This window comes from Bubalus bubalis, chromosome 2 (genome assembly GCF_019923935.1).
Source record: "Bubalus bubalis isolate 160015118507 breed Murrah chromosome 2, NDDB_SH_1, whole genome shotgun sequence".
Lineage (NCBI taxonomy): Eukaryota > Metazoa > Chordata > Mammalia > Artiodactyla > Bovidae > Bubalus > Bubalus bubalis.
Genome location: NC_059158.1, coordinates 103,975,809 through 104,264,166, shown reverse-complemented (window position 1 = coordinate 104,264,166; position 288,358 = coordinate 103,975,809). Strand labels below are relative to the sequence as shown.

General features: G+C 37.7%; 2 long non-coding RNA genes across 2 annotated transcripts; both read left to right on the top strand.

Moving 5' to 3' along the window:
- The first annotated feature begins 24,699 nt into the window (after window positions 1-24,699).
- LOC123331525 lies at window positions 24,700-26,098 on the top strand. Its single transcript, XR_006548205.1, has 2 exons — window positions 24,700-25,325; window positions 25,449-26,098. It is a non-coding gene; the product is annotated as an uncharacterized LOC123331525 (long non-coding RNA).
- Window positions 26,099-66,961: 40,863 nt separating this feature from the next.
- On the top strand, window positions 66,962-223,362 carry LOC112582252. The gene is made up of 2 exons (XR_006548204.1): window positions 66,962-67,080; window positions 223,260-223,362. It is a non-coding gene; the product is annotated as an uncharacterized LOC112582252 (long non-coding RNA).
- Window positions 223,363-288,358: the final 64,996 nt, after the last annotated feature.

Here is a 288,358-nt window from a genome sequence, read left to right as displayed (position 1 = left end):
TGGATGACTACAGTTCTCTGCTAGCACCTACACCAGAGTTAATATGGTGAGGGTACTGTGATCAGAACCATCATCTACAACTTGGCAACATTAAATGATATGGAAAGGGTCCAGGGATAAAAGTAGAAGTGGCACCAGATTAGAACCTTAGAGGCCTACCTTGTGAATAGGTTTAAGGAAACAATAGTAGTAACTTTATTAATATTTACAATACTTACCAATAATTGAATGTTTTCCATGTGCCGTATGCTGTGTACATCATTTTGTTTAACCTTTACAAAACTTTGTAAGGTAAATCTTCTGACAAATCCCATTTGGAGATTAAAAAAACCTCCAGCGATTTGGAGAAGTTAAATCATGTTTCTCAAGCTGGTGCAAGTGGTAAAAGATCTGGGATTCACCCAAAGATTGCCTGACCCAAACACAAATATGTCAGTTTTCCTGCTAGTGTGGCTATGGTAGTGGTTGGGGAGGTGGGGGGGGCGGGGATTTGAGACTCAATTGCTGTTCTTTGGGTGACCATTTTGCCTAGTTATTGCCCATCAGTTAAACTTGAAGTCCTTTACAAAGTTCTCCTTTGTTCTGCTTCCTTCCTCTTTTTTACGTCTGGTTATTTTCTTCCCTCTTCTCATATCACTCTCAGATTGGATGCAAAGGTCATGGTTCCTGCTCATTCTCTTCCCTCACTGCAAAACCTGGATTAATTAGGACAGAGGAGCCAGAAATATGGTGACCAGTCAGTTTCTCTTTCTATGCACTTTAGCCCAACTCTCAGAATGAATTTAGATTAGGCATACTCAAGGATATCCATGAGTAATAACTGTAAGCTTTGTCATAGATAACTGTATTGGGTGTGTTTAAATGTACAACTCTGTTTTTCTATTATGATGTGATATTTCATGTTGACTTGTCAAACTGAAAAATACCCATATTGATTTTGCAGAAAGCTTCACATGTGAGATAAATGCACTCAGAGACTCCTCACAAGTAGCTCTTTGGAGCTTCAGATGTGAAATGGATCATTCCTCAATCTGTAATAGACCCTTCTGTGAAGCTCTTCAATCAAACCTGAGAATTCAAGGGGAAATTGAGGGGAGGATGAGAAACCCCTACAGGGGGATTTGAGTGAAGTAGTTGAGAGAAAACCTGGAGTATTTGGTGTGTCTTTTTTTCAGTTCTTTTCTTGGGCATGTAGGAAGACCATCAATCACTGTGCAACCTTACGTGCTGTATATGTGTCATACCTGGGTACAGTGAGACAAGCTATAGAGGACTCCCGCTACACAGGCACCTTTGATTCTTTTCCATTTGTCGTTTTTCCTGACAGCCTTCAGGTTATTTTTAAAGTGGCTCTTTTAATATAGACTTATTATATTATTAGATTTTCTCTTTCCATGAAATTATTTATATTATTAGTTGATAGGATGAATTTTTAAAAAATCTTTTGAGAAAAGCATAAATAATCTTTTTAGAAAGTTAGTGAAGAATGATAACTAGTTGGAAGAATTGTCATATTTTGTTAAGTGATGATCCTGGTACGTACATCTTATTTAGAACTCATGTTTGTAGATCATGTAATGACTTTTAATTAGTTTGTTTTCAGTAAAGCAATAAGACAGATTTACCCCTACTAAGGGAAACAGCATTGCTCTAAAATTAGTTCTTATGTCACAATTTTTATTTATTTGGGGGCACATTTTCAGTTGGATATTTCTAGGTGAATGAAAAGAAACTCTAGAATTTTCAATGGGCTATTTAGTTTGGGGGAACAGTTAATCCTGACACCAAACTGAGTAATAAAACCTATGCTTTGGAATTTATGCTCAAATATAGAATATGTTTGATAATAGTTTTTGGTGCTGAAGCTGCTGTGAAATGATTGCTATCCCCTATCTGTGTCATAATTTCTCTAAGCCATGGAGCTAGTGTTGTTTGTAAAGCTTGAATATTAGTATAATCTTAAGAGCATATTAATTGCCCGGGAGGCTTACATATTTGTTCTTCGCATGTGATTAAAGATCACGGCAGCTCATACAGCATAATTTTAGAGATGGAGAAAATGACTATTGTAATACTTGGTACTCTCAGTTTCCTCTACAGCAATGCCCTTACACCTTTCTTTTTCAGGCGTTTTGTAGCATCCTAAACAGAAGGATATTGAAGGGAGCTGATTCTGCTTTGATCCTTGTGCTTGTTGTCAAAGCGCTTGGGATTGAAGAGACTGTTGGCTACAATTGACTGTGACAATTAGGAGATGATCAGAGCCCTAGAGTGGAGCACTTAAAGGGTAATTTACATGTCAGTTTGTCGAATAAAAAAAAAGAAGATATTCAGCTAAGATTTTTTTCCCCTCAGAGCCTTGTAAACTGCAATTTGTGCTCTGGTAAGAAAAACCTGGCAGAGGACTTAGGATAGCCATTACCATTTGAAAAGAAGCAATCATAAGGCCTCCGCTGAGCCCTTTGTCCACTAAAAATGCTGATTTGCAGGCAGTGAGTGAAAAAGTGGAACCGTCACTAAATAAAACCTAGAGCTAGGTAACTACCCCCCCACCCCCATGCCTGGTGGTTTTTTTAATGCTAGTTAAAGGTGCTTTTTAAAAAACATATCTTAAATCCTACAGTTACTATCATTATAACATTGTTATTGGTCTGGAATGTTCTTTCCTAAAAAAATAATAAAAGGATGCATTGAGAAAGTGGTAGGTGGAACACACGCCAACAGTCAATTGAAAGGCTAAAACTGGCTATCAGTGGTATCTTATTCTTTTCCCTTTTGTACCTCATCACAGTTTTCCTCTAGTCATTCTTTGCGCTAGGCCAATTTCCCCTTACTGTATCAATGTGCTCCTAGATTTTCCCATTGTTTATTTATACTCCAGTTTTAAAGTGGGAACTGTATTTCTAACCTCCACATATTTAGCCTATTTAGGTGTACTTGGCTAAAAAGTAATGTAGTTTCAATCTATGATTTGCTATCCTTATATGGTCATCTCTACTTTTTTATTAGGTAATCCATATAAACAAGTAAACAAAAATAGCTAAAAAAAAAAAAAAGATAATTGCCCGTAAATATATGGTGATCCATTTAATCGTCAAATAGAATTTTAACAATTAGTAATTTCAAAAGCTCTTTTGTCCCCCCACTGGAAATCATTAATAATGAAAGAATAATACTAACTATAGTTTCAAGATTTTCATTTGGATAATTGTCTGAAGAAAAAAGTCAATCAATATAACCATCCTATCCAGACATTTAAATTTGGTCTGTGTATTTATTTCAGATACATATTAACTTTCGATGGCAGATACATTTTATATTCCATTTTTTTGATACTTGGCTATAGTGAAGGGCATTTGCGGAAAATCAAACACAGTTAGAAATGAATTTGTCTTTATCCTAAAACACTAGCCTTTAGTGATGAGAGCTAAGAGTATGCCCTTAAAAAGTCAGAGTTTCCAGCATCTAATTGCTGTTCTGGACACTACATGTTGAGTTGTAAGACTGCCCTTACTTTAAAGACATTCACTACTTTCAAACAAGAGGGCTTTATTTCTCTTCATTTAGAGTAATATCTTAACAACAACAAACAGGTTTTTTTCAAGAGATACCTTATGAAAGGAGTCACATTATACTCTTTGGAGTTTCTAAAAATCACAGTAGTCAATGGTGGAGAGAAAGTGTAATTCATAGGTGGATGTCGGTGCCTCCTGACTGCTTTGCAAGTGCCCCTTTGCTTCTTTGAAAAGTTTGTCAACTCTAGTTTTCCTGTATGCATGGTCCCCCTTGCAAAGAACACAGTAGCAAGAGAAAATAAAAATGACTAAGTGCATAGGTTATTAAGTGCAAAAAGGATAATGAGACAGGGAGTCAGGCTGGGCTTCCTTAGCATGTGTCTGGAGAAGGCAAGCAATGGTAAATCTGTATCAAAAATCTGGCACAGCAGGAGGTGTTCGTCTCCCAGGTAATGGGTAAATGATGAGCAGATGAGCCATCCTCTTATTGATTTAAGCATTTTGTTGAGCCAGTCACCATTAACTTTGATTTGGTTTTACTTTCCTCATAGGTTTGCATTAAAAACACTCTTGAAGCACTAATTGTATAAAATTCTGGTAACTGCACACTCTCTTTTTAGAGGTAATGAGTGAATGAATGAAAAGGCAGGGGTGATTTACCAATCTAAGCCAGGATTGTCAGAACATTTCTATTTGACTGAAATTGTTTTGGAAGGTGAGCTGGAATAAGAGTCTTACAACTAAAATGAAGTGACTCTGCATGTGGTTCTTGGATGTTTCCCTTCATCGAAGAAGTCCGTAGAACTGTTCTGAGGCTTACTCATTGATTTAAATTTTATTTATGAGAGAATATTTAGGTGAATCCAAAGAAAACATTTTAAAGTATGCATATTTGACTCTTAACAAGTAAATAGGAGTCTTTGAGAGCTCATTTGGAATTACTTGAAATGAGTTTTCCTATCACCATCATGGTGTTTTTTTCAACATACAAATTGCCATGTTGTGACAAAATAAATTATTGAAATGCTTTGGAAAGTTTTTGGAAATGTACCCAAGAAAGCAGTATGTAAATTGTCTGAGTTAATACACATGTCAATTTATCAAAATGCTGCTACTGAAAACTCCTAAAACCTTTAGCACAACATTCCAGAACATTTACTGTCTTGTTTCAGGGAGCAGCTCTTTCTTTGTACTTCTTTGAAGGTGGCACCACAGTTACTTAGGTTAAGCACATAACATTAACGAATTCCTAAGTTTGAATTTCTGGTGAACACTGATGAATTTTTTATTTGTGTCCCATCACTGTTTGCATTTTATCTGGCAACCCTAGGTGGCACTCTGATTAGACAGACATTGCAATCATGCATTGAATGGACAATTTAATTATTTATAAAATAGAAATTGTCATTTATGAATCATTTTACCTTTCACTGTCAGAACAGGCCAACAAACTTGCTTCTTCAAATAGAAACCAAAGGACTTTTGAACTCATCAAGGGTGAGTTTGTAATATCCCCTGTCATTTTTCCTAGGGAGCTGTGCAACTCATCATTTCAAGAGTATAGTCATTTCTGTCTAATATAATGGAGACTTCAGAGAAGGTGGCTCAGGAGGCTGGCTTACCTACATTGATCAGGCTCTAACAGAATGATGCCACGAGGACATACTTTTGTGAAGCTGCATCTTTTCTTTTGTGGTAGCATTGTGACTACGTACACATGCACACATGTTACGTATCCTCTGGGTTGGTCCTCATCAAGGATCCTTCTGCCCAGTGTCAGTTGAGCCAATAGATTGAGACTGAGTTTTTCCTTGGATGAGAGAATGGAAAGATGCAGCTGTCACTCTAGGGCGCACGCTTTCCCTTTCTGGTCTCGGGCAGGTGCGGTTCTTTCAGCTGGAGGGGCTGGGGTGGAGTTCTCGCGGGACTGGCACACCTGCGCTGCTCACGCCCCCTAATGGCGTGCTGAGCGCAGTGTCTCTGCACACGGTACTGGGTCACCATCTTGAACTGATGTCTTGTGCAGCTCCTGCAAACAGTCCTGAAGTGAGGTGTCTGGTGTAGCTGGTTCACTCTGTGAACTCCGGTCTGAAGGGCCCTCTGTTCAAGGCTTCTGCACTCAGCCCCCTGTGAGTAAGTGAAACTAGACTATGGACAAAGGAAAGAAAAAGGTTAGACTTTATTACTCTAAATTTTTATTTCTTGGTGACACATATGTATGTAAATATGTTGTTGTTTAGTCACTAAGTTGTGTCTGACTCTTTGCAACCCCATGGACTGTAGCACGCCAGGCTCCTCTGTCCTTCATTATCTCCCAGAGTTTGCTCAAACTCATGTCCATTGAGTTGGTGATGTTATCTAACCGTCTCATTCCCTGTCGCCCACTTCTCTTGCCCTCCATCTTTCCCAGCATCGGGGTCTTTTTCAGTGAGTTGGCTCTTCCCATCAAAGTCCTGCTTCCTAATATCCTCACATTAGGGATTAGTATTTTAACATAAGAGTTTTGGGAGGGACAGAAACATTCAGTGCATAACAATTTTTCACTGTCTTAATGCTTTTTATGGTCTGTCAGAAGGACTGTTTGTACAAGTTAAGTTTGGAGCCCTGTTTCCGCTACCCCTGAAGATCCTTCTGAATTCAACTGTTGCTTCAGTGGTTAAGTCCTCACAAGCCCAGGTCTCCAGAACTTTGAGTCTTCCCAATTTCTGCCTCAGAGCCTTCTCCAGAACTGCAGAAGCCCACTCAATGCTTCCTCCAGCTTACTGTGGAAATGTGAGGGAGTTCACACCCTCAAGGGCAGCCCTAAACCAGTGGGAGACAGAAGTCTGTGGAAGAATGTTGCAGCCACCTATTTTTTAAGTAGGCAATTCTGAGAGGCACTCAGCTTTTCAGAAGTTCTGTCTTCAACAGCAGGGATCTTTTATATTCCCTCATGGCACATTTTTTCTGGTTTTCCCTCAACTCTGCTTCATTCTCTCCATTTCCTCATCATTTCTAGAGATAAACAACATACATCCAGTTTCTGTCTCAAGGTCTGACTTCAGGAAAACTCTAAGACACTCCTGATGCTTCTTTCCTCCAAGCACCCCAGTTCTCCCCTTGCTCTGGGTTCAGATACTTTGCTTCTTTTGGTTCCATCAAGGCTTCCTTTCCTTATTTTCAGAGGAAGACAATTCTGCCACTGTACCTACTAAACTGAGTCATACTGGTTACCAAACATACATGCACATTTAACTCACTGGAATGAACTCTCCTTTACAATAAAAATGACTTTTTATAAAAAAAAAAAAACTCTTTGCATGTGAGGATGCATGCTAACAGACCCATGAATACTGTTTCATTTAGTCCTCATCATGCCACCAAGAAGGAACTGGCATTTCTATCTTACAAATGAAGAAACTGAGGCTAAGAAAAATTAATGGATTTCTTTCAAGACCACAAAGAAGCTAGTAAGTGGTAGAATAAGCATTTGGTTGTGGTCTGACTACAAAGCCCATTTCTTTTCTTCTTCTAATTGAGGTATCATTGACATACAACATTTTGCTGGTTTCAGGAGTACAACATAGCAGCTTGACATCTGAGTACACTGTGAGATGACAGCACTGACTAGTCCCTCTCAGTCACCCTAAAAACTCACAGAAGTTGTTTTCTTATGATGAGAACTTGCAAGTTATGCTGTCTCAGCAACCTTTGAATATGCACTAAAACACTGTTGACTGTGGTCACCATGGTCACCACCACATCTCTGTGAGTTGTTCATTTCACAGCTGGAAGTCTGTACCTCTGAACGTCCATTACCCATATTTCCCACCTCTAACATCCCTCCCATCTGTCAGTCACTACTCTGTTCTCCATATCTGTGGGCTTTGTTTTGTTTGTCCATTTGCTTTGTATTTTATATTCCACATAAAAGTGAGATCATTCAGTATTTGTCTTTCTCTGACGTATTTCACTTAGCATAGTACCCTCAAGGTCTATCCACATTCTTGCAGTTCAAGAGTTCATTCTTTTTTATGGCCGAGTAGTATTCCATTCTGTATGTATATGTACATACATGTACATGCACATCTTTAACCAGTCATCCTTTGATGGATTCTTAGGTTGTTTCTTGTATCTTGGCTATTGTAAATAAAGCTGCAGTGAATGGATATATCTTTTCTAAGTAATGATGCAGCAACTATAGTGGTCTGTATATCTTTTTCAATTAGTGTTTTTGTCTTCCTTGGGCAAACACTCAGAAGTGAAATTGTTGTATTGTGTTGTAGTTCTATTTTTAATTTCTTGAGAAGCCTTCATACTGTTTTCATAATGGCTGTACCAATTTACATTGCCACAACAAGGTACAAGGTATCCCTTTTCACCACATGCTTGCCAACACTTGTTATTCCTTTTCTTTCTTTGAAAATAGTCATTCTAATCAGTGGGATGTGATATTTCATTGTAGTTTTAAATTGTGTTTTCTATTGATTAGTGATATTAAACATCTTTTCATGTGTCTTCTGGCCATCTGAATGTTTTTGGAAAAATTTCTACTCAGATTTTCTGCCTAGTTTTTTAACTGGATTATTTTTTGCTGTTGAGTTATTGAGTTCTTTATACATTTTTATATTAAACCCCTTATCAGATATGTTATTTACAAATATTTTCTCTCATTTCATTCAAATATTCTCTCAAATTTTGTTTTGTTGATAGTTTTCTTTGCTGTGCAAAATCTTTTTAGTTTGATATGTTCCACCTGTTTATTTTTGCTTTTATTTCTTTTACTTTTGGAGTCATATCCTAAAAACACTGCTAAGACCTATGTTAAGGAGCTTACCATCTATGTTTTCTTCAAGAGATTTTGTGGTTTAAGTTGCTTGCATTCAAGTTTTTAATTCATTTTGGGAGTTAATTTTTTGATGTAAGATAGTATTGTTCATATGGCTGTCCAGTTTTCCTAACACTATTGATTAAAGGATTGTCCTTTCCCCATTGTATGTTACTGCCTCCTTTGCCTAAAATTCATTGACTATATATTTATAGATTTATTTCTGTGCTCACTATTCTGTTCCAATGGTTTTTGTGCCTGTTTTTAATGCCAACACTATACCATTTTGATTACCGTAGCTTTGAAATATAGTTTGAAATCAGGGCCTATGACATTTGCAGTTTTGTTCTTTCTTGAGAATGCTTTGATTATATTCAGGATCTTTTGTGGTTCCATACAAATTTTAGGATTGCTTGTTCCATTTCTGTGAAAATTGCCATTGGGATTTTGACAAGGATTCTACTGAATCTGTAGATTGCTATGGGTAATATGGATATTTTCACAATATTAATTCTTTTAATTCATAAGCACAAAATATATTTTCATTAATATGTATCTTTTTCAGTTTCTTTCATCAGTGTATTATAGATTTCAGTTATAGGTCTTTTACCACCTTGGTTAAATTTGTTCCTAGGTATTTAATTCTTTTTGATGCAATTATAAATGGAATTGTTTTCTTAATTTCTCATTTTGATAGTTTCTTGCTAGTGTATAGAAATGCACCAGAGTTTTATATGTTGATTTTGTACCCTAAAAATTTACTGAATTTGTTTATTTGCTCTAACAATTTTTATTTATTTTTTTTGGTGAAATCTTTAGGATTTTCTACATACAAAATCATATCTTGTACAAATAGTGACAGTTTTACTTCTTCCTTTCCAGTATAGGTGGATTTAAATTCTTTTTTTGCCTAATTACTCTGGCGGGGACTTCCGATACTATGTTGAATGAAAGTGGCATGAGTGGGTATCCTTGTCTTGTTCCTGATCTTAGAGGAAAAGCTTTCAGCTTTTAACTCTTGAGTATGATGTTACTGGTGGGCCTGTCATATATGACCTTTATAATGTTGAGGTACATTTCCTTTATGCCCAATTTATTGAGAGTTTTTATATAAAGGATGTTGAATATTACCAAATGCTTTTTCCTGCATCTATTGAGATGATCACATGATTTTTATTGTTCGTTTTGTTAATGTGGAGTATCACTTTGATTGATTTGCTAATATTGAACCACCCTTGCATCCTGGGATTAATCCCACTTGGTCGTGGTGTATGATCAATTTAATGTACTATTGAATTTGGTTTACTAATATTTTGTTGAGAATTTTTGCATCTATGTTCATCAGGGATATTGGCCTTTAATTTTCTTTCTTCTTCTTTTTTAATGTGGTGTTTTTGTTTGGTTTTTGAATCAGGGTGAAAATAACCTCATAAAATGAGTTTGGAAGTGTTTTAGTTTTTTGGAAGGGTTTGAGAAAGACAAGTATTAAATCTTAAAGTATTTGATAGAATTCACCACTGAAGCCATTTGGTCCTGGACTTTTGCTTGTTGGGAGGTTTTAAATTACTGATTCCTTACTAGAAATTGGACTACTCAGATTTTCTATTTCTTTCTTATTCAGTCTTGGAAGATTCTAGGTATTTACTCATCTTCTTATGTTGCCCAATTTATTGGTGTGTAATTGTTCATAGTAGTCTCTTGTGATCCTTTGTATTTCTGTGATATTGGTTGTAATTTCTCCTCTCTCTTTTCTAATTTTGTTTATTTGAGCCCTCTTTCTTTTTTCTTGGTGACTCTAGCTAGAGTTTTGTCAATTTTGTTTACCTTTTCAAAGAACCAGCTCTTAACTTCATTGATCTTCTCTGTCATCTTTTAAAACTCTATTTGTGCTCTGATCTTTGTTTTTCTTTGCTTCTACTAAATTTGTGCTTTGTTTCTTCTTTTTCTAGTTCCTTTAGGTGGAAAGTTAGATTATCTATTTGAGATTTTTATTTTTTCTTGGGGTAGGCCTGTGTTGCTATGAACTTTCTATTAAAGCTACTTTTAATTCATCCCATAAAATTTTGGTAAGTTGTATTTCCATTATTTGTTTCAAGTATTTAAAAAAATTTAATTTCTTCATTGACCTATTGGTTGTTCAGTAGCTTGTTGTTTAATATCCACATATTTTTTATTTTTCCAGTAATTGATGTAATTGATTTCTAGTTTCATATCATTGCGGTCAGAAAAGATGCTTGATGTGATTTTAATCTTCTTAAATTTATTGAAATTTATATGTTAGGCTATTTTGTGGCCTAACATATGATCTACCTTGGAGAATGTTTCATGTACATATGAGAAGAATGTAATTTCTGCTGCTTTTGGAATGTTCTTCATATATGTATTTCTGTATATATCTATAAAGTCTGTCTCGTCTAATACATTGTTTAAGGCTGATATTTCCTTATTGCTTTTCTATTTGGGTTATTTGCTCATTGACTTAAATGGGATATTAAAGTCTTCTGCTATTATTGTATTTCTGTTAATTTCTCCTTTAGGTCTGTTAATATTTAGTTTATAAATTTAGGTGCTCCTGTGGATACATATCGGAGAAGGCAATGGCACCCCACTCCAGTACTCTTGCCTGGAAAATCCCATGGATGAAGGAGCCTGGTAGGCTGCAGTCCATGGGGTCGCTAGGAGTCAAACGTGACTGAGCGACTTCACTTTCACTTTTCACTTTCATGCATTGGAGAAGGAAATGGCAACCCACTCCAGTGTTCTTGCCTGGAGAATCCCAGGGTCGGGGGAGCGTGGTGGGCTGCCGTCTCTGGGGTCGCACAGAGTCGGACACGACTGAAGCGACTTAGCAGCAGTAGCAGTGGATACATATGCTCCTAGGATGCATAAACATTTTCAGTTGTTATATCCTCTTGCTGGTATCATTATGGGTATCATATACCCTTCTTTATCTTTTATTACAGACTTTGTTTTAAGATCTATTTTGTGTGATACAGTATAGCTGCTGAAGCTTTCTTTTGGTTTCCATTTGTGTGGAAAATCTTTGTCCATTTCTTCACTTTCAGTCTCTTTGTGTTCTTCTATCTGAAGTGAGTCTTTTATAGGCAGCATACATAAGGTCCTATTTTTTTAAATCCATTCAGCCACTCTATGTCTTTTGATTGGCGAACTTAGTCCATTTACATTTAAAGTGATTATTGATAGTACATACTGATTGCCGTTTTGTTAATTGTGTTCTTGCTGTTTGGTATTTCCTGTCATTTCATTTTTCTTCTCTTACTATTCTCCCTTGTGTTTTGATGACTTTCTTTAGTGTTATGCTTAGGTATTTTTCTTAATATCTATTGTGTATCGACTTTAGTTTTCTGTTTTGTGGTTACCATGAGGTTCACATATAGCAGCCTATATATATAAATAACAATCTATTTTAAGTTGGTAGCAATGTCAGAATGAATTCTGTAACTCTACACTTTTACCAACCTCTTCCATGTTTTGTTTTTGATGTTACATTTTACATAACTTTATTTTGTATATCCATTAACTGATTATTGCAGTTATAGTGATTTTTATAGTCATAGTGATTTTTATTCCTTTTGTATTTTAACCTTCATACTAGCTTTCAGTTCAGTTCAGTCGCTCAGTTGTGTCCGACTCTTTGTGACCCCATGAACTGCAGCACGCCCGGCTTCCCTGTCCATCACCGACTCCCAGAGTTTACCCAAACTCATGTCCGTTGAGTCAGTGATGCCACCCAACCATCTCATCTTCTGTGTCCCCTTCTCCTCCTGACCTCAATCTTTCCCAGCATCAGGGTCTTTTCAAATGAGTCAGTTCTTTGTATCAGGTGGCCAAAGTATTGGAGTTTCAGTTTCAACATCAGTCCCTCCGATGAACATCCAGGATTGATCTCCTTTAGGATGGACTGGTTGGATCTCCTTGCAGTCCAAGGGACTCTCAAGAGTCTTCTCCAACACCACAGTTCAAAAGCATCAATTCTTTGCACCCAGTCCAACTCTCACATCCATACATGACTACTGGAAAAACCATAGCCTTGACTAGACAGACCTTTGTGGGCAAAGTAATGTCTCTGCTTTTTAATATGCTGTCTAGGTTGGTCATAACTTTCCTTGCAAGGAGTAAGCATCTTTTAATTTCATGGCTGCAATCACCATCTGCAATGATTTTGGAGCCCCCCAAAATAAGGTCAGCCACTGTTTCCACTGTTTCCCTATCTATTTGTCATGAAGTGATGGGACCAGATGCTATGATCTTAGTTTTCTGAATATTCAGCTTTAAGCCAACTTTTTCACTCTCCTCTTTCACTTTCATCAAGAGGCTCTTTAGTTCTTCTTCACTTTCTGCCATAAGGGTGGTATCATCTGCGTATCTGAGGTTATTGATATTTCTTCCAGCAATCTTGATTCTAGGTTGTGCTTCTTTCAGCCCAGCATTTCTCATGATGTACTCTGCATATAAGTTAAATAAGCAAGGTGACAATATACAGCCTTGACATACTCCTTTTTGTATTTGGAACCAGTCTGTTTTTCCATGTCCAGTTCTAACTGTTGTTTCCTGACTTGCATACAGATTTCTCAGGAGGGATGTCAGGTGGTCTGGTATTCCCATCTCTTTCAGAATTTTCCACAGTTTATTGTGATCCACATAGTCAAGGGCCTTGGCATAGTCAATAAAGCAGAAGTAGATGTTTTTCTGGAACTCCCTTGCTTTTTTGATGATCCCGCAGATGTTGGCAATTTGATCTCTGGTTCCTCTGCTTTTTCTAAATCCAGCTTGAACATTTGAAAGTTCACGGTTCACGTATTGCTGAAGCCTGGCTTGGAGAATTTTGAGCATTACTTTACTAGTGTGTGAGTGAGTGCAATTGTGCGATAGTTTGAGCATTCTTGGGCATTGCTTTTCTTTGGGATTGGAATGAAAACTGACCTTTTCCAGTCCTTTGGCCACTGCTGAGGTTTCCAAATTTGCTGGCATATTGAGTGCAGCACTTTCACAGCATCATCTTTTAGGATTTGAAATAGCTCAACTGGAATTCCATCACCTCCACTCGCTTTGTTTGTAGTGATGCTTCCTAAGGCCCACTTGACTTTGTATTCCAGGATGTCTGACTCTAGGTGAGTGATCACACCATTGTGATCATCTGGGTCGTAAAGATCTTTTTTGTATAGTTCTTCTGTGTATTCTTGCCACCTCTTCTTAATATCTTCTGCTTCTGTTAGGTCCATACCATTTCTGTCTTGAGCCCATCTTTGCATGAAATGCTCCCTTGGTATCTCTAATTTTGTTGAAGAGATCTCTAGTCTTTCCCATTCTATTGTTTTCCTCTATTTCTTTGCACTGATCACTGAGGAAGTCTTTCTTATCTCTCCTTGCTATTCTTTGGAACTCTGCATTCAAATGGGTATATCTTTCCTTTTCTCCTTTGCCTTTGGCTTCTCTTCTTTTCACAGCTATTTGTAAGGTCTCCTCAGACAGCCATTTTGCTTTTTTGCATACTAGCTTTATAAGTGCTTAATCCACTACCTGTATGATGTATTTACCTTTACTAGTGATATTTACACTTTCATATGTTTTCTTGTTAATAATTAATGCCCTTTATTTTTAGCTTAAAGAAGTCTCTTGTTAGGCTAGTTTAATGGCAATGAACTCCTTTAGCTTTTGCTTGTCTGGAAAACTCTTTATTTCTTCTTCAATTCTGCATGATAATCCGGCCCATGTAGAGTATTCTTGGTTGGAGTTTATTCTGTTTCGGGATTTTGAATATATCATGTCACTCCCTTCTGGCCTGCAGAATTTCTGCTGAAAAATCTTCTGTTAATCTTCTGAGGATTCCCTTATATGTAACATTTCTTTCTCCTGTTGCTTTTAAGATTCTCTTTTTATCTTTAACTTTTGGCATTGTAATGTGTGGCATGGATCATTTTAGGTTCATCTTTTTAAAGAATTCTGTGTGTTTCTTGGCTCTAGATGTCCATTTTCTTATCAAAATTAGGAATGTTTTCAACCATTATTTCTTCAAACAAGTTTTCTGTCTGTTTTCCTCTGTTCTCTTTCTGGAACTCCTATAATGAATTGTTATTTCATTTGATTTTGTCCTATAGGTCCTTTAAGATATCTTCATTTTGTAAAATTCTTGTTATCTTTTTACTGCTTTGTTGGGTGAAGTCCACTGCCTTGTCTTCTATGTCACCGATCCTTTCTGTTACTTTGTCTAGTCTGCTGTTGAAGCTCACTAGTGTATTGTTCAGTTTAGTTATTGTACTCTTCAGCTCTGGGACTTCTATTTGGTACTTTCTTATACTTTCTATGTCTTTGTTGAAGTTCCTACTGTGTTCGTTTATTCTTCCAAGTTTCATGAGTCTTTTTATGACTGTTACTGTAAACTCTTTATCACATAAATTACTTATCTCCATTTTATTAAGGTTTTCTCCTTAGATTTCTTTGAAAAAATTTTTATTTATTTATTTCTGGCTGTGCTGGGTCTTCATTGTTGCATAGGCTTTTCTCTAGCTGTGGTGAGCAGGGCTGCTCTCTCTGTGCAGTGCGCGGGCTTCTCACTGCGGTGGCTTCTCTTGCTGCAGAGCACTGGCTCTAGAGCATGTGTACTTCAGTAATTGTGACATGTGGGCTCAGCGGTTGCGGCTCCCAGGCTCTGGAGCACAGGCTCAGTAGTTGTGGTGCACAGGTTTAGTTACTCCACAGCATGTGGGATCTTTCCAGATCAGGGATAGAATACGTGTCTCCTGCATTGACAGATGGATTCTTTACTACTGAGTCACTGAGCCTTTTCCTTAGGTTTACTTTTGTTCTTTCATTTGGAGCATATACCTGTTTCCTCATGTTGCTGGACTCTGATTTGTTTCTATGCATTAGGTAAATCTCTCCCTGTCTTGAAGGAGTGGCTTTGTGGAGGAGATGAACCTTATCTTTCAACCATGTCCTTATTCTTGGCTGTCTATTGAACCTTTGTTATTATCCAAGCAGTCTGATTTGTTTTGGATAGGTCCCAGTTATAGAAGGTGTGTCAAAATCTGTTAGTGTTCCAAAAAGAGGACTCTCAGTCAGCACCTAGTTTCAGGCTGACTGGAAGCCAGACTGTCAGGTGGCAGTTTTTAAAGTACACTAAATATGCACTCCACTCCTCAGGGACCACAGTTGTAAATCCTGCTGGCCTCTGTGATCTGGTGATCACAGCAGTCCATGTGATCAGGTTTCCCCTGGGCAACACTTGCCAACATCAGGGTTTCAGATGTATGTAACCTCCTTTCTGGGAGGTACCAGAAAGCTGTAGTGAGGCTGAGGGAAAGCACAAAGATGGTGTTCCCCAGCCTACATTTCCTGGGAACACTTCTGTAACCTCTAGATGCATGGCAAACCTGAAGCCTGGTCCCCAGGCTGACGTTCCAGGACAGGTAAGTTAAGTCTTTTTCACAGAAAGGAGGGGGGTGTGTTTCAGGCTGCTATCTGTGCAGTGCCCTGGATGTGGTAGCCTGCCAAGAACTGTCTTCTTTGATTGTTACAATGAATGCCCTGGAACCCAGGAATGCAACCCCCCTGGCCCCCAAAGCTAAGCAACCAAGGAACATCCCTTGTGTGAACTATGTATGCCCACAGGTTTAGCAAGTTGGTGGGAGATCACAGGACCAGGGCTTACCTGCCAGCTTTTGCAGGGTCACTGGAGAGCACACGGTCAGGGCGTGTCTGCTCTCCCTTTCAAGAAAGAGGGAGAGCACAAAACTGGTACCCACCAGTTCCTCTATCTCCAGACAGAGTTCCAACAGGCCCCTGCTTCATTGATAGAAGCTTTAGGATTGTTAAATGCATCTCCATCACATCAGATCAGATCAGATCAGTCGCTCAGTCTTGTCCAACTCTTTGCGACCCCATGAATCGCAGCATGCCAGGCCTCCCTGTCCATCACCAACTCCTGGAGTTCACTGAGACTCACTTCCATTGAGTCAGTGATGCCATCGAGCCATCTCATCCTCTGTCGTCCCCTTCTCCTCTTGCCCCCAATCCCTCCCAGCATCAGAGTCTTTTCCAATGAGTCAACTCTTCGCATGAGGTGGCCGAAGGACTGGAGTTTCAGCTTTAGCATCATTCCTTTCAAAGAAATCCCAGGGCTGATCTCCTTCAGAATGGACTGGTTGGATCTCCTTGCGGTCCAAGGGACTCTCAAGTGTCTTCTCCAACACCACAGTTCAAAAGCATCAATTCTTCAGCGCTCAGCCTTCTTCACAGTCCAACTCTCACATCCATACATGACCACAGGAAAAACCATAGCCTTGACTAGACGAACCTTTGTTGGCAAAGTAATGTCTCTGCTTTTGAATATGCTATCTAGGTTATAGGCACTTTTTAAACTATTGCTTTTGTGCCACTCCTGGAGAAATATCTCTGTTACAGCTTTGGTTTTCAGTGCTAGGCATTTGGGAAGAAGACCCACTTCTCCATTGCAGGTCCCAGTGGTGGGGAAATTGGGGTGGGTCTTGAACCCCTTGCTCCTCAGAGAGAAGCTCCAGATTTGTGAGATCCCTTCTGATTGTGAGTTGTCAGGCTGGGCATGGGGTTTTGGGTGAAACTGAATCTCTGCCTCTCCTACCTGTCTCCATGTGGCCCTTTTATTGTTTATTGAAGGAACTGTTTAGCTAGTTTTCAGGTCTTTTTCAGGGAGTATTTTTTCGTATGTAGTTGTAGATTTAGCGTGTCTATGGGAAGAGATGAGTTTAGGATCTTTCTCTACTGCCGTCTTCAAAGCCCATTATTTTAACCACTACATTAGCTGCTGCTGCTGTTGCTAAGTTGCTTCAGTTGTGTCCGACTCTGTGCGACTACATAGACGGCAGCCCACCAGGCTCCCCCATCCCAGGGATTCTCCAGGCAAGAACACAGGAATGGGTTGCCATTTCCTTCTCCAAGGCATGAAAGTGAAAAGTGAAAGTGAAGTCGCTCAGTCGTGTCCAACTCTTAGCGACCCCATGGACTGCAGCCTACCAGGCTCCTCCATCCATGGGATTTTCCAGGCAAGAGCACTACACTAGAGAGCTCACCATGTAAGGCTCTTAGAAATTGAAATTTCTCTATCAAATACTAATATGAGTGGCTAAAGAGATAATGGGATAGGAAGTAAAGTTGAGAGAGTTGGTCTATAGAAAACAAGGCAAAATCTTTTTAAAAGCTTCTGCTCTTTTGTTCAGGCCTTTTGTACTGGCAGGATGAATAAGTGTTGTGGTCTTTATACTTTCAAGAAGCTCTAGGGCCACCGATGAGATCAGAAATTACATGATAAACAGTACAAAAATGCCCATTTGGGTACAACCCTGAAGTCCAACACTTTGGAGGTGCTTTTCATACAAAGGAAATTGTTCTACTAAATTCTACAATATTCCAATTAATTCATTTAATCCATATTTACCAAGCCCTGACATGTGCAAAACACATAAATCGAAATAGACGAAGGTTTATGGAGGCTCAGGTCTCATCATGGAACCAATACTTCAAAATTTTTGTTCAATTATAAAAGTTGATATAGAAAGCTTTGCGGGGGTGGGGGTCGTGGCATATGAAAACTTATTACTTCCACATTTGCACCATCAAAACTTATAATCTTAGTTTTTCCTTTTTACCTTCATGGAGGGCCAAAACAGAGAAATTGGCAACTTTAACAATGTGAATATGCATTAAATGAATTGATTGGAATATGTAGAATATAGTTTAAATTGACCTCAATGAACTCAAATTCTTAGTGATCCACTTTATTAAACAATTTACTTTAGAATCTTTTAAGATGATTTGTTACTTGAGAAAAATTAAAATTCTAGTAGTATCATATAATTTAAGAAAAAGTATTTAGAACAATGTTATAACATGGTTCTCAATGAAATATGGTGACTTAAAACTTCAGTTAACTTAAAACTCTTGGAGGCAAAAGGAAGTAAAAAGATTCCATCTGATGTTACAATAGACACATAATTAGAGGTCTGGGAATGTTAGAGTACAAAGGTCACATGCTGTAAGCATGACTTTCTGTGGAGACAGGGGAGGCTAACCAGAAAAGTCATAGAACATCTACTCTCCCCTTAGATAATGGTGGGGAGAGTTAGTAGCCCTTTTTTAAAGCTTAGCTGGAGGGAATTGAGGACCCATGGCAGGTCTTCTCTGTCTGACTACCTATCTTGACAAAATAATGTATTTAATAAATATGAGAATTTTGAACTCCATAGGAACTGGCTACATTTTGGGATCAATTCTATAAACCCAGCATCTTTATCCTGTTGCATCCTTTGATGTAGAGGTAGGAGTTTACTTATGCAAACTTCCCTTGCCATTTTATTGATAGAACTTCAAGTTCTTTTCAGATTACCATACAGTTAGGGACTCAATTATATGATAGTTTCTAAAACCTTCATGAGGTTGTTAGTTTTGAATAATGAAAAAATGAGCCTATGCAAAAGATTGTGCTTTGCTGGTTACTCGTTCTTATGGCAACTATACAAACTGGCAGCCCCTCAAGAATGAAAGTAGAAACTACTGCACTTTTAGTGCCATCACCACTGGCAGAATTAGCTACACCAGTGAAAAATAACAGCATTGGATGTAACTCAATCTTTCCTTGGTCAGCAATGGGAGCTAGGTAACAACAGTAAAGATTTTTCTATTGGATTTTAAGACTATAAAAAGAAGTCTAATATTTTGCCATTTAACATGTTGGATGGGAATACTTTAATACAAATTCAGTACAAACTGGAAGAACTTCAACATGTGTGTGTGTGCTCAGTCACTTCAGTAGCATCTGACTCTTTGCAACCCTATAGACTGTTGTCCTTCCAGACCACCCTGTCCATGGGATCCTGAAGCGGGTTGCCATTTCCTCATCCAAAGGATCTTCCTGACCCAGAGAGCAAACCTACATCTCCTGCAGCTCCTGTGTTTCAGGGAGATTCTTTACTGCTGAGCCACTGGGGAAGCCCTCAACGTGGGTATAAATGTCTGAAATTCTACCTGAAGGATATTTTTAAAGTTCTTTTTACGTGAGAACCGAACCTCTCCTTGCCTGCTGCTGCTGCTGCTAAGTCGCTTCAGTCGTGTCCGACTCTGTGCGACCCCATAGATGGCAGCCCACCAGGCTCCCCCGTCCCTGGGATTCTCCAGGCAAGAACACTGGAGTGGGTTGCCATTTCCTTCTCCAATGCATGAAAGTGAAAAGTTAAAGTGAAGTCGCTCAGTCGTGTCCGACTTTTAGCAACCCCATGGACTGCAGCCTTCCAGGCTCCTCCGTCCATGGGACCTGCCAGACAAGAGTACTGGAGTGGGGTTCTCCTTGCCTACAGATTATATTATTTTGATTGGCTGAATTTTAATGGATAATTTTAAACAGCAAATAATAGAAAAGACATGATTATTATGTATTTAGTTATATATGAATTACTATGTCTGAATCCTAATTAGGATTAGGATATATGAATCAGTACAGCTAGTATATGGATGAACATAAACTATCCAACTGACCCACTTAGAAAAATTAGACTTAAGTACACTTTTACATTACTAATTCTAACAGTGGGAACAGACTTCATTCAGAACATTTCTTAGACCAAATTTCGGCAAGTCTACGGCATCTTTCCTCAAAATGCCTAAAGCCATATCTAATAGTTAATGTCCCTACATTTAGTTTGTTCTAGTCGGCCAACTTGGAGGTGTTGGATAAGTATCTTAAGCTGTAAAGATATATCTGAACTAAGAAATATTCAGTATCATCATTAGGCAAACATCTGTGACAAAGTTAAAAGACAAAGTTCTTTTAACTTTCATTGGTAAAAGCATTTCCTTTGCTGTGCTAATGCCAAACACTATTTGAATCAGAAGTCTTGGGGTCCAGAAGGACAGTGTGATGAATCCATACCCTTTCATAGCACAGAAACATTTTCTTTTTACATATTTATTAGCTATAATTGGAGGCAGAATTGTGACTACTGCAAGAAATTAGGGATAGAGGTGACAAGCCATAGATTCCCACCAGTTACTCTTCAGATACCCGTGATTCCTTTGGGAATTAGCCCAACACGCTTGTGAGATAGCCATGCTTCTCACATTTAAATCTAGGGCTCAGGCAAATTGCTCCAACTCTGTGAAGTAAAGATGGCTTTACTTGGGAATATTCACTGTTCTCCCCATTTAGAAGCAAGTCTGGAAGTAGTGGTAGATAATAAATTACAAATTTTCAAAGTTTGTCCTTTAGACTACCTTGCAAGTCAATGTTAACCTTGATGTAGAAAAGCTGTCTGTTGTCGTTTAGTCCCTAAGTCGTGTCTGACTCTTTTGTGACCCCATGGACTGTAATGTAGTTCACCAGGCCCCTCTGGCCAGGGGATTTCACAGGCAAGATGCTGGAGTGAGTTGCCATTTCCTTCTCCAGGGGATCTTCTTGACCCAGGGATTGAACTCAATTCTCCTGCATTGGCAGGCAGATTCTTTACCACTGAGCCACCAGGGAAGGCCAGAAAAGCTCTCGAGTTCTTCCTTATATGAATGTTAAATGGCATAATCAGATTTACAGTGTGAATGTTCTGTCCCTGGGTTTCTCTTCTAGAGAGAGAGGCAGGGGCAAGAGTAACATAGCCCCCCCCCCCCTATATTTAAGCTGTTCTTTGGTAAATAACACCCTTACATAAATTTTGTCAGTGGGGAGCTGATTGAGTTATCACATAATTAATTTATTGACTAACAGTTTAGTGATCTTAAACAGGTGCTGACTTTACATTTAGGCAACAATTTGACACTGGTAGAATCTATTTTATTTTATTATTCACATATTCTCTAAGTATGATGTTCTCTAAACACTGTATCATTGTATAATATGCTACTTAATATAATACTGAGTGAATAAATGATTAACATAAAATTAGTCCTCTATAATTAAATATTACAAATCTTCAAACAGAATGGTTTGGTAAAATAAAGAAGCCTCAGAAAATAAGATTTCCAGGTATACTCTAGTTATGTGAACTTAAATAGTTATAGTGCTTCTCAGATTTCCTTTTCCTAATATTTTAAATAAAGAAATTAAATGATTTTAATTGTTGATAGATCCTTATATTCCTTGGCCTTATTGAATGATGATTAAGAACATAACTACATAATAAATGCTAAAATTGGGGGAGTATACTTTTCTTGACTGTCCCAAAGCTCAAAAATTTAATTTAGGTAGAGTACTAAAATCCTTTAAGAAACTCTAGGTAAAATTTTTGGGTTGTTCTTTTTTTTTTTGATGGATAGGCAAAAAATAATTAAGAATTTACCAAATGTTTTGGCCTTATTCACATGTGTCAAAAATCCAGCAATAAAAATGAAGACTTGCTTTATTTAGAGAAGAGTACACAGGCTTTTGTTAGTTTCAGGATGATAACAAGGTGTTAGAATCATAGAATGTAGAACTGAAGATTTGTGTTTGGTACACTGCCAGAAACTACAGGGTTGAAAGAACATGTCGATTTATGTATATTCTCAAGATTTTATTATCCAGTCTCAGGATGTTTGACCATTTTCTGGGATTCATATCCTATTTCTAATTCTAAACCTCAGATTAATTCTTAGAATAAAAATATGATTGACTAAAGGTTAGCTGTGGAATTCAATAGATTCTGAATACAGATGGTAAGAAAGGTAAAACATCCAGAAAAGTTAATTTGTCTGAGCAAAACTAAGAAAAAATTAATTCTAATATGTCATAAATTACTTGGAACACTTAAAAAATAGTCATTCAAATCTGAAAATGTGCTCAGAATTTATTTTTAACTATGTAACTGTTAGCTTTTATATTTCATATCATAGTTACTTTATTGTTTTACAGCCTCTTCGTCTTTGAGGTGAGTCAATTTTATCAATATTTCACACCTGAAATGGCAAGTTAATATTATGGATGGTGGCAATAAGTTGATTTATCCTGATATCTCCTATTGAGCAGATTTACAATGCTATCAATAATGTCCTTTGGTAGCTAAATGTTTTAGATTATCTTCTTATGACTACTTACCCTATGCATATTGTACATTTCCATGTTATCATAATCTATAACTATAAACTATTTATCACTCTGTGTGCTTAGTCGCTCAGTCATGTCCGACTCTTTGTGACCCCATGAACTGTAGCCCACCAGGCTCCTCTGTCCATGGGGATTCTCCTGGCAAGAATAGTGGAGTTGGTTGCCATGTCCTCCTCCAGGGGATCTTCCCGACCCAGGGATCGAACCCAGGTCTCCTGCATTGCAGATGGATTCTCTACTGTCTGAGACAACAGGGAAGCCCATTTATCACACTATAGTGTATCAGTAATAAGGCAACAACTAGCATTTATACTATGCTAAGTGTTAGCATTTTCCAGAGGTTCAAATACCTAGGGGACTCAAGGTGGAAGCAAGAGAAGGAATAAAGGAGACATTCTAGACTCCAAATAGAAAACATTCAAAAATTACTTTGATATCAGATTTAAGAAGAAAATATGCCAATAAAAATACATTTTTTCAGGATTAAATCAGCATTTGTTACTTAATACCATTTGTCATTTTCCAATTTTTCATATGTAGCAAATTAATTTCAAATCATTTTGGTCTTCCAAATGCCTTTGTGTATTGTGTGTGTGTTTTTTTTTTTCATATTCTTTTGGATAACATTTGAGGGAAAAATAAGACTACAACAGTCATTGATTACAGTCAGAATGGAAGACAGTTTTAAGACCAAGGAACAGGTGGAGTATGTATGATGGGAATATTCACTTTTTGTGCCACCATTTTGTAGCTGTTTAAAAAAAAAATTTAGCAAATGGTGGATATTGTTTCTTTACAAAAAAATGGTTCTGTACTGGATCCATCTGCGAAGTATAAACATGTCATCAGCACTCATTTTCCATCTCCAAAAAACATTCCCCATGTCCATATTTGATTTTCAAGTGCATCTGTGCACTGATGGAAACCCTCCCAACATGCTGCCACACAATTGCAAAACCCACACATTTCTGTCTTTGAATCAAGCTTTCATGAAAGCCTGGCCTCCCCTGGGTATAAGCTTGTTTCGAAGTTGCAAAGGTGCCCTGGGTGACCCCAATAAAAAAACTTCGATGTCCATGGTAAGGTTAAGTTATTCCTTTTAGGAAGATAATCATGTTCGTGAATCTTTTTTTCTACTTTGTTCCAACATTTTTTTATTTTTTTTTTGGTATCTTAGAATCTCTCGTTTTGTGCCCAACTATACTAACCTAATGATTAACACTGGCACGATTGGGTTTCTCAATGACTAAATTCACATCGAAGAAAGAAAGTGAAGATCTCAATATTAGTTTGACTATTCAGAAACTTTAAGCAGAACAAGCAGGGAGTTCATTTCAGAAAGTTGAAAGACAAACATCCTGAATTCTAAGAGTCCCCAACATTATTGATAATCACATAACCTGAAAGACTTTATTTAAAACATCACTAGACAACTTTAATCTCTTCATAATTACACATTCAAAAGTGAACTCCTTGATAAAGAAGGAAATTTTATTTTACCTCGTTATTTTTTCCAACACAGGACCAGAGTTACCTTCACTACAGAGCAATGAAGTAAGCCTTGCCTGTCATTTTTCATCAGGTTGTTTTAGGTAATTTTTGTTATGCCCCTCATTACTGAATTGTTTATCAATAGGTGCAGCAAGTGTCACTAGCTTTTCTCATCAAACCAGGTCTGACAAAGCAGCACAGTGCATGGGAAAGAGGCAGCTAGGTGAAACTAATGCCATAGATGTTTGATTCATTAGGAGCTTATTGTTAACGGGGATGTCTGATTGTAAAGGCTCAGTCAAGCAAAAGAGTGCAGAGTAATCAGTCGGATTTATAGTTTGCAGGGCTCAGAAAAAAATCAACATAAACCTTTGGATATAGCAGAAACAGAAAAATCCCCTTTGGGCAGCCCTAACCTGGAACCAGCCAAATAAGGTCATGCTACATGAAGGTTTCCTGTTAGGTGATGGGAGATAGAGGCGGATTAGAGCCACATGGCACGGCCTATCATACCTTCTGACTTAAGATAACAAAGCCAAGCTTTGTGCTTAGCTGTTTTTGACTGACATCATCAATTTTATTTTATGTTGGTCACCTCCGGTAACAGGAAAAAATGGCCTAGGGTTGATAACACATGGTTTTTTTTTTTTTTTTTTAGTAATAAGATGCCTAGAAGCTAGTTTTGTGCTGTTAAAAATTTCAAAGAATTAGTAGCTTACTCTTCTATCACCCATCCTCCAGCAACTGTTAGCACCCCTCCCCCTTGTTTTCAGTTTGTACCTTGCAAATGAGAGGCAGCCTTATTCAGAACCAGATGTAAGGCTCCTAGAGAATGAGCATAAGCTGGTGTACTTTAAGCCTAATGGGAAGTTTTATATGCAAGGGCCTTGAACTGATTAGTATAATTCCCTCTTTAATACAGCTGTCCCTCCAGATTAAGGTAAACCAAATGTTGCAATCAGAGATTAGTGTACCTTGCCAGTTATTAACATCCCCGGTGCTCAGCAAGCACGTCAGACGCTAATGCTGTGTATTTATTTGCCACTTCCCCACTGTAACTTGAACTTCGGCACCTGTCAAAGCATTCCAGTGAAGAGACGGGCATTATTGGAAAGCAAAAGTTTTATACCTGTACACCTGTTTTGTTTTGTCACAGCTTAGATTTTCTTCTGGCGTGCCAAGACTGCCAGGTGCTTTAATCTGCTACTTTTCTGGTTTTGTAAAGAAAGACTTTGTGTGCTAAATCGCATTTGTTACTTGCATATGCCTGCGTTTATGCCATGGAAGAGCTGCTCACCTAAACTGGGAGCATGCGTGTGTCTGTGCATGTGCCTGTGTGTGTATGTATGTTTTCTTTTACAAAAGAGTAAATGGATGAGGTTTTCTTTCCCCCAGAAAACACATACCTATGTCTTCTGTGCGTCTCAGCTTCTGCAGAGTCTTAAGTCACAAGGTGGGTCTCACAGCTGTAATATACTTGGCAGGATATCCTGCTTTCTTGCAACGCAGATGTCAAGAAAGACAAAGTCCTGGCTATCTCAGAAAGATCTGGCTATGTTTTTTTTTCCCTCTTCAGCTCCCACCGGGGCTTGCTTGGACTCCAGGGCAATAATATGCAGTAAACACACTGGAGAAGATTGGACCTTACCCGGCTTGTGTTTTGGATAATGTTAGTCCAGGCACAGTGCTCCCTGAGCCTTTTTACATCAGTGTGGCAGATGGGCCAGCAACTAAGAGAAAATAATGAAAAATTTGAGGAAGAGCCCCCACACTTGTCAAATAAATGTGATTTTTATCAGCATCACTTATTATTACTCAGAGATTGAGAATCAAAAGTGCTTTCTGTGAAAAAGGGATAGTTTGCTAAAGAACCACTAGGGTCATCTTGGGGTCTGAATTTTTTTTCATATGTGAGTTTAAAGTATGTAGCTATATGCTCTTACAGAGCAGTCACCTTACGCCAGAAGCCACAGGGCAACCCCAGTCACTCCCTTGTCCCCCAAAACTTTGTCACAGACTGGAAAGAGCCACAGTTCTCTAGCCAACCTGTGACACTGGAAGCAGTTACTGGTTCAGGGTGTTATCAGCACTGGGGGAACATTTCTCTTGCTTGCCCTCCTCTCTCCCAACTCCATCTTGGTGTTTGCACATTGATTGCCAGGTGCAGAGTTTCTACATATTATAGCTTAATTGCAGATTTTTAAAAAAGACAAAAATATGTTCATATCTTAGGAATTATGTCTTGCAGCCTACTAAATATGCTAATGCAGCACTAAGCAGGGATAAAGTTCTTGCCATACCCCCCAACAGTTGTGTGGAGCCCGCTGCCAAGTGATTGTTAATTGTGAAGCACAAGCAGGCTTTGCAATCCATCTTAATTGTCATACTTACTTCAGGTTTCGTGATAAGGCTCGATGTTCTGTTTAAAGTGACAATGTTGACAAGGGGAAAGGGTGTGGGCCTGAGCCTGTGGTTCTGAAGGGGTTGCGTGCTCTGACCTGCCAAAGGTTGATATGGACGGTCTGCGAGGGGATTTTAGTTGTCATGGGGTCCCCAGGCGGTTGAATGGAGAGACTGTCTGTCCTGCTTTTTCCTGTTAGGATCCTGACACGTGGAGCATTGATGAACTCAGCACAACGTTGAATGGGAGCTTTTTGGCAGCTGAGACACTGGGGCTAAGCTGCAGGTCAGAGATAACACCAGTGCGGATCTCCTTCTGCACACAGTTACTGCGCGCTTTCTTCCCTCCTGAGTGCAGGAAATGGCTCATGTTAAATATGCTCACTTTTCAGTTTTCCTTTCTTTTAAAATGGAGCTTGACAGATTGGACTTTTCAGCTCCCCCTTTTTTCACCACCTCTGCTTTCTACCTCAGAAATACTCTTCAGGAAACAGGAGTTAATCTTGGTGAGGAAACGATAAGGTGATGCTTGATTTTCAGGGGAAAGCAGAAGGATATGGCTGCCTTGTTGCCTCACGTAAACTTGTAACTCCCCACCTTTGAGGCTCTTCCCTTCACATCTCTTCAGTACAGAGCAGAAGAGGAATAGCGTGAAGAGCCTACTATCCAGACAGATGTAAAAGAGCCCTACATGGCTTTCAGCAGCATTAGAGAACAGGAAGGACACACTGGGAAGGGAATGCTGACTCTTAAAGAGTGCCCATGTGGCCCTCTGCCTGAAGGGTGCATCGCTGCTGACCAAAATGCTTCTGCATCATTTTACATGCAGCTGAGTTGTGCAGGTTTCTGAGATGTGGAGAACAAAGGGAAACTGGTAACGAGCTACTTTAATAATCTTTTGCCAGCATGCAGTATTCACAAAAATGATGTAAAAAAGTGCTATCTAGTTTTAGTGTCACCCCTAAACTAGGACTGTCAAAGCTCTGTTTCGAGAAAGGGTATTTGAAATTGATTCTTGTGTGGTATTGATTAGTGACTGTGAAACTAATAAAACTAATACATTGAAACCACCCCCAAACCAAGTCAGAATTTGACTTGGGGCACATGTGTATGGCCAATGAAGTCTGAATGTTTCCTTTTCTCTCGGATGAGTACTCAATGCCTTTAAAGCAAAGGGGAAGTGTGTGAGAATGTGTGTCTATGTGTGTATGCATACATATAGGTAGAGGAAATAGGATGGGGAAAGGGAGATGGGATAGAGAGCTGGGCATGGGAATGGAGAAAGATTTCTGGTCGATGTTCATTATGCATCAGAGAAAAAAGGGCTGTGGGTGGAAGTGAGAGTAACAGTAGAGTCCTAGGGCTAACAGCTTGGAGCAAGCAGGGTGATGCTGCCCTTTGATCTTTGTCACTTCTCACCAACCCTGTGCACCCTTTTTGTCTCATGCGGACATCGAGCAAAACTGAGAGAGAGAAAGAAAATGAGTGAGTGAGATATATAAGAGCCAAATATGGTGAGTTATAAACCCTGAGGAGAATAATTTAGGTTTGGAACTCCTTCAGAATTTGCTCTGATGCAAGGTGGTGGCACTAAGCCTCCCATAATAAGACAATTTTCCACTCCTTTCCATCCAATTGTACTATGTTGCCTTTTTTGAATGACTGGGACTAGATTATTCTTGGACTTACTCTAAACACTTTCCTGGCTACTGTTGTCAGGGGCCTTCCAAGGACCCTTGAATTTCCCCAAATTTAACTTTAGAGAGAGTAGAAGAACTGGACAGTCTCAGGAACCCAAAGAAATAGTGGATGTGAAACGTTCAGTACAGTTGGCAACACCTAGTAGGTGCTGGGTAAATCCTCACTATTCCTCTTTGAAGAATGAAGCGAGTTGAATTTCATGTCAAATGCTTCCTTTTGCTGTGTCTTCAATTGTAGCAATGCATGAGGAATGGGAGAGCCTGGAAGGGGCTCCTCTTCTGAATGGAAAGTTTAGGTCTGGTTCTGTTTTCTGTCTGCTTGGTCCAGATGCAGTGTGAAAATTTGAATTAATCCAAACCATTTTAATCCTGGGCTTCCCAGGTGGCACAGTGGTGGAATCTGCCTAAAATGCAGGGGTACAAGAGATGCAGGTTCGAGCCCTCGGTTGTGAGGATCCCTGGAGTAGGAAATGGCAACCCACTCCACTATTCTTGTCTGGAAAATCCCATGGACAGAGGAGCCTGGCAGGCTACAGTCCATGGGGCTACAAAGAGTCGGCTGCGACTGAGCACAAACACATTTTAATCCTAGTTTTACCTAGTTGATTGACATTGTTGTGAGGTCAAAGGGAAACAGATACCTATGTAATGTGATTTCAAGAGCCTGAAAAACCCCATGTCCTCCAAGTGTCTCTCTGATTAACCATGGCACATGTTAACATTCCAGATATTTCTGCTGGTAGAGCAATTTCTTTGAGTGAGAGCATGTTTTCTTGATATTCCTCTTATGGTACAATTATGGTACTTGAGAGCGGTCACCTTTTGTTATGTGGATACTGTTCCTTCTTATTAACTATCTCTATGACAACTAGGTACTTCCCAAGTAGCTCAGTTGGTAAAGAATCTGCCTGCAAGGCAGGAGACCTGGGTTCGATCTCTGGGTTGGAAAGTACCCTGGAGAAGGAAATGACAACTAGAAAGAGAAACTGGTTACAAATGACAGCCTTGTTAAGAGTAATACAACTCCTTGACCACAGGTAAAGAATCCACCTGCAATGTGGGAGACCTGGGTTTGATCCCTGGGTTGAGAAGATCCCCTGGAGAAGGGAAAGGCTACTCACTCCAGTATTCTGGCCTGGAGAATTCCGTGGACTATATAGTCCAGGGGGTGGCAAAGAGTCGGACACGACTGAGCAACTTTCACTTTCACTTTGACCATAGAATGGGTCAAGGAAGTTACTAGATTGGGGTTGTATTCCACCAGATAATTTTGGATCAAGATGTATAGATACTAGGAAAGCTTCTAGTCAGCTGTGTGCAACAAACAGAGCTTAATTTTGGGTCCTTTCTTTCTTTTTGGCAAGACCTTTCATTTCCAATGACCCTGCAAGTGAAACTCCCTGTTTCCATGTTGTCATGGACTGCCTGAAATCCTTCACCTTATGGATGGTAGGTTAGGAATTCTCAAACATTTTTCTACTCCAGAATGTATGTTCACACATTGTACACTTGCATGGGTATGCCTTGATTGTGGTACAATAGGCATTTTATTTCAACATTTACTTTAAATATGTCTCCTCTTCCTGATATTCTTCAGTGTCCCCTTGGGAAGGCATACTCCTTAACCTTTGTTCATGTTCCCCATCTTCACATCTCATCACTGTGTAAGAGCTGTTGCTTAAATGATATTCTAAGTATATAGATGCTTTCTTTTTTTTTTCACATTGTGTGCTTTTGCTCTTTCTCTAAGAATGTTACTCCCTTGTAAGTATGTGTAGTATGTATGTATGTGTATATGTTGTATGCATATGTGTATTTATGCATACATCCCATATATATATATACACACACACACATATATATATATATATACACACTTTTTAAAAAGAAATAAGTCCATCCTAGTACTTTGCAGTAGGTTTAGTTGAATGGATGCTTTAAACAATGAAGATTGTTAAAGTCACCAATATCCCTTCTCTTATTTGGCTATATAGAATTGTCCCTTGGGAACTGCAAGGGATTGGTTCCAGGACCCCCCTACCCCCCCAAAAAAAAAATAAAAAACTCCAAGGATACTCTTGTCTCTTATACAAAACATGCAGTACAATGAATACAGTTGGCCCTCCTAATCCATGGATGTAAAACCCACAAATATGGAGGGCTAACTGTAATCTTAATCATTTATTTTTTCTTTATGTCTCACATGATTTTACCCTGGGCTTCTTTCTTGGTTTAAGAAATATGCATATTATTTTCTTTCTGACTATACTAGTCTTACATACTTACTGTGGAATGTTTGGAAATACTGAAAACTGTGGGTGAGAATAAACTCAACCAAAGTCCCACCACCTAGAGTAAACCATTATTACAATTTGGTTGTGTTTTTCTACCTCTTGGCTTGTTGTTTTAGGTATTGAGAATGTCACTCTATAATTAAGTTATTATTCTTCTTTCCTTTTCAGACTTTCAACTCTTTAAGTTCTCTTCATGCCTTTTATGTTGATGGGTCCCAAGTGGGACCAATATAACACTTTAGTATCTAAAGCTAGATCTGACTTGTATTCTGGGAAGGTTAGCTCACAGCCTCCACATACTATATTTTGAGTTTCTTAATATGCATTTTCCTGCTCTGAATCAGTGATTTATTTTTTGATCTTTGTTAATACTTCTTTTCAAGCTTGAAACAAAAGAAATTATCTAAAAATAACCAAAGACTATTATCCAGGACTTTAAAGGAGCGTGAGCCAATAGGTTGACACCTTTGATCCTTAGGTAAAAAGTTACAGTTCTTTTGTTGGCTTTCTGGAAAAGGAGGAAGTAGGGGCAAATTACACAGTTGATGCTATTTTATGCATGAAGGAACATACTTTTGACAGCTAGTAAACAAGTTTCCAGCATTTCTTTTTGGTATAGTAGCTCATTTACTTAACATTTATTTATTGAGCTAACCCCTACCATGTGGCAGGCACTGTTCTAAACATGAGGATTCGGTAGTAAATAAAAAGAGCAAAACTCATCCATGTGGGAGCTTACTACTTAAAAATAAAGTAGCTAAACTTTTAAACTTCCTTCTTAAATTCCCACTTAACGAAGTAATTGCATTTCATTTCCTAAATTCTGAGTCAGTTTTGAAGCATGTGGGGAAAGAGCTCTATTATTGCGATGTTATTATATCAAATAATGTCTTTCCTTCCAGAGCCTTTTCTCACTCACTACTCTCCAAGCCCCAATTTTTCAGTGGCAGAAAGGCAAACAATGCAGTGGCAAAGACCAATTTTGATGAATTAAAATAAATGTCCTCAGTTTTAACATTGGTTGTTTCATTGAGGCTGGAGATTGAAAGCAAACAGGAAAGGTAGTAGTGTTCTTTTTTTTTTTTAAACAACTATTTTGAAGAGTAAATATGGGATACAAAATTAGGAGATGTCCTTTACTTTCAGATGCATGCGTGTGTGCTCAGTCACTTCAGTTGTGTCCAACTCTTTGTGATCGTATGGACTGTAGCCCACCAGGCTCCTCTGTCAGGGATTCTCCAGGCAAGAATACTGGAGTGGCTGCCATTTCCTTCTCCAGGGGATCTTCCCAACCCAGGGACTGAATCTGTGTCTCCTGTATAACTTGCATTGCAGGCAGATTCTTTACCTGCTAAGCTACCGCGGAAACTAGCTGAACAACTTTCAGATAGAGCTGAACAATTTTGCATTTGAGGCTATGGATTTTGCCACTAAGTTAAAATTGAATGCTAGTGGAAAATAACTTTCAGTAGCTAAGCAGAGAAATAATGTATGAGGCAGAAAGACATAGGCTAAAATTTTATTTAGTTCAAATATGTAATCCAGGGAGGCTCTACAGAATGTGAATAAAGTACGTAGAAATTATGAAACCAAGTTATCTCGGTGGTTTTATTACCCACTTGTTTCAGTTTGAGTGTATTTTAGGTAGTTTGTCAATCAAACATCAAGAGAGATGTATTTTACAGATAGAATTGGAGAAGTTTTTTTTTTTTTATCAGAATTCAGGATATGCCTTAGGCAGTTAGATTGTAACATGGAAATATTGAGAGTCTAAATGGATGCTACATGAGAAATTATCCTGGATTCTTGAGTTTGTGTGTAAGAATGGAGTCTTTGTTACTTTTTTTAGAGGTTGATGAAAAAAGTATGTGTTATAACTCAACCGAGAAAAGAAGAGTGTATATTGGAGACAATCTATGGGGCAGAATATAGCCTCTGACTAGTGGCTGAAGACACAAATTGTTAGCTGGAAGCATTGATCAAATTATTCACAAATGCTGGAAAGCTCAAAAGAAGAAAGGAAAGAAAAGAAAAGAGTAATGAAGGACAAAAAGGTGAAGAAAGGGAAAGAAAAGCAAATAAACCAGAGAAAACTACAATGGATTATATTACAGTCTATTCTGGGTTTTGAAACTAGCTTGTCACTGAAGAAAAATGACATTCTTTAGGCCAGGTTGTATACTTTACAACTATGATTATTTGGTTATAGCATAATCTAGGAATAAAGAATATAATAACATTATGTTTACTAGAAAATATAGGAAATCCTTTCTAGCTTAAGTGGTACTTTGTGAAGAAAGATGCAAAGACTCCAAGTTTATCTTTTAATCTGGTTTTCATCCCTTTTTTAGCATGTTATGCTTAGTTAAAAAGAAAGTAAACTACAACTGGCCATTGATTGAGTTTCAAGTCCACATTTTTTCCTTTTATTTCTCCACTAGATCTGTCCTCGTCATTTCTCAAAGCCTTTCAAGATCTACCTGTTTATTGAAAGTTTTCCTTCTATGAGAGGAGATACCTATAGAGATATGTATTATTATGGTCATGAGCTTTGTCTTTCTTGACATGTAAGGAGCAGAGATAGTGTCTTCATATTTGGAAAATATGTACAGAACACACAGCATGGTATGCTGCATCCACACTTTGTCCAATAAATATTAATTGATTTTTGGTGAAAAGGCATGTCACTAATAAGAACCTCCTGCTAATGCTGGGCTTTCAGAGGCCTGAAAAGTTCTGTGAGCCAGAATGATGCCCCAGTGGGATAAGTGAAGAGATAGTATTTCTTTTTAAAAGCAGTATCACTGGTGGATCATTTATGTATTGATTATTTTGGAGTTTCTTAATTCAGAAAATTCAAAACAAGTGAAAATATAGATTGTATACTATATATACACAGCATATATAGTGTGTATATATACATAAATATGGGGGCTTCCCTGGTGGCTCAGCAGTAAAGAATCTGCCTGCACTGTGGGAGATACAGGAGACACAGGTTCAGTTCCTGAATTGGGGAGATCCCCTGCAAAAGGGCATGGCAACCGACTCCAGTACTTGCCAGCAAAATCCCATGGACAGAGGAGTCTGGCGGGATATAGTCCATGGGGTTGCAAAGAGTGGGTCATAACTGAAGTGACTGAGCATATACATACATAAATATACACACAGAATATGTGCATACTGGGCAATATAAAATTTTAAATAAATGAAAAGATAGCGTTTCTCCTTTAAGAAGAATAAATCTATTTGGGCAAAAGGAATGAAAAATTTTAAAATTGTTTATGTTCAGCCTTCATTAATCACTAAATATTCATAAAATATCTACTAAATACAAAGATGGCACCAATATATTCATTATACTCAGCTTTTAATCCTATGGGTTAAAGATAACCACACACAAAGTAGATTGTTATTTTTACAAGGGAGTCAAAGAATACTGAAATAAGAATAGCCAAAGTGTCTAACATTGAAGAATCTTTATTATGTATCAGGATTTATAATATATTTTAGGGCTTCCCTGATGTCTCAGATGGTCAAGAATGTGCCTGCAATGCTGGAGACCTGGGTTTGATCCTTGAGTCTGGAAGATCCATTGGAGAATGAAATTGCTACCTATCTTCAGTGTTCTTGCCAGGAGAATTCCATGGACAGAGGAGTCGGTCAGGTTAGAGTCCATGGGGTCACAAAGAGTTGGACACGACTGAGCCAATACACTTTCACTTTAGGTATGTCATCTCAATCCTTAGGCCAACTTTATGAGTTATAGGGGCTCTTACTTCCTCCTGCCCCTCATTAACTTTCCAGATGAAGCGGTACAAAACTATACTTGTTATTAAGTTACCCAAAGGCACACAGCTAAGACGAGGCAGAGGGAGGTAGGCCTGTGAGCTGAGGGTCTGACCCTAGAGCTGAGATGTCAGCCTTTTTACTCCATTACCTCCTAAGGAGTGGGGAAAGAGGAGTCACCTCTGACTGGGGAGGGGTCAAAAATGGTTTTTTGAAAAGAGGCCTTTTGATCTGAGTCTTAAAGGATTGGTTGGATTGTGAGGCAAGAGGAAGTATAAAGAGGGAATGCCAGTTAGGGAACAGTCATGGAGAGGGCAGAGCTCAGGTTTAGGTAGCACAGAGTTCAATGGGGCATCAGGATATGCAAAGGATGCAGTTGGGAAGTGGGGCATTTGGAGGCTGAAAAGGAGAGGAAGGCCAAGGAATCGGGGCTAAATCCAAGAGCAAAAATAGAGTAACAGATTCATAATAAAAACTGAAAGAATGGTTAATAATAAGGAGTAATCATTATGTAGAGAGTTTCAATCAGCAAAACTTTCTTAGAGGAATTGGATTTTAAGCTAGGATTTGAAGTTGATGGGAGTGGAGTAGAAAAGCATGTTGCTGCTGCTGCTGCTAAGTCACTTCAGTCGTATCCGACTCTGTGCGACCCCATAGACAGCAGCCCAACAGGCTCCTCCGTCCCTGGGATTCTCCAGGCAAGAACACTGGAGTGGGTTGCCATTTCCTTCTCCAATGCATGAAAGTGAAAAGTGAAAGTGAAGTCGCTCAGTCGTGTCCGACTCTTAGAGACCCCATGGACTGCAACCCACCAGGCTCCTCCGCCCATGGGATTTTCCAGGCTAGCCACTTAGAATATTGTGACTTAAATATAATTCTAGAGCATAAGAAAAATGAAGAAATCCAATACAAGTCCATTTTTCATGGTTTCAAGGACTGCTGATGGACAAAGCTGAATAGGTGAATTTCCAACTCTCACAACTAAGAGAGAAGGAATAGAACTATTCCTCCCAATCAGCTCCATCTCAGTTAATTAATGGCTTACCATATACTCAGCTGTTCAAGTAAAGAACATGATGGTAATCTTTGATCCCTTTTCTTCATTTGACTCTAAAATATATTCTAAGTCTTTCCTGCTTTGATTCTTCATTAGACTGTCCAGAAAACTGACACTCTGCTGTTTGAAAGCCTCAATCAGATCAAGTCACTTCCTTGTTTAATATCCTCCAAAGGCTGCCTATTGCATTTTAGAAAAAAATTCCAATATCCAAGTCCCTTAAATTTCCATATTTGCCTTATTTTGCTATTCATTATGCTTCAGCCTTCTCACCTCCTTTCTATCTGTTGACTCACGGAACTCATTCTCACCAAAGGACATTTTTACTTCTTTTCTTTTTCTTTTTTGACTGGCATTCTCTTCCAGCAGAAAATCAGCTCAAGTATCCTAGCCTCAGAGAGCACTTCTCTGGATGACCAACATGAAATATTACATCCCTGACTATTTTTTCCCATCATTTGTTAAGAAGCAGGCCAGTATCTCCAGGAGGATTTTGGCTACAGAGAACAGGACTTGCTTTGTCTTATCCAGTACTGCAAACTCTGTGCCCAGCAAAGTGCTTTGACTGTAGTTGCTCAATGAATATTTGTTAAATGGATGAAGAATAAAAAGAATGGGAGTGAGGATGGCTTGAGTAATGGGTAGAACTTATGTTTTATCCAATAAATGAATTAAGTTGTGTAATCAATGATGTGGATTAAAAAAAAAAGTGTATTCTATTTCAGCAGTTAACCAAATTGTCTTCTTCTATGCATACCAGCTTATTGATGGTGGGAAGGTGGACTGAAAGCCTTTTGTGTTGCAGGGGGAAAACAAGCTTGAGATTTAAAGGGGGAAAAAAGGTCTGAATTAATCCATAGGGTGGGTGAGAACTCAGCCAGAACACTGTCTGGAATCCAGACAATTCAGTGACAGAAACACTCACAGTATAAGTGTTGGGGAGGTCAGATGAGATGGGTCTGTGACATGTGCAGTCGCTCCTGATGTGTTTGATTTTTTGACACCATTTCATAGTGACATTTAAATTTGAATGGGAAATGATCTCCTTGTTCCCAGTTCCTTTCCTAGCCAGTGTAGGGTTGCTCCTTCAACACATACTGGTATGTTTTGTCCAGTATAGTTCTCCAGTATCTCTACAGACCACATTTATGAACGTATTTTCTAGTAGAAATAGTGATTTCAAGACAGATAAAAGGTTGTTGGAGCTATTTATTTTTCACTTTTAAAAGAAGGAATACCTTCCTGGCAAATAAACAAGTAAAAGAGCAAGCAGTCTCCACAGCTTTCTTGGAAGGAGTCAGCCACTGCAGGTATGGGTGAATTCTTTTGGCCAGCGTTAGGTTCCCTGGGCTTTTCTCACACTTGTGTTGGCACAGGTGGTGGAGTTTATTATTAGTGGTGTGTCCTGCAAGCCATTCATTCATGGAATATGGCCCTGGGAGAGGAATCTTCATGTCAAAATAAAATTGTCATTGTTTTTCATTGGCTGAGGAGGCATCTCCCATAATGAAATAATATCCCTAAATATAGAAAGACCTCAATTTAGGAGAAAAGAAAAAAAGGTGAGTAAAAAGAGAGAGAGAGAGGAGAGATGTCCTCTGTGGAATCAGTGTGGCACTGAGGAATTCAGATTTTGTTTTGTGCAATGCTAGTTGCCTTGCCAGTCTCAAGCTGGCACTGTGGGCTTGCTGTAGCTGCTGAGCCTGAGCTTAGGAGAGGAGACAGTGTGCTTCGGTTTTACTGCTCAGCCTCACCATGCATCTCAATATGTTTTTGATTTTTGTATTTTAAAAATAAGGTGAATGATTTCAAAAGGAAATCATTACGGGTGATTTTATTCTTTGCTTTTTCTAATGGACAATTAAAAAGCAATCCTGGTCCTATTCCAGAGATTTTCTCATTTCTCAGTTCAACTGTAATTTAGGCACATAGAGTAATGCAATGGTATTATTAGATATTATCATGTTTATTTTATTCATGAAAATGTGTGACACACCTTATTTGTATTCTTTTGGAGGAAATGTCCTGGAATGGGTTTTGTCCTAGTTCCTTTCTGTGCCTCTCATAAGGTGTGTGTTGGAATTCAAGTTCTTAAGAATAACATTTCTTTTTTTCCTGGGAAAGCATAATGATTTTGAGCTTTGAGGTGTTTCAATGGGCTATTGTTTCTTATTTTTTTTTTTTTTCAAACAATGTTCCAGCCCACTAAGTTCAACTGTGACACACTCTCTACCTCCAATGGCAGATATTTATATTTCAACTTAAATAAAACTATAATTAATTTTCTTTTGAAAAACATTTTGGAATTTTGCTTTTTCAAGATCTATGAGGTAATTGGAGATACCCCAGGCTATCACAAAACCAGGGCTGGGAATCACTGCTTTAATGATTAGCAGTTTGTAAGCCTTCAAAAAATATTAAAACCAGGATACATTGTCTAATTTCTGGTGGGTGGATTTTTAGTGTAATTTAATGTGTTAACAAATGCTTAGAGAAGAGGTTGTGGATCCAGAAAGATGGCTTTTGCAGAAGGCTTTTATACAAATTAATTCAAAGAATAACAGGAACGGTTGTGTACTGGGGCAGAAGGAATAAGGTGCCTCAATTAAATGATAGGGAAATCTTGAGGAAAAAATTTGTCTTACATCAATCCTATATTAATAAAATTCTCATGGAAATCAATAATCCTGTAATAAATGCATAACTTTGAAAGATTCTTTTATTAATATTTTTATATATTTTTATAAATATTTTATATTTTTATATGATTGGCTGTGCACCAGATATTGAAACCAAATACTGTTTTTCTTTACTTTAAGAATGACAAAGTTCTATCCTATGTCTGTAAAGTGTTAGTCACTCAGTTGTGTCCGGCTCTTTGCAGCCTCATGGACTGTAGCCCACCAGGAATTCTCTCAGGCAAGGATACTGGAGTGGGTAGTAATTCTCTTTTCCAGGGGATCTTTCTGACCCAGGGATCTTACACATAGATTCTTTGCTGTCTGAGCCACCAGGGAAGCTCCTTATGTCTCTAAAGAGAATCTTAAATTAGAAGGATCGAAAGAATAATTTGCAAATAAATTCACCTGCTGAATTTGTGCCTGAACTTACTGTATTTACCTAACTCATTTTTGGCTTTTGCTTAACTCGAGCCATGGTGACACACTGAGAAATTAGTGCCAAGTTCTCCCCGGTTGCTGGAACATTTGTACAAGGCAGTGGTGAATAAGTAAGGGTAGTGTAAGCCCTGGGGTTTGGGTTCCACTCGGTAGGGGGTCTTAGGCAATGCCTGAAGAACCATTGTGTGGTCTGGCTAATTGGTACTGCTAGCCTATTGTTATTTCATGGATCCAGGAAAGCGGTTTTGGTCCCTTTCCACATACAGAGTTGAGCCCAACATACCAATAGTCCTGTACTGAGAGAGTTCAGGATCTATCAATTTTATGCTAAAACTTAGATAGGCTTTGTGGTTTTTAGAGATGGATTAAGGATGTTTTTGTAGTGTTCATAGACATATGATTCACAGACCTACAGTGGTATAGGCAGTTTGAAAAAGATTTGAGTAAGGAAACAGGTAGACTGAGAAAGGATGTGTCTCTGAAAAGACTTCTGTTTTGTCTTTTGGCACAGACGTCTGCTTTAGGCTTCCTTTTACCTGGTGTTACTGCAGGAAATTTGCATTCCAAAGGGTAGGTGAGGCTGCCTTCCTGCTTCTGAAACCTCTAGAAGGTGTTCTGACCTAAGAGGTGTTTTTGCAACTTTTTTCCAGGAGATACCTCTATCACCTGATGAATACAGTTCTATCTGGTTAACACTTCAGTAGTCTTGCATACTTTTCCTTCTAACTTTTTCTGAAGAATAAGGGTCACTATTTGCTTCTTTTGCCACTTTATTTATTTATTTTTTAACTGAAGGACCTACTTATTTTTTAAACAGGATATCCGTTGTTGTTTAGTTGTTAAGTCGTGTCTGACTTCTTGGGACCTGTGGATTGTAGCCCACCAGGCTCCTCTGTCCATGAGATTTTCCAGGCAAGGATACTGGAGTAGGTTGCCATTTCCCTTTTACAGGGAATCTTCCCTACCCAGGGATTGAACCCATGTCTATTGCTTGGCAGGAGAATTCTTTACTCCTGAGCCACTTGGGAAGCCCAAAGAGGGGATATCTATGATATCTAAATGGGCTTCTCTTGTGGCTCTGCTGGTAAACAATCTGCCTGCAATGCAGGACACCTGGGTTTGATTCCTGGGTTGGGAAGATCCCCTGAAGAAGGGAAAGGATACCCACTCCAGTATTCTGACCTGGAATTCCAAGGACTGTATAGTTGCAAAGGGTCGCAAAGAGTCTGAGTTCCTGAAGGTCCCAGCCTCTGTATACTTTTCCCTTATTCAGTTTTTCTTACTGTATTTAAATTTTCATTCATGTAGTTTGCCTCTTAGCTGTCTCTTATTTATTTATTTTTATTTCTATCTCACATTTTAGGACTTGCTTGGAGTGTAAAATGTTTTTCAAACTTGGGAGAACAAAATGAGATAAGTTCATGGAAACTAGCCCCTTCTTTCTTATTCCAGAATTCCTTAGAAGGGAGCAATGGAACCTTTGGGGTCTGTCCCATTCTTCTTTGGACTACTTAGGCTTTCAGTCCGTGGCTCAATTCCTCGGCACCAGATGCCAGTAGTACGAAGGTCAAAGGTTTGATCCTCACTTGGGCTTGTTTGCTGTGTATTTGTCCATTAGGCTATATGGAGATTCAGTATAGTCACTATAGAATTCTTGGTCTTAAAGGAGATCGGTGAGCACATAAGTGACTAGATGAAAATCCAGTTCCATTCCTGGAAAAATAAAGCCTGTGCCCTACTATCATGTTTGCATTTGGACAGAATGTGCCACTTAAAATGTGAGCTTGTTATTCAACCTCCCTGCATCTCTGTTTCCTCATCTGTAGAATGGAGATAAGATTTGCTCCCTTTCTACCTCACCAGGATCTGTGGAGATCAGATAATGGCTGTATAGTTTTTATACAAAGGTATAAACTTTATTTTAAACAAGGAGATTGGCAAACAAATACAAACATATTTTAAGGATTTCTCCCCCCCCCCCAAAAAAAGTGTATTGCCTAATAATATTTGAATTGGGATCAGTAGTTTGCAGTTTAATCCATTCTGAACTTGGTTTAGCTGCAAAAAGTTAGGTGTGAATGTTTGACCTTCCTACTTTTTTATAAGGTAAAAAAAAGTGAACATTTATATTAATAAAAACAAAGCAGGCTTTGAATCTGAAACAGGTTTTATTTGAAAAAGAAGGTGAAGGCGAAGGTCTCTAGGAACATATGTGCCACTGAGGAATATTTGCATATATTTGATCTGCAAGCATGCTTCAGTGGTTTTCTCAGTATACCTTGGAGTTTAAGTTGCAGCAAAGAACCGGTGCCATTGCTTAGCACCATAGTTGGCTCTCTCCAGCTTTATTATGGCACACAGCGACAACTTCATTTTTAGCATTAAAAAAAAAAAAAAAATCCTCTTCACTTAATTCAGACAGTGACCTGCAGGCCTCATTCTGACTGAAGGAGCCATTCAGAATACTTCCAGACAAAAGCAGGGCTTTTTCCTAGCAACCAGATCAAAGCCAAATCTCCCAGAATAGTTCCCTCCCAGGTTTCCTTTGGCGCATAGGTTCACAAGGATTCTAAGGCTCGTGGTATCCAGTTCAAACTACTCTTTCAAACTGAAATGGAAAGGAAAACTCCTGAGGAATTTTCACAGACTCTGAGAACTGGCGGGCCTTAGAAGAGCACTTAATCTCGGGAGCACACGGTGGTCATTTGGAGCATCCCTAACTTTGTTATCGCCTGCATCTGCATGTGCATTCTGCCGGACTCCCACAGAATGAAGTCTCTGTTTCCTTTCTGCCAGTACCTAATATCAGCTATGCCCAGGAGCCGGCTGATGAAGACTTCCTGTTTGTTTTGAGTCACTGCTAGAGTGATAAATATACTTTAGCTTTCTGCTTAGAGAGGAAAGAAACCAGCTGCCCTGAACTAAAGAGAAAAATGCAGAAATTCCACTGAATGCCCCTGTTATCATGCAGTTTCAAGGGCAGCATCAAAATGAAAACTATAAGCCTGGGCAAAGTAAATAATTTCCATATTAAAGCGTTTTGCCGCATGCATAGACCTAAGTTGTTTGTCTTTAATCATTTAGGCGAACGATGAATTTTTCACTCTTCTAAGACTAACTCAGCAATGTTTAGAAATTTTTTAAAAATGTAAACTTACACTACAGAGTAATGGTGAGCTATATAAATAAACAATTGCAGTTGTGGTTTTTTGATCTGACCACAAACTTTTAATGCCACTTTTGCATGAACATATAATGCTTCTGGATAAACAATAATGTTTACATTGTCGGTGGCATCCACTGTTGTATTGAGTCATTTACATACATGCATGATTATTTGGATATAGAGTAACCCGAGAACAAAAAGAATACTATAAAATTATTTAAAACAAGAACAACAGGAAATCCTTTATAGCTTAAATAGCACTTAAATAAAGCTGTGGCATTTTTATGTTTTGATCTCATTTTTTGTCCTTTTATTTTGAACAGACTCTGGATTTGGTGATTAGAGTATCTTTTGAATGGAATTTATTTTTTAACAGTGAATTTAGGAAGCCTTACTGATCTGAATGTCTTGACCACAGCATTCTGACTTTTGTCTTTTTTTTTTTTTTGAAGCTCAGTTTAGACTTGACTTCCAGTAGTTACGAATTGGAAAAGACAACTTGTGTGTACTTGGAGGGTACATGAATTGCTTATTTCCTCCCAATAGCTATGGTCTCTTACAAGTTTCTAGTTGTAAAAGAAGAATTTACTAATAATCTACAGTTAGTCTCTTTGTCTAAAGAAAATGTTTAATACATTCAAAGTAAAGTTAGCATTAACACTTTTATGCTGTCAAATTAGTGATACTGGATGGTATGCATTGGTTTTTTCACAATGTCTCTGGTCGTATTTGTAATCTGAGTCTTGAAAATGCACCAAAATATTGTATATAAAGAAGGTTCCCCAGCATGTTGGAGTCAATGATGGGAACATCAACACAGTAGCTTCTTGGATGAGAGAATTATAGTGCTAAAGGTTTGATGGAGACTGTGTCCTTATCATTTAAAGGCTCATATTAAAAAATGCATGTGATGTTGGCAGTTTATAAAGGAAGAGAGGCATTTAGAAATGTTCAGCATATTAGTTAAAACTAAGTAAAATATACTAAATATGTTTTTATGTGTGTTTTTATAAAAACATTCTTACTTTACTGATCCAAGGAGGTTGAGAAGAAAGCATTTTTAAATATGATGAATGAAGAAAGCCTTAAAATACTGAATCTTACATTTTCTGTGATAACAGAGACCTGTATGTATGTGAACTTAGAATCAGAGAGTGGATAGTATTAGGAGGACAGGGAAAAATAGTGAAGCCAGGATTTCATGTGAGTAGGAAAGAAGGGTATAAAATAAATTTATCAAATAAATGAGTTTGCAAATTTAAGTTTGCTAGGGGATAGTTTCAACTTCTGTACTTAAAAAAAGAGGTTACAATTCAATAGAAATACATGAGGCAGTGGTTTAGGTGAGATTTTTTTGGTGAAATCTATTATTTAAAATAAATTAGAGCTCTAATGGGTGGGACCTATCACTTACCAAGTATAAAAAGGCGTGAAAAAAACCACCCTTTACCTTTTCCAGTGCTACTGAATATCAAATATCTAGTGCTGAAGTGAAACTTTTATGGTCAAATTGGTGCTGCCCATGTCAAGTCACCATTCTTCTCAGCAATAGCTTCGGTTGTGACCACATTTGTGATCCAGCCTTAAGGAATGATAACTCTATAGGGATTCCACTCACTGATAACCAGCATTATTTCCTCAAGATTGAATAAGAAGATAAGAATCGCATCTTATCTTTTCATATTACACTACAATTTACAAAGTGCTGTCTTTTGCAGCACCTCTCATGACCCTTGGCTGTATCTCGTTCTGGTTGAACAATGACAGTGAGTCATCTGTCCTGGGCCACTGGTGATGACTGCAACACCCTGGTTCCTTTAAGGGGGCAGAAATATTCCTTATGGTGCCTGACAACATTTTAGGAGTGTCTTCTTATGAAAGATATTCTTCAAATGTATTTTCAAGTATAGTAACTTATGGCAAAGTGAAATGAAAGTGTATTCCATAGTTAACCTTGTATTTCTCTGAATTTAACATGATACCACTTTCTGATTCCAAGAATTTGGGACAATTCTATTGAAGAAAGTGAAGCGTAGCCTTGGGAAATAGGGGCTATGGGAATACTTTGTTATCTGAAAAAAGAATTTTTTTTTTTTTAAAGAATGCGCTTATTAGAAGAAATGGGTATGGGAAGGGGGTATGTTTTTCACACCTGTTTTTCTCACCTCTGAGGTGATAAGTCCAGCCCTCACAAAATAAAATGGCAGGTTTCACACTAAACCCACCCAGGCATATTCCTATAGTCTCCTAGCCCGTGTATTGTTTGAGAATAGAGAGGAAACATGAATTCTTGCATAAGCCAGTGGCTGAGAGAGGTCTCCGCCGTCGTTGCTTTGCTTGCCTGTCTTTCAGATGTGTGTCATCTTCCGTATGATATGCATCGATCTCCACGGCTTGATTTCTAATATACTACATCTCTAATAACTTTGGTTCTAGATCAACATCTTCTCTTTGTCCTATACTTGATCTTAATACTCTGTGAATTAAATGCTTAAGTTCATGATTTTACCAGCTGGGCTCTCACACAGTTTGTATATATGTCTTAGATTCTTTGGCCACCATTTCTTTTCTATCTTATTCACTGACACGAAGATATCTCTCGTCTCTCAAAATGGCGTATCTGATGAATTTTATAACTGGTATTAACCTCGGAGATCATGTAGGACAATGTCTAATAGCCAATTAATGGAATTCTTTATTTACCAACCCTCAGACCTGATCTTCACCGTTTTTCTCCAGCTCCGTAAATGCTGACCTCACTGATGTTGGTCTTGAAAAGAAAAACTACGAGAACTTATCTTTGATTCCTTATTACCTTTACTACCCCATATACAATCCATTAGTAGATCATTTTTGCTATCCTGACTATATACAATATTTCTCCAAAGGCCACCATCGCCTCTTCCTCTGATATAGTAAGAATCTGAAATTTACCTCCTTGTTGCATATTCTCTCACATTTCCCTGAATTTTTTATTATTACTTTCTGAGACCTTGTTTACTGATTTGCTTTTTTTGTGTGATTTTTTTTTTTTTTTCTTTTTTTGGTCTGCTATCCCTTACTAGGATGTAAATTCCAGGAGTAGAGACTTTGGGTATAGAATGTAGCATATATAATTGTAACTCTGTAGCACATATAATTGTTCCTGCTACATCAAGCTCTTTAAATGAATGTTTGTTGAAAAAATTAATCCCCTCCGACACAGACTGGGAATATGGGCCACAATCAAGTTAAGGAAATTTATTAGGCTCAGAAGATTAGCTAGTAAGTCTACAACTAGAACTAAGCTCTCTTGACTCAATCTAAAGCTCATCATTGGACTATATTGTGGTTACTATAATTCTTACTATGTAAGACTGTATAACATAGATTTAAGGAGTGCAGTCTTCCTTGCTTGTGGCTTGTAATGTGGGGCCATCTGGAAAGTTAATGAAACTAATTATAAGATTAATAGCTAGGTGGCCTGGCTAATGTCCAACGCATACCTGTTGCACCAAAATCTACTCTTCAACAAAGTTTTAGCCATACCATCTAGTGCAGGTATTTAGTTTTAAAGCCCCACACAAACTAACTTTCTGGATGATCATTCAATACTACTTTATTGTAATGTCACCTTAAAATAATAGAACCATTTAATTTTTAATGTATTTTTTTATTTTGTCTATGAGAAGTAAGTATGTTTCCACCTTCCAAGGGATACTTTTTCTCCTATACTTCTCTTCTGAATCCAATTTTTCTAGCTACTCTTGAAGTTTGTTTATTCAAACAATTGCAAGCTCTTTTCCTGTACCGCTAACCTTTCCCTCTTCACTGCTTTCGTTTTTGTAGTAGTGTACAAACTTTAGAGTCTGTAGACCTCAGTTTGAACAAGACTCTCTCTTTCACTAGCTATTTGACAGTGTAGAAATTACTTAATTTCTCTGACCCTTGATTTCCTCATCCCAAAAAAGGGAGATAAGGAAGGGCAGTTTATAGGTTAAATTAGAAAAATGTGTGGAGAGAACTCCATGACAGAGTATTCACTAAATGGTAGCTACCAACATTATAGAAATAATCAGATCTCCTTTATCTGAAAAAGTATTCATATAAATGAAACCACACCCTCCCCCCCATTCTCTTAGCTCTACTCACCCTATTTGGAGAAGGCAATGGCACCCCACTCCAGTACTCTTGCCTGGAAAATCCCACGGATGGAGGAGCCTGGTGGGCCGCAGTCCATGGGGTCACTAAGAGTTGGACAAGACTCAGCGACTTCACTTTCACTTTTCACTTTCCTGCATTGGAGAAGGCAGTGGCAACCCACTCCAGTGTTCTTGCCTGGAGAATCCCCAGGGATGGGGGAGCCTTGTGGGCTGCTGTCTATGGGGTTGCACAGAGTCGGACACGACTGAAGCGACTTAGCAGCAGCACCCTATTTAACCCTTCTTTGCTTATTGTTTATATTCAGGGCCAAATTCTTGCAAAATAAACTCTATACTTATTCCTTTTCCTTTTTCATAATATTCTTGTATCTGAACAGACTAAGAAATGTGAGTTATGCAGTGTCAAATGTTACACTTTTGATTTTTCTATGTGCAAACCATGTTGTTATTAGAGATTTTCTGTTTCTCATGTATCTGTGTTCTTTCATTGTGTCAGGAGTGCCAGTCTTCATGAGAATGAGCTAAAGTTCACTAAGCTAGGCTTAGTGGGCCCAGAGAACTGGGATTTTCTCCTAAGTGTCTCACAATTTTCCAAATATTGTTGGAAGAACCATGGAGGTAATGAGAAGCACTGAGTACCCTAACTGGGAGATGGGTTAGTGGACCCAGTTCTAAGATCTACATAGTTAAGAATAAAGGCGGGGGAGGGGTGCAATTACTTGAAGTAGACCCAATAGCAATTTAGAAAGAGCTAAATTGCTGATATAGGATATGTATCTCAAGAGGAGATACTTTCAAGGGTACGTGCCATTTTCTGGAGAAAATTATAGTACTGGATGGTGAATATGAAGGGGGAGCTTCATAGGAAGTTATTGGACAATAGAGAGCTAGGCACCATGACAAAGTTACATCTAGGAAAAGTGAGGAATGAACAGTCCTCTCCACAGCACCAGAAAACCTTATCATAGATTGGGCAGATCTGTCTATGGAAAAAGACTTTTTACAAGGACCATGAAGAATACTGGGCAGCTGAATCAGGGAGATAGTAAGTAGAGATAACTTGTAAGTCTTTTTTTCTTTTTTGGGGGGCATGTCTTGTGACATAAGGGATCTTATTTCCCTGGCCAGGGATTGAACCTGCACTTCTAGCAGTGGAATTTTGGAGTCCTAACCACTGGGAAACCAGGGAAGTCCCTATTTTCTTTCTTTTAACTAAAATAACAAAGTTTAGCCCAATTTCTTGCAACTGCAGTTTCCAAGTCCTACTATGGGGCTCAGAACCAAAGACATGAAAATATTTTACCAAGTCACCTGGGTCCTCAGTGCCAAAAATGTCTTGGGAAATGGGAGACTACTTAAAAATAAACTCAGGCAACATCCCATGCTGTGCTCCAACCTACTCCCTTACCTCCAAATGCATAATACTCTACCTGGTCAAGCAAAACCCACCAGCTCCATATTTATGTAACTGATACTTAGTGAATAACATATCTACCGCATCTTTTCTCCTAACAACAAATACATTTTTTTTTAAAGAAAATAGATTTAAATATTTTTAGTTGGAATACTATAAAAGGCCATTTATTAAAAATTAATTGTGTCAGTCTTTTAACAATTTACTTGTTTGTTTATCGCTGCACTGGGTCTTCATTGCTGTGCATGGGCTTTAGCTGTGACGAGTAGGGGCTACTCTCTAGTTGCATTGTATTGGCTTCTCATTGCAAAGGCTTCTCTTGTTACAGAGCACAGGCTCTAGGGCATGCAGCCTGGACAGTTGTGGCCCATAGTCTCAGTTGCCCCTTGGCATATGGTATCTTAGTTCCCTGACCAGGGAATCCGTGTCATCTGCATTGGCAGGTGGATTCTTAACCAGTGGACCACCAGGGAAGTCTCTTGGGTCAGTATTAATCTGACTAAGTTATATCCAGGAGAAGGCAATGGCACCCCACTCCCTGGCAGGCTGCAGTCCATGGAGTCGCGAAGAGTCGGACATGACTGAGCGCCTTCACTTTCACTTTTCACTTTCATGCATTGGAGAAGGAAATGGCAACCCACTCCAGTGTTCTTGCCTGGAGAATCCCAGGGACGGGGGAGCCTGGTGGGCTGCCGTCTATGGGGACACGACTGAAGTGACTTAGCAGCAGCAGCAGCAGGTTATATCCAAGACTTATATGAAATACCAGAGACATTTTGAGGCCTCTGAGGTGCCTTGGTATGTGGTGCCTCAAGGGTTTCACTTGCAACTAGGATGAGTTTGCCTGAACAGAGACTCTATCTCCTTTTATTGTTTTGTGTTATATTTATCATCTTATCTTCACTATGTGCCAAACAGTTTTCCATGGAATGATTTATTCTAATAATTAAAAGAAGGCAATATTCTTTTGGTGGATGACGGTTTTGTCTGAGTTATAAAATATAATTTGCCTTTTTCTTTGAACCATTACTCCAGTAGAGGTTTATATTTAATTAGTTTGAGATGTATGGTGGCATACCTTTGTCTCTAAGTAAAATATTTTTTTTCCCCCAAATCAGATGGGTTTTGAATCGACAAGGTAGAATATCTGCAGTAAGATTAAAAATGCAAAGATTTTTCCATTAAGAAGTTGTTTCTAAGTTGTTATAATTTAGCACTTCAGATACTGAATACCTATTAAGAAATACTTGTTTGCATTATGTTAGATGTAAATTAGGTGACTCACTTTCTCCATCTCTTTCTCTATATTTGTTTTTAATTCTGTTCTAAAGCAGGAACTAGGACCAAATGAAATTAAAGCATCTTTTTGGTTTGATTGGGCTAATATTCTTCAATGAGCTGAGTATGACTCACAGCCTGTCCCTTTTTTATTAGTAATTAAACTGAGACACTGAAAGATTATGTAAATTCATAACAGCAGATTAAATATCAAGGCTGTAGTCCACTGAACAACACTGCTATGTTTAAACTGATACTTCAATATTGTCCTCAGATAATTTGAATATTTGACCTTATAGGATGGTCCCTAAGAAGTAGGGTAATTAAAAATAACCAATGTAGTTTATTTTCATTTTTTGCTGGAAGTGAGTTTTCACTTTGAATGGAAAATAACTTAAATAATGTGTCTATAACATTTTTTGTTTTTGCTTAATTGACAAATACTTCTGTAGCATGGTGGTAGCTATTTCTTTTTTGTTTAAAAAAATGTTTTGATTTTCTCTTAACCAAAGTAATTGATGTACATTATAAAAAATGGACATCATTACCCCACTCCAGTACTCTTGCCTGGGAAATTCATGGACGGAGGAGCCTGGTAGGCTGCAGTCCGTGGGGTCATGAAGAGTCAGACACGACTGAACGACTTCACTTTCACTTTTCTCTTTCATGCATTGGAGAAGGAAATGGCAACCCATTCCAGTATTCTTGCCTGGAGAATCCCAGGGATGGGGGAGCCTCGTGGGCTGCCATCTATGGGGTCACACAGAGTCGAACACGACTGAAGCAATTTAGCAGCAGCAGCAACAGTATATACAAAATATATCTGTATATTTTGTGTATCTGTATATAAAAAATGTATATCTGTATATGTAAAATATATACAGATTTAGGCTTTTATTTCATGTTAGTGCCCCTTTTTTCAGAAAGATCACACTAATTTATGTGCTAATTTGGAAGTATAGAAAACATAAAATGAGGAAAATTAGAAACTGCCCACAATTCCACAATTTAAAAATAGCCATTGTTAATAGTGCACATTCTTTCAAGCATTTCTTGTATGTATATTATGTTAAATACACATTAAAAATGTAAATCCTATTGTAATTTTTTAAAAAATATCTTTTGAGGTAAGAATGCATATTTAATATATTTCAGTGTTATTAAATATTCTTTCATAACACTTTTTATCTTGGCTGCACCATTATTTATTTAATTAATCCCCTTTTATTGAGCATTTAGATTGTTTTTCATCTTTTAAAGACTATACGTATGGTTGGGACAAATATTCCATGTAGCTAAATATTTGTTCATACTCTTCGTACTCTTGATTATTCTCTTAAAACGTATTTCCAGAAGTGGAATTGCCAGTCAAAATCTATACAGATTTTAGGCTTTTATTTCATGTTAGTGCCCTTTTCTTCAGAAAGATTGCACTAATTTGGTTGTAGCTTATCACTTTGATATTTTAAAATCTTATGGCTATTTGTCTTATGGCAACCAAACATACTAACTGTGTGATGTTCCAAATTGGTAATAAGAGGGTCAAAATAACTGACTAAATTCTACCATTCCTGATTATTTCAGTTATGTTAAATTTGGCATAATCCTTTCCCCTATCTGTTCTTGGCTAGTTTTTGCATCTGGATCCGTGTTATGTTTTACTATTCTGCAAGAAACCTCAAATAAATTGAAGAAAGGGAGCCTGTCATTTGCAGTCTAATATAGTATATTAACTCTCAACTCAAATTCAGGCAAATGTTGTCCATTAATCATTGGCCAATATAAAAAGAAAGAATTGTGATGATATTAACTAGGAAAATGTTCCAGAATAATTCTGAAGCAGACCATGTAACCTGTCCCCAAGAAGCTAACACACAAATAAATCAATGTGCTCACCTTTAAAACTGACAAAGCCTCCAAAGCTCAACCAAGTTTGCTGCTCAGATAACACTGGTAGGAAGAAGGACCAGACATAATTTCATCTTTTAATTTTCTTGTTTCTTCCAAACTTTTTGCTTTTTAATCTGCAAATTTTACTAGGTAAAACATGGTAGAAATTATGAATTGTTTACATGTCTTAGATTCCAGATTTGTCAAAAAACAAAAATTGACAGTGATATCTTCTTTAATGTCTATTAATCTCTCTGTAAGGCAAGAAGTCTACTCATGAGTCATGCACCAGCAGAGAGAAACAATTAAAATATCAGCTCTTCCCCCACTTCCACCCCTAAAAATGTTTCTAGCCTCAAAAGGGAACTTAGTTCTTGGCAGTTTTAGCCTAAAATGCTTCTTCAGCTTTTCTTAGTCTTTGGCCATCTCAAAATGCAAGTGAAGAGAAAATTGTCCCATAAGATTAATTTTTGGTGATTGAACTTATATCTTAAAAACTAAGCTGTTTCACTTCCTTAAGAAAAAACAAATTTCTTGAAGATAGGTTTCCATTCCATGTTCGTAATCCCCGAAGTGTCTAATCTTTTCAGTGAAGTTTTTGTTTTGGCTGGGCCGCATGGCTTGTGGGATCTTAGTTCCCTGACCAAGGATGAAACCTGTGCCTCCTACAGTGGAAGCTTGGAGCCCTAACCACTGGACTGCCAGGAAATTCCTATAAAGTGCCTAAACTTTGATATGTATTTGTGTGGCATGAGAATGTCCTATGTTCGCACAAAAGCAAGACGTTATAACTACTGGTAACACATTGCAGTGGAGAGAATATTTAGCTATGCAGAGGTCAAAATACCCAGCTTCGTCTTCAGCCTGTATCAACCTACAAGCTGTGTCAGCTTTGGCAAGTTGATAAATCTCTCTGAACTTCAGTTTTCATAGTTCTAACATGATGATACAAATAAAATTTCTCCTTATAGAACAGGTTGCTTTAAAGATCAAGGGAAATGAGAAGTAGACTATGGTGTAACCTGACTAGAACATTTCAGGTGAAAATTATTATTAATATTATTTTGAAGACATATGTTAGTGTTTACCTTATTAGAATTCTTATTTCCCATTATTTAGGTTGAAATGATAGTCTAATGTAAGTCAGCCCTCTTTATATGTAGTTTTTATTTTATCTTAAAATTTTGTATTTAGAGATTTTTTTAAAATTGAAAATGACATATGTATTTTTTAACTGTATTTAATTATTTTTCTTTCTTTTAAAATTGAAGGATACTTGCAGAAAAGTGCCCACATCATATGGGAAGGAGCACATGTAAATAGCATCTTAATTTAGGGTCCCCTCACATCCTTTTCAATCTGCTATGCAGCATTACCTGCCCTAAGGGGACCAGGACCCTAGCTTCAACACTGTTATCCATGATGTTGTGCTGAAATGGAGTAGAATCAGAGTACCTACTAAGCTGTGTGACATAGCAAATTGCTCTGTCTCTTGGCTTCAGTTCTTACTTTTAAAGATAGAGGTTGAGCTTTGAAGGTTTTTTTTTTTTTTTTTTTTTTTTTTTTTCCCATCTTAACATTTAATGATTCTTTTAGAGGACACTCTAGGTTAGTACTATTTTTTGTACGACATCTTCTGTGGTTTGTTAGCTTCACAGAAGCCATGTTCTAAATGAGAGGTGGTCAGTTAACTTTTTCCTCTACCGTGAATGTAAGCAAAGCCCTGGCCTTAACGCCATATTACAAACATGGTCCCAGAGGAGCAGGTGAGAGGGAATAATGAACCAAAGAAACCTAGGCAATTCCAACTCTCCTACAACACTGGAAGAATTACCTCAAAGCACTCTCCTCTGCTTGGTGCTTTGGGCATCATCACATCTCATGAAGAGCAGAAAATTCTCTATAATTTGATTGCTTGGGACCCACCATTAGTTGTGGGATGATTATGGACTTCTGCAGCTTAGCAATGAAAATACTGTTTGGGTAGCAATATTTACTACTTAAGTAAATAGGATTAATTTTTTTTCCCCTTTAGTAATGTGTCTAGAAGGAACTATATTTCCATGATTTCTGTCCTCAGAAACTGTGTGAGATGAGGAAGAATGAATTAAAATTACTTCCTTCAAAAGTCAAGACAGTAAGCATTACCACCTTCCTCCACAGTCTTGTGACATGTCCTGTCCCATGGGTTGAATCTTCTGTAGCTCTAAGAGTCTCCTAGCATGAGGGATCTATTTCTTTGCTTTTATTTTATAATCTTTTCTGAATGAATTCTTCAAAGGGAAAGATTCATTTTTACAGTAACCAAACAGTTGACTAAATGAGAAGCTACTTTCCAACAGGCTCAGAATCTCACAACGCTATGTCCTTGATGGAAAGTGCACAGGTCTCCAGGGTTGCAAAGAGTCAGACATGACTGAGCATGCATGCATATGCATATGGTACCTACAAACACATTTGCAGTTCATGGTCATGACTGCCCAGGATTGGGGGCACAGGTTCACTATGTATTTTGTGCCACAACTTGATCCAACTTTAGAAAAAGTAGGAGACACATTTCCTCCTATGGAACTGTTGCCAGCTGTGACTTTCATCCCCTCCTGCAGGGGATGCACATACTGAAGTGAGGATGGGCATTGTCTTCTCTGCAGCCCTGAAGGGTGGGAAGAATACTTTCTGCTTACCTTTGTGAAAATTGCTTAAATAAAATTACACCCCCAACATGCATTTCCCCTGCCTCCTCCAGTGTCAAACAAGAAACCCAACCCCCCAAATCTAAACACCAGACAAGTAGCTTGAAAAATGAAAATAAATTTTCAAATCCAAAAGCTGTGTGCTTCTGTGATTGAAAATCTTTTTCTTAGTGAGTGGGAGTTGCTTTCATCATTGCTGGTCATATGTTTTTGTTTTTCATTTCTGGTAGAGAAGTTTTCTAGGGTATTTTTCAAACTTTCCAGCTTAGCAAAGCGTTGGCTAAAATTGAAAAGAGAACTAGGCATTGGGTCGGAGGCAGCATTAGATTTGTTCTTGGTGGCGGCGGAGGTGGAGGGGGGGCAGGTTGCTGACACAGCGAAAATAAGACAAAACATTTGAAACTTCTGGCTTTGTACTTCTCAAATGCCTCTTTTAGAAATCGCTTAAGTCGTTATTAACATCCACCACCCACCTTCCCTTTTTGGTCCTGACATTGGGTAATAATAGATAATGTTGACATATGTTCCCTGCTGGTCAGAAATACTATACTTCTGTGAAAGGTAACATTTTCAAGCTATGACAAAATGTATTTTACTTGGACAGAACATTAGTTATTGGACTAATCTCAGAATGTGGGCTGTGGGGTAAAAGTTTTAACATTTTAGTTGTGGGAGAAAGTTTGTTGGGAGAGTAAAAGCATCAGTATGGGGTGTGTTTAGCTTTCACCATTTCTAGAGGTATTGGCTTGATGTCAAGCTCTTATGTCCTTAGGAATGTAAAGGAAACATTCCCAGTATGTATGAAGAACAGCTGTCCATGGACACAGCGACTTTTAAAAATGATTAGACCCAACTTTACTGCAGTATGGATTATGGAATCAAAAAATATTTTTCACTGTGTACCAAAGAATTCTGTTTTACGGGCCAGTTTTAAAGCTTTTAACTGCATGAGACATATGTTGCAGTTCTGTTGTTTGTTCTCCATGTGATGTACTCTGAAATATGTAAAAAGAAAAAAGGAAGAGAGAAAAAAAGCATGCAAATTCTTCTGATCAAATGTGGTCCTCAAAAGTACTTTTGAAACTAATTTAGGGGATGAGTAAGGAAATGCCCCAGCTGGCTTCCATGCTACTGAAGTCTGAACAGCCCTTTGCAAAATTGGAAAAATTGATTTTGTTTTGAAGGCTCACACAGACTTTAGTGTTGTGGAAGTTGGAGAGAGTTTTTATTGAATCTGGTCCTTTGTGTTTTATGACAGTCTGAATGGGTGTTAAGATCCATGAATAAATCTCTTGCCATTTCTGAAATTTCTGATATAAACATGGGCTCCGTCAATTTGTTCTTTGCACAAATGTCTTTCAGAATGTTAACAAACATGGTGCATTGATGGGTGGGCTGGCCAATGGGAAAGCAGTCTGCTTTACTTGATAGGACACATTGGTATAATTTTTCAATTGTTTCTCAATGCTATGGCCATTGAGAAGTAGGGGCTGCTGCGGGGTGAGGTGGTGGTGGCTGAGAATGAGGACTTCATGACAAAGAAGACTCTGTTAAGTCTGTTGGGAAAGTAGTGTTAATGACCTTCAATTGAAAATCTGGCCAAGACACCTTATCAAGGGGATTGTGAGATGGCCCTCAGGAAATAATTTAGTTATCTTCTATAGTGTCTCAGGTGAATTACTGGGAGGAACATAGGTGGCAAAGACAGGAAGATATTTTTAAAATATTGTTTTCCCATATTCTGTATCAGTTTGTGATTTTTGATTGTCCTTTAAATTCAAATGTTAAGTTGCTAATTCCCTAAAATTAGTTTCCAAATAAATACTGTAATTTAAAACAAGCAAGTTAAAGAAAAGTCTCCATTTTTATGATAAAAATTAGGCCATGCACTATATATAAACACTTTTGAAGAAAGAATCAGGATTGAGTTTCAGGAAATGTTATGTTCCACAATTAATGGTAGTGAAAAATTGCATATGATATATAAACTTTTCTAATATATAACTATCATTATAGCTATTATTCTGAGCCTAGTATTGGGTTTTCATTTTGAAACGCAAGTCCAAATTTTAGGCCTAAATCTTATTCTTCAGATATTTAATGCCCAGACTAGTGCTGTGATGGCTCCTATTTCTTGCATCAACAAGAATTTATTATGTGGTTACACTGCCAAACAGCATCTAGCTTTACTTAGTTTTTACATAATTGGCCTTCTAGGGTGGTTATCGGGTATGTGGAGCCGTTCTCTAGCCATAGTCTCTCCTACACACTGGCCTTCATGGAGACTTGGTGAAAGATCTGAGTAGTCATTTTGGTTGAATTTACATTTATGATGAAATCAACGAACTAATGGGGATGCTTCATGGGAGATTTTAATATACTCTGTTATTGGCATTATAAATTGGGCCAGTTACTTGATGTGCTTCTCCTTGTGGGCCACATTCTGCCCTCTGGTTCTTACTTGAGATTCCCACTGAAGTAGTAACTACCAAGTGGAAGAATACTAAAAATGTTTGGCCAAATTCTGTTCTAAGTTGCTATCATGTAACTCCCAATGAAGTTAATTACGACTTAGCAAGAACTAGTGCTACAGAGTCTTAAGAGCTTTGGAGCTCTGTGATCTGCTATCCAAGACACCAAGCCAAGAGTCTGCCTTTAAATATCTAATTTTAAGAGGCAAATTGACTCTGTTGAAGGTAAGAAATGGCTATGCCAGTAACTACATATGTAATGGGTTTTAAATAGTAGAATTTAACATCTTTGAACTTCAAGAAGCTTGATCTCCTTTCAGTTTCCCTCTTTGAGAGAAAATCTGTTTTATAGAACCTTTAATTCTCTCTTGCTTTAGAGTCCATTGGTATGAGTTACCTCCTATCCCGTTCACTCAGCATCCCTTAACTGTAATAATATGTAATTTTTATTCCCATTAATTGTAAAACATTTGCTTAACTTATCACTGCTTAGCTATTATTTCCTGGAGCTAAATCATTATCTTCCTTAAATACAGATGTTTATATTATGCATTATTATGCATAATATAATTCTTGTCATAAGAATTCATTAAAACTTTTCAAAATACTTTGGCTCTCATTTAGCATATGTCTCAGTTTAGCATTTTGTTATTTTTTTAATGGAAAAAAGGGTCCTGTGACCTATTGGGTTTGTAGGCTTTTGTTATTGTGCAGATAGGGTAGGAGGGGAGGCCATTGTCCATGGTTTGGTGTGAGCAGAACACACCACACTTTGGACCATCTACTGGATTGTCAAACGTTAAGGTTTGTCAGAAAGTTGACATGTAGAGATGCCTAGCCTTTGGGATCCTCTAGTTTGTACCTGACACCTTGGTAGCCCAGAGGGTATCTTGAGGTAGTATTAGGAATGAGGCAGATCAGGGAACATGCTGGATAGTGACTAGTCCTGTGTCCTGTGGAAGCTTAAATTTGAGATTGGATTTACATTAAAAGCCTTTTTAGATTGGAGCCAGGGAACAATTGTCTCATCCTTAGAGTAGTGTGGGTTTGATAATGACTGATTTTAGCCTTCTTTCAAAATTGTCCATGTTCAAAGTTGTGTTTCTGTATGTTGCTATCAATGCTCTCTGGGCAAAAGGAACATTGAGAGTTCAGTTTCAAAATTAGACGCACAAAATATTAGGGCTAGAAGGAACTTCCTTCTTTCCTCCCACTTTATTCTTTCTCTCCATTCTTCTCTTCCATCCTCCCTTAGTTCCTCTGTTTTTCCTTCTCTTTATAAGAATTATTGAACTCCTAGTATTTGGCAGGCATCATAATGACCACTAGGTATAAACAAGGCAAGCCACAGTTCCTGTTCAAGAGAAAGTCACATTCCAGTTGGAGTGATGTTCAAGGAAAGCAACAATTATAGAGGGTATCTTACATATGGGAGCAGTAAGGTAGGATACTCACTGATACCTGCTGAGTAGATTATGATGTATAGCTTTGTAATTAGCATAAAAATAATGTTAAACTATAAAACCAGTACAGTGAAGACCAGCAAAGCTTTTATTTTGCTCCATGTGGTATTTTATTGTTTTCAAAAAAATCAGATGATTTCAAATCAGTTTTTTTTCAACTTTTTGGTGCCTGTCCTAGTTGGTACCATTAGCACAAGATGGACCCATTAGATCTTCTAGCAATGGAGACTCCTGATCTAGGTTGGGCTTTCATGAAAAGACTTCCAATTGTAGATGAAAGTTAAGTTGAACCTTGAGGAACATGGAGTTCCATTGTGATAGATTTGGTGAGGTGCATTGACTGGAGTAAGAGAGAGTTTAGGCTTTTGGGGATGATATGTGTTATGGGAAGTAGCTTCTCTATGAAAATGCATTGAGGAAAAAAATTGGTGCCCATGGTTTGGTGTAGGTAGAGAATAGAGTAGAGATTTGTGGAAATTGTTGTTCAGTTGCTCAGTTGCTCAGTCATGTTTGACTCTTTGCAACCCCATGAACTGCAGCATGCAGGCTTCCCTGTCCTTCACCATCTCCCAGATGCTCAAACTCATGTCCATTGAGTTGGTGATGCCATCCAACCATCTCATCCTCTGTCATCCTCTTTTCCTCCTGCCTTCAATCTTTCCCAGCATCAGGATTTTTTCTAATGAGTTAGCTCTGCCCCGGGTGGCCAAAGTATTGGAGCTTCAGCTTTAGCATCAGACCTTCCAATGGATATTCAGGATTAATTTCCTTTAGGACTGACTGGCTTGATCTCCTTGCAGTCCAAGGGACTCTCAAGAGTCTTCTCCAACACCACAGTTCAAAAGCATCAATTCTTCAATGCTCAGCCTTCTTTGTGATCCAATTCTCACATCCATACATGACTACTAGAAAGACCATAGCTTTGACTATATGGACTTTTATCAGCAAAGTAATGTCTCTGCTTTTTAATATGCTGTCTAGGTTTGTCATAGCTTTTATTCCAAGGAGCAAGTGTCTTTTAATTTAGTGGCTGCAGTCTCCATCTGCAGTTATTTTGGAGCCCAAGAAAATAAAGTCTGTCACTGTTTCCATTGTTTCCCCATCTATTTGCCAGGAAGTGATAGGATCAGATGCCATGAGCTTCATTTTTTGAATGTTGAGTTTTAAGCCAGCTTTTTCACTCTTCTCTTTCACTTTCAATAAGAGGCTCTTTAGTTCCTCTTTGCTTGCTGCCATAAGGGTGGTGTCATCTGCGTATATGAGGTTATTGATATTTTTCCCGGCAATCTTGATACCAGCTTCTGCTTCATCCAGCCTGGCATTTTGCATGATGTACTCTGCATATAAGTTAAATAAGCAGGGTGACAATATACAGCCTTGATGTACTCCTTTCCCAATTTGGAACCAGTCTGTTGTTCCATGTCCATTTCTAACTGTTGCTTCTTGACCTGCATATAGATTTCTCAGGAGGCAGGTAAGGTGGTCTGGTATTCCCATCTCTTTAAGAATTTTCCACAGTTTGTTTTGATCTACAGTCAAAGGATTTGGCAGAAGTAGATGTTTTTCTGGAACTCTCTTGCTTTTTCGATGATCTGGAAGTTCACTGTTCACATACTGTTGAAGCCTGGCTTGGAGAATTTTGAGCATTACTTTGCTAGCATGTGAGATGAGTGCAATTGTGCAGAAGTTGGAACATTCTTTGGCATTGTCTTTCTTTGGGATTGGAATGAAAACTGACCTTTTCCAGTCCTGTGGCCACTGCTAAGTTTTCCAAATTTGCTGGCATATTGAGTGCAGCACTTTCACAGCATTATCTTTTAGGATTTGAAATAGCTCAGCTAGAATTCCATCACCTCCACTAGCTTTGTTTGTAGTGATGCTTCCTAAGGCCCACTTGACTTTGCATTCCAGGACGTCTGACTCTAGGTGAGTGATCACACCATCATGGTTATCTGGGTCACGAAGATCTTTTTTGTATAGTTCTTCTGTGTATTCTTGCCACCTCTTCTTAATATCTTCTGATTCTGTTAGGGCCATACCATTTCTGTCCTTTATTGTGCCCATTTGTGCATGAAATTTTCCTTTGGTATCTCTAATTTCTTGATGAGATCTCTAGTTTTTCCCATTCTATTGTTTTCCTGTATTTCTTTGCATTGATCATGGAGGAAGGCTTTCTTATCTCTCCTTACTATTCTTTGGAACTCTGCATTCCGATGGGTATATCTTTCCTTTTCTCCTTTGCCTTTCACCTCTCTTCTTTCCTCAGCTATTTGTAAGACCTCCTCAGACAACCATTTTGTCTTTTTTCATTTCTTTTTCTTGTGGATGGTCTTGATCCCTGCCTCCTGTATGATGTCACGAACCTCTACCCATAGTTCTTCAGGTACAGGGAACTATATAAATATCTTGCCATAACCTATAATGGAAAAGAATCTGTGTGTGTGTGTGTGTGTGTGTGTGTGTATATAAATGTGGCTATCTGTCTATCTGTAGGTATATATATCTGTGTGTGTGTGTGTGTGTGTGTATATATATAAAAATGTGGCTATCTATCTGTAGGTATATATATGTCTGTGGTGTGTGTGTGTGTGTATATATATATATATATATATATTATATATGTAGCTGAGGCACTTTGCTATGCACATTAAACTAACACAACTTTAAGTCAAATATACTTCAATTTTCTGTTCTCTGCCTATTCATCTTCCTTTCTCCTCTGACCCTGGCAATCACTGATCATGTTACTGTTTCCTTAGTTTTGTCCACACTGTTTCTATAGTTTTGCCTTTTCCAGAGTGTCATATGCCTGGAATCACATAATATGTAGCCTCTTCACATTGACTTATTTCAGTCATATGTATTTAAGGTTCCTCCACGGGGTCGCTAAGAGTCGGACATGACTGAGTGACTTCACTTTCATGCATTGGAGAAGGAAATGGCAACCCACTCCAGTGTTCTTGCCTGGAGAATCCCAGGGACGGGGAAGCCCAGTGGGCTGCCATCTATGGGGTTGCACAGAGTCGGACATGACTGAAGCGACTTAGCAGCAGCAGCAGCCATGTCTTTCAGGATTTAGTAACTTGTTTCATTTTGGCATTAAGTAACACTGTATTTGGGCTTCCCAGGTGGTGCTAGTGGTTAAGAACCTGCTTGGCAATGCAGGAGGTGTTAGAGACTCTGGCTTGATTCCTGAGTTGGAAAGATCTGCTGAAGGAGGAAGGGCACAGCAACCCCTCCCCTGTTCTTACCTGGAGAATCCCATGGACAGAGGAGCCTGGCGGGCTAAGATCCAGAGGGTCACAAAGAGTTGTATAGGACTGAAGCGACTTAGCACAGCAAAGCACAATACTTTATTATCCAGATGTACCACAGTTTATTTATCTATTTACCTACTGAAGGACATCTTGGATGCTTCCAAATTTGGCTTTCATGACATCAGATGCTCTAAATATCTTTGTGTGGATTTTTGTGTGGATATAACTTTTCAACTCATTTGGGTAAATAGCAAGGAGTGCAGCTGCTGGAACAGTTTTTTTCCCCTTGTGTTTTATAATCCTTTGCAACCATCTTCTCCGCAAACATCCCTGATACCGCCCATCTTGATCAGGGAGGTCTATTTTATTCTATCATTCTTTCATCTTTTCCCTCCTCATCCAGGGCCTTACTCCTATCCAAGGCAGTTAATGGTCTCTACTAGCTTCCAGTCTACCTACGAAGGATTCCACACTGAATACTTTTTTTATCCTTTATTCTCCATCCACTTTTTACCCTGGGTCCTATTCTCTGTCGTTCCAGATCTTTGTTCAGAAACAGACAAATAAATTCCTCTTAATGAGCTGATGGCTGGTATTGTTATTCCCACAAATTATGATATTTACATTTTTTGAAAGTATATCAAATGTATTTGAATGTATATTGAATGTACATTTTTTTGAATGTATGTTGAATATATATTTGAATGTCATAATTTTTGAAACAATTCTAGATAGGGTGGGAAGGTTGGAGTGGATATTCAGACCGTCTGGCCTATCAGCAGTAAAGATGTTTTGGGGTTTGGAGGTCTTTACAGACTGCTGAAATCCCATTTTATGATTGATTGTTTCCTCTGTCTTGAATAAGAACTACACCTGTGAATTTTCATCCTTCTGCCACTACTAAGACTTTGCTCAGCCTCAGGAAAATAATACACTTACTTTACCTCAGTTATTCTTTTGGCAAAATGGGAATGGCTGTAGACTTGCTGCCTAGGAATTGAATGTAGTTTGATTCTTTTATTTTCCTTTTTATTTGGCACATGGAAGATGGAAAGTGCTAAGTACTCTGAATTGAAGTATGAGATTTAAAGTACAAAATATGACTGCATAATAATAGATCAGATTTTTCAAGAAATCCCTGTGGGGAAGTTAAACTTCCATTTATACAGTGAAAGTAATATTTATCTTGCCCCTTAATGTTATTTTGTAAAATCTACCTTAAAAGAATACAAATCAGCAGAGCTTTCCTCCTTAGGAAGAACTTTTTAAAGGGAGTGAAAACATAGTTTTAACATTACTTTTTGTGTGGCATGTGAAAAGAAAATCCTGGAAACACATGTTTATTTTTTTCAGTTCCTGACCACTGTGTTTGGAAAAACTGCCAAGTGTGACTTAAAACTTGCAAATACAGTAACTTGCTTTGAAATTTGGACCCATAATGTCTTGGGTTATGTTTTGTAGAAGAGAATTGTTATGTTAACTTTGACTTCTTCTGATCACATAGCTTCCCTGAAATCAGTCACATGCAGATTAACAGAACAGATTCCAGTGAATGAAAACACAGACTATAACTGACAGTACTCAATATACAAATACCGAGCGTGGGACATTATCAGTTCTCCAAAGAAGTGCTCTTTATGCTTTTATACAAGCGCTTAAGAACAGACTTTTAAAAAGGCCATTGAAAACTTGCCAAACTTTCTTTGTATTTTGAAAGCCCACGTCAAGAAGGGGTCGTAAATAGTTGTTGAATATAGGAAAAAGGAAACTATTAGCATTGTTTTCTTTTAAAGATAAAAAGACAGTCAAGGAAAAGCTTCATAATCTTTGAAATATGAATATGTTGTTTAATCAGTTTGAAACAAATGACAACTTGAAATTTATGCATCTGTATAAATAGACAAAATAGCTCATTACCTGATAATTAAAAAAGAAATTGGCTGTTTTATTCAGGGCATACTTCAGGATAACCAGTTCTACTTTATGTCATTTGACAAGTCTCGGACAGAGTGAAATAGACATTAGTTTTGAATTTTCAAAGCTAAAAAATTATGTATATTTTATAATCTAGCTTTGAAAAAAGTATAGTCAAAATACATATAAATACATCTGTCTTTGTTTTTTAAAATACAGTAGCTGAATTTTCTTTTGCAGAGATGCAATATACAAATATATTTATTTGTATGCATGTAATAATATTTAAGAAGTATCTAGAGCTTTGGAAGTAATATTTTTAAAGTATAATGTGACATACAATATTATGTTAGTTTCAGGTATACAACAGAGTGATTTACATACATTAGAAAATGATCACCAAAATGTCTATTTACCATTTGTCATGATACAAGGTTAATACAATGTTATTGACTGTATTTCCCATGCTGTACATTGCAACTCAATGAGATATTTATTTTATAACTGGAAAATTGCACCTCTTGATGTCTCTCACCTATCTTGCCCAATCCCTAACCTCTTCCTCCCCTCTGGCAACTACTACTCTGTTCACTGTATCTATGAGTCTAGTTTTGGTTTGTTTGTCTGTTTTGTCTTTTAGATTATATGTATAAATGAAATCATATGGTATTTGACTTTGTCTGACTAATTTAATTGGACATAATGCCCTCAGTATCTGCTCATGTTGTCACAAATGGCATGAGCTCATACTTTTCTATGGCTAATATTCCATATTATATACATATATACATGTATACATATACCATAGTTTCTTTATCCATCATCCTTCTGTGGATACTTAGGTTGTTTCCGTATCTTGGCTAGTGTAAATAATACTGCCAATGTATCTTTTCAAATTAATGTTTTTGTTTTCTTTGGATGAATAAATATATAAAAGTGGAATTTCTGGATTGTATGATTGTTCTAGTTTTAATTTCTTGAGGAATTCCCCTACTGTTTTCCATAATGACTGCACCAATTTACATTCCCAACAGTGCACAAGTGTTTGTTTTCTTTACATCATGTCAACACTTGTTATTTCTTGTCTTTTTGATAATAGCCATTCTGACAGGTATGAATTGATATCTCTTTCTCATTTTGATTTACATTTCTCTGATTAGTAATAATGAACACCTTTTCATGTGTCTGTTGATCATCTTTATGTCTTCTTTGGAAAAATGTCTATTCACATCCTCTGCTGTTGCTGCTGCTGCTAAGCTGCTTCAGTTGTGTCCGACTCTGTGCGACCCCATAGATGGCAGCCCACCAGGCTCTTCTGTCCCTGGGATTCTCCAGGAAAGAACACTGGAGTGGGGTGCCACTTTCTTCTCCAATGCATGAAAGTGAAAAGTGAAAGTGAAGTCGCTCAGTTGTGTCCGACTCTTAGTGACCCCATGGACTGCAGACTACCAGGCTCCTCCATCCATGGGATTTTCCAGGCAAGAATACTGGAGTGGGGTGCCATTGCCTTCTCTGATTCAGATCCTCTACCCATTTTTAAATTGGATTAGTAATATTTTTTGCTATTGATTTTAGTGAGTATTTATACATTTTGGCGGAGAAGGCAATGGCACCCCACTCCAGTACTCTTGCCTGGAAAATCCCATGGATGGAGGAGCCTGGTGGGCTGCAGTCCATGGGGTCGCTAAGGGTCGGACACGACTGAGCGACTTCCCTTTCACTTTTCACTTTCATGCATTGGAGAAGGAAATGGCAACCCACTCCAGTGTTCTTGCCTGGAGAATCCTAGGGACGGGGGAGCCTGGTGGGCTTCCGTCTATGGAGTCGCACAGAGTTGGATACGACTGAAGCAACTTAGCAGCATACATTTTGGATATTAACCTCTTATTGAATATATGATTTGCAAATATTTTCTCTCAGTCAGTAGGTTGCCTTTTGATTTTGTTGATGGTTTGCTGTACAGAATCTTTTTAGTTTGATATAGTCCCACTTGCTCATTTTTGTTTTGTTGATTTTGCTTTTGGAGTCAAACCCAAAAAATCATCACCAACACCTATGTCAAGGAGCTTACCACCTATGTTTTTTCCTAGAAATCTTGATTTCAGTTCTTGTATTTTACTCTTTAACCTATTTTAAGTTAATTTTTGTATCTGGTATAACGTAGTGATCCACTTTGACTTTTTTGCATGTAACTGTGCAGTTCTCCCAACACTACTGAAGAAACTGTCTTTGTCCATTGTATATTCCTGTCTTCTCTGTCATAAATTAATTAACCATATAGTCATAAATTTATTTCTGGGCTCTCTATTCTGTTCCATTAATCTATATGTCTCTTTTTGTGCCAGTGTCATACTGTTTTGATTACTGTAGCTTTGTAGTATAATCACAGAAGATATTATTGTTTCATTTTTACAGAAGAGGGAAGAAGAGAGTTTAGGGTGGAGGTGGATATTCATTTTCTCTCATTTTTCTTCCTCCCCAAGTTCCTGCTACCTTTAACAAGCAACAAATAAACATAAATTCATATTTAAAATTACAGCTTCTGTCCTCTCTTGAAAGAAATTAGAATGAGGAGGCTGAACTGTCTCTTTGTATTATTGGCATCTATGATGGAAGGAGGGATTTGCTGATTGTTAATATGGCAAGTCCAAAATCCAGTAGTCTGCATATTTCTGGTGGGGTGGATATGTTGAGCTTAACTTCACACATGCTATTGAAAGTTTTAAATGCATATGGATTATCTGCTGCTGCTGCTAAGTCGCTTCAGTCATGTCCGACTCTGTGCAACCCCATAGACGGCAGCCCACCAGGCTCCCCTGTCCCTGGGATTCTCCAGGCAAGAACACTGGAGTGGGTTGCCATTTCCTTCTCCAATGCATGAAAGGGAAAAGTGAAAGTGTCATAAAAATACTGATCCCAGCTCAGTAGGTCTAGGGTGGGGCCAGTTTTTGCATTTCTAAGAAGCTTCCAGAAGCTTATGCTGCTGGTCCATAGATCAGATTTAGTAGCAAGTTGCTTAAACTGTCTTGCCTTCTTTCCCTAGAGCTGCTCCCTGCTGGTATATCATGTTCACCTCCTTTTCCTCTGCATGGGAAAGATTGATGATTTCTCAGGCGTTCTGCCTGTCATAAGCAAATTAGCTTAATTCAAGGATTGGTAGTAGGGAAGATTAAAAGTTCCCACCTTTCCTTGGAAAGAAGCAACATTTTGCAAGCATTTTACTAGGAATAAAGTGCAAATATTAGAGCTCTTCTGTCCTCCTATCCCATTTTTCCCATGGTTCAGAACTGGAAGGGAAGAGGATTTTCTCATGATCAAACTAGTAGTATATTTTTCAAGAATTGTTTTATGTGTCCTCAGTAGTTATATTCTAGAGGGGAGAAACAAATAGTAAACAAATAAATAAATATATACAATAAATTATATGGGGGTTTCAATTTTTTTGGTAGGGTGGTCAGGCAAAAGTCTAACTGAACAGAGGCAGCTGAAGATTAAGTAAAATGATGAGACTGAAAGTGTCTAGTTTAGTGCCTGATGAACGCCAGGTGCTGAAAAATGTTCCTTTCCCTTCACTTTGCACACCTGAAGATGTTTGTTTCTTGTGTCCAAGGGTAGGAAGAATGTTTCCCTGTTGATAGGAGGCCATGTGTGCCATAGCTCCTAAGTTGTATCCTGGAAGTCTGATGACAGTCGGAAAACCTTTAACTGGGATTTTACTAGGTTCTTTGGCCTTTTACCTCCTGTATGACATAGGGCTTTTCCACTGTGCACTGTCTGCTTAGTCGAGTGTCCTACTCTTTGTGACACCATGGACTGTAGCCTGCCTGTCCATATGATTCTCCAGGCAAGAATACTGGAGTGGGTTGCCATGCCCTCCTTTAAGGGATCTTCCCAACCCAGGGATCAAACCCAGATCTCCCACATTCCAGGCAGATTCTTTACCGTCAGAGCCACTAGGGAAGCCCAAGAATACTGGAGTGGGTAGCCTATCTCTTCTCCAGGGGATCTTCCCAACCAAGGAATCAGACCAGTGTCTCCCGCATTGCAGGTGGATTCTTTACCAGCTGAGCTACTGTAATCAGTGACTGATGACCATCCCTCTAAGGAAACTCAAATCATTAAACCAAATAATTAAAGGGGAGACACATGAAGGCATACTGTTAAATCAGATAAACACTTCCAGTTCCTTTATTAATCGCCATTCTCCTGAGCTCCTTAGGCTCTCCACATTGACAGAATAAGTTCTAGAAGTTGATGGATGAATAATTTGATGAAGTGCACAGCATAGTGCCTGGCACATAGGATATTTTTTTTCAGTAAATAAAAGTGGATGATTGCATGCTAAATGCACATTAACTAATGAACAAGGCACAAAAACTTTTTTTCTTATCCTGGGCTAGTCTATCTAAGAACACTCTTGGCGGTAGTGGACAGTGTGCTTCTCATTTAAATGAGTGACATGTGGATGTTGTTATGATCATCACTTATCAGTATCCGTTTACTATTAGTATGTATAACTTGGTCTTCAGGGCAGACTCTATTCCAGTTTTCTGTAATTGTACAGTAAATTAGACTTGCCACCCTTAACATGGGAGTTTCACAGAAGTCATCAACTAGTCACCAAAGAACTTATTCTGAAATCCACTGTAATAGCTATTTGTTTTAGGATTGACTCTTAGCTATTTGAATATGTGTTTCACTTTGTTTTCATTATAAATGTATTACACATATTGCTAGGTCAACATTAAAATCATCTACAACAAACCAAGATAATTTAGCACTCTGACACACAATGGTTTAAAATGGATGTGCTCTGAATTTCTAGTTCCAGATTTAAGATGGTCAACTGAAATTCTGTTGACTCCCTCTTTGTAAACCAGGCATAGTGTTTTATTCCTGCAGAGGAGGCTGTGACCATCAATTAGGTATTTGTTGTAAAGGGCTTTGATAGCTTGAAAGAATGACCTTTCATAAAACAGGATACATTGTATTTATCCTTACAGTATTTTCTTGATTCTAATTATAACTCTTTTTTGTCCAACCATAGAAAGAGAATGGAAAAGGGAAAATGTGAGCACAGAGAAATTGGCACTGATTTCCATCACAAAAAGAGACTCTACAAAGCTCTGGAGGAAAGTTATACCACCGCATAGGCTGATGTTGGGTGAGTCTCCTGTTAAATTTAAATATTGCCTTGAAGTAAGACAGCAGGGACTATTTCAGAGCACCTACTTCAGACTAAAAAAAAAAAAAAAATCAATAGTTGGTATGTGTTATTTTATATTTGTAAACTTAAAAATTCATAGGGTGTGACAATTAGAGGAGGCTTTATAGAGCTACTTTAACCTAATCTTTTCATAGATAAGGAAATAGAGATTCAAAAAGTGTTTATAAACTTTCCCTAAACTCACAGTGAACTGTTCACCTGATCTCAGTTCCATGGTTTTTAATTTACCTGTGCCTGGGTTGTAGGATACTATAAGCATTATTTTCTTTCTTTCTTTTTTTTACAGTTAAATAAAAAGTTTAATAGGGTAAACACTATACTAGACACTGTAAAAGAACATTTTAGGAATTAAATAATCTTAAAAATATTACATTTCCCCTCTTCATCTGATGGTCTTATATGTGAATGCTCTTTATTTATTTTTTTTCATTAAAAAAAATTATTGGACTATAGTTGGTATACAATTTTGTGTTATTTTCTGCTGTACAGCAAACCAAATCAGTTATACATGTACACATGCCCACTCTTTTTTAGGTTCTTCTCCCATATAGGTCATCATTGTAATTAGCCTCCAATTAAAATATAAGCATTATTTTAAAAAAACTTCATAATATCAAGAGAAATCCAAGTAAACCAAACTGAGACTCTGCAGTCTATTTCACCGTGGCCTGTGAACATGACTTGTTTGATCAAAGCTTCTCCAAGTGAATTTCGTTCTGTGTTATCAGTTCCTTGGGACCCTGTCTCTGTTAGTGTTCTGGGGTTTCAAAATGAACTTGGTTAACTTAAAAACAAATAAAGAAAATAAATAGATATGTAAATAAGGTAAGGATGTTATTGGAAAGGTATGATGTAGCCCATAGGAGAAAAGAAGAGGCTGAAGAACTATGGTTCAGAAAGCTCTAGACCAGCATAGCTGCAGATTTCTAGTAGCAGCACCTCATGGAGAGTCTGCTTACTCCCCAGGCATAGGCAGAGAAGCTTCCAGTTGTCCTACATCTTGTCATGCCAAGAAAACTTCATATCTCAGGGCCAGAGGATCTGCCTAGACTAGCTTGGGTAAAGAGCCTGCATCGTGTCTGGGCATGCTGTGGTGGGGTAGGGACTAGTGAGACATTCTGATGGAAAGATTAGTAAGACCAAATGCATAGGCAAAGGAAAGCTCCTAAAGGGGAAAAAAAGAAAATGAACTGTTGTTACCAAAAGAGGGAGGCATGGGTTCAGGGCCACAGAAACATGCATATGTCCTGGAATCCATTTCATTACCATAGATAGGAAAGAATGCTCTGTGTACAAATTTTTACTTTGTAAAATGATAAAAATATTTCAGATGTTGTTGTTCAGGCTTAGTTGATACTTTTCATTTGTTCATTTCTCTGATTCCAATTATATTTAGACTGGTATCCCATTCAAGTCAACTAGAGAAAATATAATTATAGTAAGAGTTTTATTCAGCTTGGTTATAAGTATTCACTTGTTCAATTCATTTATTCAATGTATATTTATAACAGACTTTGAAAATATAAGATTTAATTTCTGTTGCTGAGTTGGCAAGAGGGAGAAGCAGAGATTTTCTTTTTATTAAAATAAATTGCATAACAGACTGAACTAGTGGCTTTTAAGTAGTGCTCTACAGTGGCTCTGAGTCTCTGGTGGCCTTTGTCTGGTGGTGGGTAGAGAGCCAACTGTTTGGGCTTCAGTTCCTCAATGCCTTCACCTCTCCCCATCTGCTGTTCCCTATTTCTCACCCAGTCCTCTCCACTTACTTCAACCAGAAGAGTTTCAATGTTTGTTGGCTATCTGAGCAAGATTTCTTTTAATGAAAAAAATGTTTGAAAATTACTAAACTATGTTACCATATTAATTGTTAGCATAGTTATTAGATTTATTAAACAAGTAACTTCCTAGTCCTATCTAGGTATGGAAAGCTCATCCTCATAAATAAAAAGCAAGCAAAACATTTTTAACCTATCTGTGAATGAGGCTTTATACTATACCCTTTGAAGGAATAATAAAATTAAAAAAGCCAGCTTATTAGCTTAATTTAGTTGGGAAGACTAGGCAAACATAAAATAATGAAAGTTCAACAGAAATGTTTCAGCAGATAGGTTCAATAATCATAAACTGGATCACATCATCTCCATCCAGAGGGAATTACAAGGGAGAGAAGGACTTCTCGATGATGTCATATTCTGTTCAGGTTTAAAGTTTTTTGAGTCTAAAGGATTTAAAATGTATCAGAATATACTTTTGTTATGGATTATTTCTGCATGTCCAGGTTATCTAAATTCCTAAATATCATTTGGATTTTGGGACAAATATAAAAACAATATTTAAACTAATCTCATATTCTCTTTCTTTGGTCTGAGTTTTCTAGGTCTGAAAAGCAAAATCACAGTTTTATTTTGTATATGGAGGTGAAATGTTTTTATTTGGACTGTTAATAAGAAACAATGTTAAATTAACAAAATTTCATAGAAAATTAGAGTTCTTGTAGCTACTGATTTTACTGAGTTTGATCTCTGTCTCTGACGCCGGGTGAAGTCTGACTCTGTGGTTTTCCATTATGTCTGTGTTTAAAAGCTTTGTTCTGTCCATCCTTCATTTAATATATTCCTAAAGCCATTTTCCAGTGAAATCCCACCCAGTGAATTGACTCACATCAGAAGAATTCCAGAAATAAGAACAATCATGCCCTTTCTGTCCTTGATGTAATGGTGTTTTTCAGCATACTTTAATAGTCATGAGCCATATTTTGGCAGGCAACTGAAATAACCCTAGTTATCTGATTGCATTACTGACCACTACCTTCCAAGGGGCACCTCAGGGGAAGAGACCTTATTTTAGGAACATTCTTTATTTTTTAACTTGAGGATGTTATCTGTTAACAAAATACTAGATTAAAAGTCATGAGAACTTTTTTTAGAGTATATCTAAGGAATACAACAACACATATTTAACACACCAAGTTCTAAACATATGGATCCCTTAAAACAGACTGGTATAAACATTTTGATAACTCCTGGAGCTTGTCCTTTTAAGATAGTTTTAAATCGTGGGATTATTAAAATGTTTACCATCTAAAGTGGCAGCATTGTCTTTAAGATTTAAGTTTATAATTTTACACCTTACTTTTATGTGAATATTTTTTCTAGAAATTATTCTTTCCTAAAAATTGAGCTAAAATTCTTAATTTTGTTTTCTTTGTTTCATACTACATATAGTTTGGTAACGCTCTCATTTTCTTTATTTTGCATATTTTGGGGTTCTCTCTAGGAGCTCTTTTTTAAATCTAGAATTTCCTTCTAGGCAATATGAAACAGTGACTATCTTAGGTTTTAAGGCAGCTCTGTACAGTCGGCTTAGTTTTTCTTCTCAGGTAAAAACCGTCTTTCTCTTGATCTGGCAGTTTGATAAGCTTCACATTTGGTTGGGCCTGAGGTGGGTTTGTACAGAAGCAGACTATTTTAGTTAAAATAATCAGTGTACCCTGTTCTACCTGGCTGTCTGGGAGAAGTGCCAAGAGAATTCCCAGTATTTCGTTCAGAGGCAGAATCTATGGAACTGCCAGGTGTTCTGAAGGCCAATTTGTGCCATGTTTCCAGTGCTTTCTTCATTTATCAGGAAATCAACTCTAGCCTTCTGACTTCATATTTTGCACTAGTTTTACTTTAAAAAGTATCTTTTCTAGAAGGATTTTTTCCTCAAGGGAAAGAAGCCTTTATATTATACTGGTGGTTTAATTACAATTGATTAAAACTGTAAATATCCTCACTTTTTTTGTCAGAATCTAAGCCAAAGTCACGTATATATTTTATTAGCAATAAGAAAATGAAATATTTGTCTTAGAGGGAGGCAGTGAGGATCTGACCAAGAATTAAAAAATAGTAATCATCTGAATAATAATTGCCATCAAGAATGCTAAATTACCTGAAAATAATCCTTTGTCTCAACCAAAAGTAAACTATAAGCTTATTCATGGTGGATCATATTCAACTGTTTTGAATGGAGCCTGAGTGTAGAAAATTCTGAGTCAAATCTCACACTGTCCCTGTCATGCCCTAAGATACTGAAATAGTTATTTCATCTTTTAAAAACTTCAGTTTCTTCATCTATAACATATTATAATGATATGTACTTCATAGATTAAAGTGCTCAGCACAATACCTGATTTAAATCAGAGTTCATTAAATGCCAGCTCTTACTATGACGACATTCAATTTATTTTACATTATCATCTAAATGTACTTCACTGTCACAAAATCCTCTGTCATAATAATGTTCTGTCTATCAACATCAGTTACGAACATGGTGGTAAGTGCAAACTGAATGTTTTGATATATTATAAGTTACCTATAAAATCACTTCTAATTCCACAATCAGAAGTTTCTATGATCCAAATGTTTGTGTTGCCTCTCAATTTGTGTTAAAATTTTAAGGCCCAGGGTGAGGGTTTCAAGGAGGTGGGGCCTTTGGGAGGTGATTAGATCACGAGAGTGGAACTCACAGGAATGGGATTAGTGCTCTCATAAAAAAGGCCCGTGGAGCTCATCAGTCCCTTCTGCTCTGGGACTATACAAAGAGAAGTCTGGTTTCCGCAGTGTAGTGGTTATCACATTCTCCTCACAAAGAGAAGTCTGTGACCTGGAAGAGGTCCTTCAACCTCCCATCATGTCGCCCTGATCTGAGACTTCTAGCCTCCAGAACTCAGTTGTTTATAAGCCAACTAGTCTATGACATTTTTGTGGCAGCAGCTCAAATGCACTAAGACAGAAGTATCACCATTAACATACTTGCAAATTTCATTTCCATTTTTTTTCTGGCTATATTATGTGTTTATTTTATGAAAAGTGGGCCTTATAGTGTGTACCAGCTTTTAGTTTTCAGTGTTGTGTTGTGTGAATGGTTTCTATAGAGAATCTTCAAAGATCAAAATTTAAAGTGACTATATAGTATGGCAACCCACTCCAGTACTCTTACCTGGAATACCCCATGGATGGAGGAGCCTGGTAGGCTACAGTCTGTGGGGTTGCAAAGAGTTGGAGACAACTGAGTGACTTCACTTTCTTGCTGCACTCAATATGCCAGCAAATTTGGAAAACTCAGCAGTGGCCACAGGACTGCAAAAGGTCAGTTTTCATTCCAATCCCAAAGAAAGGCAATGCCAAAGAATGCTCAAACTACCGCACAATTGCACTCATCTCACACGCTAGTCAAGTAATGCTCAAAATTCTCCAAGCCAGGCTTCAGCAATATGTGAACCGTGAACTTCCTGATGTTCAAGCTGGTTTTAGAAAAGGCAGAGGAACCAGAGATCAAATTGCCAACATCCGCTGGATCATGGAAAAAGCAAGAGAGTTCCAGAAAAACATCTATTTCTACTTTATTGACTATGCCAAAGCCTTTGACTGTGTGGATCACAATAAACTGTGGAAAATTCTGAAAGAGATGGGAATACCAGACCACCTGACCTGCCTCTTGAGAAATCTGTATGCAGGTCAGGAAGCAACAGTTAGAACTGGACATGGAACAACAGACTGGTTCCAAATAGGAAAAGGAGTACGTCAAGGCTGTATATTGTCACCCTGTTTATTTAACTTCTATGCAGAGTACATCATGAGAAACGCTGGACTGGAAGAAACACAAGCTGGAATCAAGATAGCCGGGAGACATATCAATAAGCTCAGATATGCAGATGACACCACCCTTATGGCAGAAAGTAAAGAGGAGCTAAAAACCCTCTTGATGAAAGTGAAAGTGGAGAGTGAAAAAGTTGGCTTAAAGCTCAACATTCAGAAAACGAAGATCATGGCATCTGGTCCCACCACTTCATGGGAAATAGATGGGGAAACAGTGGAAACAGTGTCAGACTTTACTTTTTTGGGCTCCAAAATCACTACAGATGGTGACTGCAGCCATGAAATTAAAAGACACTTACTCCTTGGAAGGAAAGTTATGACCAACCTAGATAGCATATTAAAAAGCAGAGACATTACTTTGTCAACAAAGTTTTGTCTAGTTAAGGCAATGGTTTTTCCTGTGGTCATGTATGGATGTGAGAGTTGGACTGTGAAGAAGGCTGAGCACCGAAGAACTGATGCTTTTGAACTGTGGTGTTGGAGAAGACTCTTGAGAGTCCCTTGGACTGCAAGGAGATCCAACCAGTCCATTCTGAAGGAGATCAGCCCTGAGATTTCTTTGGAAGGAATGATGCTGAAGCTGAAACTCCAGTACTTTGGCCACCTCATGCGAAGAGTTGACTCATTGGAAAAGACTGTGATGCTGGGAGGGATTGTGGGCAGGAGGAGAAGGGGACGACAGAGGATGAGATGGCTGGATGGTATCACTGACTCGATGGACATGAGTCTGAGTGAACTCCGGAAGTTGGTGATGGACAGGGAGGCCTGGAGTGCTGCGGTTCATGGGGTCGCAAAGAGTTGGACACGACTGAGTGACTGATCTGATCTTATCTGATCTGATTATACTATACAGGATAATAAGAATGTAACTTATTTAAATATTCCCCCATGGTTGAATATTTAGGTTGTTTGCAGTTTTTAATTCATTATAAGTAACATTTCCATAAATATCCTTTTACCTATATATTCAAAAGTATAATAAATGCATTCAAATATATGAATATTTTAAAGGAATTTCATAAATTATAAATGCTTTCCTGAAAATTTGTAGCAATTTACCTGCCTGTCAGTATTGCCTCATAGATTTGTGATCCCCAAATCAAGAGTTCTTTTTTCATTTTGACTTGTTACTCCTACATAATAAATAGTCAATTCTCACTAATTTTCCTCATAGTTAACACACATACATAATCTGTCTTAGCTTATTATGACATTTAACTACATATTTTGAATCACATTAAAGTTTCAGTAGTTATAATTCATTTCTGAAGGACTTTTAAGTGGCAACAGAAAAAGAAAGGGATTAAAGAGAATTATACTGTTGGACATAAGAACTATATGGATTTAAAAATGGCTAATCATTGCAAAGAATAGAGAAGCCAGGCTAAAGTTATTTGTATTTTCTGCCCTCATTTCAAAGGTGAAAGACAACCAGAAGGAGAGACTGGATCATTGGTATTTATCCAACTACTTGATCCTTCATGTGGGTTATATCTTCTCTGCATCATTATTCACAATTATCTTTTCAGCCAAAGAATGTTTACTGGATGTCAGGTTTAATGCACATGTGGCCAGTGGAATTTATGTGAGAGGCGCACATTACACATGTGGCCTGAGTCTAGGGTTCATTCACTCATTCTTTAAATATTTATTGAGGACCAACTGGGTGCTGGGCCCCATTCTAAGCACATCAGTTAGAATAGATGAAAACCCTTACCCTCTGGGAACTTGTATTTTGGTAGGGAAAGACAATAATATTCAATAACACAAGAAATCCATTTTATAACACATTTGGAAGTAATTAGTGCAACAGAAAAAAAAGGCAGCAAAGGGGAAAAGCTGGGATGGCAATGGAGGTTTTTTTAATGGGTAGTTAGGAAAGGCTTCCCTGACAAGATGACTTTTGAGCCAAACTTGAAGGGGGTGTAGATGCCTGGGGCAAATATTTTCCAGTGTGTCTGCCCCTGGGAATTCAGGCATGTCTGGTCTGTTGGGAGACTGGCTCCACAGAAGTCTTTGTGAAGAGAGTTCAAGAAATCTGAGAGAGAACAGAACAGAGCTTAAGTGAAGAACTCTCTATTCATCCATCAATGAGCAACTGAAGATGAGAAGAACAACTGTACATGGTGGTTCATGTTGAAATCTGGTCTGGATGTGTCTTGAAAGAACTTTGCCGCCCAAGCAATGTTGAGTTAGCATGGAGTACGACACAATAGGAGAGGCCCTGCCTCCTCTTCTCCATGGACAGAGCAGAAAGGATTATGCTGCTTAGTGGGCAAGGTGAGAAGCAGCAGTGGCCATCATGCTATCAGACCCCCTCAGGGAACTTGGCCCCTAGTACCTGTTCTGTGAATATTAGTGGGGCTTGTTGTGTCTCTTGGGCTAAAGATCACCACTAGTAAAGAACTATGGTTCTTCTCCAAGAGAGTTGGTAGAGCTAAATGGTTGGGGTGTCAAGAATCTTAAATTAGAGACAGAGCATGGCTGAAACATGATAGATCTTGAAGGAATAGAGCACATGGGAGACATCCCTTGGGGATTCCCAGAAATAACATGTGTGTTCCTGTGGTGTTGGTACTTTATAGGAGGTCTGTCAGAGTAGATTATTTATGCAATTTATTTTAATCTAATTGTCTGTACAGGCAAACATCAGATAATTTCTTGGCATTGTTTCAGTACTGAACTAAAGTTTTGGCATAAATAATTTCTATTAATTTTTTCACTCTTTAGCCCAATAATACTGAAGACCAGCTCATCAAGCAAGCAACAGGAAAGATAAACTGTAAAAGCCAGTACTAATTTCTAGCAGAGAAGTGTGACCAATACCACCAATCTGAATTTAGCAAATTTACCCAGAAAAACTGAGTGTGAATTACCACAATTCTTACATACTGTTATTTTTACCTGGTCATTTCAAGGTGAGGTCAGCATCAGAGACTTAGGTCTGAGATGAAGGATTTTATTATTCACAGCTTAGCAAAGCATAAGTATCAGCATATTTGGTGCCCTAAAGCCCCCATTCTTACTGAGTGACCTAAGAGAGCCAGGTGATAGTTGCTTACTTAGTTAAATTGTAACAGGACAGAAATCTTTAAGGAGTTGTTAGGGATCCTGAGCACTTAGGGAACCTGAAAGTTTCACACTGGGCAACCAGCTTGCTGGCCCACTGCTCAAAGAGGGATGATATTGTTTCTAGCTCCCTTGTTCACTGTACAAATATCCTTGCACAGATAGTCTGAAACAAAAGAAGTCAGCGCTTCTGCTGACTAAAAGAAATGCATAAAATGAGACCTATGGAAAACTGTCTCCAACAACATTCACCATTGGTTTTAAGGAAATAACCCAAGAAGTGAACAACAAACCTAACACCTACTTTTTGAGATTATGTCTTGCCTAGAAGAAACTCTGCCACAAGTAATAAATTCGCAAACTGCCATGACCTTTGGACTGCTAGCCACATCTTCTGGAGCAGTGTGGCCTTTTCTTTTGTGCTGTTAAGGGAAAGCACCCGTGGAACCTGTGGACTGTGTCTCCAGTGTTCTGCCACTGTTACTGTATGTGAATACCTTGTCAAGAGTGTTCCCTTGCTTGTTATTTTCTTTCATATATTTCATCTCCTGTTCTGCAGGACCGATTGTACTTGGTCACAAATGGGTAGGTCTAGCCATTTGGTTACCTAATGTCCTGGGGTAGAATCTGAGATGAGGAAGAGATTGTTGGAAAGGAAGTCTGACACAGTGGCCAAATCATAAACCGTAACTTAACTCCATTAAGTCCTATTTTCTTATTGAATAGGCAATGAAATTGTATTACCTGTCTCTACAATGGAAAGGAAAATCAATATGTGCTGTTTCTCCATATAATAAATGTCCTTCTCTCTCCTCCCTGCTTTTGCCACCCACAACATTTTATATTAGCATGAAAAGAAACATTGCAAAGTATGGGATGGGCCTGGATCTTCAGAAGGTGATTTCTCATGCCAGTTAGTGAATATAGTTTTTAAAACAGCATTTGTCATTATGGCTAAAAAGAGTATATAATCAGGATAGAGTAAAGCAGCAAAAAAAGAACAAAAATTCTTCTACTACCTCCTAAGATTTCTGAGAATTGCAATCAAGTGTATATTGTATAATATAAAAAGTGCTAGGCTTGGAATTCACTTAATCTTGAAAATTAGCTTTGTGATCTTGATTAAGATCAGTTAACATTATCTGACTCTCATATATTGAGTTTTCAAATGGGGAGAATAATCTTTGTTCTGTTCTCCTCACAGATTCATAGTGTTTATTAAAATCAACAAATATATATTCTATATAGTATTATGTACTATATGAAAGTGCTTTGGTAATCAATCCTTATATAATTATAAAATAGTATGGCAATATTTAAAGTAAAGTAGAATTTTTTTCATAATATTGACATTGAGGAACAGGATTAATATTTCCTTAAGTTTCAGTTTTTTGCAACACAGGGGCCATAATACAACTGATAAAAAAACAAAATCTCTGCAAGAATCAGTGAATTTCTAAAATTAATCAAGGCAATCTAAGCAACAACTTTCTAACATTGTTCTCACTTTTCAGTAACACATTTTTCTTAGTTTCACAATCCCCAAATATAACTAAGTGGTAACCAAATAGTTTATTCAAATTTCCTGGAGTGTCCTCTACACTCTTCATCTCAACCTTCTGTGATATCACTCTCTCAATTTACGACTCTAATAACATAATGTCACATCATAATCCTAATGTTTTCTGTTTTTGACAATTGGGAAGTTTTAATAGGAACCAAAAACATACTTGGGGTAAGTAGTAGAAAAGAATTTTGTCTTTACATGTGATTGGAGCAATTCATGGAAACAGACCTACAAAGAAACCTACAATCTGCTTTTGTTATAAATTTCAATTGCTTCCCAAGCGGTGCTAATGGTAAAGAATCCGCCTGCCAATGCAGGAGATGCAAGAGATGTGGGTTCAATCCCTAGGTCAGGAAGATCCCCTGGAGTCGAAAATAGCAACCCACTCCAGTATTCTTGCCTGGAAAATTCCATGGGCAGAGGAGCCTGGAGGACTACAGTCTATGGGGTTGCAGAGAGTCAGACACAAGCACTGAGCATACATACATGAATATCAGAATAAACGTGGGTCCACAATGATTCCAGAGATTTTAGCCACCAATTCTGGGAACTGATTCACTTACCACTACTCATTCACCACTAACTTCTGTAAGTTCTCATCTTGAAACTAGTCATAGTTGAGACAGAAATATTTCTAGGATCAAAACTGAAAGCAGGTAGATGCTGTGGTTGTGTAGCTAAGAATATCAAATTTTTCTGAACTGGATACATGCTGAGGTTACTGAGATTTGGTTCATTGAACAACTGGGTGACTATACATATACATATATATGTATAGAACATATCATAGTTCAGACATGACTGCACACTTGGGATTTCTTTTAGCAACTGAAAAGGTGTTATGTATGATATATGTATGTGTATATATGTGTTTGTGTTTGTAGGAGAGCTACTCAGCATGGTTAATATAAGACTCAGGTGTCAGTTCTTTCCTTGAATACCAAGAACCAGTGGTCTCACTGGAATGGTATTAGGCAAATTGGTGTCAACAAAAGAGAATGATATAGAAGGTACACGAAAGCTAAGTGGAGGATTAGGTTGAATCCTATTTCCTGGATAAACTTATGTTAGTCAAAAGCATTCTGACATATCTGCTTGCTAGTACCCAACTTGGACAGATCTGAATCATTCTTTTAAACATTATTTAATGTCAAGACTTAGTATTCTTGAGGTCACCAACTTTCTTGAACAATGGAAACTCATGGTGGTGTATGAGAATGATGTAAATTGGTGGTTCTTAAATTCTACCATGCATCAGAGTCATCTGGAGAATCTTTAAAGGGCAAGTTCCAAGATTTTCTGTTCAGGACTTCAGGGGCAGAGCCTGAGAATTTGCAATTTTAACAAATTCCCAGGTAATGTAACTATTGTTGGCTGGGGTGAACACACTGCGTGATCCACTGGAGCCACCCTATTTCCATGCATGTGCTTTATAATTGTCCAATCAAATGATGTATTCAAATCACCATGTATGAGTTTCCTCCTCACCACCCTCCACCTCCAGAATAATGAATGGGTGTGCCGTGAAGTAAAGCTCTTGTCAGTGATCAGTGGAGAATCATGGAAATTAAGTCCATGCCCAGAGGAGCTACTCTTTATTAGAGGAATTAGCTGGCTTATTTTAAAACAAGCCACATTCTACGGCCTGTGATAGAGACTGTGAACCACAACATCCTTTAATGACAAAAATGATAATAACTCACCAGCTTATCTTCACTTTTAAGTATATTGTATGACATGAGATGGACTCAGAAAAGGAATTAAGAAGCATCAGAAGGGAAGGCCCTGAGGGGAAGGCCACACAACTGGAGCATATTGCTTCTTTTTCTGCAATACACCCTAGAAGTTTTCATTCAATCATTTACTTATCCACCTACATATCAAGCAGTTATTGGGTGCTTGCCACATACCAGGAATTGACCCAGATGCAGGGATTACAATTGGTGAAATATAGACATAGTTTCTGCTTTTGTGGGGCTAACATCTTAGTGTGGGTGGGAGGAAGTTGAAGAGAGAGAGTGAAAGAGACAGAGAGGGTGAAAGAGAGGAGAGGGGAGGCAGAAAGACAGAGCACGGACAAATAAAAAGTAATCCAGAAAAAAAATCACAGAGCAATGAGTAAAATGGAGAGAAGTAAAACATTGACTTGAGATCAAGTGGCAGGTTACAGAGTATCTATTTTGGATTGGATGGTCAGGAAGGTCATTCTGAGATGACATTTAAGCTGTGACTTGAATGACAAGCTATGTGAAAGATCAAGGGCTAAGAGCCTTCCAAGCAAGGAGCAACTAGTGCAAAAATCTCAAGGTGGGAGTGAGCTTGGCAAGTTTACAGAAAGGAAGATCAGCATGGCTGGAGCATCATGGACCAGAAAGTGAGAGATACCAAATGAGGTTAAAGAACAGGCTATTTGAGAGTTACTGATGTCATTTGATTTTAGGTGTGATGGAAAAAGCCTTGACTGGTATTATTCTGGTGTGATTGGTATAAGGATGCAGTGGACAGAATATCCTCCAGAACTGGGGACAAAGTAGAAAACTGGAGACTAGTTGGGAATCCATAGTATTATGGGGAAATAATAGTATTATGGTGGGAAAGATGATGGTGGCAGTGGCCAGGTAGCATGTCAGATTCTGAGAAAATCTGATCAATTAAGTGTTGCTGACTTTTTTAATATGAGTATGGGGATGTGCATTAGGGAACAAGATCTATATACAAGATCCTTGTTATTCAACAATGTGATCCGAGGACTAGTAGCATCACATCATTTGAAACCTGTTATAAATGCAGAATCATAGGCTATAACTCAGACCTGCTGAATTAGAAGACCCCTCAGGTGACTCATATACACATTAAAGCTTAAGAAGCCTTGTGCTAGATTACTATCTTGATCTCCAGGGAGAATAGTGCTATTTATGGAGACAGAGAACCCTGAGGCAGGAGTCAGTTGGGGTGAGGGGATGGAATCAAAATTTCTTTTTCATATGTGTGAATTTTGAAACATTTATATGACATACAAGTGGAGGCCTCAAGTAACAGTTGGTTACATGTGTCTGGATTTCTTTGGAATGGTCAGGGCTAGAGATAAAGATGTGGGGTATGTTCGTATCTGCATGGTGCTCACTATCCAGTGGATGAATGGATGAGCTCGCTAGTGAGAGAGTACAGACAGAGGACAAGGCTGAGAAAGAGCTGGACGCTCTAAAGTTTAGAAGTCCACAAAGAGGAAGAGGTAACAAAGGAGACTGGACAGAAGAAAGCCATGAGATCATGATGCCATGGAAGCCAGGAGAAGAAGATGTTTCAAGAAAAAGAGGGCAGTCAACCATGCTGAACGGTGCTGAGACGCTAAGTCAGAGAACAGGGAAAAGAACGCTGGGTTTGGTGACATGGGTGTCAATGGTGACTTTGGCCCAAACAGTGTTAAAATGGTGGGAATGGATGTTTTTGTAAACAGATGAGAGGATCTGAGATAAGTGAGTACAGACAGTGCTTACAGATGACTTTTTAGACTGTCTGGGAAATAATACAATTTTATTTCATTGGTGTCCGGAAACCAGCAGCACTCTCGGTTTCTCTTGCTGTAGCCGAATTTCTAATGTGTCCTTCCAGATATGTAGAGTGGAAACTATAAAAGGTCCTAATCCTTGTCTTCAAGAAACTCATATTCTGGGACTTCCCTGATGGTCTGTTGGTTAAGATTCCACAGTTCCACTGCAGGGGGTGTGGGTTCAATCCCTGGTCAAGGAAATAAGATCCTGCAAGCCATGCAGCGAGGCCAAGAAATTAAAAGATAAAAGCAACAACAACAAAAAACCTCATAATCTAGTGAGAAATAGAAGCACATAAGTAATTCAGTGCTCTGATAACTCAGAATTACTAGGATTTATGGGCTGTGTTGGTAGCTCAGATGGCCAAGAATCTGCCTGCAATGCAGAAGACTTGGGGTTGATTCCTGGGCTGGGAAGATCCCCTGGAGAAGGAAATGTCAACCCACTCCAGTATTCTTGCCTGGGAAATCCCATGGACAGAGGAGCCTGGCAGGCTAAATTTCATGGGGTTGCAAAGAGTTGGACATGACTGAGCAACTAACATACAATAAACTGGGAAGAGAGTTATTATTTTTGCTTGCATTCTGCTAGACATATTGCAGATATTATCTTATTTAATCCTCACTATATTCCTTTGAGGTTATCCTAATTTTATCATTGGGGAAATGAAAATTCAAAAGTACTCAGGACTTATTTTTGTGTAACTAGTCAGTGGTGAGGCTAAAATTTGAACTCAGGTCTGCTGACCCCAGGGCTATATTCTTTACAACAACATGTTCAACTTTTCACTGTGGATAAGAGAAGAAGTAAAAATTATGCTTAGCAAAACTGTGAGTGACCTTTTATAAATTGGAACACAAGGATTCCTTCCTGTATTAATACAGTAGAGTTATATCTTACACAGTGTTTAGAGGTCAAATTTCAAATGATGAAAATTATCCTAAAAATTTTTTTTTTATTACATCATTCACATGTGCCTGGGAAATGCTCACATGAGAGCCATTTAGGAATTGACATCAGCTGAAGAAATGTCAGACTTATGTCTTCCTTCTCACTCAGAGAAATACAATCATTGAAGAGACTCACCTGTAATACTATTATTATTGGGCATGTACATATGGCTTCATTAACATCAGTTAAATTCATATATTAGGCAAATCTAATAAGAGTTAATATTAACTGAAAACTTACTATGTATGACCAGTGGACCAAGAACATTTCATGCATTTTCCAATTCAAATTTTAATCTACCCCATGAGCTTTTCATCTTTTCTGACTATGGAAAGACTGACTTTCCTAAGGTCACAGAGCTAGCAAGTTGGAGAATTGCTTTCCCAACTGCAAATGACTCCAATGTGTATGTGCCTTCCACTCTGCACATGGTCTTCCTGGCTTGCAGTCTTCTCACCAGCCAAACAGATCCCTACTGTTAACTTACTGGGCTCTGTAACCATGTGGCCTACTCATTCCTCACTAGTTGTAGCTTCCCCCTTTATCTCCACCTCATACTTTCACTCTTTTCTTTACTAAGACTCCCTTTCCTTCTTATGTCCCTGCTGTAGCTCATTAGTATCTGTGGGTCAGCTAGGAAGTGTATAACAGAATCTGTAAGGAGGAAACAAACTCCTGGAGTCAACAACCATTTAGGACCATGTGACCTGACTTAATATAAACACAATAGCTACATTCTTGTTAAAGTAAATATTAGCTTTTTGTCTTTCAAAGTTGTCAGAGCAACTGTGTTAAAAGTTTAGATGTCTGCAAGTACCATCTAAAAGACAATAAAAATACTTAGTGTAATTCAGTTATAATTTAATATTTTTATTAACATAAGCCCTCCTTTTGGAGAAGGCACTGGCAACCCACTCCAGTACTCTTGCCTGGAAAATCCCATGGACGGAGGAGCCTGGTGGGCTGCAGTCCATGGGGTCGCTAAGAGTCGCACACGACTGAGCGACTTCACTTTCCCTTTTCCCTTTCATGCATTGGAGAAGGAAATGGCGACCCACTCTGGTGTTCTTGCCTGGAGAATCCCAGGGACGGGGGAGTCCCCCCTTTAAGGATTATTTACAATTTTTGTTCTTGCCATCCTCTTTGCTTGACTCTCTGGATAGTGTCCAATTTCTGTAGCTAGCTAATGGGCATTGCTACCACCCCCTTGCCTGATTGGATAAGGAAAACCTGAATTTTAGGGGTTTACCTAAGGGGGTTTTTTTCCCCAGTCCTCTTTGATTCTCCCCAGGCTTTGAATGTTAATTCTCTGTCTCTGGAAATTGCCCTGCATATTGTGAACAACTGTTGCCTTCCAAGTTCTTTTCTTGATGGTAAAGAGATATCTGTGATGTGACAATTCACTTAAGTTCAAAGCTTAAGATACAAGGGAATCAAAGGTTAGGAGTGATATCAGAACTTGGTAGACTGTCTAGTGTGGCTTTCCCATCCTCATTTGTCATCTCTGTTGTATTTAAAGCTGGAAGAAGGCAGTGATAACAAGTATATTTGTTTACCTGGTGACGCTTGGCTTGAAAATCACTTCTGAGACATAATTTTAGACCAGATAGGCTAGATAATGTTGTAGTGACAAACAGCACCAAAATCCTAACCAAAATAGTATTATTTTCAGTCATTTACACTTTCTGCTGGTCCAGGTAACTCTCCCGGGGTTCTCCATGTGGAGACCAAGTGTTCCAGGCTGCTCCCAACTCATGGCACTTTTCTACTACACTGCTTTTCTACTACACTACTACACTTTGTATAGTTTAAGTCTTTAGGTAAGACTTAAAGGTAAGTCTTACCTAGACTTACCTTGTCTAGGTAAGTCCTAGACAAACCCTAGGACTTCAGGGTTTGTCTAAGCAGAGAAAGGGAGCATTGGGAATTGTACATTGGCTCTTGAGTACTTCCTCCCCAAAGTGACTTCCATGTCTCAATCTATTGGACAGAATGCAAAAGGGACCAAGAAGCATAGCCTTTTATGTGACTAAGAAGGGTTGGAAAAACAGGGTGGGCACTAGCAATGTCCATTACAGACACCTTTGGAAGATTTTTTCCCAGCCTCATGTTCTTGGACTTTAAATGCTGGGCTACATGAGATAAGGCCTAAGGTGAAGAGTTTGTAGGCTAGAGGGAAAATGGTTTTTCTTGAAGATATCACCAATGTCTTTATCCACAAGCCTGCATGATGAACTTCCAAACATTTTCTTGTATGCCATCTTGGCACAAAGACCATTAAAGAAAAACAGACTAATCCCCTTATAGTCATGAGTAAATAAATATAGTTTTACAAGATATTTTACAAGGTAGCCAAGGACTTTGAATTGAAGGCCTAGATCTGGATCCTCTATATAAAATAGGCAAGTGTGGATTTATATATTCTTAATTCTGTTTTTTCCAAGGTTTGTTGTAGTAATTAAAAATTAAAATCAAGTTTTAGGCAGCAATGATGAATGAGAGAGGGAATGTAGAAAGCTCAGGTACAGACTCCAAGGATAAACTATAAAGCTGTGAGCCTTCTCTGAGGGGCAGGAATGGAATCTTTCACTTAACACATCTTCTTAGTTTGTTATCCTGGGATCTAGTTTGATACCAGTTTCTAATTATAAGAATAGTGATCAGGCCCCAGTGCCTTACAAGCATCATATATATGTGTATACAGTCTCACCTCTAAAATTTCAAGGTAATAGAAAGTAATCTAATTATGTGGATAATTAAAAAAACCAAAGTGCAAGTTTAAAACTTGTACTTTTATGACTGCAAAGCAGGCTATCAAAATGACAGGGCGTCTGGATGTGATCGCTGCACGCACTCAGATTAAATGAGTGCATTAGTTGATTGTTTCTGGTATGAAGATAAGCAGAGAAAAGTATAATAATGTTGGCGTTTAAGTGGACCTAATTAGGCTTCAAGTTTAACACTCCATTAAGATGAATGGGAAAGGGTCATCCCCTGTTCAAGCTGTGGCATTGTCTTAGTGTGTCTGGATTTTGCCTCTGAAGACAACAGTCTGTCAGCATACGTTCTCACAGTCACCCCTGTAAAGCAGACGGGAAATTTAATTCTTTTAAAATTAAATCTCAGGTTCTGGAGGCTGCAGTAAAATCCACAGGGAGATCTTAAATCTTCAACTTCTGCAGCTGTATTAGTCATAAACAACAACAATAACAATGATAATTCTTTCAGTTATCTATTGGAACACTCAAGTGCAGACTTCAGTGTTTCCTGAACATAAACGGCTGAAACTAACAACCTCCAGTTTGCCACTGAAGGACCCTGTCCATGGGAAGGGTGAGTGACTTGGATAAAGTTACAGAGCATGTCACTGGTAAAGCCAGAAATAACATGGAGAGACTGCTCAGTTTTTGTTGCAATAGTCTGTCATCCATCAGGGAAAGGGAGTAAGGAATAATGATCTCATCTACTAAACTGAGTGCACATGCATTTGAAAGAAAACCTAAGAATCAAAGGGCAGCACAGCCCAGTAGGCATGTTTATAGGGAGATGACTGGGGGAATTCTCCCACTTCGCCACATGGAAATGGTGTGTAAGTAGGAGAAAAGTTTAGTCATGCCAGTGGCCAAGGTGTATGGATGTGATTTGAGAACTATGACACCGAACCACATTCACAGTCATCACCCAAAGGAGCCGCAGGGTCATTGTCTGACTTTTAGTGACTGGAGTGGAAAACTAGGTGTCTGGAGATGGCATAAGGAGAAACCAAATATAGCTTGAATTCAGTGGTTAGGTAAATGGTTGTCATAGTTTTCTGATTCTTTGGGAAATAGTATGACTACGTCTCCAAACCAGTCTCAGGACTGGTAACTTGTAATTCTGGTTATGCTATAGACTTGCTACATGTCATTGGGCAAATACTTTTCTCTTGCTAAGTTTCAGTTGTTTCTTTTTTAAAATTAGTAAGATGAAATTTTGTCTGCTTATCCAAATTCTAGGTTTTGCGGCTGTGTTATTCAATAAGATTTTATTTTATTTATTTTTTTTTTTTAAAATTAATTCTTACTTTTATTTATTTATTTTTTTTAATTTTATTTTATTTTTAAACTTTACATAACTGTATTAGATTTGCCAAATATCAAAATGAATCCGCCACAGGTATACATGTGTTCCCCATCCTGAACCCTCCTCCCTCCTCCCTCCCCATTCCATCCCTCTGGGTCGTCCCAGTGCACCCGCCCCAAGCCTCCAGTATCGTGCATCGAACCTGGCGAGACAGCAAAAGAGACACTGATGTATAGAACAGTCTTATGGACTCTGTGGGAGAGGGAGAGGGTGGGAAGATTTGGGAGAATGGCATTGAAACTTGTAAAATATCCTGTATGAAATGAGTTGCCAGTCCAGGTTCAATAAGATTTTAGAAAGGACGTTTTGGGGTACAGCTGATGTCTAGATAGACCCATTCCTATGTCCAACTCTTTGCTAAATGTGAAATTATTATAAATTTTGGAACTATTTAAATGAGTCCAGTTATAATAAAACAATAGAAAATTTTTAATTAAACCAGCTGTAGAATCATTGATCTTAGCAGATAGGAGTTAGATGGAAAGAAATGTAGTTCTCCGAGTCAACTTCTTTCCAAATGCTGTTATTCATTATTTCAGATCCCTGACTCATGATATGCCATTGCTTAAACATTTCTAATAATGGAGAGTTGAGAATGGGCCATCCTTTCCCAGGGCTGGTCATGTTGGCTTATTAGTTCTTCTCATTCTGTCTTGAAATGCTTTATATCAAATGATACTAATCTTGACTCGGAGATTACAAGGTCTATTCCTTCTGCTATTTTTATAGTTTTTAGCTATCTGAAGCAAGCAAATATGTTAATTCTCTGGTTTTCTCTTTTTCATTCATTATGAGGTTTACAGAAATTTTCATAAACTTTGTTGCTTTAAAAATGTCCCTCAAGCTTTAATATTTCATGAAGACTCAGCTTATAAATTTTTATATTATTATATTTGATTATTCTTACTCATTGAAAACAAACAAATTGGTATTTGGAATATATTCTTTTTCACAATATATTTCATTAATTTATTTTGTTTGTTCTTGGGAAATCTAATTAATTTGGATTTATCCTAATTAATTTAAACAATGATTTACGTGTAGCTTGCTTTGCTCCAGAATTAGTCATTTGATGTTATTTATAGTAATGCATTCATAAGATAAAAAACATAGAAATGGCAGTAAAATAAAAGGTAAAAAAGTAAGAGAGAACTGGGTAAAGTTTACTATATAAAATACATTTATGAGGTTATTGTATATTTGTGGTGAGTCCAAATTTGATTTTGAAATTGCTAGCAGCCAATGCAAAGAGAGAAATAAGACAAGTTATGGGACTAGTAACATCTAAAATCCTCAAAAAGACAGAAAGAAACTCAACAATTTCTTATCAGTATGAGAACTAATGTCCTGAGAACATTTTCTCCTGAGTTCTTATGTGAAAGACTCTCTTTATTGAAGTAAGAATATCTCTAACAACATTTTTATAGCGAATTCCACTTCAGATTTTGTAGGGTTGTTCCGTGATATAGTAATACAATTTCCAAGTGCAAGTGCCTGGTACTTAGTAAGAGCTTGTAATGGGTAAGTTGTGTCTCCCCAAAATATGGTAAAGTCCTAACCCACCATACCTCTGAGGGTTACTTTATTTGGAAATAGGGTCTTTACAGATGTAATCAGGATACAATGACGTCATACTGAACTAGGGTGGGCCCTAATCCAATATGACTGGTGTTTATAGAAAGAGGAGAAGAGACACAGAGGGAAGATGGCCATGTGAAGACAGAAGAAGAAATTGTAGCTATGCTGCCACATGCTAAGGAATGCCTGTGGCTATCAGGAGCTGGAAGAGACAGGAAAGATCCTGCTCTAGAGGTTTCAGGGGGAATGTGGCCCTGCCAACACGTTGATTTTGGATTTCTAGCCTCCAGAACTGTGAAAGAATGAGTTTCTGTTTTAAGCAATTCAATTTGTACTACTTTGTTAAGTAGGTAGCTCTAGGAAACTAATATGGTGCTCAATAAATATTTATTAATTGGATAAATATGTATGGATAAGTTTTATGAGTCAATTGACTAGGGCTACTCAGAAATTTAGAATACTGTTATGATTGGGGCTTCCCAGGTAGCACAGTGGTAAAGAATCCACTTGACAATGCAGGAGATGCAAGAGATGCAGGTTTGATCCCTGAGTCTGGAAGATCCCCTGGAGAAGGAAATGGCAACCTACTCCAGTATTCTTGCCTGAAAACTTCCATGGATAGAGGAGCCTGGAAGGCTACTGGCCATGGGGCCACAAAGAGTTGGACACAACTGAGCGACTAAGCATCCATACACAATACTATGACCAACTATGAAAAAAATTGACAATCCCACCAGATATATTCATATCCTTTTCTGTTTTGACTAAAGTCAGAATTTCTGCATAGAAGATGTGTTTATTATAGGGTCTATAATTAATAATCCATGATCAGGAGTTTTAATGTGTAGATTCATTTTATTTCCAGTGACGTACAACTCTTTTTAGAGCTTTGTGCAGTATCCAGCGTATAATAGGTATTTAATAAATGCTTATAGGAATAAGATAAATTCTATTATTACTGGATAAATAATGAGGATAGGGAAAGGTCCTGTCCCCAAATGCCATTATTTTAAAGGGGACATGCTACGCTTATATATTTTAATTAACCATGCCACAGGAATCCTGTTATCTCCTCTTGTGATTTTTACTAAGTAGGGGTGTTCCTGCTTCCTTTTCATTAGTCCTTTTCTCAAAACATATATCCACCCACGACTTCAATCCTTATCATCTCCAACTATCTTCAAGAAATCAAATAAATCAAGGACTCCATAAACACTGAGAAGAAAATAAAATGAAAAATGATCCAAGAAGAAAAACAATGGCCTGATTCTGGCTGTAACACAGTCTTCCAAAGTTGTTGCAAGACCAGTTTCCATCTCTTGAGTACCGGCTTCACCTCCTACTCTCTTCTCAAGGCAGTCAAATGTTGTGATAAGATAAAGGTAGAGACTAATAGACCATAAGCCCACTGCAACTTATGAAAGCTTACCAAACACGATGAACAGCATGCATGATGAGCTAGTTTAGAAAACAAGGAATCCATGATTTTTTTTTCAAAAACCTAATAGTTTATTTGAAATGAAAAAACTTTAGGGAATCATTGAACACCTATGAATTAGTATACCTTCAACTTACACAGCAGAGGTGAACTCACTTAAGTTTTCAGCACAAGACACATCATTCTGGGCCTAAGAAGAAGAAGAAAAAAGCCCAAACAAACAAAACAAAACAGAAAAGAAACCTCAAAACGTGGTGGACAATCTCTCGCAGACCTGTGGAAATATGGAGCAATTGAATGGTCACGTGCTTGCAAAAAGTTCTGTTCTATTCATTCTTCCTAGATTCATTCCACTGGCAGTTCCACCCCTGTCAGGAATATAATGGAGCATAATCTCGAAGCTGCCCTGCCTTGTAACATTCACAGGTTCTCTCTGCCCCCAAATTTGAGCTGAGGCACTTCCCTTTCTAAAGAGCAGCATCTGGCCTCTTCGTGCGCTCATTTGCATGCCAATACTGGATTGCTCTCCCAGCGCACAGCTATTTAATAGTGGTGCTGGTGTCCGAGCTCTGGGAACAAACCAAATGGTTTGGGTGTGCTTTTGTGTGCAGTGCGGGTCGTTGCTACAGTGTGCTTATTAAGAATAGTACACATTCATTATAACAAGATTGCTCTTTTGCTCAGGGGCCATCACGGCGCATTCTGTAAATGAATTAACAGTAGCATGCATTTGTGTATTATGGGCCCTGAAGATGCATTTGTTTATTAAATAAATCTGCAACACAGAAAGTATAGTTGAAAAAAAATCTAGAAAATAATCAGAGTGCGCATGTACACTAGCTATTTGTTTGTGTGTGTTTTTTTTTTAAACCTCAACATCTTGGCGAGTTTTCCTCCTTTGTTTCTTTAAAATAACCAGATCACAGGCCACATTATAGACTAACAGCCTACAAATATTGATGTAAAAAAGGAAACCAAATTCAAGTTACAGAAGCACAAAATATTTTCAAAAGTGTTATTGTAAACAATCATGTACCTTAAAGAATTTAATATTATGCTTCTTTTGCTTTTCTTTAAAATCTTTTGTTATTCTTAAAATTGTCTCTAAAAATTACTATTTTTATATTTGGTTAAAATTTAGCATGCATCATGTATATAATTTTCCCCATAGAACTTTGATTTCTTTTGAAATACAAACTCTGCTTTTGCGGCATTTAGTTAATATCGATCCATTTGTTTCCAACCTTTCGGCCCAGGTATAGCTAGTATGAGTATATTAATAAACATGAGTCATCTGTTGGATTTTATTCCTGTTAACTAATGATTTTTTTAAAGCTCAATGGCAGTTCACAATTATACTGAGAACTCAGAATATGTTTTAGATGTGTCTCTTCTATATTTCTCTCTACTTATATTATGTAACTTGCTGTTTTTAATATGTAATCTGATATATTGTGCACTTGTATAATGGAAAGAAAATGGAAATATTTAAAAGTATAAAGTGCTAAAAGTATCTAAAGCCACAGCATGGATAGTATGAAATCTATTAAAACAACTTGAGGAAAAAAGGGAAGAAGAAATAGTAATATACTCAAAATTTTGAAATTCTTAATATTATTGAAAACATGAATGTCTTTTAAAAAGGAATTTTTTTCATATTTGATTTCTTGAAACCTTTCTATAAAATCCAGGGGTACTACATGAAATTTGCCAAAATAGTTTAAAAGGGAAAACCTGGTATAATGACTGGATTACGACTTCATAGATTTTGGGCTTAGCTCAATATCTATGACTATTAAATATACCTAGCTGATTGCTACATCTGCAAATAAAAAAATGTGTTTTGTATGAAACATAGTAGAACTTGCTTCGTATGGAATAAAAGATATTCCATATGCAGAAAAATACACAGCTGTTTGTAGGAAGATTACACTTTTCTCCTACGTAGAATCTTAATTACTTAGCATTTTGTCCTTAAGGACGTACTATTGAGCTCTGCTGTATATTCAGGTGGGGGCAGAAACTCTACCATTGTAACAATTAATTTGATAATTATTTAAGGGAGAAGAAAATATTTGAAACCTAGTTTCTTTTCTTTCATCTTTTTTTTTTTTTTTTTTTTTTGTAAAAAGCTGTATTTTCCAGAGCATTTTATTTATTCCACTGCAGCTTTTAGAGAGGCCAGCCAATCAGAAGGTCTGTAAAGGCCCAGGCCCAGACTCAGTGCTGAGCTCCAAATGCGATTCCAGTCCTGACAGGGGGATTATAGGAAACAGATGACTTACGCTTCTAATTTGTGGCCTTAAATTGCAAACAGAATTTCAGGAGTCGAGCAGAGTAATAAATGGCAATAGAAAAAGCCACACACAGCCAAATCAGTATGTGGTGGTTGTAGGTTAAACTAAATGGGAAGAGACAGGTTATGATGGTTCAGTGTATTACAGAGAAGAAAGTCTTAAATTACCAGTGCTGAGAGGTATTGCTCCACGGCAGATAGCATTGCATTGTGCAGTCCACAGATATCCCAAGCAGAACAATAAAAAAGCAGGTTTAACATAGAACCTGTTGCTGGAGGAATCATTTTTTTCCCCCCTCTTTTAGAAATGGAAGCGGTGTTTTATGTTTGTTTTGACCTCTGCTGTATACTTGGCCCCGTAACATCTGTTTTCTACTGTTGCCGTTTTTCACACCAAATTAAATGTCGAGGAGTCAGATAAAATAAGTTCAAAATATGTCCAAATTATTTTTGTTGACTTCCAACAAATGTCTCAGTAACTCTTTTCACACGGAATGATACCATTTAAATGCCAATGTAGAAATTATTTTCCTTTCAACATTTTAAGAGCTAAAGAAAGGGATTTTGAGGTGTACTTAAACTTGAGAAATATTGCATTGGCCTTTTTGGTAACTTGTATGACCATTTCAGATTAGCTTTAAGGCTATTTCATCATATAAAGTTATGTACATTTGTTGGATAAAAATTCCAAGAAAACTGTTTAACAACAGCATATAATGAAACTATCATTCGGAGCTGCTTTACCATAAATACCAGTTAGAATCAAAAGAGACCCACTGTTTATCACATGGAAACCAAAATGTATTTGCTTTCCTTTATAATCTCTACATGTGTATTTGTGTGTACATGTACATAGAGTCAAGATGAGACTGACACAAATTTCTACTGTCATTAGAAGTCTGGCTGTCGTTAGTCTGTGATATGAAAATTCTAACATGGCATTGCATTTTCAATCTCTAATCCAATAAACATATTGATAGAAGTAAAATTTCTTTCTTTGAAAAGAATACCACCTTCTTTTAAGATCCAACACATCTGCATGTTAGAGTTTGGCAACTAATTCATGATAAAGATTGATTAAAAATTTATCTTCCTGTCTTATTTATTGATATTATTTATTGCCAATATATCAAAATAACAAGTTTTTCTAGTGAATGATAGAATCAGGGCTTACTTTAGTTCACAATGCTGTGCTTGAAGGGAACTCAAGTAAAATCTATAGTTTTTCTTCCACTTTCCTTATGAACGAAAACCCTGTCTGTCTAAAATTCATATATTTTAACTGTTATATTAACTTTAAACTTGAACTTTTTGCTTTATATGATGAATGAAAACTGTTTTCTTGTGGGTAACCTGGGGAAAAGCAATTTTTGTTGTACTCTTAAGCAAGTCTGTTGATAATCACTGAAGACTGACTAAATAGATTTTGATTAATCACTTGCAGAAATTGTGCTTTATATTCTGTGTTATAGTAATATCAATGTAGGTTATAGCAATTTCTTTGTAGATGATGTATTTTTTGTTTTTAAATCACCTGGCAAAACGAGAAAACAAACCTTAGTTGAAAGCTTTTGTCTCTAAGAGAAAACTCTTTTCATGCCTGTCTTTTTTTGAGAAAGGCTCAATTATTATTTGTGTCATAGTGGGAAGACTGGGTCTCTATAGGGCCTGAACCTTTTCAAACAAGAGATTGCTTTTGTTTTTGTACCCTATCAACACTGATCACCTAATTAAATCTGATATCTCTGGCTAAAGTAGAATGATTTGTAGTATTTCTTTGGAGCTTACTTAATTAGTTTAAATGTCTTTTGTTTGGTAGACGTGGTGATATTTTATAAAATGGAGCTGAAAAAGGAGGATGCAAAATGCAATTTTGCAAAGGATGGAAAAGACGGGAGGTGAGAGGGAGGGCAGACCGGTATGACCAAACCATGAAAGCAAGGTGTAGTTCCAATGCAAAAGCTTGCAAGCTGGAGTCATTCATTAGTTGAGACCATCAAGCAGATCTGACCTGGAAAAAGGCTTCCTGTCAAATGTAGGCCTGGGCATCTGTCAGGGCCTCAGATTCTACACCTTGATCAGCCCAAGACACTGACACCATTTTCTTTAACAAACACCAACAGCCTTTTTTCTCCTTCATTTTAACATCTCTCAGGGGTTGAATTCCCTTTCTTCTCTGGCTCTGTAGAGAGTAAAGGGAGCTTGTTAACTTGCTTAGATATTTTGACTGCCGATGCTCTTTGGCCACTTGCCTGTGGTAACAGTGTCAAAGCATAACTTGGTATAATTGCTATATTTGCAGTCAGAAGAGTATTCTCTCTTTATGTTCAAGCTGCTGAATAAAAAGGAAGTGTCATTTTGGAAAATCCTGTAAATTATCCTCAAAGTTCAGGCAAAATACAATGTGTGACATACCTGGTATGTCTTGTTTTCATTTGCCAAGGTACAAAAGGGGAAAGTAAGGGAGGTTTAACTATGTCAGTTAAAACTGATACTCTCCTGTGTTTCTTATGCTGTGAAACAAAATAAAATTAAACTTAAAAATGAAAGCAGCAGAACTGGTCTCTTTATAATTTAAAAAGCAACTGGAAAGCATTATAATTTTTAATTATCTATTGTGTCACAATTTATACACAGTATGGATTAGAAATGAGAATTTGTGATGGACCTTCATTTAATAGAGACGCGCATAATTTATAGACATTAGTACTTCCCATTTGCAAGTGGAAATTAGGATTGTAATGGAACTTTATCTTATTGATAGGTAATGATAGATCTGAAACCATATTTATTATAAAATGAACTTTTAAAGTTGATAAAGTTGTATTCATTCTATATTTTGTATGTTTTCAAAGAGTTGTTATAGTAGGAAAAACCGCAAAATGAGATTTGTTTTTTTTTCCCTTAATACATAGCAATGTGAAATTTGAGGCAAATAGTGATGAATGATAGAAAACTATGGATATCCTTCTGGCCTTTTCCACACAAGATCTGGGTGTATACATCTTCAAGGATGATCCTTCCAAAATGAGTGCCGGCTGAACATTATGTAACACTGGGAGGCCAAGGGCTGCCAGTGCTGGCATTCCGTAGTCTGAGAAAAATCATCCTTCTAGTTAAGTAGACCCTCCCTGTGTCTCACTAACTGTACAGAACTGCATGCTGCTGGCAAGTAATGGCTTGTAATTAGTGTGGCAAGCAGGTAATGACTTGAAGTCACCTGCCAATTGTTTCCGAGTATTTGCTGTGTTTCAAAACCCTGAGCAAGTGGGAAAGTCATGGGGGGCTATCATGATGCAAACAGAGAAAAAGGGGAGGAACACAATCAGGGAACCTCTTTCTGAATTGGATTTCTCCCCAGTTGTTGCTTATTTTACCCCTAGGTCCTCCCTGAATGGCCCTAGAAAGGCATTAAGGATTGGCAGGTTACTTTACCTGCCTGCTGCTCCTGCTGGGAGAAATGGTGCTTGTTGAGAGATTTCGTTGCTGTTTTGGAATCAAACCAGCCATCTTAGTTGCAGCCTCTGCACTAGAAAACTGGGATGTAGAGAGTAATAGCAGCTCAGCTTTTTTAGAAAAGAAGCATGAATTACTGAAACCCAGATTTTACTTCCCTATTACAAGAAAACTTTCTTTCATGAGCTTTCCCGAACTTCATGGAGAGCTTTGGTGTTGAAGCAAGAAAAGCTGAGCCTGTGCAAAATCAAGACTCTCAGGATCCCCCACAGGGTTTAGACCAGTGCTTAAGGCACAAAAATGCATATAAGGTCCCAGGGAGTAACATAATTGAATATTTTGAGAGGGGGGTGGGGAGGGAGGAAGTTAACCGTGAGCTGGACAGTATGTGGCCTTTCTAAACTTGAACCACAGCCATGTCACTACAGTCAGTTGCTAGAATGTGGGTCCAGGGCAGCCAAATTTCCTAAATTCTTGAGAGGAGCCAGAAATCTGGAATTTTATGGAAAAATATCCCAGTTTTAAAACATTGAACCTCATTTAAAAAATTTAAACCTTTGAGTGAAACAAAATCAGTGGCCTGATTTCAGGCCACACAATGCCAGTTGATGATTTCTGTTTTCCATTAATTCTTCTTGGTATCTTTTCTTTTCGTCATCTTGTTAGATTAGTAAAAAGGAAAAAACAAAACAAAACACAAAAAGGAGACTCAAATATGCAACAAGTGCTACTTGGCTTTTACAATTTTCTTGTGATTGTTACGTCTAAATGCCTGGAAGAGACCTTCTTAGGAAATGATCCCACACAATGTCTGCCTGACTTTGAGCTTTCCCTGTGCTTTGAAGGCTTCCTTTGGGCCAAATGTGTGGGGCCCTTTCAAACTTGAGAGGCTTTTAGAAGAGCCTCTCTGAGCCCTGACTGACTGGTTCTAAGTCATTCTTGAGGAGAGTCCATGACTCCTCTCAGACCAGCAGTCCCAAATCTGCAAAGAAAACAGTTTAGACGTTGGGAAGGCCTGGATTTTATTTGATCTGGTCGCTGCCTACAGACTAACGCCTTGGCCCTAAGTAAGCCATCTGTCAGTTTAGCAGTCTCCATTTCTTAGCTAGTGTGGTCCGGATTAGACCAGAAACGCTTAAATCATTCCTTTTGTTAATCTTACAGGTGACTAGACTGTTGTCAGGAGACTTAATAACCAGGTAAGCACTTTACACTGGTTAAAATCCAAATCATAAATATGCTTTATATTTACTTGAATTCAAACCCTTTATGCCCTTTCAGAATATTTAAAGAAAACTAGTAAATGTTCTTGATAAAGTTCATTTTCAGTTTAAATAGTATCATAAAAAATCATGTTCTGACATCTAGAACATATATGCAATTACATGAACCAATTTTGAAAATTGAAAAGCTGATTAGAGTAAAATAGACCTAGTTTTTAATGTATTTAATAATATCCGAAGGGAGAACTTGCTTTGCTTTGGGGGCTTGGCCTACTGGACAAAATGATAAGTGATTTTTTTAAAGGCCAAGTTATTGTTCATTTACATATGAGTGAGACTCATCTAGCAGATCAAGGTTAATAGAGATTAATCATACAAAGGGAAAATTTATTAGGTTTGTTTGGGAGTGACTCCAGCAGTAGTCTGGTCACTCTGAACATGCCAGTGACCTGAAGAAAAAGAACTTGTATAGGTGTCTTTAGTCCAAGAAGCAGGCTTTAGAGGTGGCCTCAATATAGTCTTAAAAATCATCATGTCTCTATTTCAGATTTCTTTTCTATATGCCCTTACTGTACTTTTGGAAGAAATATTTCTAGTTACATACTGTTAAACTGCAAAATTACTTGCTTATTCATTAGGTGGTTTTGGAGGGACAGAAAGGTAATAGAAGTACTAGAAATTTTGTTCTCAAACTGAAAAAGAAAAATTGAATCTATATGAAAGCAAAAGTGTCATCAGCCTGATTTGTCCTTTTCCAAAATTATTTTTTCAATGTAGTTGACTAGACAATTTGTGGACACCTTTATCCTCTTTCTACCTGCAATCAGTTTGTATCTAGGTTCTCTTTAAAATAAAGATGTTAACATCAATCTCACATTTAGCTGTTTGGTTCCAGTTTTTAGATTCTGAAGGTTCAGCTGCACAGTAATTAAGATAAACGTAATTTCTTTGAAGTTCTTTGAAGTTTGTTTTTTTAAGGTAAAAAATAATTCAGCACCTAAGTTGTTTGAAGATCCAGTTTAGTTTAGAAAGGACAAAAACAGAACATAGTATAGAGAACTATAATATATCCGAATGTGTAAGTTAAATTACATGGGCTATTTAAAGATTAGAGAAGTTGTGTTTTTTAATTGTTTAATCATTGTTTTTTTCTGAAACATCTGACTATAACTGAAAGGGCTTAATAATATACTATGATTTTTGCATAGTCTGATGCCTAAAGATATTAAAATATTACTCATCTTCCTCATCTGTTTGCTCTTCTATGTGTTTCTCTCAGTATTAGAGAATTAAGTGATAGATTTAGTTTTCTACAAATCTATTTGCAGGAATAGAGTAGGACTCTAGTAGAATTTAACCAGGGAAATCCAAACACATATTATGAACAATTACATTAAAAAAATTGTGATACTTAGGTGCTTTATCAGCATGAAAATGAAAAAAACTAGCTCATCATAACTATGTATAACCATCAGGTCTGTGTTACATTAGGAAAAAAGTCCCCTTGAGGTCAGATAAATTATTCTGCTAAATAACTAGAATTTTGTATTTTAATTTGCAAAAACTTAAAAACTAGAATTGATATCAGGCTTTTGAAACAAAAATTTAAATCATTTACACCCAGGTTTTTATGAATCTTTATCAGAGTTTGTGCATTTTATCCAATTAAACTATTTTCTTTTAAAAAGCTAGCTTCAGTGGGGGTTGGGTGGGAGGAAGTGGATGGAGGGAGAGGGTACCTCAAGAGGCATGAACATAAATTGTCTTAATTTCTGAGAAATGTGGGTCTGACAATCACTTAAGACAATATAGTTGATATGGCTGTCAGGACGAACTCTTCTCAAAAGAATGTTTTTATAGAATATCATTGTGACACTTTGCTCAGATGAATGTCTTTAGCAGTATTTGATTAATGTAACGTAATAAAAGAGATGCACACCAAAGTGTCTGTACATGTCTTGTTAAGTGTGTTTGATTCATTATATGTGGTTCTCAGTTCTTTCCTCTTTCTGCAGTTCATTTTTTATCATTTCAATAATATATCTATAAATATGAAAAAGTTGGCACTTTCAAAGTCTTTGACATATATGGCTATTAATTCATAACTCTAAAAAATTGTATCTTTCAACCTGTCATTTTTAAGCTTGTAGAGTTTATTACAGTAAGTAACCTGTGTTAGAAATTAGATTTTGAACTTTAGCAAGAAGATAAATAAGCTCATGAACCTAAAAGTTATAGAAAAGACACCTAGAAATAGTTCTGAGATAGAATCACATGAAACGATCAGTGATTAAAGATATAATTTTAAACTCCCTGAAGATATCATTGAGATTTATATTGGTTGCTATTTTTCAGGTTATTTTGTTTTCCAAATCCAAAAATCAAATATTGAACAAGTGTGTAATGAAGAAAGCTATTTGAATTCAGTTTCATGATCATCTTTGTTGCAGTGGGTTAATGGGTTAAACTTCATGGTTTATATATCAATGACACAGATGGCTTAAAGTGAAGATATTTTGAAGACAAAATAAAAATGGTACTTATTTATATCTGCATTCTCAGAATTACTGTTTTAGTGAGAGTAAGCCCTATAAGGTAAACACTGTTTTACCTCCTGATGAGGTGGGGGTAACATGCCCAAGATACACATACTTTAAGGGGCAGAGTTGGGCTTGGGACTTGGAAATAGGAACTCCAGAGCCTTTGATGTCCTCTGTTGTTGTTTAGTCTCTAAGTCATATCCGACTCTTCTGTGACCCCATGGATTGTAGCCACGAGGCTTCTCTGTCCGTGGAATTTCCCAGGCAAGAATACTGGAATGGGTTGTCATTTTCTTCCCCAGGGAATCTTCCCGACCCAGGGATGGAACCCGCTCCTCCTGCATCTCCTGCATTGCAGGTGGATTCCTTACTACTGAGCCACCAGGGAAGCCCTTGGCACCCTAGAGGGCAAGCTAAACATGAAATATTTTCTTCTAGGTACCTTTGGTTCCACTTCACATCCTCTACTGCCTAAGTAACAGCTTGCCCCCCACCTGCCATGTTCCCTTCATGAGTTCAATTAAGAAAATAATGGCCAAACATTAGGATAGTAAGTCTGAAGTGTTCCGTGTAATGAGCTCTGACTCACAGGATGCTTGGGGAGTTTTGGGTGCCAGGCTAGCACATCATGTGTGAATAAGCTCATGGCGGGGACCGAGGGTGAGGTCTGAGGCCATGGTTTATGTTGGAGCCTCACCGTGTTCTGGTGACTCATGTACACTAAACAGCAGAGTCATGAACATTTACACACACCCAATATCAAGTTTACTCTGAGTCTGTTCTCTTGCAGCCGTTTTACAGCCCTCTCTACAAAGCAAAGAACTCATTTTGGCTCTTTCACTGGAGAATGAGGAGAAGTTAAAGAACAGACCGCCCAGAGGTCCTGGTGGTCCCTTCCTGGGGAGGTAGTTCCTCCTCTGAGCTCCGAGACACCCGCATGTTACTTCTGCTGCATGCACTGCATGAGTTTGGGGTCAGTTAAGTAGAGACCTAGTTCTTGGCAATGTCTTCACTGCATCTGAGACCTCAGGCAATTTCACTTATTATTCTTGGGTATGATTTTCTTGGAAATCTATAAAACTTATAGAATGGGATAGGGAGCATTTTTATGCATTTGTAGGAAATTAGCACAGAAGAAATTTTAACATTATTTTCAGCTGTCACTTAGGCAATTGCTTCAGCTCAGGGATGACCAATGCCAGAGCACTGATTAAGGATGTTAATTTTATTCATCTTTGTATCTGTTTAGTGTCAAGTGAGAGGAAGAGAGGGTTTCAAATGTGCCCTGGTAATTTTTTTTTTTTTAACACAGGGCTTTTTGAAACTAGAAAAAAGTCAGAAAAATATGCAAGGACTAAAGGCGAGTCAAGAGAAAAGAAACATTCACTGTTGTAGGTTTGAAGCACACAGGGCATCTTCCAGGCCAGGAGAAGGCCTGGTCCACGGTGTACTGATCAGAGAGCAATCTGTTTGGGGCTCAGCAGCACCTTCAGGCCTCTGAGCTCTTCTGCTCTAGCAGGGATCTACTGCTGTTTATTATCAGTGCCATCACTCCAGGATGGGAAGAGGGGGTGGTCTTAGGGAGCCAATTGTGTTGTCAAGAATTGTGTGTTTTGGGGACACAGTGGCTAAAATGAATCATAAAATCATAGTTCCAAGTGTTCCTCTGTTCTTGGGTATACAGAATTGAAGAGGAAAACTGTGTCTGACATTTTAGGGTGTTCAGATTTGGCACTTCTCTTCACTATGTGTTTAAGGCAGGTCCCATCACTGTGCGGAGTCTAACTTACTGACCCCTGGAAATGAGGGGGATGGATCCAAAGATCTCTAAGAACTCGTTTGAGCTTACATGCCATTGACTCTGGACTTCTCTATATAAATATTAAGTAAGTTTACAGTAACCATGGAGAAAGGCTGTGTCCTTGCTGACAATTGTAAATGTCCATGATGTCAAAATGCAGGATGGTAAAAAGTGAAGTTGAAAATGAGGAAGAGGTGTGACAGGGTTTAATCTAAGTAGTTTTGAAGGGTGTGCACTTTTTAGGCTGCCTAAGGTCTGGACTGAAAAATGTCTTCTCCTAGCATATTTCAGAGTTGGCTAAATTACGTTTAAGAACTATTTTGTCCAAAAAGAAAGAGGATGATAATTAAAGCAAAAGTAGCCCCACAGCTCAGATGACCCCTTTCTCTGATGGAGGAAATCTTTGGATGGTTATTTTTCTACTGAGCCTTTAAAAGAGAACTCTAGTCTTAACAGGGGCTAAGAGCTCTTGTAGAAGTAGGCAGAGGGAAACAAGGGAAGGAAAAATGGCTTTTCTTTAAGCTTTTAAGCTTATTATTAAATTCATAAATTAGATCAAATTTATTGTTGAATTTTAAGTCTCAAACATATATAAAAATATATGTTTTTTTTCCATGTTCCCATCAAGATTTCCATGTTCCCATCAAGATTCAACAATGAATTCATGGCCAATCTTGTTTCATCTGAGACTTCCCCAGCTGTATATTGACTCCTCGCTTCCAATGCAGAGGGGGTAGATTTGATTCCTCGTGGGGGAACTAAGATCCCACATGATGTGCAGCACAGCCAAAAAAAAAAAAAATCTTGTTTCATCTATGTCATCACTTAATTTTGTTTAAATAAGATTCTTTTGAAGCAAACACATAGTTTCATCTGTAAAAATTTCCAAATACTGTGTATCTCTCAAAGTTAAGGACTCTTTATTTAAAAAACAATTGCAATATTATTAACACAACTAAAATTTTAACCAAAAATTCCTGAACATGATTAAGTATCAAGTCAGGGTTCAGATATCTCCAATTGTCTCATATTTTTAAAAACAATCTATTTGAATTTGGATCCTAACAAGGTCCACAGAACATGTGGACACAGAATTGATGAATATGTCTCTTAAATGTCTTTTAATCTACAGGTTTCCTTTGTCCTTTCCTTCCACCCTCCCCCACCCCTTATCATCTATTTGGTGAAGAAACTGGGTTATTTTTTCTGTGCATTTTCTGATTTTAATATTTACATTTGTGTGTTATATTTTTCCAGGTTTCTGTTTTCTTTTCTGTTTCCTATAAATTGGTACTTAAAGACACGATTGAATTTTTTTTCTTTGCAATCTTAATTCACAGATGTGTTGTTGTTTAGTCGCTGAATTGTGTCTGACACTTTGGCAAACCCATATGCTGTAGCCCATCAAGCTCCTCCGTCCGTGGGATTCTCCAGGCAAGAATACTGGAGTGAGTTGCCATTTCCTTTTCCAGGAGATCTTCCCAACCCAGGGATTGAACCTGTGTCTCCTGCATTGGCAGGTGGGTTCTTTACCATTGAACTACCAGGGAAGCTGTCATAGATGTGTAGTGTATTCTTATTAGGAGGCAAAAGTGTCTTATTGCCTCCCTTTCTGTGATATTAGCAGCCATTATTGATTATTGCCTGCATGTCTTAATTTATCACAGGCAACAATATTTTAATTCTATTAGTATAATTCCTTTAAACCTAGTAGCTAAAATATTTCTATTAAAATAAGCTTCCCCTATTTGATTACTCTGAGGAATTATATGTTCATAATTATTTGTATGTGAGACTCAGGGTAAAATAATAGCTTCAACCCTTTATAAAACTATATTTCAGCTCATTTTCTAGCATTCTTCAAAGGTGCCACTGAGAGTTCTGTGTGTTTTAAAAGTGGTGTTACTTTGAATCCATAGGCTTAAAATACTTGAATCAGAAAGTTTTAAATCATATGGATATAGGTTCAAATCCTGACTCTGTCCTATTATACCAGAAAAAACCCTTTCTTCTCTTCTTCCATGGTTAAATGTTTGTCACCTTTGGTTCTCTTCTGCAGTTAGATTTTAACTTACCCAGCAAGGTTAAAATCTCCCCAAAGCACAGTTACATGCTCATTTGTGTGAATGTTTGTTTAGTGCTAGATTTCTTAATAGACTCTAAGCTTCATGTGGTTAGGGAACATGCTTTATTTTAACTAAGTATCATATCCGCTTTATATGCACAAGGCCTTGCAAATTGAGTGTGCCTGTAAATATCTGTTCATTGAATGTTGAAAAACATGGGCAAATTGATCTTCCTGAGCATCAGTTTTCTCATCCATAAAATCGGGGTAATAACTCTGATGCTATGAAGTTATTATGATGATTAAATGAGGCAGGGAGTCCTAGACACCTGATCCATGGTAGGCATTCTCAACAGGTAACCAGTTGTATTTCATATCTAATGACCTTGGACACTTCAACTCGAGCTATAAATTTCTTTGCTGTTATCTCTGCTTTAAGGCTTCCCATGTAGCGCTAGTGGTAAAGAATCTGCCTGACAATGCAGGAGATGCAGGAGATGCGAGTTCAATTCTGGGTCAGGAAGATCCTCTGGAGGAGGGCTGGCAACCCACTCCAGTGTTCTTGCCTGGAGAATCCCATGGACAGAGGAGCCTGGTGGGCTACAGTCCATGGGGTTGCAAAGAGTCCAACACAACTGAAGCGATTTAGTAAGCATGAATGCATCTCTGTTGGAAAGTATTTTTTGAGAAACAGGTATATAAAAATATTTTTCTGCTTTTGTTTGGGAATGTTAAACCAGATGACAAATTAACAGAATCTATAGAGCTCAAAAATGCTCTGAAAGGGAGAAAAGAAAGAAACACCATTCAAATCTCCTGCCTCCAGAGTGTAGTGGAGGAGATGAGGTAATAATTGAGAAGAATATCAGAATAGCCATAAAGAATTCTATGAACGAGAAAGATCTGATGCATAGATGAGAAAAAGCCTCCAAGTATGTTGGATTATAAAGAAGATGAAGAACATACTTTGGAGGAGTCTTTGAGAGTGGAAAAGAAATTCTGAAGTTAGGACTGGTCTCATTCTCAAAAAAGGAAGTTGCTTCTTTAGGAAGGCTGACTAAATGTTCTCACAATATTCAGTTGACTAAAAATATTTCTTCCATTGGCTTGAAATCATTCAAATCAGACTTTATCCTTATGTAAATGCTAGAACTTGAGATTTTTCATGCTCACACCACACTTTGTCCCAACTCCATAATTTTGCTCAGGCTGACCTTCTCTGAAATGCCCTTCCCGCATTCTTCCTCACTTCCTATTTGTACACCAGGGTGGGAGCCACTTCTGTAGGATGTCTTTCTCAGGCCCTTACCCCAAACCACCAGGTAGCTATGGATTTGCATTTTAGCAAGCTCAATTTGATGATAACATGGAGGCCAGGAGACTAATTTGAAAGAAAACACCCTGATGCTGGGAAAGATTGAAGGCATGAGGATAAGGGGACGACAGAGGACGAGATGGTTGGATGGCATCACTGACTCAATGGACACGAGTTGGAGCAAACTCCGGGAGATGGTGAAGGACAGGGAAGCCTGGCGTGCTGCAGTCCATGGGGTCACAAAGAGTTGGACATGACGAGTGACTGAACAACAGCACCACCATGCAGAAGATCAGGGCCTTAACTAGGGCAGTGGGTTTGGAGACAAGAGGACAGGTGAGAAGCAGATTTTGTAGGTAGAACTGATAGTGCTTGAGAACAGTGTTTTGCTTGAGATGGATCCTGAGCATTCATCATACAAGTAAATAAAAATGTTAGCCCATTAGCACAGTGCAGGCCTCAGGATTCTGCATGTCCTGAGGTGTTTACAATTGCCTTTACTTCTGTTGCCTTCCAGAAAGCTATGTGACCTTGTTTTCCTCTATGTTTGCCCAGTACCTTCTGTGTTAGTGCTAGTCACTCAGTCATGTTCAACTTTTTTGCAACTCTATGGACTGTATCCCGCCAAGCTTCTCTGTCCATGGAATTGTCCAGGCAAGAATACTGGAGTGGGCAGCCATTCCCTTCTCCAGGGGAATCTTCGTGACTCAGGGAGAAGACCCTGGTCTCCTACTTTGGCAGGCAGATTCTTTACCCATCTGAGCCACCAGGGCAGCCCATTCTGTACATATCTGTATGACCACATTTACCAACGGGTTTATGTTTGCTAACTATATCAAACTATGAGCACCCAGAAGTAAGAGCTCTCATATATTTTCATGATCTCAGCAGAATGCCCAGCATATACTTAGTGCTTAAAAATAACAGCTGGATGATTGAGGTCTTATTGGACGATTTGTACATTTCTATTTTGAAAAGATAGTTACCTGGAGGGATAGAGATCAGTAATGTGTTGACACATGAACCTAAGTTAGTATATCCGATTGACCTCTTTTCAGGGGCAGGAAAAGAGTGGTGGGGAGTTGGCACAGACAGCAAGTTTGATTTTTGGGTAGGTCAGCAGTGAAAGCTAACTGTCAGCCCTGGGAGAGAGGAAAGGTAGACTACCTAGTTTGTACTCTTCTGTTTTAGCATGTTCCCAGTGTGAAAGGAGGGAGAAAGCCAGAAGTGTTTTGGAGACTAGAGATCTGACTTTTAGTCTTTCTTGACTAGATGGTAGAAACTGAACAGAAGCAAACCATATGGAGATTAGGTGGGGTGGGCAGTTGGAGAGCTTTAGAACATGGACATGTGATAGGGGTGTATGTAGAAATGCACAAGAGTCTTTTCAGAAAGAAACCCCTCTTATCTACAGAATGTTTTGTATATTTGCACAGACAACTTGTTCCTTTATCTGAGTTCTTAAAACACTCAGTTATCTGCCTAAGAGCGATGCTTTTTGATATAAACAACTATCTACCTGGTGTCAGAATTTCTTAACAGATAAGACACACTTGTGCTCAGGAAGGAACTTCTGCAGTCAGATAGCACACTAAACTTTTATTGTTAATATGGGAAGAAAGGCATGCATCAGAATAACAGGAAGACCCGCTCCGGTGTATCTGAACCTGACATGGGGGAGGGGTTGTCATTTTTATCAGGCAGCAGTTCTTGAAACATGGTCTGTCCTAGATTTTACTGCTTTCTGAATTTTTAGTACCATGGCAGAGATTAAATGAAATCCAGGATTATTTTAGACAGTGTTAGAAATGAACAATAAAATGTTTCACATTAAGAATCTGACTGATCTTGTTGTATTTCATAGGATTCAGCACTTGTCTGTGTTTGTCCAATTAAATGTCTTCATCCATAACGTGTTTCTTTCCTCAGTGGAGGGATAGGTAGGAGTGGATCTTTTCCTATGAAAAACAATTTTGCTATCATGTTTAAACACACAAAATTTCACAGTTATTTTCTAATAACTCTGTGTGTGCCAAACAAAGTTGTTAAATATAAAGATTTATAAATGACATTTTGACTTCTGAATTATATGGATTATTGAGAAACCATACTAAATATACTTTCAAGTCATACTGATTAGGAAGTTGGATATTTTCAGAAAGAAAATAAAGATTTTAATTTCTTTTTAGACATATGTTTCTGTCTTATCCCTCAGTCTTATCGCAGTGAAGAGATAAAATGGCAGTTTAAGGTAACTTTTTATATTTTTTATTTCTATATTCTAACAATACAGAGATGATTCCTAGGAAACTTCATTTCCCTGACAAGTCAAAAGTTTACCTTTGTGCTTCTTGTTATTTGCTTTTAAAAGTGTCAGACACTTTAATTCTTTTTTCCCCCTTTCATCTCCAAAGTCAATTTAACTGCTTAACCAAATACATCTTAATAGTGTTGATAAAGTCTCATTATTATTCTCAGTAATAATTATTTCTTTAGGACCAGCAGGAAGTCTGGTATTCAACATGGTTTATAAACTCAGTGAGATGGACGAGTCACAGAAATGCCAACTGCTGTTGAGACAGAACAGTGTTCCTCTGGCCTCCTTTGCCTTATTATACAGTTTTGTTTGTTTCCTTATTCCTGCCAAGTAGACTTCCCTTGAGAAGTTTATATGGAGACTCTAAGGAAGGTGTGTTTTCAGGAAAACTTAGTGGCCACATAGGAAAGAAGTCTTAGTGAGATACAGCAAAGGTCTTTATAACATGGCCTGGAGTGTTTTAATTCTGGAGGAAGTAGGTATGAGGTGGTGGCAGAAAGGGAAAGATACTGAGGTGTTTCTAACATGGGCACAGGAATATGTGGCAATAATAGAACATTACTAAAGTTTTCCTCTAGAATGAGCCATTGCCAAATATAATTTTAAGCTTTATGCAGCCCCAAGAAAATACCAATTTCTATGATTTTTATGAACTGGCACTTTGGCAAATTGATTGATAATGAATAAATGTATTCACAATTGACAGTTGAAGCTCATATTGTGAATTGAATTTAGCTAGGTGTGATACATATGGTGGGTACACATGGATGTCTTTCCAAAGGTCTGATTTCTTATAAAACAATACTCAAATAATTTAACATATAACTATAAGGATTCTGAAGGGCTTCCCTGGTGCCTCAGATGGTAAAGCGTCTGCCTGCAATGCAGGAGACCTGGGTTCCATCCCTGGGTCAGGAAGATCCCCTGGAGAAGGAAATGGTAATCCACTCCAGTACTCTTGCCTGGAAAATTCTATGGACAGAGGAGCCTGGTAGGCTACAGTCCATGGGGTTGCAAAGAGTCAGACACGGCTGAGCAACTTCAATTTCTTTTCACTTTTCATAAGTATTCTAGGCCTAACTAGTAGGCAAATTTTGCATTACCATTCAATACTAGTTAGTAGTTTTTAAACCCAAGTCAAGTATCTAACCACCCTAAAGAAATGTTTTGTTGTGAAGCTGAAAATATTGCATATTATATTCTTTAATTTAATTAGAGGCAGATGTACCTCAGGTCTAATAAGCTCCATATTGTTAAGTGGCAATGCTTGCCATACCCCTTCATCAAAATTATCCAAAATTTAATCTTAATTATTTTTTCACTGAATCTATGGTGAAACTTCTTATTTTTTCTTTTTGTTTTGTTTTGGATGGTAGCTGGGTTGTGTGGGGGAGAGGATGTTCAGAATATTGGTGACTGGTTTGTAAGAATCTCCAAAGGGTAGCATTGAAATAGTTGATGGAGTTGTAAACAGAGTTTTATGTCCTTAGCTTTTCATATGCAGGACGCTTTGTGACTTTAAACAAAATCAGAATAGGCAGACTGATACCTGTTTCAGTATGAATTATTTTCCTATCAGTACAAAGTATGCTAAAGTGTGAAAGAAAGCAAAATTTGGGATATTTTTGTGAGAATATTACACTATAGGTGAACATATGTAAGATATTATACCGCTGCTGCTGCTGCTGCTAAGTCGCTTCAGTCGTGTCCGACTCTGTGCGACCCCATAGACGGCAGCCCACCAGGCTCCCCCGTCCATGGGATTCTCCAGGCAAGAACACTGGAGTGGGTTGCCATTTCCTTCTCCAAGATATTATACTAATTTAGTCTAAATACTCTAACAGTATAAAATGATAGGTAGATAGGCTATCTTCTCTAAAGAGATCATAGTTTAAATAATACTTGGAAATGGTCAAATATTAACTTTTCACCTTAGAGATACCTTATAATACAGATAAATTCAGTAATGGTTTGTATTTTGCTTCTAAGAATTTGATGACCAAAGAATTTGATGACCAATTTACCTTTGCCCTCATGTTCTGATAATATTTCATTTCTGTGAATATTTTACATTTCTCAATCCTCTGAACCCATGAAAAGTTCTCCTCCCTTACATCTCAACTCCCCTGAGATAATGCTCAAAAGGAGAAGTCCAGTTCCTTCCATGGGTGCTGCTATAACCATGTGGTAACCTTTACCTCTCCCCAGGGGTTCCTGTTGGATGAGTTTGCAGGAGTCCACTCCACCATGTTCAGTGGTTATTTAGTAAAATTGAAATGCTACTTGTCCACGGCCCATTTCAACTTTCCCATGATTCTTAGGAAGGCCCCGGCCTCCATTTTGAAAACAGAAAATAAAACCATAGATTTGTGAAGGTCAAATAGGAAGTGAAGAAAGCTGTAGCAGTTGTTAAGACATGGCAACTCTTGTTTAAACTTCATTAGCCACACTTTATATTGACTCTCAGGTAGACACTCTAATGACTTATAATTTTGTTGGGTACTTTATGAAGCAAAAGAAAATGGCGGACCTTACAATATGCATGAATAGAGAGAAAGCTTCAGTATTTGTAATCAGCTCAATAGAATAAAAAAATGGGAGCTGGGCTATTTGCTGAAGGTTTGAGTGCAAATCTGACAAGTCCATAAAAATGGATTGCACTCCAGTGAGAATTAACTCAATACTTGAATTCAGAAAACTCTATGTTTCTTCCTTGTTGAGTCCTGCAAATACAGAAGAGCCTAAGAAAGGGAAGTAATTCAGAAGTAGGGGTTTGGAGAGTAAACTGATGATTTCCATGGAAATAAGCTGTTTTTTTTTTTTTTTTTTATGATTTGTGTGTGTGTGTGTGTGTGTGTGTGTGCCACTTTTAAGCTATTGCTTTCAGTTTACTTCAATGCAGTCACTGAAGTAGCTTAGAAAGAAATCTTTGATATGCCAGATCAACCAAAAGTTTTAAAATATCCTTTTGTACCTCCATTTATAATGCAAATAGTAAGTTGGCATTTTGGGTTCATTTCACCATCGTCTCTGAAGTGGGTTAACATACACAGAGTTAGGAAGTGAAGGGAGTCCCACAAGAGAGCACATCTTTGATAGTTCAATAATAGTAAAAAAAAATGTATTTAGGTCTTTTCTAAATACCTTTTACTTCCTAAGATGTAAAAAATGAGAGGAAGAGATCTAAGAAGAATAAATTGTGGTTGCCCTCTATGTTAGCTGAATGACTAAAGATATTGTTCTATGAATTACCCACTACTTAAATATTCCTAAGTCTCGCCTTTATGAGCTCATAAAAAAGACTTTGCTTATGTGTCTAGGAAAGCCAGTATCTTTATATACTGTCAGAATAGAACTAACATACTGTTTCAATATAAGTTTGAAAACCAGCAAATATTTTGTTATATAAAGCAAGCTGGGCAATCACCTTAAACCCATGTTTACATTTTAGTTTTATCATATATAAACATTCCCTCGCTGAAATAGTTTAAAAAAGTAGTAACCAATATTTGAGAATGATGGAAAGAGACTGAATTCTGGTTGAAATAGTATTACCACTGTCGTGTTTTATTCAGGAGAATCTCCATTCTTTTTTCAGATATACTAAAAAAGCCAAAATTAATTAACATCAGAAATGAAAATGAAGGTTGGCAATGATCATACATCCATGATAGCAGAGGGAAGGCTGGAAATCCTGTGTAGTATAAACCTCAGATTCCACTTTTCGATGTGAGTTCCCCTGTAAAACCTCTCATGCATTCTGAAGTTTCAGAATTTCTTCTAGGTAACTGATGTCAAAATACATTTTCCGACAAATACCCCCCAAAACTGCAACCAAAAGCAATAGTATTTCAGGGAGCTTCAGCTGAAGTGTGAGTAATAACCTCTGGATAAACAGAAGTTTTACCATCTTCTGTTTCATGATTGAGCTTTTCAAATGTAAACAATTTACAAGGACAAAAGTGGGCCATGTCAGATTCGAGAAACAGAGAAAAGCTTGACAGGAAAACCAGATTTGTGCTTTGTCCAGGAGAGGTAGTTAGGACACGCCTATGATTCTAAACTGTTTAGAGATATCCTCATCTTTGAAATCATCATTTCTGCTCTTCACTCCACCCTCACTCTCTTCCCTTCTCCTCTTGGGCACTAGCTAGGACTTCTTTTCCTTTGCTTCTCTCAGGGACCTGAGTTCTCAATTCCTTCCCAGTCTCCTCTCATTCATCTTTCTTTAGCCTTCTCCCATTCAGGCATGTTGAGGAACCATTTCTTCTTAGTTGCTTTCCTTGCCTCAGCCTTACTTAAGTACCTCTCATACATATTTTATAATGCTTATATTTTAGGAGAAAAAAAGTCTCCCAATGACCCACTTTCTTTTTGCTATCTGACTTGAACTATGTTTTATAACTCTGATTTGGACAAATATTTATTTTCCTACGCTGACACTCTCTTTGCTATCTCATTTAACACAGCTGGTATACAAGTGATCTAATGCTGAAACTGTTTAGCATGTCAAGACCCATCTGCAGAAATGATGATAAAATACCAGGAGAAAGCAAGGTATATACATGTTGTAGTGGATGCTGTTGGTACCCTGCCTAGATCCCCTTCAGTGACTGTGTTTGCTCCCCACAGCTGCTTTGAGTGTGGCTAGTAAACTTATACCTGCCTCCTCTGGAAAATTGCCCTCTGGCCAGTGACTGTCAGGTATGAGGGAAGCTTGCAAAGGCCAGCCTCATGGCCTCAAGTTGCACCTAATGCTGTTTTGTGATTTGTGCTCCAGACTTTCTCTGAAGATCAACTGAAGCTGGTCTCCCGCTGAGCCCAGATTCTTGCCTGGTGTCCTGGCCTTCTTTTTTCCCCTCTCCTTCTGCTTCAAATGCACCTCAAAAAAGTCATTTGGACAAGAATTCCTATCCCAGTCTTTGCTTCTAGGGAAACTCACCTAAGACATACACTTTTAAAATGAAGAAAAATCTTAGAAGTATTTGAGCAAGATCTCCAATATATGAGAAACAACAAATTTCAAGATGGACATTGATAGAATAAAGCCTTAGATTTGGAAAAACAGAATGAAAACTTAAGATATTTTCAGTTGTGGCAAAACTTAAGTATAGAGACATTATTTTTTAACCTCTTAAAAAAAGAGGATATACATTTTAAGGAATTGTAAACATTTAAGATGTTATTAGCATAGAGAAATCCCCATGCGTGGGGCTGCAGCAGTCTCCTGAGTACTTACAGGATGACCAGTACTTCATAATTTCCAAAGTATTTTTTATTACATGACCTTAAGTCAGTCTCATGACAAGCATGAAAGGCGTGCATGCTAGTTGCTTCAGTCTGTCCAACTCTTTGCAACCCTATGGACTGTAGCCTGCCAGACTCCTCTGTCCATGGGGTTCTCCAGGCAAGAATACTGGAGTGGGTTGCCATGCCCTCCTCCAGGGAATCTTCCTGGCCCAGGGATCAAACCTGTGTCTTCTGAGTCTCCTGCATTGCAGATGGATTCTTTACCCACTGCGTCAGCTGGGAAGCAGGGATAATGATTAGCTCCATTTCCAACATGTAAATCATCTTAAAGAGGTTGAATGTCTTAAAGAGGTTAAATGACTTGGCTGTTATCTCACAGTTAGGAAATACCTGGTCCCTAGCCAGTATTCAAACCCAGGTGTCTGTGTGAAATATGATAAGACTTGCTGATTAACTTAAGCCACATTCTTAGGCTTATCACAGGTTAGATCTTCATAATTCTGTTATAAAGTCTATTTGGGTTGTCTTAGTGATCCACCTACTAATCTAGAATTAATCTTGGACACAGTGGTCAAATTAATATTAAATGTATTTTAGCTATCAATTGATATGTAACAAATTATTCTAAAAAATATAGCAACTTAAAACAAATTTATTACTCATAATTTCTGTGGGTCAGGAATCTGAGGATTACTTAAGTAATTCTTCTTAAAGACTTCTCAGAGCTACAGTCAAGGTGTTGGCCAGGATTGTGGTCTCATCTAAAGGTTTTGTTGAGGGAGTATTAGCTTCTAAGCTTACTTGTGCAGTTGTTGGCAGGATTCAGTTCCTGGGGAACCATTGGTCTGGGGGCTTGATTTCCTCACTAGCTGTTGGCTGGAGACACCCCTCAGTTCCTTATCACACAGCCTTTTCCACTGGGCACACAATATGGCAGGTGACTGTTCTCAAGGTGAGCAGGGGAGAGAAAGTAAGAGAGTACAAGCAAGGTGGAAGCCTGAGCTCTACCTTGAAAGTGATATCCCATCACTTTGACTGTGTTTTGTATTTTAGAAGTGAATGACTATGTCCAGTCCACTCTCAGTGAGAGAGTATTACACAGGGATATGAACATCAGGCGGCAGGAATCGTTTGAGAAGCTGTCTTCCTCAGCGGGTCCCTTGACTTTCTTGTGTATAAGGCCCTGCAGCTTGATCCAACCCCTTCTTCTCTCTACAGGGAGGCACTGGATGATTTTCAATATGTTAATTTCATGGGTATGAGCATATGTGCTCTAGTTTAACGCTCTTCTCACTTGTTCTTCCACCTACCCACTCTGATTTCTCTTCTTGTTTTGCTCTTCCTTTCTTGCTTCCTCTGTCCCCCTGCTAGGGGGACACTTCTCTTTCAGACTCCCTGTTTTTGTCTGTCTTTCCTTCTCATCCTGTCAACAGTCACTCTCCTTCCAAGAATCTACGTCCTTTACATCTTTCATGCTATAGTGGCCTTTATTGCTTCTTTATCTGCTCATGGGGCAATGGATAACCAGCAGTTTTAGAGGCTAGCTTTTAAAATTCTAAATAAAGTGATTTAATTGGACTACTGGGTCCGATCTTTCTTCCCAATTCCTCTAGGAAGATGACACCATCATGATCACTTCAGTAAAGGGCAGTGCGATGGTGGATTTCTTTTCTATTTTTCCATGCACAATGTCAGGGCTCAGTTATATCTAATGTCCAGTCTTGGCTGCTTTATGTTAAATTCATTAAAAACATAAGATGATAGTAATTGATGGTAATGATGACAATCACAATAATGATGATGATAATGATGTAGGCCAAAGTACACTATTACATCACGTACCTAAAATGACCTGTTTAACTCTTGATGGCAGGATCAGCAAACTTTATCACTATTTCCAGTATCTAGCATTATTTGAATGAATAAATAAATGTAGTACTATAGCAGAACTACAGTCAATTGGATAGGCTGGCTATTTCAGTTACTAAAGATAGGGTAGAAAATGGTTTTTCTAAATCGTATGTGAAACTCAGAAAAAATGTTAATGATATCTTTCTATTTTCAGCAATAGGAATTGCCCTCAATGAAAAGGAACTCTTTGACCTAGCAGAGCACATATTTCACATGTGGTCATGATGTGTAGTAATTAGCCTGTTTTGGTTTAGGATGACTGATAGTGATTCCATGGACTGTATTATGATATTAGGCAAAGATTCTTGGGGCAAAACATGATTAGAATATGTTAAACTTGAGGGTGTGTGTGTTAAGCCTATTGGCACACACTAACCAATTTCATTGCATGATCTACCAGCTAGAAATATCACCAGTAGGACTCAAATTATTTGGAGAATAGTTGTTTGGTGCGTTAGAATGAATGAAGTCTTTAGTGAGCACAGGCATTAAATTCTGTCCTGGTTTGCTGCTAGTCATGCCCTATTCTCCATCCGGAATGCCCAAGGCACTCTTTTTCAGGACACTTCACCTCCTGGTTATATTTCAGAAACTACTGATTTGGTTCTTGCTGATGGAGTTTAGACTCTTAGGAGTCCAGCTGCTGGATTACATACAGACTAATGACCCATCAGATGCTAAAGGCAAAATGCTTAAAGTGCACTAGTGAATTAAACCATAGTATTTTAGGAAAGGAAGAATTTATTGTGTCATTAAACTTAATTCAATAAGTTTTGCTTCCTTAGATGCAGTGCACTGAGGGAAAAGTCAGAAATTAATTTTAAACAAGTGCTATCATTTTTCTTCCACTTTCTCAGGTAAAGGATATTAATGTGAAATTAAGGGACAGTGTATTTCATTGGGACTAAAAGAAAGGCATTAAAAGGAGTGATAAATTGTGAAAACTGGGCATGACTGCCTAGCCAGGCATGTACTTCTAAAATCAGAGACCATGTGCTTCAGTTAGTAAACACAGAGGAAAACCAGCCTTGCCTAATTTTATGATACCCTGGATAAAGTCTTCAGGGCTTTGCATAAAGTCTTAGAAGCTTACTGATACAAGAATGTCAGCAATAATCATGGTTAATGCCTAGAATTTAATCTGAATGTTAGAATGGGCACAAAATCAAAATAAAAATGGAGTGTTTTTGTTTCAAATCTAGGAATTATTATGATATAAGGAAAATTCTCTTAAAGACTACTGTAAAACATAAAGATGTAAATATTTGATATTGAATCTTTCTACATATACACTTCATGGTTGCTTTATAGGAATAGATAAAGTATTTATAAATAGTAACTTGAAGATTGCTGAGGAAATTGCTGAGTGTTTGTACCTTTTGTCGTTTATAAATCAAAGTAATCTGACTATCCTCCCAGGGGTTCTAAAACAAACTCCAGCATTATAGAGGTAAATAGTTTCAAAAAATAGATTTCTTGTCATATCTATAATGCCAGCTCTAATAATAGACTTTTAGTATTTGTATTCTAGGTAATAAAATATATTTTCTATGAGTAATTTTTATTTAGTGTTTATTAAAGAGTTCAATTCTCAAAGAACAAATTCTGGTCACTGTTTTAACTGAATAAATTCCATAGCAGATGGCTCATGTCAAAGAAACGAAAAAAATACTATGAGGTAGGTCTGTGTCCAATGGACTAAACATTGTAATTTCATTAGAAATCTATCCTACCTCAGGATATGCAATATGCTGTTCTCAAGATGAGCATAGACATAGTGACCAATGTAGCACTTTTTCTTTTGTTCACCCGTTACTAAAGGTGACACTTAAAAAAGTTTGTTTTCTTTTTTAAAAGCAGGGTTTTAAACTCAATCTGATTTGGAATTTTTGTTTTTCTTTCTTCCTTCCCTACCTCCTTCCCTCTTTCCCTTCTTTTTCTCTCTCTCTTTCTTTTTCACACTGGAATCACAGCATATTTTTGATTTTATTCCTGAAATTATTTTAATCTTGGACTATTACCAACAGTAACAAATAAGAAATTCCACCTTCTAGTTATTCAATATGCTTAGTAATGCAAATAATTATTTTTAAGAATGGCTTTCCCTTATGGTGGTCCTGAATTTCAAGGTAAGGCACACCTTGGGAGGAAAGAAAAGCTGAGATGGAAAATTCATCTACCTTTTGTAGAGCTTTCAGTTTTGCCAAAAGTGTCTTACTCCATAATTCTGGGATGAGTAACTGGCCTGGCTTTTCTGTCAGTTGCTTCTTAGCCAAGAGTGGAAGGTTATAAAGAAAGGAATCTTAGGCCAGGGTAACTATGCTGTCCACAGAACTTTCCTAAAGAACTGTTGTGTGACCATTAGTGGAGTATGAGAAAGTAAACCAGTTTCTACTTAAATGTGCTAGCTTAAACATCTATCATGGGGCTTCCCTGGTGGCTTAGAGGTTAAAGCATCTGCCTCCAATGCGGGAGACCTGGGTTTGATCCCTGGGTCGGGAAGATCCCCTGGAGAAGGAAATGGTAACTCACTCCAGTATTCCTGCCTGGAGAATCTCATGGACAGAGCCTGGTAGGCTCCAGTCCACGGGGTTGCAAAGAGCTGGACACGACTGAGCGACTTTACTTTCTTTTCTTTCTTAAACATCTATCATAGATTAGTGAAACTAGGTTTTATTGCCTGTATCTAAAAACCATGGTATTTATACCTACAATGTGAGTTTATTGCATGAGTTGGGTAAAGGTTTATAAGCTCCTAGATCAGTACATGAAATATATTCTATTTTCCATATTATTTGTTAGCTTAGTGGTTCTCAAAGTTTAATGTTCATAATAGCCATCTGGGGATCATATTGAAATGTAGAAACTGACTCAGTAGGTCTGCAATGGGGCCTGAGATTCGGTATTTCTTATAGGCAGATGGGTGATATTCATGCATTCTGAGTATCAAAGATGTAGGTAGTGATTTATCTAGTCTTGAGGTGAGTAGAGTCTATGAGGTCTTAGCCATGATTATCTTTTACTAATATCTAGGAGCTTATAAGAGAGGAGCTGTACAGAATCATTTTATATATATTTCTTGCCTATAAACTCTCTTGAGGTCTGAAGGAATATATGATGCATCATAGGAATAACTGATATGTAATCCATAGTCTGAAGTCTAATCCATAATCCCACTAATCTTTTGGGTGATTTTCATTTACACTTTGGCAACCATTAAGGCAATTGGGAGAAATGGGAATTTTGGGGAAATAAAAATTTGTTTTGTAAATTCAAAAAAGTTTTCCTATTTAAACTCAAAAGTGCTTTAATAATGAAGCCAATCTGGTATGTCTCTGGGAAACCACTTCAGGAGTCATTTCAGAGAAGGTATTTACTGCTTACTATGAGTCTCCTGGTGGCTCAGAGAGTAAAGAATCCACCTGCAATGCAGGAGACCTAGGTTCGATGCCTGGTTTGGGAAGATCCCCTGGAGAAGGAAATGGGAATCCACTCCAGTATTCTTGCCTGGAGAATTCCATGAACAGAGAAGCCTGGTGGGCTACAGTCCATGGGGTCAAAAAGAATTGGACACGACTGAGTGACTAACTCAGAATTGATGCTTTTGAACTGTGGTGTTGGAGAAGACTCTTGGGAGTCCCTTGGACTGCAAGGAGATCCAACCAGTCCATCCTAAAGGAGAATCAGTCATGGGTGTTCATTGGAAGGACTGATGTTGAAGCTGAAACTCCAATACTTTGGCCACCTGATGCGAAGAGCTGACTCATTGGAAAAGACCCTGATGCTGGGAAAGATTGAGGGCAGGCGGAGAAGGGGACAACAGAGGATGAGATGGTTGGATGGCATCACCGACTCAATGGACATGGGTTTGGGTGGACTCCGGGAAATGGTGATGGACAGGGAGGCCTGGCGTGCTGCAGTTCATGGGGTCCCAAAGAGTCAGACACGACTGAGCGACCGAACTGAACTGAGCTGAGTGACTAACACACTAACACTAGTGTTTGCCATGCTCAGCAATAAAGTTGCTGCAGAAACATTGGTTGCATTTATTCATCCTGTTACAAAGTTTAACCTACTGAGCACCGTTGCCTGTACCATTATTGCAGGTACATGATTGTGAACATTATGCATGAACCTTTTCTTTCTCTCTAGGATTTTCACCTATTTTTTTTTTTTTTTTTCTGATGTTACATATGTCCTCACATATCAGTGGGATCTTGTCTACTTGATTTAGTATTTTTTCTGGAAGTGTGTTTTCTGTCTCATTCAATTTTCTTCAACCCCAGGCTGATTGTACTGGTTGCTAATATAGGGACAACCTAATCTGGAAAAGCAAACCAAAGAAAACTTGTGAAACAATATTTATTGCTCTGATCCTGAGTCTCTAATGATCAATGAATGTAAAGAAACTCCACTTGGGAATTAAGATTTTGGAAGAGTCACTTTGTAGAAACAAAAATTGTCATGGCAAAAAACAATGACATCATTGCAAATCAAAGGGGAAAACCCCCCAGCAGCTCTACTACTTCGTCTCTTGACTAACCTTAAATTTACTTTAAGTATGTTATTCTATGACCAGCCCGTCCTACTGGTTAACTAGTTCAGATTGCCATGGTAGAGTTGTAGACACTTCCCTGTATATTTTGCACATGGTAATAGCTCACCTATTCAGGGATGTGACTGATGTTCAAAAGAATGTCATGAATAAAGAAGTACTATAATGTATATATGTCATGAATGTGGTACACTCATATATACCCCCGGAGAAGGCAATGGCACCCCACTCCAGTACTCTTGCCTAGAAAATCCCATGGACGGAGGAGCCTGGTAGGCTGCAGTCCATGGGGTCGCTAAGAGTCGGACACGACTGAGTGACTTCACTTACACTTTCCACTTTCATGCATTGGAGAAGGAAATGGCAACCCACTCCAGTGTTCTTGCCTGGAGAATCCCAGGGATTGGGGAAGCCTGGTGGGCTGCCATCTATGGGGTTGCACAGAGTCAGACATGACTGAAGCGACTTAGCAGCAGCAGCATATATACCCCATTCATTGACAACAGCCATAGGCTCTCACTCATGACCAGTTTAGTCTTCTAGCTCAAGTGTCTGGTCTCCTGACTAGCATTATACTAGAAATAACAAGGTAGAAGGGAGTAGAGATTGTTATAAGTAGCTTGGAAGCTTATGGAAAAGGAGAATTTTAAGTCCACAAAATGAGATACAAAAATGGAAAAAGAATTTTTAGTCTGAAATATTTACTCTGGTAGCCAATAGCCCTCTATATGTCAGATCTATATTACAAGATAGTTCAGTTGTGAATGGTCGTAGTCGTGGCCTGGAGTAATCAGGAAAGGCAAAATTTTTTTTGGTTTACTCTGTCTTAGCAAGACCCACGGAGAAGGCAATGGCACCCCACTCCAGTACTCTTGCCTGGAAAATCCCATGGATGGAGGAGCCTGGTAGGCTGCTGTCCATGGGGTCGCTAAGAGTCGGACACGACTGAGCGACTTCACTTTCACTTTTCACTTATGCATTGGAGAGGAAATGGCAACCCACTCCAGTGTTCTTGCCTGGAGAATCCCAGGGATGGGGGAGCTTGGTGGGCTGCCGTCTCTGGGGTCGCACAGAGTCGGACACGACTGAAGTGACTTAGCAGCAGCAGCAGCAAGACCCAACATTTATGATAAAATTTTAAAGGCATTCGTTCAATGAAGATTACTTCAACCTCATCATTGATAATGAGGCTTTATTTCTTAAAGCAATACACCTTTTTTCTTGTTTATGCCAGATAAATCAAGTATTAATTTAATCTAAAAAAGAGAATGAATTCTGAATGCGAAAGGGGAGGTTTAGAAATTCGAGTTTCAGGGGTATAATAACTTTTGATTTATATTCAAACTTTGTGTGGAAATGTAAAATTTATCCTTGTCCTGGGAAATGAAGTAAAGTGCAGTTTGGGAGTAATTCTGACTAAAAGTCTGAGTTTATAAACTCCAAGTGCTGCAAAACTGACAGAATCTGCGAGTTAATATTTATCCTGTACCTTGCTACCTTCTGATGACAAGTACCACAGAAATATCAAGCACAATGAACTCTGTGGAATTTTCAGTTCTTACAGTTTGCTAACAGCAAAGTGCTCAGTAGCTTATTATAAAAAGTGTTCCTTTTGTAGTAACAATAGCACTGGTTTATGCTGATGTTTGAAGTCATTAGTAAAATCACTTTTCTTACCTGTCCTCTTTCTCAGAGTCTTCCTGAGTTTTAATATGATCAATGAAATGGACTATTGTTCGGTCTAAAGTATTCTGGCAGAAACTTATGTCTGAGTAACCAGAGTGAAAAATATACCTGAAATCCTATCAGGTGAATTCTTTACAGAGAGTATATACCATCTAATATTGTTACACAAGCTTGAGGTTTTGCCTTGACAGTGGGGCCTGACTCCAGTGGCTCCTGCCCCTTGGAGGTGGGTCTCTAAAGCATGCAGTCTACCTTTATCTGTCTTCCGTGTGCAGGGAAAGCCAGCTCTAAATGGTCTTCCCTTGCTGAGGCTATTGGGAGTATGGTGTTATCTACTTTTTTTTGGTTTGTTTTGTTTAACTGGAAGATAATCCACTGTTTTGAAGGCAAGATACTACACAGAAAAGCTTTCTTACTTCGGGAACTTCTGGAACCCTTGCATTAGTTATGTTCTATTATATATATTTAGAAATCTAACACTTTAATGATCACAAGTCTACAGTGTAGGAAGTAGCCCATCCAACACTAAGTCAATGAATTTTGATAGCAGTCTTATAAAAATAAGATGTAGAATTATCTAGTGAAGTCAGTAAGCAGAATAAACTAATAACATCCTCTCTCATACCCACACTCATTTACACACAGGCACAGGCATATACGTATATTCACACATACTTGCAATCACAGACACACTGATTTTTGCCCCAAAATTCACATAGAAAGCAGGAAGTTTAAACTTCTCATGAGAAATGACTAGTTTTTAAGAAAAGTTAGTTTAGGAACATAAGAAACTAATAAATAATTGACAAGTTGAAAGTGCTTATATAAACAAGTTTAAAGATTAGACCAAAATGTATTGCTAAATTAGTAAGTATAACTAATTGCTAAATTAGTAAGTATAACAATTAACTTAATGTGTATGGTAACTACTGCCTCGTTCTCCACTTCTGAACTCCCTTGTCTTTTACCCCACCCCCGTGGTATCATGTAGAGCAATTCAGATAATTTTTGTTATCTTTACTTTGGAGAAATCCCCAGATCATGATCCTTTCTGACTACAACTTTTGAAATTTTCAGTTTTTTCTGTCTTCCTGAAGACTTTTCAACAGCAATATTTGAACACAGAGCTGTTGGTCTTCCAAGCTGTACTCTATTTTTTTTTTTTTTGTCTCTGAATCTTTCCAACATTGTCATGCTAGTTCTTGAAGCTTGGAGTTACCCAGGTGGTAGTTATTAACTGACGTGTCATGGTTCATTGTGAACAAGCTAGGTCAACAAACTTGTTTTTCATCATGACTGGTTTTAATTTGAAAGGGAGCTTGTTACGTATTTGATAATGCTTCACTGAGGTTCACCTATTTCAGGTAGATTAATAGCTTGTTCAGGGATGAGGAGCCCAGGGGCCCCGTTGTAACTGTGTGCTGTTGGGCTCAAGGTTCAAACTTCAGAAAGTATAAAAATCCTTGTTTTTCTTCTACCTGTTTGGCAGTACATGCCTTAGTGAGCTTTTATACTTGGTAACACTTGAACAATCCCAGGTTTGAGATCTTACAGTAATATTAGGAACTGGTTATATAATTAAGTACTACTCTGGTAAGTACTTTCCAGGTTAGAAGACTTTCAATTTTGAAAATATTCATACAGAGTTTCCTGATCATTCACCAGGAAAAAATATATAAAAATCTCTTTAAAATGAAATATTAAATTTCTTTCAAATCCTGATACCACAGGTAGGTATTAGATTGGAGTAAATAGATGAAAAAAGTCTGTTCATGTTGGACCAATTCATGAGGTGATGGCATATCAGTAATTCCTTAAATGAATGTCTACATAAATACATTTATAATACATTTTAAAATTTGTAGTAAATTATTAACTGAAAAACTTTTTTAAATAAATGAGAGGTTCACCACATTTGTTTTCTTTTAGCCATTCATAAAATAGATCCTTTGGACACAAGAAATATATCAGATAGCTCTGTCCATATGAGAAGAAAAAATTTAAGAGGCAGTTCCTTCATAACATGGTCCTAATGAATCTCAATGTAGCTGAAGCTCCTACTCAGATTTTGCTCCTGAAGCATTTAAATTCAACACTACTATTTAAAGTTTAAACCACAATGGAAATATTAATGATGTCTCTGTGCTGAAAACAGCTTGGCAGTCTCTTAAATTGATAGGTTTCTAAAGAAACTCTCCATTTCAAATAAGGATCTGATGTTCAGATTTCCCAACCTGTCTGAAATGTAGTTTACCTACATAGATTGGCTATCTAGGAGCTTGTAAACAAATTCATAAATTTGTCATGCTGATTATAGTGTTGGCAAACACAATGGCTGATCATGTTATAAATGTTTATCAACACTCACACTCACCCACCTGCTAAGAGGTGCTACGCTTTAATGAAATTGTTTGAATATCAAGGCCGGTTGCTAAGATACAATGTTCTTGTTACTAGGGATGTGACGCTTGCAGATTTCTGTTATCAAATAATGATTAGAGATGTGCTAACCTCAAGGTGCTCAGTGCAGTGAAAGGTTTACCGAGCTACAAATTAGTAAACTGCTTGAGCAGGCAGTGGCAGAAGGAACATGTGCTTCACCCATACACGACTGGCATTTTAAAAGACGACGAGAGAGGACAGGGAGCGTGGCCATGAATGACGGGGCCTTGAAAGTTTGCCAGGGAAGGTTTACCTACTCTGTTGCCCAGCATGATAAATCTTTAGCCAGCTGGGGAATTTGTTGAAATCCATTGCAGTAACTCCCTTTCTCATGCAAGGTCTGTTCTTTACATTTCCTTTTAATTGGTTGTTATGGAATTATTAACATTAAACACATCGTATCTTTTTTATGAGAAATAAAAGTAAATAAAAGGGTAATCCTGCAGAATGAAGATTTGAACATGAACACATTTTTAAAACAATGCCAGGTTTAAGAGGCTTGTTGGTATAAATGTCATAGTATAATAAATTCTGCAAATAATAATGTAGATTTTTTTCTGTTGAGAATTCAATCTGCCAGAATATCAAATATAATATGAAATACCATCATGTAAGTATTGAAATGCTTCTCTTTATTTTTACATTCCTTCCAAGGATACAATGGAGATAGTCAAAGCCGTGTTGTCTACATTAGTCTAATTGCTTATCTTGCTGAAGTAGAATCTGAGTTACACTGGTACTGGGGATACTTTGAGCACAACACTTTCAAGCTGAAAAAATGTCTGTGATTTTATGATGGTTTCTGAAATTCCCAAGTGCTCTGCTTATGACTGGTAATACTTCAGAAATGTGGGCAACTGTACTTCTGGAAAGAAAGAAAGTGAAGTCGCTCAGTCATGTCCGACTCTTTGAGACCGCATGGACTGTAGCCTACCAGCTCCTCCATCCTGGGGATTTTCCAGGCAAGAGTACTGGAGTGGGTTGCCATTTCCTTCTCCAGGGGATCTTCCCTGACCCAGGGATTGAACCTGGGTCTTCCTCACTGTAGGCATTGTACTTCTAGTGTCATGTGTCATTTTTACTCTTGTTACTTTATAAGAAATTTCAATTATTAGGATCACAGATCTGATGGATATTAAATTGACTCATAAAAGTTCCCTTAATAAAAATTGAAATAGAATTTTAATAATGGAAGTGTTAAAATGATATTCAGATATAACATCTGGCCTTCCATTAGATCATGAATACCATGAGAGCAGAGGTTGAGTCTGCTTTTCCTTACCATTGTATAACCATCCTCCAGAAGAGTACCTGCATAAAATAAACAGGTTATGAATGAATGATACATAAATCCAGAAAATTTTGCTAATATCCATAGCAGATACTTAAAAGTTTATAAGTTAAATCTTGCTGCCTTTTGTGTAGAGCACAAAAAGATTCAAAGAAAAATCTGATAATATCTTACCTTTGTGAAATAGACGTTTTAAAATATTTTTGGCCATGCTGGGTGTTTGTTGCTTTGTACAGACTTTCTCTAGCTGTGGCGAGTGCGGGCTACTCTTTGTTGCAGCGCAGAAGCTTCTCATTGTGGTGGCTTCTCTTGTTGCGGAGCACAGGTTCTAGTCGTGGCTCCTGGACTCTAGAGCATGGGCTCAGTAAATGTGGCACACGGGTTTAGTTGCTCTGAGGAATGTGGAATCTTCCCAGACCAGAGATTGAACCTGTGCCCCCTGCAGGTGGATTCTTATCCATTGCTCACCAGGGAAGTCGCATGAAATAGATTATACACATCCCAATTTTACAGATGATGGAAGCAAAGTTCAGAGGAAGACAATAATGAATGAATTTTACACTGTGATACAACTAATGTGAAGCTCAGGTCTTTTGTAAGTCTAGTCGATTTCCAGAACATCAACTCCTTCTCTTGTGGTGTCAGAACTGATCAGGGAAGATGGGTTAACAGTTGCATTGACGTGGATGAGAACACATTTAAATTCAGCACACATTAAATGCCTACATTGTATCTAACTTATAGGTAGTCATGTGAAGGATAAAGAGAAATAATTTGTAAAGTCCTTGGCCAAAAGAAGTTTTCAGTTTATTTGTTAAAATATTATGTGCTCACTTTAAGAACTTGAGGACCAAATATGAGTGCCAAGAAAAACATCTTTAGCCTGAGCACAGAGAGAAAATTCTCATTGTAGATGAAGTTAGGAGAGGACATTAAAAGGATAGGTATTTAATTAGGTGATGTGGCTCTGACACTGGCAAGATCTGGGCTTTAATTCTTGTTCTGCCATATACTAATTTTATGAATTTGAACAAATTTTTTCTTTCTTTCTTTCATTTTTGGCTGTACTGGGTCTATGCTACTGCACTGCTTTTCTCTAGTTGCAACGAGTGGGGACTACTTACTTTCTGGTTGCAGTGCATGGGCTTCTCACTGTGGTAGCCTCTCTCGTTGTGGAACACAGGCTCTAGGGCATGTGGGCTTCAGCAGTTGCAGCTCCCAGGCTCCAGAGCACAGGCTCAATAGTTATGATTCCGGGACCTAGTTGCTCCATGGCATGTGGGATCATTCCAGATCAGGGATTGAACCCCATGTCTCCTACATTGGCAGGTGAATTCTTTACCACTGAACCACCAAGAAAGCCCAAATTTGGACAAATTTTAACCTAAATATTCTTTTGCTATTGTTACTATTATTTTCTTATGTGGATTAAATTAGTGCGTAAGGCAATGTGCTCAGCACATACTAAACAGTCCATAAAAGTTATTTCTGAGACAGTCATTGATTGTGTTCTACAGAACAGAGCTGTACTATACTTGTTCTAGCCCCCAAATTGTTTCTGAAGCTGAAGTTTCACCTTTTTAATGAGGTATCTGACTTGTTTTTATACCGTCCAAAGGTTGGTTCAATGAAACTGATTCATATTTGTTGCTGCTGCTGCTAAGTCACTTGTCATGTCCCGCTCTGTGCGACCCCATAGATGGCAGCCCACCAGGCTCCCCCATCCCTGGGACTCTTCAGGCAAGAACACTGGAGTGGGTTGCCATTTCCTTCTCCAATGCATGAAAGTGAAAAGTGAAAGTGAAGTCACTCAGTCGTGTCCGACTCTTAGCGACCCTATGGACTGCAGCCTACCAGGCTCCTCCATCCATGGGATTTTCCAGGCAAGAGAACTGGAGTGTGGTGCCATTGCCTTCTCCGTCATATTTGTTGAGTAATCCAAAATAGATGTTGCAAAAACCTCCCCATATTTTTAAGAGTTTTGGGCTTCAAATAGATTTACAAGCTAGCACATGGTTAATGATAGTTGTACAGGGATGTGAGGCATTTCTTGGGCAGCAGAGTGCAGGCATGGTGGGAGTGACCAGTGCTGGGGGGTTTCTCTGGAAGAGATTTGTTCTTTCCCACTCAAAGTGTTCTTATGAGGCTTAAGTGAGAATCTAAGCCTGAATGCTAAAAGTGTTATCCAAATTTAAGGTAATTCAAATTATAATGTTACACCCTACCCAAGGAGGTAGAAGTAGACAAATATAAAACAAACCTCTTAATATTCTCCGGACTATAATACTTGCCAATGCTATTTACATACTGGCTTTTCTTGGAAATTAACTGTTGTGCTATTCAGCAATACATCTCTCCACTTTCTCCTACTTCTAGTTTTATCATAATTCAATGCTGCTTTCTTTTTTCTGAGCTTTCTTAATGTCTGCAGTTGCAGAGTATTTTATCTTTAGTCTAAATAAGAATACTAAATATTTGCCCTACTGGTTCAGAAGCCAGCTTGTCTAGGCCAAAAATTGTCCCTACTGTCTAGTTTTTAAGGCTGTATTTTAAAATGCTTCTTATTCACTGGGAGAAAATTACACAATTGGTTATTAAAAAAACATGAGGTTCATGCCACTTAGAGAATGTATTCTATTCACCCAAACACCTATTGTTCATATTTAGAGATGCCCCTAAATATAGATGTACTAAACTACCTACATATAATTCAGATCATGTCAAAGCATAAACCCCTCTCAGTGTGGGGTAGCATGAGCACTTTGTTATCTACAGCAGCTGTTACCTCATTTTGAGAAAAAAAAAAAAAAAAAACCTACTCCTGTTTAAATTTATGTTGCACTGAGCAAGTTGTATTGCTTGCGATTATATGTGGCTCAGCTGTGTCACGTGGCGTGACCTGCTCTAACCTGACTTAATGTAGTCCACATGTTGTTCTGAATGACACACATTAAAACATTCCACTTCTCCATGGAACTGTGTGAGCAGGTGATTTCTCTAAATGGCAGACACTCCCATGCTTGTATTTTAAACCTCTACCACTTTAGCTAAAAATATCTTCAAAAACCCACCCCAAACATTTCCCTGGGCTATTTTTGCAAATTGTTGGGTGACTTACAAATAGTGGGGAAGGATGCACAAGGGGAAGTTTTGAATTATTTACATAATTTGATAGGATGGTGCCTCATTTAAAAAATGCACTTGGTGGAAGTCACAAGTTTATTTACTTCACATAATCAGAGTCCGAGAGAGGAGACCTAGTCATGCGATTATTAACTTGCTGTTTCTCAGATTTCAGCAAGTTGACAGTTATATTTCTTGTCAAACTAAATTTAAAAAAAAAGTAAATGAAAATGACTATGTGCAGCAAACAGCCTTCATAGGAATGCGAACTATTTTTACCAATTCATCCTAAATTCAACTTGAAGTGTTTGGTCATCAGTGATAAAACTTTATATTGAACCATTCAGACATTCTCACCTGGTTCCCTGAATGACCAGTGGAACACATTGGTAGCATATCTGGAGCAGAGTTCTCTGTTATTAAGCAACCTGACCAAATAGGGATTAACATATAGTCCTGGGTTTTTCAGAATTTTTATTCTAAATAAAGTGAGGCAGCTAAATAGGTGTGTAGTTCAGTAAAAGAGATCCTCAAAATACAGGTCTGGGAGTTGGACTTGCTGCTCAAATCCCAGTTCTAGCACATACTAGCTGGGTAACCTAGTGAAAGTTACCTAACCTATCTGAGCCTTTCCCTTTTTTTTTGACAAAATGAGATGATACTATGTATATAATAGAGAGTGCTTTTCAAGGAGAAATCAGCTAAATGCTGTGAAGTGCCCTGTAAAATGCTTGATTAAGAGGCATTCAAAACAACTGTGCTGTGATTAGCTTTGTTAAGTTCAGTTAAAAGATGGAACCAACAACAACCCACAAGTAAATGGAATAAAATAAATCGACATATGTACAAGATACTCCAAAGTCCTTTTTTGCTTTTTTTCCCCCTAGAAATGTTGGGGTCCCAGTGTCTTTTGAATACTAATTTTCTGAGACATTTTGTTAAGGGCTTTAGAGTTTTTGCTTCCTTTTCCTTTAACTGATTAAAAAGACTGCTTATCTGAAGTATTTAAAAATCTGAAAGCCCAGAAGGCTAAATGCTATAACAAAGGCAAGAAAGAAAACATTTGCTTGCCTAAGACACTAATTTTCATGGTGTAATATATAAAATTTTAACATGTCAGTTTCTCCAACACTGACTCGATGAAAGCAAAATGTCAGGTTATTTGATTCTATTAAGAAAGGTAATGATTTCCCAGGAGAGTATCTATAATGATCGAATAACTTGTCAGCTGTAAAGTTATAAGATATAACTAACTCAACAGCTATGGTTACTTCTTTTGAATAGCATACACAAGTCAAGGTGATATAGAATGTTTTCCAGTCATTCCTGAGGACATGACTTTAATTAATTTATCAACCATGATTTCTCTTTCTGTGTAGATAAAGTTAACATCTTTTATGTTCTTAGAAGTCTTCCTTCTTTTTTTTTTTTTTTCTGACTTTTTGGAGACTTTTCCCCTTTAAGTTAAATATGTGCTTTCTGCCTTCATTCCATTGTTAAGTTTTAAGTTGCTTATTTTTTACATTTATATAACATGTTCCAGAAACAAAATAATTCTTGCACTTCATCTAATATGACAAAATTGAAACTGAGCATCTGGATTGGTTACTAATGCATAGTAGATGCTCAGTAAGTTCATATTGGATACATGAATGAGTGAGTAAATGAAACAATGAATTAAAGAAAGCAAGTATGAAGGGAAAAATGGTTTGTAATGAATGCTGTACATCATTATTATATCTTTTTGTAATTCTCACAGTTATTTGTTGTGCTGCCTTAATTTTAAGGTTCACCCATGACACATGAGCTTAAATATAGGTATTTCCTAGATTAATAATATACTTTATGTAATCTCCATGCAGAATTTTTGAATCCATCTCCCGCTCCAGTGCATGTGGGTAACTTAAGTAAAAGCTACAATGTAAGGCAAGACAGGATGGTTGGCAAGATGGACTGATTTTGACTCAAGTCTTATATGTGAACTTTTTATTGTACTCCTAAGCCATCATACAGAGGTGGAAGTTTGAGTTTTAGTCTAGGGACCACTGTGATTTTCACTAACAAACCATATTATTTATGAAACACATGTGTTAAATATATCTGGGTGGATTGGTGGGGGTTTGCTTTGGGAAACTGGCTATAATTTGAAAAGAGCTTCTGTTAATGTCTGTATTTTCCACATTGCATCTGCTGGACCTTATCAGTGAAGTGGAAGACACTGAAGGGAGAATTGTGTCCCTGTGGGGAAAAACTTGAGTAAGCCTGGCTGCAAAAGTACATGGCCACAAACATCATCTTTCTTTTTAGAAACACAATTTAAAATAATATAAAGATAAGCATTATATTTAGGTAACATCTAGTCTAAATCCTTTCTTTTACAGATGAAGAAACTGAAATGTAAAATGAAGTTGTATTACTTGACTAAAATGGTGCAACTAGTTTACCGTGTAGACTGTCAAATGAGATCTTTTGACTTTCAGTCCAGTGCAATTTTTGTGCATTACATCAACTTCTAATTTATTATAAAAGAATCAAATGATACAGTTTGAGAAGATGGAAATGTAATTAGCATGAGAACATTTTCAACAGCAGTGAAGCAGTTGCACTATATTTATGACATATCAACACAGAGGAGAAGAAAGGTGGGGAATGAAAGGAAAACTGAAATACAAGAAGTTATAATGTGTTTGGTATTGAAATAATAGTCTACTTAGAAAATGGTTCCAGAAAGGACATACCCCAAACTAACTTATGCTCACAGAAGCCAAGTTGTGCAACTCACATTGAGAGAGGAATGGGCTGGTACGGAAGTGAGACTTCATATAGAAAATGGCTTTTGACGGAAGAGTAATGTTCGCATAGTTAGGGAGGAAGAAGGGCGTCTAATTGGAGGGAAAACCTGATGTGAAAGTGTGTAGTGTAAATGGGGCTGATGCAATGAGATTCATTGTTGGTGGACAGCAATCAAAGGCTTGGAAAAGGGAAAACAAGTTTTGATGTTTAGGGATAGGCAAGATTTAACTATGTGGTATGTTGGGAAGGGCGTAGGCTTCTAAATCAGAGATACCAGAGTTGGAAATAACATCTGTCACTCAATAATTTGACAGCTCTGCACAAGTTACTAAACTGTCTGAGCCTTGGTCTCCTCATCTGTATAATGGACAGAATATCCCCTCCCCAACGCAAACATAATAATTGTGTGCTTATTTTCTTACTCCTTTGGTTCCTCTAAAATGCATGACATACAGTTCTAAGGAAACTGACTCATTCATTTAACAAATACATATTGATTGTAAATGATGAGTCAGTCTCTATGTTGGTGCTGAGAATATTGCTGAAACAATGCAAACCACTGTTCAAAATCAGGAGGATGTTCTGTGGCAATGCTATCAACAGTGAAATAACTAGATCCCGTAGCTAGAGAATACACAACCCTCATCAAACTAATATCCTGTCCAAATGAACTAAATTAGGTGTTGACTTGAGTCTATGGAGAGAAATATTTGGTTGATCTTCTAGTCAAGGATTATGTGCAGAATATGAGATAAGAACTTATCTGATAATTATCTGAAGAACATAAGTACTATATTATACATCCAGAGGTGATATTTAACAGTTCCAAGTACATGGATTACTTTTACAAAATAGTCAGCTTTATGGAAACTTAAAGGCTTCCCAGGTGGCTTAGTGATAAAGAATCCATCTGCCAATGCAGGAGCTATAGGAGATGCGGGTTCAATACCTGGGTCAGGAAGATCCCCTGGAGGAGGAAATGACAACCTGCTCCAGTGTTCTTGCCTGGAAAATTCCATGGACAGAGGAGCCTGGCGGGCTACAGTCCATGGGTTGCAAAGAGTCAGACATGACTGAAAGACCAAGCATGCACGCATGCATGGACACTTAAAGTCTATGAGGTATATCTTTGAGTTTCCTTTGGTTGATACAGTTCCACTAAGTCCTGCTTCTTGTTAATTGGAAGAGAGTATATTAGGAGATATGACTTTTGTGAAGAGTCCTACTTTTGAATTTTTCTCTAAGGAACTTGGATAGAAAAACAGCAGTTCAAATGGCTTATGATAATGAGAATGAATTTGGTTGAATTTTAAGATTTCCTAATTACACAAATCAGCCCAGTCTCTCTTTAGGATAATTCATATCAGGCTATATTCTATTGTTGATGCTGTCTGGTCAATGGGGGCACTCACTGTAAGTATACATTGCCTACATCATTTTGGGATGACAGTTTAAGGGTTTTGAGGATGCTGTAATTTCCCTGGTGGCTCAGATGGTAAAGAATCTGCCTGCAATGCAGGAGACCAGGTTCGATCCCTGGGTCAGAAAGATCCCCTGCAGAAGGGAATGGCTACTCACTCTAGTATTCTTGCCTGGGGAATTCCATGGACAGAGGAGCCAGATATGCTACAGTCCATGGAGTCACAAACGGACTAAAAATTTTTTTATAGCTTGTTGATACACATGGACAGTTTCCTACAAGTTTGGAAATAGCAGCTTATAGGCACTTTCAGTTATTCTCATCTATGGCTGTGAACCTCGGTTTTCATAAGTCAAAGTTTATTATATAATCTTCCTCTTTTTTATTTAGAGTAGTGAAAATGTTTGGATTCACTACCCTGAAATAGATATTAATGCAATCCTGCCAGAAACTGTTTTTTTTTATATCAATAGGGCTAAAACGTAACAAGTTGTAAATACAACTTACTTTTAAAAAATATGAGAACTAAGAATTGCAAAAAAGATAAATTTAAAAAATTATAAAAATTCTAATAATTAGGGAAACCTTAATAAGACATGTTTCTTTTGTCCATATTATTCAATTTCCGCTATTTTAGTGATGTAATACCTGAGTTACTCAAGGTGAGGCATACCTGTGTGGAGGTCTTTTGGCTCTTATTTGTGTATATTTTCTGTATTTTTTCAGAAGTTGCAGTATGATTCTGTGTTTGATAATCTGGTACAATAGGCATTGTTGTGGTGAGAATCTTGCCCATGATGGAAAGTAATGAGACCACATTTGTTCCTTTTTCACTTTTCATTTGGAAGATGTAAATGCAGGTGGTGTCTTGCTTCTTGGGTATTTTTCTCTCTGGCTCTGTTTCTTGAAGTAGTTATATAAGATTTGCATGTCAAATTTTCAATTTTATTCAAAGATTCTTCAGGCACATGACAGGCACATATCTTGTCTTCCTAGAGTTTATTTTTGTTTAGGGAAGGGCCCAACTGATAAGAAATGTATTTTAAAATACATTAATGGATTAAATACTCAAATTTCTTATTTTTTTTTTAATCTTAGATTATGCATGGTGCTAACTCCTTGTTTGAGGAGAGATAAACATCTCTCCATTTTCTGATTGCATACATTTTTCCTTGCTTACTAGTGTTTTTAATATATATTTTTCTTGTAATTTTTTTCTTTTCCTCAAAATTTGCTGTACATATTTTCTCTTTACTTTTTAATATCTTCTCTGACAGATATCATATAGTTACTTCCTGAACTATGGGCTCCTCACTTTTATTCAATACAGCTTTGTATCTACACATCATTGTAATTAAGGGAAAGAGATTTACGAATTCCAAATAGGGAAAGGAGTACATCAAGGCTATATATTGTCACCCTGCTTATTTAACTTATATGCAGAGTACATCATGAGAAATGCTGGGCTGGATGAAGCACAAGCTCAAGTCAAGATTGTGAGGAGAAATATCAATAACCTCAGATATGCACAGGACACTACTCTTATGGCAGAAAGCGAAGAAGAACTAAAGAGCCTCTTGATGAAAGTGAAAGAGGAGAGTGAAAAAGTTGGCTTAAAGCTCAACATTCAGAAAACTAAGATCATGGCATCCAGTCCCATCACTTCATGGCAAATAAATGGGAAAACAGTGGAAATGGTGAGAGACTTTATTGTTTTGGGCTCCAAAATCACTGCAGATGGTGACTGCAGCCATGAAATTAAAAGACGCTTACTCCTTGGAAGGAAAGTTATGACCAACCTAGACTGCATATTAAAAAGCAGAGACATTACTTTACCAAAAAAGGTCCGTCTCGTCAAGGCTATGGTTTTTCCAGTAGTCATGTATGGATGTGAAAGCTGGACTCGAAAGAAAGCTTAGTGCCGAAGAATTGATGCTTTTGAACTGTGGTGTTGGAGAAGACTCTTGAGAGTCCCTTGGACAGCAAAGAGATCCAACCAGTCCATCCTAAAGGAGATCAGACCTGAGTGTTCATTGGAAGGACTGATGCTGAAGCTGAAACTGCAATACTTTGGCCACCTGATGCGAAGAGCTGACTCATTGGAAAAGACCCTGATGCTGGGAAAGATTGAGGGCAGGAGGAGAAGGGGATGACACAGGATGAGATGGTTGGATGACATCACTGACTTGATGGACAGGAGTTTGAGTAAGCTGTGGGAGTTGGTGATGAACAGGGGGGCCTGGTGTGCTGCAGTCTATGGGGTCACAAAGAGTCGGACACGACTGAGTGACTGAATTGAACTGAACTATGTCATGGTAGGGCTTTTCAGGTGGCACAGTGGTAAAGAATCCACCTGCCAGTTCAGGAGACACAAGAGACATGAGTTAAATTCCTGGGTTTGGAGAATTCCCTGGAGAAGGAAATTGCAACCCACTCCAGTATACTTGCCTTGGAAGTCTCATGGACAGAAGAGCCTGTCAAGCTACAGACCATGGAGACACAGAGTTGTACACAGCTGAGCACGCATGTACTATGTCATGGCAAAACAAGGATCAGTTAGATTGGGCTGTATAACAAAAGTCTTTGAACTCTTAGTGGCTTAAATATCAGTTTTATTCTCACTCACCATGTAGTCCACCACAGATACACAGAGGGGGCTCTGGTCATTGTAGTTACTCAGGAACCCACATTGATGGAGCCACTGCCATCTTGAACATTTCTAGGCTAAACACAAGAAGAAGGAGAGGGCTCTCACAGGTAGAGAAGTAGAAATTAAGCATTACATCCTATAAGTGAGACATCACATATTCATAACATATCGGGCAGAACTAGAACTAGTCATATGTTTCTCTATATATAACCAATGGGGAGGAAGAAGTATAATCCTATCTTATGCCTGGAAGAGGTTGGATTGGAACTACAAGTACTGTAGCAGGAAGCTTACCGGGCTACCTTTGACCTTAGGTTAAGTTATGAATAACAGAGGGAGGGACAGGGAGGTTTGGCTTTGTTCAGCAGTTGTGAGGATGACTGGCATCTGACAATCTCGACACATAGCCAGTTAAGTTACATGGTACCATGGACTGTTTAATTTGGACTTCAAATTCTTGGCCCCATTCTAGCTCAGTTTCAAGAGCAAAACAGGATGATGTAATGATGATAAGGCTTTGGAGCTAGAATCACGGATTTCAATCCTCAAATCTGTCTTATACTGTTAGTATCTTCTTTGGAGAGTTATTTAACTCTCTGAATATTAGTTACTTCATCTTCAAAGTAAGGATGACCACAACAATAGTACACAGGTTTATTATTCACACCTTTACCAACCTGGCTGAGATGTAAGCTCTTTTATTGATTTTAAGCTAAAAGTCATTTCCATCCCAATGAACGTCCAATATCTGAAACATTTTTATAACTAGCATTGTTTTCAACTGTATGGTATAATTTTGTAACTTTTCCTGGGATTAAGACAACCATCACAGACTTGTATCTGTTGGTACTTCTCTGAGGGTCGTGAGGTTGGCATCTGTAGTGTCAGTTTTCATAATTCTCTCTACAATCATCCATCCATCCAATTAGTAAATATTTATTGAGTACTACTAATTCATGCCAAGGAATGAAACTTTCCTTTAAAGTTTCCTCTTATTTTATTTTGTAACAGCAGAGGTTTTAACTTCAGCATTGATACTGATAATTGAAGACATATAGTTCAATTACAGTAGGACCTTTCTGATAACCAGTGTCATATTATATGATAGCACATTCTTGTTCACAGAATAATAATGTATTTGGAACAGTTTCTTAGGTGAACTAAACTGAGCCAGCAGAGTACATCATGAGAAATGCCAGGCAGGATGAAACACAAGCTGGAATCAAGATTGCTGGGAGAAATATCAATAACCTCAGATATGCAGATGCCATGACCCGGTCCCATCACTTCATGGCAAATAGATAGGGAAACACTGGCTGACTTTATTTTTGGGGGCTCCAAAATCACTGCAGATGGTGACTGCAGCTATGAAATTAAAAGACGCTTACTCCTTGGAAGGAAAGTTATGACCAACCTAGACTGCATATTAAAAAGCAGAGACATTACTTTACCAAAAAAGGTCCATCTCGTCAAGGCTATGGTTTTTCCAGCAGTCATATATGGATGTGAGAGCTGGACTCTAAAGAAAGCTGAGCACCGAAGAATTGATGTCTTTGAACTGTGGTGTTGGAGAAGACTCTTGAGAGTCCCTTGGACAGCAAGGAGATCCAACCAGTCCATCCTAAAGGAGATCAGACCTGAGTGTTCATTGGAAGGACTGATGCTGAAGCTGAAACTCCAATACTTTGGCCACCTGATGCGAAGAGCTGACTCATTGGAAAAGACTCTGATGCTGGGAGGGATTGTGGGCAGGAGGAGAAGGGGACGACAGAGGATGAGCTGGTTGGATGGCATCACTGACTCAATGGAGATGAGTTTGAGTAGACTCCAGGAGTTGGTGATGGACAGGGAGGCCTGGCGTGCTGCAGTCCATGGGGTCGTGAAGAGTCGGATACGGCTGACTGACTGAACTGAACTGAAACTGAACAGAAAGCTAGCAAACATTCTAGCAAAGATGAAGTACTTATGATGCTAGTACTCCAGCTGACATCACCTGTAGACAGAGGGCCTGAGCTGATTAGCCCCATCACTAAATTTTTGGTGCTAAGTGTAGCTAAATGCCATTTCAAGAGATTAAACTTGAGGAATTTTAGAGTGTATGTTTCCTTTTATTCTAAATATTTGTGGATGGTTTGGTACAAATACAAAAAAAATTCTCTGCTATATTTATTTATGATACTTCTCTGTTGGGAAACAATAATCTTTCTGCTTCTTAATCTAAATCGAACTGCAGTATACCAATAAAACAAGTCAGAACATACAAAGTAAATTTTCTCTGTATAAATAATTAACTCTTTAAGATTTATTGGCCTTTCTCTATTTCCCCCTTTCTCTGAGTGGTGTAATCCAAATAAAATGTTGCATTTATTCTCATCTGATAAAATATTCATAACAGAAACCACTACCTTTGAATTTGGATTAAGAAACTATGAAGAAAACATGGTTATGAATACTTTGAGTACTACCTAAAGCCTATTAGCTGAAACCAACCATCTGCAGGAAATCATCTTTTATTTTACCTTAATTTTTGATCCTTGGTTCTTGTTAAAACTTTCATTAACTTTGAACTACTACATAGTGATTTTGAAACAAAGAAAAGTGAATTATCAGTTGTATTTTCATCATGTATATGCTATGATTAGTGAACTAGGTCTTGGCTAGAAAATATTCTTGGATGACATGTGTGCTTTGGAAACAAAGAGGGCAATCAGGGAAGGATTCCCTCTGTCCCAGATGAGCAGTTTTTGCTGCTGTAGAAGTGAGATTTAGAATTGTGATTTTGATCTTTTATGGTAACTTGTTGCTCTGTGCCATGCGGAAAGGAAATGTATCTGTATCAGTCCTCAGGGTAAACTTGCTGTCATGTCCCTTAGTTTTTCATGTGTCCTAGACAGTAGCTATAGCTTGGTTTTGTCTTTCATTTAGGCTAGAGGATTTCAGCAAGACTAAAGGAATTCTGGCACTCAGCTAGGACGCTGAGTTTACTGTAAGATGGGTTCTAGCATGAATATTCTAAAAACCCCAAATCCACAATGATGCACAGTATTGTCCTTAGAAGAGGTAGATCTGTGGTGCTCCTTTTACCTTAAGAAAATATTTAATCTGGATTATCAAATAAGCAATTTCTTGATGCTTTCTGGAATGTCACTTGAGAGTAGACAAATAAATCTCTGTGCCTTGGCTCATTTTATAATAAATTCATCAGTTCAACCATGAAAACACCTTAGCCTCTGAGGAAAAGCCTCAGAGAAATCAGCCAACATCATCTGGTTTAGGAGTATCCAAATACCAGTGAAGGATCACTTACTTCCGTTTGGTGATAACATTTTCACTGGGTTGTGTCACACATAGGTTTTAGTGTAAGGCCGACAAATTATTTTTCTTGAGAATTTCATTTCCTTGAGATCATGCCCTTATTTTTTTAATGTAAAAATGTGTTTTCTTTCATAAAAGAATGATGAGAATTAAAGGTAGAAAAATAAAGATTTAGCAGTGTAGGTTCCTTAATTTTTGCTTAAAATAGGGTAGTTTTTAAAATTTAAAAGTCTGGGAACCAGTGGACTGGACAACTTGAGACCTACAAGGGGCCTCTTTGTTCTAAATACAGTCAGACTACTCTCTTCTGATATTGGGGGTCGGTTGTCTTGTTGAGGTTTCATGTCATCACCTATCCTAACCTAGCCTAGCCAAATGGTACTAGATGGGCTAGAGTTCATATTTAGTGTTTTTAAAAAGCCAAGTTAAATTTGACTAGAACAGCAAGCCCAAAGAGGATCTGAACGGACAGGAACTGACATGGCCTTTGCAGTTGAAGTGTCAGCATTTGACTGCCTTGTTACGGAGTTAGACACATTTTAGTGTTAGTGTCAGGGTTTTGTGTAATTCTTATTTTATGACTGGATGAGTCTGAGGTTTTCAAGATAATTTTCCTCCTGATATTAAAAAGTGACTGAGTATTATTGGATGTTGTTTCACTCTACTTAAATGATTGCACTCAGTGGTTAGACTTACTAAACCAACTCTAGAGAAAGATGTAAAACTCTATACATATGTATTTATTTTACATTTTTAATCATATGTCTAATGGGCTTCCCTGGTGGCTCAGATGGCAAAGAATCTTCAGGAGACCAGGTTTAATCCCTGGGTAGGGAAGGTCCCTGGGAGAAGGGAATAGCTACCCACTGGAATAGCTACTCCATGGACAGAGAAGCCTGGCAGGCTATAGTCCATGGGGTCACAAGGAGCTGGACATGACTGAACAGCTAACAAATTCAGTGAGGGAATTTTAGGAAATTTAGAGACAAGTGAGTAAGAAAATGAAAAAGCATTTACACTCTCATTCCCCAGAAATGACAGCTGTTAACATTTTGTTGTGCACCCTTTTGGTCTTTGTTCATATATTTATTAACTCAGGATCATATAGTATGTAACATTTTGCAATCTGTTTGATGGCAATGGCACCCCACTCCAGTACTCTTACCTGGAAAATCCCATGGACGGAGGAGCCTGATAGGCTGCAGTCCATGGGGTCACAAAGAGTCGGACACGACTGAGCGACTTCACTTTCATTTTTCACTTTCATGCATTGGAGAAGGAAATGGCAACCCACTCCAATGTTCTTGCCTGGAGAATCCCAGGGATGGGGGAGCCTGGTGGGAGGCCATCTATGGGGTCACACAGAGTCGGACATGACTGAAGTGACTTAGCAGCAGCAGCAGCAGCAGTTCCAATATACAGAAACTATTTCATTTATAATTTACCAATCTTCAGCAACTTGACTTTTAATGGCTATATAATATTCTCTTTTATAATCTCATCTTGTTGGATATTTAGTTTGTTTCCAATGTTTCTGACTCAGAGATAGTGGAACTTCCTGTATTGATATTGATTTTTTTGTTTTTTAGAATGACTTCCAAGAAGTAGAATTACAGAGTTAAACACTATAAATATTTTTAAGATCTGAATAGAGATTTAAAATTTTTATGAGAGGGGATAATAAAAATCAGGTTCTGTTTTGAGACATGTAAGTCAATACAGGGTTAAATGTCTAGCTAGCGAACATTTACATTGTCTACAGGAGATTCCAGGAGTCTGAGAAAGGCATAATGTAAGAAGGAATATGGAACTGAGTTGTAATATCAGGGTGACCAAATAGGAATGTGGGAGACCAGAAAAATATTGACTAGCTGGTCTGGCGATCAGGTTGGAGAATGTTGATATAGTTGGTCACACTTGGTAGTAATATATATTTTAATGGGATTGAGAACTACACCAGAATAAATACTCCAACAAAGTGGACACAGGATTACTAGTTAGTTATTGATTACCTAACATTAAGCTTATATATACCTAAGAATTTTTTTTTTTTAATCTGTCAAGTTTGGTATTTCATACAAAATATAAACTACAGGTTTGTGGTGTTGATGGTGGGGGCAGACAGTAACTCTGAGTTTAGTTGGTAAAGAAGATTTTATTCAAAAGTTAACTGAAGATAAAAATGGATGTCAGATGTGAAGTTTCATGTAATTTATATCTAATTCTGTTGTGTGATTTTAACGTGTAGGTTTTCTACCTACACCTTAACGGGTGAGACGTGGTTAGAGTACACCATGCTGACTACATATTACTCCATCCACTGCTCAGGGTGCAATCTGATCACACCTCGGGCTTTCTGAGCTGTAACCATGGCTTACAATTAAATTACTAGACTTCCATAAATCTGATTTGGGGCTGAATTTTATGTGCTAAAATACTAAACCACTAGTTACCAATCCCTAATGAAAATTCATCAAATAATCAAAGGGCAGTGCAAATACTTATATTTAACTAAAAGTAGAGAGAAATTAAGTAGAAATATATCTTTATGAGAGAATATGTAGAAACATAGCTCAAAAATTCACTCTGTTGTATTCAATCAACAAAGGGTAAAAATTATCATGTGTTTATTTTAAACACCTTTATTTGGGATGTGTTTAAACTTCACAACTAAATATATAGCTTAACTGACTCACATTCCCATCAAATAGCATCTCCTCTTAAAGGTTTCCTGGACCAAAAGAAATAAATAGCCACTCATTTCTCTATTCAGCCACAAGACCTCATGCATAATACTATCAGCTTTTCTCTTCTGGTTACTTGTTTCCAGGTGTTGCCTTCCAATTAGGCTGTGGACTTGGTGAGATCTGCTCTAAGTCTGTTATCTCTGACTTTCAAGGTCCTGGTACATATAGATACTAGGAACTTGCTTATTGAATCCATGTTACATATAGAGTTTGACAATTTAGTAAACTACAAAAATTCAAATGCAGTTGAATTACAAAAATATCCTGTGGTTAGCTATTCTTTCATTTCTTATCCATTTGCAAAGATGGCAGGTATAATACTCCTCAAAATTTCAATAGCGTTCACTATAGTTTGCAGGTCCGTGTCTAGGAATGAGGGAAGGAAAATGAACAGTACCATTAATAAACATTTATTGGAACCTTTCCATGGTACAGTACACTTCACTGTTCCCCTAAGATACAAAAGTAAGAGGGATGTCCTTCAGGAATGAAACATGTAAAAGAAAAAAGTGTAGCATTTCTCAAATTGTGTTAAGGGCTTGCCCTGTTTTATCTAACAGCCACAATAGTACCATCATATTTCTTCCAGGGTTTTGGGGGCACAAAAAGACAGAGCCTGGGGATATCAAAGTCTTACTACCTTGTTCCAGAAGTGATACATGTCATAGTCACTAACAGCTCATTGGCCAAAAGTAGTCACATGGCTTCAACCAGACTGCAAAGAGAATAGTACATCTATGCATGTGACAAAGAAGGACAAGTCTTGAAACTGGTTCAAAGACTAAAACTGAAAAAAATATTTTTTAATAAATTGAAAGTTAATTATAAAAGTAATAAATACTCATGTTAGAAAATTAAAACAGTATGAAGGAATATAAAGTGATCAACAAAATCCTTCCCCTAATTCAAGTGTCCTAGATGTAGCCACTTTTAACAGTTTTGTGCACCATTTTGGAAATTTTAAGCTTATACATATATATTTTACTTTTTTTTGTATGTTTATAAGCCATACTATGGGCTTCCCTGGTGGCTCAGCAGTGAAGAATCCATCTGCCAATGCAGGAGACACAAGCTCGATCCCTAGGTCGGGAAGATCTCCTGGCAAAGGAAATGGCAACCCGCTCCAGTATTCTTGCCTGGAAAACTCCATGGAGAGAGGAGCCTGGTGGGCTACAGTCAATGGGACTGCAATGAGTCAGATATAACTTAGCAACTAAACAACAACAAAGCCATACTATAGATGATACCAAAAATAGGATTATACCATAGATCATTGATAATTTGTGTGGAGAATTTTTTACTGAGATATTCTATTATGAGCACTTTTCCCTTTGAGCATATATGATTCTCTTTTTTTCTTTTTTTACATCTAATGGTAGGATTTTCCATTTTTAAACCTTAAGTCATATGGAATATTTGTTTTCATGTTGACGGTAAGATGAGCTGTAATTAGAGGAGAAGATAGATGATGATATTTGATATTGGTCAAGTTTATTCTATGACCCAGGCTCTGTGATAAGCACTTGACAGATGACACGACCCTTATGGCAGAAAGCGAAGAAGAACTAAAGAGCCTCTTGATGAAAGTGAAAGAGGAGAGTGAAAAAGTTGGCTTAAAGCTCAACATTCAGAAAACTAAGATCATGGCATCCAGTCCCATCACTTCATGGCAAATAGATGGGGAAACAGTAAAAACAGTGAAAGACTTTATTTTTTTGGGGGGGCTCCAAAATCACTGCAGATGGTTACTGCAGCCTTGAAATTAAAAGATGCTTGCTCCTTGGGAGAAAGTTATAACCAACCTAGACAGCTTATTAAAAAGCAGAGACATTACTTTGCCAACAAAGGTCCGTCTAGTCGTGGTTATGGTTTTTCCAGTGGTCATGTATGGATGTGAGAATTAGACTGTGAAGAAAGCTGAGCACCAAAGAATTGATGCTTTTGAACTGTGGTGTTGGAGAAGATTCTTGAGAGTCCCTTGGACTGCAAGGAGATCCAACCAGTCCATCCTAAAGGAAATCAGTCCTGAATATTCATTGGAAGGACTGATGCTAAAGCTGAAACTCAACATCAATTTGGCCACCTGATGTGAAGAGCTGACTCATTTGAAAAGACCCTGATGCTGGGAAAGATTGAAGGCAGGAGGAGAAGGGGACAACAGAGGATGAGATGGTTGGATGGCATCACCAACTCAATGAACACGAGTTTGAGTCAACTCGGGGAGTTGGTGATGGACAGGGAGGCCTGATGTGCTGCAGTCCATGAGGTTGCAAAGAGTTGGACACAACTGAGTGACTGAACTGAACTGATTCCTTTTAATCCTCACAACTTTAGGAGGGATGAAGTAGGTGCTATTATAAGCATTTCACAGTGAAGGAAACTGAGGCATAGTGAGGTTAAGAGACTTGTTCCAAAACACATAGCAAGGCAGTGACAGAACCACACTATGACTCAATTCTTCCTGGATCCAGAGCTTGTATCGTAACCCTGGGATAGAGTATCTCTCCAGGATATGAGACTTTAAATCTTGATGTATATTTCAAAATTACTTTCTGAAATTTTGACACCATATTAAAGTCCCAGCAATAGTGAAGAGTGCCTCTTTCCCACCCCTTCATCAACCCTGAGTTGGTTTAAACTTTGCCATTTTGACATGTAACTACTCAGTTGGTTTGTGAGGACCTCCAGGACTGTGAGTCGAAACATAGAAACAAGAAAGATGCTAGACACTTCTTGGAAATGATACTTTTTTTGTAAGAATCTTTTGCATTTATACTGTCTGAAAGGATGGATTTGACAAGATGATTAACTGTGCATTTGCTACTCATTTGAATCAAAGTTCATTTCCAATGTCAGCATCAACCCAACCCTCAACATTCACAGTTATGTTTTTGTTTGGAGGATTTAGGGCATGGAAGGAGAGGAAGCATTTTCTTGGTTTCTAAAGGCTATTGATTATGAGAGCAGATATTAAAAGGTAGTGGGTTGCACTGTGCTATGACTTGGTGTTGAAAGTCATGTTATAGAGGTATCACCATGTTCTTTAGCTCTGTGTGTGTGTGTGTGGTGGGGGGGAGGGTTATAGAGGAAGATTGTAGAGAAGACCATGGAAAAAGTCCAAATCTGAGCACAATGTTTTATACAGAAATTATTTATTAAGCACCTACTACTATATGCCAGATCCTATGCTAAGCATGAGAAATACAATGAGAACCAAAAGAGCGACTGTTCTTAGCCTCATAGAGTGTATAGTTTTCAGAAGAGATAAAAAAATCAAATTATACAACCAAATATCAGCTGAGTCAAGGGACCAGTTAGTATATAATACCATAAGAACTTATGAATAGTAAGGAAGGTTCTCCATGAAGAACTGATGTTTGAGTTAAAATCTGAATGATGATGAGTCATTAAACATTTTTCTTTTGAGAAAAGTTGATAGCAGATCAGATAGTGCTGGTAGCCTTATTATCATTGTCTGGCAAGAGACAATGGTGGCTGAGGTAGAGATGTTGTTTATTTGTGAGGATGGGAAGGAGACATGTTCAAGAAATATTGAATAGAGAAAGTCAGTATATCAATAGCTTATTGATAACTTTGAAATGAACAGTAGGGGAAAGAGCATTGTCAAAAATGAATCCAGCTTCTTGGCTTGAATGCTTGGTGTATCTTTCTTAGCTATGGGAGTCACTGGAATAGGACTAAGTTTGGGGCCGGTGGTTTTGGACAGATGAGTTTAGTTTTGGACAGATGGAATTCTCAGTGCCTTTAAGACATCTTAAAGACAGGAATCTTATATTTCTTATTCACTGTTGTATCCGTGAAAGTGAAATTCGATTAGTCGTGTCCAATTCTTTGTGACCCCATGGACTATACAGTTCATGGAATTCTCCAGGCCAGAATACTGGAGTGGGTAGCCTTTCCCTTCTCCAGGGGATCTTCCCAACCCAGGGATCAAACCCAGGACTCCTTCATTGCAGGTGGATTCTTTACCAACTGAGCTATCAGGGACGGTTTATCTATAGTGCTTAGAATATTATCCTGCATTTTGATAGGTACCAGGTAAATATCTTTTTGAGTAATTTTATGAAGACATTTTTTGTTATTTAAGTCATTTTACCTTTTTGAAAGGCATATTAATATTTTATTCATATAGGTTGTACACAATTCTTAGTGGCTCCTTTTTCATAATGCTTTATCTGTTTGTTGCCACAGATAACATCAAAATCAACAGGATTCACCCTCCTCATGATATTCTCTAGTCAGTTATTTTTTTCTATAAAAGATTGTTATTTACTTTTTAAATTAATGTAAACTGCTACTCCATTTCATTCTCAGATTTTTCTAGTGGGTTTTTAGTCAATTTTCTAGGTTTTTTAATTATAAATTTCATTATTTGAAAATAAAGTAATTTTGCCTCTTTCAGTTCAGTTCAGTTCAGTCGCTCAGTCGTGTCCGACTCTTTGCGACCCCATGAATTGCAGAACGCCCGGCCTCCCTGTCCATCACCAACTTCCGGAGTTCACTCAGACTCACGTCCATCGAGTCAGTGATGCCATCCAGACATCTCATCCTCTGTCGTCCCCTTCTCCTCCTGCCCCCAATCCCTCCCAGCATCAGAGTATTTTCCAATGAGTCAACTCTTCGCATGAGGTGGCCAAAGTACTGGAGCTTCAGCCTTAGCATCATTCCCTCCAAAGAAAACCCAGGGCTGATCTCTTTCAGAATGGACTGGCTGGATCTCCTTGCAGTCCAAGGGACTCTCAGGAATCTTCTCCAACACCACAGTTCAAAAGCATCAATTCTTCGGCGCTCAGCTTTCTTCACAGTCTAATTCTCACATCCATACATGACCACTGGAAAAACCATAGCCTCGACTAGACAGACCTTTGTTGGCAAAGTAATGTCTCTGCTTTTCAATATGCTACCTAGGTTGTTCATAACTTTCCTACCAAGGAGTAAGCGTCTTTTAATTTCACGGCTGCAGTCACCATCTGCAGTGATTTTGGAGCCCCCCCAAATAAAGTCTGACAGTGTTTCCACTGTTTCTTCATCTATTTCCCATGAAGTGATGGGATCAGATGCCATGATCTTTGTTTTCTGAATGTTAAGCCTTAAGCCAACTTTTTCACTCTCCACTTTCACCTTCATCAAGAGGCTTTTTAATTCCTCTTCACTTTCTGCCATAAGGGTGGTGTCATCTGCATATCTGAGGTTATTGATATTTCTTCTGGCAATCTTGATTCCAGCTTGTGCTTCTTCCAGTCCAGCGTTTCTCATGATGTACTCTGCATAGAAGTTAAATAAGCAGGGTGACAATATACAGCCTTGACAAACTCCTTTTCCTACTTGGAACCAGTCTGTTGTTCCATGTCCAGTTCTAACTGTTGCTTCCTGACCTGCATACAGGTTTCTCAAGAGGCAGGTCAGGTGGTCTGGTATTCCCATCTCTTTCAGAATTTCCCACAGTTTATTGTGATCCACACAGTCAAAGGCTTTGGCATAGTCAGTAAAGCAGAAATAGATGTTTTTTTGGAACTCTCTTGCTTTTTCCATGATCCAGTGGATGTTGGCAATTTGATCTCTGGTTCCTCTGCCTTTTCTAAAACCAGCTTGAACATCAGGAAGTTCACGGTTCACGTACTGCTGAAGCCTGGCTTGAAGAATTTTGAGCATTACTTTACTAGCGTGTGAGATGAATACAATTGTGTGGTAGTTTGAGCATTCTTTGGCATTGCCTTTCTTTGGGATTGGAATGAAAACTGACCTTTTCCAGTCCTGTGGCCACTGCTGAGTTTTCCAAATTTGCTGGCATATTGAGTGCAGCACTTTCACAGCATCATCTTTCAGGATTTGGAATAGCTCAACTGGAATTCCATCACCTCCACTAGCTTTGTTTGTAGTGATGCTTTCCAAGGCCCACTTGACTTCACATTCCAGGATGTCTGGCTCTAGGTCAGTGATCACACCATCGTGATTATCTTGGTTGTGAAGATCTTTTTTGCACAGTTCTTCTGTGTATTCTTGCCACCTCTTCTTAATATCTTCTCCTTCTGTTAGGTCCATACCATTTCTGTCCTTTATCGAGCCCATTTTTGCATGAAATGTTCCCTTGGTATCTCTAATTTTCTTGACGAGATCTCTAGTCTTTCCCATTCTGTTGTTTTCCTCTATTTCTTTGCATTGATCGCTGAGGAAGGCTTTCTGATCTCTTCTTACTATTCTTTGGAACTCTGCATTCAGATGCTTATATCTTTGCCTCTTTATTACTTCTTAAAAATATCAATACCTTTAAACATGTATTAACTCATTTATTTCTTCTCATGATCTAAGTTCAAAAATTCTGATAAGCTCCTTCTCCTAAATTAGCCATTTTGTTATATTTCATTTGTTATTGGATTCTTCTAAAAAAGACAAGTTTTAAAACATTGTGTCTCTCAACATTTACAGTTGTGATACCTTTTAAGAAAGACCAAACATAAATGATAAGACTATAAATCCTGTAAGTGAAGCCAATGCCTGGAGGCATATTCATTCATCAATACTTACTGAATACCTGGTACATCCCAGGAACAATTCCATGTTCTCTAGTTTTTAACTACTGTAGTAAAAAAAATAAAAGTAAAAGTCCCTGCCATGATAGAACTTATATTCTAGTGAGGGTTACTGATAATGATTAGGACAAATAGGGAGAACGTATTTTTTTTAGATAGTGAAAGGTGCCAAGGATAAAGCTACAGTAAAGGAGGAAAATATAAGGTGTCATGGAGGCATTGTGAAATTTTAAATAGAATGACTAGGGAAGGCCTCACTAAAAAGATCCAGTTTAGATAAGAAGAAAATGAGGGGCACATAATCTAGCCATATGAGGGGGTAGAATGCCAGGCGAGAGGGTACATTTAATGTGATGGTGGGACAGTCAGTGTCTGGTTCATTCTAGAAACAGTGCTGTGGCCAGTATGCTTGAAGCAGAGAGATGGGGGAGTCATCAGAGAGTTAAGAGAGGTAGTGGATATGGGAGGTGGAGTGGAGGCAGATAATACAGGGCCTTGTAGATCATAGCTAGGACTTTGGCTTTTCCTCTGAGTAATACAAAAAGTCAGAGGTGGGCTCAGATGGAAAGAATGAGAATGTGGCTTATGGTTAACAGGGTCACTCTTCCTGCTGTGTTAAGAATGGACTGTTGGTGGGAGAGGAGATCTATTAAGACCTATTTCAACAGTTCACGCAAGAAGTAATGGTGGCTTGGGCCAAGGTGGTAGCAGTGGAGGTCATGAGAAGTGGTTGAATTATGGACATATTTTGAAAGTGTAATCAATAGGATTTCCCAACTGACTTGATATGGAGTTTGAGACACACAGATAAGTTGATGGTGCACCAAGGTCCTAGTTTGAATAACTAAGGATGAAATGCCCTTAACTGAGAAAGGTAGACAAGGTGAGGATTGATATTTTTATTTGGGAGGGATTTGGTTAATAGGAGCTCCGTAGTGTTATTTAAGCAGTAGGATTTTAAGGATAGGCAGAAGGGTCTTATAGGGGTTTACCACTGTATTTCTTTTTCAGTTCTAACCCTTAAGGTTCCAACCATGACAATCTACTGATGAGTGGGTGGCCTTCAGGCAATATCAGGCTGAAGAAAAGTGGGGAGAGAGGAGATGAGGCGAATTTCACACTGGGCAGGAGAAAGGGAAGAGAACCTAACTGCTTGCTCCTGTGTTAAGAAATTTAACTACGTGTGCTTACCATGTAGTGTTTGCCACTAAGCACAAATTACGCAAATTACAAAATGCATTATTAGTCATAGATATGCTCTTTAAAAAGACAAAGATTTATATGCCATTTGATTTATTTAACAAATACTTGCCAAGCATCTTATCTGCACCAGTTTCTGTGCCAGGATTTGGAGCTACAGAGAAGTATAAGATACTCTGAAGTAATGCTCAGCCTGGAGGGCAGATATACATAAATAAACAATGAGAAGTATTATTACAGAGGATAGTTCCAATCTATGAGATAAAAGAACAGGGGATGATGAATTGTCAGGTGAGCTAGGCTGTGTATTTCTCCTTTGCTAATTAATTCTGGGATTCTGTTCTATTGGTATTCTTATTTTTCTTTATGAATCAGAAGTTTATCTATGAAAAGAGGTTTCAGGGTAATATATCATACGACTCTTTGTTGCCTGAGCTGCGTTTCCTTCAGGACTTGCAAAATCTTGGGTCATGGGATTCCAACCTAGGATTAAAAAAAAAAGTCCAAAGTTTCTGTTCCTTGTTTGTATTTCTCCTAAACACGATTATCTAACTTCTTCTCCAAGCGCCATGACAAAGCAAAGTTTTTACAATAGGCTTACCTATGTGCAGCTTTAATGCATTGTTCACGGTCTTTATAACCAGGTGCTTGAAAAGAAGCAAGACTAGTGATATTCAGGAGTGAGAAGCTCAACTAGCATTATTGATCGTGGAGAGTTGAAGATATCTGTATATGTTGTAATTTTGTTGTTCATTCCTTTGAAAGGGCTCTGTGAACACCATCATTCACTCCATGGAATAAGTGCTTATTTTTATAGAAATTTCCTTTTCTGTTTTTGGTGTATACATTTAATCCAGTGAGATTCAGTAGACATGACTGTTGGTAGTTGTAGGATGGTTACAACCTTCTCAGCTTCTGTAATAAGACATTACTTGAAAGAGACCATCCGGCTTTCTACCTTTAAATTTATACAGGTGTAGTGATAGCTTTGAATTTACAAAAAACAATGTGTGCAGTTGTCTTATGAGTCTAAGATGGTCTCACCTTTGAATTGTTTTCTTTTCAGAGTCTTTATTTCTATAGCCAAAGGACAGAGAAAATAAAGAAAAAATGGGGAAAATAAAATGATTAAGGGATTTGTTTATTTATCTGTGTGACAATTGTTTTTTAAATGTCCAATTCACATGGGAATCATTTTGCCTGGTTGATTTGTGAGGACCAAGGATTGGGTTTATGCCTGGAGCAGGTTAGGAGGAGACTTCAGCCCACTGTGTGTTTAGGGAAGTGTGACTTTGCTTCAGTTCTCCACCACCCTTATGGAGCCCACACCCCTGCAACTACCAAGAATTATAGAAGTAGTGGCTTAATCTTCTTCCTATCCAAAGTCCTCTTCCCACCATATCCTCATCAGGCAGCTAGTCTATAAGTTCTGCTATACTTTCTACTCAATCTACCTACCTTGGCCAGAATCACCTACTTAAGATAGTTTGTGATTACTTCTAATGAAATCATTTTGCACTGACAATACCTAAGCTTCTAGAAACATGAATAGGGCAGGAAAGCGCTAGATCAAGAAATCAGGTATTTAAAAATATGTCATAATATTCTTTTTTTCTGATTACTAGTGAACCTAGGGTATATTATAAACTAAACTGAGTCATGTTGCCCCTGGATTGTTTTTACAATAAATTTAATTTAAAATCTTCTACTGTTTATTTCCAATTTTAAATCTTAGGTGTATTCAAGGATGTATTCAGTGTAGTTCAATAAACAACTATTAATCCCTACTAGTGTCAGACACTGTGCTAAATGCTGAGTAACAAACATGACGGAGGCATGATACTGGCTCTTTAGGAGTTCATGCCCTGGTAGAGAACATTAATGTGTAATAAAACAAGAATCACAAAAGTCCCTATGCTTTAGACACCTGCTTTGTGCCAGGCAGAGATATTTTTCATCCATTTAATCCTCACAACATGTATGCAAAGGATATATTTATTTTCCATGTGTAACAGATGAGAAAACTGAGCTTCAGTGAGGTCTAGTCACTTGTTCCAGGTGACAGACAGTAAATGGTAAATTACGGTTTAATATCTGAATTCACATTACATGACCTGTGTTCTTACAGTTATGACACGTTATTCTCTGGTATGAGAAAATCCACACTTTTAGAGCAATATGAAATGAGTTGATGTGCTCTCATTAATTAGCTCTCATTAATGTGCTGTCATTAATTAGAAATAAAATTTCTACAGAGTATTCTTATTGTATTTTGTTGTTTTAAGAGGAAAAAACAGAAATTAATTTGAATTGCTTCATTTTCTAGAGAAACTAAGATGTGAAGGTGAAATATTTAGCAAGCATGTAAGATTTACAGGGAAGTCATATTCATCCACTACATTTAATTCCGTGGTATTTGCCACTGTTCAAAATGCTTTGTACCTCCTTTCTGAATCCATTTTAGGATTTATTTTTATTCCTCGTAAAGAGTTTATTTAATGATAAAAATAATTTTTATCAAAAAAGGAGGCTTGATCATTTTGTCAGTAGACCTGATTCTAGATAAACTTTGGATAATTGCAGAAACCAAACGCCCCTTTTTTTAAAGAGAACAGTTTTCCACATTTGAAATTCAAAACAATATGAAAGAGATTTTGATTGCAATTCCACAGTCATTTCTTAAGCAATCAATAGAATCCAAGTATTGGATTGTGTAGTTTTCCAAGGTTATTACTTGAAAGTGGACAATACTTACATATTGCTATGAGCTGTTATATTTTTAGTGAATGATTACTTTATAGTTTCATATCATCCAGGTAGATTCACTGCAATGAAGTGAAAAGTTAAAGAGTCCTACTTAACATGTGAATGTGCTTCCTTTACCTTCACCTCTCCTGGTCCTTTTCCCTGAAGAGAACAGCCAGTCAGGACTTTGCAAGAGATCAAAATTTAGTAAGAAAGAAACAGGGAGGCAGCAAGAGCATGAACAGGAGAGGGAAAGAGAGAGAAATCATCAAAATGAGGAAGTGATTCCTCTAGTTATCAGAAACAGGAGCACAGTAACAATAGCTGAAATTCACCTCCCCATGGGGGAATGAATCATCAAAATAACCAGTGGAAAACAAGGTTGTGCAACCTTGACCAGCGTGTGTCACCGGCTGGTGGAATTTTTAGAAAGGCAGCAGTTTGGGTTCATCACTGTGGTTCATGATTGCACACACCTGTTTGGGGTATGGATTTTGCAACCCCCCAAAAAGGGGAAACTGAACTCACTGCTCCTCCCGAGCTGTGCAAAAAAGCAGAAAACCACAGCTGCTCGAGCAGTTAACAGATATCAGTAAAATACCCATGTTACATAATTAAGGATAACGTTCTTGAAGCATATGGGCCGGAGGTATTATACTCTCATTAAAACTTTAGGTAGGAAACAATTTAGCATATTCTCAGACATTTCTAGGATTGGATTCTATAATAAATGTTTGTAATTAGGCATGCTCTAAACATTTTATTAAATAATACATGAAGAAAATGGTTGATGAAATATAGACAGCTCTGCATTTTGTGTACAATGACATGGAGGCATCAAGAAAAGACATAAAAGATTTCTTCTCATTGGCTTGATAACTAGTCACTCTGGGCAGCTTAAGTAAGACTGGGTGAGGTTTCATTTGTCAGAGCAGCCTGTCTGTAATCTTAAAGAAGTAGGAATTGATGGCTCTTTTTTTTTTTTTTTCTTTTCTTTTAAAATACATTATTTGTAGCCCAGTCTTCTTTGAATTGCTGGTCTTGAATAAAAAGAAGTGCTTCTGACCAGAGCAATGCAAAAATCTCCTGTACTTTATTCTAGCAAACAGAGATTGACTTGGTGGGGGATAATAGGGCTGGACAGAGCCAAAAAAAGAAAACCAAAAAAAACCCCTAAATCAACATTTGAAAACTTATACCTTGGCCAGCAGGTGCTAATATTTATAAGTTGGAGAGGAATAAGGGAGGGGAGTCTCCTGAGAATCACTAAGGCAGGTGTTGGGTCCCTGGGGAAGTGGTAGGAAACATGCCCTTGAGATGATATTTGTAGCAGGAAAGAGATTCTTTCAGTTCTGCAGTCCTGTTTGATATTCAAGCCAGGTGATTAATGGTGTCAACAATTCTTATCTAAGAGGAAAAGTGTGTGATCTATGGAAATGAACTTAGAGGATCCTGGGAAGTCCTCAAGGGAAGAATGGCAACTTTCTGAAGTCATTAAGATCAGCTAGGTATTTTGTTTTCTAATGCACACAAATAAGAAATCTGGTAACAGAATAAATATGAAATTTGGAGTGCCTTCTAGAACATACATGGTGAAACTGGGCAAGGTTGACATTGGTTTTACTAATTTGTCTGCTTAGTAGGTAAATGGGGTTGCCAGTCTGGCAGTTTGCACTGGCAATAAATCACCACTAGACATTTTATTTTAAAATTGGCACTGGCTTGAGGGAGGTAAAGGATTGTCAATTTGCTTTTATTTGAGGCCAGGCACAATCATAACAAACATAGGCCACCTGGAAACTTCAGCCCACATGCAGAAGTGTGGCTCAGGTCTCTATGGCTATATATTTTTTTATGTTTGGAGAGTGGAGGGGTAAATCAGAGACTCAGGATCCTGACCAGAAGGTTCCTGGCAGACTGGCACAGCCTGGAGACGTACCTTTTGGAAATCAGTTTGGTTTTAGAATGATGATGTAGGAAGGATAGAATAGATTTGATGTTGGACAGAAAATTTGGTGGTTTCCTGTTTTATTGGTGGTGGTGATTAGCGGGGACCAGCAGGGCGCATGCAGAGCAGACAACTAGTACATTCTAAAAATCACTCCATTATTAAGGAAGTGGGTTGTTCCCTATTTTTTCAGCCTTATCTTGCTTGGAAGTTCGCTTTTAAATTTGGTAGTGAATGGAGTAACAGTGTTGAGAAAAAAATATCCTGAATGAGAGCTCATGCAACCTCTATTCTCATGTGAGCAATGATAGACGTTCTTTCTTTGAAAATTCCTGTAATTAAAAGACAACCAAGTGGAGAGGAGAAAAAGGTTACACTGGACCCTTGTAAGCTACTCTAATGGAAATGGTGGAGGTGAATTCTCTTCCTTTCATCTGTTTCCTGATTCCCCAAATATTCATCAGGGCTTCAAAGCATCCCTGAACAAATTTTTTGATTTAAGTATATTTAAGGATTTGGCTAATACAAAAGTTAGTGTGTCAGGACAATTATATTAAAAATAAGCTGATTTACAAATTACTAGTCTTTCTTCTCTGTTTGCATATGATATTTATCAGTCTTAACTGTGATGTATATTTTGTACCATGCACATTGTTAGAAAGGATCTGGTTAAGATAGAGATGTATTGACTTAACTTGGTCTCATGAATAATTCCATTTGTTTTTTTGCTGGATATATCCAATTTGCTGTTGATGCTGTAAATATTTGAACTGGATTCAACTTGTCCATCAGAGACTTTCTGCTGTCTCTCTTGGACATCATATATGTAATTTGATGACACTATCTCCCGGAAAGTAAGAAAAATGTATATTTTGGTTTCTGCTTGGTAAAGTCATTCAAAGTGATACAAAATGTCAAGAGCAAAGAAGATAACCACTCCAATGATGTGAGGAAGCAATTGACAGTTTTCTTGGTATTTGGAACACTGGAGTACTTAGAGATTTGTGGCATTAATTACACATAAACAACTGAAGTATCAGATATCTGACCTGATAGGATTTTTCTTTGTTTCAAAGTATATAATATTAGACCCTTTACTAAATATTTACAAAAGTTCTGTTATAAATGCAATGGGATCTGTGTTCCTTAGACCGCAATGTCTTACAAGCTGCCTGTTAATAAATGACAACATTCATAAAATGAAAAAGAAAAAGAAGAAAAATGAGAAATCCCCCAAAGCAGTCACTTTTATAAAAAGTCCCACATTTCTGCCAGTATTCAATGCCTGCATTAAATGTCACGCCAGTAAATCTTTGCTCAAATAGATCAAGATGCAGCAAATATAAGACCAAGTATAGAAGGCTAAGTATATAAATACAATACTGAGAAATAAAGTGTCAACATTCCTTGGGTACCCTTCCAAATGATGCAGGTAATTAGCAGGTGTTTATATTTTTCGTTTTGACTTGCCCACAGGTATTCGTTTAACAGTATGTTTTGGAGACAGTCATGTAAAGATTTTTATTTTGGCAAGTGTCTCTAACATTTGTTTGGATTTAATATACACATTAATTCAGAATGAAATATTCTGAACTAGATTTTTCTCATACTTGAGGGCCCTAAAAACCTAATATGTGAATATTTACAGCATCCTGGATTTTCCAGCTATGCTGTTAATTTCAGAGCAGTTAAGCTTGTAGTCTTTACCTTAATTTTTTTCTCCTCCAGCTTGAGAGTTATTATGGGACATAAATCGTCTGTGTGTATTTTGTGTGAAGATGGTATTAACTCACTTTGGGGAAATCGTAGTTCTAATCCTATTTTCATTATTTTGTTTTTAAAAACTTCCTTTCTTCATTCATCCTGAAGTTTTGAAGTGGGTAACATAGTTTTAAAAAATTAAGATATAAAGATATATTAGAGGTGAAAATAATTCAACAAAAATTATATATATTACATATATATTAAAAGATATTCTCCATGAAAATAAAATGCCATTAACATTCATTGAGTTCTCTAAACGTAAAAGGGCACATGTGTGCACATGCATTTTCTCACTTGCTCATTCGATAACTAGCAAAAATAGTCTCTGCAGGAAAGAGCTGCAAGACTGGTGCCAGGTTCCCCAACATACCCAAGAATTTCTTTATTTAGAACCTCCCATGTGCTATTTTTTAAAATCTTTGGAATCTCAGGGATTTTCCCATCCCGCTACATGCTTGAGACATTTCAGAGCATGGTAACCCCCTCCTGGAATCCTCTAACTCTTCTGTTTTATTTTTAAACTGTGGGCAGTATTAGTGTACAGGGAAGCGACAGTTCCTATGACAAAGAAGGATAAGATTCCCAGTGTATATAGCCATACCTCTGAAGATCACTGTTGGGTAGAGAAGCAAATGCCATGAGTCATTAAGTCTTCTCTTAAGGGGCCCTTGAAAATCATGAGATTTTAAGTCTAGAGTTTTTGGGGAGGAGCCATGCATGGCAGTATCTATAGGACACTCGGTGTAATTCTTGAATGTTTATTAAGCAACAGTTGATCTGTGCCAAAAGCCCGAGATGTGATATATGTCTAGTCTTTTCATTTTCAAATTTTATTAGGTATGGTGGACCTGAATTTTGGTAATGCATTTGCTTTCAACGCAAGTATGGAAAATTGGCTGTTTTGAGACCAGACTGTGAAAATCTCTGAAACGATTATTTTAGTATTGTCCCTTTGCATTATATAGGTGAAACTATTATATATATTTAAAAAGCATATCATATTTTCATATGATGTTTCTAAGATGAACACACGACCTCCTTTACAATAAAGCACAATGTGCAACTGCAGAAAACGCCTTTTCACTTATGAACGTCTGAGTCTGAGATTCACACAAACCACACTTTTGTTTGACTCCAAAATGTGGGTGCCAAATGAATCTACTGCACTAGGCTTATGAACACTACTGCAACTGTGCAGCTACTATTTCTCTACTGGGAGAATTGTTTCGGCAGATAAACCATCTGGCCTGAAACACAGCCCTCTTTGAAAATATTCCCCATTATGTTAGCTCTGAAACAATGTGTACAACTATGCTCCAGTGGAGGACATGTTAACAGAAATTCAATGTCAAACAATATCTGCTCTGTAATCTTTTGCTAAATGTAAAAAAGAGGTAATCAAAATGCAAGATTTTAATTCTTTAAAAAGTTGTTGTGAATGTGACATAAGATGAAGAAAATTCAGGAAAATATTTAATAAGGAACTATAATAGGAGAGTGTTTAACATAGTGAGTTTTTTCTTTAGGATCACCCGTGGAAAATGAGACTTCTTTTGTTATAAGCATATGAAGATGGCATAGTAATGCTTTGTGTTCATTCATTTTCTTTTTATTATTTTTCTATTTTTACTATTTTCAAATATGAATTCATTATATATGGTGGGTAAATTGTCAGAAGCCAATATTTATAGCTAGATATCCTGAGGTGCACTAGGGTGACTCAAATGTGACTTATGAGTCAGGAAAGCTATGGAAAAACTAAACAGATAATATTGGGTAGGGAAAATTAGTATGCAGTGGTAATAGGTAATATCTATAACCAGCTAGAGGAAGTTTGATGGAAGTTTTAAGAATCCAAGCCAACCGTGTTCCTGTTATGGAAGAAAGCTAAAGGGAAACAAGAAATTTTTAAAAGTGTATTATAGGTTCAATAATATTTAGGGTAGTATTTAAAAAGAAGACTTGCGTGTAGTCATGAGAAAGTTTTAAAAAGTTAAACCATCTGAGTTTATGAGATCAGATAAATCTACAGTGGGTGTGTCTGGACCATTGGTGGGGGTGATTGTAGGAGCAGTCAGCATATGATTGAAATGAAGTGGGATTGAGCTACGTCCTAAGAATTACTACAATGTATGTGGAGTGAGAGAACGTGTTAGGGAACAGAGCTTACTGGTCAACTGATGGGAAAAATTGATGTCATATGATGATGATAATTCCTGTAAGTTTATAAATAATGGTACCTTAGTAGGAAACATTGACTTTCCCCCCATTTCAGTACAAAATTCTCTTGTGCATTAAAGATATTTAGTTAGAATTATTTTAATTAAATGGATTGTAGCTCTGGTTACTTTGTCCTTCATCTAGCTTCTTCCTCCTTACACTGGCTTTAGCTATGCAAACAACTATGTCTCAACAAAAGTCTCAACTGTCAACTGAAAAAGAACCGGCCTGCTTATTTTTTCCTAGTAATTCTAAGAGGAGAAAACTAAAATCCATAGAGCTTAAGTTACTTTTTCTTCCTTATTTTATAATTGCATTGTACTAGATAACTAGGAACTTGTATTAATCAAAGGCTTCCTTACACATGCTCTTCTTCCAAGGTAATTTCTGAGCAAGGGTTTTCAATAAAGAGGTCGGTGAAGCCACATAAATTGACCAAAGGACCCAGGAGGATCCTCAAGGATGCTGTTGGGCTGTTCTTAATAGGAAAACAGAGGTCTGTCTCTAAGTGGGAGGAAGTCTCTTTTGATGGTTAAGATGGTATTTTCTCACAGTCATCTTAGAAAATCTTAAACTATCTACTACATGGGAGCCAATATCAGTGATCTACTGAGAACCAAGCTGAGGGAAATTTTTGGTCAAGTCTGATTCTACCATTGTTTCCTTGGTGAAGAGAAGGAATACATAAGTTCCCTCTGTGAGCTGGGGAATATACTATCCAGTCCTGAAAGCAGTGGGATTTGCTCAGTCCATTCAGGGCCATTAGCCGAAGCAGGCACTCTATTAAATTATATTGTGTCTATGTTTATGACTAGAAGTGAACTCTGGATTATGTCTCTAACAGGAAAAGAACAATCAGCAAATTAATGTATTGGACTTCTATGAAGTCTTCTTTGGTAAAAGTTAATTATCACTCTAATACTATAAGGTCTGTAGGCCTGGGGAGAGCACTTAACACATGAGCTTCTGTTTGCATTTTCCAAGTTTTTTTTTCCCTCATCAGAGACGAAGTCATACTGTCAGATGGTAAGGATGAACCTTCATTGGAGAGAAATTGAGGCAGTGTTAAACATTAACAGGCCACTTGGAGGGAGGAGGGTCTTTAATATTTCTTGGGCAATTTTATAGATTATCCGTAGTGTCTGTGTATGTCTTCGTGTGCTTGTATGTATAGTAAATTGTCAAGGGTCTGACAAATTTTAAAAGTTCCCCAGAGACATTTAAATATAGATATGAGATGCATTTTTAAAAGATAAAATTTAAGTAATTTTCATTGGAAAACAGAATATGACTAAAGATTATCAGAATTTGGGAGATAATTATTTGAGGGTATGTATATAAAATTGGACTTCTCTCTATTCTTGGTTAGCATTTTCAGTGGAGAATTTAAGAATTGAGAAGACAATTAATCCAAATGATCACAGTCCCCAGAATGGGATTCTGAGGAAATCTGAGAAATTCTTGTCCCCACGAGGCTCGGTAAGGGCACAATGGTAAATGATGCTGCTGCTGCTAAGTCGCTTCAGTCGTGTCTGACTCTGTGCGACCCCATAGACGGCAGCCCACCAGGCTCCCCCGTCCCTGGGATTCTCCAGGCAAGAACACTGGAGTGGGTTGCCGTTGCCTTCTCCAATGCATGAGAGTGAAAAGTGAAAGTGAAGTCGCTCAGTCTTGTCCGACTCTCAGCAACCCCATGGACTGCAGCCCACCAGGCTCCTTCCTCCATCCATGGGATTTTCCAGGTGAGAGTACTGGAGTGGGGTGCCATTGCCTTCTCCGATGGTGAATGATTTACCTCATTGCTACCATGTACAGTTTTTCAGGTAAACTGTGTCTTCAGGCCCTTCTAAACTTGACAAAGAAATTCAATGCAACAGTTCCAGGTACTTTATCTCCTTGTCCTAGGTGCAAAAACACAGCCCAGAACTTCAAAGCAGTCTTTATAATTTAATGGTCATCACCGTTTACTCCAGAAAATGAAGTAATAGTTGCGATTAAAAACCAACAAGAAGTGAAAACCAGCCCACTGACTGCACTGAGGTGGGCAAGTAGCCGTGCTCAGGGCAGGTAAAGTAGATTAATAACAGGCCACTCCTAAGAAGGTTTAAGCTCTTACTGTCAGAGGGTAGTAATTAATGATCACATGTTAATGGAGATACGAGGCTGTTGATGTCGTTAATTCAGCTCAGTGGAGCCAGTTCTGCCCAGGACCTGCCACAGCTGTCACTGCATTGGCTTAATTATTCCAGTGCCTTCAGGCTCTTTTTCTTTCTTTACCCTCCCCCACCCCCACTAACCATAGGACATTATGTTTTCACTGATGCAGAATTATGAAGAGCATCCTGCTCCCTGGGCAGTGCCAACCCCAAAATATGTGAACACCCAAAGGCAACAAAGGAGACCCTAACTTTTTACTTAGATGAAAAGATGGAAAATGTTGAAGAAAGACCATCTTTAAATAGCCCGATTGTGCTGACATAATTTTATGGTTCTTTAAGGATTTGGATGTCGAAAGTGAACTCTGAGCTGAGTAAAATGTCAAAGTGCTCACCCTCTCCCACAATCAAACAAAGAGAATATAGAAAAAGTGGCGCAAGAGTGTTGGTAAAACATAATGCCGTACAATCATTCTTCCAAGAGGGAACCAGAAAGTTAACTTTGCTGGGCAAATTGAGGCAAGGAAAAACACGGTGAGGGAAATGCCACTGTGATTAAAATTCAGTTGTAGGAGTATATGAATTTGCCTGCTGTGCTTACAGAAACTTTTTGTATTTCTTTAGCTTTGTGTCTCTTTCATCTATTGCATTGCCTTAAATTTAAGGAAAAGCATTCTTTGTAAATATTGTTTGGGTCTCTCTCCCACTGGCCTGTTCTAATAATCACCACATTTTTCACTTTACTGTTTCCTAATTGGAATGGGGTGTTAATTTGGACTTTAAAAGACCCCACCTTGCAATATGTGTATTGAGAAAAGCTAGTGCCTTGGCTTCTAGAAATACACTCCAGTTGAGATGGGTGCTATGATATCAGACTAAGCCAATGTGTCTTATGCCTCAATGCTGGAATTCTGCTGGACTCTTCTCCCCACTGAAGCACTTTAAAAATGTGAGGCCCTACAATTTCAAATTTTTCTCTTGGCTGCACATGGTGATTTAAAATAATTGAAGCTCTTCAAATTTTTATATGCCCTCAAATTTAGAAGTGAACAGTTTTGCATGTGCAGAATACTATGATTTAAAATTTTTAGAGTCCCTCCAATTTACCGTTAAGAGTCTCAACTTGTGAGTGATAGGGGAGCCTGGACTTAAACAGTTCACAGTGGTTTAAAATGATCACTATATTCAGATGATATAGAGGTGAATAGAATTCTGGGCACTTGTGTACATTTTTTAACTCATTGTTGAATTGACTTGTTTTTTTAGATTCAAAAGATATTAGGCCACCAGAAGAAGCATTTAAATAAATCACTGAAAATTTACCATAACACAATTTTACTTTCATTGCCATGAGTCCATACTGATGACCTGAATATAATCATCATAAAGCCAAATGGCTAAATTTGGCATAGAAAAGAACTTATTTTTTCCTAGCTCCCACACAAAAAAGAAATGTATTCAGTAAAAACACCTGATACACCATGGTGACAACACATAGATTCCACAGTCTATCTTTAAAAATTATACTGCTCTTTTTTAAACAACAGGGGTTTTTTGAACTATTGCATAAATTGCTACTTTTTTTTAAAATCTAAAGTGTATTAAACTGAGTTTTCATTACAATGCAATAATACTTATTTTTTATATTTTATTAAAATGTAGTTGATTTACAATGTTGTATTAATTTTTGCTTGTAGAAACTAACATAGCATTGTAAAGCAATTATATTCCAATAAAATAAAATAATTTCTACTGTACAGGAAAGTGACTCAGTTATATATATATCCTTTTTTCATATTCATTTCCATTATGGTTTATCACAGGGTATTGAATATAGTTCCCTGTGCTATATAGTAGGGCCTCATTGTTTATCCATTCTGTATATTACTAGTTTGTTACTTCTAATAGACGGTCAATTTTGTTTTTTATTTAAATATCTCAAATAAAGTGTTTTTATTAAAGATTAATTTAGATATTCATATCATCTCTAAGATAAAATATATGCATTCATTTTTAAACCCATTTGTTTGAATATTTGGATAGTGAACCAAATGCAAAGATACATAATTACGAAACACACAAGATGGAATCCTCAGATGGCTTACTTGTCCACTTGATGGTCATTAAGCATTCCTTAGATCTTTTACCAAAGGATATTCTCTAAACGGGAACATTTAAACTTTTGTTGAATGCCCTGATGCCAAGATTCTAAGATGTAGGGTAGATTTATGGTTCAAAAGTTAATAATATATAAGAAGAAATCTAGTCATTAAGAAGTCAGCTAAAATTCTTAACATATTTTATTTGTACCTTTGAAAGCCACATGGATGCTCTTTTACTTGATTTAAATGAAAGTGACAAAGGTGAAATTCCAGCATATTTCTTAGTCACTTCTCTTCCTCAGCAAATGTTTTCCTTTTGATAAAAATTAGGATAAGTTGATTATGAATTTGATTTTTTAATGAAAACTTAGGGTTGGTGTTTGAAAGATCCTGAAAACTTCCTAATCTTATAAGCTAGCTTTATGAATCCCTATATTTTTATTACAGCAGAAATTTAACAGGATTAGAAATAGAAAATTCTAATAATAGTTAATATGTTGTATTTGGAATTTCTGTAACTCTCGGGATTTAGGTCCTGAACTATGTAAAGTCTTACATTTGGTATAGTAGTCAACTTTTGCCCTCAAATTTATTATTAGTTTCTAAAGTTTGAAAAATTTTCTTATGTTTGTATATTTTTAGTCCCCACAGTTAGAGTGCTTGACTGAGCAACTGAGCGCATGTGCGCGCGCACACACACACACACGCACACACACACACACGCACACACACACACACACATTACAGCGCTCTTTGGTTTTTAGATAGGCAGACAAAAGCTAAGAAAGTTTGTTCAATTATTTGTGGCTGTGCTAAATTAAAAATGTTTCAGTGGACTAGAGTTATGCTATTAAAGAATTGAATTAAACCTTATTTAGGTCATAGGTAAAGCGAGCAAAATTATATCAAATTAGCCTATGCTGAGCGTATATGAATGCCTAGAAATTGCCTAGTCCTAAAGCATAGCTAGGGCTTCCTTGGTGGCTCAGACGGTAAAGAACCTGCCTGTAATGTGGGAGACCGGGGTTTAATCCCTGGGTCAGGATGATTCCCCTGAAGCATGAACCACCCACTCCAATATCTTGCCTGGGAGATCCCATGGACAGAGGAGCCTGGTTGAAAAGAGAGCCTGGCGTCTAAAAGAGTCAGACATGACTGAGTGACTAACACACAAAAAGCATAGTTATGCCAAAATAAAATTCTTGCTTTTAGCTATACCAGTTTTAGAGTCTTTAGGAACTGGAAAGTTTATTTAGAAAAACTAAAAAGTGCTATTTGCACATAGACTCTCAATCTTTCAGTAAAACAGTTCAAATAAACATCTGATATGTATTGATACACCTTTTAAAATAAAGAGTGCTATTATTCCATGTTTTAGTATTGTTTGCAGGGACAGCTTGTGTTGTTTTGGAAACAGTAAGGATATTAGTTACCATTTAAAAAATAATTCAGAATATATAACACCTGGACTTGAGAGATTCGAGAGGAAATTTCTCAGGTTAAAATTCACTGACCGTTTCAATTACTTTGCATTTTTAGAGAAAGGTCAATTTAGTAAATACTTTCCTATTACATATAAAATCTTAGGAGGAAAAAAAGGATAATTTAAGAAATATAGCCATAAAAACCTGAAGAATGACATAAAGAATATGTATTTGCTTCATAGGTGTAATAGAACATTTAAAGAAACTCTAAGAGAAATTATCAATAAATTTGACCTCATAAAAATGAAAATAAAATATATTTCTGTACATCAAAAATATGAGAATTGGGAATACAAACCACAAATAATGAACATTTCTACAGGTATCACAGATTAGAAAATATCTGCAATATAAAAACATTTCACCCAAATTTATGGAAAAAAAAAATCCTCCATAGATATACAGGAAAGGGTAAAACACAGTGAAAATAAATTATAAGTGGTTAACAAATTTATGAAAATGAAATGTGATGAAATAGATTATATTTATATCAAATATAATAATAGGTTGAAAATAATACAGTTATAAAATTTCCTAATTCTGTACTGCAAACATAAAAGAAAAAGCCAATAATTCATTTAACAAATCCTTTTGAGTATCTACAAGGTACTAAAGCAGGTCTAGAGATATAGTGATGAATAAGACTTTGACAGTCCTCTCTGGAGAGGCTTGCAATCTTCAGTGGATTGAAAGTGAAAGTGAAAGTGAAGTTGCTCAGTTGTGTCCAACTCTTTGAGACCCCATGGACTGTAGCCTATCAGGCTCCTCCGTCCATGGGATTTCCCAGGCAAGTGTACTGGAATGGGCTGCCATTTCCTTCTCCAGGGGATCTTCCCAACCCAGGGATCGAACCCAGGTCTCCTGCATTGCAGACAGACTCTTTGCTGTCTGAGCCACCAGGGAAGCCCTATGAGTGGATTTTAGGAATTAAATAGGCACATATAGGGTGGTGTGACAATCACTTTGCTGTCTAAAGAGCATGGACTTGGGAAACCAGAGAAAGCCTCTCCAGTGAGTGAAATTGAGGCTCAAAAGTATAGTGTCATTCTTCTTGCTTTGCTTTTTCTCAAAATCATCTTTCAAATCCTTCAGCAAACCTCTGATTTCTACTGTCAAAATACACTGAGATCTGACTACCCTCCTCCTTTTGTATCACTCTAGACCAAACTTCCTTCACCCATTTCCTGAAATATTGTAATAGCTTCCCAATTGCTCTCCCTACTTCCACTCTTCTACATTGTATTCTGTTTTCCACCTGGTACTTCCAACTTGCACTACCCACACAACCCTGCAGAGTCTCATGTATCATTTAGAGTAAGACCTAAAGCCCCTAAGGCATGCAGGCTTGGCTCAAACGGTGAAGCGTCTGTCTACAATGCGGAGACCTGTGTTCGATCCCTGGGTTGGGAAGATCCCCTGGAGAAGGAAATGGCAACCCACTCCAGTACTCTTGCCTAGAAAATCCCATGGACAGAGGAGCTTGGTGCAGGCTACTGTCCATGGGGTCGCAAAGGGTTGGTCATGACTGAGCGACTTCACTTTCTTTAAAGCCCCTAAGACCTTTTCATGATTTTCTCTTGGAGTCTGTCTGATCTTAACTCCTTTATCTTTCACTTTGCTGCCTGATTGTCAGCCCTTCCTTTCTTCTTTTCCACAAATACACTAAGTGTTCCATCAGCTCATGAGCTTTGCACTTATTGTTCTAGACATGCTTTCCTTTCAAATAAAAGTACAACTTTACTTGCTTTGCTACTTCATTCAGGGTTCCACCCAAGAATCATATTATGATGAATACTTCCCTGACCTCCTATTTAAGATGGCAGCCTCTACCTCATCTAGGCCTTTACCTTACTTAACTTCTCTTCTTATCATTTATCACTTCTTGATATATTTCTTTTTTATTGTTGGTGTGCTTATCAGAATGTAAGATTATTGACATCTTGGACTATATCAGTCAAGGCTCAACCAAAGAAGAAAAACAAGTAGAACAGTATCTAGTTGTCTATCTATCACCTATTTATACTTTCTGAGGCAGATTCTTTGCCGTCTGAGCCACCAGGGAAGCCGGACTAACACCTGTCTACCTATCTCAAGGAATTGTGTCAGGTGATTGTGGGAGCTGTTTAAGAAAGTTTGAAATCCGTAATGCAGATCTTCATGAGGAAAAGATCATGGTCAGCATGAAACCCACAAGTCACAGTCACTTGCTGCCTACAGGAAGAAATATTTTGTTTTCTCTCAAGATTTATTGAGGTATAATTGACAAATAGTGTGTATATTTAAGATATATAGCATCATGATTTTCTATATCTATGCAATATGAAATGTAACTAGAGTCAAGGTAATTAATACATTCATCACTTCACCTAGTTACCATTTTTTTGTGTTGTGTGTGGTGAGAATACTTAAGATTTACTCTTTCAGCAAATTTCAAGTCTCTAGTATACAGCCCAGTTTTATTAACTGTAGTCACCACTCTGTACATTAGGTCCCCAGAATCTTATAACTGAAAGTTAAATACCCTTTGATCAATACCTCCTCATTTCTTTCACTCAAGCCTTTGGCAAGTACCATTCTATTCTCTGCTACTGTGACTTTGTTAGATTCCATTGTGATCTCATACAATATTTGTCTTTGTGTGTCTGGCTTATTTCACTTAGCATAATGTCCTCTAGTTTCATCCATGTTGTCACAAATGGCAGGGCAAAGGACCAGAACTGACATTTTTCAAAAAAAAGACACAAATGGTCAACAGTTATATGAAAAGTTACAGCATCACTAATCATCAGGGAAATGTTAATCAAAATCACAATGAGATGTCTCTTCATGCCTGATAGAAAGTTTGTTGTCAAGTAGACAAGTTATCCAGTGCCATGGGATGTGGAGAAAAGGGAACACTTGTACACCATTAGTGGGACTGTAAATTGGTACATCCATTATGGAAAACATAGATTTTTCAAAATATATAGATTTCTCAAAACACTAAAAATAAAATTGTCATATGATATAGCATTCCCATTTCTAGGTATATATTTCAGGGAAATAAAATCACTATCTCAAAGAGATATCTGCACTTCTATGTCTATTGCTGTATTATTCACAATAGCCAAGATATGGAAATAACCTAAGTGTCTGTTGATGGATGAATGTATTAAAAATGCAAAAATATAAAATGGCCACAAAAAGAAGGAAATTCTGCTATTGGTGACAATAGGCCTTCTAATGAATTAAATCAGTGTACCTAGACTATCTGAGATATTTTCCCTTATTTGAGTTAACTGATTATGGATCTTATATCTGAAAACTTCCTTTACATCAACAATGAAATTAGGGTTTGGTTAAATAACAGATAACTGTATCCTTGCCAAACTGACACATCAGGAAAACCATCAATTGGAAAGATCTCATGGGGGAACAAACAGGGCAACAGATACAAAGGGAGTTTACATTCACGCAGAAGTTTTTCTCCATAGACCTTGGCTGGTTCCTCAGGAGAAAAATTGGGGGAGGGGAAGACAACTGGAGAGTCCTTCTCAATGGTTTAGGTGTGAAGGGTGATTGGCTGCTGTGGGGAGGGGGGGTGGTAGAAGGGAGGGCAGCAGGTATAAATCTGCTTTCGTGCACCCTTCTTTCCTGTGAAGAAAAAGCCTGGCCAGGAAGGAGGAGCAAATCCTCTCTTTTATGTACAAGTATTGCTTCAGGAAGAAAAGTAGAAACAAAACTTACCTGTTCCTGGGAGGGACAGGGAACAATCTCTTAGGAATTGAGCAGAAACCTGTTGCTGTTGGAAAAAAGATACAGGAAAACCCCTCAGACCCCACACCCCTAGGAGGGCTGCTGGAATTCAGATTGGGTTGAGAATCATATATTTAGACACCTTATATTTAGAGATATTTAAGTAGAGATCTGCTACTTCTGGGGGAGAGGAGAAAACTCCCATCCAAATATGACTGTAATTACAAGGCAGAATTTTGCTGCCATAGTTGGGAGGAGTAGAAATGCTGAAAAGACCCAGGCATGGAGAGCCTACCTATGACTGAGACTGGTCCAGGACAAGAGAAAACTTCCCTGCCTTCTCCATGAGCCTAATACTGAATAATAAGCAGCATCAATCCATTACTAAAGGAGAGATAGAACATGGACGGAGAAGGCAATGGCAACCCACCCCAGTACTCTTCCCTGGAAAGTCCCATGGACGGAGGAGACTGGTGGGCTGCAGTCCATGGGGTTGCGAAGAGTTGGACACGACTGAGCGACTTGCCTTTCACTTTTCACCTTTATGCATTGGAGAAGGAAATGGCAGCCCATTCCAGTGTTCTTGCCTGGAGAATCCCAGGGATGGTGGAGCCTGGTGGGCTGCCGTGTATGGGGTCGCACAGAGTCGGACACGACTGAAGCGACTTAGCAGCAGCAGCAGCAGCAGCAGCAGCAGAGCATGGAGGCAGATCCCATGGGAGTGTGGGTTTTGTGCTATGCTGAAAGCTGATGGGAAAGCAAGAATACTGAGAAAAACCATTTGACACTCTAGCCCTCACTCTGAACCCAAAGTGACATCAGTCTACTGCTAGAAGACTGTGAAAACTGACATATACTGGAATTCAGGTTAACTAGCAACAACAAAACCCCAGATCTGCTCAGCTCCTGACTAGATTGGCTCATAATCCCATTCTAATCACTTCATAGCAGAAGATAGATGCTCATTTCTAGGAATAAATACTATTTCCTTCAGTCTCTACTATTCTTCTACAAAATGTCTAATATTTAATTATAAAAAATATAGGATATATATTAAAAGTAACAAGAATAGACAGCCCTCTGTCAAGAGACAAAGCAATTAGCAGAATGAGAATTAGATATGACAGAGGTGTTCAAACTATCAGAAAAGGATTAAAAAATAATGATTATTTGTAAATTAGAAAACTATAGAAAATGTGAACAATGTGCAAGAACAGTTGGGAAATTTAGTAACATGGAAACTATAAGAGAAGGTCAAGTGGGAATGCTGAAATGAAAACATGGTACCAGAGATGAAGAGTTGACTTGATGGACCCATCGTTAGACTGGACCCAGCCTCGGGAAGAGAGTTAGACACTGGACAACAGAAATTATCCAAGCTGAAAAATAAAGAGAAAAAAAATGAATGAGTAATAAACATAGTTGAACTTAAAATCTGCACAACATTGTGTCCTCTAATGTATGTATAATTCCAGAGGGAGGACACATAGAAAATTGGGCAGAAGATACATTTGAAGAGTAAACTGTCTGCGAATTCCCCCTCCCCTCAAAGAAGTAAGAGATTGAACCACAAATTTGAATACTCAAAGAATGTTAATGAAGATAAATACCAAAATACAACAAAGCCAAACCACACCTAGACATGTCAGAGTGAAAGTAATGAAAACCAAAGACAAAGAGAAAATCTTTAAAGAAGCTAGAGAAAAAAGAAACATTACATACAGAAGAAGAAAAATAAGAATTATACCAGAATATTTATCAAGACTATGTAAGCCAAAACCCACTGATTTAACATCTTTAAATACTAAAGAAAAAAAATTATTGACTCAGCATTCTCTACTGAGAGAATATGTATTTCAAAATAGAAGTGAACTAAAGATAAAATTCAGAGAATTTATTAACAATGTGCCAGCACTCAAGGAAATAAAGAGGAAGTTCTTAGATATTGTAAAACCAAATGGAGTCATTGAACAAGATGATAAAGACATATTCTGAGCTGAAAGTAAACTTAATTCATTAAAAAAAATTGAAATTTCACAAAGTAGGTTCCAGGGCCACAGTGGAATTAAACTGTTAACCAGTAAGAGAATTCCCTAATGTTTTAAAATTAAACAATATTCTCCTAAAAAACTCAGGTATCAGAAAGGAAGCCACAAGGGAAATTAGAAGATAATTTAAACTGAATGAAAATGAAAATAAAATGTATCAAAATTTATGAGACTGAGTCAAAGCAGTGATTAGAGGAAAATTTATAGCATTAACTTCTTTGATTAGAAAGCAAAAACAGTTTCAAATCAGTAATATATGCTTCACCTTAGAAAAGTAGTAAAGAAAGTGCCAGTCAAACCTGAACTAAGAAGAAGGAAGAAAAATAATAAGATAAGAAGAGAAAAACAATAGAAACAGCCAATAACCTAAAAGCTGGTTTTTGGAAAAGATAAAATATATAAACCTCTAGGAAACTGATTAAAAAATTTAAAAAGATACGAACTACCAGTACTTGGAATGAGAGGACATCACTACGGAAAATTCAGACCTTAGGACGGCAGTAAGAGAATATTATGAACAACTTTATGCCAATAAATTGATAACTTAGATGAAATGGGTAAATTCTCTAAAAAAAACAGAAACTATCAAAATTTATTCCAGAATAAATAGATAGCCCTAGTACATCTATACCTATTAAAGAAATTCAATTCATTGTTAAAACAGTCCAAAAATAAAAATTCCAATACTTTATGGTTTCATAGGTGAAGCCTATTAAACATTTTTGGAAGAAATAATATTAATTTTATTACAAATTTTCAAGAAAATAGAAGAGGAGGAAAATTTCCCGAATGATTTTATGAGGCTAGCATTACCCTGATACTAATAAATGGAAAAAAAAAAAAAAAAACAACAACAGAGCAAAACTACAGAAGACATTTATTATTGAACATAGGCACACAAATCCTTAACAAAACTTAAAAATTAAACCCATCCATATATATAAAAGATAATAAATTGTGATCCGAGGGGAAGCAAGTTTAGTTCAATATTTGAAAATCAGTCAATGTAATTTACACAATATAATTTACAACATTGAAAGACAGATTGAAAGAAACTTAATGAGCATCTCAATAGATACAGAAAAAAATATTTAACTATATTTAACATCCATGAAGGCTGAGCACCGAAGAACTGATGTTTTTGAACTGTGGTGTTGAAGACCCTTGAGAGTTCCTTGGACTGCAAGGACATCAAACCAGTCAATCCTAAAAGAAATCAATCCTGAATATTCATTGGAAGGACTGATACTGAAACTCCAATACTTTGGCCACCTGATGTGATGAACTGGTTCATTGAGAAAGACCTTGATGCTGGGAAAGATTGAAAGCAGGAGGAGAAGGGGATGACAGAGGAAGAGATGGTTCAGTGGCATCACTGATCAATGGATATCAATTTGAGCAAGTTCCAGGAGATGGTGAAAGACAGGGAAGCCTGGCATGCTGCAGACTATGGGTTCCCAAAGAGTCAGACATGACTGAACAACATCCATTCATGACAAAATTCTCAGGAATTTAGGAATAGAAGAAAACATCCTTAATCTCTTAAGAGAAATTTATTATAAAACTACAATTAATATAGTGCCTAATGAAGAAGAACTACAGAGGTTCTTGATGAAAGTGAAAGAGGAGAATGAAAAAGTTGGCTTAAAACTCAATGTTCAGAAAACTAAGATCATGGTCCCATCACTTCATGGCAAATAGATGGGGAAACAATGGAAACAGTGACAGACTATTTGTTTGGGCTCCAAAATCACTGCAGATGGTGACTACAGCTATGAAATTAAAAGACGCTTGCTCCTTGTAAGAAAAGTTATGACCAACCTAGAGAGCATGTTAAAAAGCAGAGACATTACTTTGCCAACAAAGGTCTGTCTAGTCAAAGCTATGGTTTTTCCAGTAGTCACGAATGGATGTGAGAGTTGGACTATAAAGAAAGCTGAGCGCCAAAGAATTGATGCTTTTGAACTGTGGTGTTGGAAAAGACTCTTGAGAGTCCCTTGGACAGCAAGGAGATCCAACCAGTTCATCCTAAAGGAAATGGGTTCTGAATATTCTTTGGAAGGACTGATGGTGAAGCTGAAGCTCAGCATCAGTTTGGCTACCTGATGTGAAGAACTGACTTAATGGAAAAGCCCCTGATGCTGGGAAGATTGAAGGCAGGAGGAGAAGGGGACAACAGAGGCTGAGATGGTTGGATGGCATCACTGACTCAATGAACATGAGTTTGAGTAAACTGCAGGAGTTGGTGATGGACAGGGAAGCCTGGCATGCTGCAGTCCATGGGGTTGCAGAGTCAGACACGACTTAGTGACTGAACTGAATTGAATGGTGAAAAGCTGAATTCTTTACCCCTAAGTTCTTGAACAAGTATAGAATGTCCATTCTCACCACTCCTATTAAAAATTCCTAGCCAGTGAAAGAATGCAGTAAGAAATAAAAGGTATACTGATTAAACACAAAGAAATAAAACCATTCCCATCTGAAGCCATAGTGTCCACATATTGCACTGATGTTGTTATTGTTTTTGTCGCTAAGTCACGTCCAACTCTTTTGTGACCCCTTGCACCTTTATATAACCCACCAGGCTCCTCTGCCATGGAATTTTTCAGGCAAGAATACTGGAGAGTGTTGCCATTTCCTCCTCCAGGGCATTTCATAACCCAGGGATCGAATCTGAGTCTCTTGCTTGGCAGGCAGATTCTTTACCACTGAGCCCTCTGGGAAGCCCAGTGTCCACACAGAAAGGCCCAAATAATCTACAAGAAAATTGTAAGAACTAATATGTGAGTTTAGCAAGGTCTCAGGATACAAAAATCTGCTGCATTTCCCTGCTTATGAAATTTGCAGGAAAAAGTTGGAAATCAAAATTTTAAAAAGCAAGTACCATTTTAAATAACATTGAGAAACATGAAACCCTTATGGATAAAACTGGAAAGTCATTTGCATTATTTGCACACTGAAAATTAACAGCACAGTTGAGAAAAATCAAAGACTCCAATAAGTGGGGTACTCATAGATAGATTTAGCATGGCTAAAATGTCAGTTCTCCTCAATTTGATCTAGTGACTTAATGTGATTCTAACAAAAACCCTAGCAGGATTTTGTGTAGAGATGATCAGGTTGATTCTAAAATGTATATGGAGAAGCAGAGGTCCTAGAATAGTAAAAATAGCTTTGAAAAAGACAAAATGGATAACACTTCATTATTTAAAATCTATCTCTAATTCCACAGAAACTCACATGTATAGTTTTGGTGAAAGGTCAGACATATAGATCACTGGAACAGGTTGGAGACTCAAGAAATAGAGACATGGATGGCACGATAATTCAATAGAAGAAGGATAGTTTTTTCAATATGTGGTATTGAATACTCCATAAAGTGCTAGAAATTAATGTCAACCCATTTCTCATGCCATTTATAACAATTAACTAGAAATATATATTAGATCTAAAGGCAGAACTTAAATCTATAAGGTTTCTAGAAGAACACATAGGAAAACTATCTTTGTGGCCTTGGATGAGAAAAATATTTCTTAGACAATACACACACAAAAAAAATCATAAGAAAAAATGAATAATTGAGATTTCTTCAGAAAAACTTCTCTTGTTTATCATGTTAAGAAAAATTAAAAGATAAGTTCCCACCTGAGAAAAATATATTTACAAAATACATTCTTGGTAATGGAATTGGATTCAGAACTATTGTATAAAGTCTTGCTGCTAAGTTGCTTCAGTCGTGTTCGACTCTGAGCGACCCCATAGACATCAGCCCACCAGGCTCTCCCGTCCCTGGGATTCTCAAGGCAAGAACACTGGAGTGGGTTGCCATTTCCTTCTCCAATGCACGAAAGTGAAAAGTGAAAGTGAAGTCGCTCAGTCGTGTCTGACTCTTAGCGACCCCATGGACTGTAGCCCGCCAGGCTCCTCCATCCATGGGATTTTCCAGGCAAGAGTACTGGAGTGGGATGCCATTGTCTTCTCCGGTATAAAGTCTTACAACTTAGTAATAAAACACTAACTAACCAATTTTTTAAAAAGGCAAATGAATTGAACACTTTATCAGAGAACTACAAATGCAAATAAACATATGAATTGATTTTCAGCATCATTAGCTAATAGGGAAATGCAAAATAGAACCTCAATGAGCTACTGCTACACACTGACTAAAAGGGCTAAAAGATAAAAACTAACAGAAAGTAACTAAGTGCTGAAAAGGATATGGAACAACTGGAACAGTCATAGGTTGCTGATGGGAATGCCAAATTGCACAGCTACTTTGGAAAACAGTTTTTTAAAAAACATTAATTAATTTATTTTAATTGGTGGATAATTACTGTACAATATTGTGGTGGTTTTTGCCATACATCGACATGAGTCAGCCACGGGTGCACATGTGTCCCCCCATTCTGAACCCTCCATACCACCTCCCTCCGCACCCCATCCCTCTGGGTTGTCCCAGAGCACCAGCTTTGAGTGCCCTACTTCATGCATCAAACTTCCACTGGTCATCTATTTTCAGTTCAGTTCAGTAGCTCAGTCGTGTCCGACTCTTTGCAACCCCATGGACCCGCAGCACGTCAGACCTCCCTGTCCATCACCAACTCCTGGACTTTGCCCAAACTCATGTCCATTGAGTTGGTGATGCCATCCAACTATCTCATTCTCTGTTGTCCCTTTCTCCCCCCTCCTTCAATCTTTCCCAGCATTAGGGTCTTTTCCAATGAGTCAGTTCTTCACATCAGGTGACCAAAATATTGGAGTTTCAGCTTCAGCAAAAGTCCTTCCAATGTACACTCAGAACTGATCTCCTTTAGGATGGACTGATTATGGTAATATTCATGTTTCAATGCTATTCTCTCATATCATCCCACCCTCACCTTCTTCCACACAGTCCAAAAGTCTGTTCTTTACAACTGTGTCTCTCTTGCTGTCTTGCCTATTGGGTCATCATTACCGTCTTTCTAAGTTCCATATATATGTGTTAATATACTGTATTGGGGCTTCTCTTTCTGACTTATTTCACTTGTTTCACATAGGCTCCAGTTTCATCCACTTCATTAGAACTGACTCAAACGTGTTCTTTTTTATAGCTGAGTAATATGTCCATTCTAAAGGAGATCAGTCCTGGGTGTTCTTTGGAAGGAATGATGCTAAAGCTGAAACTCCAGTACTTTGGTCTCCTCATGCAAAGAGTTGACTCATTGGAAAAGACTCTGATACTGGGAGGGATTGGGGGCAGGAGGAGAAGGGGACAACAGAGGATGAGATGGCTGGATGGCATCACCGACTCGATGGACGTGAGTTTGAGTGAACTCCGGGAGTTGGTGATGGACAGGGAGGCCTGGCCTGCTGCAATTCATGGGGTTGCAGAGTCGGACTCGACTGAGCGACTGAACTGAACTGAACTGAACCGAATACTCCATTGTGTATATGTACCACAACTTCCTTCTCCATTTGTCTGCCAGTGGACATCTCGGTTGCTTCCATGTCCTAGCTATTGTAATCAGTGCGGCACTGAACATTGGGGTGCATGTGTCTCTTTCAGTTTTGGTTTCCTCGGTGTGTATGCCCAGTAGTGGGATTGCTGGGTCATATGGCAGTTCTATTTCCAATATTTAAAGGAATCGTCACATTGTTCTCCATAGTGGCTGTACCAGTTTGCATTCCCACCGACAGTGTAAGCGGGCTGCCTTTTCTCCACACCCTCTCCAGCATTTATTGCTCGTAGACTTTTTGATGGGAGCCATTCTGACCGGGGTGAGATGGTACCTCCTTGTGGTTTCGATTTGCATTTCTCTGATAATGAGTGATGTTGAGCATCTTTTCATGTGTTTATTAGCCATCTGTATGTCTTCTTTGGAAAAATGTCTGTTTAGTTCTTTGGCCCACTTTTGACTGGGTTGTTCATTTTCTGGTATTGAGCTGCATAAGCCGCTTGTATATTTGGAGATTAAATTAAACATATAGTTGTTATTTGACTTAGAAATCCCACTCAAGGCTTTTACCCAAGAGAAATGAAAACATATGTCTACACAAAGCTTTAGGTGAATATTTATAGTAGCTTTATTCATAGTCTCCAAAACTGCAAACAACAGTAACAACATTTTCTTAATGTCCATAAACTACTGAACGTATAAACAAACTGTGATGTATCCAGACAATGAAGTATTACACAGCAAAAAAGGAACCAAGCACTTTTGCAGCAACACAGATGAATCTCACAAGCATTATGTTAAGAGAAAAAATCCAGATACAAAGACAAAGATACTGTATTATTCAATTTACATGATATCAGGCAAGTAAAAACTACTGGGACAGTTAACAGAGCAGTGGATACCTCGGGTTGGGACAGGTGAAGAGATTAATGATATAGGGTGCACAAGGAAATTTATGGAATAATGGAAACATTCTAGAATTTGATTCTGTTGATAGTTACATATCTGTAACTTATAAAAATAGGCATCTAAAAGCCTGATGCTGAACATACAAAGAAAAATATTAAAAACTACATGAAACTAAGCAATAGTTTAAGATATTGTCCTATACAGAATCACCTTTTTCTGCTATTTATTGAAAGCAAGATGGGAATGAACTGCCAGCTTTTAAAATAAGAGGCACTTTTAATACCTCTTTGTGATAGAGATGTTGAGTAAAGTGTCATCAGAATACTCTTTTTAAGAGAATATTATTTAAAGGTCTTGTCTAAGACTTTAAATTATTTATGATGAGAAATTTATTTGTGCTCATAACAGTAGATAAAGGAAAATTTTTATAGTACAGGAACTAATTATATATTCTAAAATCAAGGCTTGTTTGCTGTGGCACATGGGAAAGTCAAACCTTCCATTCAAGTTTTTGAAAGACATTGGTATTTGTTTCTGGAATACTAAAAGACCAGATTGTTGGAAGAAATATCAATAACCTCAGTTATGCAGATGACACCACCCTAATGGCAGAAAGTGAAGAGGAATTAAAGAGCCTCTTGATGAAGGTGAAAGACGAGAGTGAAAAAGTTGACTTAAAACTCAACATTAAAAAAATGAAGATCATGGCATCTGGTCCAATCACTTCATGGCAAATAGATGGGGAAACAATGGAAACAGTGACAGATTTTATTTTCTTGGGCTCCAAACTCACTGCAGATGGTGACTGCAGCCATGAAATTAAAACACACTTGCTCCTTGAAAGAAAAGCTATGAGAAACCTAGACAGTGTATTAAAAAGCAGAGACATTACATTGCCAACAAAGTCCATCTAGTCAAAGTTATGGTTTTTTTCAGTAGTCATGTATGGATGTGAGAGTTGGACCATAAAGAAGGGTGAGCACCGAAGAATTGATGCTTTTGAAATGTGGTGTTGGAGAAGACTCCTGAGAGCCCCTTGGACAGCAAGGAGATCCAATCAGTCCATCCTAAAGGAAATCAGTCTTGAATATTCATTGGAAGGACTGATGCTGAAGCTGAAGCTCCAATACTTTTGGCCACCTGATGTGAAGAGTTGACTCATCAGAAAAGACTCATGCTGGGAAAGATTGAAGGCAGGAGGAGAAGGGGATGACAGAGGATGAGCTGGTTGGATGGCATCACTGACTCAATGAACGTGAGTTTGAGCAAGTTCCGGGAGCTGGTGAAGGACAGAGAAGCCTGGTGCTGCAGTCCATGGGGTTGCAAAAAGTTGAATACGACTGAGTGACGAAGAACAACAACAGAGCAGAAGTTGTAGCTATGTTCATTTCAGGTAAAAGTTAACATTTGTACTCTGAGCTGTTGAAAACTGTTCAACCTAAAAGGTGAGAGACAAGGGCTCTTCAATAGCAAAGATGAGGCAAACTTGGCTTTTCTGGTATGTTTGTATTAATATCTTTATATGGTCCATAGCCTATTTATATGAAAATAGCCTAGCTGCAGCAAAAATCAGCAGAATCTATTATCTTTATATTTCTAAAAAGTGCACAAGACACTCAGTAAGAATACCTGGAGTACTTGAAGCAAAAACTCATCAATATTAGAAATTTAGTTTTTTCATTTTTTAGTATCAAGATATCCTTGAAATTCCATCTGTTTGGTTCATCCTACCAAGCTCTTAGTTGCTTTGCAGCCATTGGCTTGAAAAAGAGTAATGGCAAGAAGCAGAACAGAAAATAACTTATATTTTTGCAAGTGATGATTAAAAGTATTCAGTTACCAAATGGGATCCCATAATTCAGTTCTTTCCACTGGAGTCTATCTGTTAGGGTGAAGGAGAGGATCATTGAAGACATGTCTAGTCATGGTGGGAAATTACAACAATTCCACATTTGCTTATCCTGTGGTCTTTTAATTGTAACATCCATTATTTATTTATTACCAGGTGTTTTGTATGCATTCTCTCATTTATTTCTTATATTTATGTATGGTAGGTATTTTTGTGTCTATTTTACAGATGAAGAAATGAAAATTTTCAAGGGATTATGTGACTTTAATATTTTCATGGAGTTAATAAATAGTGAAGTAAAGATTCAAACATGGTCCACAGTCTATGCTCTTCTCATTTTACCATGTGTGTATTTATCTGTTAGTCAACTCTGCTGGCCTTTGATGCTTTGGTGACCTTTCTTGCTCCATTAGCTTTGGTGATTGCCAGCACACCATCCTAGTTCTTAATCACGTTATGCTTGTAATTCGGCAATAAGATGCTAGTTCATTTTCGTTCTTCAAAGGACTCTTCAATTTGTTCTATGTACGTGTACCTCTACACTTAGGATTCTAAAACATCCATTTCATCATGACATTTCTGAACTCAAATATGTAATTGCTCTCCTATTGTACTACATCCTTTCTTTTCTACTTTGCTTTAGAGACCTTATATCACCTTCTTGCATTTTATTCAGCCTTGTATTTCACGGTCCTCAGAAGCACACCTTACTCTGGTGAGGTGAATCTCTCTGTCCTCAGAAGTCAGTCTTGTGCTCTGATCCTTCACTCTTCATTCTGTGTCTACCTTCCTTTATACCTTTTAGCCTCTCTCACTGTATCCAACATTCCAGGCCTGTTTCAAGTCTCGGCTCTTCCAGTACATTTGTCTTCTCCCACTTATACTCATCCTTTCCTTTAAGAATTCTGAGTGTATTTGTTTTGGGAATGGATAACTAATTGTTTCAAAGAATTCTAATGGTTTTAAATTAGGTAAATTGCCAAATTATAAATGAGACTTGTCATAAAGTAATTACTGTTGTAGAGACATATCTTCTGTCCTACAGGGTGTTTTTGAGGGGGATGAAAAATTTAATATACTAGTGTTTTTTCATCAATATCAGAATTATATATTCTGAGTCATTGGCTACTTTCTAAAATCAGTTTTTGATTAGTAAACTCCTTGGACCCTATACTTAGGAAAACAGTGCCTTCAGTAACTTGCATTTTGTAGAATGTGATTGACACAGAAGTAGGCAATAGTCTGTGGTCTTTTGTTACCTTTGTTTTTAAATCCCCTTAAACTATTTTCCAATGATTAAAGCCAGGGGCTGCAGGGCCCAGCGTGACAGCCTGCGCCCTAGGAGACCCTTCTGGATGGTGCGGACTCCTTGAAGTATGTCTGGATGATTGGGACCCCAGGCCCATCTTCACTGTCAGGTTTTGTCTGGAGTACCCAAGTATCCATATAATTGCCCTTGTCCCAGGAATAAGATATACCATTGAAGAAGCTTAAGTCATTCAAAAGGTTTGAAATGCTGTGGAGAAGGTGAAACACCGAACTTGGAAATTAGCTGAGTTTTAACTGTTATGGAGGCACGAGTGCAGCAGGATGTGCATGGGACCTTTTGAAGGAGGTCACCATTATCTTCATTACCTCCACCATAGTTTGGCCTCAAGTCAGATAACAGGGAGGGAATACAGCCCAGCCCATCAACAGAAAATTGGATTAAAGATTTACTGAGCAAGGCCCCGCCCATCAGAACAAGACCCAGTTTCCCCCTCAGTCAGACTCTCCCATCAGGAAGCTTCCATAAGCCTCTTATTCTTCTCTAGCAGAAGGCAGACAGAATGAAAACCACAGTCACAGAACACTAACCAATCTGATCACATGGACCACAGTCTTGTCTAACTCAATGAAACTATGAGCCATGGATGTAGGACCGCCCAAGATGGACGGGTCATGGTGGAGAGTTCTGACAAAACGTCGTCCGCTGGAGAAGGGAATGGCAAACCACTTCAGAGGTCTTGCGTTGAGAACCCCATGAACAGTATGAAAAGGCAAAAGGATAGGACACTGAAAGATGAACTCCCCAGGTGAGTAAGTGCCCAATATACTGCTGGAGATCAGTGGAGAAATAACTCCAGAAAGAGTGAAGAGATGGAGCCAAAGCAAAAACAACACCTAGTTGTGGATGTGACTGGTGATAGAAATAAAGTCTGATGCTGTAAAGAGCAATATTGCATAGGAACCTGGAATGTTAGGTCCCTGAATCAAGGCAAATTGGAAGTGGTCAAACAGAAGATGGCAAGAGTGAATGTCGAATTTTAGGAATCAGCGAACTAAAATGGACTGAAATCGGTGAATTTAACTCAGATGACCATTTTATCTACTACATTTTATCTTCTAAGAATTCCTTAGAAGAAATGGAGTAGCCATTATAGTCAACAAAAGAGTCTGAAATGCAGTACTTGGGTGCAATCTCAAAAACGACAGAATGATTTCTGTTAGTTTCCAAGGCAAACCATTCAATATCACAGTAATCCAAGTCTATGCCCCGACCAGTAATGCTGAAGAAGCTGAATTTGAATGGTTCTATGGAGACCTACAAGACCTTCTGGAACTAACATCCAAAAAAGATGTCTTTTTCATTATAGGGGACTGGAAGGCAGAAGTAGGAAGTCAAGAGATACCTGGAGTAACAGGCAAATTTGGCCATGGAGTACAGAATGAAGCAGGGCAAAGGCTAACAGAGTTTTGCCAAGAGAATGCACTGGTCATAGCAAACACCCTCTTCCAACAACACAAGAGAAGACTCTACACATGGACATCACCAGATGGTCAATGCCAAAATCAGAAAGACTATATTCTTTGCAGCCAAAGATGGAGAAGCTGTATACAGTCAGCAAAAACAAGACCATGAGCTGACTGTGGCTCAGATCATGAACTCCTTATTGTCAAATTCAGACTTGAATTGAAGAAAGTAGAGAAAACCACTAGACCAGGTATAACCTAAATCAAATACCTTATGATTATACAGTGGGAGTGACAAATAGATTCAAGGGATTAGATCTGATAGAATGCCTGATGAGCTATGGATGGAGATTCTGACATTGTACAGGAAGCAGTGATCAAGACCATCCCCAAGAACAAAAAATGCAGAAAGGCAAAATGGTTGTCTCAGGAGGCCTTACAAATAGCTGAGAAAACAAAGACGCAAAAGGCAAAGGAGAAAAGATGTACCCATCTGAATGCAGAGTTCCAAAGAATAGCAAGGAGAGATAAGAAAGCCTTCCTCAGTGATCAGTGCAAAGAAATAGAGGAAAACAATAGAATGGGAAAGACTAGAGATCTCTTGAAGAAAACTAGAGATACCAAGGCAACAGTTCACGTGAAGATGGGCTCAATAAAGGACAGAAATGGTATGGACCTAACAGAAGCAGAAGATATTAAGAAGAGGTGGCAAGAATACACAGAAGAACTATACAAGAAAGATCTTCATGACCCAGATAACCACGATGGTGTGATCACTCACCTAAAGCCAGACATCTGGAATGCAAAGTCAAATGGGCCTTAGGAAGCATCACTACGAACAAAGCTAGTGGAGGTGATGGGATGCCAGTTGAACTATTTCAAATCCTGAAAGATGATGCTGTGAAAGTGCTGCATTCAATATGTCAGCAAATTTGGAAAACTCAGCAGTGGCCACAGGACTGGAAAAGGTCAGTTTTCATTCCAGTCCCAAAGAAAGGCGATGCCAAAGAATGTTCAAACTACCCCACAATCACACTCATCTCACATGCTAGCAAAGTAATGCTCAAAATTCTTCAAGTGAGGCTTCAACAATATGTGAACCATGAGCTTCCATATGTTCAAACTGGATTTAGAAAAGGCAGAAGAACCAGAGATCAAATTGCCAACATCCGCTGAATCATTGAAAAAGCAAGAGAGTTCCAGAAAAACATCTATTTCTGCTTTACTGACTATGCCAAAGCCTTTGACTGTGTGGATCACAACAAACTGTGGAAAATTCTTCAAGAGATGGGAATACCAAACCACCTGACCTGCCTCTTGATAAATCTGTAAGCAAGTCAAGAAGCAACAGTTAGAACTGGACACGGGACAACAGACTCGTTCCAAATCAGGAAAGGTGTACGTCAAGGCTGTATATTGTCACCCTGCTTATTTAACTTACATGCAGAGTACATCATGAAAAATGCTAGGCTGGATGAAGCACAAGCTGGAGGCAAGATTGCTGGGAGAAATATCAATAACCTCAGATATGCAGATGACACCACCCTTATGGCAGAAAGTGAAGAAGAACTAAAGAACCTCTTGATGAAAGTGAAAGAGGAGAGTGAAAAAGCTGGCTTAAAACTCAACATTCAAAAAACTAAGATCATGGCATCCAGTCTCATCACTTCATGGCAAATAGATGGGGAAACAATGGAAACAGTGACAGACTTTATTTTTTTGGTTCCAAAATCACTGCAGATAGTAACTGCAGCTATGAAATTAAAAGATATTTGCTCCTTGGAAGAAAAGTTATGGCCAACCTAGATAGCATCTTAAAAAGCAGAGACATTACTTTGCCAACTAAGGTCTGTCTAGTCATAGCTATGGTTTTTGCAGTGGTTGTGTATGAATGTGAGAGTTGGACTATAAACAAAACTCAGCACCGAAGAATTGATGCTTTTGAACTGAGGTGTTGGATAAGACTCTTGAGAGTCCCTTGGAGAGCAAGGAGATCCAACCAGTCCATCCTAAAGGAAATCGGTCCTGAATATTCATTGGAAGTACTGATGTTGAAGCTGAAACTCCAATACTTTGGCAACCTGATGCGAAGAACTGACTTATTAGAAAAGACCCTGATGCTGGGAAATATTGAAGGTGGGAAGAGAAGGGGATGACAAAGGATGAGCTGATTGAATGGCATCACCAACTCGATAGACTTGAGTTTGAGTAAGCTCTAGGAGTTAGTGATGGACAGGAGGCCTGGTCTGCTGCAGTTCATGGGTTCACAAAGAGTCGTACACGAGTGAGCGACTGACCTGAACTGTAAGCTTATTCTACCAGGACGGGTGCCTTTACAATCATATGGACCTCTAAGGAAATAATTTTTTGATTATAAATCCAAAGTTCAAGTCATTTCTCACACTTATGTTTCTAAGAGCAAGTCAACTCATGAGAAAAATCCTATCATTATATTACACTGTTTCTTGCTGTATCTTTCTCCTGCCCCCTGTCTATTCCCTGAATTTCTTATACTTAAGGAAACTATGAATGTGGTCCATGGCTGGCACTGAGGTTCTTTCTTGATAGAGGATAGTGCCGACACTAATGTATACCCACCAGACTCTAGTAATAAAAGGTTTACCAAATGGAAGGTGTGCCAGCGCAAGCACATTTTAAGCTCATTAAACATCTCCAGTTATTTTACGAAAGGACTTGTTTTCAATAAAACTCCAAATGCTTTCTATCCCAAGTATTTCCCTTCTTTAATTATTCTTAAAAGAAGTCAAGGAAATTTCATCCACATGTACTTGCTTTCAGTATTCTTATTGAGTCAACTATTATTTGTAAAAATTGATATAATATTGCCCCTTTCAAAAGCAGGGCCCCAGATATGATTTCAAAACATTTTTCTCCTGTTATTTAGGAACTTAATTTTTGTTCAGTCTTACTTGTAACCTAAGGTTTAGGTTATAGTCAAAGCTAGCATTTTGAATTTCTCCTTCATCCTCTATATTATTTCCATATGAAAATGTATGTAGTATACAGTTGGAAATATTTTCAGGTTAGGAATAGCCTTAAGTAACCCACTCCAACTTTACTCTTCCATGCAAAATTTACGAGATCATTTGTAACTGGAGTAAACAGTGCTGCTTACATACCCCTTACTGCTTAGTACTTTTCCCTACATTAATTATTTGGAACCCTATGCCCAGTTAGGCCAATGTATTATATACAATAGACCAGAAACAAATGGATGAATAATAAATTATCATTCTAGACTTAGAACTTGAAAATGTGTTTATATTTAAACTGTTATACCATATCTATTACACAGTTATTGTGTGAAATACAAAAAGAAAGGTTTTTACTATGAATACATTTGTTTTAAAATGATAAGTTTATATCATTTTAATATATTAAAGGCGAAAAAAATTTAGATGGTTCATGTACTTTCTAGATAAGGTTTAGATATCCACTTAAATTATTCTAAGTGAATAAAATAATGTGATCTCTTTCATCTTCTAAATAAATGATTGAAAATTAATTTTTATTTTCACATCATGTTAATATAACGAAGGGCTTGAAATTATACCTGTAGTGATTTTTGCATTTCAAAGTTGTGGAATCTGTGAAACTTGGTAAACAAAACCTTATTATTTAAGCTCTGAACTATCCAGAAGACAACTCATAGCTAGTTAGGGTTCTGTAGGGGAATTTGCTACGTAAAACTTTTCTGGGGAAGAAAAGAGTCTCAAACCATTTTGCAGTGGATGAAAGAGCTGTATACTGACCTGATATTATGGAAAATTAGAGAATGTTTATTTATGCCAAATGTAATGGTGAGTTAGAAAAGGGATATATGATTTCAAAATTGCAGTTTGAATTCTATCTCCTCTGAGGAAGAACTCTGCATAAGGATTTTTGTTGTACCTCAGATTTTTAAGATTTATTCTAAATATGTATGTACAAGCTATAACAACTTTGGTGGAATCATTATAATCTACTAGGTAAATGATATTATTTAAAATATTCAAGTTGTTCTTTAAAGGCAGATTCTAATAACCCCAAATAAAATAAGTGCAGTGAAATGGATCAATAATAATCAGTAATGTTTTGAGTACTTGATGAGTATTTGCATAATCTGCATTTCAAAAAGTCCACATATATGCAACATCTTTAGAACATTTAGTCTATCGTGCCATCTCCTTGTATTTCTTCCATTAAAAAAAATCTGTTATAAAAGGAAATTAACAACTTTTAAATAAAACTTGTAGAGAAAAATCTCCAAAGCTGGTAAACTCAAAGTGAAGGCTAGCACTTAATTCCTCACTTTTTCTGCTTATTTCTATGTGTTGGAGGGATCTCAGATCAGTATGGTATGAGCCATATGTGCTATAATAACGAGAGACAATGGGACAAGTTAAGGATGGAGTGTCAGCTTGGCGTCTCCCTCCTCAAGCTCCTTTCTCCCTGTTTAGTGCAAACACAGAAGAAAAGCACTTTTTAGGTATATATGTATTGTGATTTTTGGTGCACTACAGTCTCAGTTGCCTTGGTCATAGTATCAGATGACTTATAATCTCTGTTGAGAAAATGAAATAAAGCTCAGTCGTCTGGAGTTACCATATGATTGTATTACCTGGTTAAACATGTTCAGCTGAATTATTAATTTTCTGTCTTGTTAAGTACTGGGTTCATGGCTGGAAGTGAAAATGCATGCAATGTAAAAATATGCTGGAAAACAGTTGTAAAACCATCATTAGGTCTCAGTATTGCATGACTTCTTATGAGACAGAGTGACACGTTTCTTAAAACAGGATCAGCTGTCATTTTCACAGGTTTATCCAAATAGTTTATATCATAAATTACATATTCTAAAAAATTAGATGATAGAAGGCTCAAATAAGATAATTCATATATACCAAATGCTGAGCAGATAGGGGCATGATGTACTTATCTGAGAAAAATTACTCAATATTATCATAGACTCTTGGTCCACTTTGGAGAATTCTTTTCTAACACTTAGTTTAGAAACCATTGGGATTGATTTTATATTGAAAACTCATGGCTTCAATTTATTCCTCGTGGCTCAGACAGTAAAGAATCTGCCTGCAATGCAGGAGACCTGGGTTTGATCCCTGAGTTGGGAATATCCTCTGGAGAAGAGATTGGCTATCCACTCTACTTGCCTGGCAGGATCATGTACAGTCCATGGGGTTGCCAAGAGTCAGACACAACTGAGCAACTAACACTTCACTTTCAGTCAGCTTCACTGTATGTTTGTTATAACATGGAAAGGGATAAGAGGTCTATGAAGGTGAGTATATAAGAAAGGAATAATTATTTGTTGTTATTGTTTTTAAATTTTTTTGGTACATTCCATGTTATCACAGTATGTTTTTCAGTTGCAAGTTTAAAATTTAGTTTGGAATCAGTTAAGTTCAGTTTAGTCGCTCAGTCGAGTCTGACTCTTTGCGACCCCATAAATCACAGCATGCCAGGCCTCCCTGTCCATCACCAACTCCCAGAGTTCACTGAGACTCACGTCCATTGAGTCAGTGATGCCATCCAGCCATCTCATCCTCTGTTGTCCCCTTCTCCTCCTGCCCCCAATCCCTCCCAGCATCAGAGTCTTTTCCAATGAGTCAACTCTTCGCATGAGATAATGACAAATATGAAAACATTTATTAGAGACATGTAAAACAGAATCAGGTAAATAACAAATTCACTCTTCCTTTCTAGGAGATCTATTGTTAAAGTTGGTATAGTCCCTACTTTCTATACTAGAAATAGAGTTTCTATCTTAATGTTGTAAAAAGTTCAATCCCCTCCCCCTCCTTTTTTTAACTTAAAAAGTTGATCAGGTTTTAGAGAGAACACTCTAGCAAGGAAACAAAAGTCAAAAGTCAACTCACTAGTTAGCTTTCTGCACACATTACATTCTAAATAAATACTTCTGCAGTGTCAAAGAACAGAATTCCACTTACTGATGATGAACAACAATGTACTTAAATTATTGGAAATGTTTGTGAATAAACTCATTTTTAAAGGTCAGCAATCCCCCTAGGGCACTAAATATATGAAGTTCAGTATTATTGGATTGAAGAAGGAATTAGATATACTATCTACCTCACAGATGAAAATAGTAGAAAATACTTGAGAAGGTCATCAAATTTTAATGATAGTAACTGGATAAATCATCTTCATCTTTCTGAATTTCAGTTCCCTCATAAAAAGGAGAAAGAAATATTTACTTTTAAGCTTGTGATGAGGATTACACAGACACCTTATCCATGTGCCAAATAAAGTTCATTGAGTGTTAGCTATCACCACCATGATTATCATCATTATCATTGTCCCCACCTTCATTTTAACCATTATCAATATTAGCCTCACTGTTTATGAATGTCCGGTTCTATGGTCACCTCAGTAGCTGTTCTTTGACTTCAATATTTTTATGGAGTACCCATCTTCATTTAATAAGAGTTTCCAGAAATCATAAAATAATTTGTTCTACAAATATTGGCTTAACACCTAGGAATACCAGACCCTTCACTGCCCTCATGGAACTTATTGAATGTATATAAATATATATCTGATCATAATGCAGATCATTTCCATATTATAACTGTACTGACAGGGAAGCCTGGCATGCTGAAGTCCAGGGGGTTGCAAAGAGGCAGACATGACTGAATGACTGAAAACAACGACAAGGAAAACTGTACTAAATGCCACAAAGTACAGGTATAGGGGTGCTGTTACAAGAGCATAATATGGAAAGTTTGGTCTAGTCAGGGAAGTCATGGAAGGCTTCTCCAAGGAAGTGACATTGAAACTGAGATCTGCAGGAAGAATTGACTGAGACAAGAGGGAAAGTATTCAGCAGGGGGCATATCATGTAAGGCAAGAAGAAACATAGTATGTTATGGGAACTGAAAAAAGGTGTGTGTGCCAGAAGCAGACAATAGGGGAAGGAGGGCATAGGCAATGTGCTACTGAGCCGTGTGGAGAAGAAGCCAATAAAAGCCTTAGTGTCGAAGAGCATGGAAACTAGTGAGGTATCTTATTCACTGAGTGATATAATCACCTTTAGTTATTTATTTACTTTTGTTACTCTGACTTTAGTGGGGTCTTACTTTGAATTGGGCAGGATTAGAAGTGGAAAGACCAGTTAATAAGACTATTTTGGTGGTTTGGACATGATACAATGGTCAATTCAGTCAGTTCAGTCGCTCAGTCGTGTCCAATTCTTTGCGACCCCATGAATTGCAGCACGCCAGGCCTCCCTGTCTATCACCAACTCCCGGAGTTCACTCAAACTCATGTCCATCGAGTTGGTGATGCTATCCAGCCATCTCATCCTCTGTCGTCCCCTTCTCCTCCTGCCCCCAATCCCTGCTAGCATCAGAGTCTTTTCCAATGAGTCAACTCTTCGCATGAGGTGGCCAAAGAACTGGAGTTTCAGCTTTAGCATCAGTCCCTCCAATGAACACCCAGGACTGATCTCCTTTAGGATAGGCTGGTTTGATCTCCTTGCAGTCCAAGGGACTCTCAAGAGTCTTCTCCAACGCCACGGTTCAAAAACATCAATTCTTCGGCGCTCAGCTTTCTTCACAGTCCAACTCTCACATCCATACATGACCACTGGAAAAACCATAGCCTTGAGTAGATGGACAATGGTAGATAGTGGCACCAGAAATGAACAGAAATAGATGACTTCTGTAGAAAATTAGAAGGAAATTTTATTGATATTTCTGATGGATTGGTGATATGGGGAAGAATTGGTGAAGAAAGCTGTTAAAAATGGCTACCAGGTTTTTAACTTGCATAACTGGATCACTGTTGGTGACATTAAGAAACATTGGGAGAAACCCAGATTTATTAATAGAATAGACAACTATTCTGATGAGATCAGTTCTGAACAACTTAAGTATGTGATTCTGTAAGAGACCTGAGTGAGCATGACAAGGCAGTTGGTTATCTGGAATGGGAGGTCTAGTTTGAAGAGTTAAGTTTCTGATTTATCTACATAAAAATTACTTGAGTTTCAAAGATACTGTGTGGTAACAATGTGTAGTGATAAGAGAGGGAGAAGAGAATGGGTCAGCAGATAGGAAGGATGAGAGTATTTTTTAAAAATTAATTTTTATTGGAGTATAGTTGCTTTACAATGTTGTTTTAGTTTCTATTGTACCACAAAGTGGATCAGCCATACATATACATATATCCTCTCCCTTTTGGGCTTCCTTCCCATTCTGTTCAGCACAGTGCATATATTTCTTGTGCTATATAGTATGTTCTCATTAATTATCTACTTTATACATAGTATCAATAGTGTATATGTCAATCTCAATCCCCCAGCTCTTCCCACCCTCCCTTCCCCCTTGGTATCCATTTGTTCTCTGTGTCTATGTCTCTATTTCTGCTTTGCAAATAGGATCAGCTATATACCATTTTTCTAGATTCCACAAATATGCATTAATATATGATATTCATTTTCCTCTTTCTGACCTACTTCACTCTCTATGACACTTTCTAGTTTCATCCATGTCTCTACAAATGACACGATTTTTCTCCTTTTGATGGTTGAGTAATATTTCATTGTGTAGATGTACCACTTTTATTTATCCATTTTTTCATTGATGGACATTTAGGTTGTTTCCATGTCCTGGCTACTGTAAATAGTGCTGCTATGAACATTGGGGTGCATGAATGTTTTTGAATTATGATTTTCTCTGGGTATGTGCCCAGTGGTGGGATTGCTGGGTCATATGGGAGTTCTTAGAGAAGGCAATGGCACCCCACTCCAGTACTCTTGCCTGGAAAATCCCATGGATGGAGGAGCCTGGTGGGCTGCAGTCCATGGGGTTGCTAAGAGTCGGACACAACTGAGCGACTTCACTTTCACTTTTCACTTTCATGCATTGGAGAAGGAAATGGCAACCCACTCCAGGGTTCTTGCCTGGAGAATCCCAGGGACGGGGGAGCCTGGTGGGCTGCCGTCTATGGGGTCGCACAGAGTCGGACACGACTGAAGTGACTTAGCATGGGAGTTTTATTTTTAGTTTTTTAGAGGAAACTCCATCCAGTTTTCCACTTAGAAAAAAAGAAATGGTCAGAGTAGAAGGGAAACCTTCTTGACATGTTAGGGAAGCCAAGGGAAGTGAGTGTTCCAAGAAGAGATTCAGAAAAAGTGGCCCATGTTTGTTTTTTAGAGGTTGAGGAAGATGAGGACTAAAAAGAATGTCAATTAAATTGATCAGTTTCATTCGTGTTAATTAGATCTTTGTCACTGGTAACTTCAGTGGGAGGTGCTTCCACCCAATGTGTGTGTCTGTGTGTGTCTGTTGCAGAAAAGGAGCTGCAAATAGAGTAGGCTGGGCTGGTAGCTGGGAGGAGATAAGAAAAGAGAAATAACTGTTTTCTACAACTGTTCAGAGAAATTTGGGGCTGTTTTCAAGGTTTTATGGGTTTTTTCTTTATTCTAGAGATTTAAAAAAAATCTCAAAAATGAAATTTGATTAGCTTTTTCTCTCTTTCAAAAATTTCCGATATGAAGACCACTGTGATAATTTGTCAGAGCTTTATTTTAAAAAAATCATCTCTGACAATACATATGGCTCTAGGATTGCCACTGAACTAATCATGTACAGACTGAAATTTTAATTTCTTCCTATTAATAATCAATCTCAATTCATGATTAGATCAACTATATTTTAGTGTAATTAACTATTCCATTTATGAATCCATTTAGTCATTTTTAAAATAGGGACATAAACTTTATGTCCTGGTGACTCATAGTACTAGCATGAAAGTCACAGACTAAGCCCAAGCTGATCACTTGGAACTGGTCAAATCAATTATTATTATTGGGCACTTACTTTTAGATACACCCAGTGGGTTTTTCTTACACTTTGGTGTAATTTTTATAGTATATTTTGAGAAAAAAAGGAAAGGAGAAAATAAGTGTAGAAACACCTGAAATGATCTAAGAATGCATCTTAAAATCCTGTAATTTTTAATATTTTGGGTTCTATAAAGTTGAGAGCTTCATATTTAGAGGTTCATAAAACATATTCCCCCTTATATAGAATCATTACTTTTCAAGAGAAAATTTACTTGAAAATATATCTCTTTCTTGACTAAATGGAAGCCCAGGTTAGATAAACAATTCAAGTTTCATGTTTAAAAGTAATTCCCTACTTCTGGGGCTATCAGGCCTATCAGGGGAATAAAATGCAACCACAACAAGGATTTGTAGCAGTTCAAAATTTCTGCAGTGTCCCGTGCAAACAGAATGGCAGTGTGTAAGCTTCTCTTAAGAGGAGAACCCATTTTTGGATTTGTTCTCCAGCTCCTTCCCTCTTTGGCAGCACAGAGATGTGATGCTGCAATTTCTAGCACTGTTAAATCAGCAGGGATATCTGCAGCTAATGGTTATGCCTTCTATTCTGCAGTTTGACTAAATGAATGGGCTGTACTGTCAGTTCTAATGACTTTGGAAAAGAGAGGCAGCCTACTGGTCCCCTCATGAAGCATTATGTTAGAGCTCATCATATGAAACAAATATCTTGATCCCCGCTTCAAACTAGGGCAGCTCATGCCTGCAAAATTCCATTGAGAGATGGAAGTGTCCCACATATTGTGGCAAATTTCCCGTAATGTCCTGCAAATTGCAACACAGTTCGTGGGAAAAGTAGGAGGGAAATGATCTTCCTGCATGGGGATAGCTCATGTGGGAAGGCTAATCCACAGGTTCCAGCAAGAATGGAGAAATACATCTGGTATGTTTTTGAAGCACATCATGGAATGGTTATTTTGTATATCAGTTTTACACGTTGGGGAAGTATTTGGAATGAATGCATTTCTAATAGATGACTCTCAACTCTGTGTTTATACATAGCACCTTTTTGCTATTAAGGTTTCTTTCCAAAAGAATGGTTGTAGCTGGGGCAATACTTGCATATGGCTCTTTCTCCAAGCTGTGATTCTTAAAACAAATAGCATTGACATCACAAGTTGATGGCAAGCTAGTCCTAAATGCATCAGTTTTTAAAAGGGCGTTCCCCCACTAATATTTAATTGGTGAAAATATTAGTATAAATTAAAACATGTGGGGAGACAGTATGTTTACACTTTCCTCCTAGGCAACAGGAGAATAAAATTTTAGTGAATAAACAAATTTCCTATTGTCCATTTTTACTGTCCTTCTATTTACTTCTTCTGTACAAGATGGAAATTAGATTTCTAATAGCAGTTTTATTCCTATGACTCTACAAAAACTTTGTCATTCCCCAAGTAGGATGAATGTGGTAAGTAACCATTTATCCTTTTTGTGCTTGTTCTTTATGAACAAGGGCAGCTGCTCTCCACTGAACACTTTTACCCTCCCAAGCTGAGTTTGACATAATTACTGCACTGGAGCTAAGATTCATAATCTGATTGCCAATGTCAGTGGAAATGAAGGCTTTCATGAAAAAACAAAACCTGTTAAGTATACTCAAGGCTCAGCATCAATCCCACTCATGAGTAATTAAAATACCAATTTATGATGCATGTGTCTTTTACTAGTAAATCTGGAAAACCTGTAGATTTTTTTCTTTGGACATAAACGCTTGAAGGAGAATAAACTCTAAGGACAGTTGCACAGATGCAAATTTTGAATAAGGATTTAATTCTACAAATAATATTTTGAAGTGTTTGCTATGTGTAAGATAGGCTAACATAAACTGAAATAGTTTTTGTTTTTTTAACTCATATTTAAGATTTCCTTAGCCCTAAGTTAGAAGGAATCTTGGTAACTTAAAATGGTTGAATTTTCTGTTGATTCTTTTTGCTTGTATCTGGGGATTTGGTTCAAGATTGATCCTTAGAGGAGGGAAGAAACTCCAATGCTCTGTGCACTTCTATGTCTTAGGGTCTGTGCCAGTAGCTCTATTTATTCCATTCGTTAACCCTATGAGACAGGTATTGTTAACTTCTTTTACAGATGCATCTTATATACATGGAGTGACTTGTCTAAGACCATACAATCACTTAATAATAGAATAAGAGTACACAGGAGAGCCTGGAAAAAGAGCTACAATGGCTGGGGAGGAAATTGTTTTATGACCTTGTCAAGTTGTATCAGTAGAAGTCTGTGTGACATATGTAAAAGTAGCTTCTAAGTCAAAGAAGAAAAATAGATGATTAGATTGGATCACCTCTATTTACATAGTTGCCTTTACCTATGTTTGGAGATTCTTTATGTTGGCTCAACCATCTGAGAATAATATAAATATGGTGGACTGAAGATTAGACTCAAAGATGGCCTAGTGTCAATGAGGAAGAAATGTTGGAGTTTCCCTGAAATGTTGTGGTGAAAGGCTTAGAGAAGTGTGAATTCTGGAATGAGTACATTATACAGAATCTGCTTATCTACCCACTCATCATGCTCTCTAGAAAAAGCCCCCTTCAGCTGATCATTCAGCAATGCATTGACAAGGAAAACTCCAGCCTCTGCAGTAGCTGTCCTCTGCAGGCTGGTGGTCATAGGAGGAGAGGCCATATTGGTACTAGACTTCCAATTTTCAATGGAATAAGGAGGCCACAGGGTAGTAGAAGCTGTGCGTCAGTGCTGAACTAGCAGAGACAAGATGAGTGCTGCATCATGATAAGCTGCAAAGAGAAAGTGGCAAAGTATTTGACCCACAGGGACTTGTGGTAATGATTCACCTATCATGGAATGCCTAGAAATGAAATGGATATACCGTTTACTGGATATGTGTTGCTTCTCTTAAGTGCAAAAATTCTAGTGGGCAGAAATTTGACTCAGGTCACCAAGGTGAGCATGCAAGTTCTCATATCTAATTCTTGGACCTAATAAAGCTTGCAGATTTAGAACCACCAAGTTTGTAGTTATTTGTAACAGCAGCACAAGGAAACTTATACATGGCAAAGTGCAAAGTTATAGAGAAAAATAGGTGAAAGATCTGCTGTGAAAGTTAACAGAAAAGTGAACCACCAATTAATTTCTTTGTTAATCAGTACAAGGACATGAATATAATTTAAAACAACCAAATCTCTATTTTTAAAGATGGCGCTTGCATTGTTGTTGTTTAGTCGCCAAGTCATGTCCAACTCTTTTGCAATCCTATGGACTGTAGCCTGCCAGGCTCCTCTGTCCATGAGATTTCCCCGACAAGAATACTGGAGTGGGTTGCCATTTCCTTCTCCAGGGGATCTTCCTGACCCAGGGATTGAACCCATGTCTCTTGCATTGTTAGGAGGATTCTTTACCACTGAGTCACCAGGGAAAGCGTGAGTATTTGATTATAATGAAGGATAGGGATCTGAGAGCTGCTGTATGGACACAACTCTGAAAGATGGAAAAAAAAGAAAAAAACAATTTGAGGAAAGGCTGGGCCAATACCTGGAAAGTAGTGTGTCCCTCCAGAAGAAAGTATTTTCATTGCTTTTATTTCAGTTCTTATGTCTTCCCAAAGGATTAGTTGAGTTCAGTAATCCAAAACTGATTCTAAGAAGGAACCGGAGAATCAGACCTAAGGCTGTCCCTGATCATATCTCTCTATTTTGCTTCTCACTCCGCATTCACAGTTACTTTTACTTTCTTTCTTTGGAAACTTTCTTCTTCCCATCAGGCAGATAGCCCTCAGGCTTTTGTCCTGGCCTAGGAATACTGGGGCAGATGTCTTAAGTTTAGGGACAAATACTCTCACCTTTCCTTTCAGAAAAGATGGTCTCAAAACCAGCCCATATTGCAATCAGTGGTAAAATCTAAGATTTTAATGTGAGCTTAGAAGACATCGTAGGTCACTCAGTATGCTTTAGTTTATTCCTCTGTTTAGCTTCTGAGAAAGGAGCTTCACATTTGTCCCACTCAGCCAACTAGAGTTCTGAATCTGCCTAGTCACTGGGACCAAAGTCCAAGTGAATAATGAAGGTTAACTTGCCTTGTTCTGCCATTTTTATCTATACATATATTTCCATAGGGACACCTTGGGACTGAGAGGTGGCTGGGCCAAGACAAAATTTACATATTTCTTGGCTTCTATATTAACAGTATCCCTTAAAAGCCCCTCTCTCCACAACATCTAAAGTGATGTACAATATGAAAATTTTACTTCATCCTTGTTCAGTGTTTTGCTCCAGAGTACTGTAGATTTTACTCTGGTTTGCCCATTTTAAGAAGAACATAACAGAACAGGAAAAATGTATAGAGAAAAATGAAAAATGATACATGTTAAATTTACAAGCTGAGTCATTTATTCATAATAGTCTCATCAACATAAATAGTGCTATAGTAGGTTTACCATTTAATTTAAATATGCTTTTAAGATCAAAACAGTTCATAATGAATAGAGATTTCTAATCTTTATATATATATATTTAAATTATATCATGAGCTGTAAATGTATAAACACAAATATTTTATATTTTTTTCATAATTGAGTTAAAATATTTCTTAAAGTTAATACTTTTACTCTCAGTGTATGTCAGTTTACTAAAAAAAAACTAAGGATATATTTTTAAATTATACATGTAATTCCCTCTCCTAAGGTTATATTATGCTTCATCCTTCGTTTTAATAACACCTGGGAATTCATTTCTCGAAACATTTTGAAAGAAGGCTTTCTCTACCTTAGCCCCTAAAGTTTCCAGTATAAGCATTAAATTTTTGTATTTTTAATTTAAAATTAAAAAAGAAAACAAAGTAGTGTTTCTATTCCACTTGACACAAATAATTCGATGAAGAATATAACTTCTACACATACATTTAGGGAATCTGACTTCCTCACAATAGTCTCTTTCTCAGACAAAGAAAATAATTTGTCATTTCTTAAAGAAGTTGTCTTCATTTCCCTCCAGATATCTGAGATTAATATCTATCTTCCCTCCCTCTCTCTTCTTCTATCCTTCTTGGTCTTCCCTTCCTCCATCCCTCCTTTTCTTTCTTTCCTGCCTTTCTGTCTCTCCTTTTTTTTTTTTTTTTTGTCTGCATTGCAAGGCTTTTGGGATCAGGGATTGAGCACCTAGGCCCTCTGCAGTAGAAGTGCCAGTCCTAACCCCTGGACTGCCAGGGGATTCCTAAATTCCTATCGCTTTCTTTCTTTAGTATTTTTTCCATAGACAGCCCTTTGATCTAAACTAATTGGGCATGCAGTTTAAGTCACTTCAGTCATGTTGCAATCTTTGTAACCCTATGGACTGTAGCCTGCCTGGCTCCTCTGTCTGTGGCATTCTCTAAACAAGAATACTAGAGCGGGTTGCGATGCCTTCCTCCAGGGTATCTTCCCAACCCAGGGACTGAATCCATGTCTCTTATGTCTCCTGTATTGGCAGGCAGGTTCTTTACCACTAGCGCCACCTGGGAAACTCTAACTAATTGCTAGCAAGGTAATTTTTTTAAGCTTCACTTAAAAAAAAAAAAAAAAAAAAAGAAAAACTATTCATGGGTTCCAGATCTGAATAAGATGGACTAGACATACTTCAACCTGTCACTCACAATGAATACAGCTGTAAAACCTGAACAGAATATATAGAACAGCTATTTGAGGTTCTCACTATAATGTAAAGTACCAATGACCCGCCAGTGAGTTTACCATATTTTTTCCCCTCTAGTATACCTTAGCCTGGATCCAAGTAGCTGAAGACATGGAAGTAAGCATCAGATTAAGAGAGAGAACGTGGGGTGAAGCCCTCCAGGTCAGGTTTCAAGAGAAAGAAAGAGGTATTGTGGTAGCGACAGTGGCGGCTGCGGGGCCCACAGGTGCTTCAAACCTTGAGGGATATGAACGTTTGATACTTTGTTTTCTTTGTCATTCTCTGTCCTCCTGTTGCTTGATCTGAAATAACACAGGACGTTGGTATTAGAGTACTTACTGAATTCTGTGGAACTAAAAAGGGAGTCCCAGGGCATCAGAAAGTATCAAGAGGGATCATAAATATATAAAGATAGAGAAAGCAATCCTATTAAATTATTTATGAACTTCTGGACTCACTTGAGCTGCATGTGCATGGATCTAATTTATAATATTCTTTGAGAATGGAACTAATTGGTGGGCAATTGCCCATGTCTTAGACTGGCCACTGGGTGGCAAACACACAAGACAGGTGGAAATAGCACTTCAAAGGCATGGGAAACTGGAATGTGTCTTGATACCACAAACCGCAGATGGCTAGTCAGAACATGGGGCCTGAACCCAAGTGGGTTAACTGCCTGCTAAAGCAAAATATCAACATTTTCCATGAGATTTAAAGAAGACTTAGAGTCTCATACGATAATCTTTAAAGTGTCTGGAAAATAATGGATAATTAATTGGCAAAAAAAAAAAAAAAAAAAAATCCAGGAAAACCCAGTTCACATGAGAAAAGACAACGAACAGATAACAATGCTGAGATAATTAAGCCGTTGGAATTATCAGACAATGATAATAAAACAGCTATTGTAAAAGTGCTCAAAGAAGTAAGAATGAACACTCTTTAACCAAATGTACAGAAAGTCTAAGCAAAACCCCAAAGATATTCAGTTCAGTTCAGTCACTCAGTTGTGTCAGTGTGTGACCCCATGGACTGCAGCATGACAGGCTTCCCTGTCCATCACCAACTCCTGGAGCTTGCTCAAACTCATGTCCGTTGAGTCGACGATACCATCCAACTATTTCACCCTCTGTCGTTCCCTTCTCCTCCTGCCTTCAATCTTTCCTAGCATCAGGGTCTTTTCTAATGAGTCCGTTCTTTGCATTAGGTGGCCAAAGTATTGGAGCTTCAGCATCAGCATCAGTCCTTCCAATGAATATTCAGGACTGATCTCCTTTAGGATGGACTGGTTTGATCTCCTCACAGTCCAAGGGACTCTCAAAAGTGTTCTCCAACACCACAGTTCAAAAGCATCAATTTTTTGGCACTCAGCTTTCTTTATGGTCCAACTCTCATATCCAGGGCTTCCCTTGTGGCTCAGCTGGGAAAGAATCCACCTGCAGTGTGGGAGACCTGGATTTGATCCCTGGGTTGGGAAGATACCCTCCAGAAGGGAAAGGCTACCCACCCCAATATTCTGGCATGGAGAATTCCATGGACTGTATAGTCCATGGGGTCGCAAAGAGTCGGACATCACTGAGTGACTTTCACTTTCACTTTCTTTCACTTTCGCACATCCATGTGTGACTACTGGAAAAACCATAGCTTTGACCAGATGAACCTTTGTTGGCAAAGTAATGTCTCTGCTTTTAATATGCTCTCTAGGTTTGTTGTAGCTTTTCTTCCAAGGAGCAAGCATGTTTTAATTTCATGGCTGCAATCACTATCTCCAGTGAATTTGGAGCCCAAGAAAATAAAGTCTTTCACTGTTTCCATTGTTTCTCCATCTATTTACCATGAAGTGATCAGACTGGATGACATGATCTTCATTTTTTTGAATGTTGAGCTTTAAACCAACTTTTTCACTTTCCTCTTTCACTTTCATCAAGAGGCTCTTTAGTTCCTCTTCACTTTCTGTCATTAGGGTGGTGTCATCTGCATATCTGAGGTTACTGATGTTTCCCCTGCCAATCTTGATTCCAGCTTCTGCTTCATCCAGCCTAGTATTTCACATGATATATTCTGCATATGAGTTATATAAGCAGGGTTACAATATAGAGCCTTGACATACTCCTTTCCCAATTTGGAAACAATCTGTTGTTTCATGTCTGGTTCTAACTGTTGCTTCTTGACCTGCATGCAGATTTCTCAGGAGGGAGGTAAGGTGTTCTGGTATTCCCATCTCTTTAAGAATTTTCCACAGTTTGTTGTGATCCACACAATCAAAAGCTTTGGTGTAGTCAGTAAAGCAGAAGTAGATGTTTTTCTGGAATTCTCTTGCTTTTTCTATGATTCAGCGGATGTTGGCAGTTTGATCTCTGGTTCCTCTGCCTTTTCTAAATCCAGTTTGAACATCTGGAAGTTCTCGGTTCATGTACTATTGGTATTAATAATTACCAAATGGAAGTTTTAGGATTAAAATTATAAGAGCCTAAATTCTGCAAAAAAAAAAAAAAAAAAAAAAAAATTAGCAAACAAAACAGAAACTCTTCAAATAAACAAACAAGGGAATAAAAGTCTTCATTATATGAGCTCAAGAGCTGATTGGAGATAAAAGAGGGAATAGTAAACTTGAGGATAAATAAGTAGAAATTATGAAATCTAAGAGAAAAAGGAAAAAATAAACAGGAAACAGAGCCTCAGGGCAGTAACAACATGTCTAGTATTTATGTTATAGGAATCCTAGAAAATGAGGAGAAATAATTTACTAGACCAAAAAATCTTTGAAGAAATATTAGCTGAAAATTTCCCAAATATGCTGAAAGAAACTTAAAGATTCAATAAGCTCAGTAAGTCTAAAACAGGATAAACTCAAGGAAATTTAGACCAAGAAACAGTAATCAAACTGTTAAGCACTAACAACAAACAAACAAAATATCTTAAAGGCAGCCAGAGAAAAACAATGTTTTTCTTACAGGAGTTTCAAATAATTGCAGATTTCTCATCAGAAATCTTGGAGGTCAGAAAAAAGTATATGAACATTTTTGTAGGAAATGTTTAAATGCTGAAAGTGAAGAACTGTCAATTTAGAATTCTATATTGAGGGAAAAAAATGTAGTTCATGAATGGAAGTGAAATAACATTCTCATGTGAAGGAGAGCTAAGAACATTTGTGTCCAGAAGATCTGTGTCACAAGAATTGCCCAAGGAAGTTCTCAAACAGGAAGGAATTATACCAGAAAGCAACGTGGAATAGGTGCAATGAAAGAAGAGCAAAAAAATTGTAAATATTTGAGGAAGCATAATAGATACATCTTTTCTCAAGTTCTTTAAAATATTGTTGAGAATTGAAAGCAAAAATTATAACATCATCTGAAGGGATTCTTAATGAACATAGATGTAATATATAAAGCCATTAAAGCATAAAGGGGAGGGGTAAAGAGATCTGATATCTACATTACATTCCAAATGGTAAAATAGTCATTCTAATTAAGCAGTTAAATATGTATTGTAAATCATAGAGCAACCACTAAAAGCAAACAAAATATACAAAGAGTAATTTAAAGATCAATTGGAATATAATACTAAAAATATTCAAATAATGCAAAAAAAGGGAGGAAGAGGACAAGAGAGAATCAACAACAGAGAGAAAAACAAAACAATATAATGGTAGAACCTAAATCTAAATACGCCAAAAATGATCAATAAATGAAACAGTTCAACTGCCAAAATTAAAAGACAGACGTTAGAATGGACTAAAAATATGACTCAACTACATGCTTCCTACAAAAAGCTCATGTGAAATATGAGCTCATGTGAAATACTGGTAGGTGAAAAACTATCAGGATAGGAAAAAAACACATCATAAAAACACCGTCTCGTACCTCACATGGTGGAAGGGGCCAAGGAGGTCTGGGGAATCTCTTTCTTATGAGCTCCATCTTCATGACCTAAGAACCCCCCCAAAAGGCCCCGTTTCCTAATATGTCATCTTTGGTGGTCAGGATTTCAACATATGAATTTTGGGGAGTCATAAGCATTCAGTCCATAGCATTCCTAATATAATTATATTCACAACTCTATCTTTGCTCATTACTATAATTTCAGACAATGTATTAAACCTTGTCACATCATTCATAGTCAGTATTACTGGCCTTTATTTTTTAAGATGTGGTGCTGTCCTTTTCATTTACTGCCCCTCACTTTCTGCTGCCCCGATTCTATGTCAGTCATGCCCTTATTTAAAAGATGTTTAATTTTTTATTTATATTAGTGTGGGTTTATGGGTTCTTCCTTTGCTTAGTTATTAAATACTAACGTTACATATACACAATGGAGTATTACTCAGCCATTAAAAAGAATACATTTGAACCAGTTCTAATGAGGTGGATGAAACTGGAGCCTATTATACAGAGTGAAGTAAGCCATAAAGAAAAACACCAATACAGTATACTAACGCATATATATGGAATTTAGAAAGATGGTAACAATAACCCTGTGTACGAGACAGCAAAAGAGACACTGATGTATAGAACAGTCTTATGGACTCTGTGAGAGAGGGAGAGGGTGGGAAGATTTGGGAGAATGGCATTGAAACATGTAAAATATCATGTATGAAACGAGTTGCCAGTCCAGGTTCGATGCATGATACTGGATGCTTGGGGCTGGTGCACTGGGACGACCCAGAGGGATGGAATGGGGAGGGAGGAGGGAGGAGGGTTCAGGATGGGGAACACATGTATACCTGTGGCGGATTCATTTTGATATTTGGCAAAACTAATACAATTATGTAAAGTTTAAAAAAAAAATACTAACGTTATTTTGATGCTCAAATTTAGCTAACGAAAGAAAAGCCCGATGAGATGTTCTTTGATATATGCTCATCATTTTTTGAGAACTTCCATTTTCTGCCATGTTGAAATGTTTCAGGCTTATCTTGCACTTTTCCGGATGCAGCCTGGAATTTACCTTGAATTCTTGGACAATGATATTTGAAAATGAAGTTCATGGTACTAAGTCTGCTCATTATCCCTTGTAGGTGTTATTGTTTCTAGGTTCTCTCAATAGTCACAGCTAGGGAATAGATGTATATATATGTATACACATATGTGAGCTTCCCAGGAGGTGCTAGTGGTTAAGAACCCACCCACCAATGCAGGGGACATAAGAGACATGGTTTCTATCCCTGGGTCGGGAAGATCCCCTGGAGGAGGGCATGGCAATTCACTCCAGTATTCTTGCCTGGAGAATCCCATGGACAGAGGAGCCTGTTGGGGTACAGTCCATGGGGTCAAAAAGAGTTGGACATAACTGAAGCAACCTAGTGCTCATGCATGCATGCACATAAAAGCACATACATTTATTTTAATATACATGTGTATCCATGTATATGTATGTTTATATAGAGATAAAGATATGTGTATACTCATTTACAATGTATATATTATAAAGGAAGCATCTTTGTAATATAAATGCATATATACACGTTTTTACATATATATTTAAAACTATGACAATACTGATATCTACAATCCTAATTCAACATTATAGATGTTATTGCACTTCTATATTTTTGTACTTTATAGGATAGACTTTCTATTCTGTAGCACATAACAGAAGTCTTCTGTCATTTGTACACATGTTGATTCTAAAAACTGAAAAACAATGAACACATTTTAGATTGTTATTGTAGCTTAATTATTCATTGTAGAGACACATAGTGCTTGTTAGGATCACTTTTATTTCTTCACATTTACAGATCCAATGCAGTTATCTCTCTACTATTCAAAAGAGCATGTTTCCAGGGATAAATTAAACAAGTTTTCTCTTTAATACCCTCAACCAATTAACTTTATTAGATCTTCAGGTTCACTCTTCATCAGTGATAATGCTGATTACCTGCCCAAATTCTCTCACCCTCAATTCCCTGTGAGCATCCACTTTTTTTTTTTTTTGTCCATTGATCTCTCTGCTCCAGTAATTGGCCTGAGAGTACACATCAATGCTCCTCTGAATTAAATCCACCATTTTCTGACCCTTTCAGGTTTTCTTTTTTCATTTTGGTTAATATAAACACTACTGCTGCTGCTGCTAAGTCGCTTCAGTCGTGTCCGACTCTGTGTGATCCCATAGATAGCAGCCCACCAGGCTCCCCTGTCCCTGGGATTCTCCAGGCAAGAACACTGGAGTGGGTTGCCATTTCCTTCTCCAATGCATGAAAGTGAAAAGTGAAAGTGAAGTGGCTCAGTCCTGTCCGACCCTCAGCGACCCCATGGACTGCAGCCTTCCAGGCTCCTCCGTCCATGGGATTTTCCAGGCAAGAGTACTGGAGTGGGGTGCCATTGCCTTCTCCGAATATAAACCCTAGAAGGGGCCTAAACATTTTTTGAATGTTTGAATGTTGGTAAAATGTCTTTATTTTTTCCTATGATAAACTGACTTTTTACACATGGCTGTAAATATTAGGTTAAAAATACTCTTCCATTGTCTTTTAGCATCTTGTAATCCAATAAGAAATCTGATACTAACCTGATCGTTATTTCTATTAATAAGTGACTCTGTGAACATATTTAGGATCAGACCTTTATTCTTAGTGTTCTAACTTTTCATACTAGCAAGTCTAGGTGGGGTTCCCTTTTTATTCGCTCTGTTGGGCAACTGGCAGGCACTTTCAGTCTTACTCTTGACAGCTCTAAGGTTATATTTTCTATGGTTTCCTTTCTTCCCTCCTTTTCTTCTGTTCTTCCTCTGATCTCTATTAGTTAGATGTTGGAATTCCTGGTTAATCCTTTATATTTAAATGTTTTCCTCTCTTATATTAACTATGAAAGGACATCTTTTTTGGTTTGTTTTATGCATTCGTATACTTTTCTAAACATTTTATGTACTTTTTTATTTGATAAAACATTAAAATTATTTTGAAGAGCTCTAATTATTTACTTGTTCCTTTTTGATATCATTCTATTCCTTTAAAAAATTAAATCAAGGCTCTCTTAGGCTATTAGTGTCCTAACACACACCGAATAATTGCCCTTTTTCTCCCCAAAGAGATCATTCATTCTTTTTTGAGAAGAACTGTTTTTCTCTATTTGTATGTTTTGCCTGGCAGTTGAAAATGCCCATTTCTGAGAGATCTGGGAAGGTACAGTTTTTTGGGAAAGAATCATCCTTCAGTGCCCCTTCCTTCTGGCCTACTCTCTTTTTCTCCTCCCTTCTCTCCATCCCACCTATGGTGGGAGTTCAGACTTTTTGGATTCTGCATTGCAGATTGCTTTTCTTCTAGACTGCATATCCTTTGTGCGTATTCTCAGGTTTGGTTGGCCATATGGCTTGTCACCTATTTTGCTTTTGCACGTACATATATATTGTATTTTGTTGTTATTTACATGTACATTTACCCCATTTCTTGACATCTGTTAAGTCACAATGTCTCACAACTGATGTTTTAGAACATATTAAATGTCTATTACTTTTTTTTTAAAGGGGGCCTCAGGTAAACAGGTAATTAACTCACATGTTCTGTACACTATCTTGAATCAAGTTCCTTTGGTTTTCATGTTTTAAATTTTCTAGCAAAGCAAGTAGCCATGTGGTCCCAAGTCACTCTGATTGGTGCTTTTGTTATGAATAAAGTCTAGCATAGAATAGTATGTTTAACACTTTTTATATCTTTGTTTATGAAGAAGTTGACTAAGAGATACTATAATAGAATCATTATAATATGTAGAAAGTGTTTGTGCAGATCATGAAAAGGAAAAATTTAAATAACTAAATTGAAGGAAAAATTATTTTTATTCATTAGTATGATTACTGAAATTTATATTATTAAAAAGAAAAATTCTTGGGAAACTCCAATCTGAGACAGTTATGGGTAATAATTCCCTAGAGTTGCTATACTCTAGATCTAGATCTAAACCTAATTTCCTTTGTGAAATAAGTTTGAGAAACATGGTATGTATTTCTTTCCATGAGTAATAAAGGTCATTGGCATGTTAAAGACTAAAAAAATCCTATAATTGAGGCTCATTAATATTACTTAACCCAATTTATCCCAATTTTTTGATTACAGATTTTTTTTTTTTTACAAAATTTGTAACCCCACAGTAGAATTCATATTTCAAGACACGTTTTTGGGTTATGCTGGCCTAATGGAATAAATGCAACTTGGTTTTTAGGCACGCTGCTGCTACTGCTAAGTCGATTCAGTCGTGTCTGACTCTGTGTGACCCCATGGACTGCAGCTTACCAGGTTCCTCCATCCATGGGATTTTTCCAGGCAAGAGGACTGGAGGGGGTTGCCATTGCCTTCTTTAGTCATGATTCTGGTATAAAATAATAGTAAGACTTTTATTGTCACTCCATATTTTGTTCCTGTCTTGTACTTTTTTAATTCTCTAGTCTCTAAATTCCAAGTCTAGAGATTTTCTTTGGAGAGTTTTTATTTTTCCTCATATCAGTCTTAAAGTTATTTCCAGAATTCTTTGTGTTCTTTCATAGTTAAAATAATTCTTTAGATTTTTCCATGGATTCATCAAACATTTCCATCTTATTTTGCATAAAGTGTACTATGTTTTTGGAAGTATATAAATATACTAGTTACATGGAGTAAGTTAAGTTAGTAAGCAATATTTCTTTGGTCAATTTGTTGTTTTCTATTAAAAAAGAGAAAATGGTGAAACAATGCAGACAAGAGATACAATTATATGACCTTTGTCATTTCACTGTCTCTAGCAGAGAAAAGTGTTCATTTTGTTGCTTTTTATTTTCTGTAGAGGTATTAGGCCTTTGCCTCAAAGGTGTAATATCAGAATAATAAGATCTCTTTTGACTTATATCTGACCTCTGCATCCTACTCATTTTTTATTGAGAGTCAGCTAACTAGGCTGCCAGATATTGTGTCTCAGGAAATTTTTCCCCATCCTGCAGTAAACTTTCATAAGGAAAAGGCAAATAAAATCAAATTTTCTTGTGGAATGCTTAATACAAGTAACATATTAGTAGCAATTTTCCCCCAGAAATTTATCAGTTATTGATATAAACACATTATCCTGTCTTAATTTAAACTGTTAATTGTTCTCAATAGTTCTATTTCTTGTTGTTCAGTTGCTCAATTGTGTCTGACTCTGTGCAACCCCATGGACTGCAGCACACCAGGCTTCCCTGCCCTTCACCATCTCCTGAAGCTTGCTCAAGCTCATGTTCATTGATTCGGTGATGCCATCCAACCATCTCATCCTCTGTTGTCCCCTTCTCCTCCTGCCTTCAATCTTTCCCAGAATCAGAATCTTTTCCAATGAGCCAGCTCTTCACATCAGGTGGCCAAAAGTATCAGAGCTTCAGTGTCAGCACCAGTCCTTCCAGTGAATATTCAGAACTGATTTCCTTTAGGATTGACTGGTTTGATCTCCTTGCAGCTAGAGTCTTCTCCAAAACCACAGTTCAAAGGCAACAATTGTTTGGTCTTCAGCCTTTTTATTGTCTAGATCTCACATCCATAAGTGGATTGGAAAAACAATAGCTCTGACTATATGGATCTTTGTAGGCAAAGTAATGTCTCTGCTTTTTAATACGCTGTCTAGGTTTGTCATTGCTTTATTTAGTTTAGGCTAACTAGTTTAGGCTGAAATCATTTTGACCAGACTTCCTTAAAGCAGAAAGAGGGAATACTTTCTTATCCTAAAAAGAACTACTTCTCACATAGCTTTAATTTTTTGTCTTCAAATGTGAATGATCAAAGTAATTAGTGATCTTAAATGCTTCAGTAGTTCATCATGTGATATTAAAAAGCAATAGGTCAGAATGTGACGGAATAACTTATTTGCCATTTAGTAGCAATATATTTGTGCTGTGGTTACATTGTTAAGCAAACTAAAACAAGCAAATCTTCATGCCAGGGTCTTAGTTAATGTCATCTTGTTTGGCTGAGAAAATCTGAAACATCTCTGAGAAGACATATTTTAAGAGAGCATTGGGACATGCATATTTTTAGAATGCTAATAAAGCCTATCACCCCTCTGGTTTTAGCTGCCAGAAATTATGATTCATAGTTCTTGATAGCAAAGAACAGAAAACATTGTAAAGGGAAAGAAATTCTAACAGATTGCTCAGGAATGATTTCTGAGTGTCAGTTAATCAAACATTTCTATTTCATTACTTCAGAAAAATGCACTCTTCTGTTTCGAAAAATGGATCTAGAAAAATCTTTATTTTTTCTTTCTAATAGCCCATGATTACTGATTAATTCCTAGTATTATTAAGAAAACTGGATCATGAAAGAATATGAAACATTTTAATTACCTATATTAACAAAAATGAACAGCTGAAAATTTGCCTGTGAAGAATGTTTCTAAAGAACAAAGGATGTGTGTGTGTGTGTGTGTGTGTGTTTAAAGATTCTGGAAAACTGTTACATTATTATATTGTATTATTTCAATTTTTCTTATTATTATGAAGAAAAAGCCAATTAAAGAAGTATTTTCAATAAATTTTTTGAACTTATTTTAGAATGTAAAATTTCAAAATATATGACAACATTCTCAGTTGTATTATGCTAGAAAGCTTTGGATTAATTTAGATTTAGGAATGGAAAAGAACTACTGGCTATCATTATAATTGATAGTCATAGTGTTCTGTATCAAATAACAGCTCTTGCAAAAGTCCTAAGTTATGCATTTGTGATAGTACACTTCTGATGCTACTGCTTCTTATTAATGATGATTTTACTTATGACATGGTTTTCTCAAATTCTAGTTATGTGTACTATTATTCCTATTTACCTTAGAAGATTTCTACTCCTCTTTTTCTTATTACAGCACATTTAGAAATATAGAGAGATATAAAAAGAATTGTCATTAAGAGCCTGCACTGTGATGGTTATTTAGCTTTTGAATGGTCTTTTACACAAAAATAACTGTTCTATAGAAATTTTAAGGTATGAGAAAGCACCTCACTTATAAAGAAATCCCCTCTTATTCAACTGATCAGTCAGTATTTAAAAATGCATGTGTTGGATACTGCAGATAGAAGTGTGGAAAGCATTTGTGTTTTAATTAAAATTTTAGAGGAAAAATCATTCACATGAATTAATAGCAATATTTTTAACAGGTTGCATAAATGGTGACAAAATTTGCATCTTTATATTCAAGAAGAGTATGGAGTTACTTGGTGAAGATCACTACATATGTTAAATCCTTTCAACATGTACTATAAATATTAAAAATCTGTGGCTATTAAATTATGTGAAAGCAAATGACTTGTGAGTAATCACAAATACCTGTTCTGCTCCCACTTATTACTTGTTTTCTAAAAGGTAGCATGGAAATGAAATGCAAACATAACATAAAAGAGTATGACTTCCTGTTAAATGATGCTTTATCATATAATGGAATAATACAGTCTAATTCAATACAGGACTAAACCAACATGTGAATTAAATGAGAATTCCTGAAGCCAGGAGCATCAGTACTCTAAAGTATATCCTGTTTATATATCTCTCCAGAAGTTTCTGTTTTCTTTTTTAATTGCTCCTGTGGAACTGCAAAAAGCTACAAAGAGTTAGACTTGACTGAGCGACTGAGCACATGGTATGTGGAACAGCAAAGAACTTTAGATGTAAATGGATTTCACAAATCATGAGTCAAAAGAAGCAGGGACATAGAGTTAAAAAAAAAAAATCAACCACAAACTTGTACAAAAACCATCTATGGTAATGAATGAAATGAAATGAAATTTGGTTCTGTTAGAGTTTTGATTCTCAATCAAATATATCCTTGGTAATTCTCATCCTTTTTTTTTTTTTTTTTTTCCTTTGAGAGGATCGCTATCACCTCACCTGTTTGCTTTTAGACTTTTTTTTTCATCTGCGATCAATGAACAAGTAGTATGCTTCTTTCAATATACTGTCAAGGGGAAGAGCCACTGTCTGGTTCTTTGGATACATAGATATTTTGTTACTAAGAAGTGAGAGTGTAGCAGTCACAGGGTTACAGAATTTCAGAAAGGAAGTCCTAAGATGTTGCTTGGAATCCTAAGATGTTCTCTGATGAACCCCAGAACTCTAGGTCTCTCCAAGATCACTTAGTTCTAGTGTTTTCACATACTGGTCTTCCAACTCCAATGGTATCTGAAGAAAGGGTTCCACTGTTTAGAAAAAGACTGAAGACCTCCAAGTACTGTCTGTCATTTCAGAGGTGAAGAAATAATACTTGAAAGTTTAACTGACCAGGGAAGCATATTGAGATGCTAAAGGGTCTCACACTTTTCAAGATTACACAGAGTGGAAAGTGACTCTGGCAAACTCTTCAAGAATAAAACTCACATCTTCTGCAATTCTAAAACACTTCTTTTTCATTATCATGTTTGATCCCTAACAGGGATTAAATTACTCCCCAGAACCCAGGGCAAATGAGTGGTATGACTGAAAAGGGACCTGCAAGCGTTTTGAATCTTCATTTTCATTCAGTGATATTTCTGGTAAGCTACAGTATGCTGTATTCACAACTACTGAGCTAGGGGAGGCAGGTAATCTTATCTGAGGGTGACAAGGGTCTGGTCTTTAATAATTGATTCCCAAAATAAAAGATGTTAAATATTGGGCACTTTCTCCCTTGTATTCCCTTTCTGCCTTGGGCTAATGCAAGGCAGTGCACCTGGGAAGGCTTGTCTGCTTTTTAAACTTACAGTTTACCTTCTTTGAGCTGTCCTAAGGCTAGAATAGGGGGTGGCATGTGGATGTGGGGAGTTTTAGCCAGCCTTTTGACCATAGATCTAAAACCTAGTTCTGTAATAAGCCTTATTGATCTCTGACTGGCTGTTTTTTGTTTTTATTTTTTGTGTCTTATTTTTCAATTGGTTCCAAATCCAGGAGAAAGAAAACAGTTATTTAACTCTCTAAAAACCCCAGATTAATATTATCCAAGCATGATGTAAAGGATTGGAATGATTCCTCAAAAAACTAGATAATACCAATACTTTCCTAATCTGTTCTTCAGATTTATGACATATTCAGAGAACTCACACCTTAAGAAAAATAGTCTCTATCTAGAGTATCATTGTGTTTGGGTCTATCTAATGAAGACCGGAGTGATGTTCCTTTACTCTTCCCTGGCTCAAGTCCAATACCTGTAAGTCGTTTCTGCTACTGCTCCTTTTCTCACCCCTTCACCAAATGAATAACCAATTCCTGTCAATTTAATATTTGAAAGAACTTTGGAACCTGCCTATATCTCTGTATTATCTGCCTTTATCTGGTCCTAATCCATTATTATCTCTTTTTTTCCCTGTGGAGTTTATTTTCACTATGATAAGTTTCTAATTGGTCTTCTTGCTTACTGGGTCTCATAAATCCATTCCCCAGATAGCAGTGACAGTGATTAAATCATGTTAGTCTCTTGCTTAAATTTCTTCAGCAGTTTCCCATCATGCAGAGAATAAAGTCCAAGCCCCTTGACCTGGCCCCTCAGGCCCTTTGTGCCCTGATGCCTGACCAAGTTCTCCCGCTGCATTTTGGCCCCTCTCTCTATCAATGTCTGCACTTCAGTCACTCTCGTCCCTGATGGCCTACACTCAGTTCCTTGAATGTGTTGACTTTTTGATGCCTTAGATCCTTGTTATACCTCTCTTGTCTAGAAATCTGTTTTTCTCCTTCTTTTTCTCTGAGCTCTTACAGAGTTCAGCTTAATGGGGTCACTTATGAGGTCTTTGCTGAACACTCAGTCTGCAGTAAGTTCCCTGTTTATTCTGTTAGTCTCTTTTATAATACTCTTATTGCATAGCACTTATCAGCATCCTATATTTGTTTACTTGTTTGCTTTTAACCTGAAGAAAGCTCATCTCAAAATATGCACTAAATAATTATGTCCAGTTAACTAATAGGTAAGAATATTTATATATATTTAATGTTTATACAGATATATCTAATTAGCTTATGTATAGGTATATCTGGGCTTCCCCATTGGCTCAGTGGTAAAGAATCTGCCAGCAATGCAAGAGCCACAGGAGATTCTGGTTCCATTCCTGGGTCAGGAAATCTCCTGGAGGAGGATATGGCACCCCACTCCAGTATTCTTGCCTGGAGAATCCCATGGACAGAGGAGCCTGGTGGCCTATAGACCATGGGGTCTCAAAGAGTCAGACACGACTAAAGCGACCAAGCATGCATGTACAGGTTTATCTAGAGTAAATATCTCATAGTAAATGCTCATTCTCCTTGTCTGGAATACTGGTGACAGTCTTAGGCATGAACAGAGCAGATGCAGGTTTAGATTGGGTCCTTTTCTTTGCTTGTCATCTTGGTGTGTGCCTCATCTGCTTTCAAGTCCCGCCCATCACCAATCAGAGATGAAGCCATCTACATCCGTCACATCCTGTCCACACACAGCCAGAATCAGAGCGGAAGCAGCTACTGCTAGGAGCACTCAGGCTTTTGGCTTCTGTTGTGTCAAGCTGAGTCGTTCAAACACAGGGATTTCTGTAATACATGTATTATGCCAGACGTTATGTTTTTGTTACTAAGGGTAAGAATTATACATTATTGAAAATGTTAGAAGGGACACCGTCTGCTAGTGCCTCCTGTAAAACTCCTGTTGCCTGTCAGTATTCATGAATTGCTGTAGGGGTTGTGGGGAGTTTTATGAAGTCTTTGATGACTTTGGATATGAAGGACACGTTTCTGGAAAGTTTTTTTGTCAGTTGAAACCCTTTCCCTCTATGCATGGTTTAGTTCCTAACTGATGTCACTTTGAAAATAACATTTTCCTTACCTGAGCCTGCAAATTCAGGTTAGGAAATTTCACTGGTTTCTGGCCTTCATTGTTACTATATATATATTTTTTCATGTTCAAGAATCAATGTTCCAAATTAAGATAAACACTGCCTGGACATACAGAGGTTTGATATGGTCCAAAAGCTCATTTTGTTTTAGACAAGTGCTGAGGCTGGTGAAATGGGATATCATTTTGCTGTTGCTTAAAGCTAGCAATCTCCTTTGTAGAAAAGTGACAATTTCTTAAGGATTCAACACCATTGTAGAGGCAATGTGAAACATATTAAAATGTGATGCTGATCCAAAAAAAAAAACACACACCAAAAACCATGTTTGTCTAGGTTCTTTTACATGAGGAGAGAGTTGAACTTTATATTGTAGTGAAAATTCTCTTTTTGTAAAGTTGTATTAAAAGCTTATATCAGTAAAGGTTTCAAAATGAGAAGAACAATGTTTGTGATCAACAATGTCTTTTCTCAAGATGTTTCTACAATGGGAGAGTCTTTGTGGAAATGAACACAGTCCAACCTGGTCCTCAGCCTCCCAGTCTTAAAAACTTGATTTCAGTCACACACAAGGAGGGAATCCATTGCTCAGGGTGACTGATATGGAGTCAGAATACCATCTTGTTAATTTAGAATGAGAAATGTAACTCATAGATCAGCCTTACAAGCAGACTTACTCACTTTGGATAGTCCTATCTGGGCATCTAATTTATTAATGGAAGTGTGGTTGGTGAGTCTATAAGTAGAAGGAGAAGGACAAGGAAGAAGAAGAGAAAAAACCAGAGGAAGAGGAAGAAGAAAGTCAGATAATAAATAGATTTAGATTACTTCCACAATAGGAATGGAATTTTCCAGCTGTTTGGCTAAGTGTTTGCCTCTTCTAGACAGAGCTGGATTGCACTGCCAATATAAGCCTCTGTGACTTATTTTTTAGTGTTTCGGGGGCTGACCAACTCAATTTTGAATACACATATTTTAAGATCTCTGTTCAACCTGTCAATTCAAGTACAACCAAATATTGTAGAACTTGAAGTCATTTCTTCTTTAAGGTGGTTATATATGTCTTCTCTGGTACATTATATACAGATATTAAATTTTTCAAAATTAAATCTGGATTTCAAATATTAAAGCACTATGCTAAGAATACCATATGGATCAGCATTAAATAATCATTTGTAGTCTAGCAGTTTAGCACTATTTCAGCCAATCACAGGAGGGAAGAATGTTGGAAATAAAAACTGAGAAATTAGATGAAGAGGAAGAGGGGTTAAAGATAAGGACTGTTATTAAAGGGCTGCTTCTTAGGTTCCATTTGGTTGAGGTACATTGATGCTCACTTGTCTGCTTCTTGCTTAGCCTGGACGGAAGAGACGGTCCTTGTTTGCTACAAATCTGTAAAGCAAGGCTGCTCTTTTTTCGCAGATAAAGTATCTTACTATAAGCTTTTGATTTGAATATTGGATGACAAATTTTTAAACTGTTTAATTATTTTTATTGATTATTTTTGTGTTTCGGCTAGCTAGCCCACATTAAATGCAAATATTGTTTTGCTGACAATCTTTGCTTGATTTGTTATTTTATTACCTGTACAGAGGCCCTGTTGGAGACTTCCTTTTAAGCACTTGGCTTCTTACTGTAAATTGTGTCCCTAACACTGGAGGAGAGAAAAATAACCTGCAAGATTTTCTTTCAGCATTAACCATTTGGAGGACCTTTTAGTCCTTGTAAATGATTTCACAGAATTTAAAGTCTGAGATCACTATGGATGTGGGGCATTGGAAAAATGGGGAAAATTCACATGGGTATTTGAACTGTCATTCCCTGAACTACATCTGTGGGTTTGAAGTCATTATTAAAAAGGACAGATGGAGAGTGAAAAGTTGGCTTAAAGCTCAACATTCAGAAAGCTAAGATCATGGCATCTGGTCCCATCACTTCATGGCAAATAGATGGGGAAGCACTGGAAACAGAGGCAGACTTTATTTTGGGGGCTCCAAAATCACTGCAGATGGTGACTGCACCCATGAAATTAAAAGGTGCTTACTCCTTGGAAGGAAAGTTATGACCAACCTAGACTGCATATTCAAAAGCAGAGACATTACTTTGCCAACAAAAGTCCATCTAGTCAAGGCTATGGTTTTTCCAGTAGTCATGAATGGATCTGAGAGTTGGACTATGAAGAAATCTGAGCACTGAAGAATTGATGCTTTTGAACTGTGGTGTTGGAGAAGACTCTTGAGAGTCCCTTGGTCTGCAAGGAGATCCAACCAGTCCATCCTAAAGGAGATCAGTCCTGGGTGTTCACTGGAAGCACTGATGTTGACACTGAAACTTCAGTACTTTGGCCACCTGATGTGAAGAGCTGACTCATTTGAAAAGACCCTGATGTTCGGAAAGATTGAAGGCAGGAAAGGCAATGATAGAGAATGAGATGGTTGGATGGCATCACTGACTCAATGGACATGAGTTTGAGTAAACTCCAGGAGTTGGTGATGGACAGGGAGGCCCATAGTGCTGCAGTCGCAAGGAGCTGGACACGACTGAGCAACTGAACTGAACTGAGAAACAAATTAAGAAAGAAATATTTATTAACAGACCCGATAAAGCTATGTTTGTTCTTTACCGAAGATCAAAGTACTGTTAAGAAAAAATGGAAATCAATTAAAGATCAGACCATTTACAATTAACTTAAAAATCTATATTTTAAATCTGGAGTATGCTCAGTTGCAAGATGTTTTCAAAGTTTTATATTGAATCAGATGACTGTTTTTAGACTTTTGAAATAAAAATATGCCTTCAAATCAACAATCTGAATGTTATGTTGTGAAGAAAATGAGATCATCAGGTAGTACTGTTCAGTTTGGTAATATATATTTATCGTGTAATAGTAAATTTATCTCAAGCATGGCAGAACAGAGGCTCACATGATTATGGATTGTAGAATGTGGACAAGACAATCTGTATTCTCATTGTTCTAAATGTCATAATAAATGCTCTCATAAAATAACAAAATCTTCCATTCTTTGGCTGAATATATAAAATCACACTTTGGCTAATATATAAAATTGCAATTGTATATAAATATAAAAATTACACACAATATATCATTTAATTCCCATACAGTATGGAAAAACTTTAGTTTATAAGACTGACCGGCCCTGGATTCTTATTATGGGTTGAAGGTTGCTGCCTGAACTTTTGTTTAAAGGTAAACACACAAATAAATCTTGTTTTGGTTTTACTTTAAAAAAAAAAAAAAAACAGAACAAAATAATAATAAAAAAAGAACCCTAGCATTACCTAGATGGCAGTCTTTAAGGGGAGTGACTCTTCTAATGATGCTAACTTTATTGTAAGTTCTGGTAGAACTGTGAGCTCTAAATTGGATGGAGAAATATTCCTTTCAGATTTGTCGTGAATATGCTGGTTGCCCTTTAAACAGGCTGGACAGGAAGCTCTGTGCAGGTATCAAAGAGAAGGAAAGCAGACTTTTCCTGGAAACTAGGCAGGAGACTAAATGAAGCCCTCAGAACAGTGAATCTCAGATAGTGGCCAATGGACTCAGGCTCATCTGTGATGACATTTTCACTGGATTGCAGTGAAATTAGGTCTCCAAGGAAAAAAAAACTTTTCATTAAATATTTTCTTTTTAAAAATTAGCCTTTATTGAGAGATGCTGTACTTCCGACTTTTTGGTGTTTATATAAGGATGTAATGATGACAGTGGATGTAGTTTCATTCCTTTTATATAATAGTTTTCCTTGATAAAATAAAAAAAATAATGGTAACTGCTTTTACCATTTTTGGGGATTTTTACTAATTCAAAAAATTTCAAAGACTAAGGAGGCCAGGATTAGGAGAATGTTAGCCTGCTAAATAACAGCTTCGTAGCTTTATTCTTGCTTAGCTTTTACAGTGACAGTTTGATCATTAAAACTGGTAACTCTGGTCTGATTTTATATGAGATTAGAAATCAGATACAGGGGCAGTGTTAAAGCTACTTAACATTACCCAAAGCTTAAGAATTTTTTGTAAAATTTGGCCAATATAATTATGGCCTAAATATTGTTAACAGAGGGCCACTGTCAGATTCTGAAAGTGTCTCATAAACAAATATTACATTTTATACTGGCACAGTTTGTTTGTTTGTACATTATTTATGCTTAACTCTGACAAGTGATAGAAACAAAGTGGATTTTGCACCTTTAGAAAACATGTTGCCCAGTTAACAGGAACATTTTTGGTAGTTTATATGCCAGAGCTAATCTGGGTTTCCATACCTTAAAAGCATACCTCTGAAGACTAAACCCTTCCATAATTTCAGTAGTTGTACACAAAGCACAAGCCCAACCTAGAGAGGTCTTCTAAAACTGTGTGAATGCACTTGGGAACTGTGGCATATATTAATACTACTTACTAATATGGACTCAAACATATTTATCAAAGCACTGAATATTCAGATGAAAGAGACTTTCGAGTTCCTGCAAGTCAGCATTACCCAAACTAAATTGTACTGCAAATTGCTAAACAGTCTAAATTCTGTACCTTAGATTCCAGATATGGCATAGATAAGAAAAAAGAGGATGTAAATGGGAGGGCATAAGCTTGAATAAAAATTTTGTATTATTATTCTGACTGAAACTCCATCTGCTTACCAAGACCGCTGTTTTTCTAGGAGTCTCATTTTATAAAGTGTTAAAAAATGTTTTATACTTCAATTATTTTATTCAACAATAGGTTATATTTTAAAAATTTGTGTGTGTGTGTTCTCAGTCAGTCATTTCCGACTCTTTGCAACCCCATGAAGTGGTGCCAGCCTGGCTCCTCTGTCCATAGGATTCTCCCAGCAAGAATACTGGAGTGGGTTGCCATTTTTTTTTCCAGAGGATCTTCCCAACCTGGGGATCAAACTCACATCTCTTGTATCTCCTGCATTGGCAGGAGCGTTCTTTACCATGAGCCACCTGGGAAGCCCCCAAATTTAATACCCATCTTTATTTTTAAAGGATTTTAGAGATATATCATTGGAGAAGGAAATGGCAACTCACTCCAGTGTTCTTGCCTGGAGAATCCCAGGGGTGGGGGAGCCTGGTGGGCTGCTGTCTATGGGGTCGCACAGAGTCGGACATGACTGAAGTGACTTAGCAGCAGCAGTAGCTGAGGTATATCATATGTAATTACAATAAAGTCTTAACAATTATTGAAAACAAAAAATTCATTTTTGGGGGGTTTCATTTTGCTAAGGAGGATACACAGGTAACTGGTAATATAACTAAATATATATCTATTACATATGTCTTAATATATGTATATATATTACATACAACAATGGCTACACATTAGTGTCAACTGGGGAGTTTTAAACCATACTGGTGCCTGGGCCCACTTGGTATGGGATTGGACTCAATAGTTTTTAAAGGTCTCGGGTGATTCTAGCAGCTTGGAGAAATATGTGTTCTGTCCTTAGGCAGGTGCTTCTGAAAAAGGTGACTACACAAAGAGATAGTTCTCTTACATATTATTTTTCCTTATAAAATTTATTTCCAAAGATTAAATTTAAGATGTTCATTAGTGTATTTCTATGGAAGAAAATGGAAAAAGGCATTTTTGGAGGGAATCTTGGTACTTAGTTTCTCCTACATCTTTACACTATCCTCTGCATATATTATCCATTTATTTATTTCCTTCCATCTCTTCTAGATTTATTTACTTCTTTCCATCTCTTTCACCTCCCACTACTGTTAACTCTCATCCAGAAAGAAGCTTATGTCTGCCATTCTGAGTGGGCTGGATTATCCTTGCGTATATGTTAAATGCCTTAAAGCACATTGAAATTCAATAAAGACCAGGAGACACAGGAATGGTGCCAGGAGGATATGTATTAAGTGGAGGAGAATCTTTCCTCAAGAGACTGGAGGTATTTCAGTATCAGATTTTGCATATACATCTGTATACATTTGTGTCTATAGCATATTGCCAAATTCAGACTTAAATTGAAGAAAGTAGGGAAAACCACTAGACCATTCAGGTATGACCTAAATCAAATCCCTTATGATTATACAGTGGAAGTGAGAAATAGATTTAAGGGCCTAAATCTGATAGATAGAGTGCCTGAGGACTATGCAATGAGGTTCGTGACATTGTACAGGAGACAGGGATCAAGACCATCCCCATGGAAAAGAAATGCAAAAAAGCAAAATGGCTGTCTGGGGAGGCCTTACAAATAGCTGTGAAAAGAAGAGAAGCAAAAAGCAAAGGAGAAAAGGAAAAATATAAACATCTGAATGCAGAGTTCCAAAGAATAGCAAGAAGATATAAGAAAGCCTTCTTCAGCAATCAATGCAAAGAAATAGAAGAAAACAACAGAATGGGAAAGACTAGAGATCTCTTCAAGAAAATCAGAGATACCAAAGGAACATTTCATGCAAAGATGGGCTCGATAAAGGACAGAAATGGTATGGACCTAACTTAAGCAGAAGATATTAAAAAGAGATGGGAAGATACACAGAAGAACTGTACAAAAAAGATCTTCACGACCCAGATAATCACGATGGTGTGATCACTGACATAGAGCCAGACATCCTGGAATCTGAAATCAAATGGGCCTTAGAAAGCATCACTACGAACAAAGCTAGTGGAGGTGATGGAATTCCAGCTGAGCTATTTCAAATCCTGAAAGATGATGCTGTGAAAGTGCTGCACTCAGTATGCCAGCAAATTTGGAAAACTCAGCAGTGGCCACAGGACTGGAAAAGGTCAGTTTTCATTCCAATCCCAAAGAAAGGCAATGCCAAAGAATGCTCAAACTACCGCACAATTGCACTCATCTCACACGCTAGTAAAGTAATGCTCAAAATTCCCCAAGTCAGGCTTCAGCAATATGTGAACCGTGAACTTCCTGATGTTCAAGCTGGTTTTAGAAAAGGCAGAAGAACCAGAGATCAAATTGCCAACATCCACTGGATCATGGAAAAAGCAAGAGAGTTCCAGGAAAACATCTATTTCTGCTTTATTGACTATGCCAAAGTCTTTGACTGTGTGGATCACAATAAACTATGGGAAATTCTGAAAGAGATGAGAATACCAGACCACCTGATCTGCCTCTTGAGAAATTTGTATGCAGGTCAGGAAGCAACAGTTAGAACTGGACATGGAACAACAGACTGGTTCCAAATAGGAAAAGGAGTACGTCAAGGCTGTATATTGTCACCCTGTTTATTTAACTTATATGCAGAGTACATCATGAGAAACGCTGGACTGGAAGAAACACAAGCTGGAATCAAGATAGCCGGGAGACATATCAATAACCTCAGATATGCAGATGATACCACCCTTACGGCAGAAAGTGAAGAGGAACTCAAAAGCCTCTTGATGAAAGTGAAAGAGGAGAGTGAAAAAGTTGGCTTAAAGCTCAACATTCAGAAAACGAAGATCATGGCATCCGGTCCCATCACTTCATGGGAAATAGATGGGGAAACAGTGGAAACAGTGTCAGGCTTTATTTTTCTGGGCTCCAAAATCACTGCAGATGGTGATTGCAGCCATGAAATTAAAAGACGCTTACTCCTTGGAAGGAAAGTTGTGACCAACCTAGACTGCATATTCAAAAGCAGAGACATTACTTTGTGAACAAAGGTCCATCTAGTCAAGGCTTGGTTTTTCCTGTGGTCATGTATGGATGTGAGAGTTGGACTGTGAAGAAGGCTGAGCGCCGAAGAATTGATGCTTTTGAACTGTGGTGTTGGAGAAGACTCTTGAGAGTCCCTTGGACTGCAAGGAGATCCAACCAGTCCATTCTGAAGGAGATCAGCCCTGGGATTTCTTTGGAAGGAATGATGCTAAAGCTGAAACTCCAATACTTTGGCCACCTCATGTGAAGAGTTGACTCATTGGAGAAGACACTGATGCTGGGAGGGATTGGAGGCAAGAGGAGAAGGGGACGACAGAGGATGAGATGGCTGGATGGCATCACTGACTCGATGGACGTGAGTCTCAGTGAACTCCAGGAGTTGGTGTTGGACAGGGAGGCCTGGCATGCTGCGATTCATGGGGTCGCAAAGAGTCGGACATGACTGAGCGACTGATCTGATCTAATCTGTAGCATATACACATATATATGTGCTATAGATGTTCTTTATGTGTATGGTATATGCTGTGTTGTGTTGCAGGGTGTGGGAAAGGATGGTGTGACAATGTATCTTTTTCTTTCACTGTATTGTGTTCTACTTAGGATCAGATATTTTGATTTATTGTTTTGTATCCTCAGCCTTGCCCAGTGGCTAGAATATTACAATACAATAATGTAATATGTGCTCATTTGTGCCCAATTCTTTGCGACTCCATGGACTGTAGCCTGCCAGGGCTGTCTGTCCATGGGATTCTCCAGGCAAGAATACTGGAATGGGTTGCCACTTCCTTCTCCAGGGGATCTTCCTAACTCAGGAATTAAACACGAGTCTCTTGAGTCTCCTGCATTGGCAGACAGGTTCCTTACCACTCTTGCCAGTATTAGTGTTCTGTAAATGTCGGTGTAATGAATGCATGATAAAAAGAGAGAAGGAGGAGAGGAAGAAAGAAAGGAATAAGGATGCATTGAAGGTGACGCTCAAAGTGACAGGACAGAGAATAAACAGTTGTGGTATTTTCAGGTGTACATAGGGAGGAGGTATGCTTGGTAGGTCAGGAAAGGGAGAAAGGGGGAGACTATTCAGCATAGCACCCCACTCCAGTACTCTTGCCTGGAAAATCCCATGGATGGAGAAGCCTGATAGGCTACCGTCCATGGGGTTGTGAAGAGTCAGACACAACTAAGCGACTTCACTTTCACTTTTCACTTTCATGCATTGGAGAAGGAAATGAACCCACTCCAGTGTTCTTGCCTGGAGAATCCCAGGGATGGGGTCGCACAGAGTCGGTCACGACTGAAGCGACTTAGCAGCAGCAGCAGCATTCAGCAAAACCTAGCCCTTCTGGTCCCCAGGATCACTTCTCTCTTTAAAGGCATATACATATATAGGTATATGTACATATAAAGGGGCTTCCCAGGTGGTACTAGTGGTAAAGACCCTGCCTGCTATTGCAGGAGACATGAGAGACCTGGGTTTGATCCCTGGGTCAGGAAGAGCCCATGGAGGAGGGCATAGTAACCCACTCCAGTATTCTTGCTTGGAGAATCCCATGGAGAGAGGATCCTGGCAGACTAGTCTATAGAGTCACAAAAAGTTGGACACAACTGAAGTGACTTAGCACCCACGCAGGCAGTTTTCAATGACTGGCGGATTGAACTTCTGTATTTCTAAATGTCTTCTTCCTATGATTGCTTAATAAAGTAGGATGGGAACTAATGGTTTGTAGGAAAAAATAAAACAAAAACAAAACTTTATGCAGTGATCTAAAGAGCAGTGAGATTTCAGAGGATCCTTGGATTGCTGCTTCTAGAAATTTATAAGAATTCTGGGGCTGCACTGTGGGGAAGAAAAGGAAAATGAAAAGAGCCATGTTTCAGTTAATTTTGAGTTGGACATGGGTCCCTGGTGGCTCAGTGGTAAAGAATCTGCCTGCAATGCAGGAGACCCGGGTTCGATCCCTAGATCTCCTGGAGAAGGGAATGGTTACCCACTCCAGTATTCTTTCTTGGAGAATCTCATGGACAGAAGAGCCTGGTGGGCTATAGGCCATGGGGTCACAAAGAGTAAGAGACATGACTGAGCTACTAACATGTTCTTACAGTGAATTTTTCCCTTGCTCACCTGTCCTTTTATGTTTTATTTTTTTACCCTCCTTATTCTCATATGTCATAACATTCTTTTGAGGCAATATTTAATAAATGATAAAGTGAAAGTGAAGCCACTCAGTCGTGTCCAACTCTTTGCAACCCCATGGACTGTAGTTTACCAGGCTCCTCCATCCATGGGATTTTCCAGGCAAGAATACTGGAGTGGGTTGCCATTTCTTTCTCCAGGAGATCTTCCCAACCCAGGGATTGAACCTGGGTCTCCCGCATTGTAGGCAGACGCTTTCTCTGAGCCACCAGGGAACTCCCAATAAATGATAAATGACAATAAAAATTTTAAAATGTGCTTCCCACCCCCCCCACCCTTGAGGCTGGTGGCAGAGTTTTAGAGTTATCTGTTTTTACATTCTTATGTTTTGTTGTCATAACTTCATATTTTCAAAAATCTTTTAGTTTTATAAGTTGACTTCTATTATTCTTTTGACAATAATTCAGTGTATGTGTGTGGGTGGGCGTGGGTGTGTACACACATATATTTTTTTTATCTCTGAGTACTGTCAAATGTTCTTTCTGAAAAAGACATCATGTTTTCCTTCCATAAGGTCATTAACATTTTGCATCGATGTTAAGAAATGTTTCCTCTCCACAATTAAGTTATTAAAAGTCACCTGTGCTGTTTGCCTTTTGACTGCCCTTCCAGGCCACCCTCTCTCAGGGTGGCTAGTCACAAAAGCTGTCTTCTGACTACTCTCTATCAAAGACTGACAACAGTGGAGCAGTGGGTGGGAGGAGTGTTGGGTCAATTTATTTGTTCCCCCAAATCTCTCTCTGGTGAGTGGCTGCAGTTGGCTTTGGCCCTCCAGCAAAGCCCCTCTCCAGGGAGGGGTGCTTTGCACTCACCATCTCTGGGCTGTAATAACCATCCTTCCTCTTGCCTTTTCAGGCCTCTGGGTGTACCATCTCACCACTGTTGCTGGCCCTGGTGCAAAGAGTAGTGTCCAACTCTGTGCAACCCCATGGACTATACAGTCCATGGAATTCTCCAGGCCAGAATACTGGAGTGGGTTGCCTTTTCCTTCTCCAGGGCATCTTCCAACCCAGGTCTCCCACATTGCAGGTGGATTTTTTTACCAGCTGAGCCACAAGGGTCCTCTTATTAACATTTTTGGTCCCCAGGCTTGAGTGTGTCATCTGCTTGGACTGTGACCCTGCCAAATACAGCACATCAGGGCATTTATCCTAGGCCCCCACTAAATGGTCAACGTGTGGAGAACTAAAAATCCTTTTTCATTCTTTTTGTGTCTGAGGGGAGAAGTCTGTCTCCTGCTTTTGGTCTTTCACTTTTCCTTTTTCTCCAGGAAGGATTTTGAACTTTTAACTCGTCTTCAACTTGCCCCAGTTGAGAATGTTTAAATATCAACCTATTTCCAGGGACATGGAAAATATTAAGGAATGCATTCTCAGACTTATCCTGGTGTGGGCTTCATGCAATGGATTGAGATCTGAGGGTCCTGGCTTCGTCTTGAAGGCAGGCGCAAGTAAGTTGTTTCTGCTCTGCTGTGTATTTTCTGAGATAGTAAAGTATCTGAAATTCCTGAGGGAAGAGCCCGTTTTTATTTTATCAAGTCATTGAAAGTAATTTCTTATCATTTATTAAATATTGCCTCAAAATAATAATTTTCATTTTTTTCTTTCTCAAATTTCCCTGGTGACTCAGTGGTAGAAAAATTTGCCTGCAATGCAGGAGATGCAAGTTTGATCCCTGGGTCGGGAAGATCCCCTAGAGAAGGAAATGGCAGCCCACTCCAGTATTCTTGCCTGGGAAATCCCATAGGCAGAGGAGCCTGGTGGGCTATAGTCCATGGGCTTGTAGAAGAGTCAGACATGGCTTAGCAACTAAACAACACCACCTATGACTTTGAAGAAGTTTGTGTGTACAATCCTGGTAAGTTGCTCAATGTTTTTTTTTTTTCCTTTGTGAGCAGTTTGTATTGACTTTATCAATCTTTAAAAGAAGAAACACTTAATAAAATTAATTAAATATAAATTTTAAGATATTTCTTTAATGGAAATTAAATACTGCATTCATATATTGTATCTTCATTTTATTTGAAAACTTAAAATTATTTGTAGAGAAAGCATGGGAATAAATGCTACCTTTTAATCTATTGTGAGAGATATATAACACGTTGACAGATGAAAATAACTAGGGACTATTTTATAAACCTTCAATCATCAAATAAGTGACATGCTTGAGTCAATCAACTTGAGAGGTTACTGGTCCACTGATGAAACCATTTGAAGAAAATGTGCTGTTTGATGTTACAGAAGCCAAAAGCTGAATAAATATGTCATCTGTTTTTCATTTTAATTCACTATTTCAGAAGTATTTACTGTGTATTAAAAAATCTTTTTACCCTTTCAAATCTTTTGGACAACCTGGAGAAATTCAGAACAGTTTAACATATATCTATAGAAGCACATTCGCAGCTGAGTTATCTTGTTCATATGTGATATTAATGGCATTATATATAAACTTTTTAATTTGTGTAAGAAAACTGTTATTTTACTATTTAGCTGCTGAGTTTTAAAAAGCATACATAAAATATAAAAGACTTTTAGTTCAGGACAAAAATTAATTAATAACAGAAAGTTTTTAAAATTTTACTTCTATATTATAAATCAATCTGAAAAGTATTTCTAGTTTGGAACAAAAGTATCTGGGAGCATGTTACCTTTAAAAAATAAATATGTTTTGAAAGGACAAGCTGTATTTTAAGAGACTTATTTTGTGCAATTGTCCATGAGGAAGCACTGTTAAATTAAGAGATTCTCCTAATTCAATTCTCCCTCCAGTTCCTCTTCTTTCCTTGAAATTAACACCCAATTGCTGTTTTCCCCCCCACCTCATTTTAAACCTCTCTCTTGTTCACAAATTGTTTTTTTTTAAAAAGATCTCTCTCTTCTCTCCAGATGCTTTTCTCTCTTCTCTGCTTTCTGCCCTCTCACCCCAGCCCACTCCCTTTAGCCTGGATCCATCCAGTCCTACCGCTTGACAAAGCTAATTTCTTCTTCTCAGTTTGGCTACTAAATCTTACACTGAGCCCTAAACAGGCTACTTGCAATGCCTCTGGATATCCATAATGCATCTCCAAACACTCTAAATGCCACCACTCCTTAATTCACTGATTTTTAGCCAGAAGCAGGGAGGGAGGGAAATATCAGTGCCTTACTTGAAAGCTATTGTCTTCCACTGGTTTTCATTAAGGGGATGGGCGAATTAAATGTAATACTTCTCAGGTTTTCTTGAATTGGTTTCTGGAAGTGTGTGTCTTTACCCAGCCACATTCAGGCAGCAGAATGAAAAGTGGTGAGGGAAAGCGACAGGGGTGTTGAAAGTCTCTAAGTGGGAACCTATAATTTCTAGAAAGAAATAGTTCTGCAAACAGGAGATGTGATTACATAGGCTTAATTAACAGTTCAAAGTATTAGGGAGGACTTATCAAGGTAGGATGCATGCTTCTTGTTCTTTAATGAGTAAATGACCCCTTCCAGTGCATGAGCACACATCAGAAGCACATGGTGATGAAGAAGTGCTGTGGTGGGAGATCTGATCAAAGTTTCTCAAAACGGACTCCAAGTATTTGATGAAGAAGATTAACATGGAGACGATTTACCAAACAAATACAGCATAAAGAGCCAAGAGACCTTCTAAGGGACTTCAAGGCTCCAGCTTGCCCACATAAAGAATATCATTCAACAGAAAGAAAACAAAGACAAGAATAAATATCTAAGAGCACTGAGTCTGTAGAACAACTGAACTGCCGATTGATGACTTTTCTGTTCTTTTTTTAATATATACATTAGAAGATGCTTTCAGTTTTTAAAAGCAAACAAAGCCATGAGTTTGACCTGGGTCCTAACTGTGTAACTCTCTTAAGTGTTCTAAAAGATGTCTGGACCAGAATTGGTTAATTAGTGCTTTGTGTTGCACTATGTTACATATGACCTAACCAGAGATAAAAAGGTTTAAAGGTCTCTTGTAACCCTGCAATGCCATTTGTAACACAAAAATAACCCCCTTTCATTACTAGCGTGCCACTGTAGCACGCAGGTTATTTTTTCCCTTCACTGCAATAAGGGCAGCTTTCGCATCAGAAGAATTCTTGGCAAATTAATGCGCTACCTCTTGGGCTAATTAAATTAGAAAGGATCAAAAATACAGAGCGGCTTTTGTGGTGGACACAATGTCGTGCTTCATGCATCTTGCTCAGAGAGGAATTTCTGCCATTTAGCCCCCTTTGCCTCTAGCAGTGTTCTGGACTCTCTAACACAGTCAAGTTCCTAATTTGCCTCAATGAGAGAGAATTATTAACTGATAATAAGAAAAGGAGCATTCACAGCTCCAGGCTGGGCTGTGTGGAAAAGGGTGATCTACCCAGCACCTGAAGCACATGCAATTTTTATTAATTCCTGCCTAAAACAATGCATTCAGGAGTAAAATTGCTGTGCAGATGACAAAAACAATTACGCCTTTGATTCGTTCATTCTAAAAATGTGAACTACTTTAGTTCAAATATAACCAGATTAAACAACTAAAGCGGTCGCTCACCTCTCTCTAAATCCAGTTTGGATTGCAGCAAGCGTGTTTTATGTCGAGCATTTGCCACTGCCACTTAAACTGATTGTTCCTATTGAAATCGCTGAGCGCACAAGTGATTTTGACAATAATTAATATTGTTCTGTCTATATTGTGGTCTTTTGTTTGAAGATGACACTGATGATGGTGTTGCTATCTTTATGGGCATTAATCCCAGAAAGAGAGATTCGGCAACCGTAGGCTTCAGCAATCAATCCTTGAATGACTGTGCTTCCTTAGACCTTGGTGTTTTGTTGCTGCTTGTAGAGTCTTTTGTTTGTAAGTCTGTCAGTTTGTTTCTCAGGTATCACGGAAGCTTTGATCAAAACAGATACCTCACTTCTACTTGCCAAAACTTAACTAACAGCCTGTTGCTTTCCTGAATATGATTTCACAACCGCCAGAGTTTATTCAATTGGTATTTGTAGAGTTTCTTCTGCTGTTCTTTTGAAGATGACTTATGTTAGTGAATTTTTCAGTCTTCCAGGTTTCGCACATCTACAATCACAGAGCTTGGACTAGCCTACATATGTAACAATGTTAAACTGAGTGCATGTCTTTGTATATGAAGAAGGAACCTAAGTGTGTTTGTAAAAAAAAATGATTGAAAGAAGTGTTGCCTGTTGTGCCAGAACCATACTTATTCTTATGTAAATCCTTGGCTTGGTTATAATTTTTGTTGATTCAAACCATTTGTCAAGATGAAAAAGTCTCATCATGCTATTGTGTGGTATGTGTGTGTTGCTCATTCTTGAGCTTCCTTCAGTTGTAACAGAAATTAGTGATTGTGTTTGGATATTCTTTTTGCATCTTTGACTTTTTAAAAGATTTTCATAGTATATATAAATGCAAAAGTAGATCTTGATCTGCTTCAATACTTCCATGGTGAATTGTTGTTTTTAAACTATGTTCAAAAATTCCCTTCCATGCTACTCTCTCAATTCCTCCCATCCTCTCATTCTCCCACTGGGTCCACAGTCTGTTCTCTAAGTCTGTGTCTCCCTTGCTGCCCTGCAAACAAGTTCGTCAGTACCATCTTTCTAGATTCCATATCAGTTCAGTTCAGTTGCTCAGTCATGTCCGACTCTTTGCGACCCCATGAATCGCATCACGCCAGGCCTCCCTGGTTCCAAATAGGAAAAGGAGAACGTCAAGGCTGTATATTGTCACCCTGCTCATTTAACTTATATGCGGAGTACATCATGAGAGACGCTGGTCTGGAAGAAGCACAAGCTGGAATCAAGATTGCCGGGAGATTCCATATACATGTGTAAAATAGATAGCCAGTGGGAGTTTGACCTGTGACACAGGGAGCTCAACCCAGTGATCTGTGACAACCTAGAGGAGTGGGATGGGGTTGGAGGTGGGAGGGACATTCAAGAGGGAGGGAGCATATGGATACCTGTGGCTGATTCTTGTTGATGTATGGTGCTAACATAATATTAGGATACAGGATATCCTAATATCCATAATAGGATAAAGCAATTATCCTCCAAAAAAAAAAAAAAAAAATCCCTTTCTTGTGTGTAGCCTGGATTCATCTACAGTTCACTGGTTAAAAATTCAAGAACCATTTGTGATCTTTGCAATATGTTAAACCAATGATTTTTCTGAAATCCAGACAATATTCAAATGTCATTTTCAAATTTCCTGTTTCAATCCCCAAACATAATGAGCAACAAATTTGTTCTCTTTGAGTCTGTTACCTTGCCTCCCCCCATCTTTCTTTGAGTGCTAGAAAATCTTTCTAAACTAGTATTAGCCATTTTGGTCTTGTTACTACTCATATGACTGTGTACTAGTAGCCTTAGGAAATCAAACTTCTTTCACTTTAATTCATACTTCCTCTTTCAATATTCATCTCAAGTACTACTGACAAAAGTTTTCTCGGATCATTTCATGTTATACTCATAACATCTTCCCTTCAACATAATTTAATTCACAAAATGAAAAGATTTGTGATTGTTACATGCTAAGAATCTTTGGTCTGGTCACTGTAATTTTCATGCATGATATTTTAATTACTTGAGAATTTATATCATGTAGCATGTTTTCTTTTATTGCCCTTAGCATCTAGCTTGGCATACTCTAAATATTCAATGGATTCTTTTGTTTTGCCAAATGATTTCTTTTATGGGTACCAGGAATCAGTTTTATCAATAGTGCTATATGTTTGTGTGAAAGAAAAGATGTATAGAGTCTTATCTTATGGAGCTATGAACTAGCTTCTAAAGTGAGAATATAAGGAGAAGATTGTGTTAGACAAAATTACCTTAAGAATTCTTTCTTAGGAAGCTGCCGTATTGGAGACCAATGGATTCTATTTCCTCAGTATGTCCAAAACAGCAAGGTTTTTCTCCAGTAATGGAATATATAACTTTTTTTGGTTTGAATATAAATAAATGGCTAGCATTTAAGGTCCATATTTTAGAAAATAATGGTTTTCTGAGTCACCCTCAGAGCTGGAAGTTGTTTAATATATGAAAGACACATGAGAACTGAGATTGGCTAAAGGAAGAGAGGCCTCATGTCTCTTATTTCATGCTCATTGTGTAGAAACAGCTGGCAGGATTGCCTTAATACATAAATAAATCTTTCTTCATTTATTCATTTATATTTTTGGTTAAGTTATGTATAGTTGTGATTCCATTATTTCAATGTACATTATAATGTGCCTCCATTGTGCAATTTCTCTCTTATTCCAGACAAAATGCTTCCTGATATACATTTTGAAGCTGTGTTCAGAGCAAGGACCTGGCTGGTAAAGGCAATCTTGAGGCTCTTCTTTGAATGTTAAATCTACTTTGCCCCATTTTGTCTTCATTATGACCAACTTAGTATGGTGGTCAAGGTGTAATCGATGTATAATCCTTCATATGGAAAATACGTCACTCTTTTTTTTTCATTTTTAAATTTTTAATTAGAATATAGTTGCTTTACAATGTTGTGTTAGTTTCTTCTGTACAGCAAAGTGAATCAGCCACACACACACACACACACACACATATGTATACGTAAAGTTTCCCTGGTCGCTCAGTCAGTAAAGAATCTGCTTACAATACAGGAGACCTGGATTTGATTCCTGAGTCAGGAAGATACCTTGGAGAAGGGAATGGCCAACCTAAGGATTCCCATCCAGTATTCTGGTCTGTATAATTCTATTGGCAGAGGAGCCTGACAGCTACAGTCCAAGGGGTCACAAGGAGTCTGACATGACTGAGCAATTAACACACACACACACACACACACACACACACACACACATATGTATATACAGTCCCTCTTTTTTGGATTTCCTTCCCATTTAGATCACCACAAAGCATCAAGTAGAGTTCCCTGTGCTTTACAGTTGGATCTCCTCAGTTGTCTAGTTTATATACATGAGAAATGCTGGACTGGATGAAGCACAAGTTGGAATCAAGATTGCCAGGAGGAATATCAATAACCTCAGATATGCAGGTGACACCACCCTTATGGCAGAAAGCAAAGAAGAACTAAAGAGCCTCTTGATGAAAGTGAAAGAGGAGAGTGAAAAAGCTGGCTTAAAACTCAACATTCAGAAAACTAAGATCATGGCATCTGGTCCCATCACTTCATGGCAAATAGATGGGGAAACAGTGGAAATAGTGACAGACTTTATTTTTGGGGGGCTCCAAAATCACTGCTGATGGTGGCTGCAGCCTGAAATTAAAAGATGCTTGTTCCTTGAAAGAAACGTTATGACCAACCTAGACAGCTTATTAAAAAGCAGAGACGTTACCTTGCCAACAAAAGTCTGTCTAGTCAAAGCTATGGTTTTTCCAGTGGTCGTGTATGGATGTGAGTGTTGGACTATAAAGAAAGCTGAGCGCTGAAGAATTGATGCTTTTGAACTGTGGCGTTGGAGAAGACTCCCAAGAGTCCCTTGGACTGCAAAGAGATCCAACCAGTCCTTCCTAAAGGAAATCAGTCCTGAATATTTGTTGGAAGGACTTATGCTGAAGCTGAAACTCCAATATGTTGGCCACCTGATGTGAAGAACTGACTCAATGGAAAAAACTCTGAAGCTGGGAAGGATTGAAGGCAGGAGGAGAAGGGGACGACAAAGGATGAGAGTGTTGGATGGCATCACCGACTCAATGGACATGAGTTTGAGTCAAGTCTGGTAGTTGGTTATGGGCAGGGAGGCCTGGTGTGCTGCAGTCCATGGGGTTACAAAGAGTTGGATACAACTGAGTGACTGAACTGAACTGAACATATGCCAATTCCAGTCTCCCCATCAATCCAATACCCTCCTTCCCCTACTTTGTATCCATACATTTGTTCTCTATATCTAGAAAAATGATGTAGATGAACTTATTTGCAAAGTAGAAATAAATGTTACTCTTTTAAATCCCAGTGTTGTCAAAAAAGTGTAGTTTAGTGAGAAATATATCTGCAGGACCATAAAAATCATTAAGGAGATTTTTCACTGTTTTCAAGGAGTCCTGTAGAATTTTCTTATTGTTCTGAGATAAACAAACAAACTGAACAAAACAAAACAGGTATGTGGTCAACTTCCTTGCTTCATGCTGAACTCTCCCAACTTTGTCATTAGTATTTGTCTTAACTCACAAAAAGCTAGTTTCCTAAAAGTCTGGAAAAGCCTCAGGGAGGGAGAGATCACACATGCTTCCTAGGAGGCCTTATCTTTAGAAGAGAGATTTTAAGGTATTAGATTTTCAGAATTATATGGCATTCTTTTCCTTGAAGATTATTTTCACTAAGTTATGGTTCCCTAAGATGACACTGATTTTAATAAATAGATGGTCTCAGGACAAGCTATTCTACTTTTTTTTTTTTTAATAAAAAGCTTTTTTAGCAAACATATTTTACAATGGTTCAAATTTATCTAAGTTTCTCTTCTTCACACAGTGATTGCTGGTGAAGCACACACACTTCTACCCATTAAACATTTTTCACAATGGAATTCACATTCTTTCATAAATTTTAACATTAGGTAGGTGGACTGCATAAAAGATGCCAATTCTTTTCAAAATGACAGTTGTAACATTTTAAAGTCTACAATCTAGTCTTGATCTTCTCTACTTTTAAGATTTTACTTTCCCTGAACATATATTGGACCCAGAGAAACAGAACATGCCTATTTTCTTTCTAATATGAGAGTGCTGTGTTTGAAAGTATCATCTGTATGTGCTTTATTTTTATTTCAACCATACGTGCTTTTATAAGTATTTGAAAAGAAAATATTTTAAAGATTTGAAATAGAAAGAAGGGAATATATGTGAGTTACAGCAGCCCCAGGGTAACAGTATCTCACACACTAATGATTCATATGGAGTTTATGTGTCTATTTATGCTGTCATTTATTTGGGGGAGGGGTTGCTAGAGAAAGCAAGCAGTGTACAGAATATTCCCAAATACCAGTGGTTTCTGAAGGAAAAAAAAAAAGGACACCCTGAGCATTATCCTTATTTAATTAGGAGCAATCATTACTTAATTATTCACATTAATTCAGTTTCTTATAACAGTCTTACACTTATTGGCACTTCCTCTTTTTTCCCCTTTGTTCTAAAAGAAAGGAGGAGTGTTCTGTATTATTTGAAGGGGAAAAAGGTTTATCTTCTGATGAAATTATATAAAAATATTCATATTTAGGGGCCTGGAGTCATGTGGTGTCTGATTTTATATATGATCTAGGACTTTTATATAATTATTCCACACTCAAATAAGTAACTATCTTTAAAAGAAGCCAGAAAACTTGAACTCAGATCTCTCTCATAAATGTAGGATTTAGATGATCAGAGTCTAGATTCTGACTTGGAGAAAATGAGTGCAACATCTAAGAGCTATGTGTGATGATAACAAAACAGTAGTTATATGGGGACACTCTTAGTGAAGCCAGAACTCCTATAAATGACTGAAGGTTGTTAAGAATGGATGGAACATAATTAAGTCAGCACACCAACAAGATATTTTTACTTCTTTACAAATTACTTGTTCATGTAGATTACCCAGAAAATTAGCTTTCTGAAAGATGTTATGAAACAGTTGTTTCTATTTCTATATGTCTTAATAAAGTCCAGAAAACAATTACACTAAGAAGCACATAGACTGATTTGCATCATCATCACAAACCTAAAAGAAAGGGCAGATGAGTCTGAAAAAATGTTCAGAAGTCATTCCCTTTTCTGTAGTGTGTGTGCATTGACATACCAGGAGTGAAAAGAGCAAACATTAAGGAAATTAATTGAAAAATTATTAGTTCTTACCATGCAGGGGCAAGAATAAATTAAAGCAGATCCACATTGGAAAGTTTCCTTTCTACTTTTACCCACACATCCATTTCTTTGCCTTTTGCAGTTAACTAGAAAAGAAAGAGAAAACTATTTCCAGGTGTCTTCACTCAGTCTCTCAGCTTCAGAAATATCAGTGAATGACTTTACTACTGAAAGGGGGGAGAGAAAGAGGATATCATCTCTTCTGATCCTCTGTTACAAATATAGTACAAAATGGTGTAAAATAGTTCTATTGAGTTCCAGATTTGTGACTACAAAAAAAATCGAGTATTTCTTTTTCTCTTTGCTTGAAAATCAAGTCCACCCTGTCTCGACCACATAAATAGAACAATTTTCCTCTGTGAACTGCTTGATGAGGCTGTGGCCAGATTCATATAAATGTCATAAAAACAGAGTACAGAATGGATTATTTTATGATTAAGATCTGTATGGATCTTTGTATGAATGCGACGTGCTTTGGCAGGGTTCTGCCGCACGCACACTACTTTTAGTGTGTGTGGTGGAAAAAATGGCCTGCCACACTGTCACTTTAATGTCTTTCTGAAAAGGAACAAAAATCACTGGGCTCTACCAGAGGTTACAGCAATCATACAAAGGTTGGTCTGCGAGCCAGTACAGTGTGTGTTCTATTTCCCATTGTGATAATAATCAGCTTCAATAAAACGCCACAAGATTTCTCAGCACTTTGTCATTAAATGCCATGTTGACATCCAGTAGTAATCACAAGGTAAAATTTTCCTGTTCTCTTATGTAAAAAGATTTATTTTTCTCACCGTGTATTTGATTGCGTCAATGAGCTGATATCTTTCTGTATCTTACTCTTTCTCTCTTCTGTTCAGCTCTTTTAGGGGAGAGAGAGGCTTCATTCAGATTTAATTTTTTGAAACATCAGACAAGCTGCTATCAGCACGTGGATGCCAAGATGGCCCTTGAATAAAGAATTGTGGTTTAAGAATTTCAACCAAAGGATTAATGTATTAAAGTGAATAATAGCATCCAGGCAGTAGCAAAGATGATGATCAGAGCTGGTGAAAGAGAGATTATTGATCATCTGGCTCTATCAGTCACAAACAGGGAGGAGGAAAACAAAAGAGAGGGAAAGGAGATTAAAGAAAACGAAATATGGTTTAGTAATGCCAGTTGATTCTGCTGCTAATTATATATCCTTGGCAAGAAGCCTTTGGTTGTACAGTAACACTTCACTTATCTGGTGGTCTGATTTCCAGCAATCCTTACCACTCAGAACACAAGTGAGATCCTGGAACTGTACTTTACAAAGCTTTGACTGTGTAAAAGTAACTTTCTTTATTGGAGATGTTCAACTATCTCCTAGAAAGTTCATTGAATTGATTTTATATACACTTAATTTTAAATGGGTATACATTTAAGATTGCTTATTTAATATATTTGGTTGTCTGGATATTTTAAGGCCACTTTAAGTTGTTACTTAGGTTTTCAAGGAGGTAAAAGTTTTGGGAACGGGGAAGGATGCCCAAGTTAGCAGGCTGTAAAACACAAATAACCAGTTTTTGAAAGACAACAGTAAGTACTCAAAGAGAAAAACTGCTAAACTATTGTGATCACTTACAAGAGGGAAAGATAGTTCAGAACTATGGAACTCAGGGAAGTCTTCATGGAGATAGGTCACTGATACTGGTCCTGGTAGGACATCTAGGATTTGAAAATGTAGGAATTGGAGGATAGAGATTTGGGAAGGTGTGGAATAAAAAAAGGAAGGCAGGAATATTTAATAGAGTTGTTAATGAAGTGCTAAGACTAGCCCAATTTGGTTAAAGTATAAGATGAATCTATGTGAGTTGTAGAAAATGAGTTGAAATAATACGGACCAGGTATTTGGTATTGAATACCAAATTAAGGTACTGTGAATACAGAAGAAGTTATTGTGAATAGCATCTAGGCAATAGCAAAAATGATGTTCTGAGCTGGTGAAAAAGAGGTTGTTGAAGGAAAACAAAAGATACTTCATTGTAGGCAATTGGAACAACTTCAAGTGCTCAGTTAGGGGTAATAAGATGTCAGAGTTGTGCTGTAGGAGATGGTAGCAAGACTTTTGGCTTGTTTGACTCTATAAGTAGTGGTCTCGTTACCAAGGTGGGAAACACCAGAGGAAAAGCATACTGTAAGAGTGGAGACAGTGGTATATTTTGCATGGTGAATGCAATGTTTGAGCTTATGAACTGCCAGTAGATGGCTAGCCTGCTGTGGGAGATCATGAGATGGGGAGACTGGAGAGAGATATGAAGACAAGCAAGCACAGGAAAAGGCAATTCAAAGGTAAAGATTCTAGTTCAAACACTGGATGGGGTTATAAGGTATAGAAAGGTAAACAAGGAAACAATCAGGAATATGGATAGATCTTAAGAATCCATATTAATGGGAGAAGAGTCATGGAGGAGTTTGAGAAGTGACAAAGGATATAGCAATGAGAAAAGAGGCCTATCATAGAGGGTAGCATCGTGGAAAATGGAAAATGAAGCAGTGTAGAGGAAGAGCAAAAAGAATGTACATTGAGTATCAATGATAGATCAGATCTGAATGTACACAATATTATTTAATCTTCCCAGGCAGACTGTTAGAGATATATTCTTACATTAATTGTACAAAGGAAGAAACTGATGTTCAGAGAGATAAGGTAGAATGATCAAGGTTACACAGCTGGCAAGCAGCTGAGCAGCAGTTTGTGCTCAGGTCTGTTCAACTCAAAGTCCATGCTTTTGCACAGTTCAATGCTGCCAACAGGTTGAAGCACATGGAAAGGAGAAAGGGCTGTTTGATTTGTCAACCTTCAGCAGAGTTGTGAGAGTAGAAGTCATATTTTAAAGGACAAGAAATAAGTGGGTGACTATGTATAACTGATCAGAAATGTGTTTCAGTTCAGTTCAGTTCAGTTCAGTTGCTCTGTTGTGTCCTATTCTTTGCGACCCCATGAATCGCAACCCACCATGCCTCCCTGTCCATCACCAACTCCTGGAGTTCACTCAGACTCACGTCCATCGAGTCAGTGATGCCATCCAGCCATCTCATCCTTTGTCGTCCCCTTCTCCTCCTGCCCCCAATCCCTCCCAGTACTCAGCTTTCTTTATAGTCCAACTCTCACATCCATACATAACCACTGAAAAAACCACAGCCTTGACTAGACGGACATTTGTTGGCAAAGTAATCTCTGCTTTTTAATATGCTGTCTAGGTTGGTCATAACTTTTCTTCCAAGGAGTAAGCATCTTTTAATTTCATGGCTGCAATCACCATCTGTAGTGATTTTGGAGCCCAAAAAAATAAAGTCTGACACTGTTTCCACTGTTTCCCCATCTATTTCCCAGGAAGTGATGGGACTGGATGCCATGATCTTCGTTTTCTGAATGTTGAGCTTTAAGCCAACTTTTTCACTCTCCACTTTCACTTTCATCAAGAGGCTTTTGAGTTCCTCTTCACTTTCTGCCATAAGGGTGGTGTCATCTGCATATCTGAGGTTATTGATATTTCTCCCGGCAATCTTGATTCCAGCTTGTGCTCCTTCCAGCCCAGCATTTCTCATGATGTACTCTGCATAGAAGTTAAATAAGCAGGGTGACAATATACAGCCTTGACGTACTCCTTTTCCTATTTGGAACCAGTCTGTTGTTCCGTGTACAGTTCTAACTGTTGCTTCCTGACCTGCATATAGATTTCTCAAGAGGCAGGTCAGGTGGTCTGGTATTCCTATCTCTTTCAGAATTTTCCACAGTTTATTGTGATCCACACAAAGGCTTTGGCATAGTCAATAAAGCAGAAATAGATGTTTTCCTGGAACTCTCTTGCTTTTTCCATGATCCAGCGGATGTTGGCAATTTGATCTCTGGTTCCTCTGCCTTTTCTAAAACCAGCTTGAACATCAGGAAGTTCACAGTTCACGTACTGCTAAAGCCTGGCTTGGAGAATTTTGAGCATTACTTTACTAGCGTGTGAGATGAGTGCAATTGTGCGGTAGTTTGAGCATTCTTTGGCATTGCCTTTCTTTGGGATTGGAATGAAAACTGACCTTTTCCAGTCCTGTGGCCACTGCTGAGTTTTCCAAAATTGCTGGCATATTTAGTGCAGCACTTTCACAGCATCATCTTTCAGGATTTGAAATAGCTCAACTGGAATTCCATCACCTCCACTAGCTTTGTTCGTAGTGATGCTTTCTAAGGCCCACTTAACTTCACATTCCAGGATTTCTGGCTCTAGGTGAGTGATCACACCATCGTGATTATCTGGGTCGTGAAGATCTTTTTTGTACAGTTCTTCTGTGTATTACATACACACACACACCACATATATATATATATATATATATATATATATATATATATATACACATTCCATTTAAAAATTCTTTTCCAATATGCTTCATTATAGGATATTAAATATAGTCCTCTGCGCTATATAGTAAGACTTTGTTGTTTATCCAGCCTGTATATAATAGGTTATAACTGCTAATCTCAATCTCCCATTCCATCACTCCCCTAGTCCCCTCCCCCTTGGCAATCATCAGTCTATTCTCTATGTGTGTTTCTGTTTTCGTAGATGTCATATTTTAGATTCCACATATAAGTGATATCATATGGTATTTGTCTTTCTCTTTCTGACTTACTTCGCTTAGTATGATGATTTCTAGTTGCATCTATGTTGCTATAAATAGCATTATTTCATTCTTTTTTATGGCTGAGTAGTGCTCCACTCTATATATACCACACCTTATTTATCCGTTCATTTGTTGATGACATTTAAGTGGTTTCCATGTCTTGGCTATTGTGAATAGTGCTGCTATGAAATTTGGGTTGTGGATATCTTTTTGAATTATGGTTTTGTTTGGCTATATGCCAGGAATGCAATTGCTGGTCCATATGGTAATTCTATGTTTAGTTTTCTGAGGGACCTCCATACTATTTTCCACAGTGGCTGCACCAACTTACATTCCCACCAATAATGTAGTAATGTTCCCTTTTCTCCAAATCTTCTCAAGCATTTGTTATTTGTAGATTTTTAAATGATGGCCTTTCTGACTGGTACCTCATTGTAGTCTTAATTTGCATCTATCTAATACTTAGCAATGTTGAGCATCTTTTCATGTGCCTATTGACCATCTGTATGTCTTCTTTGGAACCATGTCTATTAAGGTCTTCTGACCTAAGTTGTCTTGAGAAAAAAAAAGGGAATAATCTGATATTATCCATGAATATATTTAACAGAAGCCTTTGTTATGCATGTGCTATGGAAAAGAACTAGACCTAAGAATGTGAACTTAATGTTTTGTGTGTGATTAATATTATTTGTGAGGCAGACTACTTTGCCATCTTTGGCCACCTTTAGCTTTCTATGTGTAGAAGGCATAAACTCTGGGCAGTCAAGACCAAGGTGGAGAAAGGCTTTTTCATAACAGCTTATTTTCGTACAAAGACAAACAAACGGGAAGATTTGGGAGAATGGCATTGAAACATGTAAAATATCATGTATGAAACGAGTTGCCAGTCCAGGTTCGATGCACGATACTGGATGCTTGGGGCTAGTGCACTGGGACGACCCAGAGGGAGGGTATGGGGAGGGAGGAGGGAGGAGGGTTCAGGGTGGGGCACACATGTATACCTGTGGCGGATTCATTTTGATATTTGGCAAAACTAATACAATTATATAAAGTTTAAAAATAAAAGAAAAAAAAGAAAAAAAATCCATTTTGTTTAGTCATTACTGTTCTAATTTTAAGGGATAAATACTTTTAGTACATTTAATAACTTAGATTATAAGAAAAGTTGTTGTAGAAAAGCAGTGGCTTCCTCATCTTTCTCACCTAAGAGAAAAAGTAACTTTTGTGTTCTTGTGATAGAATAACTTTGGTAGATTTTGTCATCTCTTTATATCATGTCTGTAGAAAATTGTCAGAAATCTTGTCTTCATAGTGTTCTCTATAAGCTATTCTCCTTCCTAATTTTTGTTGTACTTTTCCCCATTCACCCATGCATTTATAGTTTATCTTAGTAGGATTCAGGCTATGGTCTATGATAATGTAGTCTCTCTCTCTCTTTCTCTCATTTTACTTTATTTTATTGATACATTATCATTTCTTATTAGCATCTCTACTTCTGGAAAAAGAAAGATTCAATATTGTGTTTTGCTAGAGCAATACATGCTACTAGGGGTTGAAAAATGGAAAGTATGTGTGTAACAATGGTTTCACACCTGGTATTACTAAGAAAGTGAAAATGAAAGTCACTCAGTTGTGTCTGACTCTTTGCAACCACGCGGACTATACAGTCCATGGAATTCTCCAGGCCAGAATACTGGAGTGGGTAGCCTTTCCCTTCTCCAGGAGATGTTCCCAGCCCAGGAATCGAACCCAGGTCTCTTGCATAGCAGGTGGTTTCTTTACCAGCTGAGCCATCAGGGAAGCCAGTATTACTAAGAAGGCACCTATAGAGAATGTTTTGTTTTGACACATTAAATATTAAATAAATAATTTCTACTTCTCACTGGCAGCTCAATTCTAATAACAATGCAAAATATGTGAACAATTTATTTTTTAATCATACAATAATAGTCATGTAGTCTACAATACCAATAATCACAGGTTTGTCAACTTATTAGAAATGATAATGATAACTTTGTTTAAGGCTGCATTAAGGGGAGTAAGCGCTTGACCTGATGAGCCTAGTGTAGTTGTTCAACTCTTATTAGCACTGCTAAACTGTTAGGACTCTGTGAAGATTCATACATAGAATTGAGATTGAAAGCACCCACAAATCTGATGTTAAGAAAACTATCTGCTACTTTATAGGAAATGTAACAGTATTTTTGTTAACCCAATATTTTATGAAGAATATAATTTTGGTCATTAACATCATTCTTTACCACCAAAAACGCTTTAACAAAATCAACCAAGACTTTATAGATTTGCTTCCAGTCATATAGGAGAAGATTCAGAGGCCAACACTGACTTATAAAAGTAACAATAATCTAACAGTGAATCCCCAAAATAGCAGTGACATTTTAATTTATTTTATGAAATTGTATGCTTTATAACCTTTGCTATTTCAGTCTCTGATAAGGTTAGACCCCTTCACCCAGCCAAAATGACCCACAACCTACAAGTTATATCCCATATTTTGAAACTCACATAATGATTTTGACCTTTTTAAAAAAATGGAATCATACAACTGCAGTCCACTCACATCTTGGTGTTATAATGCTGTATTTCAACTCAGCAGAGTGCTATAGTAATCTGCAATCTTTACCATATGATAATTTTCTTTTTTTTTCCCATTCCTTTCTTCTTGGTTTCAGTACTATTTATCTACATCCCCCCCCTTGTTTTCTTTATAGTCTTCTCAAGTTATCTTCTTTCTACACTTATTTTTTACTATTACTATTTCCCTCAACCATGTTTAGTGATATTATGTTAATGCAATTATATTTTATAACACTCTATATTAAAGCCATGTAATCTCACTAAGTTAGGCAATTCTCAAGGTGTGGATTTAAGAGAATATCCATTAAAAAAATAAGATGCCTGCTATTATATTGGTGCTGATGCTTATTTTCCTAACGCCAATTATTTATAAGTATCGGATGCTAGATGAAAGAAACATATTAAATAACAAATTTCTTCTCAGAAGTTTTCAGATTGGAACTCTAAGAAGTATTTCAGGACCATACTAAGAGGCTCTAACCATAGAGTGTGGTGGCTGTATCAGATTGAAGCCCAAGGGCATGGCCACATCATTATGACAATAGTTTAAGTTGTTAAAAAGCTCAAGGACCAACAAGTGAGAAAGTAATTCTCCATCAAGATTGCCAGCTGTTTTTAAGTGTTTGGAGACCAAGATGAAGACCACAAGAATCAGTGGCAGATTGTCAAAGCAATGATGCAGAAGCCTACCATTACCATTACAAGCCACAAGAGGTACAACTGTGTTTCTTGTGATGATGGAAAGATTAGTATAATTAGTTTGTGGACATTTCTAGAATTTAAAAATATTTTTCTTAAGGAAAAGAATTATCTGAATACATAGCAAATGAAATAGTATCTATATTTGTGAGCTAAAACTGGGATAAAAATTATTTGCAAAGTTCTCTTGCTGGTTCAAACATTCTTAATTAGATTTGTGGATTTTATAGTAGAATTAGTTAAGGGCATACTGTGAAAAAGAAATTCAGGAGACAAAAGCTTTTGCTCCAAATGGTTTTACTTTGGAGCTGAATGTATATATGCATTTTTCTATTGGCAAAATTTAACAAGGCAGAAACATCTATCCGAATTCTTATTTAACTCACTAATTTTTAGACAACTGCAAATTTGCCTGGAGTAACAGGCAAATTTGGCCTTGGAGTACAGAATGAAGCAGGGCAAAGGCTATTAGAGTTCTGCCAAGAGAATGCACTGGTAATAGCAAACACCCTCTTTCAGCAACACAAGAGAAGACTGTACACATGGATATCACCAGATGGTCAACCGAAATCAGATTGATTGTAGTCTTTGTAGCCAAAGATGGAGAAGCTCTATACAGTCAGCAAAAACAAGACAGGGAGATGACTGTGGCTCAGATCATGAACTCCTTATTGCCAAATTCAGACTGAAATTGAAGAAAATAGGGAAAACCACTAGACCATTTAGGTATGACCTAAATCAAATCCCTTATGATTATACAGTGGAAGTGACAAATAGATTTAAGGGACTAGATCTGATAGAGTGCCTGATGAACTATGGATGGAGGTTCATGATATTGTACAGGAGACAGGGAGCAAGACCATCCCCAAGAAAAAGAAATGCAAAAAACCAAAATGGCTGTCTGAGGAGGCCTTACAAATAGCTGTAAAAAGAAGAGAAGCGAAAAGCAAAGGAGGAAAGGAAAGATATACCCATTTGAATGCAGAGTTCCAAAGAATAGCAAGGAGAGATAAGAAAGCTTTCCTCAGTGATCAGTGCAAAGAAATGGAGGAAAACAATAGAATGGGAAAGGCTAGAGATCTCTTCAAGAAAATTAGAGATACCAAGGGAAAATTTCATGCAAAGATAGGCTCAATAAAGGACAGAAATGGTATGGACCTAACAGAGGCAGAAGATATTAAGAAGAGGTGGCAAGAATACACAGAAAAACTGTACAAAAAAATCTTCATGACCCAGATAATTATGATGGTGTGATCACTCACCTAGAGCCAGGCATCCTGGACTGTGAAGTCAAGTGGGCCTTAGGAAGCATCACTATAAACAAAGCTAGTGGAGGTGATGGAATTCCAGTTGAGCTATTTCAAATCCTAAAAGATGATGCTGTGAAAGTGCTGCACTCAATATGTCAGCAAATTTGGAAAACTCAGTAGTGGCCACAGCACTGGAAAAGTTCAGTTTTCATTCCAGTCTCTAAGAAAGGCAATGCAAAAGAATGCTCAAACTACTGCACAATTGCACTCATTTCACACGCTAGTAAAGTAATGCTCAAAATTCTCCAAGTCTCACAGTCAACAATACATGAACTGTGAACTTCCAGATGTTCAAGCTGGTTTTAGAAAAGGCAGAGGAGCCAAAGATCAAATTTCCAACATCTGCTGGATCATCAAAAAAGCAAAAGACTTCCAGACAAACGTCTATTTATGCTTTATTGACTATGCCAAAGCCTTTGACTGTGTGAATCACAATAAACTGTAGAAAATTCTGAAAGAGATGGGAATACCAGACCACCTGACTTGCCTCTTGAGAAATCTGTATGCGGGTCAGGAAGCAACAGTTAGAATCAGACATAGAACAACAGACTGGTTTCAAATAGGAAAGGGAGTAGGTCAAGGCTGTATATTGTCACCCTGCTTATTTAGCTTATATGCCGAGTACATCATGAGAAACGCTGGGCTGGATGAAGTACAAGCTGGAATCAAGATTGCCGGGAGAAATATCAATAACCTCAGATATGCAGATGACACCACCCTTATGGCAGAAAGTGAAGAACAATTAAAGAGCCTCTTGATGAAAGTGAAAGAGGAGAGTGAAAAAGTTGGCTTAAAGCTCAACATTCAGAAAACGAAGATCATGGCATCCAGTCCCATCACTTCATGGCAAATAGATGGAGAAAGAGTGGGAACTATGGCAGACTTTATTTTTTGGGGCTCCAAAATCACTGCAGATGGTGACTGCAGCTATGAAATTAAAAGATGCTTACTCCTTGGAAGAAAAGTTATGACCAACCTAGATAGCATATTAAAAAGCAGAGACGTTACTTTGCCAACAAATGTCCATCTAGTCAAGGCTATGGTTTTTCCAGTCATGTATGGATGTGAGAGTTGGACTATAAAGAAAGCTGAGCACTGAAGTTGGATGCTTTTAACTGTGGTGTTGGAGAAGACCCTTGAGAGTCCTTGAACTGCAAGGAGATCCAACCAGTCCATACTAAAGGAAATCAGTCCTGAATGTACATTGGAAGGACTGATGTTGAACTGAAACTCCAATACTTTGGTCACCTGATGCGAAGAGCTGACTCATTTGAAAAGACCCTGATGCTGGGAAAAGTTGAAGTCGGGAGGAGAAGGGGATGACAGAGGATGAAATGGTTGGATGGCATCACCGACTCAATGGACATGAGTTTGAGTAAACTCTGGGAGTTGGTGATGTACAGGGAGGCCTGTTGTGCCGCAGTCCATGGGGTCACAGAGTTGGAGACGACTGAGTGACTGAACTGAACTGACTCACTGGTCAAGACGGCTATCACTAAAAAGTCTAAATAATAATTGCAGGAGTGCATGTAGAGAAAAGGAAAACCTCCTACATTGTTGATGCAAATGCAAATTGGTACAGTCACTATAGAGTATAAGTGAGGTGAAGTGAAGTCACTCAGTCGTGTCCGACTCTTTGCGACCCCATGGATGGTAGCCTCCCAGGCTCCGCTGTCCATGGGATTTTCCAGGCAAGAATTCTGGAGTGGGCTGCCATTTCCTTCTCGAGGGGATCTTCCTAACCCAGGGATCGAACCCAGAGAATAGTATGGAGATTCCTTAAAAAACTAAAACTAGAATTAACATATGGTCCTACAATCCCATTCCTGTAATTTGAAAATATACATGCACCCCAAATTTCATAGCAGCACTATTTGTAATAGCCAAGACATGAAAGCAAAGTAAATGTCCATCAACAGATAAATGGATAAAGATTTGGTATATAATGGAATAGTACTCAGACATAAAAATAATGAAATAATGCTATTTGCAGCAACATGGGTGAACCTAGAGATTATCATATTAAGTGAAGTCAGACAGAGAAATACAAATATCATTATATTACTTTTTTGTGGAATCTGAAAAGTGATACAAATGAACTTATTTAAAAAACATAGAAAGACATAGAATATAAATTTATGGTTATCAAAGATGATAGAAGGGAAGGCAAGAAAGAAAAATTATGAGTTTAGAATTAACATATATACATTACTATATATATAAAATAGGTAAATAACAAAGACCTACTGTATTGTAGAAGGAACAATACTCAGTATCTTAGTCTATAATGGAAAAGAACCTGAAAAAGAATATATATATTCTTTGAATTCCTTTCCTGTATACTTGAAACTAACACAATATTATAAATTAACTGTACCTCAATAAAAAATTTAGAAAATATTCTTGTTCTAAATCTACCTCCATTTAAGGCAGTTGAAGATTATGGCAGTAATCTGATACTTGAACTATATGCAAATCTGTCTGACCCTAGAATAGATATGTTAATTCTGGAAGAGAGATATATCACTTTTATTCATCTTACTTTTAGTATCTTTCAATGAATTAGTCTCTTTTTATTAAATTGCAAAGCTTTTACTTTCAAAATGACAAGTAGAATCCTGGTTTAAGGTGGATGGCTATTAAAATAACCCTTGCCTAAACAGCAGAATTATACATATTGTTCCCCACCATATGCTCCTAAAATAGTCTTTCTAGACTCTATTAGAAGATTTGGAGAATGCTTCCAACAGAGATATTGTACATAAAGCAGTAGTTAGGAATATAGGCTTTGGAGTTGGACAGAAATGTGTTCAAATACTAGCTCTTACATACATCAATAATGCAACCTTAGAAAAAAAAGTCGAGTCATCTTTTTCATGTAAAATGTGAATAACATTATCTAATACCTACAATTGTTGAAAGGATTCCATATAATAATGCCTACTAATTTCTTAACACATAAGATGACATTTAATAAGGATTTGAGAAGAATTCCGGGGAATGAGTATCCTGGCAGGCTACCATCCATGGGGTTGCACACCACTGAGCTACTAACACTTTCATAAGAAATAATAACTAATAGAATGTAGTTCTTAAGTTAGTCTGATTCCCTGTGACTCACAAAGTTTCTTTTTTTGTTTCAAACAAAGATTACCATTTAGTGAGGTTGAGACAATCTGGAATACCCCTATTTAAAGTGGTTGGTTGAATTTACCATGAATGGTTAGCTATACTAGGCCCAGGTTGTCTGCTATTATGTGATGTTAGACAACCATCCATTCATACTGAGTCATTCTGTTTTCCTAAGATATGGTCCTCTTTTAGATTGTTGCATAGGCTGTGTGTGGTCAGAGTTTACTATATTTTGGTGGTCAGTGTTTACTGTATTTGGGGAAGCATTTTGTTCTTGAGGGAAACACATACTGGTCTAAGAATGGCATTGAACAAAGACGAGAGTTCGATGTTTTCACTTGGGACTCACAGGATCATCTTATCTGCAAACTCCTATCTAATAGATGATATAGCTGAGGAACAGAGGAATAAAATACTTTAGTAAAATGGGTGGCAGAAAGTGAAGAGGAACTCAAAAGCCTCTTGATGAAAGTGAAAGTGGAGAGTGAAAAAGTTGGCTTAAAGCTCAACATTCAGAAAACGAAGATCATGGCATCCAGTCCCATCACTTCATGGGAAATAGATGGGGAAACAGTGGAAACAGTGTCAGACTTTATTTTTCTGGGCTCCAAAATCACTACAGATGGTGACTGCAGCCATGAAATTAAAAGATGCTTACTCTTTGGAAGGAAAGTTATGACCAACCTAGACAGCATATTCAAAATCAGAGACATTACTTTGCCAACAAAGGTCCGTCTAGTTAAGGCTATGGTTTTTCCTGTGGTCATGTATGGATGTGAGAGTTGGACTGTGAAGAAGGCTGAGCGCCAAAGAATTGATGCTTTTGAACTGTGGTGTTGGAGAAGACTCTTGAGAGTCCCTTGGACTGCAAGGAGATCCAACCAGTCCATTCTGAAGGAGATCAGCCCTGGGATTTCTTTGGAAGGAATGATGCTAAAGCTGAAACTCCAGTACTTTGGCCACCTCATGCGAAGAGTTGACTCATTGGAAAAGACTCTGATGCTGGGAGGGATTGGGGGCAAGAGGAGAAGGGGATGATAGAGAATGAGATGGTTGGATGGCATCACTGACTCGATGGACATGAGTCTGGGTGAACTCTGGGAGTTGGTGATGGACAGGGAGGCCTGGCATGCTGCGATTCATGGGGTCACAAAGAGTCGGACATGACTGAGCGACTGATCTGATCTGATCTGATAGCTGGAATCCAGGACACTTGACTTTTGGTCCTATAGTACAACTACTTCTCTTTACAACTCTTGTTTACTTGAGGACTGCTTGAAACTGAAAATGAATTATATTGAATACTCTTTCCAAAAGACAAATGGTATAGTCTTGTTTGAGACACTTGAGATGACATTCAGTTATTATAAAGGAGTGTTTGATTTTATAAATTTTCATCAAAAGATTTAATGCTTAGTAATGAAAGGGTCTTTTTCAAGGCTGTGATGCTGCTATCTGGGTTATGCCTGACTTGTTTTTCTCATTCTGGGTCTTTTCCAATGAGTTGTTTCTTTGCGTCAGGTGGCCACAGTACTGGAGCTTCAGCTTCAGCATCAGTCCTTCCAATGAATATTCAGGACTGATTTCCTTTAGGATGGACTGGTTGGATCTCCTTGCAGTCCAAGGGACTCTCAAGTGTCTTCTCCAACACCGCAGTTCAAAAGCATCACTTTTTCAGTGCTTAGCCTTCTTTATACAACTCTCACATCCATACATGACTACTAGAATATGTGCTGAACAGTATTGTGTAAAACCAAGCTACTGAAATCACAGATGATTTAAGTTGGATTAACATCTTAACCTATATTTTTAGTCACTTGCTGGGGGCATGAGTTATTTTGCCCATCTTAATAACTTAATAGGTTATCAGGAACTATGAAATAATGGGAAATTTTCTTAAGGTTGTAGAAAAATTGAGACAAGTTATTTTAGTGTTATTGAATTTATGTTAATTTTTGAGTGCTTATGTATTTTGTAGGGAAGGCTTCTATTATTTCAGATAAGTTGTGATATTTAGAATGAGTTTTCAGTGTCATGTAAGTTTCATATGACACTTTGCATCCTATAATAATATGTATCCCACTTCGTGACCAAAAAGTCTACATAAAAGCCCTATAGGTCACATGAGAAACTATTGTGAGCAGTCTCACACTGGCCAGGGTATTATTCACAATACTAAGTATTGTGACTTGAGGCCTTTTAAGACCTTTCTACTGTCAGGAAAAGGCATTGTAATAATTGTGATCAACACTTCAAATATAAATTCCTTTAAAATAATCTTCATAATAACCTAATAAGGTAGACTTTATACTCAACTTATAGAGAAAGGAAATTGAGGCATGGAAAGGTTAACCAAATCAGGAATCATCCCAGGCTAGTCTGATGCCAGAGCCAGGTCTTGATCAAGGCACTAGATTCTTTGTGTTACAGGTGTCAAGCCTTAACTCCTGCATTTTAAAATCCTCATATTTCATAGGCTACTTTTATTCTCTCATTCTTCATTTGGCTTTCTTGAATTAGCAGACTAATTTATTACTTTTGAACTCAGTTCTTACATTATTGCTCTCAGGACACTCAAGAATCTTGGATTAGAGTTACCTTTACTTGTGGTGCTTTTTTGTTTGTTTGTAATTTTAGTTGGATTGAAGGAAAATATTGATCATTTTCCTGATCAATTTACGCTTGAGGAGTCAGCATGATAAAGTAGCAAGAACAGAGATATTAAATTAAGATCAAAGTAGATTCAATCCAAGATCCAGGTGCTTATAGCATCATCACTTCAGGTGAATTTTAGAGTCTTACTGAGTCTTCTTTTCCTAGAATACAGGATTTCTATAGATTTAGTGAAGGAATATATAAATAAAAATATAAAATATAAATGATTTGGAAGATGTTTCATTTCTACTTGGTTGGTTTTTAGAAATTGTGTAATATTTTCTTATTGTTTTAAAATATTATCTCCTTTATTATTTAACATTTAATACTCATTCTAACTCTAGATGCATAATCTATATTGTGATATGTTTAAATTAGGGACTTTGAGTTTCTGAGGATGTTAGTAGTGTAAGTTGCACTAGAACCACGCCCAGTATGACAAAAAATTTTGCTGTTCACAGAATATACAAGGGTTATTCCACATTCCCTTCCCTTTTATAAGTCAGCCAGTCCCATCTGATTCCTTCTGGCCAAAAAGCTGGGAGGGGAAGTAAAAAGATAAAAAAGCATCTATGAACTGATGTGTAGATTCTTCAGCTCTCTCTTTCTCTGATGTGATAACCTGCTATGGAATGTTCCTGTTGACATTATTACAGGATAGAAATATTCTAAATCCCTGTGACATCACTCAGAATCTACTAGACCCATAAAGGACTTAGCATGAACAGTCACTAGATCTTTATGAGTTATGCTGAGATTCTTGGGTATGTTTCTTATTGCAGCATAGCCTAAGCTAACCTGACATACATACAGCCTTTGGAGGAGCCTGTTTCTTTTACGTAGTAAGGATACAGGCAACTAGAAAATATTAAGAGGAGTTGCAATAGATTACCTAAGTAATCCAAGTAGACAAGTAATAGGATAAGTCATTATTGCTAGTAGCCAACTCTGTGATTCTATGTAGAGAGAAAATTCTATTTTTCCCCTAACATTTAAAAGCAAGTATTTTGTCAGAGTATTTTCCTATGTGGATTAGAGATTGATTCAGACCATCCTATGCTTGATAAAAAAACTCTTCAATAATAAAAGAAAAGAACCTCAAGTACTTGTGTTATTCCAAGTCAGGTCATTGCTTTGTATGTTCACATCTCTTATATTGTCAAAAATAAATACTTTGAAGCAAGAGTAGAAACTCAAAAGTAGAACTGTATGCTACTAAAGATTGTCTACAAAGACAATTGAATTTACCAAAAAATAAAAATTCCTGAAAGTTTCACAATTCAGTTATTTCACTTACCATTATGACAAAATCAGATCAATGACACAGCAACCCAATTAACATCATAGCAATTTTCCTAAAATTGGTTAGATAACTTATGTGACTACTCTGTCCAGTAGGTCAGATGCCTAGTGGAATGCTTTAAGCCTTCAGATTTACTTACTTATTCGCCAAAATATTTGTTTGAATTTGATAGTGTGGAAACAGAAAAATTTTGATTTCATGTTCTGTATGATTTGATTTAGAATTTGTGGTTGATAAATGGATGGTATTTATATATGGGATTCTTACTGATTATGTTACCTTGATGAAGTTTTTTGTTTTAATTGGAGAGCCAAAATGACATTTCACATTATTCTCTAATTACACATTCTATGCCTAAAGGTTCAATTATTGCTGTTTTGTTAGTGATGATATGATAAATGAGCAGGATAATGGCAGAGTGGTGTGCACCAGCATGACAGTTGGTCTGCAAGTCAGGAGTCCCGGAGTTTGCTCTTGGCTTTCTTACAACACATTTGTTACCCCGGTGACCTTGGGCTGGTCACTAACTGTTCTGGGATTTATTTTGCCTACCTGTAGAGTGAAGATATATCTCTCCCCCCTCCTTAACTTTACAGAGTCAGTGTGAGGTTTGGATTAGCTGACACATGTGAAAATGGCTTAACGTCATAGAAATGTTATATTTACATTTAACTTGTGGGTGGATATATAAATATATATTTATTTCAAAAGTTAATTCTCTTGGGTCTCTGTGTTCCAACTTAGAACACTTAATCTGTTCTGCAGTCTCGTCATGCGGCCATTTCCTGACCTTTCACCTCACCCCCAAATCTTGACCAGATGCCCCTTATCTGTGCTGCAGAGGACCCTCTGCATAACTTCGTTACAACATTTACTGCATTACTCTGGCAGGACATCCCTGTTTGTCTCCTCCACCAGACAGTGAACTTCTTGAAAGCTGTGGCGGTACAGCTGTTATTTGTGTATCTCCCATTCCCAGCATAATGCTTGGCACTTTGTCGAGGCTCCTAAATGTTTAGCAATCTGATCATAAAGCTTGGAGACACTATGATGACTACTATATTTTTAAACAAATATTCTCATTGAAAAATATGATTCCACTTGGCTAGTTGACAATTTACAATGACTATGACTTTGCAATTTTTAATTGGAAGCCTTTTAATTTCTTAATTAGCTTTATACAATTTATGTTACGTCTAGTAGATGGCAATAGAGAGTAATTATTTTTTTTCTGCTTCTAATATTACTAGGAATATTTTTCGCCAAACACAAAAATTTTTTGCAACTTTTTCCTATTTAAGTTCTACCGAGCAGTTTATGGAATTGGCAACCTGCCAAATGGTGATCCATTTTCTCAAAAACATCGTTTGAGACCATGCCAACCAGGCACACTGAGCTTATCTACTGCATCATAGAACAGTCACATAATTCGTGCAAAATTATGTTTGACATTAAATTATAAACCCTTAGTGTAATAATAAAAAAATAAATAACCCTAAAAGCAAATTAAAAATATGTTTTCACTGGAGCACGTTATTAGCCCACTGGAAACTTGATCTGTAGTAGTCAATCCATGGGCATGCTTCCATTTCTAGAGGGGTTTGAAGTTTCTCTCTGTGCACAGAAAAATCCCTAATTCATGAAAGGAAAATTAGCTAATAAAATAATTTTTTCCTCCTGAACTGCTCTGTTGATGAAAACATGTCCACTGCAATCATAGAAATGAGTGACTTTTCAAATAAAGTAGTTTGTGTTGCCATAAACATAAGGATGGTAAGGCCATTGCTGTTCTTTGCCAAAGGAAAGGGTAACCAGCTGTGTCTGGGTTTTGGTTTTTTTTTTTTCTTTACTGCGGTATTCACATAAATAGCCTCTTCTTGGGACTGAAGTAGCCCAGATGAGATCCCATCAAAAGGAATTTGGGTTCCTTCAGAGTTTGTGCATTCTAAAGCCTTGCTCATTAGTTTTGAAAAAGAAATCTTAAAGTGATGGAAGAAATATTTTCATTTGAGTACACCTAGAATTTCAACCATTGTAATTGTTTTTATGTCTCTGTTTGTTTCCTTAGTTGTCTGACAGGGTGCTAATTATAGAACTTAGATGGTAGTGGTGTCTCAATGTTCATTCTTAGGTTTTTATATACAAATCCAGGGGTTTATCGCCAGTTAGAGCAATTCACTGCAGTCTAGGCTGCCCTAATGCTGAAATTAAATTATTATGTAGGTACCTTCCATGATGAACCTCAAAAACAACCATGCAATAACATCAAAGTTTACCTCCAACTTTTATTTATGAGGTTTAATTTAATTGGTTTTCATATAATATTTATTCTTGCTTACTTGTAGATATAAGTTAATACTTTTTACAGTTATATATTTTTGCATCTATATAAATGTTTATGAAAGGTAACTTGTATTCCTTTATAAAAACATCAAAAAAGCATATGTTTTCTTTAATATAATGAGAAACGAAGCCCACGAATCAGACAGACTGCATCTGTAGGGAAGATAGAAGACTACATTTTACCCAAGATGACATTTTAAAATGACTGCCAGGTAACCTGCAAAATTGTAATGTGTTCTGCTGCCAAATTTGTCTTAGCACTGGGAATTAATTTTCCAACATGTTTTGGAAGTAAGAGGTGAATTAATTATTTCAGGCACTATGATATCACTGGAAGTCTGAAGTTAGACAGCAATTCACATGAACATGGAACCAGTAAAATAATTGGACTTTGTTCCTTTATCGTTCAAGGGCTTTTTTACATGACAACACAATATTCTCACCGCTCCAAGGAATACCTTTGGCACTTCTACAATTCTAATTTCTTTCCATGCTTGCTAGTTCATTGTTGATTCTTGGAACCCAAGCAGGATAGTGGGGGATGGAGCAGAGCCTGGTGTCTGTCTGGCTTCCTCAAGCATGCCCCAGTTCCCTTGTTAGGTTAGGGAGTATTTGCAAATTTTCCAGAGAGAGTAATTGCTCTTCCTAGCAAGGAATGCAAAGCTTTGCGAGGAATTTCAATAGGATTCATGACTCTGAAGGATCTGAAGGTGAACTCGGGCTAGCTCACTAGGCACTGCGATTGATCACGCGCAGTCTTGGAGAAGCTGCACAGTTAGGCCTGTGGTGGAGGTCAACATTGGACCAGGAGCAGGAGAGAGAATCAGGTGGTAGAAGTCTTCCCAACAGACAAGTGTGGAATGCCGTCAAGTAACACGTTTGCCCTTGATATTAGAGATCCAAAAGACTATTGCAGCAGGAAAAATAAGTCCCAGGCCTATAGAAAGGAATGGAATGACAGTAGCGTGATGTCTCTACAAACAGTTAATTTTCTTCTTTCTCTCAGTTTTCTAGTATACACTGACTTTTTAAAAAAAAAATTTCTTTCATTTTTCAGAACAGAACTAGATTAGTAGGCATATTTTATTATTTGTTTGTTGATCTTATAGTATTTGTTAGGAGGTTCACATTCAGTCAGAAGCTTTTTTTCTTTCCATAATAATAAGTGTAAAAGGAACCTCAGCTGGTAAGGCGAAGGGCATTTTAAAAAGTAGTAGCTTTAATAGCACAGAGGGTTTTTCTGGTGCAACTGCTTTCCTCAGCTCCAAGTCTACTTGGTCAAAGCCTCAGTGGTTATGACTTTGCAGCACTTATATTTGGCCTTGGAGTTCCAGGTTGAACATCTCTCCTCTGGCCAAATTTTACTACCATGTGATAAAATAAAATCCAACGTACTTAAAACTCTTTCTAATGAGGACTACCAAAATATTTTTAAGTTATTCTGTGGCTCTCCCTTTCACCTCTCCGTATTTTAATGAGTTTTGGAGGAAAAACAACAACAACAACGAACATTTAGACCATGTCTATATGGCATTAAGATAATTATGGGGACATAAAAAATTCAGATCAACAGTCATGTCAGATATGAAAGGAGATAACCAAGGCTTTCTTTTCTTTTTTTCTCTCCTGCTGAATTGATCAGGTTAACCAGGTGTTTGCCTCAGAATTAAGGAAATTACAGCTGCTTTCATTAAAGAAAATAATATCACTTATATACCAATTCTCATCTCCTTTTTTCTTCAACCTTGTCCATTTGCTTATTTTAGCCTTGCATATGGACCACAGTTTTTCCTTAAAGAAAACAGCCAACTCCAAATTGCCAATTCCAGTATTTTCTTTTTTTGAAGATTGCTTTTTGTAAACTGGGAAATTGACATTTTTCAATATGAAATGAAATTTATGATGAAAGTACACATTTTGGATCCTTTCTTAGCTGATACAAGAAGTTAACCTTATATGTTTATATATATAATATATATATATTATATATGTATATATACACATACTCAAAGAAGTCTATCAGCAGCAAATTTCCTGTTTTTTAATATCGCATTTGACTATTTGACTATATGCTTATTCTGTGGTAGGCCATCCTCTCTATTAAAAAAAAAAATAGGGCAATATCATGGCTAAATCAGGTAAAACTATTTTAGCTGAATTATTGTGTTGAGATGAAAAGAATTTTAAATGATTCACTTAACTTTTTCAATGAGAAGTGATATGAGCTCTTCTTCAGGCATTTTGCATGCAGCTATTTGAAGTTGCACTAATTTTGTATGAGATAAAGAAAATTACACATATCTTCCCAAACCAACACACACAGCACAGCACACGGCTGTGTCTCTTGCTAGCATATGGTATTCATCATTAGCAGTAGCGGCAGCAGTCACCTCCTTTAGTTGACTGGTGGAAAATAGAGCTCCAACTCAAATCTCTGTCTGCTCGCCATAGGTTTTTCCAGTTAAATTGGTACTGCAATCTGTATGGTTTCATCACTCCATTGGCAGTTTAATATAAACATCTGTTTCCAGTCTTTTATATCCTATCTGAGATTTATTCAGTCCCTCTGAGTTATCTGTCCTTTTCTCCTACCCTATTTATTCCCCTTGACTTCTAAATGATTGTGTTTTCCAATATTTCCTTGATCTTTTGCTCAGATGTATGCATCGTTAAATATATTTAATTATCTATTTTTTTCTTCTGGAGCCTGAACTGTTTGTTTATAATCAGTCCCCTCCTGATGCATTAGGAAGCTCTTTACCCTCACAGTGCAATTTTCCTTGGAAATAAAGTAACGTGATTCCAGGTTGCAATGATTAAGGTTATTATTTCATTGTGATTGGCATCAAGATCAAACTGTGAAGGATTTTATTCAAGTTAAATGAGTTTGTCTTTTCTCCACCATATTTTGCGTTTATCCTTTTACAATGCAAGTATTTAAGGTCCTGGTGCTCAGAATTCATATTATTTTGCTCTCTCTTCTATTAAATTTATAATGTTCTAAAGTAAGGGCATTTCCTGCAAGGTAATAATCTGTGGTAGAAGCAGAGACCCTGAATCAAAGACAGTAGAGTCTTTTAATTTGACTATTGGTTAAATGTCAGGAAATGTCCGGCCCAGAGGTCATTATTATTAAGTCAAAATAGAAAGCTTTTATTTTCCTATCTCCTTTTTATTTGGGGAGATTTTCATAAAGATTGATGCTAAGTCACTAACTACAGGGAAATGGTGGAATTCTGTAAACAATTGGCAAACAGAACTTTGTTCTTATTGTCCCATTAAGCTTAATATGAGGTGTTAAATTTAATGAAATGTGGTGAGTGAAGTGTTATTTTCCTATTGGTTACTGTAACAGTCATTAACAAGTAGGACAGGACTAGTACTGAAAATAGAATACTGTATCCATGACAACACAGAGTTCAGCTTTTCCATTTTCAGCAAATGGGACAGCAATTACTTAATATTTTCTTGATTTATTAATTTCTTTATAAGTGGGAGTAACAAGAAGACTCTTAAGCTGGGCAGTTAATAGTCCAAATTAGCTAACATTTTTAGTGACATCATTTATATAATCACTTAGTCATTTATTCATTCCAATAAACATTTGTTGAGTTTCTACTATGGTAGACACTAAGCATACAGAAATGAGTGAGACACAGTTTCTATCCACAGGTTGTTTATGATCTAATTAGGGCAGTGGTTCTCAGATGAAGGTCTCTGGACAAGCAACATTGACACCACTGGGAACTTGTGAGGAATGCAGATTTTCTAGGCCTTTCCTAGACCTACTGAATCATGCACACTGGGGTGAGACCCAGTGATCTGTGTGTTAACAAGCCCTCCAGGTGCTTCTCCCTAAAGCTTGAGTACCACAAGTTGCATGAAGAAAATAAACACCTTTAAATTAATATTATCTTTTTTATATTCAAAATGATTATAAAATAATAGGATACTTCCATTTAAGAGAGCTATAATTCCATAGAACTTCAGAGATTCTATAAATATTTATCCTTTAGGTTTATGGCCAAGAAGTATTGACCATAAACTAACTTCACATGATTGATTAAAAATACTAACAACAACAACAAAACCCAATAAGTATCTCACAAATCCCATGGATTTTGCTACATCTCTTTGGTGATCCTATTGTTTCAAGAATATTAAAAGACTACATTTTAAGATAGAATCATGCATTATAAGATTCATGCATTGGAAGGTACATAGGAAGATGCATAGGAAGGGTCACTATCATTTATAATAAAATCTTCAATTTACCATAAAGTGAGACAAATAAATGCCCAGCCCATTTGTGGATTTAAATCTTGGAAAAAATCACTTAACCTTTCCATTTATTTCTTCTTGTGCAGAATGAGGGTGGAAGTAGAACTTGTGAATTACAATACTCTGCCAGATCTTCTCCAATCTGAGTATTTTATGATTCTATCTTTAGAAGTCTCTGTTAATATGTGTCCCATGTACGTATATGCACTACATGTATGTACATATAGCCAATTTTTCTCTCTATATTCTCTCTATTCCTTATTAAGTCTTGATCCTCACTACAATTGTAACTTAAATTTCTGTATAACCGTGGCCTTGAATCTTTGCCCACTCAGAGCTGTATGTGTGTTCTCCCAAGCCTTCACTCTACACCCAGAACTGCTTTTTCTTGAACACACACAAGATACCTCAGCCTTTCACTCTTAGGAGTCCATCTGTTCTGTGAAGCACTCCAGGGAAAATAACACCTACCACTTTGTGCTGTTAAACACATCTTTTACCACCCTTCATCCTGTAGATCTTGAGTATATTACTTAAGATGAGCACTTTTCTTCCTTCTTTGCTTTTAATTATAACTGGTGACATGCTTTATAAACTCACAAAGATAATATTACTTTCATCCCATGTATTGGGTAGAACCATTTATAACAATGTGACAGCTGTATAAAGTGGGTTTCATTGCAGGTAGGGTAATAGATTAGCTCCATGGTTTTGCATACTGTCAAGCTATTTGTGGTACAAGTGTGGGTCCTGTGGGTCCTGTTACCTTTTTTATCTGCTGTAGTTGAAAACTGTAGCTCTACAATCATCAGCTATTTCAAGATGATGATGGTGTTATAATCAGTATTGTGGAGCCAGAGTGACATAGTGTAAAAGCATTATTCAAACTTTCAGACCTGGGTTCAAATACTATCACCAGTACTCATTTGCTGTGTGATCCTAAACAAATTAAATGACCTTTCTGAATCTATTTTCTCAAATGCAAAGTTATGAAAATAATCCACATTTTAGGTTTACCATGAGGGTTAAGTGAAGTCATATGTAAAAGAACCTATCACAGGGCCTAACACAAGCCTGTTCAACATATGCATATGTCTGTGATCCAAACCTCTACCAATAAAAAACTCTCTACCTATCTCTACATGTGAATTTTACCTCAAGCCCTTGTATTAACATGCTGAAAAATGGACTTATTCCACCCGCCTCCCACAACCTACTACTACTGTATTCTGACCCTGAACAAATGGTGTTGCTACTCAGACATTGTCCCAAAGAAGACTCCCTTCTCTTTCACTCCGCACATCCAACCAAGTGCTAAAAGCAAATGGTTTTCAACTCTCACTTTCATCCCTACCATCCCTTAACATTAATTCCTTAATTAAGACTCAAAATACCTTCCTTGGATAACAGTCGCTTCAGTCGTGTCCAACTCTGTGTGACCCCATGGACTGCACCCTACCAGGCTTCTTCGTCCAAGGGATTCTCCAGGCAAGAACACTGGAGTGGGTTGCCATTTCCTTCTCCAATGCATGAAAGTGGAAAGTGAAAGTGAAGTCGCTCAGTCATGCCCGACTCTTAGCGACCCCATGGACTGCAGCCTACCAGGCTCCTCCATCCATGGGATTTTCCAGGCAACAGTACTGGAGTGGGGTGCCATTGCTTTCTCCCTGGATAACAGTACTGTCTCTAAATCAGACCTCAACTCTCCATCTATTGTGTTGCAATTCATATTCTTTACACTGCTGCCAGGGAGATCTTTTAAAACAAAGATTTTAAACATGTTATTCTCTTGTTTAACATCATTCAGTATTCTCTATAACTTTTTGGATAAAATTCAAAGTTTTGAGCATGACACACAAAGCTCCCTCTAGTTTGAAAAGCAAGTATCCTCCATCCACTGCGACCCCTCTCATTATTGCTACCCATGTCTCTACAGTCACCTCAAGTAAGAAATTTTTGTCTCTTTTTGATTCTCCTCAGGCAAGGACTTGGTAGCAGGGAGTTTATTTGGTGGCTATATAAGGAAGCAGAAATGAGGGAGGAGGAATAGAGTAATGGGGTGTTTTCTCAGGGTATGTCAGTGAAGTCCTATACTGAGCGATAGAGATTCATTCCTGGAAACCTCTGAGAAGCCTGTCATACTATCTGAATTGTCAGAAGAGCAGGCAGCTGAGTCATTTTTCTACCATCTCTTGCTTCCCCCTCCCCTGGTTGAAGGATATCTTTGGGTATAACACCCCAACACTTTCAGGCTGCATTTGTTCAGAAGCTAAATGACTTTGAGAACTTGAGAAAAGACCCTTAAGTGTGAAGTGTTGGAGTGGGATGTCACCTCTGAGTTTGCACAGAACTGTGTATTACAGCTGTAGCTGACATCACAGAAGGGCCATGAGCAACAAAGAGATGGCTCCATCATGCTACGGTTTTCCGCCTTCACAGAAGTGTGCCCATGTGCTTAAATGTCTTCATTCCCTCCTCTTCTCCACATCATATAATTAACTCATACTGATATCTGAAGTTGTAGTTCCAGAATTGGCTCTGCCAGGATCCCAAGTACTATCTCTCTCTCTCTGATCACAAGAATTATCTGGAAATCTTTCTTCTCAGCATCCGTAGTATTCAGAGTGGTGCAGTACCATGCCACACATCACAATCAATGGCACTTCTGTCTTTAGGATAGAAGCATCTTGAGGGTGAGAAGGGTATCTTACTTGTCCTTGCTTCTAATTACAGTACAATACCTGAATATTTTAGAGCTTGAATCAGTATTTGTTGAATGAATGGAAGCATGAATGATTAAACAAAAACGAATTCCCCAAACTAATCTTCATAAAACATAATTACTTATCATATCATTTCTCATCAAAAGTCATCCCTAATGGTACCTTGCTGACACGTAATGACTAAATTCTCTAACTTGGCTTTCCCAAACTGTTTTTCTAGCCTGATTTCCCATTATGCCCATTTAATAATTTTGGACTTCAGATACAGTGCTCATTCAGTGTCCTGTAGAAGTATTCTAGATCTCTTTCCTCATGCCTCTGGGATTCTGTCTATTTTTAAATGTGCATCTTACTCGTACACATATTTTGAGGACAGTTTAAACCCTGTTTTTCTAAAAGAAAAAAACAACACACTTCTTGACAATTAGCATATAGTGGTCATTTTCTCTTCTTTGAATTCTTACATTTCTGGTTGTCCAGTGATTACTAATAACAATGCCATATATATGTCGCCTGCATGGACTATATCTCTTCAATTAGACTCCAGGGTTCTCAAAGTCAGATTCCATTTCTTGAATTTAGTTTGGAAAGAGATTGTAATTCTTGGTATCTAATTTAGTACTAAAGAGCCTCTTAATGAAAGTGAAAGAGGAGAGTGAAAAAGTTGGCTTAAAGCTCAACATTCAGAAAACGAAGATCATGGCATCCGGTCCCATCACTTCATGGCAAATAGATGGGGAAATAGTGGAAACAGTGTCAGACTGTATATTTTTGGGCTCCAAAATCACTGCAGATGGTGACTGCAGCCATGAAATTAAAAGACGCTTACTCCTTGGAAGGAAAGTTATGACCAACCTAGATAGCATATTGAAAAGCAGAGACATTCATTACTTTGTCAACAAAGGTCCATCTAGTCAAGGCTATGGTTTTTCCAGTAGTCATGTATGGATGTGAGAATTGGACTATGAAGAAGGCTGAGCACCAAAGAATTGATGCTTTTGAACTGTGGTGTTGGAGAAGACTCTTGAGAGTCCCTTGGACTGTAAGGAGATCCAACCAGTCCATCCTAAAGGAGATCAATCCTGGGTGTTCATTGGAAGGACTGATGTTGAAGCTGAAACTCCAATATTTTGGCCACCTGATACAAAGAGCTGACTCACTGGAAAATACCTTGATGCTGGGAAAGGTTAAGGGCAGGAGGAGAAGGGGACAACAGAGGATGAGATGGTTGGATGGCATCACTGACTCAATGGACACCAGTTCGGATAAACTCCACGAATTGGTGTTGGGCAGGGAGGCCTGGCGTGCTGCGGTTCATGGGGTTGCAAAGAGTCAGACACGACTGAGTGACTAAACTGAACTGAACTGAATCCAGTACCTAGAATGGGTTCTGGTATATATAATGCAAGCTAAATACTAATTCTTTATGGATACACAGACTATTCAGACATATACTTACAAATCAGTCATTTCAAATGTACTCATGACTCTGGCTAGTGAAATTAGAAATGAATTCTACTAAAAAAAAGTCTTGAGCTTACTGATGAGGCAAAGCAGATAGAAATTTGCTTAAAACTTTAGCTGGTCAAGGAAGCTTCCACACATGCCGTGGGCAACTGAAGCCTGTGCTCCACAATTACTGAGCCTATGCTTTAGAGCCCATTGCCCACAGCTGCTGGAGCCTGCACACTAGAGCCTGTGCTCTGCAACTAGAGAGGCCACCACAGTGAGAAGCAGATGTCCTGCAACGACGAGTAGCCCCTCCACACCACAGCTGGAGAAAGCCCACGTGCAGCAGTGAAGACCCAGCACGGCCACACACAGGTAAACAATTTTTAAAAACAACCAGAGAATACAAGTTTATCTTTGATGAAAGTTTAAAGCAGTATTGAAATTTATCTTAACAAATTTATTTAGGTTAATGTTTTAATGAGGGAATGCGAGATGTAGTTAAATGATTTTAAAATAAAGCCAGTTATATGGCTATGGCATTTTATGAATTATTAATATTTAAAAGATAAGAACTTTTAATTTTGAAAGAACTGAAAACAATTAGATGGAATGTTTTCTTTTTTGTAGAGGAAAACTGGGAGACTAGGGGTTAAACATTGGTACAGATTTGTACTGTAATTAATACATTTGTATACTCTCATTTTTTTATTGCTACTGTCTGTTATATTATTTAATGTAAAATACTAAAATATTAAAAAAAAATCTTCCTTAATTTTCATCCTTTCAAGAAATGGAAGCACAGATATGGATGTGACGAGAGTGGCACTTTAGCTTTTTACTCTTTGTATTATTTAATATTGGACCATTTATAAAATATGGAAATTAAACATTTTAAATAGACATTGGTTTAATCAATCAATAGACCTGAACTAGGAGACTAGGATGAATGATAGAAAAATCATTTGTTCATATTTAAGGAGTTGAAAAGACTGACCTTTGTTTAAATTATATTTTATAAGCTTTAATTAATATAATTCTGACTTTTCAGCACAACATTGTTTTCAGGTAAATTCTGTGGGGTTACTTGTTTTTCTTTTTTTAAAACATGATCAACTTAAGCAGAAGATTAGCTTATTGTATGGGAGAAAAGGAAAGGATTAAAAAATATTCTTCCTTCCCCCACAAGGCTATCTTTCCCTTAATTCTTCCAACAGCAACAATGTTGCTGACTATGTTATGTTGTTACTAGGTTGTGTGAAATCAAGAGAATAATTGGACATTAAGATTCAACTCTGAATACATTAATTAGATGATTTCTTTATTTCTGTCTTAAGTTACTAATGATTTCCTCTCCATAACTAGGGAAACTCTGAAGAACTCATTAGCCTTTTGGGATTCTATAGCTACTTTAAGATGATTTTGGGGAGATGTAGTCTTTCTGGTACCAGTAGACTCTCTATTAAGTTCCAAAAATTAAAATTTCAAAAAGAAAGGGTACTATTTAGATTCAAAATGCACACCCTTCAGGGGGTTATTTCTTTTCAGATGGAATATGTTCCACAACAATGGTACCTATGGAGAGACATAAGCACCCCATGAATACTAATATGCTCATCAAGATGATCACTGAAAAGCCACATTTTTTTCTAAATGCTGAGAGTCTGTAAATATCTCCTCTACATGTGGAAGATGTGGGCCATAGTTTTCGGAGGTTTTGTGCCTTGCTGCACTGGAAACTCGTTGTGATCAGATTCTTGTTCTTATTCACCTTTGTGTTCCTAGTACCTTGCATAGTACAGGAGGTGCTGAATAAATATCTGTTATCAGCTGATTAATAAAATCACTTAATCTTTTTGAATCTTTAGTGTATTAAACCAGAAATTATGTCAAAACTTTTCCTGTTTTAATATTCTATGAACTTTAAGCTGGCATCCTTCTGTAGATAGTAAAACCTTTTCAAAAAGGTTTTTCAATAAAAACTTTGCAAAGAATTTATTCTATCATAATATTATAAACTGCTATAATGTAATGATATTTCCTTTAAGTAAAATCTCACTTTAAAATTATTTAAAAAATTAATCAGATACTTTACCTGGGTCTTCAATATCAATACATACATAGTGAAACTCATTAAATCCTAATTCCATTGAACAAAAGATAGGGTGATGATCTGAAGTGGTACCAACATGGAGTTCAGAGCTGGGAAAAGAACTCCAAAGACAAACTCAGCCCCGATCACCATTACCCTCCTTGGGCCAGTCCATCTGTGATGATTTTTTCCTACTACAGTTGGCCCATGTACCTTGGTGCATCTTCTACTTAACACAGTGAATATTGTCACAGAAGTCATCAGTATAAATTGAATTTTTGTAAATTAGATCACAACATTCAATAGAGTTATTGAACTTTAGCACCTACTGTGGGTAGAACCAGATCTTGACCTCACACATTTATAAACCAGTGAAAGAAACATGAGCACATGGATGATGATAATGTGAGATGTGGTGCTATTGAGAGAGCAAAAGATGCATCACTCCTAGGACTAACAAGGAAAGTTCTGGGAAGCCATGCCTTGGGACCCAGCAATAAAAAAAAAGCAGGTTGCAAATGTTCTTCAAAATTCTTTTTTTTTTTTTTCTCAAATAACAAGCTCTGAAATTTACCTGTAGTAAGTTTGAGTTTTCTATGCATTTTTTTCTGTAAAACAAGTTTCCCCAAAGAGCTAAAAGTCAAATGACTCAAACAGAATGGGAATTTTTTACAGCTTCCACTTACTGCCTATTGTCCATTTAGAATTGCTTATGCTTCTGAAAGCTGCCAAATATGCTTTCACTTTCTACATAATCATTATAGGTAAAGACAGATAAATGAGTTTCTTTCAGTGTTTTCTTTGAATTGACAAGCAGGGTCACTCCGTGTCAAGGAGATGTAGGTGCTGCTTTTCTGTTAATAGTAAGCTGTAATATTACAGGTATTGTAGTGACTGGTTAAATAGAAACAATTATATTAATTTGACAATAATGAATTCAGTTCAGTTCAGTTGCTCGGTCATGTCTGACTCTCTGCAACCCTATGGACTGCAGCACCCAGGCTTCCCTGTCCATCACCAACTCCTGGAGCTTACTCAAACTCACGTCCATTGAGTCGGTGATGCCACCCAACCATCTCATCCTCTGTCGTCTCCTTCTCCTCCTGCCTTCTATCTTTCCCAGCATCAGGATCTTTTCCAGTGAGTCAGTTCTTCTCATCAGGTGACCAAAATATTGGAGTTTCAGCTTCAGCATCAGTCCTAATGAACACCCAGGACTAATTTCCTTTAGGATGGACTGGTTGGATCTCTTGTAGTCCAAGGGACGCTCAAGAGTCTTCTCCAACACCACAGTTCAAAAGCATCAATTCTTCGGCACTCAGCTTTCTTCACAGTCCAACTCTCATATCCCTACATGACTACTGGAAAAACCATAGCTTTGACTAGACAGATCTTTGTTGGCAAAGTAATAATGTCTTTGACAAGAATATTCCTCCATAATTTTATTTTACCTGTTCAGTTCAGGTAATGAAAGTAACATGCTAAAATAACTCAAAACAAGTTTAGATTTGGCTACTGGATGAATTTTTTTTGAGTATTTTTGACCACATATTGTATTCTAAGCACTATGTAGAGACCTGGAGATGGTAATGAGGACAAAAACTAATTAAGTTCCTGCACTAAAAATCGAATTTAAAGTCTGTTAGGAAAGACATAGATCAATTAAATAATCACACAATAAATGTGGAAAATAATAAAAGCAATAGAGTCATGAAATACAATTTAATGGTTTTAGGGGTGGGTGGGTGTATATGTGGGTGAGTGTTGTTCTGTGATCATATTTGCACTTTTAAATACTCTATCTTCAATGTAATTGGTATTGCCAACAGCAGATGTAAGGAGAACAGTTAGAAAGTCCAGAAAAAAAATGACCATGTTAGTTTAATGTAATACTAGTGATGATGAGAGAAGTAGACAGATGAGCAATTATTACTTCTGTAATGGATTTAAGAAAATTTAAGCCTTAATATTTATCAAATGTCTATAATGTGTCAAGGGCTTCCCTGGTGGCTCAACTGGAAAAGAATCTGCCTGCAGCGCAGGAGACCCCGATTCAATTCCTGGGTCAGGAAGTTCTCTTGGAGAAGGGATAGGCTACCCACTCCAGTATTCTTGGGCTTCCCTTGTAACTCCGATGGTAAAGAAACTGCTTGCAAAGCAGGAGACCTGGGTTCGATCACTGGGTTGGGAAGATCCCCTGGAGGAAGGCATGGCAACCCACTCCAGTGCTCTTGCCTGGAGAGTCCCCATGAGGAGAGGAGCCTGGTGGGCTACAGTCCATGGGGTCTCAAAGAGTTAGACACACCTGAGCAACTAAGTGCAAGCACATAATGTGTCAAATGCTCTTTTACATGCTAGGGACACAAACACAAATATGTTAAAAAAAAAAACTCTTCCCTCAAGAAGCTCCGGGTTCACCATGACATTTCCGAGTATGATCAACTATACATTCATAAAGTAGCTGTGTGTGTGTATGCTCAGTCATGTTGGACTCTCTGCAACCCCATGGACTGTAGTCTGCCAGGCTTCTATCTCCATGGGGATTCTCCAGGCAAGAATACTGGAGTGGGTTGCCATTTCCTACTCCAGGGGATCTTCCCAACCCAGGGATCAAACCCATGTCTCTTGTGTCTCCTGTATTAGCAGAGGGATTCTTTACTACTGTGCCACCTCAGAAGCCCTATAAAGTAGCTAATGTCAGATAATTTATGTTTTTGTTTGGTTGCCCAGTCATGTCCAACTCTTTGTAACCCACGGACCTCCCTGTTTCTCACCATCTCTGAAGTTTGCCTGAGTACATGGCCATTGCATCAGTAATGCCATCCTGCCATCTCATCCTCTGACCCCCTCTTCTCTCTCAATCTTTTCCAGCATCAGGAACTCTTCCAGTGAGTCGGCTTTTTGCATCATGTGACCAAAATGCTGGAACTTCAGCTTCAGCATCAGTCCTTTCAACGAGTATTCAGGGTTGATTTCCCTTAAAATTGACTGGTTTGATCTCCTTTCTGTCCAAGGGACTCTCAGGAGTCTTCTCCAGCACCACAGTTGGAAGGCATCAACTCTTTGGCACTCTGCCTTCTTACAGTCCAGCTCTCACAACCATATATGACCACTGGGAAGACCATAGCCTTGACTATATGGACCTTTGTCTGAAGAATAAAGTTTCTGCTTTTCAACACACTGTCTAGGTTTGTCATAGCTTTCTTGCCAAGAAGCGATTGCCTTCTGATATCATGGCTGCAGTCACCATCCGCAGTGATTTTAGAGCCCAAGAAGAGGAAATCTGTCACTATTTCCACCTTTTCCCCTTCTATTTGCCATGAAGTAATGGACACGGTTGCCATGATCTTAGTTTTTTTAATATTTAGTTTTAAGCCGGCTCTTTCAATCTCCTCCCTCACCCTCATCAAGATGTTCTTAGTTCCTCTTTGCTTTCTGCTGTTATAGTGGTATTATCTGTACACCTGAGGTTGTTGATGTTTCTCCCGCCTATCTTGATTCCAGCTTGTAACTCATCCAGCCTGGCATTTCTCATGATGTGCTCAGCATATAGGTTAAACAAACAGGGTGGCAGCAGACAGCCCTGTCTTACTCCTTTCTTAATCTTGAACCAGCCATCTGTTCCATACAGGCTTCTAATGGTTGCTTCTTGACCAGCATACAGGTTTCTCAAGAGACAGGTAAGATGGTCTGGTATTCCCATCTCTTTAAGAGCTTTCCACAGTTTGTTATGAACCACACAGTCAAAGGCTTTAGCGTAGTCAATGAAACAGGTAGGTTTTTTTTTTTTGGAATTCCCTTGCTTTCTCTATGATCCAGCGAATGTGGGCAATCTGATCTCTGGTTCCTCTGCCTTTTCTAAACCCAGCTTGGACATCTGGAAGTTCTTGGTTTGCATAATGCTGAAGCCTAGCATGCAAGATTTTAAGCATAACCATGCTAGTATGGGAGATGAGTGCAACTGTCCGATGGTTAGTACATTCTTTAGTGCTACCCTTCTTGGGAATTGGGAAGAGGATTCACCTTTTCTGGTCCTATGGCCCCTGCTGGGTCTTCCAGTGTTGCTTACATATTCAATGCAACACCCTGATGGCAATGTCTTTTAAGGTTTTTAATGGCTCCACTGGAATTCCATCTCATCCACTAGCTTTATTGACAGAAGTGCTTCCTAAGGCCCATTTGATTTCACATTCCAGAATGTCTGGCTCTGGGTGGCTGACCACACCATCATAGTAACCCAGTTCATTAAGACCTTTCTTGTATAATTCTTCCATGTATTCTTTCCATCTCTTCTTGATCTCTTCACTGTCTACTAGGTCTCTACCATTTCTGTCCTTTATTGTGCCCATCTTTGGGTGAAATGTTCCCTTTGTATTTCCAATTTTCCTGAAGAGATCTCTAGTCTTTGCCATTCTGTTGTTTTCTTCTAGTTTTATGTACTGTTCATTGAAGAAGGCCGTATTGTCTCTCCTTGCTATTCTTTGCAACTCTGCATTTAGTTGTATATACCTTTCCCTTTCTCCCTTGCTTTTTGCTTCTCTTCTTTCTTCAGCTATTTATAAAGCCTCCTCAGATAACCACTTTGCCTTCTTGCTTTTCTTTTTCATTGGGATGGTTTTGTTTACTGCCTTCTATACATTATTATGGATCTCCATCCATAGTTCATCAGGCACCCTGTTTACTAGATCTAATCCCTTGAATGTATTTGTTACCTCCACTGCATATTCATACGGGGTTTGATTTAAATAGTAACTGGCTATCCTAGTGGTTTTCCCTGCTTTCTTTAGTTTAAGCCTGAATTTTGCTTTGAGAAGCTGATGATCTGAGCCACAGTCAGCTCTAAGTCTTGTTTTTGCTGACTATATACAGTTTCTCCATCTTTGGCTACAAAGAATGTAATTAATTTGATTTCTGTATTGACCATTTCATGATGTCCATATGTAAAGTCATCTCTTGTGTTGTTGAAAAAGGGTGTTTGCTATGACCAGTGCATTCTCTTGGTAGAATTCAGTTAGCCTTTGCCCTGCTTCATTTTGTTCTCCAAGGTCAAACTTGCCTGTTGTACCAGGTATCTTTTGACTCCCTGCTTTTGTATTCCAATCCCCAGTGATGAATAGGAAATCTATTTTCTGGTTTTAGTTCTAGGAGGTCTTCTAGGTCTTCATAGAACTGATGGACTTCAGCTTCCTCAGCGTCAGGGATAGGAGCACAGACTTAAATTATTGTGTTATTGAATGGCTTGCCTTGGAAGAGAATCAAGATCATCCTGTCATTTTTGAGGTTACACCCAAGTACTGCATTTCAGACTCTTGTTGATTATGAGGGCTTCTCCATTTTGTCTATGGGATTTTTGCCCACAGTAGTAGATATAATGGTCATCTGAATTAAATTAGCCCATTCATGTCCATTTTAGTTTACTGATTCCTAAGATGTTGATGTTTATTCTTACCATCTCCTCCTTGACTGCCTCCAATTTACCTTGATTCATGGACCTAACATTCAGGTTCCTATGCAATACTGTTCTTTGCAGCATTGGGTTTTACTTTCATCACCAGACACATCCAAAACCGTGCATCATTTCTCCTTTGGTCCAGCTGCTTCATTCTTTCTGAGCTATTTTGCAGTTCTCTGTCTCTTCTCCAGTAGCATATTGGACACCTTCCAACCTGGGGACTCATCTTCTGGTTTCATATCTTTCTGTCCTTTCGTAAGGTTCTCATGGTGAGTATACTGGGGTGGTTTGCCGTTCCATCCTCCAGTGGATCGTGTGTTTTCAGAACTCTCTGCCATGACCTGTCCATCTCAGGTGGCCCTACACAGCATGGCTTATAGCTTCATTTAGTTACGCAAGCCCCTTCGCCATGACAAGGCAGTAATCTGTGAAGGGGAGATAGTTCATATTCACCATCATTAAATTTTGCTGCATATTATTTAACCTTCACTCTTGGGGATTCTTTAAGAATCAACAGAAATAATACATTTGGAAACACTTTCAAAGTATAAATATAAGATGTTCATTTTCCTCTTTATAGCTTCCTTATAATATCTAGCTTAAGCTAATATTTAAATAAATTTTTGTTTCCTAAGTACACACAGAAACTGTACCTTATATAACAAAATACCATAGACAAGGTGGCTGATGGCTTTGAAAATAGACATTTCTCACAGGCATGGAGGCTGGGAAGCCCAAGGTCAAGATAATAACAGGTTCTCTTCCTAATAAGGTGAGGAAGCAGGCTCTTCCCGGTTTGCAGACTGCCATTTTCTTGCTATGTGTCATATGCAGAGAGAGACTTCTGGTTTTCCTTAATTCCATTATAGGGGCTGCACTCCCATGACTTTATCTAGACCTAATTCTCTCTCATCACTTTGGGAGTTAGGATTTTAACAAATGAATTTTGGGGAAAAACACAAACATTTGGTCTACAATGGCACCCCACTCCAGTACTCTTGCCTGGAAAATCCCATGGACGGAGGAGCCTGGTGGGCTGCAGTCCATGGGATCGCGAAGAGTCAGACACCACTGAGCGACTTCACTTTCACTTTTCATTCTCATCCATTGGAGAAAGAAATGGCAACCCACTCCAGTGTTCTTGCTTGGAGAATCCCAGGGACAGAAGAGCCTGGTAGGCTGCCATCTCTGGGGTCGCACAGAGTTGGACACGACTGAAGCGACTTAGCAGCAGCAGCAGCAAGAAGTCTCTAGAGTATGCTAACCAGTGACAAAATAATTTACACTGAAATATGCACCTGGTAACAAAGGAGGTGACAGACAAATGTTGGGATTACTGAATTTCTTCCAGTGGTATCACTGCGGTGCCTGCACTTTCTAAAGTAGAAGTAAAATTAGGCTTCTCTAGTGGCTCTAGTGGTAAAGAATCTGCCTGCAATGCAGGAGACCTGGGTTCAATCCCCAGGTTGGGAAGAAACCCTAGAGAAGGAAATGGCAACCCACTCCAGTACTCTTGCCTGGAGAATTCCATGGACAGAGGAGCATGGCAGGCTGCAGTCCATGGGATTGTAAAGAGTCGGACATGACTGTGCGATGAACTTTCACTTTCAAAATTAGAGTTGATGTTATTTCACACATTTGAATTCAGGGTTTTTCAGACCATTAACTTTTTATTTCCTAACTTTTCATTATATACAATTGTAACATGAACAAAAGTAGAGAGAATAATAATGATAATGATTCCTTATTTCCATTACCATCTTCAACAATTATTAACATTTTAGCAATCTGATTCCACCTATTCCTCACTTTATTTTTGCTTTTTAGCTGGAGTTGTTCAGTCTCTAAGTTGTGTTTGTTTGCAACCCTATGAACTATCCTTAATATCCCAGAGTTTGCTCAAACTCATGTCCATTGAGTCGATGATACCATCCAATCATCTCATCCTGTCATCCCCTTCTCTTGCCCTCAATGTTTCCCAGCATCAGGGTCTTTTCCAATGAGTTAGCTCTTTGCATTAGGTGGCCAAAGTATAGGAGGTTCAGCATTAGTCCTCCAATGAATATTCAGTGTTGATTTCCTTCATGATTGACTGGTTTGATCTCCTTGTTGTCCAAGCTGTTTAGCTGGAGTATTTTTAAACAATTCCAGACAAAATATCATGATTTCACTGATGAATACTTTAGTATAAGTTTCATTTTATAAGGCATTTTTTTAAACATAACCACTTCACTTTGCTAATCAACCTAACAAAATTAACAAATATTTCTTAATATCACCCAATACTGTATTCAAATTCCCCCATTTATTTTCAAGATCATTTTTTTTTATTGTTGGTTTATTCAAATCTGGATTCAACAGAGTTCATGTAAATACTCTACTTGGTGGTCACGTAGGTCTCTCTATCTGCAAAAGGCTTCTTTCTTCCTCTATTCCTCTCCTTTGTTCTTCTTCCCTCCCTCCCTTCTATCCTTTATTTTCAGGCGTTCTATTTGCTTGAAATACCAGTCATCCATCCTGGGAAAATTGGACATCCCTTGAGTCAACAGTGATCTTGTTCCTCTGTCTCCTGTATTTCCTATAAACAGATAATTCGATATAGGTTTCTATAGCTAAAGCTCTTCTGAAAGCATGGCTTGCAAAGAAGAACCCCAGTGCCAGTGCCAGTAGTTTATTTGGAAAGTGACTCCAGAAGACAGGACAGAGGAGTAGTGAGAGTGGGCCAGGAAGAACAAGACCATTTAAGGTTGTGTTACCAAGGTGCCAACTGTAGACAGCAGAGCTCTGCTCAGCGGGGACCTCTGGGGAGTTTAGAAGCACCTCTCAAGCTCACCACTGGCTTCCCTTTCCCCTTGGTTGAAGGTTTCCGTGGAAGCTGGTGCTTGCACACAGTGAACTGGAACCATTCCCCAGACCTGCAGCTGAGCTCAGAGGTGGGCAGAGGGCTGGGATGTGAGCACCAGAGGCATTTGCTACAACTAGTTTCATTCTAGAACATTTCACATGTGATTCAGTGTATGCTTTTTGTGTGAGACATGTAATGACCAGGTGCCCTGTTTGAAATGATTCTAAACTTGAAAAGTCATGTCAGCTTTTTAAAGTTCTTCAATAATCTTTCAATAATGATTTTCCATTCATTGATGATCATTGCCTGTATCCATCATTACTTTCAGGATTGAATGCTGGTGATTTTTCTAATTCCATTGTTCTTGCTCTATTTACTTGTTGGACTCTTTCTAAAAGATAAACTTTCTTTTACTAACCATTTAGTTACCTCAAAGCAACTAAAGACATAAATTCTTGATACTTTCTCCTCCACCCCTTTTACAAATTAATTTACAGTGTAATGAGTTTGTGCCCTGACAACCTCTAAGGTAATCTATTGAATCTTTTTTTCTTCCCTTAAAACAGTAGGGAAGCATTTCCATGCTATTAAAAAATGGTGGGATGGGGATAGGTTTTTGGTTGTTTCACATCATTAACAAGTTATCAGGCTCTCAGGCTTAGTAAAGGGAACAGAGGCATAATAGGATGAATGGATAACTCAGCAGTAGGCAGATGACAAGGAAGGCAAGATAAGTCTTGATTGTAGCACAAGATGAGTCAATGAAGTAAGGCAAGCAATGGTCTTAGTGTGGGCAGAACTCACAAAGTTGCTTGCATAAATTAAGAAGTTTGAAACTCCAGATTTCTGTTGCTGAAGTGCATTTTAGAGCTCTTGGTTCTCAAAATAGAAACCTGGATCTTTTCAGTCCCGTTTTCCTAAAATGTTTTGTAAAGGAATGCTAAAAGACTATGAGTACTGGTCAAATTAAACTGTAAGCCAATTTATCTCACAGCTCAGTAGGGTCAACAACTCACTGAAGTTTGCCTGTGATTTTCCCAATTTCAGCACAGAAAGTTCATCACAGAAACTCCCTCAAGTCCTAGGCAAACCTGAATTGTTGGTCACTCCAGTTAAAATGAATCTTTTTAGTGAAAAGATGTTTATAAACTATGATCAGTTTTGAGGAGTATATATGCCATTTCCTTAGTCTGCTGGCTGATCCTGCTATTTTTCCCTTTCAGAAATTCTCCTTTGTGACTGCCAGCATGTGTTTATAAGGAACTAAGAAGGAAAGGCTATGTTCTCTATTCAAGGAACAGAGAAAGTGAGGTCACCAGGCCGCATGGGGATCAAAACATTGCTGTTAGCATCACTAACACCTGTTTTAAGTTAATCTGAAAATGAAGGCTGGGAATAATGATTCTGCATAATTGTTTTTGTATTAGTTGTATTTTGCTGGGAAAATTAATCTTATGAAAAAGTATTTTCTTGTAGACTTCAAACTGAGTTGACAGCATTACTAAAGACATATTACTCAGTTATCATACCATGTTATATATTTGTGAAATCTATTTTCCTACGCACATCTTTGTACTATGTCCTGATAAATATCTTATAATATTTTTGTATAACTAAGTGGCTCTAATTGACTAGAGGCAATTATTATGACATATAATAATTTTCGCTTCACCATCTGAATACCTGTCTATGGGATAAAGTATCCTTCTATGACCTAGCTCTCCTATATCTTATCTGGTTACCATATTTATGTGTGTCTTTGTCCTAATCTGATATGCTGCAACCAGACAGATGTATTACTTCCATCCATTAAAATTAGCCAACTATTGGGATTTTATTCCCTTCAGATCCAGCATATTCACAGATGGGATAAAAAGAATGATTCAGCTGCTTCTCAGAATCCCTACCTTATTGGCAAGGATTTTCAACTGTGGCTCTGACTAGGAAAATTTTAGCAAAAGCAATGTGGGAAACATGTAGGAAATTTTTAGTGCCCAATATGCAGATGATTGGAATCCAAGGTATAATTTAAAAAGGAAGATAATTAACAGTCACATGGGTTACTTCAGTTTTTATTTTACAGACAACTTTGGGCACACTGACTCATGAAAACAGAGCCTAGGTACAACACAAATGATATTTTTGAACATCAGCCAACGTATCAGTAATCTGTTCCAGAGAATGAAGAGCTATTGTTGCTTTAGCCTGAATCTTCACATTATTTGTATTCTATTTCTGATGGTACAAATATAAATAATGCCTTAAAAAAAGACTTTAGTTTTGGATTTGGTTGAAGTAGATTTTGGATTCTTAGGGAACCATGGGAAAACAGCACACCTGTCTAAATTTAGGTTTCCTCATCTTTGAGTGATAGAGATATCCGCTCAGCCAGCATCACAGACTCTTTATCAGGATCAAATGAGATAATGTAGAAAAGATGGATGGATTTTAAGGTAATAATCACCAACCAAATGTTAGTTATAATTATAGAGCTACTATTTCTAGGCTTTGAGGGACACTTTCTATTTGTTGGGGCTTCTCTGGTGGCTCAGAAGGTAAAGAATTTGCCTGCAATGCAGGAGACCCAGGTTCAATCCCTGAGTGGGGAAGATTCCCTGGAGAAGAGAATGGATACCCACTCCAGGATCCTTGACTGGAGATTTCCACGGGCAGAGGAACCTGGTAGGCTACAGTCCATGGGGTTGCAAAGAGTCAGACACGACTGAGCAACTCTTTCACTTTCACTTCTATTTGTTGATATATTTTTCATAAAAATCATGTCAAATTAAAAAAAATACTCAATAGCACATTATGTAATGCTTGGTGCAAGGTAGAGAGTCATTAAATCTATTCTTTTTTAATTTATTGGATTATACCTCCATGTGTATTTCTTTCTAGCAAGAAAATAATATGGAATTATATCATATATCTGGACTTTGGACGCTGGTTGGGGTTTTCAAATATCCTATCTACAGATATTGTCTTCCTTTGTACTGAACTATTTTAGGAGAGGAAACAGACTGTGTATCCCTAATAATATAATTTTTATTGCACAAAATATCACTGAGTTACTGTCTACTGTTTTAAATATTTCTCAAGGAAAAACTTTCATCCTGGACTAAACTAAATGTCTAAATAGATCGATTCTTACCCTGAAGTACTGAAATAACATTTTAATGCCACTTCCAAAACATAAATTTTGCTGTAGTTTTTGAAAGGTGAATAAAATCTTTGAAGCTAAAAATAAAGGAGAGACTATGACAATCATTTTACTACCAAAATACAGACACACACACTCCATTTGTTATTTTCTAATTTAAATAATTTAGTGGCTGCTGAGAGACATCAACAATATTTTTGTCAGGTTTTATTATGCACAGATGACAATTATTAGACATTTTGGGTTGACCGTATAGGGCCTTTGGGTAGATTTCTTTAAATTTGTCCTAAGTGCTTCCAATCGTGTTTGCTTTCTTTAGGTTTTACTGCATCACAGGGAAACAGATTTCTTTCTCCTGTGACAAAGAGAGAACCCAGGAAGGGGCAAGTTTTTTCCCCCTCACAGGTGATGGAGTTTGTATAAAGAATGCAGTGGATAATAGCTGGCTTGTCTTCTGAACAGATGGTGATGGTCTTGTTGCTAGGATAAGGCCTCAAGAATTTAGTTTTTAATTCCACATTATTTGCCTCAGTGCCATGAATATCCCTAGGTTTCCCAAGGCAAAAAAAAAGAAGAAAAGAACTCACCCAGGAAGAGTGACACAGAGAGAGAGATGGGGGGACAGAGCAAAGATTGGAGCCAGGTCAATAGAGACTTTGGGGAAAATGCCTGCTTAGCTGTCTGCAGTCACCTGAGTCTGAAAGGCAGGCAGGAAGAAAGATTGGTTTGGCAGAAGAACTGGATCTTTTGATGCCTCTGATACCACAGAGAAAAATACCCATTTCTTCCTATTAGAAGTCTGTTGACTTTCCTAATTAAGATAAACATGTTTCTGAAGGGGTTAGCTCTTACAGAATGACATTTATAAAAACAGCTATATATACACACGGGAATGTTTGCCAAGAATTTGGGCCAATGGTGGTCTAGGAAGCATTTTACAGAAATATTTTTAAATAGTCGCCGTATCTAAAAGTGAGCGACTTTCATTCCCTCCACTCAATTAAATATCTAATTTCAACTCTAGGAGATAATAACTGAGGTGTTTTTTTTTTAATGTATATAAATGAACAGTTAGAAAACTGTTAAACACATAGCCCTGAAGCATGAAAAATATATTCGTTTAACAGCTTCATTCTTTTATCGCTAATTTATTTCAGAGAATTTCCTCTAGTGTAATTTTCAATAAAATGCTGTTATTTTGAAGTCTTCTTTACTGAATACAAGAGTGATGTATGTGATTATAGGCCAATAGTCTAAAAGACTTGAGCGTTCAGCTACAAGTGAGGGTGTGTCTGCGTGTTAGAACAAGATTACCTGCCAGGGATGTTGGATCACATGCTTGAATTAGTCACTTCCATCAAATCCTCCATTATGTCGCATGTCCTCCCCTCACCACACACACACACACACATGCACGCACACGCACACATGCACACACGCACTGTAACTGACATTACTCGCTTGTCTCAGAACTCTCTGGATGCAACTTTAATCATTCAGTAATTGACCATATAATTTTTATGACTAATGTGACTGGTGGCATTGTACACAAGTCTTTCACTTAACTTGTCTCACTGTCAAATGCTAATGTGTGTTTGCTGAGTCTCTACACTCTGGTTCAGACTAAGATGGGGCACCTGCTAGTGCTGAGAAATTTATACCTCACTCAAAATTGGTATTAGGCATAAGGTATTGCAAGTTGTAGCTAAATCTTGTATCATTTCGATGGAGAGTATAAATCACATACGATTGTGTTTCAAAAGCTGCCAATTGCACTCAGGTTTTGTATTGGTTTGTCTGGAGGGAAAGGATGTCACAGGTTTTCTCCTTTCCACACCTCCTCTAACCTGGTGATTATGACTCACTGCAATTCTGCCTCCCCTGACAAACCTCCAGGTATTTTAGGGCTCTTCTTGTGAAATAGCCTAACATTTGTCTTTTTAAAATCCCTTCACTTGTCAGAATTACCTGTTTGGTGTTATACTTCCTCAGGTCCTTTAAGTAAATTCTCTGTATGGTCTGATTGATTTAATTCAAGGTAAGGTGTTAATGACTTATTAGTGTCTTCATAGATAATATCCTTGCTTTCTGGTAAAGATTTTTAATGATGTGTAAAAATAATGACCAGTGATTAGAATTCTAAATGTTACAGGAAAAATGGTAATAAGAACGTGGGGGGAATGGAACAGATATTTTTGGCAGAAATGCCTTTCACTATTTCTCAACATGTATCATGTAGACATCTGCCTTTTCTACTAAATGTCTGACCAGCCCTGTTTTAGATAAATTTTGCCATATTCAACTATATGTGTGTCTGGAGATGTGGTAGACACCATAATCTGGCTCTTTACTTATACTGGCTGAGGCATGCTATAATATAAAATGTGTCCTCCAGAAAAGCAGACTTCATTTAAATAAACAATTGTTTTAGATATGCCCCATTACTAAACTACTCATTTGGCCGAATTTACTTGAAAAATTATTTCTAAATTTATTTGCATGGCTGTGGTGTGCTCAGTTGCTCATTTGTGTCCGACTTCTTGAAAACCCATGGACTGTCACCTGCCAAATTTCTTTGTCCATAGAGTTTTCCAGGCAAGAGTATTGGAGTGAGTTGCCATTCCTGACCCAGGGATTGAACCTGCGTCTCTGCATCCCCTGCATTGACAGGCATATTCTTTACCATTGAGCCTCCTGTGCCATCTGGATTTGCTCTATATTTGGACAAGTAGGTTTTTAAAAAAGACCATCATGTTGTAGACTTACCAGATCCCCAGAAAGCTGGCTTTAACAGCTCTAAAGTCCTCTTGAATGTGGCCTTAAATCTCCCCCTCCCCTTTTAAACATACAGAGTTCATGCTGGCAGCAGACTTTAAAAAAGCTGATTTACGACTATTCCCACTTAACACTTTCATGATTTGAATGACCACTAAAGGCAGCTTTGAAACCAGAAAGAAAAAGCGAAAGGTCATAGCTGTTGCTACAGAAATCTTGTTGGGTTTTGTGGGACCAGTTACTTCTGATTAAGACTTTTCAATTGTCCAAGCTTATCAGTGGGCATCGAGAAATGGGTTTGCAAAGAGGTCTGCTTGGAAAACAGAAAAATTAAGGGTGGAGAAAACAATCATGAGCTTTTTAAAACATTGTTTTCTCTATATGTACCTCCTTTTTCCCCTTGATTTTAATGAACTGTGTATGTTTTTCTGACAGCCACAAAAACTATGCGCTGCAATATGAAGAGAAATGCCATTGCTCTTATTGGATGATTTCCTATCAGAGCCCATCAGGGGTCCAGGCATTTACAGTGAAGACCAGTAATTGTACCATCTCACTTGGTGGGAAAGTCATTCAGAAGGGAACAAACTGTAAAAACTGAGCCTGCTATTTTTTTGGTGAGTATGTTATCAATCTGTTTAAGTAAACTTTGGTATTACCCAGAAGATTGTTCTCTGATTATTATATTCTTAACACTGTGTTCAAATTGTGTGAATGTTCTGTCTTAAATGAACTCCCCTGCATGTAGATTTTTCAGGGATCTCTAAATAGAGGGTGGTTTCATTATGTACCACAGCTATGGATACTTTATATACAGCCAAGTGAGTTAAAGACAAAAGTTCTTTTTCTTTTTAGCAGTTTAATGAAAGGAATATAAATTTATGTACAAATATGAAAAGTATAGAGGAAAAAATGAGGATATTACTTGATATTGTATGGTTTTATATCTAAGTGTAGAACTCACACTCCTGCTTTGTTTCTTGGCAGTCCCTAAAGAGCTTAGCATTGGACACAGCATAGAATAAAATAAATAACTGACCAGCATAATGGATAGAAATTAATTAGATCTAATTACAGCCTGCTTCAAGTGCAAAAAATAAAAGGAGCAGATTTAGAAAAGACGTTTAGGGGAAATTTGGGATTAGAATAAAAGCAGGATGTCCATTGAGAAAGCTATCCTGAATCAAAATACTTCTGATTCATGGAATGTGGACTAGCTGGAGGGAAGGAATGACAAAGATAAAATATAAGGATGTGTTGGCTTTATAGTCTGCAAATGATTGACTTTATAATTATATATTGGAGAATATGATTTCAGGGCACAGTGCACCAATCAAAAACTTTTGAGATTATGACTAAGTAAACTAGAGTCTGTGAAAGTTGTGAAAAGGAAGGAATAGTTCTTCCTAGGGGGCTGAACCAATCTGTCAATTGGGTACATGGAGAGTCTGACTCAATACAATAGAGATAATACACACCATATGATATGTTTATGCTATGCTATGTTAAGTCACTTCAGTCATGTCCGACTCTATGTGACCCCATAGATAGCAGCCCACCAGGCTCCCCTGTCCCTGTTCTCTACTATTGAATACTTTCAGTACCATTTTGAAGCTTGTGAGATTTATTCACCCTTTGTCTTGTATAGTCTCCCTGGTGGCTCAGATGGTAAAGCATCTGCCTGCAATGTGGGAGACCCGGGTTCGATTGCTGAAGATTCCCCTGGAGAAGGAAAGGGCAACCCACTCCAGTACCCTTGCCTGGAAAATCCCATGGATGGAGGAGCCTGGTAGGTTACAGTCCATGGGGTCTCAAAGAGTCAGACATGACTGAGCAACTTCACTTTCCTTTTCTTTTCCTGTCTTGTATTGTTTTTAACTTTTCCTAGTAAAAAGGGAGATAGTTATATCTTACTGAATATATATGTTAGTATATTCTCCATGAAAAAATATAAAATCATTCTTAGTGCTTTAAGAGAATGAATTATTTTTATTTCCACTGCCTGTAGATTATTCTTTGTGGTTTCCTTTTTTCTATTCTATTTTAACAAATGATTTTACTCTTTGTTCTGAGCCCAACACTATAAAGATGAGAAAATTAGCAAAACAGAGAAGAAATAGAGGGCTTCCAGGTGGCTCAGTGGTAAAGAATCTGCCTTTCAATTCAGAAGATGCAGGTTCAATTCCTGGGCCAGGAAGATCCCCTAGAGAAGGGAATGGCAACCCACTCCAATATCCTTGCTTGGAAAATCTCATGGATATAGGACCCTGGTGGGCTACAGTCCATGGAGTTGCAAAGAATTGGACACAATTGAAGCCACTGAGCTCACACTCACCCTCTAGAATATACTTCAAATCCTAAAATGTTGTAACCAGGATGATGCAAGAGCTGATTTACTCAAACAAGATCCAAACTCATTCAGTCATCTTTCTCTAAGCCTTAGAATTTGACTATGAAGATTATGATATTTGGTAATGCATTTGAATAATATCCAAAGGGATTCTTTTTACTTTGTATTTTTTGCAGAGAGCAAAGATAGAAGTGAAAAGGAATAACATTCAACAGATAGTTATTTGCCAGGCACTGGGCAAAGTGCTTTTAAATGCCCCTTTAATAAAAATTTTCTCTTTATAAGAGCTATCCAGAATAGCTTTCTTGATCCTCAGTTACCATATAAGAACATAGATTCAGAGAAACTAAATAACTTGCACAAGTTGATGAGGGCAGGAGCCATGTCTTTTCCCTCCTCCTCTCATTACCCTCTTTCTTAGTACCTAGAAATAGTTGGCACGTCAGTAGTACTCATTACACGTATATTTCATCTTACGTTGAATCCAGTTCCAAAACCTGTGCTTTCCTCATAACTGTTATAGCATCCATACTCTGAACTAAACTATATACAATTACTGAATGGTGTTAGCTTTAACTATAGGGTATTTAGAGTGTGCTTTATTTATTAGTAGTATTTTTTGTATACTTCAGTTAACCAGTATGGGTTTGGTGAAAGCTATAAGCCACTCCTTATTGGAAAACTGGAGAAACTTTAGTCAGAAATTGTCCCTGTGGTTCATCTCCAAGCCCTGTTCCATCTGTTCAAAATAAATTACCATCCAAGGGTAAGCTGCCCCTCAACAGTATAGGGTCAAAAGAATCTGGTCAGCAGATGAGAAAATACATTTGGCTGGCTGCTTTGACCCAATCCATTTTCCCCCAGATACTCCCCACCATCCAATGTAAACCAATGTGGATATCATCTCTCCAGAATTCTCTAGGAAGAACCAGGCAACCTGGCTTTTCATCATATTCAGGGGTGTCTTGAGTACATAGTTTCTCCATTTTTTCTCTCCATTAGACTTTAAGTTTCTTGCAGTCAGGGATCATATCAGAATGTTTTACTACTGAATTAGAAGTAATGCTCAAAATTCTCCAAGCCAGGCTTCAGCAATACGTGAACTGTGAATTCCTGATGTTCAAGCTGGCTTTAGAAAAGGCAGAGGAACCAGAGATCAAATTGCCAACATCTGCTGGATCATGGAAAAAAACAAGAGAGTTCCAGAAAAACATCTATTTCTGCTTTATTGACTGTGCCAAAGCCTTTGACTGTGTGGATCACAACAAACTGTGGAAAAATTCTTCAAGAGATGGGAATACCAGACCACCTGATCTGCCTCTTGAGAAATCTGTATGCAGGTCAGGAAGCAACAGTTAGAACTGGACATGGAACAACAGACTGGTTCTAAATAGGAGAAGGAATATGTCAAGGCTGTATATTGTCACCCTGTTTATTGAACTTATATGCAGAGTACATCATGAGAAACACTGGGCTGGAAGAAGCACAAGCTGGAATCAAGATTGCCGGGAGAAATATCAATAACCTCAGATATGCAGATGACACCACCCTTATGGCAGAAAGTGAAGAGGAGCTAAAAAGCCTCTTGATGAAAGTGAAAGTGGGGAGTGAAAAAGTTGGCTTAAAGCTCAACATTCAGAAAACGAAGATCACGGCATCTGGTCCCACCACTTCATGGGAAATAGATGAGGAAACAGTGGAAACAGTGTTAGACTTTATTTTTTGGGGCTCCAAAATCACTGCAGATGGTGACTGCAGCCATGAAATTAAAAGACGCTTACTCCTTGGAAGGAAAGTTATGACCAACCTAGATAGCATATTCAAAAGCAGAGGCATTACTTGGCCAACAAAGGTCCATCTAGTCAAGGCTATGGTTTTTCCTGTGGTCATGTATGGATGTGAGAGTTGGACTGTGAAAAAAGTTGAGTGCCAAAGAATTGATGCTTTTGAACTGTGGTGTTGGAGAAGACTCTTGAGAGTCCCTTGGACTGCAAGGAGATCAGCCCTGGGATTTCTTTGGAAGGAATGATGCTGAAGCTGAAACTCCAGTACTTTGGCCACCTCATGTGAAGAGTTGACTCATTGGAAAAGACTCTGATGCTGGGAGGGATTGGGGGCAGGAGGAGAAGGGGACGACAAAGGATGAGATGGCTGGATGGCATCACTGACTCGATGGACATGAGTCTGGGTGACCTCCGGGAGTTGGTGATGGACAGGGAGGCCTGGCATGCTGCGATTCATGGGGTCGCAAAGAGTCGGATACGACTGAGCGACTGAACTGAACTGAACTGAACTTAGTACCCATCTGCAGTACTTATTCTATAGCTATCTTCTGGATGAATGAATAATCCTTGCTCACTGGCTACTGTTTACTGTTGGAAGGTTTCAAGCATGCCCTGTTACTTCTCCTAAACTTAGCTATATGCTACCCTTTTACCAGGTGTTAGTTTTCTGGGTCTTCCATAACAAAATACCACAGATGGGGTGGCTTAAAGAACATAAATTTATTTTCCCACAGTTCTCTGGAGGCTAGAAGCCTGAGATCAAGAAAATAGTAGAGTTGGGATTACCTGAGGTCCTTCCATGGTTTGCAGCTAGCTGTGTCCTCATATGGTTGTACCTAGGTCTCCATGTTTTCTGTGGTTTATTCTCTTCTTATAAGGACATCAGCCATACTGGACTAGATGTTCCCCCCAACCCTTGCATATGACCCCACTTTATCTTAATTACCTCTATGGGAGCCTTATCTCCAGATACAGTCATATTCTAAGATACTGGGATTTAGGGCTTCAACATATGAATTGGGAGGAGGGGACACAATTCAGCCATGAAACAGAGTGGGAGTAGAGAGAAGCTGAAAATGACACTTCCTTTATTAATTTTCCCTTATATGTAGTAGAGTAGAAATTCTACCTCTCTCTGAAAATATGGGAATTGGGGAACTGGTATATTTTCTCTCTAGATACATCTCCCACAAATGAGTGAAATGCAGAAGATGTTAGGATATAAAGTTCCTTTTTAATGTTAGCATGTCCAGTAAATGCTCCTTTCAACATGCTTGCAAACTACCTCTAAAAAAAGCTTCAACCTAATAATGCTTTGTGTCTGTAATGGCCCACAGAAGTCTCTGTATATATATAGATATAATTGTTATAGTAAGATAAAAATGTCTTTTAGGCTGTGTGTTCCCTGAGAAATGTCCTACATATCATTCACAAAGCATTGATAGTTTCTTTATTTTATAATCTCAATATTAGTTTGAGTAAAAGTTTGACCTCCTGATCTGATCTCTAGCCCAGAACTATTACCTGAGCAAGAAGTAGATTTCAATCAGATTTATTTGTTTTACTGATTTGTTTCACGTAATTAAAACATAAATTAGTATCTTGATGTATATCGCTCCCATACCAAAAACTTAAAATACATGATATTGACTTCTATCGTTAGACAGCAGAAAACAAGGAAAAGCAGAAGGGAAAGATATTGGAGACCTAGGTTATGCAGTAGCTAAATATTTGGTAAGACTATTGGCTACAACAACCTGGGAGGCAGATATACTGAGTTTGCTAATCTAGAAAAAGTTGTTAGAAAGAGCTAGAATCTTAGTGTGTTGCTCTTTGTTGCATTTGGCATGGCATTACAAGGATGAAATGAGCTCAGGAAAGAATTGGCTGATTGGTGAATATAAATGGCCTCCTAGGAATGTAAAGGCTAACTGCTTCTGTAACTCTAAAATGTAGGTGAAAGACTTAGACTGTCAAAGTCCTAATAATGCTTCTCAATTAAAGGAAAAAAAAAACTTACTATAGCAAATATAAAATTAAGGGTGTTGGGAATCCTATTTCTGGCATGACAGTGTGAGTAGCTTCTCAGATATTTTCCTCAGTAAAGCTGCTGCTAAGTCACTTCAGTCGTGTCCGACTCTGTGCGACCCCATAGACGGCAGCCCACCAGGCTCCCCCGTCTCTGGGATTCTCCAGGCAAGAACACTGGAGCGGGTTGCCATTTCCTTCTCCAATGCATGAAAGTGAAAAGTGAAAGTGAAGTCATTCAGTTGTGTCCAACTAACCCTAACCCCATGGACTACAGCCCACCAGGCTCCTCCATCCATGGGATTCTCCAGGCAAAAGTACTGTAAAGCTAGTGAAAATGAAAATAATAAGATTAAGTTCTCTGAAAATGACTCTATGGGACATATAGCAAATGAAGACACATTTATTCAAGACAATCTATTAAAATTGTTCAGAATTCTAAGATTGTGTGGTATTTGAACCAAGATCTGCAGACTCCCTCTGCCTCTAATCTCAAAGAGATACACACTTCATCTGATATTACTACAGCCAAGAGTACAGGGCTACGTTTACTTTCCTATTTCCAGTTGGAGGGCTATCTTCCTGGGAGAGACAGGTCAGCGGCATTTCTTAACATGATCCAGCTACATCTTGTTGAAGTTGAGTTCTGGGCAAGCATGGCTAAATGGATCCCCTTCACCTTTCCAGCTTCCACTCATGGGATGGAGGCTCTACCTTGGGTGGTGTACCACTGAGAGCCTGAGCCCTGATCGACTTGCTCTGGCTCATGGGGTAGGAGTTTCCACACTGAAAGAGGCAAATTAAGGAGATTTAGAGCTGCTGCATTCCACTCCCATCTTCTACTGGGTGCAAAACTCCTAAAGTAGAGATGTTTAGAGAGAACATGTCTTTGTCCTCCCTGCCCCACTGTATGGCTCAGAGGTTTATCTGGGGGTGGCGTGGAAGGAGAAGCAAGCCTTGGAACTGATATCTCTAAATTTCCCCCAGAGCAATTGCCTTTATTTGCAATAGAGTCCAAGGAGTCCAAATCTAAGGGCACTTTAAAAAAGAGTGGAAGTTGTCATAAAAGGTGTTTGATAGATTCATTGCAGATGTAGGCTAAATTGTAGGCTGGCTAGTTTGCTGGGGAGAAGTGGAGAAAGAGACAACTGGGAAGAGTCCCCCTAGTGTCAGAACAAATCTCAACACTGACCTAAGAACAGTCTCTTCAAAGAGCCTGACTTGATTGTCTTAGAGTATGAAGCAACTGATGCCCCAGAGCATTGTTGGAAACAATAGAACAATCAGTCAGCAATTAGTGGAGCTTAACAGTTTGGTCAGGAAAACATAGTCAAAATAGCTCTTGGAAAACCACTCTCATCCCCAGGCATCCTAGAGGCAGACGCAAACTCTGCCCCTTTAGCAGCAACAGAAGCTTCCTGCTCTGGGGGAATGGGAACAGATAGACTTTACTAAAATAATCCAGCCAGTCACTAAATATCCAAGTAAATAAATAACAGAAACAAGACTAAGAAGATAAGAGCCAAATGCTTAAATTTGCTATAATATATGATCTAAAATGTCTAGTTTCCAACAAAATGTTGAGACATACAGGTATTCAAGAAAATATAACTTTTATGCCAGAAACAAACAAGCAATAAAAACTATTGTGATAAAAACGAGATGGTGGACTTAAACTGTCAAAGGCTTCAAAATATCTATTACAAATATATTCAAAGAATTAAAGAAAAACATGATTAAAAATTAAAAGATAGTATAATGATAATGATGCATCAAATATAGAATATCTGAAAGAGAAATTATAAAAATAACTAAATGGAAATTTGCAATAAAATTTTTTAATAATTGAAAATTTAAAAATTACTAGAAGGGCTTGATAGTAGGTTTGAAACTAGAAGAAAACCTCACAAGCTTTTATATTGATAGAGATTATGCAATCTGAAAAACAGAGAAAAAGAATGAAGGAAAATAAACAGTACCTAAGAAAAATGTAGAATATTATTGGCACAGCAACACATACCTAGTGGAACTACCAGAAGGAGAAGAGAGAGAGAATAGCAGAGTAAATATTTGAAGAAATATTGGCTAAAAATTTCCAGTATTTATTGACAAACATTGGTTTACACATCTAGGAAGCTCCATGAATCCCAAATTAGATAAACACAAAGAAATCTACAAATAGACATATCACAGTAAAAATTCTGAAATGCAAAGATAAATAGAACATTTTGAAAGCTACAAGAGAAAAATGACTTATTTACAAGGAAACTCCAATAAGATTTACAGCTGAATTCTCATCAGAAACAATGGAGGCTGGAAAGTAATGGAATAACATATTCTATTCTTTCTCAAAATCAAGAGCTCAAAATAAAAACCTGTCAGCCTGGAATCCTATATCTAGCAAACCTATCTTTCAGAAATAAAGGCAAAATAAAGACATTCCTAGATAAGAAGAAACAGTATTTAGCAGACCTGACTTGCAAGAAATACTAAACAGATTTCTTCAGACTGAAAGCAAGTGACCTCAGACAGAAGTTCAAATCTAAACAACAGTACAAATATATATTTATTCTCATTTGTTTTCTTGACTGACTTTAAAAATTATATAAAGCCATATGCACGTAAAGTGTTATTGGGTCTATAACATAAAGAAATGTGATATATTTGTCCATACAGCACAAGGAGGTGGGTGGGGGCAAAGCTGTACTGGGTTACGGAAATGATTCCAGATGGTAACTTAAACTCACAGGAACAAATGAAGAGAACTAGAAATGATAAACAAGAAGGTTAAAACAGCAAAAGCTATTAATATATACTTGCTCTCCTTCCTCCATTTATCTTCTTTAAAATATATAAAATTATATAAAATATAATGTATAATTGGGCTTACAAAATTTATAAATGTAATATATGTATCAGAATAATACTCCCAGAAAGAGAATATAGCTATATAGGAGTAACATTTCCATATCTCATGGAAATTAAGTTAGTATAAATCTGTAGCTGCTTCTGATAAGTTAAGAGGTATATTGCAGGCCATAAAGCAATACTTAAAGAAATAACAGAAAAAAATAATTTAAAAAGTAGTTAAAAAAATTAAAGTGACACCAAAAGAATAGGCAACAACAAAACAAATAGATAACTTTAGACTTCATCAAAATGAACTTTCCAGAAAGTGAAGACAAACTACAGAGTAGGGAAAAAAATTGCAAATCATATATGATAGGAATTTGTATCTAGAAAAATAAACTGGTTCAAAATTGGGAAAGGAGTATGACAAGGCTGAATATTGTCATCCTGCTTATTTAACTTACACTCTGTGTACATAATGTGAAATGCTGGGCTGGATGAATCAAAAACTAGAATCAAGATTGCTGGGAGAAATATCAACAATGTCAGATATGCAGATGATACCACTCTAATGGCAAAAAGTGAAGAGGAACTAAAGAGCCTCTTGATGAGGATGAAAGAGAAAAGTGAAAAAGCTGGCTTAACAGTCAACATTCAAAAAACTAAGATCATGGCATTTAGTCCTATCACTTCATGACAAATGGAAAGGAAAAAGCAGAAACAGTGACAGTTTTATTTCTTGGGCTCCAAAATCACTGTGGATGGTGACTGCAGCCATAAAATTAAAAGATGTTTTCTCCTTGGAAGAAAGCTATGACAAACCTAGACAGAGTATTAAAAAGCAGAGACGTCACTTTGCTGACAAAGGTCCATATAGTCAAAGCTATGGTTTTCTTGGTAGTTCACATGCAGATGTGAGAGTTGGACCATAAAGAAGGCTGAGCACCGAAGAACTGATGCTTTCAAATTGTGGTTCTGGAGAAGACTCTTGAGAGTCCTTTGCACAGCAAGGAGATCAAACTAGTCAATCCTAAAGGAAATCAACTCTGAATATTCATTGAAAGGAATGATGCTGAAGCTGAAGCTCCAATACTTTGGCCACCTGATGCGAAGAATTGACTCATTGGAAAAGACCCTGATGCTGGGAAAGATTAAAAGCAAAAGGTGCAAGAGGATGAAATGGTTAGATAGCATTACCAACTCAATGAACATGAATTTGAGCAAACTCTGGGAGACGGTGAAGGACAGGGGAACCAGGCGTGTTGCAGTCCATGGGTTCCAAAGAGTTGGACATGACTTAGAGACTGAACAGCAACAACAATCTGGAATATATAAGACTCTTACAACTCGATAAGAAAAAGACCTCAACTGAAAAATTGTCAAAGGAGCCAAATAGACATTCTCCAAAGAAATATGCAAATAGCCAATAAACATACAAAAATGCTTGGTATCTTAAGTCATCAGAGAAACAAATCAAAACCATAATGAACTACCACTTCACGCTTGCTAGAATGGCTATAATCAAAAAGCCAGATAATAATTGTTGGTGAAGATGTACAGAAATTGGAATGCTCATGCACTCTTCATGGCAATATAAATTGGTACAGCTACTTTGGAAAACTGTCTGGAAGTTCCTTAAATAGTTAAATATAGAGTTACATATTACCCAATATTTCCAATTACAAGAAGTGGAAGCATATGTCCACAGAAAAAGGTGTACATTAATATTTATGGTACCATTATTTATAATAGCCAAAAGGTAGAAACAGTTAAAATATTTAACAGCTGCTGGATGGATAAACACATATGATATAACTCTGCTGTGGAATATTATTCAACCATAAAAATGAATCTATAAAGTACTGATACATGCTTCCAAGTAGCCTTGAAAAATATTATACTAGGTGAGAGACATCAATCACAAAGACTGCATATACTCTCATTTTTATGAAATATGCAGAATAGGCTAATCTATAGAGACAGAAAGTAGTAATTCACTTGGAGCCAGAGGGATGGAGGAGTTAGTAATGGTACCTAAAGAGAATGAGGTTTCTTTGTGAGGTGATGGAAATGTTCTAAAGTTGTGATGAGGTTGCACATATTTGTAAATACACTAAAAACCAATCAATTGTTTACTTTAAATGGATGAATAGAATGGCATTTGAGTTATACCTCAAATATATATCTTAAAATCATTAAGTGGGTTGCCTTCCATTTAAGCTTGTTGCTTTGTTTTAGATGATCCAAATTCATTGCCATTACATTGAGAGAAAAGCATGAAATGTAGAAAGCAAAATGAGTTAAGAAACAGACAAAAAATTAAATAAACAAAATCATAAAGAAGCCCAAGCCATAAATTGGAAAGAAAATTTAAGTTATTATTACTGACTCAGGGAACTGACTGGAACCAAAGAGATTAGAAGGCAACAAGATTTTAAGGGGACTGTATTGCTAATGAAACAAAAAGTCTGGCCTTGCAAAACTCTGTGATTATAAAACAACCCTCAGTTTCCAAAACTTAGATTAGCCTGAAGTGGAGAGTTGCGGTGTTGACCTCTGAGTGTATTTTTCAGTGCTCACTTCAGATACAGTCATGACTCTGCAGCTACAGTCATGGAGAACAATGGGCAGAGTAGCTTCTCCTAGAGAGTTGTGAATTGTGACTTTACCAAGCCTACCCAGCAAGGTTTCATCATTGCTATGGATCTGTGATTACTCTCTGCTCTTTTCCTCTCTTCATAACTGGAGTCTTTATTGGAGTTATTTCTACTCTGCCATTGATGCAGAGGTGTATATGGGGGTGAAGAAGGATGTGTCTTCTTGGTTCATAGCTCACAGAACCACAAGAAACCACTTCAAGTTTGAATAGAGAGAAATGCAATAATGCAGTGGCTCCTGGGCTTTACATGGATTATCTTTTTCCAGGATATTACTAAATGTGTTATATGTGTAGGAAGAAGGATGAACGTGTCTAACTCTTAGAGACCCCATGGACTGCAGCCCACCAGGCTCCTCCGTCCATGGGAGTTTCCAGGCAAGAGTACTGGAGTGGGGTGCCATTGCCTTCTCCGGAACATGTCTATAGTGACCAGAAAGGCAGACAATGACAGAAATTGCTAGCTGTTCAAAAAAAAAAAATACTCCATAGGTTTTTCTTCTTCATAATCACACAACTATAACATTTTCCAGCATCTTATGTTTAATTATGATCATGTGATATGTGATAAGATATAACCAATAGAATGTGGGTAGAAGAGAATGTGAATCCTATTCAGACCTTACCCATTAAAAATCACTGCAAGCTCTTTTCCATTTTTTTGCCCCTTACCTACTAGCTAGAAGGAGGATGACCCTCATGGTGACCTTAGTAGCTGTATATAAAACATGGTAGAGCCCCCATCAGCCTATGCCCTTGAGTGACTACATGAGCAGGGCCCTATCAGTGTTTTTCTACTCAGTGAAAATCTCTCAATCATGTCCAATTCTTTGTGATCCCATGCACTACACAGTCCATGGAATTTTCCAGGCCAGAATGCTGGAGTGGGTAGCCTTTCCCTTCTCCAGGGGATCTTCCAACCCAGGGATCAAACCCAGGTCTCCTGCATTGCAGGCAGATTCTTTACCAGCTGAGCCACAAGGAAAGCCCTTTGTACTCAGTACCATTACTTAAATAACAAAATTTTCCTTGAATTTGTATCATTACACAATTTGTCTTTTTTTTTTTTTTTTTTTTAAAGCAATTACCCTCCACTGACTAATATGTCTCATCATTGAATGCATTTTCTGTACCTGCTGAGTTCAATGAATTGTGCTCACTGGATATTCCTTGTTTTTTTTGTTTGTTTGTTTGTTTGTTTTTAAATTGAGTCATGTATACTCTAAGTTGTGGTTTCAATGACTACTTAGACTTCTTACATTCTATTCAAGGTAAGTTTTCTCCTCATGTTTTCTTTCTCTCCTTGTATTTGATCTTATTGGTAGTTTTATTTCTGTAAATTTTAGTCATGCATGGTATATCTGCAACACGGTTTTAAATAAAATGGGAAACATGAGGAATCTGCTCTGAAGTTAAATCAGAGGGAATGTAGGTCGGGTAAATATGTACTATGGCTATTCTATATGTCTTTCCCTACTCCATGTATTTAGAAACATAAGCGTTTTTTTTTGTTTGTTTTTTTTAAAATAAATCTACATTAGGGGTTGCCTTTGTTTTTTGTGCTCTGAAAAGAATGAAATTCATTTAAATCTGTAGTAGTCAAGCTGAATTTTTAGAACTTCTTAAAACTAATTTGGAGTACCATCCATAAAAGTTGATTATTAACTACAGAACCAATGGCAGTAATGCCCAGCATTTTGGACTGAGCATGATCATGTAGCCTATTCATGGCTTTAATTTTGTTCATGTATCACTGTGGTAGTAGTGATTTTTTTCATTCTTTTCACCTTACATGTTGAGGAGATTTTCTAGAAAGTAGCATATTAAAAAAAACCCCGAAGTGTTACTCATTTAAATAATTTATTTTTCAATCAGGGACATCAGTTTGATGATTAATACACTGCATTCATTTTCTCCTTTTAAGAAACCTGGAACAAACAGGCTTGCACGGTGTATATATAATTTGTTTAGGTGTTGAAATCTGAGCCTACATTTGTAAGAGAAAATTTCAAATGAGCCATAATTAATGTGTCACTTTAGGAGGAGCAGTGGGATGAGGGGGTGGAAGTAAATGGATCTACCTGATGTTCTTGAAGTGTATGTGTGGAAAGGAGAAATTAGTTAATGCACAAAGAAAAGACCAGATTTGCAAACTAATTTCTTTGAGTTCACGCCAAAGTAAATAGGTATATCTGTGGATATCTCCTCCTGGAGGTGTGGAAAGTGTAGGTTAAGTGTGATGGACTGCAGCCCATTTCATGAGAGGAAGTTTGGAATGCATTAATCTGGAGGGCCAGTCTTATTTCTCTCAGTTCCACTGTCATTTACTGGGTGAAATATAAAAAGGTATTTAGCAATTTCAGTTCTCAATTTCTCTCTTAAATCTGGAGAACCAACAGCAGTCCCTTTCTACCTTGCCTGTTAATATGAAGTGATATATGGAAAGTAGAAATACTGTACAAACACGTATCACACTCAATACTTTTACCTGTTTCAGATATTTTGACACCAGTATCACTGTCATAGAAATTTAGTGTTTCAATATGAGTAAAAAGGCTCTTGGGGGAGTATCCTTTCAAAGTGATTGTCAAGTATTTCAGTGAAATTTGGTGAATTTAGTTCTTTCCATATACACAGATCAGAAAGGGCTTCCATTCTGTCACTGTGATGAAACTTGTCTGGTTGACTCCAAAGAGAAAGCACTACTTTTTGGACTTCTGGTTGATTTCAGGACCATCAGTAAAGGATCACGAAGAGCCTTCTTTCTTTCTCACGCTTGGCTCTGAGAATTTCCCTCATACATTTCTTTTTACTGAATACACTTTGGCTGAATAATAATCCAAAAAGAAAAAAAAAGATGAGCCCTTTGAGGAATACTATTTGATACTGTCTGGCAAATGATACATCTTCTAGCTAATCCCATAATCTAATTGCCATGGCTTTTCAGATAATGTGAGAGCTTTGAGGTGAAAAAGATTGGACCTGAAAATCAGGAGGCTTACCATTCTTGGTGATTACCTCCTTATGGAGGGTTGTGCCCAATAGAGGCACCCTTTTAAAGAGGGACATTGAAGAACAGTGGGCCTAAGGAAAAGAAAACAGGTAGTGAGAGGACTTGGCAACATATCCTTCCAAGGACTGCACTACAGTTGAGGATGTTCAGTGTGAAATTAGATGCTTTACAAAAGCCATAATAGTACAATGCGAGTGTAATGTACTGGAGAAGAAAATCAGAAGACGACAACAAAAAAAGGTGAAGACAAGACAGAACAAGAGGATATAATGTGTAGAAGTGAAATTTGGTTGAAGATAATTGAAATAAACTTTCTAATATCTGGCATTGCTAAATTGTGGTACTGAGGTCCAGATCACTGAAATTATTCCAGATGATATTGTTGTTGTTGTTTAGTCACTAAGTTGTGCCTGACTCTTGCTATCCATGCACTGTGAGCCTCCAGGCAATGATGTCTATGGGGTTTTTCAGGCAAGAATACTGGAGTGGTTCGCCATTTCCTTCTCCACTGGATAACTTTAGTAGTTCACTTATTAAATGTTCAAAAATACTGGGAAGCAAGTTTAATTACTTGAGTTATTTGAGTAAAACTTAGAGGGCAGACTCAGGAATTAGAGGAACTGGAATTCCATTCTGGGACCCATCATCTTTGATATTAAATATTATTACTATATGACTTGCAATCTGAAGAATTGTGTATGATGTTATTGTAATAAAAATATAGCAATAAATTTTTCCTGTAGAAGAACATCTTAATAAAGGTAATACTTTGATATTTTTCAGTAGTTAGAAATGTTACAAAAGTGGTTATTAATAAATCATTATAGATTGCATCTTATTTATAAGATTGTCATTAATATTATGCTACATAAATGCTAGGGATGAACATAAAAGAGACTATCTGGGGGAAAATCAATTCACTTTTCTTCCTTTCAACAACATGTCAGAAATTTGTGTGTATGTAGAGACTTCCTTTACTCTACACTCTGGTTTTACTCTCTAGGAAACTCTGTTTTATGACAGTGGAATATTATGAATTAATTACGTTGTCAGTTACCTGTTCAACATTAACAAGTCACTGAAAGTTTGAGAAAGAAATTAAATGGACACAGAATTTTGTTGTCATTGGTGTTGTAAAGGTTTAAAATCCCAACTTGTCAAAAATTGGAACAAGTAGCTTGAGAGTT